Genomic DNA, 261,581 nt, shown 5'->3' on the forward strand with positions numbered 1-261,581 from the left:
CATTAGCTTTAAAACACAGTAGTAAATAGAGCATTTGAAGGCGTATTTTTTAAACATTTGATGATCTCCTCCAGTGGTTGTTTTTTTTTTTCTTTTTGCTTTATATGTCTGTCTGTGTAGATTCTCAGTCATCCAGGTCATGATTATCTCAGCCATTGAAATTCAGTGGAATCATTGAGCTGTTAACACCTTTGGGTCCTTTTTCCACTGGACTTTCATGTGTGTTTTTTGGGTCACGGGAGTCGAAGCGTGGCTGGCTGTGAAACCACCTAGGTAGAGATGTCAGGACTGTATTGTATGTTTACAGTATGATCCTACTGATTAATTCTAACAAATAAATGTGTTGTTGATGTAGTTTTTTAAAGAACAGCAAAAGAGGATTGAGCTATAACAGGCTTTTGCTGCACAGACATATAAGGCTTTTCATGTATGCATGTTTACATAAGAGTGTGAATTCAGAAATTTACAGGAGAAACATGATACATTTCAGAAAACTCATACTTCTTCTCCAAGTAGGTGGTCTGCTTTAAAGGATAGCACATTTGACTTTGATGATCCACGCACAGCTTCTCCTCTCTTTCCAGCAACAAGCATTCACTCATCGGCACGTTGTGGTCTAACTTTCTCAAAGGCACATTAGCGTTTCTTTATTATGAGTCTTTGATGCACCTTTTGAGAGAAATGGCTAATTAAATAGTCGATACCTCTTGCAATTCTTGGAAATTTGCTTATTATCGATTCACCCTCCATCGCTCTTGCTTTGAACCAGATGCATTTCTCTATTGATCCAACATCAAACTGTGCAGTGTACCGGCACAGTATTTTTAAATCTCAGGCTATTACATATTGATTTTGAAAAACTTTTCATTTTTGCTCCAAAATACATACAAGTTTAGTCTGAAGGGGAGTCATTTTCAATTCAAAAACAGTATCTAACTCATCCAAACTCACAGGTGAATTATTAATGCCTTTAAAATGTAAACTGCATTTGTTTCTATTAATTGATGCAAAGTATTAAAACAATGTTCCTGAGCCCATTTAGATCGAAGGGCATTCTTGGCCTTCTTGACTTCTTCATAATAAATCCTTTCCTCTGTCATCGCTAACATCATCATTTTTCTGAAGGTGTTTGAAATGTTCCAAGTCCACAGCCACCTCACTGTTAATTCATGCCTGATTTACATGATTTCTATATATGGCTTCTACTTCAAGGTGCACCCATTGCGGTTTTGATACAGAGCTGCTTTGTTGTTAGGAAACAGGAAAAAAAAACCAAAAAACAAAAACAAAAGTCTATTTCTGTCGAGCGACAACCCTCTGCAGTCTCATGGATGTCAGAAGTTGAATTTACAAGACAAAGGCGGTGAGTGCACTGCTGACATGCTGCAACTCTCTCTTGACAGATGGATGAGATATTAACGGCAGCAGCTCAAAGGAAAATGCACTCCTTGTAGGCTGAAGTAAGACGTTTGGCAAGATGTCCACTATTTCTAAATGACAGTCGGAGGTCTGTCACTTATTCTTTCTGTAGCATCTCTTAGCCACATGTTTACTGTAGCTTGGCTCTCTGCTTTTGTATCTATACTTTCTAACTATATCTACTGTGCAGGGCACCAGCGTCTGCCAGCAGCAATCCCTGCTCATCGGCCAAGAACTTCGCCATTTGTTAAACTCAAAGTAATAATGTGGACGGAGGTTTTACAAAGCCAAGCTGCCAGTTTTTAAAAATAGAATCTGGGTAATTATATAACAAGTGCAATCACCCTGACACACAGCTGGAATCCCAATTTTGTTGTTTTAAAATATCCCTTATCTCTGTTTATTCAGCATACTGCTGAGCTGTTAACTGGTGTATATAACAAAATTCACTGTATATGAATATGTAATACATTTTACAGAGCCTTGTTTCTGAGTATGGCTTATGAATATGCATAGTTCAAATCCAGGAGGCTTCTAGACTGTTTGGGACTTTTTCCAAACAAAGTGTGCCGAGTGTTACACTGTTGCGACGTACGCCAGAGGTAACTGATGGAGAGACACTCTGGGCACCTTCAGAAGAATTTCCGGAGATACTGCAGGTACAGTATATGTTCTCTGCTTTAGGAGCATCAGTATCAGCAGGTGGTCACACGATGAGATGGAAATTACAGATATGACGGTTAATAAAGAGCTGCAGACTTTGTCATTGATAGTCACTGTCACATTAATCTCTCTAGACCACTGGGGGCATGTGAGTTGTGTTGTGTTGGCTGGGTGGAGGCAAAACATGGTGGTGTGGGATCCAAACCCACTGCCTTCTACATCTACACCCAAAACATGTAGGGTTTGGAAAGAATGTTGTCAAATCTGAATCTGGTTCTTATTCCATGTGTTGAACCTGAATCCTTTTAAATCACTTACGAAATAACTGTTTAACTAGGTTAGAAACAAGTGTGCAGTATTTTTTTTTTTTGTTACTTAATGCAGTACAAAAACCCATTTTATCTGTTTATTTTGTTATTTTTCTAATGATACTGAGAACATAATTGCTAATATAAAAGCCGTTTAAGGATCAATCACCAGCACTGACACTGATACATCTAGAGTGTTAATTTACAGTAATTCAATATGAAACCCAGCCCGTGGACATTCTGCTAAGCTTAGAGGTTGGAGGGCTTTCGGCACATACAGGATTTTATCGCTGTTCTGACAATTAGTGACCCTGTGCACATTTATTTTGCTTCTCACGGGGGAGACGGGGGGGTGTGTGTTAGAGCTGCACAAGTAAAAACAATCCTGATTTATCGTTCAGCTAAATAAACTGCAGCTGGTTTGCACTGTGCACTTAACAGTACACCTCATGCGATCCAGTGGTTTACAGAACACAGTGTAGATATCTCATGAAAGCACTTGGCACTCGTTTTCCTTTAAGCCAGTCTACTATGTTTGTCATTACATTTTGTTCTGTGTTGGTGTCTGCAGTATCAGACAGAGGTTAGCCAAAGAGAGAGTGTGAATGAAATATCCAATAAAGGATTCTGAAGATTTGAACAAATTTGGATACTTTATGAACTTGGATCATTTAACTGGCTATGATGACATCCCGACTGATAGGGAGAGACAAAACAGAAGATAAGTGCCAATTATCAATGAATTGTAAACTGAACGTGTCTGTATTTGCTCTCTCTGTTTCTTTCTCTCGCTCTCTGCATATGTGACTGAGACACTGTAGTTGATACGGTGCCCAGGTGATGAATGACCAACAATGGATAAAGTACACAGCAATAACCTCCAGGCAATCCAGAGCACACCCGGCTATGGGCCAGCAAATTTATCATTCAATTGTCAGAGGATTTTATCAATTGCGTTCTCTCCTGTGTCTTTTGATTTATTTTACAATTTATAAAAGTCACTCTGAGTCAGCACTTGACAAGTGTCATTGCAGCCAATACACTGCAGACATATGCAAGGCACAGGAAAAATCCACCGTAAGGTGACCCATGAACAACTTTAGGATGTTGCACTTTGGAAAGTCGTTTAATTATGAATATTGTTAAATTATCTATTCTGTCCACAACAGAGGACCACGAGTGGTTGTGAGGCCAACAGTATGCTAAAACTAAACAAATGACCTCGCTCTCTCTTCTCTTTTTGCTCAGATGAGTGCAGTGCGTGGGTTTGGGCGGCGAAGTGTAGGAGGCACAAACCCTGCTGAGCCCCGTGGGCTATCAACACTCATCAGCACATGGAGTGCACTTCACTATCTTGAACAGAGTATACATGCTCCCCCCATTACACAAATGGGTCTACAGCAGTGGAAAAGTCGTCTCAGCAAACCGCTTGTTTATTTCCCTCCAACAGGCTAATTGTTAATCATTTCCTTTTTAATTGTGGTGGTGGGTCTGGCCTCTCAATCTGCAGTGGCAGGCCTCCCAAGGCTCGCCGTGGCGTTAATGTGATGTTCAGTCTCGTGCTGTAGCAGCCTGTACCCCATAGGCCACTGAGCACAGCATGAAAGCAGTCCTAGAGGGACATTACCAAGCCAACCTCTTGGAGGCGTAATATGTAAGCTGCTTCTCTCTGGAGGCAGGGAGCCTGGTTCTCTGTCTTGCCCGGCTCTTGCATCTCTCTCTGGGGGCTTGGCAGTGCCCATGTGGGGGTGGCAGTGATTGATGATGCCCACTTCGTTTAACACACTGTGAATACCCGATGGCAGATGGGGATCTACAGATGCATGCTTCACTGCAAAGCTACAAAAACCTAGGTTTTGAGGAACTTGAGTGTCCGTGTGGTGTTTTGCAAACGCAGTAGATCATGTTTCCGTATTTTTGCAAATAGCTTATTCGATAATTTGATAGCACCTATCATCAAATGTGGCACATGCAAGGGAAGGATAACTAATGATTCAAAGGGATATGTCACACCTAAATTTGTACAGTAATGGCATGGAACAACTTAAAATGTTATTCCATTTTAAATGTTTACTGTAAAAGCATGCAATAATATTCCTATTAGTTATTAAACCAATTACACTTTGTGTTCATGGCAGGTAGTGTAGTGCTATGCTTCACATTACTACTTCTAAAGAAATTTAACACACATACACACACACACATCCAAGTTTGATTTGATATATTAATCTTATCAACTTTAAACATTGCAAAGTTATTTTCATGCATAGGGGAGAAGAGGGTAGGAGGAAGTTATTTGTCGGTCTGTTGAAGTGGGAGGAAGTTCCATTTAATTGGATTTTGATGTGCCCTGTTGTCATGGCACCCAGATCCCATTCTTAAACGTGATCTTGTGTGTGTGTGTGTGTATATGTGTGTGTGTGTGTGTTTAAGTGTGTACATGTATGTGTAAGGCAGAATAGGAGCAAACAAGAGATATGGTGGAGGAGAAATGGAGACAGAGAGGAAGAAAAGGACATGACCCAGGAAAAGAGCTTTTATGAAGAGCATTTAGTGACGAAGGTATAACCAGTGATATCGATTTAGAGAAATAAATGTGTTTGGCCATTTGTCACAACAAGCTCAGGGTACAGCTGGTTAAGTGGCCACCGACCCCTTCACCAGTGGCAAGTGAAATCACAGGCAGGAGGTTTAGTGCATGTGTAATGAAGAGATACAAATTCCATCTGCATCTCAGTCTGTTTTGATGCTTTGATGCAGCGTGTGCTCTATCTTGATTTATCTCCAAAGGCGACACTATAAAACCTCACATTAGCAAGACACACACAATATGTGTCCGTTGTGGATGTGGAGTGCAAACTCAAAAATTCCTGAGCATATTTTTTTTTTATACCCCTTGATTAACTGGTGTAGAAAATAAACCTATTTAAATCGACAGCTTGCTGAAGTAACTATTTACATACTTAATACCTCCCAGGGGGGTTTGCCTAATTTCAGTGAAAAGATTGAACATTGCTTTACTTTAAGTACAGTATACAATTTTTAAATATTTTAGTTGAGATATGCTCCTTAACTTATTTTAATGTGGAGAGTTGCTGTAAAAGCCTCCCATGACACAGATTTATTGAATGAACAAGTCTTACTAATCAGAGAAGGCCAAACCCTGCGTCATATGCTGCCACAGAACGGTACAATACGCTTTTTTGGCACAACATCAGTATTTGACCCCCCGGGTAAAAAGTCCAATGCTACAGCTAGCTTTGTCCAAAAATTTGAGTATTGTAGTTTTATGGCATTATATATACATTGCAAGGTCAGTTCAACATTATCATAAGTAAATTCCTTTTTGTTTTATTAAAATTTTAACATTTTCTTAATGAAATATTCTGTAAACACAACACTGAGCACTGAATTTATTACAGGAAAGAGTTGCTTATATACACAAATATACTTTTGTTTTGGTCTCCACCAACACACAGGAAATAACAGACTTGCTCACCAACAAATCACTAAGTTTCTAATGCATTTGATGCTGAGTACGTAGTGGACACTGGGGGTCAGTTGGTAGAGCAGGTTGTCCGATGCGTTTTTGGTTTGATTCCTGGCCACATGCTTAAATGTCCTTGACTACATATTAAACCCCTAGGTAGTAGCATCTTAAATGGCAGATGTCCCCAGCAACTATTTCCCCATGGGAACAATAAAGTATATCAAGCCCCCACCCACCCATCCAAAAACAAGTAGGTTTATCACTGGAAAACAGTAAAGTTTTGACAGGCAGTCCATAAAATCAAAATGAGCTACAAGACACTAAAAAGACTGGCAGAGCTGAGGTGAGCTGCAGGGTTGGGTGATGAGTCTGTGGGTTTGCCTCTATGACTGGCACATTTCACATTACACATGGAAATTTGATCCATTATTAATACACATCTATTGATCAGTGCATTTTTAAATACTCTTGCAAGGTTGGGAAAGATATATAATAAGTAAAGTAAGTTGTATAGATGTAAAATACTGTGGATTTCTTCACCCAAATTCTTCCAGCTACAGCAGTGAGGGAAATTAAATCTATAACCTTCAAGCAAACTTTTTTATTTTAGCTTGACTGTCATCATTTCTTAATGCCATTGGATAAAGAGACACTGCAATTAAAACAACCACTATTTCCTTGATTTCAATCCTACCTTGGTTGAATGTTTGTGTATTAACCTGAACTATAATAAGACACTGACCAGACCTGAGCACTGGTGTTATTGGAGCTTTAAGCACAAGGTGAGGTGAACGCTACCATCACTTAGACGCCCCATAAGTAACTGAATCTTGTCAGAAACACTGCTGAAATAATTGCAGCTCCTTGTCCACAGAATCAGATTCATTAGTCTATAAATCTGGCCAGTTGCCAAGGATGTTAAGAGCGACACAAGGCAAGATTAGCCATCCATCCTCAGAAGTACCAAACTGAGTCACAGCGGAGTGTGAATGTGACAAGGGGAGCTCTTGTAGCTCAACTGTGCACAAGAGAGCTCTAGCCAATCCAGTCACACATATAAACACACAAAGACACTTCTTTTGAGGACACCTTACATCATAGAAAACAAGTACATTCTGCTTTTGACTGTGAGGTCCATCATTTGGAGAGGTGCTCCCACTGCAGACAGCAGACACTCAAAACATAATTCCCACAAGTCATAGTTTACAGACAATATAAAAACACTGCTCTTCTTGTGTATTAGATTGAATTATTAGGCTGCAGACGAGATAAATCAAATTTTGTTGCATTTAATAATAGAGTGGGGCACTGTTCAGACAGACGCCTGAAGTTATGCTCCATATCAATTCACATCATGTGATTTCTTCTGGTTGGCACATATCAAAAATAGATAAGAAGGAACCTCAGAGTTGAAGGTGAGCACTTAGATCCTACGACGATGTCGACAAGAATCTGGAGCATCCAAATTTAGCCGAACAAAATCCAGGGTTAATGACACAGGTTGCAGTGCCGACAATCAAACATCTGTTAAAAAAAAATAAGAGTACGGTGGCTTGCGTGGAGAATTAGGGGGGAATAGTGAAATTACCTTCCAAATTCAGTTGAGTGAAGAAGACACAATAAACCTTTTTTTGACCAAACTAAAAATAAAGTTGAAAAAGGCTTAATGGTGATGTCCAGATGGCTGCTTACTTTTAAGCAGCAAAGAGTCACAATCAGTTATTTCTCATAACTGGTTATTTTCTCATCACTCTCATCACTAAGGGGTCGTGCATTGAAATGCTTCATAGTTTTAAAGTAGACAGGTGAGAACACACACGCTTGTTCTCAGTCAATTCAGTCAATAAAAAGCGGGAAGATACCAATTCCATTTGTCTTCCCCCACTCCGCCTAAATCTGAGATGGTATCTTCCTGTTTCTGGTTGACTGAACACACCCGATGCACGTGTTTAGCAGTGGGTAAGGTAGGATAGTGGAAAACAAGCAGAACAGGGATCCTTGAAGACCCGGATTGAGAACCACTGGGTCAGTCTAAACAAGGCTTTGGACATTAACCCCTTATGAAAACGAACGTTTCTGGTCAAGTGAACCTACTCATAAAAATCTCAAATGTCAAATCTTTTGGCTGGACGCCTGTAAAATGTCCTGCTAATTGTCCAGGAGGAGGGTTGAAACACCTTGAAACACTCTTCAACTCTCACTTCATGTTAAGTCTAACCAATGCAGAAAAGTGAAGAGAGAATGAAACACACGTAACTCCAGAAAAAACTTAAGACAGGATCCTATGGGAAGATCCGTGCCCATTCATCTTTAATGTATCTCTACTTGTGCTCCGAGGCTCTGGGGACTGACAATGAAGAACAGACAGAACGAAAGAAGAATGGGAACGGGAAAGAGAGAATTTGGGGGGAGAAAAGAGAGGATGAGGGGGCAGCTTACTGGGGAATAGGAGTACACTGTGAATGATTGATGAGCAGACAGGGCTGTTGGGTGCGTTCGCCAAGCAATAAAAATGGACTAATCCATCCTTTTCACTCCCTGAGGATCATATCACCATGGTCATCACTGAGCTAGTGGGATGTTCAGAACTTTTTTTGTCTGTTCACTGACCACTTTTCAAGAAGTAAAAACAGCGGAGGAGTTTGTGCCAAACGGTATCCAGCCCACTGGAGTCTCTCCATCACCTCATTTTATTTTTCAATCTCTACTTTACTTTTTTATTTATTTCCATCATCCTTTCCCATGCCCCTGCTGTCTGTGTCCATCTGTGTTTTTGTCTTTCTTTATACCTGTCCATCTGACGGTTGTTTGGTTAATTTGCCTGGATCAATCTGTTCTCCCCAAAATGTCCACACTCATCTCCTGTGTCATTTCCCCCTTGACCATCCACTCTCACCAGTGTAATTTTCTCTACAAACTCACCTTCATTCATACTGCATCCTGATTACCTTTTTCTCCCTCTTGTTACTGTTCTTCCATCAGCTATTGGCCTTTTTTATTTTGCTAAACTCAGAGTGACCCCTGTTGGTGGATGATAAACTTACAGGCAGAAACGCCACATCTTTCTCTTCTCTGGGGGACGTCAACCGTGAAATCAGCCTGGCATTGGCTATGCTGTGACAGTCCCTCTGTCTTGGGGCCATATTTGCCCCCTTCTCTCCCTCTTCAATTGGGAAATCGCACCAGTAGACAGGTGGGGTTAGCCTCCAAGCTTCATATCTCTCCAGTGTTTTTTTTTTTCTCTTTCTCTTTTATAGGTACTGGACAGCTGACAAAGTCATTAAAAGACAAATTGTCGTAGCTAGATTACTACCTCATTGTGTCCTAAAGTGATGAATGCCTGAGTAAATGAAATACTGTTTAATAGTATGTTGATGCAAGTAAAAGTCCTGCATTGAATTTATACTAAAAATACTTTTATGTAATTAATAATGGTAATTTTAGGGAATCATATAGTTCATACATAGCAGAAAATTGAATTATTACCCATCCATAAAATGTACTCAAGTAACCACAGTTTTAAAATAAATGTGAAATACATAAAAAGCACAAAATTTCCCACTGGCAACGCACTTCTCATAAAGTATAAGCAGTACCAATCATAAATAAATAACAAGAGCACAGATAACTCAAAATTGTACTGGAAGCAACTACAGTACATTATTTCATATTAACAATAGATCAGATAACCATCATGTGAAAGAGGTTTGCTCATCGACAAACTCGGACAATTGTCTCCTGCGTTCCAGCTTACAGTATACTGTAGTTCGTTTTTTTTCAGTCTGAGGGTCTAAACGAGGGGTTGCTATTGCTGCACAGTCCACTTTTAACACTGTATAATATTTATTTTGGATTTGATTTATAATACTAATACAAATGCCATATAAATACTTGGGGCACATTTGTAATTTGTGCGTAAAAAATCCCAGAAGTCTGTACAATTTTAAAGATATTGTAAATCTTTATTTATGCTTGGCTGAGGACCATAAGGGCAAACTATGAAAAGGTTTAGTAAATTAAATAGTGACTGCATTTACATGCACTTACGAAACCTTGTTACTGGAAATCTGTGTATTCATGCATCAGCAGAGTAACCTGATTTCTCGACGTCAGACTTATTTTGGAAGACTGGCACACAGATGTTAACCTTATAGTCATAGAAAAGGCTGGTTACTTACTTTTCTTTCTTTTTTTTCTTGTTCGTGTCGCAGCAGAGTGACAGCACTGGGGGAGCAAAGGAAAAGAGAGAGGGGAGAGCCACACACATCTGATCCACAGCTTGAACTGAATTTAAAAAACTGAGGGGGAAGTGACTTATTTAGTCTTCTGCACTGCGCTTTGTGTTAGTTACTTTTTCTGTGCAACTTTAAGCCAACTTTGCTTTAAAAATGGGGCGGCATCGCCCTATTGATGATCTCTCCCACATTCAGTCAGCTTTCTGTGCCAATCTACAGCCTTTTGTTACACACATGCACAGTTGGAGAAAGCCTATTAGATACCTGGTTACACGTATACATGGCAATGAAACTCAGCATTCTCAGACAGAAATCTACCTCAGAAAATCAGGTTTCTCTAATCCCCTACCTCGATTTCGGAAAACCAGCGTTCTTGTTTACATAAGCTAAGAATTTAGCTTTCTTGAGAGCCAGATTTATCCTACTTACACTAACTGTCTCTGTCAAAGATATTGATGCCTATTCGTGTAGTGGACTGTGGGAGTTTCATGTGAGAGCTTTGCATGTTGCCCTTATTCTTATGGGGTGTTCCCAAATGCAGATATCAAATCATGGCCCAGCAACAGCAAAAAAAAAACTTGACACAGATTCAACAGCTACACAGGAGGAAGCTGAGAAAAGTCTGAACTTTTTGCAGATCTGCTCACACGGATCAGCTACAGCCAGGCAACAACTAACAGAGAGCTTGTTAATTCCAGTAGAAAAGAAAGCAGAAAGTCAATTTACTGGCTGATGGTCTTGGTTTCCCATTTGGTGTTACAATGTGTCGTTAACATCGTATGTTACCTACAGTAAGTTAGCAGGACAGAAAAAAGAGCGACTTCTGAAAACAAATTGCTGACATTGCTGGAGTGTCTGACAACTGTCCAGCTGATGCAGAAGATGGAAAAACACACATTCAGCGCAACACAACACCACAACAACAGATTAGCCAACCACTTTGTAGCTGGATGTTTTTGTGTTTTCGGTGAAATGCATTGCACGGCCTGTATGTCCTTCAGTGTTGTATTAAAACCAGTCAAACCCAAACCAAATCCCTGAAGCTTCTGCTCCTCATAAAGAGGTTTTTTGAATCAGCCACATTCTTTTTACTTAACACTGTAGGTCACTGACCAATAGAAACTTGACTTAGCACATATGCACTTTTCTCAGATTTTTCTCAGAACAAATTCAAAAGTATTTTCTATTTGCAGTAGAAACAAGCCAGCCACCAGATGCCTCATCCATTCTGAGATACAGTAGCTTTCTGAAAAAATAAAGGTAATATTGTATTTATCTGCCATTTCTCTTTGGAAGTCAAAACAGAGAGAAGTGAATCATCTTATATTTAGTAAAACGCTTAAGTTATGACACAGCCAGCAGAGATTTCCTTTGAAATGTGGAGTGCAGTGTGCTGGGCTGTCTACAGTAAGTGAAGTGTAATTGGGTTTCAGCGTAGAAAAATGTCCTGAGTTTGACTTCAAGTTTAATTTGTTGAGGAGTGAAATGAATGAATAAGGCATATGCAGATGGGAACGTCAGTATAAACTATGGTTTCTATTTGCTTTCATCATTCACTAAAGACATCATGACATTACCGATTTCATTTGATGAGCGAAACCGATGTGTGCTTGAAACCGGTGAGGAGAGGGTTTGTGGAAATCACCTGCTTTGTTTGATGAAAGCATACATGTCAGTTCCTGTATTAGGGAGGAAATTACAGAAATATTATTATAGCTAGACAAAGGAAACGGAAGTCATATTTCACATGAAGATACTGTATTAAAGTGTTGATAACCGTGGGAGTAAATAAGGACTCAGACGTCAAAACAATGGCCTTCGTCAGTTCAGTCCATTCATTACACCTGATTTTCCAGGAGCAAATCTCCGCTCAAATAATGTACAGTATTTGGCCACCAGATAAGACCGGCCCCTTTGACACTCTCAATTACTTCCGTAATTTATTTTGAATTTCATTTGATGAGACTGACCCTTCGCCCCAGTCCCATAAAAGAGAGTTATAAATGTCAACTGTGGGATTTTGATTTAAGGAGATGCGAGTGATTAAAAGTTAATTGTTGAAATGTGTCAAGGTGGCTTGTTTAATTATGGCCAACGAAGCATTCATTTGGGCTCAACTTAAAATAGCACAGCGGGTAACAAACACTGCAAAGCTCGCCCGTGTGGATGCAGTGCTGCTTTATTTACTTTGCAGAAGCCTCAGTGATGACCCCGGGGGAAGATAATTAAGGTGGAATCAACATTTCATGCTCGACGTGATGAGCATATCAAGACAATGATGCTCTTCAGAAAAGCAAAGGGGAGCTGGAAGCAGGAGAAAATGCTGATGACCAGTGTTATACAGGTTTAAAATTTGAGCTAGAACAGACAGTTGTGAGCATTCACGTGAGGCTTATCCCCAGGCTGCTGCTTACACAGGATAATTAGGTCCAGTGTAGTAGCTGGAGGAGTGGGAGTGCACAGATTCACTGAGCCTGTATTTTTCTACTGTATTGTTAAGCACTCGAGCTATTCCCCAGTCTTATCACAGGGGAACTAACAGAATGCTTTACCCATCTCATTTAGATTTGCTGGGCACATATTCATTGCCATTGATTTATCTGCTGGGTCATAGTCCTCCACTGGCATTAATGTATTCCATCATTTCTGCTGTATTCAATAAAAAGAGAAGCCATGAAGAGCTTTCTCGCCTCCCGCAAAGTTTGAACTGGGTCATGGTGAAGATCCTGCAGGCCATATTTCTTTGCAAAAGCGTTCCTTTGATGACATGCCAGTTACACGGCAGATGCCCAGGCAAAGTTCATTTTCATGTAAACTGGTGGCCCCTTTCACTCTGTGTGAATAGGAAAAGAGCCTATTTCACGATTAGTCAACAAAGACACAAAGGATCATTGAAGAAGAAGTTACAAGTCTTGGTTAATATTATCATCCAGCTGCTGTATTGCAGCACCACAGTTTATAGATCTGAACATAGCGCCAACTGCAGGCTGTGGTTGGTATCACTCCATCCTTTTCATTTTCATAGATTTGCTCCTGCATGTCTTTCTGTTAATGGGTTATAATAATTTGAAACAGAGATAAGATTAATATGTGGAATATCGAAGATGTTGAAACTAGAGGGTTTTAATTAATTTTATCAGTTAATGGCAGCTGGGTAAATATTTTCTGTTGAATAATCACTGTTATGTCATCATCGTTTTCCAATGTGTAGCATGCAAGCTGACACTTCTACAGTAAAATAATTATTTCTTTTGCTCATTCATGCCATGCTTATAAATATCACATTATGCAGGGCTTCCTGTTTTTTGTGTAAATTCCAAAAGATGTGAAACGTGCTATTTAGGATTTGAAGAAAGTCCTGATGTTGTATGTTTGTTTGTTTGCTTGCTTTTTTGTGTGTTTGTCTTTTTAAAAATGTGTTAGCTATAAATGTATGGTATGCATGTGAATATCTATAGTAATTGTCTAAATTACAAATGACTAAAATAAATAAAAGAATGTTTCGTAAAATGTCCTGTTGGTAGACAGGTGACTACAGGTGCTTCTTCACACAGTGTCAAACCCCTAACGAAATATATAATTTTATTGATATTAAAAATTCATGAATATGTTGGAACTAAAAAAAATGATAAATCAGATCATAAAAATAGAACCAAGTACTATTTAGAATCTTTCACTGACATTAAAACACACACACCCACACACACACATACACAATCACATGTGCAATACAATTACAAGAATAAATGATGGTGACCAAGGGGAAATATGAATTATTTTATATGTGCTGTACTCATTTCACGCCTGATGGACTCCCACCTTTAACCAAAAGGTGCATGTCTTTTGACGCAGATTCAGGCACAGGTATTCTAATAAAAGAATAATGGAAGCATTCTCCCTTTTTAATTGGACATTGTTAGAATGACATATCAATCCCACTGCTGAGATGCCCTTTCCATGTATACTGTAATTGAAACATTCCTATTTTCCCTTCACAATCTCCTTCCAGGAGACTGATGCCACTTATGGCGAGAAAATCTGAAAGGCTTGCGTGTATTTTTATGCCTGATCCTATTTTTCTGTGCATTGCATGATCATTTCAGCTCTTTTTTTTTTTTTTGTATTCTTAATCTAGATTTTGATGTGCTTTACTCTCTCTCTGGTCATTAATTCGTTTCCAGAAATGCACTAATGTGCAATTCCCCTTGTCATTATTGATATAAGCAAAACTATTACTATGGGTGATTCATCCACCTTCATATTTGTTTTCTGCAATTTTACAACCCAAAAGCTCTGATTTCCATTTGCATTTTTGCAATTATCCAGAAATTCTATTAAAGTTCTTGGCAATGAAATGACATGAAATAATCACCCTATTAAGTCCTGGAGCAAACAACATAATGTGCACAGTATGGTTTGGTAATAATTTTCATTAGAGAAAAAGCTGTGAATTACTACCTGTGTTTAACCACTCAAAATTCCATTCCAGGTATTCATGGCATGAGGCTGACAAGCGAACTGAAGCCGAGCAAATAAAAACTGGCAGCTGCTGGCTGCATGTTTGGGTCATGATAAGAAAGAATTACATTTTTACACATCACTGAGGAGAGGAAAACAAAGCCTGGTGTGGGGTTAAAAGCTCTATAAATTGTTTGAAAATAACCCAGTGAAGAAAAAGGGAAAAAGAGGAAACATTATTCTCTCCCAGAGGTTTAAGCCTTTTTCTCTGGAAGTTGCAAGTGATTTAGAGCTCTTCGAAATCATATAGTATGGGCCCCAAAGTACACATAGTAAAAAGCATGATAGTAGTCTGCAGGGCTGAAAGGTACTGCATCAGTCTTTTGGGAGTGTTCCTAATGGAGCTATTACAGAGCCAGTCATATCCAAATGCAAATTCATAAATCATGACAAGAGGCAGAATGCCTCCTCATTTAACAGTACAACAGCCAAATTCTCTATATTCTGTATAATTAAATTTAACTCTTCAAGCCCTTTTAGAGATTACCAACAAACTATTCCTCCATCCATTCTCTTTTCCAAGCCTTGGCCTGTTTGATGTCAATCTGTCCTTCACAAGCTTACTGCATATATTTTATTTCTCTGGTTTTAATCCTGTAATTAGAAGACATCACTTTCTAAAGTAGTTATGAACAGTTTCTAGTATTTTCTAACATGTTTAGACCAAACGAGACTGTTGTGACAACAATGAGATAATTAACTGACAAAATCTTTATTCACTGCAGCCCTAGTTTGTTTTGGTCAGGGGTCAAATATCCAAAGGGCAGGAAGAAACCAGAGATGCATACTCAGTTGAGTCAGAGAGGGACACGAGACCTGCTATACATTATCTCGGCCAGTTGGTAGCTTGGCTCCTGATAGCCCACTTCCACTGGGTTTGGATCCGAAACCTAACAGCTATTGGCAACAGCCACCCCATGGTAGCACTCCTGACAGCAAACTAATGCCCACACATACTGAGCAGAGCACAAGAGCTGTCAAATCCCCACCATGACCCTGTGGGTATAAACTGGCAAAAAAGGAAAGAAAAATCACCCACTGACTTGAATTTATAGCTGTTATTTATTTTACTAATACCTTTTAAGCACTTTTGAGCTTTTTTTACCACTGGGGGGGTGAATTTTCCTTAACAGTGTTTGTCTTACGCTAATCAAAATGTTGAGTCAGATTTATAGGTGGAAGTGGGAGCGTAATAAATGAGCTAGAGGAGAAGAATATTGTTATCAGGTCTGTAAATGTAATTTATTTGAGATTGTCATGAGTCTTATGTGGATGTGCAAGAGAATGGATGAAAAATTAAAGATGGAGCCAAGATTAAGTGTCCCTGTGAGCCACAAGAAAAGCTTTAATGCCTCTTGACAATAATCCATATTTCTCTGAATATCTTCTGCAGGGGTGAACTCCATTCCTCCAAAAGAAAGTCCCATAATTTGATGTTTTGAAATCATAAAAAAAAGGGTCACATTGATCAACATGTCCCATTAGCGCTCAACTGGCTTTAAATCTGCAAAGGTCACAGCATACGATTCATATTATTGTCATACTAGTTACACAATTCACTGGCTCCTTATGACCTTCTGTAATTAAAAGCATTGTGCGTTACTAATGTTTCCCCATTTATTTAATCAGGTTTATTCTTTCTTATATCAACCATCTGTAGCCTTCAGCGCATTACATTTCTTCTGACATCCGGAAATCTGACATCTTTCTGTGGTTACCAACACTAAATGTAGATATAAAGTCTAAACTCCCCAGCTGATCATGTCTTCCTATGCACTTAAAACTTTTAAAAAGTAAAATAACATTCTTCCTACAGTATCTGTTCTTTCCTGCACCTGCATCTCACGACCTGGAAACACTTCTTCTCATAGCATTTTGCTTTAATATCTTCTCCTTGACTCGGATTTTTGCTTGCCTTGGACCTCATTTGTCAGTGGCTTTGGATAAAAGTGTCTCCCAAATGACTAAATGTATATGTAAATGTAAATGTCTTGTCCTTAATTGAGTGCTGTGCAAATTGTAAACCACAGGAGGGCAGCACTCACTAATAGATTTTGATAGTACTTTGTGAAATACAGCAATTTAAGGTACTACGGTTTGATATATAAAGGGGCAGTCCAGTGATTTTTACATATCAAGGGTAAATCATTTGAAAAGTGCATAAAGTGCATTGCGTGTGGGCAGAGGGTCTGAAAAAAAAAACATCAGCATCTGATGATGGCATTTCCCACTTGAGAGGTAGCATAACATTTGGAAGGTGAATATAGTGTTATTACTCGTACTGTGGCCAATCAAGGACTTATGAAATTTCAGCCATCGGGACTGAATAACACAATATTTATTATAATATGTTTGACTTTATTTTTGTACCTCTGTCTTTTGTCGTTCTCCCACTTTAAGGAGGCCGAGCCTCCCTAATCACTATGTGCTACTTTTCTAGCAACGCAAAGAAAAATGCACTAACAATCTTGTATTTTATTCTGTGTCATGAGAATAGATGGCAATCAAAGCGATTGGAATCTATTAATTAACAACAAACCTTTGAGATCTCCCCTCTTTAATCCCCCTCCCCAAATCCTGCTGGCTGTCATTAGCCAAGCATTGAGCAGAGTGAAGCGATCGCATATGGTGATAGCAGCTGCACTCACCGAGATGAGCAGTATCTCCAGCATTCAGCGGCACCACCAAGAAGAATCAAGTTTGTGTTATCAGTAGACAGGTTAAACCGCAATACTCAGCATGTCAGCAAAGAACGGGAGCCCTGAGGAGAGCAGACATCAAAGCAATCAACTACTGAAGGCAAGAAGAGAGAACAGATGTCACACCATATAACTATGTTACCTTTTTTATTCTGTACAATGGAAAAGTTTTTCCCCTATTAACATTCTTACAAGCACCAATATTTATTTTTGCGATAAACCGTGATTTACCACAATGATAAGCCAATCACAGTGACACATTGTGATGTTTTATGCTTGCTGTAGCTTTTTCAGGCTACTGCGATAAAGACTGGCACAAGCTTAGAAACTTGAAAAACAGCAGCTGATTCACACAGCAGAGTTCTCAGAGCAAACAAGCATCAGCTTAATCTTTCTCAAGCTACACAGTAATGCACATATCGACTGTTTATGATTTTCAATTTTGATGCAGTTATTTTTCCGAGATACTCCACAGTGTGGATATTGTGTGACTGAATGAACACAAGAGCGAAGCACTTCAGCAGAAACTCCTGCTTCTTTTTCCCAAGATCCCAGCAGAGAGTGCATTAATCATCACAGCCGCCCTTCCTAAGTGAAGACAGAGAGCAACAGCTGGGGGAGAGAAGCTTGGCTTTAAACAGTACAGACTGCAGGAGGTTCAGCCATCACTTCTTGTTGTGGGTTCTGACATCAATAGTAATGAATACCTTGGAGCGTTGCCTGACTGCCTGAGCATGAATTGCTATCACACATGAGGCTATGGGCATTGGAAGCGGTTTTTGTTTGTGCACACTTGTGTGTGTCTGACTGTGTGCGTTTCTGATATGCACACTTTTTGTGTACCTGAACGTGCATTGCTGTGTCTGTGTCCCTTTCGCTGGCCCAGATATGAGTAATATGCAGAATAACAGGTAGACCTAAATGACCTGGGCTGACAGGAACAATTAATCAGAGCATTGTTGGTGCTCTTGGATGAGGCCACGGCTTCATGCTGCGGTTACACCTGATAGGGCTGGAACTGCACTGGGACATAACGCACCAACACACTATGATCTTTAAATGATGTAGAGCTGACTGGAGCACATTTTCTTTTTTAAGTAAAGGAGCAAGTGTTTGCACGTTGTTCGGACTGACAAAGGTTCGGTTCACGCAAGTACAAATATATATTTTTCAGTAAAAAGAGGTGAAAGAGAAAATATTCTTGTTTTATTTCATTGAGAAAATCACAAATGGGGACTCCCTTGCTTCACAGCATTGGGACGTTTTGGAGTAGTAGTGACATACTAGTGCACCATCCCTAATTAAAATACTCATCTTTGTGTTGTGTTTTTCGGCACATCACTAATCTAACTCCAGTATTTATTTTCATTTTAGCTCTGTTTTGGTCTCCACCATCTCCCCGAGTTGACTGGCCGATCCTTGACATGGTTTGCTATTTAGTGCAAGAAAACTAGAACACAACCGCGTTTTGGAACTGGACTGGATCTATTGACTGTAAAACTAAAGCAATTTCTGGGCTAATGTGCTAAAATGCTCCTTAGAGCTGAAGGTAACAATAGAATGAAGTGATTTTCATCAGCATGAAGAACAACGTACATTTATAGAGAATATTGATTGTAGCAGCTTTGAACATTTACTATTCTGAGGTCTTCTTTTTGGCAGCATCACAGGACAACTTCATGTGTACAATAGTAGGCAAGAAATACACACTGGTAATATAATAAATGGAAATGTTTCCAGCGTGTATCTCACTAGTGCTAGTTGCTACATTTTTTTGAGCTGACATCTTGCTCACTGAATTTAGTTGTCACTTATGAAAGTAAATCCAATCAAACACGGACTCAAAACCTGGGCTCTCTTCATTCTGCTGCTCTTTTGTCCGAGTTTTCTATCATTGCCATATCCACCTAGCCAGATTTAATGGCTTACCTCCTTTGCACTCACACAATGCCAGGAGGTCTTCGCTTGCTGATCTGTAGGACAAGCGCTTGGGTGTCTGAAGTAATAAATGAGCAAGATGAATGTGTGGGATACGTTCATTTGAAAGCTCTTGTCGCTGAGAGTTTGTGGTCGGGCTGCACAAAGGGTGGAGCCTTCCTGTCTGATTTACTTTAAATTTTAAACCATGCTAAATTGGAAATCGTAAATCACTGACACCAATGGCGTAAGATGGATTACTCTAGTTAAAGCCTGCCTTTTCTTTACTTTGGTTCTTTTTAAATAAATCAACCAGAAAAATGAATTTTTCTGACAGACAGCTGACCCAGGCCGCCAGTGAAAGGAAACGGAGGCCAGCACCAAGGCGCTACAAAGCTGGCTTTATCAGCACAACACTATCCCAGCCACATCCAAAAGCTCTCAGGAGCACAATGAGCCTGGCTGAATATTTGATCTGTCTCAGGTTTAACAAACCTTGCCAAACTGCACCTGCCTGGAGGACAAAGATATGCCTTTCAGAAGGGGCAATGCCTTCTCCAAGATGTTAAGGAAATATGTATTTGATGTACACAATACCCAATCTGCACTAATCTCATTCAATCTTGGCCACTCGGAATCTCACTAAGGTTGAAGATTTGCATCACTGAACAATGGTTTTCTGGATGCCAATAATGGTTGCCAATATAATCTAGCCGTAAATTAGAAAACAATACTCTCAACGCAGCCCGTTGTAGGTTAAATGGAGCATTTACAGATTGAATTCAATAAAATTCTGTATAAATGTCCCTCATGCCAAGTGTGATACAGCTGATATTTCTTCATAATACCCTTGGAAACTGTCTCACATATAACGTCCTGGGTGCTAACTCGCATTATACAAAGGTGAATTTGTGTGTGTGTGTGCTCTGTGTATCTTTCTGTCTTTCAGTTTGAGATTGTGTGTGTGTGTGTGTGTGTGTGTGTGTGTGTGTGTGTGTGTGTGTGTGTGTGTGTGTGTGTGTGTGTGTGTGTGTGTGTTGTGTGCGATTGCCCCAACTCATCATCACTGGCTGCAGCTCATTGCCCTGCAGTAATATCAGGCCTTGAAGACACCTGGGACCAGTGGTGTGGGCCCTCAGAGGAGGCAACCGCTTGGCAACTGGCCCTGATTACTTTCTGCACTCTCTGGAAACTCAGCTCTGTATGTGCCATTAACCAGCTGCACGCAGTGTGAGCCCAACTCAACCATGCCATTAACCCTGTACACAAAGAGTTGTTTACAGTCGCACACACACACACACACACAGACACACACACAAGACAGAATGTCACAACTTAACCACCTGCCTACTAAAGTCCTAACTACCTGCAGACCAACATCTTGCCTAATCTGCCTGAGCAAATTCAGCAGAGCCTGACAGCGGAATGACATGAAACAAGGGTGACATCTAGTGGCCAGATTGTAGCACAATCGTTCACGGTCTGTTACATGTCAGTAGCAACCTATAGCAATAATTTGTGTAGTCATTCTTACTGTTATTCATTATAGTTTATAAGTGACAATGGATCAAGGTGCACAACCCTTCTTAAAAAAAGATATAAGTGAATGTGTGTACAGCTTGAGCTTCCATACGAGTTCCAACAAACAAATTTTGAAGGGTTGGGGTGATGTGTTTTATTCTTTCTTTCTTTCTTTCTTTCTTTCTTTCTTTCTTTCTTTCTTTCTTTCTTTCTTTCTTTCTTTCTTTCTTTCTTTATTTGTTTGTTTGTTTGTTTGTTTGTTTTTCTTATCTACTTACTTACCTAAAGAATATTATCTAATCAATAGTATTTGATTTTTTCCATTTGTTATCTGCAGTGAAATTAATTACAACACAATTCTCATCTTTATAAGAACTTAATCCACAAAGTACAAGTGAGTAAGTTTATTTTGCACTTTTCAAGAGCGGTTATCACAATGGGCGTTATAATACAAAGGTAGAGGAAAGCTATACAGTAAAATAAAAAATACACCAGCTGTTTTTCACCATGTCCACAGATCTTAGATCCAATGGGAGAGAGTTCCAGAGTTAAGAACCTACAGAACGACCTCAAGAGTACAGTCTCCTTTTTCCTTGAGCCTGTTTGGAGGACCTAAGGTTTCTGATGCTATTAAATGCCTGCAGTAGCTCTGTAATGTAAGCAGGATTCTGAATTTGATTGGAAGTCAGTGTAAAGGGAAAAAAATCAGGTAACATCAGATCTTTTGCAAGACACTGTCGAGAGCTTAGCTGTAGCATTTTGAACAACTTGTAATCAATTGAGGGATATCTTGCTAAGGCAGGTGTAAGGGGAGTTACAAAAGCACATATAATCATCTCCGTTTCTCTTGGGGAAACATTTTTTCCTGAGCTTGGAAGGGTTCCTTAACTAGAAAATAAAGGAATGAACCGAGAAATTTACATGCTGGGCAAGAATTGTTCCATGTACATGCCTGCATTGCGAAAAGGAGGCTTAACAGAAGATGAAAAACATACAAGTCCTGCATTAAAGTTTACTAAAGTTTAAGTACATGGACAGTTATCAGCATGACAAATAATACTTAAAGTGTGAAAACTAAAAGTAATCATAATGCAAAATGATGTATTGTATCATGTATTATGTGTAAGTAACTTTTCAACATTGTGATTTCTCAGGATGAGTTTTATTTTCACTTCACATTTTCCATTTTGTTGGGTAAAGTATTGCATAAAAATACATCATGTTTTATTTGTTAATCATGTGTTTTGTATGCTACGTCTATATTCTCTCTTTTTATTTTATTAGTCTACATGGCTCAGCTGCACAATCAGGTGTTTAAGCATGGACACCACACACATATGATATTTGTGATTGCATGTAATAAATGACTAAAGATAGTAAAGTGCAGTAAAGTACTTTGCTCTGAAATGTAGTAGAGTTGTACTAGAGTAAATCACATAACATGTTTATTATAAATCAAGTAAAGTTATTTTACAAGTCTCAGAACTCTACTAAGGTTCAGTACCTCCATGCTTCATATTAAACAAACCAACATTTTATGTCCTTTTTAAAAAGTATGTTATGAATAAATTCCGCTTTATTCTTCAGTAGATGGTATTTGTAATTACTTTTGTAATTACCTAACATTTGGTCCTATGTGTCATTATAACGACCCCTGACGTAGACATGATATTCTTATTTCGTCGGAATTCGTGGTATTTGTGTCCTTGATACATTTTCACACATCTAAAATGACAGAAAATACATGTTGTAAAGTAGGTGTGAGACCACCAGGGGGCAGCTTGTCCCAGGCTCAGGCTTTGGACTGCAAAGGGGAGCCGAGGTCCATTACTAGTGATCATTTATTTCCTTTTTTCTGTCAAAAAACCCTGATTTGTAACAAGGAGTGAGATACATCCAAAGTGAAGAAAGTAAGGTGACTAGTGAGAGTCACCTTTTTCTTTTAACCCCACGAGGTATATTGCATATTAACTTTTCACTTCTCACGTCTACATGTACAAGGTCTGTATGATATGACTATGAATCGGTTACTCCACAGCAAATCAAGAATTTTGTTTGTCGTTAGTTTGACCCTGGAAATATGAAGAAGCGCCTCAAGGGACAGCAACAACAAAGACTCCGCACTTCACCGTTGCTGACTGAACAACGTATCTCTTATATGCAAATTTGCCACGGCTCGACGTGCCTGTGTCTGAAGAAATAGAGGAAGACATTTTCCACGAGGGAGGTGCATGAAGTTGGAACCGTGTCAGAGTTACTTTACTAGGAAACCTCAACAGGAGTTAAACGTCTGATGTGCTTACAATTACAAGACGACAGGACCGAGGCAATCGAGACCGGTAAGTTGACGAGAAATGCAGAACCGCTGTAACATTATCTGACTGCCGGGTACTACAGAGAAAGCTGTCGTACTGTAGGAAACTCGGGACAACTTGTCACCTGTGTCAGGTACTTGTGAACGTGTTTTTCACGTTTCGGCGTTCATACAGGTAACATATGTTAGTTTCACGCGATGCCTGAAACACTGTGGCGTTTCTTCTCATTAACAGCGCAGGCGATCAAACTGTACAGTCAATCATAGGCTTTTTATCCTGATGTAGGCAATGTGTTTGACTCCTGATGCCTACAATAACGCTTCCGACAATAACTGCAACATGTGAATAAAAAATATTTAAATATATAAAACTATTTAAATTTGATTGAATGGTTCAGCCATAAAATCCACATGGAGTCTTGACATGTAATGTAATGTTATTTATCTTAATGTTTAAACACTTAAAAACATTAAGTACAAATGCCAGCAATTAATAGTTAGAGTAAAATCATAAAACTGTAAAATGGTTGGTCAGACAAAGCATCTGCACTGTGTACAGTAAGCTCTCATGTTTAATTATAAGATAACCTCCTGCTACCCAATAAATATGGAAACTGTTAAGTTGAATTATGTCAATTTATTCTATGTTCTGATTAAATGTAATTCATTTGCATTCAGTTAACTACTAGCATCCTGAGGTGGATTTAATACGTCATCTGTGCTGCTGAGAAGTGGTCCAGATGCTTCAGAATGGATCAGACACTTCAGAGCCAGAGCTCAGTATCAGACTTTCTGGAGCCAGGCAATGATGAGTTCCATCTCAGAGTGGACTTCTTTAGAAAACTGGGTTACTCCTCAGCAGAGGTGAATGCGGCTCTGAGTAAGCTGGGCCTCAGCACAGACACCAACTCAGTGCTCGGAGAGCTGGTTAGGAACAGGACCAGCGCTGCACCCTGCACGTCCAGTGCTGGCAGCAACGAGAGGAGCGAAGGCCAAAAAGACTTTCTACCCTCTCCCAGCTGGACCCAGAATGGACCCTGTGGACCCAGAATGACACCACAACCAGGAAACAGGAAGAATTCAGACACAGAATTGAGGCCTATTGTTATTGATGGCAGCAACGTTGCCATGAGGTAATTCAGATGAGTTCTTTCTTTTTTAATGGCAGCAAAGATTATTAACTTGAATCATAAAGAATTGTTTTCATGGCTGCTGTGTTTTGATACGTTAACTGACAGAGTCAATCCAGTTCGTGGACATAAGGATTTATTGCATCCTGTAACAACAGAAGCTGTTGTACTTTACCTGAAGGAAGTAAAATGCCTGATAAAATAACATGGTTTCGGCCACCACCATTAATCACCATGTTGTTGTTCAACCCTGAAAGCTGCATCTTCCTCCATCCAAAAAAAAAAAAAACGACATTCATCATATGTATGTTTGTAAAAGCTCCCGCTACAGTATGCAAATTATAGACACACCTCTAAAAATCGCTGCCACTCAATAGATGGGAATTATTATACGTGACGCTCACAGTGAGTAATAGCTTTAGGCATGGCTCCTTCAGAGAGACCATTCAAAGGCATGTGGTTTAAGTAAAGTCAAACTGCTCACTTTCAGATTATTAAGCTAAACCATCTAAACTCATGTTCTTTCACTTCTTTCATTTATAGTCATGGCAACAAGGATGTGTTCTCCTGCAGAGGCATCCAGCTTGCAGTGAACTTCTTCCTGGACAGAGGTCACAATGCCATAACTGTGTTTGTTCCCAGCTGGCGCAAAGAACAGCCCAGACTTGAGGCCCCTATAACCGGTGAGGATAGAACAGCTGGTGGTTAAAAAAAAAACAAAAAAAAAACACATAAACAACAAATGACATTACAGGGAAGTTTCTCCTTTTCGGATTTTTACCTTGGGAGTAGTAACTTCCTCAAGTCTGCAGCCTGAAAAATTGTCATGATTAAACATTCCTTTTTGTAGGTTAACAGCATTTATATAGATTACTTGATTGGTTTTCAAGTTAGGTTTCAGTATGAAGTCATGACAAAAGAGATATGCAGGAACTACTTATTTTTTAAATGTTTCTATGTGGGAATAGTGTGATAGTATGATGAATTTCCTTCTACATTTCTGACAGTTGAGTCACTAATGCCTGTGGGTGTATCTTAACAAACAAGATAAATACACTGCCCCATGTTTTGAGCAGAAAAGCTGCCTTGTATTTGGTCGTAACACATATTGTTTATTACCAAACCACCTAAATAACTAAATAATAAGGGTGGGCCTTTCTTTCAGAATGTGTGTATCATCAGTTTGTAGCTCTGGGGATTTGTGTGGAACAATCAAAATGGTTCTATTTTCAATCTGCAAACAAGGAAGTAAAATTCAGCCTGGAGTCATTCCTGGGAAAGCCCCATCAGGAAGTGCAGTTGTGTTTTTATTTCCACACCTAGTTTACTTGCAGAGCATAGGTAACGATTGACAATCATTTACAGGAAGAGCTTCGGTTTTTCAGCCACACTGAAACGGCTAACATTTATTTATGAAGTGCCTATAAGTGTTCATCTCTGTTTTTCATTTATGTTCATTCACTCATCTTGCATGGGGCAGGGGGTGTTATAGTAAATTGTTTAGGTAGTTATAATGTTGATAAAGGTGAAGTAGGACCTTCTTTGATTGATTTCGTTTCATGTGATTGATGACTAACTTTGTAATTTGGAATTTGGAATTCACTGATTGCATGTTTGAGATATTTGTGGTGGAACATTATGGTAATTGTTATGTTGCATAACAAAGTCATGCACTTCCTATACAACATACCATACATACAAGCAAACCAAAAGAGTTCAAATACAGTGTAAAAAGGTCATAAAAGAGCCTTTTTTCAAATGTGATTATTTGCACTTTCAGATCAACACACGCTGATGGAGCTTGAAAGACAAAAAATAGTTGTCTTCACTCCATCACGTCGAGTTGGGGGTAAACGAGTGGTCTGCTATGATGATCGCTTCATCGTCAAGTTGGCGTATGAGTCCGATGGTGTGATCGTATCCAATGACACCTACCGAGACCTCCAAGGGGAAAGACCTGAGTGGAAGAAATGCATCGAGGAGAGGCTCCTCATGTACTCATTTGTGAATGACAAGTAAGAAATTAGCCCATTTATCTTCCTGGACCTGTGAAGTTTAATTGTTTTCATTTAGTGAATGCACTAACTTTAATGCGGCGCCAAGGAATATATTACATACACAAGTAGCCGGCAAATTTGTCACAGGCAAATGAAGACAGCTGTTTTCTCTTCTTTAATCCAGGTTCATGCCCCCAGATGACCCTCTAGGTCGCCATGGCCCCAGTCTTGACAACTTCCTTAGGAAAAAGCCTCTGCCTACAGACCAGAAGAGACAGTTATGTCCTTATGGTGAGATATTAGTAGCACAAACATCAGAGAGAAGTGCTTTTGCTGTGTCATGTTTTCTACAGATGCATCTTTATATATATATGAGATGACCTGCAACTTGTGTTTGTTTTCATTTTGGTTTTCCTCAGACAAAAAGTGCACTTATGGCATCAAATGTAAATTCTACCATCCAGAGCGGGCAAACCAATCCTACGTGTCATTGGCTGATGAATTAAGAGAGAAAGCCCAGATTTCTACAGTAAAAGAAGAAAGAAATGCCAGACTATCCTCCGAAAAAGTTCATTCTGATCCCGGGTCTGATCATAATGCATCCTCCCCCTCACAAGACTCAAACACAGATACCTCATATTCTAGTCAGGTTTGTGAAAATAACCAGCTGTACTGGGATGATCCTAGAAACAGTCAGACTCATATGGCCTGCTCTGTAACAGAAGGCCAGTGTCAGAAAGACTGGCCTGGTCTACACTCGATGCCCAATCATTACTATGCCAACAACTCTCACGACTACCTGGATTCTGGCCTTGGCTCTTTTGAGAGCCAGTACTCTGACTGCCCCAGCAACTCCCACAGGCTCAAGCCCCAGCGGCAAAGTGCTCTCACTAGGCCCAGACAAATGTCATCATCCTGTTGCCATGCAGTGCCTTCAGCAGCTCAGCGGCAACCACATAGAAACCTGGACTCCAAGGGTCAACCCAGCTATCCTCCCTACATGTTTGGAAGTGTGTCACAACAACACAGCATTCCAAGCCATATCTATTACAGTGGACCCCCTCATCACCAGCAAAATTACTGGTCGGATCCCCTTCAGGGGATGCCCCAAGGCCTGACATCCGGCAGCCTCCCCACATCGGTCCATTCCTCACATTCCAGCAACTCCTGCTGTTACTACAAGGGCCATCAGTACCATTCCTGGGGCCAACAACAGCCGTCCTCTGCCACGTTTGACCCCCAGAGGCTGGAACTCGGTAAGAAATTGCAAGCCATCTTCAGCCCGCATCTAGTCGATGTAGTCATGGAAATGTTCCCACATGTGACGGATGCAGAGAAACTGGCTACCGAGATCATCAACCTGAAGGCTAAGAAAGGGATTTTCTAATGAGTTCTGTGATGATTTTATTCGTCTGCAGTACCTTCAGCCAGAATTGACATGATACGTATACTGAGCTCAGTTATGGCTTAAACACACACTGGGAAGCTTATTTGATATCAGTAACTAAATGATTTAAAAGTTAATTATAATTATCTTTGGTTTTGTTACTATAATCTCTTTTGTGTTATATTGGTGTGAGCCCCACAGGATGTCCTGTGGCCATCAAATTTTATAACTCCTCCCTCTGAGATCAGATACTCATAACCATATTGGTTATTTATCTGTAATGTTTTTAACTTTATATTTTATTTTTTATTCTCATTTTATGTTTATATATCAAGTTCTAAAGTACAGTATTTCTGATTCTGATTTCTAATAACAAGCCAAATGTGACTCTGTCGTCCACATTTTGGATGAAAAGTGCCTTTTAGAGTAAAAATAGTTATGGTGACTTTCTAGGCTTTAGGTTGTTGATGCATATTGTGTCTAATTTGTTCTATTTTATGTTCTCATGCAGTACGGAATCACTGGTATTACATTGTTAACACCTCACTGTAGTTCTCCAGAACAGCCTGCTGCTCAGTATTATCTCTGTGAGGTGTAGCTATTGTATTTTCTAGTTTTGTGGCCAACTAGTGCATTCATTTGCTCTCAAGCACACTATAATCTAACAATGAAACAAAAATAAAAACCGTTGACACAAAGAAAGGAATCTGCTGTAAGTGTCCGACTGTAAGTCAGTTTCATGAAATGTCCTCAAAATATGTGCTGCTGTAACACTATGCACACTTGGCTTACTGATTGTAAATCTTGTTCAAATGCAATAGGTATGTGGAATGTTGTTCTCATGAACATGCATATTTATGTTATTAAGTCACGTACACGAACATATACTTTAGGCTAAGCATTCTTTTTTAGAATGTAGTTAAAACCACACTGGAAACTGAGGATACTACTATAATCACTCATGCAACTAACTACCCTTCTAAACTAAATTTAACAAACGTGTGCTACATTCATTTTTGTAATATTCTAGGAAACGCCCGACGCTTTCCAAAAACAAAGAAATGTTTTACCGTGCAGCTCATGTTGCAAGCTCAAGCAAATTTTTTTTTCCCGTATGTGAGAGGAAAGGTCAGTGTGTGCGTGACTTCTCATGTGAGACAATATCTTGTTTTGTGGTGGTTGCTGCTTCTTAATGTTTTGAAAAATGTGACTTAAATTTTCTGTCATAGGTGTTATTATGGCAATATCCACTGAAATAAATTGGTCCAGAATATAAAAGGTCTACAATAATTTGGCACAGAATATTAATGTAAAAATAGTTTATGCTTCCCAGAAGAGGAATTATCACGTTGATCCATTGACTTTAGTGGCACCATCAATCCCCGTCAATTTGTTGGTATTAGTATTTTTGGTTTGCAAATTAAAACAAAACTAACATGATTCCCATCAGCCTTAGCTAATTAGCAGGCTTACTATAAGAAAAATAAGAAATACCCTCTGAGCATTTACGTGATCGTCTCTCAGATCTGGCAGCAAACAGAAGGTTGGACTTTTGCTTACTTTTCTCCCATCACTTTGTGTGAATGAGTGAGTTCAGTAAAAACAGGGAAGATCATGAGTGAAACCATAAAACTGCAAATAGTTCAGTTATGTTTTCCTGCCACTGTATAATAGGAACACATACTGTATGTACAATAGATTCTGTCAGTAGCTTCAATTACTCGGCAGGCACAGTTTCCAATACTGTGCACTTACATCACACGTGAGGTAAACTCTTAATGGCAAGAGGAGACAGATGTTATTATAATTAGAACTTTGGAACATGCTGTGTTTGACAGAAGCATTAAGTTGTCTTGGAAAGATTCACACTCCAATTTCCTTGGAGAGAGAATCCCTTCAGGCTAATATTTCAGTGTCACATGAAGGAAGAAAAAAACATTTTGTTCACAATGCTCAACAGGTTTCCAATACTTACTGTAAAGTTTTTTAAGTGAATCATAGCTTTGTGCTTTTGTGCTTACATGGAAAGTAATCCAGCTACCACAGTTCTGCCTTCCACACACTGCCCTGGAATCAGCATCGTTTTGTAGTAGTATTTTTATTGTTAATAACAATTAAAAGTGTGTCTCTTTGCTTATCAGACATCCATAACAGCATACATGCAGTTTGAAACCAAAATGTTCCTCATTGTTATGAGGTATCCATGATTATTATTACAAGCACGATTTTTTACAACAGGTCTTTATTCATATGGTCCTCTATGTAACTCAGCAGGTAGGACGCTTACCACAAGTTTCCACGTCTTACTACAAGATACGTATATTTTTGTTATTCCCAGGCCATCAGAAGTTTGTGGAATGGTACAAAGGCGCCATGTCCAGGTTTGCTGCAAGGGACAGAATGTAAGTTAAAATTAATGAACAAAACACTTAGATTTACGATTTATGTCCATCTATTTAATTGCATATATTTTTCATCACTTGGGTTTTCTAAGAGAAGTCTCCTCATGTTTTGAACTACGGCATGTCAAATTTGGCACCACTGTAGCCAAATAAGGTCACATCTCACATCTTACATTCATCTTACATTTGAGCTCATCTCATCATGTGAATTGGATTTGCTCAAGTTGATGTAATGTTTGGCTTTTATACTGAAGGATTGCAGTGCTGTACCAATATTAACATAAATCATAATGCAAATAATTGTTTTAAACTCATGTCATAACTTATTATAGATAGAAAGACCACAAAGGTATGCATTAATCTACTGTGTACACCTGCAGTGATTTTGAGTGGAACAATAACCTCCAAAATATGCTTTTAAAAGATGGTTTTAATGTATGAACCCATGGAATTTCCATTCTTAAAAAAAGTAGTATTGAAGCTGTGAATTGGTGAAGTCAAATAAAGATTAAGTTGAGAGAAATTGAAAAGCTACATTTAGCTTGTGTTCATACAATAGATGAGATCCGTTACCATTCAAAGTAGCTGCGTCCCCTGTGGCTGCCATCGTGCAACCCCTGATCAGGTGTCTGCAGCTCCACCCCAAGGTGAAGATCTGCCTCCCCCTGCAGGTGGCCCAGGAAACGCACTGTTCCCGTGCTGATCCGGCCAGACGGCAGCATGATCCTGACCCTGTGGCCCAGTTTCAAATCCATGGGGGAGTGGGGGACAAAAACTCTGTGAGGCCCAGGAGACGTCCTCCATGATCTCACACTGGGGTTAGAGAGGGTTGAGTCAGTATTACTACAAGATACTGTAGTCATAGTACTGTAATCGTCAGATTTATGCAAATTTGTATTTCTGTACTTTAACTTTTAACTAAATGCACTGATGTAAATTATGCTTTGAAATTTTTAAAAGATCTCAAGTTTAAGAGCATTTTCTCATCTGCATAAATTCACACTACACTTCACTACAGACCTCTAGGTTGGAATAGAGCCATTTGTCTGATTCCCCAGTTACCAGTCTTTTATATTCACTGTACCTAGTGGCTGAAGATGAGGAAGAGTCCAGTCTGGAACTCAGTGCTGATGATGAGAATAGCTGGCAGCTTGACAAACTATTTGCATAAGCATCGCCTCTTGATGACACATCAGACACTCTGTTAGGGGGCATCAGTCTTGAGAAACCACCTGTTCATTAGGGGACGGCAGTTGAAATCGTTATTGGATTGAAAGTCATGCACGTGTAAACACATAAATTAACTCAGTTTCTCACTTGAGCACTCCTCAAACACTTCTCCATTGTCCACTCCTGTCTCTCCAAGATGACTGTATATGCTCACACTTGTTAACACTCCACCCTCGGAGGCCAGCTGAGGATAAAGAGGACAAGTTATTGTTAATGAAGTTTGAAAAAAAGCTACACTAACCAGGCCTACATACAAACAGCAGCACACCTGGCTACATAACTCTTCCTGTTTTCTTTGCAGCTCGGCAAACCTCCTTTCCCAAGATGCTCTCTCGCAGGCAATCCTGGTTTTGAGCGACAGGATGTCTTTCTCGGTTTTAGTCAGTCTTTTATGAAGAACAGCTGTCTGATCAGGGCTACCTGGTATTGCTGCAATCCCTTTACTTTCAGCTGCTGAAAGTAAACCAAAACACAAAAGCTCATCATTATATTGTGTATCTGTGCTGGAGAGAAAGTAAGTAAGTTAAATTGTTAATGTATTAATTAATTTCATTTACTAAGGTGCACATGCCACTCTGAACAGAATTAAACCAGTTGAAAGCAATTATTTTCTTTTTTGCAATTTTTAATCTCAGATTTTTCTAAGATCCCTACCTACAAGCTGTTTCAGCTGTCTGCTTGTCTCCCCTGTAATGTTAGGCTCCCTTGGCAGAAATTTTATTGCATTGTATGGGCATATCTGCAATGCAAATAAACATCGTCTACTGAATTTTCAGTATGAACATCAAATACATTACAATACAAATGCAACATTTCCCAGGATGCTCACTCACCCAAAGGAACCTGCAAGTGCACAGTATCCCCTTGAATGTCCATGTAAACACACTCCACAGGATATATGTTGTCATCCTGAAACATGTTCATATCACATTGTGGTAGTCTGACAAAGGAAGAAATGACTGTTAATGCAGATTATTGTTTCCAACCCAAAAAGGAGTGAAGTAGTGCAGTTGAAATATCATTGTATCTTTACATTAGAGGGCACTAATTAATGTGGTGGACTAAATAGAACACGGTTCAGTGGTCTAATAAGTCCAGAGGATCAAGTGTAGAGTTCTGAAGAAAGTAGGCTATGCAACCTGTTGAAACAATACACATAAAAAAATAACCATAGAAGGAATCTCACTACGGGAAAACATACAAACACAGCTGGAGACCGACCTTTGCCCTTTTCCAGAGGCTCAACTGTAGGATGTTAGGAAACAATCCCATGTCAGGTCATAAAGAAATGGTGGCTCCATGTCCATTCCGTGGTCTTAGTCCATGATAAAATGTGGTGCTCGGATCTCACTGACCGGTTGCTAGGTCTGAGTGACGACTGCTGGGTAGGTAAATCTGCTCTAATCTTCTTAATCAAGCAGTTACACAGTCTAGTTGTATCCAGGCTGCTTGATTTAGTCCACTCAGCCTTTACTATAAACAAAGTGAACAAGCATCCACCACGCTGGATTCAGCTTCGTCTTCTGTCTCTGTTAAAAAAAATGAATAAACAAAAGTTAGTCTAAAAATGTTGCTTGTAACTATTCAGTAAGTCTGTATTTTTAACAAAATTTGCTTTGGAAAATTTAGGATCTCTAGGTTACAAAATAATCCAAATTATTCTGTGGATTTGAGGTTTGTGTGGACTATGACTTAACTATGACTTTGATGTTTTTTTTATCTTTATTTTGGAAAGATTCACTGACAGGCCTCCTTACTTCTTCAGAAACACCTTGATCACACAGTCACACATACTCACACCTGGAAGCTGCACAATACGACCACAGTCGGATCTGTGACCACGGTGCAGCTCCACTGGAGCAGTTGAGGTTAAGAGCCATTCTCTTAACTGCCAGAGTGGTGTTGATGAGGGAGGGGACAGGCGCTGCATTTATTCTTGGCCCACTAAGAATTTTAGCCTCCCTGTCCAGGGATTAAACTGGCAACCTTTATTAACAATAATAATAATTTTAATAGTAATTCCCCTACCAGCGAGTGATTATCCCGCCTTAAATCCAGGAGTGTGTTGACAAAGTGTAAATTTGCATCTCAGTATGAGAGATATACCTTTGGTTATTATTTGTATAAAAAGGTTAAACTAAAATTAGTTTACTCCCAAACTAAGGCTAAGAATTGTTACTTTACTGGACCATGAACTCAAAAAAACAAGATCTGTCACAATCTTGCTATCTACGGCTCCCTGTTATCTAATGTTTACTTTTTCAGTCTGTGGACAATGTGCCTTTAGCTTAGTATTTCCAAGAGAGACCATCCCAGCAATGAAAATGATTTTAATTATTGTCGTGTACTGTTGTCTTCATAGTGTGGTTTTATCAATATCCTGAAAAAAGTTGGGAAGCTAAAATTCAGTGGCACTCAGCTGATTATACACACTTAGGACTGTGGCAATTAAAAGCTCTTGCTCTTTTTTACAGTGTTTAAATGTTTTACCAGAGTTTTTATTGCTCTAACCTAAAAACAGTTAAACCTCAAGACCCTGTGTTTTACTCCTATTAAATGCCAGAGCGAAGTTTTACCTCTGTGAATACAAAATGGTTCTAAGAATCAGACCTTCTTTACTTACATTGTATTTTATGCACATAAACTAGTGTGTTTTACTTGTCCCTGGCGGATGCTGGGCAGAAGTAGCATTGCTGAGCAGCTGTTTGTTCAGCCAGAGTCAGAGTCAGAATTCTTCCAAGTCGATTATGCTATTGTTTATCCAGTACAGAGTTCGTTTTTTTAAGTGAAATACGAGCCTTTACAGGTTATATCTGCATGATTAATGTGAACAGATGTTAACACTCACCCCTCTCATTTCAAATCATGTACTTACACAAGTGCAAGCAAACAAATTGTAATTCCCAGGTTTCTAGGGGTTTGTTGGTCATCACAAAATGTATTTCTATGATGGAAAGGACACTGCAAATAAATGGCAATATTCACTTGAATCCCCCACAACTTTAAAACCAGGTTGAGCTAAGTATGGTGTTGTTTGAGCGCATCTCATGTTTCTCGTTTAAGGTTTAAATTGCATGTAGTTTTGTACTGTGAATTAAATTAAAAGAAAAATCCACTGATTTTAATACAATCGTTGTTATGTACAGTTACACATGTGCACTGTCTTCAGTTAACTCCATAAATTAAGCATATTACGACGTTAGAAATACAGTTCAGTAGCGTTATGGTCTACTTTTGTATTTTTGTATTAGCACTCAACCTTGTACCAATACAAACACAATATCTTTAATTATTCAAACACAGTAGACAAAATTTTAAAAGGTTTTTCATGCACTGCAAAATGAAGGAACATCTGTCACCTGAATTGTGCAAGTTCCTTTTGTGCCATGCCCGGGAATTCTTTGGTCTTTGAGCCACAAAGAGATCATTGTAGTCTGTAGGGGCTTTATGGCTGGCAAAGAGAGGGGGTCTGTTCATTGTGTTCAATGTGATGAACAGAGACCAGGGGGGTTCCCTATACAGACACCACAGAGTGCAGTGAAATCTTACCTGTACTCTCATAGACTTTGAGTAAAGTCTTCAAAGTGCTATGTTGTTCAGTGGTCAACATCAAAACTAATCAAAAATGTATAGTAATAAAATAAGTGTTTTACTAATAATGCTTTACTTGATCTCCCTCAGAATGAATAACAGTTTTCCATATGATCATTACCACATTACTTCTGGGGCATCTTTAGATCCACCCAGCAACAACAGGTCTCCGCCTCTCACACTCGTAATGCTGTGCAGGTGAGAGTTTCCACTTATTACACTGCCCCCACAGTGCTGTCAGAAAAAGGCAAAGGGAAGGAGGTGACACCGAAGAGGGACAAAGGGAAAGAGCTCATTCACTTTACCCAAAGCTCCATAGTACACCACAGGTGAGTAAACATTAAAAGAAACTTCAATTGCTTGAAATGATACAGTTTATGAGCATGTTTTAAATTCATTTAAATAGAGTTGTGATATCTGTGCACAGCGAATAAGAGGGTGATGTAGGTGGACAGCAGTCAGGGAACAATGCAAAAGGGAATTTTTTCGTTAAACATATGCACTATGGATAGTCTATGAATAAGTCAGTCCAAGAATTTCTTTTCTTTTTCTTCATCCTTTATTTTACTTATACTTGTGTCAATCAGTTTTTTCAGTCTCAAAAACAAATGAGTCACATCCCTTCGGGGTAAGTAACTAAATACATTTATTCAAGTACTCTACTCAATTTGAGGTTCTTCTACTTTCCTATAATACTTTCCACTTTAACTCCACTACAATTCAGAGAGAAATATTGCACATTTAAATGCACTACATGTATTAAACGGTTTAAATAACTTTGCAGGTACAGATAAAATATAATGTCATAAATTGTGATGTATATTGTTGTCATTGTGTATTAAGATCGGTAACCACCTGGCAGTACAGAGAGTCATCACACTTACTGTAGCTCCACCTTTACCAGCTGTGCTGTTTTTGTTCCACTGAGTTGCCAGGTAACAGATCTTTGGGCCTTATTTTTTATTAATGACTACAAAATATTTCTTTACCATCATGTTCCATCATGTTCAATATTATTTAATAGACATTGTTTTATTTTAATATATATTCTCTTACAGTCACTCAGATGGATGCCCAGTAAATCAAAGTAGTTTTTTTGAAACTTTTAGAGTAAGTAATAGTACTTCAGATTGAGTAAAGAATTTACAGCAGCACTTTGACTTTTAGTGGAATATGTATGTGGGCTTTTACTTTTACTTGAGTTTGTGTGCTCATGCCACCTCCGGTCCGTTATTTATAATGTCTATAAAATTATTTATTAATTATCAAATTACAGCAAGGTGTTTTTAGTTGTTATCATCGGATTTTTTTTCACACAGGCAGTAATTAGTCACACTACAGTCGTAGAACGAGATTCCTTTGAAGATTACTGACATTAGAATGAGCATTATCTTTTAATTAGTCCTTCAATTTAATCTTTCACACTTCATTTATACGACATAATAACGGCCACTTGAGGATCCAGTACCAGATAATACCTCTAGATGCACTGTACGTCAAATTCTTTCCAGAATTCTTTGCAAAACTTTTTAAACTTCCCTTTCTCAAATGTAAGTTCTGCATTTTGACCTGGAAGCCCAATAGGGGAACTGTTGTTACTGAGTTTCCAGGGTGTTGAGCTCTTAGGACGCCATGCCAGGATCCATGGGAGAGGGAAAAAAAACAAGCTGTGCCACTTAGTGGTTCTCCCAAGGGAACTGATGAAGGAACAAACATATTTTAATTGTGTTCACTCATAAACTGCTGTAAACAGAGACACAGATACTTGTATGTTGATTACATGAGTAATCTTAGCAGGAATTACGTCATCAGGTGGCAACCATTTTCAAAAAAACTGAGTTTTTTTCAGTGCCATAATGTGAATGACTGTGTGTGGGATTCCTCTGGGTACTCGGGTTTCCTCAGTCTAAAGACAAGCGTGTTCGGTTAATTGGGGACTCTTAATTGCCTGTATGTCTCTGTCGGCCCTGAAATAAACTGGACACCTGTCCAGGCTGTAAAGATGGATTCAAAACTGCCAACCTAACATTTTCTTTGAAGTCAAGTGAGTTTTATTTATAACCAAAAATCCATATAGCTTAGTAAACCCTCTGACCTTTATACTTTGGAATTCAGATATGGAGAAACTAATGAATAGAAAGTATTTGACAGGAAAGAAACCTCATAAGAGCAATTGAGGAGGATTTCCTCATTCAGGGCAAACATACATACGTACAATGGTACCACATGTTCCTGTTGATAGTTATAAAGCAAAGTTGAAAGACTGAGAGGAAATGGCCACCACACATGTGACACACATGCATCCATATTTGCATTTAGGTATCACATGTTGCAGATATTTAAAGGAATTATTTCATTGTTTTTACCAAGTCCAGTACTTTTCCCCTGATATTAAATGTCTAGTCAAGCCAAATAACTGTAATTAATTTTACTTATGTGTTTTTTACAGCACAGTATATAATTTTCCAATGGTGTTTTTCTAGGCTTCACAGGAATCATGCGACTCCTCACATTAGGACCTCTGACAGTTTTGTTAATGACCTGTGCAGTTGTAGTGATAACTACAGACACATCAACTACAGACACACCAACTACAGACACATCAACTACAGACACACCAACTACAGACACAACAACTACAAACACAACTACAAACACAACTACAAACACAACAACTACAAACACAACAACTACAAACACAACTACAAAAACAACAACCACCACTACTTCCCCTGAGACCGCAACCAGCAGCAAAGACACCAGCCACACCCAGTCCATCTCACCAGGAGGTACAAGAATGACCAACACATCCAACTTTTTCACAATCATTTCAACCTTTCCAAATTCACCACAAACACACTCCAACTCCTACCACTCAATTATCCACCACCACCACTAATTTTGGATCTGCTTCTTCCCTTTGAGGTGCAACAGTCACGGGACACTCCACTGCCACCACAATGGTCCCTTCACCTTCCTCCATGACTACATTACATATCCATGACTCTGGTATGTTGGGGTTTTTTTTGTTTTCTTTTTGTTTTTTACCTAATAAATGCAAATAAGATTTGGTTTACCCATAAAGTTTTACGTAATTCTATTTCTCCCATCCTTGAGTTTTATGTCTGTCTTTTTTCCACAGGGAATGTGACTGGAATCACTGCAACAAATCACACTTTATCCAATATGGCAAGTCCACCATTTTATTGACTTTCCCTTATGACTATTCTTCTTTATCCCTTTAGCTTCGCACATCATCATGCATATCTCATCTCTCTCAGACAGAGATATACTGCCCCTCATTCACCTGTAACTACTCGGACTGCTACACAATGTACATGCACTACAATCAGAATAACACTTCATGTGGTCCTGATGCCTACTGTCAGGTATGAAGATGCTGGCAAAACCTCTTTAACAAAACTCTATGATGCATTTCCCTTTACAAGTTTTGACAAACTATCCTAAACAATATTACAGTCAATGTAATTATTAACAACTTCAAGCAGCAAAATATACAGCAAATATTGTACTGCATTGATACACAGAAGTACCCGAGCATTTCAAAGATGAAATGGTATGTCTAAGAAAACAGTAACAAAAGTAAATACTGATAGTCTTTTTTAGTCAGATAGTCAGAAAGAGAATCAAAGTGGAAAAAAAACTACACCTGATATGTCTTTGTGCCTTGTATCAGCTGATGAAGGAGATGGATATGTACGATGTTGGCTGCAGCACCAATTGTACCAAAAGTTGTGGAAACGCCTCTCAGACCAACTGCTCTGTGAAGTGTTGCAATTTTACTGGCTGCCTAAACGACAGCTTTGCATCCATGATGACAGCAACCACAGGTACAGACCCTTCTTTCAGATTTAGATCATCACATTCCGTTACTTTCATAATGAAATTTATTTTATCATAATCGTAACCTCCTTCACTAAATGTTAAATTTTAGGACATTTTATCAGCCCCGCCTCTTTCCCAAAACAGCTAGTTTGTCCTTTGGCGGTGTATATAGGCCCTAAACGAGATGCACAGGGCTGTAAGTCGAGTACAATAACAACCCCGTCGGGTTAATATTTGACGTAATGACGGAGTGTATCTGGCGAAATGTCCACATAGAGAGGTGGACAGGGTGGTTGGATCCCACAGCAAGACACAAGACGTTTATCACAGGATGCAGATGTTTGTATCCAGTGTGAGACGCTGTGCGCTTTTATGAAGCTTGTTTCACTATTACGCTGTTTCTTTTTAATATATGGTATGGAAGTGCCTATGTAACAATTTGACTATGTATTTTATTTATTCTTAACCTGATTTTTTGTTGCCATACCCTAATCAAGTTTATTATTTAACTTAACTTGCCCTTAATTGTTGCTACCGCAGTCTTACCTGTTGGGTTTTTGCGTAAAATCAACCACATGTTTCCACAACTCCTGCATTTTTACTGATGTGTAGCTTGAATATTAAGTTTGTAATTTCTTTAATATTTAGCTTTTTTCTCTCTTTATTTCAGTAGTTGCAACTACAACAACAACAGCAACGACAACCACTACAGTCAGACTAACAACAACCAGTCCACAAACAACAGCAAATAATGTAAGAACGAAATATGAGTACAGAACAGCATTGTCAAATGGAGAATCAGGTGTGAGCCCATTATGATCCTATCTTCTGTGCTGTTTTGTTTTTTAATCTTCTTTACTTATTCATTTTTTTAGGGAAACAAATGTTATAAGGGAACATGCACTAACACAGATTGCTTCACCACGTTTAAAAATGCGGAGCTCCAAATATGCGCGACTGCGGAGAAACACTGTCAGGTGAGAAGTTACAAAAATAATTATATTCTCCAAATTCAAGAATGCAGTGTCACTGACATCTATACTGATAATCTGATACAACTCTAGCAACAACAAAAGACCATATTTCTTGAGTATTTATAAAACATTTAACCCTCTGAAGTCCAGGTACATTTTTAGCAGACTTTACATTCATTCATTTTTTGTCTTTTTGGCCATGTTATAAGCTGTTCTTACCCTGATTTATCATTGTGTTAATGTAAAACAGTACAAAACTTCTAGAATTGATTGACATAGGATCATGACTGAAATCGTTATAGAACAATTATAGTTCGAAGCGCAAGGTTTTAAAACAATTGTCACTGTTTATAGTATCCTTAAAGAACAAAACAAAAAATATAGTAACAAAACAACAGAACTATAATGGAATTTCTGTACATGCAAAGTGATTAATTTTAATAGGTGTTGCACAAAAGTATTTAGGTTAAATTACATATGTTTAATTGCATTTCTCAGCTTATCTCTCCATGATGTATATTATGTTATGTTGAGTTATTAAACTAATAAATAAAAGATACAAATAATATACAGATTACTAGATGAACTCCGGAGGGTTTTAAAGAATAATTTTTGTCATTTTTAACTTAATCTTTTTGTCCACAAAACCCAAATAGACAGTAAAACCAAATGTAAATTGTCTCTGCTCACATTTAGCCTTGCTTGTCAGTCTGCAGTTTGGATTATCTTGTGTGGCTGTGCCATTGATGTCCATTGTTGTCCAAAAGCTAATAAAACACATAAGCCAGAGACACTGCTCCAGCGGGTGGCATATTTTTCCATTCCAAAATGCACGGTCATCATAAATATTGTCCAAATTGATCAGTCACCAAAACTCCACTGGAGATTTTGCACATGCACATTTGAGCAATAACAATACACAAAAAGTACTGATTTGGAGCATGTGGGGCAATGTTTGATAAAACTTTACTGACCACATATTTTGGAAATAAGAAGCAAGTCACCTACTGGTGTGCTTTTAATAGTTTTTGGACAACAATGGAGGTCTGTGTCACAGATGAATACATTAATACAGGCTGCAGGCGAAACAAACGAGCAAACCAGAGTAAAAAAGATTCAAGCCTGTAATGTTTCATGTCTGTGTGGTGAACATTAGAAGTCATTTAGAAAATGACCAAATTTATTCTTTGAGTAGACATAAGCTCTCATTGGCCTTGCACTGTTGTTTCGCACACACTACTGCCTTTTTTTCAGTTAAAAAAGGAGACTGTAGATTCCAAGGTACAGTGGACGGCGGGTTGCACAGCCAACTGCTCTGCCCAAATCCCGTGCAAGGTCTCTACACAGCCTCCGTGTCATCTAGAGTGCTGCAACGCCACTACGACGTCCTGCCTATGGTTGAATGGAACGCTGAATTTCCCTTCTTCTGCCACAAGAGGCCTTTATCTTAACACAGAATTGATAACTTGCTTCCTTTGCCTGTTTGCCATTACTTTAGTGCTGTGAGAGACAGAGGAAGAGCTCACTCAGCTGCTGTGTTAGTCATTAGTTAACCAGAGCTTTGAGTAGCTCCCAGTCCATGCAGAAATCAAGCTTAGCAGTGCAGAGTTGAATGCTACTCACCATTATGTTAGTGTACTGTAAATGGAATTATGTACAGCCTGACATTACAATGTTTATTTATTTTCCCAGTTTGCGTAAACTTCCCAGTTGTATTTATATCTTGTTCAAGACCAAGGAAACAGGGTGTTGAACAGTATTTGCAAAAATAATAATCAAGGATCATAAATCAAGAAAAACCAAGAGTAACATACAAATTTTACAAAGCACACGTCTGTTCATGCAGTTCTAAAAGTTTTATTACCAAAGTGTCTTCCTAGATTTTTGTCCCTTGAGCCATTATAAGAGTAATGCAGCTAAGACATAAGCACTTTATGAAAGACAAATATTGAGCTGTTACAGGATGTCGTGAAAGTTTGCTGAAGCATTTCTGAACATATAATCATGATGAAATGAGCAATGTGGTACTTTACTTTTAAATGTAAAGTACATGTAAAGCTACTTTTTGTTTAAATATAGTTTTCAGTCATTATTGTACGTCCCTGTGGTTCACGGTATAATGGTGTCGTGTAAATTAAATCAGAATGGTGTATGTTTATTTTAGTTTATGAACTGTATAAATATGATGAATTTGCCTAAAAATTATATCTGACAAACTATATGTTAAATAAACCTTTTTTAATTACATCTATTAAAATGGTGGGAATTCTGCAAAGGACCAAGTTCAAATTCCAATGGGATTATTTGAATAAATAACATCTAATATCGTATATAATAAATTATGAAGCATATGAATTAATACATTTTGCTGTTGATTCCACCAGTAGATTTTAGCCTGCAAGTTTTGTTTTAAGCACAGTGTAGCTGGGGTCCTTTTTTTAGATGGCACCTCTCTGAAGTAAATTTATACTATAGGCTGTTTTTTAAAAAAAAGGAAATATTACATACTTTAAGTTTATGTTGCATAACACATCACATTTGTTTTGTGAGGCCTTGAGGGGCTGCTATAGATTGGGAACCACTGGACCAAAATTACCTATTGTAGCCTACTAGTTAGTACATTCATGCACTAGGAGTTTGGAAAATCGAATATATGTCCTCCTGCATGTCTGTGCATTAGATCTAAATGAATTAATATTACTTATTGCAAACATACTGTTATCTATGTCAGCCAATAAATTAAAAGAACTTTGTCCTCTGCAGAGCACTAAAGAACAGTTTTCACGCTATGAAATGTATGTAAATATAATTGCTTAAAAATAAAACTACAACATATGTGCAAGGTTATTGTGTTATATATGTTTATTTTGTTTTTACTATTACTGGTACATTTATCAGATTTATCAATAAGTTTGACCTATGAGGCCCTGGTTAGTTGAGGAACGAGTAGAGCATCAGGGTGGGATGCCGAAGGATTGAACCCTATCTCACTAGGTGTGGGCCCCGAGACATGGTGCCAGTCGAGAGCCCAGGGCTGTGGCAAGAAGGGCATCGGGTGTAAAAAAAACTGATGCTAAATCAACGTACAGAATATACTCCACTGTGGCGACCCCTGACTGGACAAGCCAGAAGCCGTTGATCTTTGTTAATATAAGGTTGACCTCACACCAGGCCAGTATCAGTCATACTATCTTGCTATTTTTCAAAGTTAGGTTTAGACAAGGGAAGGATGTCTACACACTGGGTCAATGATGAAAACATTAAAAAAATAATTAAGTAGCTAAAATATGGTGTCAATTCCTTTTGTTGAAAAATGAAAAAGAAGTAGGGATAGGGGTCTGCTGTGGCGCCTCTCTTTGCCCAGAGGCCCAATCCAAACAGAAGGAGCTGATGACAGCCCTGATGTGACGTCACTTCGGGTGCACAGAGCTATTCGGAGTCAGTGCGTGGCACACTGGGTCGGGCTGGGCCAGCAACGGAGGAACAGGAAAACATCTGGATCTGTAGGGAACCATGTCACTTTCCATGGCGCTCCTGAACCCCCTCTCCTCCTGTCTTCCCCTCGGCTTTTGCTTCGGAGAGAAATAACTGAGCTACTTTAAACTCCTTCGGGTATTTTCGTCAGCAGCGCCAGGGGCAGGAGCTGTCACACAAGAGTTGGTGTCTTGAGACCATGGATCAGTCCGTCGCAATTCAAGAGGCTCTGGAAAGGGAAGAAAATTGCATCATAGTATCCATTGGCACCCACGCATGCGCTGGTTTATGGATTATTATCATGCCTGAAATGAAGGATTGCTTTCTGAAAGTTAATCACGACTCCGTAGAAGAATATCAAGAGTGCGGAGTGAGGCCTGCAAACTTAAGGCTCTATCGCATGATTGATTGATTTATGAATAAATCACCAAATCGGTCACTTAAATCGAGACAGTGCATTTATGAGTATGATCTCAGTTAAAGAGAAGTTTTACTAGGGCGTGACTTCCTAATGGTTTCTTTAGTCCAATCTTTGTAGTATAGCCATTCTTCCACAAGATGGCAACTTTGTTTCACCAGCTGTTGCTTTAGGGGCCGTGGTGGATGATGGAGAAATAGCCCAAAATACCAAAGTTTAAAAACACTGCATTACAAGTCCTAATGTGTGTGGTTTTTTTTAAACGTTTTAACCCTTGAGTGGTGTTTATATTTTTGTTCTGGTCCTGGAGCTGGCTGCTGACGTGCTGGTACTGGGGCTCATCTTCATTTTGGAACTAGCTGATGCTCAGTCTCCTCTTCTTCAAAGTTCAGTCTCCTCTTCTTCAAAGTCACTGTCAGACTGTAAATGTTCAGAAATGTTATCCTCATATTCTGAAACCTCTTCCTCTTCTCTGTTTTCCAATTGCAAGGCCGTCTGAGCAGAGGATCTTTTGGTTATCTTGATCAGTTGTGATAAGGAAACACACTGACAAAGCTATTTTTATTGTGTCACCCAATTTACAGCTGGGATAGAGTATGAGTAAATAAAGATACCATAGGTTCTCGCAATACACGGGATGAAATGTGCGGCAATGTGAGAGCAGATAGGTGTCAGTGCTTGAATTTTGCATTGATGTTGCAAATTAGTGCGGGAAATGACAGGGAGAAAATGCAAAACTCAAAAGTACATGTGATTAGCTGATGAGCTTTGAATTTTAATATGTATCTGGTCGAGACTGTGCAAAATTGTTATGGTTTTATTTACTAAAAGACAGTTTATTTACAACAGTGTATCATTTCATAATTGTTCTCTATACATATACATTTGGAAAATAACTTGTAGCTACTCCTGTTCGTCATGTAGTAGAGTAAAATCTTAAAATATTTTAGTGTTGCACATGTTAGCTAGTTAAAATGACAGGAAGGTCATATTTGTTGATGAAATATTTGTAAACGTGGATGCACATATTTCCACTATATCCTTAACTAACCTGTAAACATGCTGTCCAGTGTGATGTCCTCTTTGATAATAGTACAGAGAGCCGGCTGCTGGGACTGGTGGAGTCCACACAAGAACATGCGTGAGTTATAAACAGCAGGTGCACATTATGCTGCTCTGCATTATTGCACACTGTGTTTATATTTTGTGTTATGATTAGTGTGTTATTGCAGTAGTAATTATTGTAAGTATAACTTTGGTCTGATGACCAAAAACACTGTCTCATGCAAGTAGTAACTGTTGCTATAGATTGTATTAGATTGCTTGTGTGAAGTTCTATTGTTTAAAAACATTTTAATTCTAAATTGATTATTAAAAGTTGATTTTTAAAGTTAATAATTAAAATGTCAAAAATGTTTTGCAGAATCTTCATTTATACTCATCGACGAATGGCCATTACTGCTGATGATGTGTCACTGGAGGACATCATACCCATCTCTCTTGACTTTGCTGTTGTGGAAGGTGAGCAACTTTCATGTGTTTAGCATCACAAATAACAGTGTACCTGACTTAATTATGTGCTCAGGATTGTGCTGACTGAGTTCTCAGATGTGCTCTAACACTTCTTATGCTGCTCTCTTCAGTTTCCTCACCAGAGGAACTTGCAGTTGTAGGTGAGTTGCCATCATTTTCAATACAGCTCAACGACTTAATGCTAACTGATCATTATGTGAAAATTAACTTCAAACTTTTTTTGTTTGTGTGTGTGTGTGTTCTTTGACTGAATATAGGTGCTGATACCAGGGTAAGAATAAGCTACCAGGAAGAAGAGTTGGAGCTCAGACTTCCCTTTGGGTCTCACTCGCGGTGCTTTCTCAGTGAGGTCAACAGAGCATGGAGTGGTAAGTCAGCCCTCAGAAACATATGTGACATGTTTACCTGACATCCAGACATTAACCATGTAGCAGAACCTTATTTTATGATTTCCTGTATTCAGGATTCTCTGAGTATTTTAAAAAGTTTTAAAATGTGGGTAATTTTTAAGAACAAAACGTTATTTTACATGACACTAGCGTGAAATAAATGAAGTAAACATGTGAAACGCTGCACTTTTCAGCCTCACACCACAGTAGCACACAAATGGACCCTCATTTCGTTAACATGCTGTTGTTGACTGCTGATTATTTACTCGGAGCTGGTAGTTTATATCTTTAGATTCTGAACAAAGTAGAACACACCTGGTGTATGTGTGAATAAGTGCAAATCATCAATGAAGCAATTATTTAGAAAACCTGCTATGCAAGTCTCTGATTGCCTTTAGGTTATATAAACATATTATATTATATAAATATATGAACTATATTTATATATAAATAAATATAGTTTAATAAATTTAACACACACACAAATACATCTGTTAGTCTGTGTCTGGATCTGGTTCAAAGCTTACACCAAATTTAGAATTGCAAATTGGTGGTGTCCTATCTATCAGTAACTCAGTGTACATAGCATGTAGTTGACAGAAAGCAATACAGAATGACAGTGAAGGGGTGGAGTTGAATTCGTTAGTATGTTTCTTTTTGGCCAGCGTTTGCAAAAAGACAAGATGAAAGCAATTTAAGAAGGACTTTCTTCCTCTTCCGTCCTTCTCTTAAACTAGGTGGTACTTTCTGCGTTCTGTTTTGATAGCTTGACAGTCAAAACCCTGTGGAAACACCGTGTGAACAAATAGTGACATATTTAAATTATATTTTTTATGGTCCTTTAAATATGAGCTACAAAGGCTTTTAATGTAGTGAGGAATACCAATGATGTATCAATTCCAGTAAAATATAAATTCAACTTAAGCTTTTTTAAGTTGGCAATTTTCCAACAAAATCACCCTCAAGGCACTTTACATACTCAGTGAAGTCAAGATTATACGGCCGTAAAGAGAAAAGACAAAAATCCCCCTGAACAAGCGTGAGTTTATGGGGAAGACGAAAAACTCCCTTTAACAGAAGAAACTTCAGACAGAATCAGGGTCGGCGTGGGTGGCCCTCTGCCTTAGATGATCACGTAACTGTTGCTGGTAAAAGAGTGTTAGAAATGGTAAAAGTACAGTGAGCTAATAGAAGTGAGATTCCTTCATATTCTGCAGCACCTGTAACTGAATCACATTTACAATTTAAGAGTATATTTCATTATTAACAAAGGTTCACATGCAAAAGCAAGGAATTGTAAGCTGTTGTTTACGAATTATGTAGATTATGCTTCTTACCATTGGTGTTGCTATAGCTTCTCAACTTTGGCCTGTAAACAAAATATCGGGATCATCAGAATTTGTTTCTCTTGCTGTTTCTGTCTGCCATTACTTAGATGTCTGCAAGTCTCCCACACAAGTGCCCAAGTTTGAGTGGGTCAACAGGTACCTCAAAACTATCAGAGGCCAGGAAGTTTTCAAACATGTGCCTGCACCCCTCATTGCAACGCTCACTAAACTCAACCCAGAACGGAAACAAGGTTTGATATCTGATTTCTGTTTGTAGAGGTTCACACTCAGCATTTTTATGTCTAATAAATGTCACGCAGATGAAAGGGCAGTTTTGCAAACCATACTTCCTTTGAATGCAGTTGCCTCAATAAGCTTGACAGAGCACTTATTAACATTATTAATAACACCTGTGGTTTTACTGTGTGAATGGGTGAATAACTGCCTGTAAAGTAAATACAGTAAGTAAACTTTATTTCTACAGATCATGACAAGCTTCGATAGGTGAATAGGTTTTCTGCACATTTAAATTACTGCAGCATAATCCCTCTTTGTTTTGAGCCTGTGCTGGTGAACTTTTAACATTTGGTTATTAGGACATTATGGTGCCGGGTAAAGAGATAACTAAAAATAAACTGTGACAGGAAAAAACTATTGAGCATCATACAAGTAAAGGCACCCAGTAGCCTAACCACAACAAGATAATAACATATTTTTAAAAAGTGCAATCTCTGAGAATCGTGTTGCTTCGTGTGTAATTACTCAGGTTGAAGTGGCTTGGCTCTTATTATACCGGTGACATGGGACCCTATGTTTGTATGCATGCTAGGCTAGAGTCACACAACATGCAGCGAGAAAAAGCGTGTGGAGTTTCGCTGCGGTAGTTGCTGCAGCCTGGTGTTTGTTCAGCTTCCTGGATGTGCTGCAGGGGAAAGTAGGCTTAGCTAAAAACTCCTCCTACTACAACGTTAGCTTGGGCAGGTCTGAGTCAAACTGGACATTGCTCTTCTGCACAGAATGCATGACAGCGGTGCAGGGAGATGTCAAGGGCGATGACAGACTCTGGTAGGAAAAGTATTGCTTTAAACAAGCACAAGTGTTGACTTTTGAGGCGTTGGAGCGTCATTTGCTTCAATCAATGGATTTCAGTCTGCTCCGATTACCTAGTTAGCTTCCTAGCAAATGCTAGCTTATAGTAGCTAACTGCTAGGTCTTATGTCACATAACTAACTTGAACTATCTTTAGCCAGATTAGCTAAACGAACATGTTACGATAGGCGGAATACTTGATTAATTGTAGTAGTGTTGGTAAAATTATTATCGTTGCGGTCTGAATTGGTTACGGCTAACTCGCTGTTAAGCTAACCCTGATGTGGTTGATCATATTTATGGTGCTACACATATGTGTCAGGAAGCGACTCACCTGTTGTTGTTAGTTTTGAAGTAGCATGATCTGTGACACAGTTATGACATTCATTGAAAGACTGTTTTTGTCGTGCTTTATTTTTTTGGCTTTGTTTTGTTTTTTTCTGTCGCTGTGTCACTTGCGTGTCATCCTCCCAATGCAGTTTCCTCGTAGCATTCTCGCTTTTGAATGGCTCTCTGCAACCTTCTTCCTGCAGCTTCACAGGGAGATCAGTTTGCTAATTGTCTTCTTCACAAGTGAGAAAAGACTTTATTTAATTGATTGCAATGCAAGTAGCTAAGGCAAGAAGGACTGGTTAACGTTATTTTTATAGATGGTTCTATAGAGCTGGCTACTTTTGAGAATTAAGCCGAAAATTAATTTGGTTAATTGCAAGTATTTACTCTCAGATCGTGAGAGGAAGTTTTGCAACTTTGAACTTTGTGCATTTGTAGTCAAAAGCAATGACAGTTTTTATTACGGAAGAGTCTTACACCTGATAAAGACATTTATGCTGACCTGACGTCAGGATCCGCCCCAGATAAAGAGGTTTAAACGTGTGAATTTGCTGTAAGTCATAGTGTTACTCTGTGAAACTCCTTCCTATGTGGTTGAAAGTTTCGTTAAGCTTGAGAATACAGGAATGTTAAATATGCCATGTAATGAGCGACACGACTTACAGGCAGTAACAACGTCATTTAGATGCTGGTTTCACATAACAGTCACATTAGTGGTTAGGTTAAGATTACAATAAACTCAATGAATGATCAAGAATGTAAGATTATTATTTGGGAATGTCCGTGTAAAACAAGCTTAATCCTTAAATAACATTGAACCTGTTTTGGAGGCAGGTTTTTCACCCTTTTCTTACAACCTAACAACAAATTCTCATAATACAAATGTCACAAGCTAACTCAGAATTTTCTGTAGCAAATTTAACAGCTACATGTGGGTAAAGCTGGAAAGTTACTTCACAGTTTGCTGAAACTTTTCTCAGTGAAACAATGCCCACCCCTTCCTTTTCACAAAAACAAGTTCTGAATCACATTACCAATGTATTATTCCGTTGGTTTTGTTTCTTGTCATTTATTTAATACATTTGATTAGACTAAAAATTGACCAGGACCTGCCTTTTTTTGATCTTGATTGATTTTTTTTTAAACACATAAAAAGTGCAGACATGACAAGTTTGTGACCTCTAATTTCTGAGAAGAGGTTAACATGTCACGATGTTAACCTTTTCTCAGAAATTAGAGGTCACAAACTAATTTCTCAGTAAAGTTGGTGTAAGTTAAACTTGTCCTTTTTTAAAACAAAGATGCAGCAAAACTGTTGCAATAATGATGAAAACAATAGTTTTTATTTTTTTTATTTAGTCACTATTTTATGCTGTGTTATGTAGACACAACAGTGACAGAATTGTTAATGTTAGTAGCAGTAGTGCTGTTGATATATGCAAAGTTAATGTCTGTCCATTTGAACCACAGAGTTTTGCATCGTATCCTTTACACAAACAGATCAGAAGATAAATGCTGTTTGTCAGGTGCACTCTCAACCTAGCTTGCCTTAGCTTTGTAGAGTTTAATTTCCTGCTCAAAGATTTTAGCTTTCCCTTTGAGCGCAGCCAGCTGTGGTCTTTGCCAAGCTGCAGGAGACAGGGGACATGCTGTCTCATACTTCACACTAGCCAACTAAAGCCAGCTACTTAGGATGCAGTAACTGTAACCAACTCCAAAACACACCCGTAGTCATTTGACCGCAACAACTGAGCCTAGACTTGGTCCTTTTTATTATTGACCTTTGTGTTAGTGTGCATGTTTGTTTTAATTCTTAGTCACAATTATGTTCGTTCAATTTCATATGCTTATTAGTTATCCAAAGGGTTGAAATATGTATTTGTTTAGGGCTGGGTTTTTTTCTCAATAGAGCAAGTTTCCTTTGGCTGTCAGGATGTTGAGCACAGAGTGTCAATCCCAGTAGCATTGCACACTATTAAAGTGTATGAAGGTTGTAGGCAGGATAACTGTGCTATTGTAATGTCATTGATATTAAATGAAATTTAATTCATCTTTTTCCAAACAGAGAAACTATCAGACAAGAAAGGAGGCTTAGAAACGCAGAAAGGTTCTAACAGTGCCACACAGAAGTCCAGAGTGCATGCGAACCCGGAGAGGTAAGGATTGTTTTATTGAAGAGCTCTGAGAACCAAAGATCTTTCAGGACTGGTAGAAAGACTCTCATAATTGTTTACTAAAATAAAAGGACTATTACTTAAAGACAATGTATATTATATTTTTGTAAATGACTGTTTGATCAGTGTTACCCACCCAAACATGTTTTTTTACCCTTAAATACATTTCTTTTCTTATATCACATGTGCGAAGCTAGTTATTTCTTACATTACATTAGTAACAGAATTGTTTACATTCATAATTACTTGCTTTCAGTCATTTGCTGGTACCTTGCTGCATTTCTTGTTGTGTAACTGTAAAGCAATAGAAGTCGCAAAGTGGGAAACTATTGGCATCACTGTGCATCTTGTCATCTGCAGCTTGGGCACATGTGCAAGACAGAGACCCCCTCACAAAAAATAGTTCCGTAGTGTTATTGATAAAAGGTAAAAGTAGCACAGTAGTCAGTTTCAAGTGATATGACACCAGTTGCACTGAATTTACCACAACACTGGAAACGTTCACATTATAACAATACAGTTTCAACAGCATTAAAATGTGAGAAGATGTATTTGCTTATCTTGCAGGACCTATTTGTGTATTTGTACTGAGTTACAGTTTGACTGCACTTTGTGAGGAGCTTGCTGATAATTATTTAATTTATTATTATTCTGGTCCATGGGGGCGGCTGTAGCTCAGTTGGTAAGGACAGTCATCTACGGACCACAGGGTCAGTGGTTTGATCCCCGGCCCTGGCTATATGTCGAAGTGTCTCTGGGCAAGACACTGAACCCTTAAAAGCGCATTCCCCTCCCCAGCTGTGCAGTGCCGGTCCAAGAGAGGGTTGTGTCAGGAAGGGCATCCGGCGTAAAAACTGTGCCAAATCAACATGCTCTCGGGATAAGCTGAAAGGACAAAAACAAATGAAATAAAATAAATAAATAAATTATTCTGGTCCGAAATGCAACTTTTTTCACCTCAGTTGTTTAAGCTGGAAGCCAATGGCACAACTCTTGGGGAAAATATTCCAAGATGGAGGTATGTTACAGGATATTCCTGGAGGATTTACATTTATATTTAGTCATTTAGCAGACGCTTTTATCCAAAGCGACTTACAAGTGAGGTACAAGGCAGAATTAATCTAAGTCAAGGAGAAAACATCAAATCAAAGTCCTATCAGAAAACATTTCACGAGATGCAAGTGGGAGAAAGAGCAGAAAGAAAGTTTTTTTTTTTTTTAATGAGATTTAAGTGCATAGGAAGATGCGGAAGAGTTCTGTTTTCAGTTTTCTGTTTTCAGGATTATAGGGTCCAAACATCTCACACTTCCTTCTCTTTCTGCAGCTTAATTCTATATTGAGGACATGGAAATAGAGCTTTACTGCATAACCTTGGTTCATGCTGTCAGTGTGGTGATCAAATGTATACTACGACTGTACACTAGTCTGGAGCAGATTGCAGTGTCTCTCCAATGTTTTCATATTATTTCTAGCTTTTAGGAAAAGTGTTACTCCATGCAGCTACTGTAGTTAAAAAAAAAAAACCTGTGAGTGATCTGGCAACTATTCATTAGATGTATACACAGTGTGGGTAGCAAATTCTAAATCCAACACTGCTGTCCAAATGCATGATTTATACTCTTACTTCTATTTGTTCTCTGAAATCACACCAGTGTGAGAAACATTTCTATCTACGTCTGTGTCCACTCATTCCCATGCCGAACTCTTTCTTTTTCTTCTGGTGTGCAGCCTCTCCAGTCGAGAGGACCGAGATGACCTGGTGCGCTCCTCCAGCCACACCCCCTCTAACAAAGCTCAAATACTAACCATGCCACAGTTTGGCCTGCGTGACACCCTAATCAAGTGTGAGCTGCTGAAGAATGAGGAGCTTTACACATACTTGGAGAACTTTAGGTATGTTACTCTTGACTGCTTGTCGTGTCAGTTTTAATTTGTTGGGAAAATGTATATGTGCTTGGCACTTCATCTATAACACATTAGTATTATTAGTATATTAAATAACTCCTTGATTTGTTGTTACTTTGGGTGCAGCAGTAGGTGTTTTCATACACTATTTAATTTGATCTATGGAAGCTTAATAAAATCTTTTGCTGTTGTTCTTACTTGTCCCTTGGGATACTGTAGCGTTTAGGACAAGGAAAACTCAAAATGTATTATGATTCCTCTATATCACAATAACCATACCTCTGTGTAATCACCAGATCAGTGCATTACAGTGATTTAATTTGTGATACATGGCCAAAGAAATTTTTCAAACTCAAATTACCTACACACTGAACATTTTGGTGTAACTATATTTGGCTGTCAAATTAAGAATAAAAAAAAAATAAGTCAACATCTGTGGGTTTGTTTTGCTGTATACTTAGCTGTTTGCTAAGCACCAACGTGTCAGACACTGTCTATAAATGCATCAACCAAGTGGGTTAGATACTGTACCCCAGGTCGTGGCTCTTTCAAACTTTTCTTTTTTATAAATATGAATGTCCCTGTTGGCATGCAGGCATTTTTATTATTTATTTTAAATACGCAATCGCTTAATTCATTGAACCTCACTACTTCCTGAAAGTAGATCTGTGCCTTAATATTTATACCAATTTAAAGAACAAGTAATCTTAAACATGAAACAGTCTGAAACAACAAAATAATTAGGAAACTACTGTAATGGTGTTCAGTGTAATAAATGAATGAATGAAAAAATAATCCACTAAAGGAACTTTGTAGGTGTGTGACTAAATGTGTTACTTAAGTGAGTGGTTATATTAGTTATATTACTGGCTTACAGCATCTCTAGGGTTTCCCTACCTGTAGCTCAAAACATGCTGGGCAGGCTCATGTCCCTGCATGACCATACTAGAAATGTAGTACATGCAGAATTATATTTAACTTTCTTTAGATTTACTTATTGGCTTATATGTTTAGATACTTTTCTAAATCAAAAAACAGAAGATAAAATGATATACAGAATGTTACATGCTTTTATCTCATATCTCAGTACATACTGAGAATGTATTAAATATCAGTGCTGATTTGCAGATTGAGGGGCAAAGGCTTAGGAAAGCAGAACTCCAAGATTTTTTTTTTTTAATATAAAACATCAGCACCTTTCTATTTAGCTGGGGTGGAGAGCATTCGTGCATTGTACAACACAAGGGTGGTCAGCATAAAGTAAAGCACTCTGTGCCATTCCTGTGTAGCAGAACAGCAGCTGCCTGAAGGTCAGTGGAGAGGTTATGGCATGGAAGGAAGCTGATTTTCAATCTTGACTTGCAGAATAAATCTCAGTGGGGATGTAAATCAGAAGGTCTTGGTTCTCTTACCATTTTTCAAGTTGTCCTTCAGTAAAGCAATTCCGAGGCCTGCTCAGTAGTCAGCAGAAGTTTTTTTTCCCCTCTTCTGCCTTTTTGTATTGCTCCTAGAAGTAACGTAGTATGAGTATAAATGAACAGCAGCATTGCTGATAAAGAGGAGTTCTGGCAATTTAACCTAATTTGAGACATGAGCTACATAGTGTTAAAACAAGGGCATCTGATTCATATAGTTTGAGGTAAAGGAGACATCACAAAAAAAATCCAGTCAGCGGGTAAAGCTCATAAAACTTTTTCATACTCACCATAACCCTATATTCCTCTTCCTTTGTGCCTACTCTTCATCTCTCCCCTTTCTGTTTTAGCTTTTTCCTTGGCACGTACAATGTGAATGGACAGGCACCAAAAGAGAGCCTCCGTCCTTGGCTGAGCTGCACTCTCAACCCTCCGGACATGTACTGTGTGGGGTAAGTCACTTTCACCTAGCAAAAGAATAGCTGTGCAGTTCTCAGTTTAATCTCATTACACAGACAGACATATACTGGTCAGACCTCTGACAGATGTATGTAGCCATTGATCCTGTTTTAAGTAGAACAACCACCCACAGATTCAGCTGAGTCCACGTATCCTGCCTAGATTTCACTTTACCACTTTGCTGTTAAAGTGTGGAGAATAAATTCAATATGACAAGTTTTCTTTAAAGTGAGAATCGGACTCTCAAAAAGTTTTTACTGTTTGTGCTTCCTCTCAGCTTCCAGGAACTAGACCTCAGCAAGGAAGCTTTCTTTTTCAATGACACCCCAAAAGAGCTGGAGTGGACAAAGTCTGTATGTGAGGCCTTGCATCCAGATGCCAAGTATGCTTTAGTAAGGAAGTCATTTTTTTTATAATGTTTTCCTGCACGTATGAATGTTTTTGCATAGTCCATGTTATTTAGCTTTTGAGTTCAGCACATCTATTAATGGGCTTAATCTATGTAACACTACGCTATCACACAGAGTATTGCAAAGGATTTTGCTGAGAACCATCAAGATGTCTCTTTATTAGTTTATCAAACTTAATCAGGATGTATATTTAACGTAACTTTTTGGTCTTGCTCTCTTACTCCTCCTTATTTGCTTTGATCAACTTCCTTTTCTCAAAGTGCTGATTCTAGCTTTTGAGCTTCCTCTTTTGTTCTTAGTTATCTTTGGGTTTTTCTGTATTCACAGGGCCAGTATCACAATATGTCATTTCTTCAGAAACTGTCAGTAGTGTGACTAAAGCACAAATGGCTGCTCAGGAACTGATACTCTGTAGCACAGCAAGCTGTTCTTACATTAATATATAAATACCATTTTTCCATTTCCATTTTTCTTTGGATAAGATAGTGGGTGAGAGAAACATAATCCATTTGTAAAAATTATTGTTTCTATTAGCTGCCATTGAAAACAGTTCAGATGTTGAAATATGCAGCAAAATCTGCATTTAAACACTTTTGAGCTGGTATCATGTGGGTGGAGGGGCACCTGTACAGACACAACTGTTATCCATCAAATTTGCAACTCACATTACTTTGTGCATTGTTCTGTATCCTCCTCCCCTACTGTATAAAATAACATAGTCATCTTTTCATCCAGGTGAAGTTAGTCCGTCTGGTGGGCATCATGCTTATCTTTTATGTAAAGAAGGAGCATGCAGAGTTTATCTCTGAAGTGGAGGCTGAAACTGTGGGCACTGGTATCATGGGAAGGATGGTAAGTACTGTTTCTGCAAGTCCTATTTTTTATGTACAGGTTCTCATGTAGGTTTACTGATGCCATTTTAAGGGAAAGGGCATCACTCATTTCCATCTTCTCCACGTTTATCAGGTTTTCTGGCTTTCTCTCATTTATCTTGCTATTTAACCGGAGTCCTTTCCTCATTGTTTGAAACAGTCTGCTTGGCATCATGTTCCTACAATATCCATAATGATTAAGATACCAAAAGCAAAATCTTTTAATGTCATTGTTTCATCTTATGAGAATATATTAATTGTGACACAAATGCAGGAAGTGTTGACATAATTGCGTACACATAAATACTAGTACAAAAAAACAATGAATGAGCAGGTAAACTGTAATAAATAAGTTCAAAATATGTGCAAGAGTTTTGATATCATGCTGAAAAATCAGAATGTAAATAAATGTAATAGAAAGATTTAAATACTTGTTCACTGAAGTAATGTTGTGCCTCCCAGCTTAGTCTTTTTCCTCCTGTTCACCATTAAGCACTACATCCAGCAGCTCCAACTTTATTTCACATGCACCGTTGCAGAATAGGTTATTCTTATCTCATCTGCAGCTATGCTTACTTAGCATTCCCTGCAGTGTAGAGCAGATGGCTGGCTGGTGACCAGTGGGGGCTCCATTTTTCAGTGCAGTAATAAGAGACTGGTTTATGTTCTGCACCAGGAAGCATCTTAAACATGCCAACTATCAAGGTTTTTGCATAATATTGGGTTTCTGTTGAGCAAATGAGCACATACAACTGCATATTATCTTAATCAGATTTTTTACTTTCCAGATCTTTGCGCCAGTGGTGTTGCTTAATACCTCTTTTTTTTCCTTTAAACTACTCACTAATTTGCAGGGAAACAAGGGTGCTGTGGCAATTCGCTTTTGTTTCCACAACTCTGACATCTGTGTGGTCAACTCTCACCTCGCCGCCCATATTGAAGAATATGAGCGACGTAATCAAGACTACAAGGATATTTGCAGCCGCTTACTGTTTCGACAGCTTGACCCTACCCAGCCTCCACTTCCTATCATGAAGCACGAGTATGAACTGTATTTTAGAGTTACAGTATAATGGAATTAATGGCTTACTGAAATGTTGATATACACTGGCAAGAAAAAGTTTGGAAACACCAAGACATTATTTTATGTTTAAATTGAAATGAAAAAAAAATATCCCAAAACACAGAAAACTTGTTTAGCATTCATCTGCAACAATTTAAACAGCAGGTAAAACATCTAAAACTTAAAATATTACCTTTTACAAAACAACTACCATTTGCTGCTAAATCAGTGTTAAGCTTGCTTAAGGCTTTGCTACAATTCGTGTTTCCAGAAATTCAAGGTTGGAAAATAGAAAGAAAAGGTTGCAGCGGGCCAATATGCACAAAGAGTGGACTTGCAGAGCTCAAGAAGAGATTACACATGCCTACGTAGCACCATCAGTGAAGCATAGAGGTGGAAAGTGTGGTCCTGGGGATACTTTGGGAATGGGAGAGGGGGTAATCTGTATCCTGTGCAAGGCAACCACAGTCAGTATGGTTCTTATTCTATACTGAAGAGGCATGTCAGTCCCTCTGGGCAAAGACAGAGTGAGGATAACTGCATTTTACAAATAGACATTGACCTCAGGCATTCTTCCAATTTATGTAAGAATCACCCAGAAAAGAAAGTAGCTGCTGAAATACTCTTGGTGATAGCTTGACCAGCTCAATCGTCAGATCTGGACCCAATCAAGCTGGTCTAGGAGAAGCTGGAATGAAGAGTTTGGGAACACTGCACAACCAGCACAGCAGGCCTTTGGGAGGTGCAGGAGAAGGCCTGGGAGGAAATTAAGCCTGAATATCTGCAAAAAATGATCAGTAGGAAAAAAATGGTTTTTCAGGCAGCTATTGTTGGATCTGTGCTCAAATATGCTTACTGTACAATGAATTGTTCTAATCCAATTATAACCATTTGATTAGGTAAAACTAACAAAAGATTATAAAAACACATACATGTGTAGGTGCTTCCAAACTTTTCTTTGCCAGTGAAAATACTATGCGCATATGTGTTTTCTGGCTGTCTATTGTCAATTCCCATTCAGTCTCCATATTTCTTTCTCAAAATTTCCCCATTACCAGTGTGGTTTTATGGCTGGGGGATCTCAACTACAGAATTAGTGACCTTGATGTAGATGACGTGAAGGAGCTTATCACCAAAAAAGACTTTGGAACACTGCACAGTTTTGACCAGGTTTAGTCTCTCTTTGCTATCAATGTTGTCTTATTTAACACTGGTGTTTTTGAGTGGTGAAACTTACCTGCTGCATGTGTTCCCCAGCTCAAGCAGCAGATCGATAAGGAGGCCGTTTTTGATGGCTTTGTGGAGGGAGACATTGATTTCCAGCCTACGTACAAATACGATACTGGTTCTGACAAATGGGATACAAGGTAACTCCATATGGAAACCTGAATAGCAAAATGGAGAATTCTTCTGATATTTTCCTTGTCAGAATAAGCAGCTTACTTTGCATACTTTACACCTTTTAAATGGACAAGGCGGCTTTCTAGATTTAACTAACGTGTCTTGAATGATTATTTAAGTTTATCAATATATATGTCTCAAAGTTGATGTGGTCCTAAATAGCCTTGGTAGTGTTTTCTACTCTCTCACCGCCTAATATGAGATATTCCCTATAAGCATCTTATATTTGTATGTATGTAGTCTGCAGAGCCGAGAAAGGGCTATTGAATGGAAAGGTAGGATTGATACAGATGTACTTTTAGTCTTTAGTGTTTTGTATAACAAAAAAAAACATAAGTGAAAATAAATGTGTTAATCTGCATTAGTGAGAAATGCCGTGTGCCTGCGTGGTGTGACCGGATCCTGTGGAAAGGGAAGAACATTGTACAAAAGCATTACCAGAGTCATATGGCTCTAAAGACCAGTGACCACAAACCTGTCAGTTCCTTGCTTATCATTGGGGTAAATATCTAAATGTTTACTTAATAAGTTTCCTTTTTTCTTTTACGTTTAAAGTAAAACAATGCACTCATCCTCCTTCAAAATCCTGAACATAGGTTTGAAAAGAGTTTAGTGGATGTGTATTGCATTAAGATTTGATTTATCTGCTCACTTTATTACAAAGGTCTCAGGTTTTGTGAAGCCTCTATTGTATGTCTATGCTACTTTGTTTGTCTGCCTGTGACTTGCTCTTGTCTATTCCTATAGATCAAGAGGGTAAATGAAGAGGCCTATAAGAAAACTTTTGAAGAGATTGTACGCAATATTGACAAAATGGAAAATGAGTGCATTCCATCTGTAACATTGTCAAAGCAGGAGGTAAAGTTTCTCTTCTCTTTCAGTCCTATTAGTGTGTAATGTGTGGTTTAATACTTATCCAATACACTTTGTATAATAAATAGCATTATTTTTATGTATCTTTCATATTCAGTAAGTACCTACAAATAATAAAACTCTACATTGATTTTGGGCTTTGAGCCTTATGCAGATATTTAAAGGATACCATTATGTGCCAGATGATTTTGTTTTTCTGACATATCATTCTTCCTACTTTCAGTTTCACTTTGACAATGTGAAGTTCATGGAACATCGGGCGCAGACATTGAACCTCTTAAATGATGGTCAGGTCCCATGTCGGTTTGAGTTTATCCAGAAGCCAAATGAGCTCACATACTGCAAGCCCTGGCTCACAGCAAACCCTCCTACAGGCTTCATCCCTCAGGGTGAGCAGCACATGCAGTCATACTTTCATCCAGTAGCCACAGATTTAATTTTCATAAAACATCAATATCTTGTCTTTAGGTTTTACATGTCGTTAAGTGCACCATGAGCTATGAAATTACTAGTTACTAATCACGGTCTCTTTGCTTTTGACTTGCAATAGCAGACTTTGTTTTTGTTTTACAAGATGTAATTTCATCACGGTTTATTGTTGTCTTGGTAGTTTATAAATCCTTGATTATACCTCTATATAGCACTAGTAGGAGACTCAGCACAAAGTAACAAACTGGGGCATGCATCAGTTCCTAAATGATGCCACTCCTTGCTTTATGTGTTCAACTCTCAACATCTAGGTGGTTCTTTGGACATAGACCTTGAGGTTTTTGTAAACCGCTCAACAGCACCTGAACTTAATTTTGGCAAGCAAAACTTTGAAGACATCCTGGTACTCCACTTGGAGCGTGGCAAGGACTACTTTATTGCTGTGACCGGAAACTATCTGCCCAGCTGCTACGGCACCCCCATCGGTTTGTTGTGTCAGCTGAGGGAGCCTATCCAGGACATGCCGCTCGAGACCCTTTGTGAACTGGTTAGTGCTCCCAGATGCAGAGCAGGGAATGTGTCCTTAAAATACATCATGTCCATTCAGTGTTGTCTCACCGGCCACAAGTAAAGTTGCAGATTTGTAATTACACACCGTTGAGTCGGTTTTGGCTAAACTGCTTCTCTCTGTTTTTGTCAAAATTAGGCGGAGATGTCTGGAGACAAAAATGCAGTAAATGCTGAAAAGCCTCTACAAATTCCTAAGGAACTCTGGATGATGGTGGATCACTTATTCCGTAATGCAATCAAACAGGTCAGAAAATCTGAGGGGGGAAATTGTGCTCTATTGCAGGATTAAAAACCCCCTAAAAATGTAAGATTTTGTATGCCATTTCCTTTATTCAAAGGTTCATACCTTTAAAGCAAACTATATAACTCTTAGCCTCCTCATAGTTTGTTTTTGTCCTTATTACATGGTCAGATATGTGTAAGTAGCTGAGCTATTTTTTTTGAGAAGGCTTCAGTTCTCTTAAGGCTATGAAGATATTAGCCAAATCAAATGCCCTTGTACAGAGGCTGAGAATGGTGTGATAAATGTCTGTGCTAGTAATTTAAATTGCCTTGAAGTACATTGTATTTTTCCACTATGCCTCAAACCATAGGAGCATTTTATTAAGCTTAGGGAAACATGACTGTAATTGAACTTCTTATATGAAAAAAGTGCTCAAATCTCATTGTGTATTGTCTTCAACTTGCAGGAAGACATATTTCAGCAACCTGGGCTCAGGAGTGAATTGGGAGAAATAAGGGACTGCCTCGACACTGGCATGCCAGATTCTCTTCGTATCCTAAGAACTATTCCCACCATACTCACTGGTGTAGGAAAAATATTGTTTAACTTTATAGAATATTTTAAAAAGAAACAAAGTGCAGTTCAAATATATTTTTGTTGTTTTGCACCCCAGGGCAGCAGGATAAAGACATTCCAATTTGCTGCCCTATTTAACTGTATAACATAGCTTGTGGCTATGCCCAGCCACACGCTCCGCCCATCCACTCCAGGTGCCCGCCCTGTGTGGTATGCACAGGCATAGACATTCATTATGGTTGGTATACATAATGAATGGATGGGTTTAGAAAAACTGTCAAATTTAATAATGAAAGTCAGCACTTACACAATCTTTTTTTCTTTCATTTCAGATAAAATACCCTGAAATACAAAGATACATTTTAAAACATGCTAAATCTGTTCTAGAACGATGTCCTTAACTCTATATTGATTGGCAGCTGGAAGTAACCACTCAGTGGCTGAGGCCTTGCTTCTCTTTCTAGATGCCCTTCCAGATCCTGTGATTCCCTACGCCTACTACCAGCAGTGCCTAGAAAGCTGTTCCGATGCCAGTCAATGTGAGAAAGTGAGTAAAAGATGGCACAGTCAGTTAATAATAATCAGTGTTCTCAGTTTCAAAAGTTAATCTGACTTTTTTAATTGGAACTTTTTTGTCTTCAGGTTATTTCCATGCTACCTCAGTGCCATCAAAATGTGTTCAACTATTTAGCGGCTTTTCTTCGTGAGCTGTTAAAAAATTCTGCCAGCAATCGATTAGATCTCAATATAGTGGGTAAGAAAAGAAGCAGTTTACACTGAAGTGGGTGTCATTTATGAGTTTGTTATTATTAGCTATTGCATTGTGCTACAGCCAACATGCATGTGAAGAGAAACTTAAGTATAAAGCATTGGAAAGTGAAAATGACAGTTGAAAGTCATTGTCTGCTATAGTCTCTCCCTTGGTTATGACTCAATGATTGTTTTTAGGAGTCATTTCATTACCCATAGCTAGCTGGTTCTGTACAAAAAAAGTTTTCACCTAACCTATCCTGTATGTATACTATTTTAATACATACTTTAATATAGCAACAAAAGGAATTAATATCTAAAGTTATTATTTATTATATTGAATGTATTTGTGCTTATCATGTGAATCAAATTCCTTAAAATATATACAACAAAATAAAATTTATAATATGCTTGCTTATTATCGACACCCAAGAAAACCAGTTCTCATACTATTCCATATGAATAATTTATTTTGTTCCCGTACAGCCACCATTTTTGCCTCTTTGCTTCTGAAATCACCAGCAAAGCAGGATTTTGCAGAAAAGAGAAAGACTCAGGAGTTCTTCCAGCACTTCCTGACCCAAGGCCCCTGTTAGATGGAGGACTACGCCCTCTTAGCTTGTTTGAAGCTGAACACTAAAAATGTACATTCCAGTATTTGGAAAAAACGCTTAGGATTTATTTTTCTCCCAAAAGGCTCTTGTGTATAGATTCATAGTGTTATCACTGTAAATGACAACTGTTCATTGTTTGTTTTGTTGTTGTTTTTTTTAGAGCAAGGTAGGTCTTTTGATGCACAACTTATTGTATATCATTGAGCAACTGTAGAGACAGCAATTTTTATGTATGTATATTTTATTTAAAAATTATTTCTATTTTAATGTTTCAGATAACATCATGTTATTGTTTTATATAAAAAAAACAGCTAGAAACAAATTGTGTGGCAATGGTGATTTTGAATTAAAATTTACTCCCAGTCAATGTTTTCAATTCATAGACTGTATATACAGTCTATGTGTCAATCACAGGGAAAGAATTTATTATAACTGTTTTCTCATAGTCTTTATTAAATATCCTTTACGTTTTTACATGTTATTGAATCATATTACTCGAAAAGTGAACGTGTGAATAATTTATTGCGATACTTAATGTTTTAATTTAGCATTGTTTAATTTCCCATGATTCATCACGAATAACGTTAGCTGATAGTCTGACGTAGTATGTTATCCTAGGGGAGGGCATAGGAAGAAAGTGCTAAACATCCTAGGGATAAGGCTTGCATTTTAACGCAGGTAAATGGATTTCAATGTCATTTCATTTTAGTATAATAAGTTAAATGTTCTCATGCCATCTCTTAATAATATTGAGCTTGTTTTACCTTCTGCATGGAGGAGCGGTTTTATCAGCTGTCGACAGAAAAAAAAACTACCGCTACTAGCTAGCTCCCTAGCTTAGCTATGAGCGAAATTGTTGCTAGCTAGCAGAGCTATGCATATGTAGAGAAATAAGTAATAACGCTAGTTGATGTATCTTGCTAGCTAGTTTGGTTACCATTCGTTCATTTAGAAGACCCATCTGGGGCTCACGGGCTAAACACAAAAAGGGTTTTCTCTGCCAAAAAAAGTCACAAAGCGATAAGAAATACGACCAAATTGTGGGGTCATTAAAAAAAAAAAAGCTAGTTACATAATGTTGGAAATGTTTGATATGTATTTGTAGCAGCTAGCTATGTTAGTGGCCAATCTGAAGCTGGTAACGACGAAAATGTTGCAATGAAATAACGTCAGTTGGGCAATGAGCGTGTGGATTGTCTCAAAGCCAGCTAACAGTAGGTTACAATAAATGTGGTTAAAATTACTGTGATATGGTAAACTTGGTAGTTACTGCGTGTTTATCGTAGAACTATGCTCCTGTCAAGCGCGCAGTAAACGGTAACTAGCTAAGTTAGCCGCATCGACGGTCGTAGAAAAGTTGACTGACATCTTCGTGTGAGTGTGTCAGTCGGTGGTTTGTTCTTATTAAAGGCAGCCAGCGGAATTTTAATTAGTTTGAGATAATCGCTCACATCAAGCGTTAGTTCGTTCACTAATGTTAGCTGAGTTTGGCCGCTGCTGACGCGTGACTCGTGTTATTGAAAACAGAAACTTCTAGATCTCGATAGCTTGGTTTACTCTGAACTGATTAACACGCGGAAGTCTGCGTAGATGGATGTATTTGTATATGTATTCAGTGTTTGTCCATCGAGCCAGTTTCCAGACTTAACGCCACACAGGCCATTTGGTGATCTTGCCTAACAGAACAGGCTGCGCTTTCTAGAAATGTGTGAACCTGTATCCTCCCCATACATGTTGTACAGGATTATATGAAGAATGATGAAATACATTTTTTTTTTTTTAGAGTAGTAATCGTTTTTCTTTTCAATACAAGAATTTAATTCCATGGCTAATTCAAACCTCCCAATAAAATCCAAGTTCACTGAATATAGTATTACGTTTCAGTGTTAACTCCTGGATTTTCATTTAATTTCTCCTGCATTATGGAAACTCTGTTCTCGATTTGTGTTCTCTGGATGTTTTTAGCTTTGTCAGCCTGTGAAAAATGCCTAATGGATCTGGATGATCTCCCAAAATAAATAAATGTCACGACACAAATCATGCTTGTAGGTACACCTCATGAATACAAAATTTAGATGAGCACACAAAACATTGCGGTTTTGTTAAAACAATTTGAAAACCGAACTCCAGTATCAAAGTTTGATTGCACATTATTGCGCACAAAAAAAAGTCCAACATTAGTGAAAATGATAAAACACAAAACACAGGCTGTGTTTAAGTGGACAGGATGGAACATTTTCTTAAAAGCCCAAGCTGAACACTTTTAATTGGGCAGTACTTTATTTTGAATGTATTGTCACTCCTCTGAGCTGTGGCTATATGAGGATGTGTCCAAACCTCTCCCCTGACATTAAGCATATTTGTTCAAACTAAACATGGGAGAAGCAGCTTTCAGCTAAGCAAAAAACAAAATAAAATCTCCAGAATGTGAACTCTGATTTCAAACATTTAGACTTTTCTTAGATATGCTTTTGTTTTTTGTTTTTTGTTTTTTTTGTTTGTTTGTTTTTTGGCTATTTTACCAGTCTGGGCTTGCAGTCCTCCTTGCCAAGGAAGGAGAGGCATCAGGGACCATGAGTGAGAATGGCCCTCATACGGAGGTGCCTGTGTACTTTAAGGTAGGGGTGGATCACCTGGAGCGGGAGGATGAAGAAGAGGAAGAAGAAGAAGAAGAAGAAAAGATCCACTTTGACAAAGATGATGACCTGACCGCTGAGCCCTCATCGTCGTCTGGACGGGTGTATGACCGCACCACAGTGCTTATTGAACGTGATCCCATCCGGCTGGATGAGGAGGGTGAGGAAGAGGGTCATTGTGGTGCAGATGAAGATGGAGTCACCTTTTTAACTGAAGGGGAAGGTGATGGAGATGAGGAGGAGGGTTCTCTGGCCTTTATGACCGATCCTGATGGCATGTCACAGGGTTATGTGCATCATACAATTTCTCCAGACCAGATTCAGTTCACAATAAATCCAGGATCTACTCCAATGCCACGCAATATAGAGGGGGCCACACTCACCCTGCACTCAGAGTGTCCAGAGACCAAGCAGAGAGAGGTAAGCTTTAAAAAGTACTGTACGTTTCTTCCGCGTGTACTGTGAAAGGTGGACAGCTACTACATATTGGTGAAATGTCTATCATCCAAAGAAACAGATTACTGATTATAAATTTGTTAACAAACTGACAAGAGAATTGCAAATAAAACTCCACTATAAAACCTTTCTCTGAAAATTTCTGTTTTAAGGAATTTTCTACAAAGGAACAATAAAGTATTATTCTATTCCATTAAAAAATGCCCCTTTGGCTTGAAGTTGCATGATGTCACCTTAATGTGCTTGGAGGTCTTTCAAACGGAGTTTCCCCAGCAGCTTGGCCATTGCAACACATGACTTAGCACAGTCACCCACTCTTCCTCATACCCATGTTCCTGTGGTGAAGATTTTGACACTTATTTGTGGAAGGGGTACTTCTCATCCAAATTATCTGCAAGTGGGTGTATTTGCACATTTTCAGTAGTGATGTTCACCATATTAATACAAAAGCAGGCAGACATGGTCTATACTGTCAGAATAAATGTGAGAAATGATCTGGGGGCATTGGTGCAAACAGAACTTCTTACATTTATATTAGCAAAGTAGATATCATTCAGTTAGACAACTTATGGATTTTAGGTTTGTCTGATTCCTGCAAGGTGTTGGTAAAACAGACTTTAAAGCAGCGGTTTGTTTTTTTTCTGCAGGTCTTGATACAATATTTCGGTAGCTCAATGTACATGACAAGTTTTGGTCAATACAGTTCTGGTTTTGCTGTGCATGTCACATTTTACCTGGAGTTCACCTGCACTATGAAAAATTGGTGACAAGCTGTTGCTCTGTGCAAAGTTTGGCTCTTTTTATTCATAAGAGAGTATCCATCTGTCACAGCTTAGCAATGGGCTAGTATCAAGGAAAACAGAAAAGAGGAAATTTTACTTGAACAAGAAAGTTTGTTCTTTCATAGGTGCCTCACATTATTACTGAGAAAACTTGGGCCGTGCACTGCATATTTTCTTCACTTTTGCACGTGACAAATGTCACTTCTTTGGACCCTCACCAGTTTGCATCTAATTTTTCCAACAACTTGCAGTGATGGTGATCACCTCCCCTTTTAGGTCAAAATTATTTAACAAGCGGCTTAGTATAACACAGTACTGTTTTTGTGAGTTCATATCCCTTTGCTTCTTTTTAACACAGCAGCATAGTGTCACTAAAGAAACAAAATATTAAATATTATGGTTTAATATAAATATAACGAGCAGTGTGTGTTTAATCTTTATGTACCTAAACATTGGTTGTCTTGATCACATCATTGTGGTTGCATTGTTTATTCTGCATTATTGCCATTGTTATGAAGCCATGGTGCTACAGGCACAGGAGTGGTTATTTCCTAGAATCAGTAAACAGAAATTTTAAGGCTCTGGTTTAGCAGGTGTCAGAAAAAAAATCCACTGACAATAAACTTCAAGCAATTACTTATTTGTTGTAAATACTTAAATACCCATCTGATTTGTTATGGGGTTGTATTTTCCACTGTGTATGTGGGAGACCGAAGCACACAATGCTTACTGGAATGACTGAACGGATGGTGAAGAGAGTCACGATGGTGTGGGAGATGAATACAGCACTGAGCTTGTGCGCTTAAGCAAGCAACCCATAGTGGCTTTCCATGGATGTTTGCTTAACAAATGATCTCTCCCACATCCTTCAAATTAATGCCGTTATTCTACTCAATACTCAGATATGTCCTTTTTACTGTAGCAGCTAAGCAAGTTTGTTCTTTTCATTGTTAATGTTACTTAATATGTTTGAGTATGTGTTGTGAATATTAAGCATGGAGACTTGTTGTCTAACTAATGCATTACTTATTTGACCTGGTGACTAAGGTGCCAGTTCCGGCCCCATGAGGAATGTTTAATGCTGTGAACAAACTCATATTTCTGTTTAGAAATAATGAAACATTCAGATGAATTAGCAGGGGCATTTATAAGTTGTTCACAACTATTTGTTTTTTAAAGTTAGGGCTATTTAGACCTTATCTCAGTTGTCATGCTTCCAGTGAAATTAACATCAAATTTGGGCAAAACCTTTGCGAAACAAATGCTGATCATTTATGTTTTTCTCAAACTTAATACGTCTTAGATGTTTTTTTTTTTCATTATTTTGTGTAAACCTATCATTCCAACAACAAAAAGAACTACCAGAACTGATACAATCAGGGCAGGGCATGCAGTTTAAATATTTTTTAAGAAATTCTCAGAGGCTCAGGCCAGTAGGTTACAGGAGTATTATAGTCAGATAAAGGGGGTTCTCTTTCAAGCTGGACAACCACACACTTCCATGTTTTTGCTTTGTGTTCAGTACAGGATAACATTTTTTGAAGAAGAAAACGGCCTGATTTTATTCACTTTGCAGCAGGGATTTTATGTGAAAAGAGAAAAGGACACTGGCAGGCTGAAGTGGAGATTGGACCTGTGAAATTGAATTGGATAGGGTTAGTAATCATTGTTATCCTTTGTGTTTAACTGCCTCATGTGGTGACGGATGGCTGAGTCATTGAGTTCAAGTCTCCCTCTGAAAGGTCACGCTGACAAGTCACTTCATCGTATGGCAGAACTGCTTATTGCTGAGCTGGATTAACAATTTATTTTTCCCCTGTCTATTTGAAATATACATCATAGGCTGTTTAATTGATAAATTCAGTTTACTGTTACCCTAACCCTCCACCTTTCTCTGTCAGGTTAAGCGCTACCAGTGCACATTTGAAGGCTGCACAAGGACATACAGCACAGCAGGAAACCTGCGGACACATCAGAAGACACACAGGGGCGAGTACACATTCGTGTGCAATCAGCAGGGCTGTGGAAAGGCCTTTCTCACCTCATATAGCCTCAAGATCCATGTTCGTGTTCACACCAAGGAGAAGCCGTTTGAGTGTGATGTGCAAGGATGTGAGAAGGCCTTCAACACTCTATACCGGTTAGTCTGCAACATTTGTTATGATACTTTTTTCTTTAGGATTGTGTTTATATGGTACTTTTTGTGGTTTTTGGTATTAAATGTTATATGTGATTGCTCCTGTAACTCTGATTAAAGAAAACAGTAACAACTGTTTTGTAACTTACTTTTCCCAAATCCTGACATGCATGGTCTTGGTTTTTTAATATTTTCAAAAATTTTCTGTCATTTCAAGCAGTCCACATTAAAACCCTCTAGTTTGTATTGTCTCAGTTGCTATGACAACATGCCTAGGGCTTGGTGGAGCTGTTCCACTGCTATCAACTTTATGTCATAGGCTATTACTCAGGACATTTAATCGATGTCACACAAAGGTGGATTGTTTTTTTAATACTATTACTTACTTTTCACTTCTTCCACACCACCCTGACTGTCTTATATGACTGCACTCAGAGTGTGTTCTTTTTTCAGTTGCTTTCCCTGTCTGATTAGATTTTGTTGCCATCAGAATGTGGATTGGACTGTTTTTCATATGCCTTGTAGACATTCTTAAATTAAGTGGAACAGGGATCAACACAGGCTGTTTAATACAACAGTGCTTAGTTTGTTTCTGTGCAAGTCTACCATTTGTGTAATGAAACACACTTGATTGTCTCTGCAGACTAAAAGCACACCAGAGACTTCACACAGGCAAGACATTCAACTGCGAATCGGAGGGATGCACAAAGTACTTTACCACACTCAGCGATCTGAGGAAGCACATTCGCACGCACACTGGGGAGAAGCCATTCCGGTGAGCTTTTCCATTATCACAACAGGTTTAACCCCTAATAGAAGATGGAACAGCAGTGATAGAAATACACAGCTAGTCACAGACCACTCTCTTCTCTCCATTTTTGCAGTATGTTTGCTTGTGCACACAAACACAATTTTAAAGTTTTCCGTATGTAATTTTTACTTCTGGTATCGTTGGAGCGATGGTTTGGTTAGACAGAGGCCTTAAATAGGCGTGAGATCCACTATTTAGCACACAATGTTTCCCTCTGCCTTGCATAAAGTACTGTGGAAACATTTGAAAATAGTGCTATGAACAGTTTTAGATAATTTCCTGCATAGTGTAATAAACAGAACAACACTATCAAATTGTATTGGTTGTGACCATTGCCTTTAGAACAGCACCAGTTATTCAAGGCAAGTAGGCTATTCCAGGCATCTTTGACAAGTTGCCACAGTTGCCACATTCATTGGGTCTCTGGCTGTATGTTTGGGATTGTCTTAAATGTGTTATGATACTTCAGAACAAATTTAGGACAGATTGCATTATGACTAATAATATAAAAATTCTAAAACCTTTGCTCACTGTTCTAGGAGGGGCATGGCTTAAATCTAGATACTATCAATTACAGTGTTTAGAGAAGTTACCATAGTGTATTTGAATCTGTTATGAATTTCTTTTATTGTCCCTACCTTCAGATGTGACCATGATGGCTGTGGCAAAGCGTTTGCAGCAAGTCATCACCTGAAAACACATGTACGGACTCATACAGGTACAAAAAGTGGTTTGTTCATCAACCTTGCTTTATCTAGGTTAGCTTGAACAAGGACATTTCTATTTTTCAGCCAAGCCTAATTTGCATCTACACAGCTACCAGTGCCTCCCACATGTAGTTAATTTGAATATTTAAATCAGATAGATTTTTTCCTGCAGCAAAAAGCAATTTTTTGTGTAATTCTGCCATTACTGTTTTATTGCTTATGTGTAGAAATACTTACGAGTTAGACAGTTGGGGCTAAGTTTTTTTGCATAAATGCTTGTGTACTTGTCCAGGCCAACGAGATGGTCTTCCCCAGGTGCCAGGTATAGAAAAGATAACCAAATCAATGTTTCCCTCACATGCAATAAACTTTGGTTGGCTACCCAAGTATATTTGTACACCCATTTTTAATCTATAAGAAAGAGTGACTCCATTTGCGATCAATTAACTATAAGACCATTTCCCCTCACTCTGCTGCACCCGTAGAGGACTAATAGCTCAGAACAGGTGTTGGTAATTTCAGTAGGTGTCCTCTCTGCATGTTGGTAGAGAAACAGGCTTCAACAAAACACAGTTGTCTATGCCAAAGGTAGTATGTTTTCAATATCGCTCTGTAACAGCTCTAACAAATCAGCAGATGGAATGTCGCTGTAGTCCCAAAACCCTCAAAACAGATTAAGACCTCTGGTAAAACACTAAGCTGATCATTGCATCAGTTTTAGAATCTCCTAGTTATTGTGTTCATATCCTGTCAGTGAATCAATAAAATTGTGGGTCTAATTTAGAACCTTAAACATTTGAAGCAAGTAGCTTTTGGAAAACAAGGTGTACAAAAGTCAGTAGGCTGTTATGTGTAAAGAAAAACAAATGGCATAGAACCAAAATGTAATTTTCTTCTGGTATATACAGGCCTACTATATTTGATAAGCAACTTGCCTGACTTTTTCTGCCTAGTGGTACACATCTGCTCTTGCCTCTTTGTTTTCATCTTCTGTGCATATTGTTTCCTTTGTTCGTAGGGGAGAAGCCTTTCAACTGTCCCAGTGATGGCTGTGAGAAGACTTTTAGCACCCAGTATAGTCTAAAGAGTCACATCCGAGGCCACGACAAAGGACAACCTTTCAGCGTTACCCTCACTCATCCACTATCTGAAGTGAGTCAAAGCACAGCAGCTTCTCATAATGTTGGCACAGTAGTTCTCTGTAGCGGTTCTTAGAATTCTAAAAATTCTTAAAACTAAAGCAGTGGTTATGAATCATGGTCCTCAAGGACCCCTCCTCTACTTGTTTTTCGACTACCCCTGCACTGCTCACTGCTGATCACCTGGATGAGGTGTGATTTGTCAATCAGTAGCTGGGAATTTAAATTTTACTTACTTATCTGAGATGATATCTTCTAATATCTGAACAAATACTGTAGGTAATGACTTGTGGTTAGTTGGAAAACAAGTAAAGCAGGGGTCCCTTAGGACCAGAATTGAGTACTACTGGTCTCCTAATGCCTTAGGCATTCAAAGTACATGGTATTGGGGGTGGGCAAAATCTATAGCATACTCAATGAACTGCAGCTTGTTGTGTATGGTGTAATAAGTAATCATAATGCATTTGCACATCCCTGTCTCCAGCCGAGAGGGAGCAGACAGCTCAGGTAAAGTCAAACTTAGTTTTTGTTTGAGAAAATGCTCCATCAGCCAACAACCAGTAAGAGTAAATTATGTAAACATAATTAAGCCGCATTATCCTAAAACCCTAAAAAAGATATTAGACTATTTGTAAAAAATACAAATACAAAATGTAAAAAATATAGTACTTAGTTTGGGACTGTGGTTGATTAGTCCGGGACAGTTAAAAGTAGCAAATGGGACGCTTGCAGGTCACTAACAAACAACACACAACCTTCACGCTAGTCTAACAAACTGTAAACAGCGATAGGAACACTGTCATGGAGGGGACATTTTAGAGAAAAGAGATCACAAGCCAAAAAGTAACATTTCAAATGAAACCTCACATTGTAAATAATTACTTAAGCCCTTAAGTGAGTCCAAAGTCATTTTACATAATGTTACTTTAAATGTTTAATTTGTCACCTTTGCTGCATTATTCTTTTAGGTTGAAAGTAACTCTTCAGCGCATCTCATTGGTGGAGTGTGTGTGTGTGTGTGTGTGTGTGTGTGTGTGTGTGCGTGTGACTACTATCTGCATGCAGTCTGTATATGTGTGTGTGTGTATACACACACACACATACATACATTTTTCAGGCACAGTGGTAAGAAGAAAAAAATGCGCACAAAATAATGAATTCGGGTATTTATTTCTCATGCATCGCAAATAATTTCTCCTGTATATCTCACTGGGGGCCTCAATTAAAGCCCTCTGGGATGTTCTTCTAACAGGCTGTTTATGCTGGTGGCAAATAAAACAATATATTCCTGCCAATCCTGCCTGTTATAATAGACATTGTTTAACCATGCTATTTTAAAAATCTCAATTATAATAAACATAAGTTTAACACTTTGTTTATACTTTATGAGGGTAACAAACTGGAATTTACCATGGGTAGTCCCATCAGATTGAAACTTAAACATCCCATCAATATATCTCGCTCAATCTGGGGAGGAGGGACAAATAAATGGTGCATTTAGGGACAGTAACGGACAAGTCAGGGCCTTTAGTAAGTCAACAGCATCTGTCTCTGCAACAGCTGGTTCTCTTCCTTCAAGTAAAATAGGGAGAGGAGTGGATGTGGGACAGGTAGTAAAATTTGGGCACATTAGCACGAACGGCTCTCGTATCCCTTTTGTCCGTTAGTGGCAAGTTTAATTAGGACCTGTTCATGTCTTAATTACAGGATGCAAATCACTCGTTGTGCCTCAGTGACTTGAGCCTCATCTCTACAGACTCTACAGAGCTACGAGAGAGCATCCATAATGTAAGTTATCATCCCATTATAGTTGAAGAAAAGCTGTCATTTTGCATTCAAAGTATTAACAATTAAGGTTTTGTGTATGTTGTAACATGTTTTAATGCCTTTAATTCATGGATAAAAACTGTTCATTTTAAATTCATTACAGGCTCAAAATTTGGACCTCAACAACGTGACCCCTGTCAAAATCTTTGAGTTTATGTTCCAGAGTCCTGAAAATAGTGTCAGCCAAGATGATTCACATCCTAATGGTAAGAAACCTGTCAGCAGTGGCGGTTCTAGCTTGTGCTGCTTCAAGGGCAAACTTCCCTTCAGTGTTCTGCTAACAAAATTTAAAAAAAAAAAAGCATTATTCTGCTAAAACTGTTTTATTCAGATTTTGGTGACAACACTAATAAATAATGACTAAAGGCAGTCGTCCACAGACCACAAGGTCAGTGGTTCAATCCCCAGTTCCAGCTATATGTCGAAGTGTCTCTGGGCAAGCCACAGAACCCCCAACAGCCCTTTCCCATCCGCAGATGGACAGTGCTGGTCCAAGCGCGGTAGAAAATGGGGAGGGTTGCGTCAACTTCCAAATCAACATGCGGACAACGATCCGTTGTGACGACCCTGAACTTACGAGATAAGCTGAAAGGACCCAAAAAACAAACTAATAAATAATTATATTTATATAAACATAAAAATATGTATCAAAAGATAATTAAAATAATGTAAAAAGCTAATAAATTTGTTATACTACTAGCATCAAGTTAATAAAAACACGCAAAATTTATCATACATATCCTATATCACACAAATAGAAGAACACACCTATAATGAAGAGAACCTTAATTGTTACAGTATTACTTATCAAACAAGAAACACACACATGAAACAACACAGCTTCAGTGATTAATTACATCCTCATAACAATTTGCCAAACAATGGGATGATTATTTAGATGGTGTACTGACTGCTTTCATATTATTCCTCACAAATAATCCATGGTAGCCTACCACATCAATACCTAAATATGCATCTGCTGGCCAGTTTGTAATGTATTCAGTGTTTTGTTTTTCACTGATTGACTCTATTTCCTTCCTCAGAAAGCCTTGCTGAACCCTTCAGCCTAGAGACCTCCACTCATCCAGGAGTGGCTGATGCCTCGTCTCTCATTTCTTTCTCTATCAGTCCTACCTGCTCATCTTCCTGTTCCCACACAACTGCAGTCATGGAGGCTCCTTCTCAGCTCAGTCAGAGCTCTTCATCTCAGGCCTCCACTTCTGCCTCTATCACCTCTACTGTCAGCTCTGCACCACCTCCCTCTTTCTTGCAAGTAAACGGGCCTCAGCAAATCTCCGATGTGCCTGCTCCTGTCCAAGCACCAAACCCGACCACCTCTCAGCACTATGTGCCACTGCCATCCACATTCCTTCAGTCGGATAGTGCCACCCAGACCCCTGTTATACCACCACCCATCACTGCTCCCCCCCCTGTGGGTGCTGCACTAACTGCCAGTGCACCAGGCACTGCTACTGTGTCTGTTGTTGCAGCCACCACAACAGATGCACTGACACCTGTGGCCCAACGTGTTAGTTTGATCAATAACCCTATTCCCAACCCTGGCCCTGGTCTGGCTCCCACCCCTGCCACCATCACCATCGCACCAACCCAGAACCTGCTGCAGCCCAGCTTGATAATGTCTGACCAGAACCTCCAATGGATCCTCAGCAGTGCTGCCAGTAGCCAACAGAACCCAGAGCAAGCAGTGAGTAATGCCCCCACACATTACTAATAATTCAGTAATAAAAATTCTAATACTAATAAACTTTCTTTATGTAAGAGGATTAGCAAACATTAGTGTACACTTAATAATGCAAAACACTAGACTATAAATATGTATGTAATATTAAATTCAACAGTGGAGCTTTTATAGAAGTGGACAACATGGACAATGTATATGCAGTAATTGTCACAAAATATATCTTTTTGCTAATATTTACTTATTAGAACTCTCTTGTACCAACCAGATGCATTTGATATGGTGGGACATTATTGTGAATCGTCCTCTTAATACATCCTTATAATGGTGTGTCCTCAACATTTTATCCCGCTTAAACTGCAATGTTTGTTTACAGCCACATCAAAGCGCTCCTAAAGTGGAAAAGGTTTTCTTCACCACAGCCATACCAGTTGGAGGAAATGCTGGTAAGTCTGTCTTTATGAAAATATTACACTTGCAGATGTACATACTGTGGACATTGGTTAAAAAAAAGTGCTGTAATGAAATCATGACTTGATTTTGCCAAGCAGTGGAGGACTGAGCTTGAATGGGATTAATTACATAGTAGATTGGAATTTCCCAGTCAATGTACAAGGATAGTATCTATAATATTTGGGGCAGCAGTGGCTCAGTTTGTAGTGTTGCCATCTAACAATCGTAGGGTCGGGGGTTTGCGCCCCGCTCTTCCCGACCACATGTCGACATGTCCCTGGGAAAGACGGTGAACCCCCAACAGCCCAGCTGCATCCCCAGCCACGCGGTCCATCGCATGGTTGGAAACGGGGAGGGTTACATCATGGGCATGTCAACTTGTGGACAAATGATTCACTGTCACATATCCCTGAAGTCGCAGGATAAGCCGATAGGAGCAAAAAAAAAAGTATCTAATAGATATTTTTGTAAAATGAGTATTTAAGAACTGTAATAAGTATTGTTGGGTTGATAGCATGATGATAATTACCATTCCTGTCATACAATATTGCATATTGTCCAGCAATGTTAGGGCCCTGGTAAAAATAACAGAATCACCTTGGACTGGATAACGATTGTTTATTAATTATTAATATTTCATGAATTAAAAATGTTTTCATTTAATTAAGTTTATTGAAATATCAGGGGGGCTTAGTTCAAAAGAGAGACAGCCCAAAGCCCTCAGTTTGCAATGATGTAAGACATTGGTCAGGGAGAAAATCCTAACATGTGAGAAGATGAATCACAGAATGTTGTGTATTGTGGGGTATATTTGCTCAATGAGTAACTAATGCACCTCAAGCTAAATTATTTGCTGATGATGAATTAATCTATTATTCAGCATTGTGTTTTAGCTTTATTGGGCGACTTCACCTATTTCCAACTTGCTTCCAATGGCTTTAGTTTAGAGTGTTAATGCACATTAATGCTTTTGAACGTCTCTCTGACTTCCCTATATTAAAATATTCTCGTTTTAGCTGAAAAATTCCTCCAGATGACATGAACCAGAAGAGTTTTCATCATTAGGAGTTCAGATGATGTCATCTGGGGGAGCTCTGGAAGTTGACTGCAAGTTGACTAAGATTACAAACTCTATAGTTTGACTAACAAGATAAGATAATCTGAACTGAAGGTTTCTCCAAGCGATGTCATCTGGAGGCATTTTTCAGAAGTAGAGAGATGTTCTAATGTAGGGAGGTCAGTTTAGTGGTATTTATGTACATTTACTACCTAAACTAGAACCAAAAGAAGCAAGTTCAATCTGAGTAAAGGCATCCTGAATTATTAGCTTTACAGACCTCTTCTGGAGAGTGATGTCTGGGTTAGTGATGGCATTTGTTCTCATAAAGGTTCACTGTTCAAATGCTGCCAGAAGTGACCATCTGCTTTACATGTGTCTCCATCATTTTTTGTACTAGTTGTGTGGTATCTTGGTCAAATTGTCTGTCTGTACTAACCTTTTTTCAGTTGCCAAGTAATTGATGCCAGCTTCTGCAAAGTTTCTACTATGTATTGAACTCTACCTTTTTATTTATTTATTTATATTTTTAACTGCAGGACATTTGGAAGGCAAGTGATAAAGCTTGCCTGTCATTGTTTTCTGTTTCAGGTAGCTCAGTCCAACAGATCGGCCTCAGCCTGCCAGTCATCATCATCAAACAGGAGGAATCCTGCCAGTGCCAGTGTGCCTGCAGGGACTCTGCTAAAGACAAGAGTTCAAAGAGTGCCTCCCCCATCATTTCAGCCCTAGCACAGCAGCAACCATCAGAGCCCCTTCCTCCTCCACTTTCACAGTCCTCAGAGCTACAACACCATCCAATCATTGCATCTTCATCGTGCTGCCTCCCTCAGTCTTCCTCTAAGGTTGGTGATGCGAGGATGGAGCTGCCCTCTTCTTCCTCCTCCTCAGCTCAGACTTTCTCCACGATAGTCAGCAGCACTGCCACCACCAACCCTTCCTCATCCGATGGGTTAGCCAGTATGGACGTCTCTCACTTCCTCTCCCTGCAGAGCCCTGAGACAGCCGCCAATATTGAGGCACTGCTGCTGGTCGCGGATGACTTCAACATGGCCACTGATAGCAATCCTTAAAAGAGCTGCCTTCTGAGTCTGGCGCCATGTGTGTTTCTGTTGCACCCACTGATTCACAGGCATCGATTTAACCAACATCTCAAGTCACTCTCCTCTATGACACCTCTTCTGTTTTTTCTACATAGTTTGTGAATCAAGCCCCCTGTACCTGCAGTGCATTCTGTTCTCTATGGCATTGCGCAACATATATATAAAAACAAACTATGAATAATTTCCATTTAGTGTGATTGCAGTAGGGTTTTTTCTAAACAGAATTAGTTTGCTATGAAACAAATAAGTGTAGACTTAGCACTGATAACAGAAGAGTTCCATTTTCCTGGTTGAAGGTCACAAACCTGAGTAAGAAACAAAATGTGTCCTTGTACTGTACTATGGATCCTATTAATTGTTTAAAACTGGCATGTAACCGACCAGAATGCACTGTATATTGGAGGAATGTGCTGTAATTCTATTAAGCATTGCTCCCAGCAGGAATTTGAAGGGGTTGCCCCTAATTTGGCTGTCAATCCAATATGAAGTGATTTCCTCAGTATTTAGATCTTTTTTTATGGGAAACTAGTGTAGTTTAGAAAATGTGATTATTCTTTTTTTTACATGTTTTGAGTGTTATTTACTGAGAAAACAGCCTGTGATTGGATCCACCTCTTCTAAGTGAAATTAAGTCAATACATTAATAAGTTGCCTATAACTTAAACTAATTTAAAATTGTATATGTTAATTTATTTAAATACTTGATTCTTTCAATATAGTTATACTTTTTCCTCAAGATAGCAGAAATTATATTAATTTATTCAAATCAATTGTAATTTAAAGTTGAGCTGTTTTTGTTACTGAATTTCTATACTATTAAGCACATAATGGGTATTGCTGAAAGCGAGTGAGAGGAGAGGCTCCAAAATTGGTTATAATAAGGAACTACTGTCAACATCCCATGTTATAGGGTTGTGACCCTCTCAGGGATGCATTAAGTCATAACTGATCCTGGTTCCCATTAATTTGTCAATCACACATTCATTTTCCTGACCAAATGCCCAACACTTGCAGTAGCCCTACATTTTTGCTGCACTGTTCCCTTTTTATTGCACACTAACTTAAAGAGCGTAGTCTGACAGCTTTCTATCTGAGGTGCAGCACCACTACAGACTTTTTGTATACAACTGCTGTAAAGTAGCATTTAAAAGATAGTGTCCTTGTGACCATGTAAATACAGTACATGTTAGTGTAAACACCTTTGGAAATCTTGTAGATTATTCTAGAATTTGTATTTTTGTATAGACCTTTTTGGATTATTAACACTCAGAGTGTGGAGCTAATGTATAGCCCTTCTATCCTTGAATACCCCCCAGCCACATTTATGCAGAAGAGTTTGTTTTTGCTGTGTTTTATTGAATAGTTCTTCAAGCAGCTGGGCTTCTGTACAGTCCCCATAGCAACAATATATATGTAAAACATAGAGTATAATTTAACAGTATTGTTTCACAGGGGACACAATGCAATTATGACAGAGCAAAGGTATTATGCCCTGTATACTAGAGCGTAGAGCTACTTGGCCTTGCAACATTAACTGTTCTGAGCCTCCTTGCCTTTACAGTCTCTACTACAGACTTGCCATTGACATTTCGGCAAGCTCATGTTCAGAGTCTCAGGCAATCACTTCAAACTACAGATTACACTGGGGCAAAAGCATTGAGACAGAAAAGCTCAGTTTTCCTTCATCTTTGTATTTTCCCAGTCATTCGTGAATATGCAGCATGACTAAATATATATTTGGCTGCATAAGAGGTGTAGGTTATGTGATTCTACATTTAATTCCAGGTCCTAGAAGATGAAACTGGGTATTTTATTTTCACATAATTGCCAGGTTTCTCAAAAGCAGATGTGAGGCTCAATTTTTTTGTACTCTTAAAACCTTTCATATACAGAAAGCAGTGTTTGATTTATGAAGTGTGTCTAAATATGAAATTGGCTGCTTTGGATTACAAAATATAATTTACTTTGACATAATTCCCCAGCTGAATGACTGCCAGGATTTATGCTCACATCATCAGAATATACAACCTCATACACCCCTTTTATCAATGAACACAACTATGCAATTTTATGTGAGGTATTCAAGAAAGAAAGAAAGAAAACAAGTTTATTTCTCCCTCCATGGCATGATATCCTGCTAAAACTTTATATCCAGAACTTTAGTGGCAGATGTTGCCTTTTCAGTGCATATATATTATGCATGCTTCTTGAGCGCCAGTATATTGCAGTTCATATCTCACATTTGTTGTGGTGTAAATCTGGACTTTAGTGTGTCCAAGTACTGTTTCTATGAATGTTGCACCACAGCTATCCATTTAAATGCTGTTTTGCCTTTGTGGTAACTAACTGGATTTGTTTGAGTACTTAGTGAGTCAATGATTCTGTTTTAAGAATTATTTTTGGTCAGATGTATGCAGCTTTTTGTTAATTTTCTTTTTTGTTTTTAAGACATGTTGGTACACCTTTCATTTGGGATCACTCCTTTTATGTAGTCATCTCAGCCTTTCACAGTAAAATTTGACATTGGATAATTTGTTAGCTCATTTTCACTAGTTAAACTTTACAGCTGCTAATATTTGTTGTAATCACCAAGCAGAGCATTTTGTTTTTGGCTTGTGGCCCAGGTATGTTTTTCTTGAGTTCACCTGAAACCGTAACCTCGGCAAATCACCAATAGTGACATTTGTTTGGAAGCAGTGTGTTTTAACACAAATGTCTGCAAAGGTTTTTCCAGATAGTATTTAAAAAAGAAAAAAGAAAGTTGTATGCTTCCAAAGAAATGTCTTGACACTCAGAGTGATGAGTTTAAGAATTTTTTTAAGAGAATGTATAATGTGAAAATGTTTGCTCAAGCTTGTTTCATATAAAAAGGCAAAGAACTTTCTGACTTTAGAGCAATATAATACTAATAAAAAAATCTTGTCACTGAAATGTTTGTTTCCTAGGTCTTTCAAAAGGCAAACGGTGGTGCAATATTAAGATTTCATATTTAAATTTTATTTAATAACAATGTTTAAAAGAAAGGCAGTTTCCTTTTCCCACGTGGTCACTTCTGCTGTGCTAAGGAAACATCCTGGACAGATTTCTTCTGTAAGACATAAATAAATAAACATACATATATATACACACACACACACACACATTTTTTAAGTCTTAAGTTTTAAGTAGGGAAAATTGCTCACCTGTAAAACATCACTGAGGTTCTTTAAGTCATCCAGGACTTGGTTACACATGGTTATCTTCTCCGACAGTGCCACGAGCCTGTCATTAACGTCCTGCAGCAACTGTTGAGAAATAAAACATGTTGGTCATCACCGGTTGGTTTCAGTAGGACAGCTCGAACAAAGCTTGACTGACCTGTTGGCTCACAGAAACGCCGCTATCAGCCCGTCGAGTTATTGTATCCGCTGTACAACCTGTAACCGTTTCACAAACACTCTTAGAAACTACTGAGAATGTAACAGATGCGGAAAAGGTGATGGGTTTGTTACCTATGTCCGACTCCATGGATATAGACATAACTGTGCATTAAACTCTGCTGTCCATGTTGTCTGCGCGTCGTCTTTAAGTAGTCCCTCACAGGTGACTGAAATGTTTCTAATTCATGGGTGAGGACGACAACCACCAAACGTGAGGAAATGGCTGAAGCGGAAACGTTTTTTCCATCTTTATATGACACATTTCCAAAATAACCTTTTCTGGAACTGTTGACTGACTAAACACACCTGATCCAGGTGATCAGCAGTGCAGGGGGTCCCTGAGGACCAAGGCTGGAACCTGCTGTCCTAATGTCTGCGTCTTTTGGTGTTTAATCACTGATAAAACATATCACTACCTAGATGTGTTGTATTTATTTGACATGTTTTAATTATTTGTAATTTTTAATCCTTACTGCTTTCGTAAAACTGATGCTTCGGTAACCTAATGCAATCTCTCTCTTCCGACCTGTTTCATTGATGCTCGTATCTTTGAATTAAAACCTGACAGCATTGGAAAAACTACAGCTCCCATAAAGTCAGGGTTCATGTGAAATGTTCTTTAAAAGCCGCTGAAAAAAAATATTAGATTGTTTTATTTAAAAAAAACACATCATAAATACAAAGTAAGAGCATCACACACAACGCGTTGTTCGGAGGCTTTTCTTTCTTTTCTTTTTCTTTTTGTTTAGAGATATTACGGTTTTCTTCCTTCTTGAAGTTAACCCGGAAGTTCCGGGTACAGTCGTTCCTATCGGACATGAAAGCTTCCACATGCTACAACACGCCGTTTGACAACACATCAGGGAACTGACACACATGTGACGATAGCTTTAAGTTTATGAAGTCGGGTTGTAATATCGCCGTTGAATTGATCAAATTAAGAGGAGTTAACAGTTCAGCCTCGACTCACCGACTCCGAGCGGACATGTGTAAAGAGCTGAAGACCAAAGTGCTGCGGTTACAGCCTCCGACCTCCAACGGGCCGACAGTCCATCAGAACAGTCACAAAGGTAGTTTCTCTGTCATTTATCTGTGTCCCTAGAGACAGAAGGTTTTGGCTACTAATCATTTAAAAATGATGTGTGACGGTCACTGAATAATCTAAACGCTGCAGCGTCTTTCGTCAGATTGCCGTGTCAGTGATTTGTTTATGTGTACGTTTTATGCAAACTTAGCAAATTTGAAAGCAGGGCATCAAAACGGGACAAAGGATATCATCGTGGCATAGACTAAAAAGGCATAAATTATTAGAGAGGTGTAAGAAATTTTCAGAACTTCTTTTGTTCCAGCCTGATGTAACAGTTATTCATTAATCAACACTCAGTACCAGTAATGACAAAGTAAAAACAGTATTTTTCGTAACCCACTCTTCTGTTAACTTGGCTGTGTGCTTATGATTCTTGTCATGATCGATGGTGAACCTTTAGCCCAATCTCAGGTCCTGAGCACAGTGAAACAGGTTTTCGTTGAGGATATCGCTGTACTTTACTCCATTCAGCTTTACCTCAGCCGAGACCAGTCTCCCAGAACCCACTGCTAAAAAACATCCCCATATCATGATGCTGCCTCCATCATGCTTCACCGTAGGGATGGTATTGTGCAGGTGATTAGCGGTGCCTGGTTTCCTGCTGACATACCGTTTAGAATTGAGTCCCGAATGTTCAAAATTTGTTTCATCAGATCAGAGAATCCTATTTCTCACTGTGTGAGAGTCAATAAGGTGTTTGTTTGTTTTTTGCAAACTCCAAGCAGGTTTTCATGTGTTTGTACTGAGGGGAGGATAGGCACTCTGGAACCTTTTCCCAATCTCCACATAGGATCTCTGGAGCGCAGTCAGAGTGACCACTGGGATTCTTGGTTACCTCTGTTAGTACGGTCCTTCTCCCCCCATTGCTCAGTTTGGTCAGGGGACCAGCTCCTGGAACAGTCCTGGTTGTGCCAAATTTATTTAAGAATTATGGAGGCCACTGTGTTCTTGGGAACATGCAGAGCAGCAGAATGTTTTTTGTAGGCTTCATCAGATCGATGCCTTGCTGTTTCTGAGCTCTGCAGGCAGTTCTTTTGACCTCATCTTTTGCTCTGATAGAGTGTGCAGTATTAGCTGTGAGGCCTTCTAAAGAGGGGTGTGTGCCTTTCCAAATCATGTCCCATTAATTCCACTCAACATGTAGAAACATCTCAGCAACATGGGTCTGAATACTTATGTACATGCGATATTTCAGGGTTTTTTTATTTTAAAAAAATGTACAGCAATTTCTAAAATGCTGTTTTCACTTTCACATGCATAATTGAGTTTAGATATATGAGGAAAACAACTGTAGTTTCATGCAGCAGCATAACAGAATTGAAAAAGGGGGTCTGAAAACTTTTCAAATGCAAAGTATAAATAAGTAGCATTGCAATTTAAGGGTAGAACTAATTCTGTTACTTTACTTATATTGATTAGTCACTAATTGTCTATGAGAAAAATGGCAATAATAAGACATGTCTTCTTCTTTTCCTTTCGGCTGTTCCCTTTTAGGGGTCGCCACAGCGAATCATGTGCCTCCATCTAACTCTGTCCTCTGCATCCTCTTCTCTCACACCAACTAACTTTATGTCCTTCCTCACTACATCCATAAATCTCCTCTTTGGTCTTCCCCTAGACCTCCTGCCTGGCAGCTCCAACCTCAGCATCCTTCTACCGATATATTCACAATGTCTTCTCTGAACATGTCCAAACCACCTCAATCTGGCCTCTCTGACTTTATCTCCAAAGCATCTAAAATGAGCTGTCCCTCTGATGTACTCATTCCTGATCCTGTCCATCCTCATCCCTCCCAAAGAGAACCTCAACATCTTAAGCTCTGCTACCTCCAGCTCTGCCTCCTGTCTTTTCTTCAGTGCCACTGTCTCTAAGCCGAACAACATCGCTGGTCTCACCACCGTCTTGAACACCTTTCCTTTCATTCTCGCTGATACTCTTTTTTTTCACACAACACACCTGACACTTTTCTCCACCCGTTCCCACCTGCCTGCACTCATCTCTTCACCTCTTTCCCACACTTTCCGTTGCTCTGAACCGTTGACCCTAAGTACTTAAAGTCCTGCACCTTCTTCACCTCTGCTCCCTGTAACCTCACCGTTCCACCTGGGTCCCTCTCATTGACACACATGTATTCTGTCTTGCTGCGGCTAAGCTTCATTCATCTGTTTTCCAGAGCAGACCTCCACCTCTCTAGATTTTCCTCCACCTGCTCCCTGCTCTCACTACAGATCACAATGTCATCTGCAAACGTCATAGTCCATGGAGATTCCTGTCTAACCTCATCTGTCAGTCTGTCCATCACCAGAGCAAACAAGAAGGGTCTCAGAGCTGATCCTTGATGCAGACCCACCTCCACCTTGAACTCCTCTGTCACACCTACAGCACAACTCACCACGGTCTTACAGCTCTCATACATGTCCTGCACCACTCTAACATACTTCTCTGCCACTGCAGATGTCCTCATGCAATACCTCAGCTCATCTCTCTGCACCCTGTCATACACTTTCTCTAAATCTATGAAGACACAATGCAACTCCCTATGACCTTCTCTGTACTTCTCCATCAGCATCCTCAAAGCAAATACTGCATCTGTTGGATTCTTTCTAGGCATGAAACCATATTGCTGCTCACAAATCCTCACCTCTGTCCTTAGCTTAGCTTCCACCACTCTTTCCCACAACTTCATTGTGTGGCTCATCAGCTTTATTCCTCTGTAGTTGCCACAGCTCTCCACATCTCCCTTGTTCTTAATAATTGGCACCAGTACACTTATCCTCCATTTCTCGGGCATCCTCTCACTCTCCAAGATCTTGTTAAACAAACTAGTCAGAAACTCTACTGCCACCTCTCCTAGACACTTCCATACCTCCACAGGTATGTTATCAGGACCAACTGCCTTTCCACTCTTCATCCTCTTCAATGTCCTCCTCACTTCACTCTTACTAATCTTTGCTACTTCCTGCTCCACACCAGTCACCTCTTCTACTCTTCGTTCCCTTTCATTTTCCTCATTCATCAACTCTTCAAAGTTCTCCTTCCATCTTCCCATCAAACTCCTGGCACCTGTCAATACATTTCCATCCTTTTCTTTAATCACCCTAACCTGCTGCACATCCTTCCCGTCTCTATCTATTTGTCTGGCCAACCTGTACAAATCCCCCTCTCCCTCCTTAGTGTCCAACCTAGCATACAAGTCCTCATATGCTCTTTGTTTCGCCTTTGCCACCTCTACCTTCACCTTACGCTGCATCTCCCTGTACTCGTGTCTACTCTCTTCAGTCCTCTCAGTGTCCCACTTCTTCTTAGCTAATCTCTTTCCCTGTATACACTCCTGAACTTCCTTGTTCCACCACCAAGTCTCCTTGTCCACTGTCCTCTTTCCAGATGACACACCGACTACCCTTCTACCTGTCTCCCTGATCAAATTAGCTGTAGTGGTCCAGTCATCTGGAAGCATCTCCAAACCACCCAGAGTCTCTCAGCTCCTACCTGAAAACTGCATCATGTCGATCAACTCTTTAGCCACAAAAAAAACAACAAAGTTATTAGAAACAGCTTTTTCTATTATATCTTCTCGTTGGATATTTGCAGATGTAGAAATTGTTCAGAACTAACTGTTCCTACTTCACCATTATAGTAGGTGCTTGAGTTTTTTTTTTTTTTTAGTGGAGGAGAACTGCAAATTATTGTGCATTGCCAGACCAAGAATGTACCTATACCCAAACATATTCAATGATGTATGTAAAATTCTACAATGGTCACATTTAAGAAACTAGAACAGCAAATGTTTTGATTTTAAATAGAACTAAAATGCTGTCAACATATTTGCAGATTCATTATCTGTCAATTAACTAAACAACAAAGAATCAAGTAATTTCAGCTCTTCTGTTGCTGACAACAAAGTACATGTTGTTCCCTGTCTATTTCGGACACAGCTGAGATTTTGACAACTATACAAAGTATCTTACATCTCATTCCTGATTTCCCTGTATTACATTACTTGCCCACAGTGTGTTTTTTTTAAAGGTGAAATCCACACAAAACCTAAATCACAAGCCAATATAGTTTTACTTTACTTGATGAAGACAGACCTATATGGAGTTAATGCCTTTTATTTTACTTTTCAAATATTTTGTTTATTTTAATAAAGTTATTTTTTGGATTATATCTAAGGGCAGACAATATTACAGCCTTTACAATAACATATGTTAATACTGTTTTGGCAAAAATTAATTTATATGCAAATGTTTGCTTTGTGTTGCCTTATGGGATTTGAAAAGTACTTTATAGAATATCAACACTCAGTAAACCGTGACGAAAGTCATGTTTTTATTGTCGCTTTAGGGTAAACAATGTTAACATGCCCTGTACAGTAGACTGTGATGCAAATCCTTGATTATAATTCAATGTAATAACTTCTAATTTATTAGGTTTTACATAAGCCTTGTATTTATAATGTTAACAAAAGTAGATTTTCAATGCAAACAGTAAAAGGGAAAAACTTCAGCTTTCATTTGGGGACCATGAAATTTGTTTTTGGGGTGAGGGCAGCTTTAATCCATCGTCCGCTATTTGACAACCAGTCCATTATGAAGAGTGAGAGACATGAGAGTATTGGAAGCACTTTTGATTTTAAAGCAGTTTAGGCAAAACTGCACCATCATTAAGACCTCAATAATAAACACTCCTCTGATAACAGAAAAGGAACGTTATAATCTTCCAAAATATAGAATTTGCGACACATCTGTTGTGTTAGATACATATAACATGTGTATCTAATAAGGTGACCAGTGAGTGCGTGTATAAGTATGGGTGGATTAGCAGCTAATGTCTTTAAATATTAGAAGGGGAAAAAAAATGTGATCTGTCATTAGAACATATCATGGGGAGGAATTTCCCATTTGGATGGTTAAAGTATCTATCGATCTTATCTATTACCCATTGTATCATAATTATTTGGAAATGTTGTGGGTTGGGCCACAGCCATTAGCCAGCCTATTCATATAATTAAGGCTAAATTAACTCTCTGTGTAATGCTGTGTAGTTTAATGTCACCTCCCAAAAACAGAATATTATCACCTTCACGAAAGGAGAATGCACCACAGAACAGATGTATTAGACTGAGTGTAGATACTGTATAGCTGTTCAGATTGTCCACATGACATAAACTAATGCACATTCTTCCCTCACTATTTTTTTCTTGTTTATCCTGTGTGTTATTAGCCTTAGCCTCTGAGCTGCAAATGTACTTCATCTTCTGTGTTTGACTGTCTATCTGATCAATCTTTCTAAACCAGTAACAGCAATTAACAAAATGCAGCAACTAGAGCTTACATGATTATTGCTTTCTGTTTAATAATTATTAATGATTAGGGGTGCCTGGTGGGTTGAGCATCGGGTTGGGGTACAGAAGGCAGCGGGTTCGTTTCCCACCCCACCAGGTCTGGCCCCACCCAGCCACCAAGGGCCACGTTGGTGCCGGTGTATCGCGTCATTGGAATGTGTGTGCTTTTTGGGTTTTGAACTGTTGATTCTTTTGAGGAAACTGTAATATGCATTATTGCCTTTTTCTCACATTTTACACCGAACAGTACATCAAATAATCAATGAAATAACTGACAGACTAGTTTATGGGGGCAAAGATTGACAGGCGCAGCCCTGGCAGAAATTGAACCAAACATTGTGTTCTGCTATCGTGGAAACATTAGATACAGCATTTTATTTAAGGCATTCACTGCACCCCCCTTTCAGATTTCTATTTTCATCTTTCTATTTATCTTCAGGTGGTATTAGGCGTCTTGCTGCTGTCTCTTTGACTCTCTTTGTGTTTGAACTGCAGATGGTGCTGAAATCCTGAGCTGCACTGTGAAGGCTTTGAAGGAGGGCCACATCGTTGCTGTGCCCACTGACACCATCTATGGCCTGGCATGCCTGGCCCAGAACTCTGTAGCCATCAGAGGAACCTACAACCTCAAAGGACGAAATGGCCAGAAACCACTGGCGATTTGTGTAGGAGAAATACAGGATATCTATAAGTAAGTATAAGTATTTCTCTCTGCAGCCGTACCACATGAAAGAAAACCTCCATCTAAGCCCAGTTTGCTAATTGACAAATGATAAGCAGTGATCACCACAGGCTGATATTTCTAATGAAGCTACAGTTTGAATGCAGGTTTTTTTTTTTTTTAATATCAGTGGTAACTGTTGTGTTTTGGTGTCGATTTCTGAGAAGTGTGATGGTTTCTTTCTAGATTTGTTATGTTGCATAAACATATTAGTCATACAGGGATAAGTCACACAGGGAAGAGGAAAAGATGCAGTACAATCTTCACACCAGCAAGACACATTTTACATTTTGAGTGACAAGCACACCTGCTGTCACAGAAATGCACCAGGATTCATTAATTTATTTGCTAGATAGCAGTTTTATATCCTCATGTAGCGATGCTCCATTTCTAATAGATGGTGGTTATGAATTAACAACATCCTGGCCTTATGTAAGATTTGTATTAACAACTGTGGTGATTGTTTAAGTAAAAGAAATTGTTAAAAAAAACACCTGGTGTGATGTTGGCAGATTGCACGTTTAAGTCACAAACCGGTGGATGTGAAGTTTACCATTTCACAATGCTAAAAAATGCAGGATGTGAAATATTACTGGTTATCAAAGATGCAGATGAATATTATTTTGCTTTACTGGTCTGATCCTTTCAACTCAGATTACACACAGTCACCTTAGACTAACAGTTACTTCACTGTATAATAAGAACATTTTTAGAATTAGTGACCTGATAAAATGCAGTTGTTATTAAAGCATAGCTCAGCTTGAACTTGGCTTGTTTTTCCTGCTTCTGCGTTCAGGTACTGTAAGGTGAAGGTAAAGGAAGAGCTGCTGGGTGACCTGCTCCCTGGACCAGTCACTCTTGTGTTTGAAAGATCTGAAGAGCTGAACCCAGATCTCAACCCCTTTACTTCAGTAAGATCACTCCTTTTGGATTTATACCATTAAAAAGAAAACATAAAAGCAATCATAAACAAATAATTGCGAGTGACTTATTTCATGTCCACATCTCCCTTAGCTTGTAGGTGTACGTATCCCAGACCATGCCTTTATGAGACGCCTCTGCCAGATGTGTGGGGAGCCACTCGCACTTACCAGTGCCAACATCAGCTCGCACACCAGCACGGTGAAAGTACATGTAAGTGGAGAAATGTGGGAGGGAAAACTAATACACGACAAGCCAAGAGATACTTTTATCAGTTTTTTAAATTTAGTATGCTTCTGAGTATCTTTATTTGAACTAAAACGATGTTTCCTTTGCCATGAAAGTTTCTTTAATGTTGCTGGGTGTTTCTTCTAAAGGAGTTTCAGGAGCTCTGGCCGAAACTTGCTGTGGTTGTGGATGGAGGACCTATAAGAGATAAAAGCCGCCTTGGATCAACAGTGGTTGACTTGTCAGTTTTGGGCAGTTACCGCATCATTAGACCTGGCTGGTAAGTTCAAGGTCTTACTGGGCCTCTGTTACACTTCCCCTCCAGCGGTTATATGTACCATTTTAGGATGTCAGGAAAACATGAAATCCACTGTGAATGCAATTATTAAAACAGTGAAAAATTATTTTCCAAATACAAAATCAGTCTCTAAATGCTGTAGAATACATGTTTTTGTAGTATTATAATTTAAGCATCTATGTGGTTCACACTAAATAAATTTAATTTATTTATTTTGTAATCATTTTCATTCAACAGAATTGCAACAAAAGATGTAATTGGTTTCAAATTGTGGTTTAAAAATAAAAACTAGAGCAGTCTACCAGAAGGTTCCACTAGAATTCTTTCCCAGGAACTAAAGTCCAGAAACCTTGGGTGTAAAAATCCTTGAAGGATTTTGATTTCCCCCTCCACAACAGTGCCAGAGACCCAGGAGGATTAGGAAAATTGGCTCATTGACATATTTGAACTACATCCATTTGTTTTTATACCATCATCATTTGACCATCTCTCCTAAAAACTCTTGTAGTGTAGCAAACAATCAAAGCAAACCCCACATGCACTGAGTTTTAAAATATCTCAGGTATATAAAGTGCTGAGCAGTATTTGCCCTCTTGGCCACGTTCAGCAATGCAGGCCTCAGTCTGTTAGTTTCTGGACCTTCAAAAAATATACCCCTGGCTAGGAACTTTTTGGGGAGGTAGAACCATGGACCGGAAACTAAGTGTAGACCCTGTAAAAGCAGGTAGATGAACAGCCCCAGAAAAGGTTACTGTAGTGGAAAAGCACAGGTATATAAACTCTGAACCAACAGTCTACCAAGCTAAAAGTTTTCAGGAGGGCAGGATTTCAAATGAAGGGAGTCGACCGCATAACAAATATTTGAAGGGCTGATTTGCAAAACTCTAAAAACATCAATGACATGAATGGTTTGACACTTTAACAATTACAGTGTCAAACCCGCTGGAGAAAAATTAGTACATTGAACAAAGGTGATTCTATTTTCAGTGCCCTCTCATCTACAATTGATGTGCTGGAGCGGAAATATGGACTATTGAGAGACACCGAAGGATGACCAATGAACTGTCCACCACACATGCTGAGATGCACAACCAGCTCTGAGCTCAGGCTTCCAAGGAAAAGATTAATTTATCTAGGAAAGGCACGAATTCAAGAGCAACACTAGTTTTAAATCACTAACAGCCACAGTTTCTCTGGTGGCCGGTTTAAGATCAGGAGATGTTTTGATGTCCACATGTTCTGTCTTATGTGTTAACAGTGATACATGCTATATGTTATGCATACGGGTTGTATTTATTACATCAATACAGTTTTCAAAACCACTGGTTTTGGTTTTATTTGGACTTAAAGGTGTGGGAGGTTCCTAATGATTATGATGAAGGGATGGGATTGAGACGCATTCAAAATGCATCAATGTTTTTTTTTTTTTTAATTACATGATGAAACCTTTGTATTTATTTTGTCTGCATGTATGTTAAATAAGGTGAACTACAAGTTAGACACTAGTCATTTCAAAGTTGTGTTGGTTGGCTCATGGACCAAGTGGATGTATAGTTGAAAAATCATTCCAGTTTACCACTGGAGTATTTTATCAATTCTCAACCCCTTGAACATGTTTTGAAGGATTGCACAACATTGGCACAGGTGCAATAAAAATTTATATTTTTTTCCCCTCTGAATTTTTTGTCTTCTTCATGCTTAAGATGCTGTTTTTAACCCCAAGTCATAGGTGTCTGGACTTTACTCAAAACAGTGTGTAAAGTCGGTCAGATTCTGGTGTTAAAAATTTTAGACCCACACAAAAAACAGTAGCTTTGTTTAAAAAAAAAACAACTTTCCTATAATACACAGTAGGATATCATAATTAAAGTAAATTAAGTAAATAAAGTAATTCTAACCAAATTAGGTGTAACCGCACTTTAATTACTTGTCTGACTTGCCTCATTCCCATATAAAGATATTCTGACACTGAACACATTTATCGCCTCAGACAGTGCAAGTAGTGCAACTCTGCATACTAGAACTACGTTAGTGTTTGAACTTACCAGTTGATAGAGTAAATGTTATTAAGTTTGTTCAAGAATGTTTTTACTGTTTTGTGTTGGGTTTTTTTGTTAAATTTACTTTTAAATAAATTTAATTTAATATAATGACCCTATACTTAACAGGTTTTTATAATTTGAAATAAAACTCAATATTAGAAAATAAACATTTGTCATCTTGCCTAGAATGAAATGACAAACCACCTAGCCAAAAAGTCCAGCACATAAAAGTAGTCCTGGACATTTTTACACTTCAGATTATGTACAGTGTAAACATGAGATTGAACATTTTAGTGAGCTGCTAGTAGGTGGATGTTTGTTACCATTGGACAGAACCAGACTAGCTGTTTGCCTGTTTTCACTCTTGGTGCTAAGCTAACCAGCTTTTATCGGTCTATATTTCATGGACACCTTTGAGGGCTGTCGACAACCAGTCTGTCAGAACGTGGGAAGTGTTTCAGACATGTCACCAATGCTGGCAGTTTGTGTACACACGCATTTACAGAAACTTGCACGTCCACTCAAGTTAAAGGTAAATGCACGTGCGTAGGAATCTATGCTGATCAGTTTCTACATTCCTTCTTTCACTACAGCATGTCGTGTGAAGTCACTTTGAAAGCTCACATAAGCCACTGCTCCTTCTCTTTGTTGAACTGCTCAGCCCAGCGGCGGGTCAGCTCTAGGTAGTGATCAGGTCCATGTGGCTGATAGTCCAAGTACACACGGGTCACAGTTTTTTTTGGCACCGCCCTCTCTATTTGTGTCCCTTCATGCCATTCATTAAAGGATGTGATGGTGACAATCTCTGGACGCACATTCAGTGCTGCCTGCAGGGCTGTCTCAAAATAACGACCGTTCACCCGGTTGCGTGTGTTGTGGTTGTTCCAAGGCCGGATGCTAGTGTCAATATAACCAGGTCCCACGCTGGGGATAAACAAGAGATTGTTGCCATCACAGAAGGCTTTGATGGCCTTCCAGTTCTGGTGAGAAGAGCCGAATGAGAAACCATTGGAGGCAAAGTAAGAGTACATCCCATCAAAGCCACCTGCGAGGATGTCGTGCTTGTGGCGCTCCTCCACAATCAGGGCGATGAAGATGGAGTCGTACGTTGAGCCGCGGACACTGTGGGAGCCAGTGGGTGTCAAGAATTCAGACCAGGATTCTGGAGGTGTTAGGTAGGAGTCGTAGATGTAGAACAGAGGAAGACTCTTCCCAGTGCTGGAGGTAAACTTGTAGAAGGCCCCATGGTCACCATACCTTTAGAGGCAATACAGCAAGGGAACTACAGTAAACTACAGTAATAATGTGAAGACCATGCTGTGGTCATTGCAGGATCATACAGCAAAGGTAAAAGGCCTGACAATATGACTTTCCTTTGGATTAGTCTGCTATAAGATAAAAGAAACAAAGTGAATAGTTGGAAAAACTGACTTGGTTTCAAAATCTGATTAATAAGTCATGAAGTCGGCCTTCTATAATAAAATCCTTCTAAAAGTATTTCAGTTTTGGAACAACAATTCTTTTAACTATGCATGAAATATTAATGGTGTTCTATTTGAGTTGACAGTGATGGAGAGATGCAGCCAGACGAGTGCTTACCTGTCAATGATATACTTGACGTTGTCGTGCACACTCTGGTCGTTTCGTCCTCTGTATTGTTGGATGTGAAATGCAACCTTGGAAAACACAGAGAGACATACACGTCTTGTTGGTTTCCATTCATCATATTACTGCCGTTAGGGGAAAAAAAAGATGCAACAGTCAGCATGAGCCGGTGACCTTAGCCGTTATTGACTACAAATCAAGTGTTTCTCAGGAGAGATGTCTCACAAAGGGTTGACAATATCAAGGAAGAAAATAAATCAATAAGTGGGTTGTTTCATTACAGCGACAGCTCATGTGACCGCCGTTTCTTCTTCATAAAAGAGATACAAGTTGCACATTTGAACTCTCCAAAACAACTTAGTCATGCACCATTTTGATTTTTTGTGGACTCAAAGCATAGCACTGCATTAGATGCTGGTCTCGCTACAGTAGTGTAATATTACAGATGACTAAATCTGTTTACAGATCTTCTAAAATCCTTAAAATAAAAACAACTATAAGACCGACTTAGGGCAACTGTAAAACACAGGTCCCTTTGGATACGACGAAGGCTTCATATTCCTGACACATTGTGTCACGCTGTAGATGGTGTTTCTCGCCGACCTGTGCCCTTCTGGACACGTTTGTAATGCTCACAGTCAGAAATGAGTATTAGCAATTGATGAGCAAAAGCAGCAGGCAAACAGGGGGCCTTAAGTGACACGTACACAAAAAGTTAAATATTTTAAGACACGGCAAGAGAATTCGGTGACTTTGAATAATGAATGATCGAATGAAACACTTTTCTTCTCCAGCAGGACAACCAACGGGAACAACGTGAGGGAAATGGCTTTTTAAGATGGAGACCAACAGCAACTAAATGGATGTAAGAGGTCATCATTTCAAGTGACAACTACTGACTGAGTCTACAATCTATGACTCCTGTCTAATCCCTGATATAAGCTTTTTGGAAGCCTGTGTCTAGTTCAATATTTCATAGCTAATGATTTCATTTGCATTTTTCTTCACTGTGTTTAATATTTGTTCAGTGTTGGAACAGTTTGCCCATTGCTGATTTGAAATGTTTTGGTGTACTCCTGCTGTATTGCAGAGTTTCCCAGTTGGCAGCAATGAGTTTGTCACTATGACATTGACCATAAGTGCGATAATATATTAAAGGGATGTTTGGGAAAAAAACTACAGCCCCACAAGACAAAAATAAATGCTTTTACGTGCAAGAAAACATACATTGTGAATGTGTTAAGATGCTTGGGGGGAAAAAAAATCAATTTGAAGAAAGAGATCTTTTTTTCTCTGTGTAAATTGTAGTCTTAAATAAATGTTTTTAAAGCTAGAACTCACAGGCCTTCTTGTGAAGTAACAAAGTGAGAATCAACCATGAACCCATTAAAAAGCTGTTGGGTATGAAAGGATATGAAGCAATATAATTACCCTCCATAGAGAAGGAGGGGGAAAAAATAGCTGTGATGTTCACTGCAGCAGAGTACAGGTCACTAGAAAATTCAGCTCATTTTCCAAACATAGTGACCCATTACTCTGTGATAATTTACAAGTAAATGAGACAGAGTCAACGCATTTTAATACCTCATAAACATTGACAGCACGAGTCTGGAACAACCCCGGCATGATTTATGCTGAGCAGAGTGGAATTTAGTGCCATGTCGTGCAGAAAGCACTGAAGGAGGGCTGTGAGCCAACATAAAGATAAAAGGTCCAGATCTTTATAACAATTACATCAATTTCAACAAAGCTGTTCAAGAATATCAGTTTCACTCTGTGGTCAAAGGCGGTTGATGCACATAGCAATGTCAGAAAGCCTGAACATATCTACTCTGTGCATCTGCAAACAACACTAGATACCCTTGGGCCACATTGCTATATGGGCTACATAGTTGGCAGAACTTTTATAGCCCCTCAGGGTGCAGATTGTCCATTGAGGCAAACTGAGTCATCAAACCCCCAATGCTCATTTCTCCTCTGCTGCTTCCCTCCTGACTATTTCAGCTTCTTTTCAAGCTGAGGTCGAGCAGCAGCACCACTGTGGAGGCTTCATGCGATCTGCTCTCCAACTCTGCGGTGCACAATACACGAGCTGTGTGTGGGTGCTGCTGAATGCTGCTCAACTTGTATAACAAACGTACATTGCTTTCTTTTTCAGTGTAAGCCAGAAAAAGTGTATCTATAGCTACTGGATGTGGGACTGCCAATATGATACATTTGTTTTTGGAAAGCTCATTCTTCTCCTGTAAACATTCATCATTCATTTTGACTGAGAATATGTCATTATGGCCAATTTGTAATTTAGCTCCATAGACCAGGGGGTGCAACTTCTCCTAGCTGGGTAAGGCTGCATCGCCAACCAGGCAAAACAGGCTCTGAACTCAGGATTTCCATGAGACTCACAAACATATTATATTTTTAATCCAATTAGCCTTGAACCTTCTAAACTACTCACACTAAGTGTGTATTTTCCAAAATTACAGTCTTTTTTTTTGCACCAAATTCCCTTTGTTGTTCCTCTCCCTCTATTACAATTTAAGGCTGAAAACACCATCCAAGATAGATGTGTATAGATGTGTTTGTGTATATATATATATATATATATATATATATAAATATATGATTTCAGCTCACTATAGTGAGTATTATATATACTATATATAGTATTATATATATATATATATATATATATATATATATATATATATATATATATATATATATATATATATATATATATATATATATATATATATATATATATATATATATAAGCTCCATATAATATAAATGTATAGACAGCGAGAGAGAGAGAGAGAGAGAGAGAGAGAGAGAGAATAGATTTTGTCACCCATCACTTACACAGAAAGGACTTTAGGAACAGGTCTGTTCATGGTCATCGAGCTTCATAAAACCACTGTAAACATGGACTTACATTCTGCCACTGATTGACAACAAGTTGCTTAGGAAGAGCACAAGGCTCACTGTAGTCCTCATTCTTAGGAGGAGTACTGCTGTAATAAACCAACTAAGACAGGGAAAGGAAGAAGGGACTGAAAGTTTTAAGTGTGTTTAGACACAAGCTGAGAATTACAATAAGTTCTTCAGAAACATATCTGTAAAAGTATATATCAGCATCTCCAATGGCCTGATGCTTTAAAACCAAACTGCTTTTGTATTCTTTCAAGAATACATCACATTAGCAGGCAGCCGCTTTGGTTCCACAATCACACTGCAGATATGTGCGTTTTCTCAGTACTGGTCTGATACATTTCTAGCTGTTAGTGCTGCTCCCGTGGGGCCATCTGTCTTCCTCACTTGGGCTTCCCACCCTCCTTTTAGCTTGCCTTTTCCGTGGAAAAGAGCAAAGAAATTATTTAAAGTTGTGGCTTAAGAAAATTAGCATTAGATTTCCAAATCATCAGTGCCAAAGTGCTTTACCTTGTCAGCATTTTGCTGAAATTATGCAAGAAGCGCTCCAAAGATAAATGTCCTTCTGTGCCAAGGGAGTGGGAGGAGTTCATCAAAAACCAGGGGAACTGGAAGAGGATGCCTGGAAATACGCAACCTGCTGCTGTTCATATAATTTTATACTAAAGTCTTTTCTGCTGTTCTCTGTGATTGTAATGTTTTAAGTGCTTTCTATACGACACAAAGATAAGCAGTTTTTATTTTCTTTTATTTAGGGCAAGATAACAAAATTGCTGAATTGCAAAAGTCATGTCAGTTTTTCCACCATTCCACCACTGATGACAATAACACACGACATTAAGTTCAATCTATAAACTTTTTTCCTCACAGCCTTACATGCAAAACCTCATCAGCTCAGCGGTGCATGTCTAATCTCGCTGTTTGTCTTGTGCCCTCGTACAGATACATTGTTTCTTTGCCTGGAGCCAAACAGCAGTATAAACAAATGTAATATTAACTCCGACAGGCTGGCCTGAAAGACCCACTACCACTCATCAAAGCTGTTTATGGAGACGAGGCCAATGTGTTTCACGTCGCTACTGGAATATAAATCATCCATCTTCACACCAGGACACAAACACTGTAATTATAATGAGTTGCAATGATTATCCTTACAGTAACACTGCTTTGTACGGTAATTAACCTTATTGATAACTTTAGCAAGTTGTGAATACAACTTATTATCAGAGGCTGGAGCTTTTCCCGGCCGTCAGTGGGCAAGAGGCGGTGTACACCCCGGACAGGTCATCAGTCTACCTCAGGACCGATACAGAGAGACATGCACAGACAAGACCACCATTCACACCACCAGACCTAAAAGTCTTTGGTCTGTGGGAGGAAACTGGAAATACTCAGCAAGCACAGGGAGAACATATAAAGGCCACAGCCGGCCAGGAATCAAAAGGCTTTAATGCACATAGGTGTTTAACTTCAGCACACACACACACACAGTATAAAGGTAATTGTGGAAGAGAAGAGTTGTTTTACGGATTGAAATAATGTATTTTCTTTATCTTACCCCCTTGACATTTCAACTGTGTTATTTTTCTTCTTACTTTAAGATGTTGTGCTCTTGGTGCATTATTAATGCCATGGGAATGCTATGACATTAAAAAAAAACGGTTAAAAGCCCGTCTTATGTCATTTCCTGTTGCATACAGAAAGAATGGCCCCTTTGTAGCTTTTGTTCAGCACATGAGGGATGACCATAAAGTCTGATTCCAATTCTGATTACTGAGTAAAAGAAAAATATATCCATGCCATCAAACATAGTGTCATAATTGTATCCCGTCCTCCCAATGCCATCCTTTAGTCTCCCTCTCTCTATACTGTATCTGTAGAACATCCAATGTGAATTGTATCACATTACGAGCAAGTGTGCCCTGTAAAAGTTTAATAAGCTGCTGATACAGTGACAGGAGTCAGAAGGACCAAAGTGGATGGCCGTTATTTCCACCAACGTGACATTTTCCAACCTAATTGGCAATTGGTCATTTGCTAACCCCCACTTCTCTACCCCCACTGAACAACTGATCCAACAGCAGCAGCTCTTTGACCTGTTTTTTTTTTTTTTTTTTTTTTTGCGTGTATGCTGATGGTATCACTGCAGCTGCGAACATCCTGAGACACATCACTGAGTAGCAGCTTTATAGAGCTTTCTAAACACCTTTATAACGACACGGCAGAATAAGTTGAGCTTCAGCAGCTCTCAATCTTATTCTCCAGGGACCACAAAAAAGATGCATCTTCTGCATATAACACACCAGAGCACAATGGCTGGTTTGAGATGACTGGTGTGTTAAGTGAGTGGTGTTAAGCTCTCTGTTCAACTCTGAAGCATCAATAATCATTTTACAGCTTTTTTGTCAATCTGCTGTTTGAGTGAGTTGAATTAGTGGAAATACAATGGACAGAATCATATTCCCACCTTAAGCCTAAACCTCATCCTATTATGAATAATTAAATCCCTTAAGGCAAACAATCTTGTTTTCAATGATATCCCCTATTAGACAATAATAATAATATATTATATCCACCCAATATAATATATTATTGTTGTGACTTGCACTTGAATTGAATTCTGAAAGAAACAAATAGATAGGTCTCCAGACATTTGACATTTCAGTTCAACAAGCTGGAGGGTTTACGCAATTAGGTCATTGTGATGACAACATATAGCACTTTGCACTTGTTGGAGTTCCTCAGGGCTCTGTGCATGGCCCACTTTTTAAAAATAGAATAATTTATATATTCTATTACATAAGAAATGGTGCTAAGAAAAATACTGGTGAATTCATAATCTATAAAGACATATTTTTGAAAGGTGGAAGCCCATATTGTTTTAACTCAGAAGACTTTAAATTATTCAACTGAATCACAAATATTATGTAGTTAAATATTTTGTTTGTCCGACTTCATACTCAAACTCTTTTACATTAAAATATATATTCAAATCTAAAGTTGCTAGTTGTTTCAGGAGCGACACCAAGGTAGCCCTTGAAGGCTGGGCGGTGCCACACGTGGGGTTGGGATTCGATCCCGTGGCCTTTTGCATCCCAACCTGATGCTCTATCCATTGAGCCCGAGTACAGACTAAAAATATTTTTTTTCATAATAACCTACGCAGCAGTTTGCTTTATCCTTTTACGTATGAAGCAAAAACATTTATAGGAAATTGTTAAACAGCAGTTGATTTAAATGTCAGAAAAGGTTTTGACTTTTAAACCCATACTGCAAAGTAGATTTCAGCATTATTGGTGAAAAAAAAATGGCAAGAAACAGCTTTTCTTTCAGAAGCTATCGACTTAAAAGAGACAAATCACGGAAAAATCTAAAATAATTTTCTTGTTCAGGTTTGTCTCTCAGTCACTCACTCACAAACACACACATATATATATAGAAAATGTGCTAAAGCCTAATTACCTTGAGGTTGTGTCTATATGCCGCATCCAGTACTGATGGTACTAAATCTTCAGCAGGTTCCCCATTGTCGTCGGCCAGGCCAGGAGGATACCAAGACAGTACCAGAACCCCTTGAGATGGAGAGAAATATGATAGTCTGAGCATTACTTCTGGAGTATAGACACCGGTTAAAACTTAATATCCAAAAATCACATGAATCTAAAAACCTAAAAGAAATTGTTCTCTCACGCATTATTGAAACCAAGTATGACTTTGGCTATGCTAATTGTAAGAAATGCTGACAATCCTAGGGGAGAAACGGGTGCTGAAAAACATGCTTTCATTAATACACAATGAGGCTTTGAGTGCAGCCCTTAACACAATTCAACAGACTCACTTGGGGCTATTGAACTACTACAGTTAGTTGCACTTTTATTGAACATGCTGTGAAATTTCTGCCCTGGTAATTCATTAGGGTAATTACTCTGCTTTTTTTTTTTTTTACATAGGTACAGTTTGTGAGAAAATAGGTGCTTAGGCATAGATATATAAAAGTGCCCCAACTCGTACTACACGGGAACCACGACACCTGGACATACAGACAGACGACAGTGTTTTTCCTAACACTGTTACTAGATGTCATTGTGTGTGTGTGTGTGTGTGTGTGTGTGTGTGTGTGTGTGTGTGTGTGTGTGTGTCTTTTTTGTATCTCTGAATTTGTTTTGCATCTGTTTTGCTTTTTTTAGCCGTTTTCACAGCTCTTTGTCGTCATTGTGTCATTTTGTGGTCATGTTTCATAGTAGGTTTTTAAGGACCGTTTTGCATGTCTGTCGGTGAACTTTGTAGTAAATATATTCGGTTATCTTTTTTCATCTTTCTGCAGCGATTTTTGTCTCTGCCTCTTTGTGCTTCAGTTCAGTAATCTATCCATGGCTGTGCAGAGGAGAACTCATGGTTTTAATGTAAATACCTACCTGCCCATTACCCGCAGCCAACTGATGCATTTGTATCTGTCATCTTCTGTCCATTTATTATATCTTGTTTTAAATGCAATCTCTCTGCTCACTTTGAGCATGTGACAGCTCATAAATTCCATTAGAGAAATGCTTGTCCACGCTTGGATGCTGGTTTTATATTGGTCACAGCACTGCATGGAACTAGAAAGGACCTGACACATTGGATATGCACTCAAAGCTAATTAATTAAAATCACGTCTGTGTGCTGTGGAACTATGGGGATTATTGGATAACAATACCCAACTATATATTTGTGTATTAAGAATATAGCCACTGCCATTAATTTTATTCACAGGGCTCAGTAAAGTGCCAGGGATTGAGTTCTCAAGCCAAGTGGAACCATTTAAAGGTTGGCTGGCTGGAATGTATTAAATGGATTGCTTTGACTAAGAATTTTGAGATGTTCCTCCTGTGAAGCACCTGTCTGGACAATAAGGTTTCAGACGGCTTCATAGCCTGCTCATCATTTTGGATGGTGTACAATAACTTATTAAGATGTAGGACAGAAACATCCGGCCTATCATGTGTTCGCTGCTGATGGCTGAACACACACAGCTGTTACTTGACACCAGGCCTCAGGCTGTCTTTTAAGGAAACTATAAAACATTTTCAAAGGCTAACATGCCATATCTGTTAATATTTCATAAATCGCGAGAGGCAAACAGATAAGTTTGAAAGTTCTCAGAATGGTTCTAAGTGAGACTGGGGTTGGACAAAAATGTACATATTACTTTAATATACCATCTCTTCTTTCACAATACGCTTTAACCTTATTACATACATTTTAATTTGAGATTATTTAAATGATCTATTATCAGATATGTTTATGAATTATTTCTTGTTTTTATAAAGTCTGTTATTTTATCACGGGTGCTCTGTCTTTACGCTTTCTCTTATTTGGTGGTTGTTTTACTGTGAATGTTTCGTTCTTGTCCTTCTCTTGAAACAGAATTTTAATCTCAACGTCAAAAGCCTAAACAAACAACAATAAATACTGACTTTCAGCACAAATGCCATGATGACTTATTACTGTTAATCTACACATTCCCGTGGTTTAAAGTCATGTTTGCAAAAACTAATAAATTGGCAAATTAAACTTAAGGTTACTTAGTTTTATTTAAGTTTTGTTGTTATTTCTGATATAAAATTGAACAGATCACTGCATTCCATGTTGATGGTTTACATGTGGTCTCTTGAAAAGTCTTCTATACTAACATATAAAATATAGGCTACTCCTACTAACCAGGTAATTTCAGTCATATTATCCATTCTCAGCAGGGCATGCAAATTGAAAGCGTCTGAAACTGCCTAAGTTTAGACATTGATATAGTCAGGAAAGTGATTTAATTACACTTTAGACTCGTGCTGATATCCTGATGACCGTGGCCTCCAGTGGGACTGTGTTCTGCAGAATGTGTTGCATTTGGGGGGACGTTCAGCTGAGCCCGTGTGGAGCTGTCCAGTGGTGGTGCTGAAAACGTTTAGCACCCCTCGCGAGGAAAATAGGAGGCAGCTTAGAAACCAGATATATGTGCAGCTGCTGAGCACAAAAAGCAGCACTCAGCTATTTTTTTAAAACTCTTCAGAGCGCACTCTGCATCTCTGAACTGTACCTGCAGCAGATGCTCCGATCTGCTCCATGTGGGACTCCAAAACGTCCGGGTCCCTCGAGCTGTACGGACTCAGTTCGGGGTAGAAACTGGAGCCGATGTCTTCAGGTGGCATGTGTCTCCCTCTTGGGTAGCTGGATGCAATCTTGGGGTCCCAGTGTGGCACCAGGATGTGGTCCCAGTGAATGTACTTCCCGTCCATATGTGGGTTGCCGTACCAGATGTAGTAAAAAATATGAACATCATAGAAAATAGTTCCTTCGGGGCCGGCGTTGGACAGTATTACTTTGTTGTTGCTGCCAGCAGGGCGAGCTTGACCCGGGGAGGCCGTGGCGTCTCGGGACATGGAGCGCCGGTCCATCTTCCCTCCTGTCATCGGAAGCAGCTCCAAGCCCGGAGCCAGATCCGAGAAACCATCACTGGGCTTCAGGGTCCTCAGTCCCATCATGGTCCCAAAGATGAACAGCGTGAAGAGAAACAGAGCTATGCAAGCTTTCCTCCGTAGTCTCGCCATGTCTGGCTGAAATGGCAGAAGCTGCAAACTGCGTGACCGGAACCGGGAGCGCAAATAAACCTGCGTGTTCTTTTTCTGCTTCCCTGCGCCGAGAGTTCACCTCACAACCTCCGAGCTACTCAACGCGTCCTGTACGACAGCTACAAGCGATGCAACCTTTTGAATCCATCACTAAAAAGTGCTTACATGCTGGCAGTCCGGCCCCTGCAGACTACCTCACGCACTTGGCTGTGGGAATTTTAACTTTCTCCTGCAGCTCCACGTTTTGCATTCTGCTGAGTTGGGTACTGTCGCCTGTGAGGTATCACCGCAACACAGACCCACGTCCCGAAAGGCTTGTGCAACTCCATACGATGATGATAACCGAGTAGAGACCACTCAGCTCCAGTTCGTTGTCAGATTCGGTTACAGCGCGGATGTGTCGTTCCCACTGAAACGCTTCACTCACCGGTCTCCAAACTGTCTCTCTCTCAGCTGCCACTCCTCCAGATGCTGATCTGTCCACCTGACACCGGGCAGATGACCGGCGTCGAGTTGCAGTAGTGATGCTCTCTGGTGATGTCAGAAGGATTTTCCAGGCTGCTTTATTTCACGGTGCATTTTTAATGTCAAACAGACGGGGCTCATCTGATCTCTGCTTTGCTCATTTGTGCAGACAGAAAATATACAGTTTAATTTAAAAAAATTGTTTTAAATAAAACACCGACTGAGATACTGTCATCAGCATGTCAAAAGCGACACCGTCATGTTTATCAAGAAATGTGATACTAGTGTTTGATACTTTGATGCGATATAAATTGTCATCGATCTGTATTTAAGGTTAAAATTACAGTGATTGACGGACTCTATGCTCGTTATGCACTGACCTGCACTTACACCGACATCTAGTGGCTAATTTTCGGAGCACACGGTTACTTTCCCGGGATGCTTTCAGCTACTACCGGAAATTATCTGATTTGCTGTGGCTTGGTTCGATTTCCCCTCTGTCAAGTGACTTATACGCAGAAACTGCAAACTGCACAGCGTTTTAAGTTACTTGTTGTTTCACAGAAAAATCGTCTCACTTGTTCTAAGTATTGTTCAAAACCCTTGCATTCAAATTCACTGTCGAGCATGACTGTCCAATGTGCAGGCTGCCAAAAGTAAATGGACACATAAATGAGCTTTTATAAGGCCATATGCATAATGGGTTTTAGGATTTGCCAAAGTTATAGCCGGAAAATCCGACCCGACCTTATTAAATTGAAAGGAGTCGGAGGTAAAATGACTGTTAATAAAAAAGGCTCTTTAAGGGCAGTAGCCAGTGTAAAACGTCATCATTAGAGCAGCCTTCCTCCATCTGACCCCGAAAATTGCTACAGTTGCTTTTCTTTTCACCTACGATTTAATTAAAAGTATTTCGTGTTATTAAACGATATCAAAGCGTCAGCGTATAATATATATAACTTTGAAGAATTGCTTTACACCTTCAAACATGTAGAATGAATAAAATTAAGAATATGAGTCTGTAAAAAATAATTTTGCAGATTAAAAACGCACAAATAAAAGCCTACCGTTTCATCTTTTCATAATAAAATCTACTAACAATTAAAATATGTAAAATAATTTATTACTTAAAGAAATTGCCCATAAACTTAAGAAAGCGAATACATGGTGAGAATAATTCAAATCTTACGTGTTCAGCACTTTCAGGATTTGGGTGTATGTTTGATTTTGGACCTAAATGATCTTTTCTGGACAACACAGCTGTTTATTTATTTTGTCAGGCTCTAACTAATATTAATTTAGTTCCATTAAAAATCAACAACTTCTTAATTTTTTTGTTGGTTGCTTTTTTGCAAAGTAGCTTCGATCTGTGCTGTTGTAGATTTGATTGAGGGACATTATGCAGGATGCTAATGTTCGCAAATTTGCGCGATTGGCGAATCCACAAGGGGTCGTTGTGCAGTGATGATATCGACAAGCCACATTTGAAAACATCCGTCAGGCATCATCTACACTGCAACTTCCATTCATGAAAATAACCAAATGATAAAGAATTTTTAACTGTGATAAATTTTACTAATGCAACTAAAATACCCCCCGCCACGCACACAGGCCAACCACTGAACCACTCAGAACATACTTTAATATTTTATTTAATTAATTATTAGCTTAGAATTCGATTCATTTTTTCTGTATTATATATCAATGTAACCATTTTCACATTTAATAGTTTAGTTTTATTATTTTATGCCAGATGAGATTTTACTTGTGTGTTTGTTTTTTAGCAAATTGTTACTATTACAAGCTTGGATTCATCCATTATTAAAAAATGTTATTGGTTATTTCGGCTTTAAACCGTTTCTCTCTGGTCTGCTTCAAGGGCTACTTTCCTCCGTTTTTGATTCATCCATCACTCCACAAGGACACAAGTCAACATCTTAACGTAATGTGATCAATCACTATCGATCCACGCATTCGTTTGAACAGCTTGGCTTCATGTTGCCGCCTAGTTCTGAGGGCTGTTTTTACAAACACTTTTCCCCCTTCGTTGGATGAAGTCCGCTTTCGTTTTTTGTTACTTTAACTCACGGTTTTGTGGGTTTGACTCAGTTTAAACTGTCCCCTTCTGGTGCACAGACAGAAGAAAACGCCTTCCCTTCCACGGTTCATCTGCATTACCACTAAAACTGTTTCTTTGTATGTTTAGACAGCAGCTACTCAACCATCACAAGGGAACAAATGCGCACAAAACATAAAAAACACGCAATACTCTAAATTAAACTGATTAACATAATGCATTCAGGTACAACCACATTTTTACTTCTGCCTATTTTGCTATTTTAGTATTACAATTCACTAAAATGCACTTAGTACTGCAAATAAAGCACATTACAACTGGTCACGTTTGTGTTGCAAATTACAGTAAATGTAAATTTTTGAGGCCACATTTGGAGAAGAGAGGACTTAGTATTTCGAGATTTGCCAGTTCTCACGTTTGGACCCTTCCATCACACACGATCTAATCTATCCTTGGGGACTGTACTTATGGATCACGTGGACATGACCTAGAGTGTGTGTGTGTGTGTGTGTGTTTGAGGGGGTGTTGTAGGATGAGAAATGGTCATTTGTACTGATCATCAGAGCTGGACACTGCAGGGGAGAGACAAACCCGGTTCAGTAGGGGACAGACAGGCACGGCGGCAGTCAGCACTGGGAGTGAACGGGCCCACAAACATGGCAGAAGGTATGTTGGGAGCTTTTGGGGAGTTATCTTTGGGAATGGTTAAAGTGGTTTCTGAAGGGGCAGGGTTTTCTTACATTGTCTTTGAGGTTTTTTTTTTTTTTTTTCTCTAGAGGGGCTTCTTCAGCAAAAAGTGACCCCCCACCCCTCATTGTTTAGGGGGAATAGGTTGCCAGCCCCCCTTTGTTTACCCCCCTCTCCTGCTGTCCCTCTCACTGCGCAGCTTCTGCTTTTCAAAGCATTTTGCATGAAAGTGGCAATCTGTGAGGATTACCCAGTTTGAAGGCTAGGAAAGAAAAAAAAAAGGGTACTGTAGCGTCGCTGCTAATTTTGACTCAAGGTTGAACTGAAGACATGGGCTCCGTTTCCAACCAGGAATTCCCAGGTTGAGTTTTAACAAGTTAATTAAGTTGTTTTCCGATGGACTGGTTATGGGATTGTAATGGCACATTTCCAAGCATTGTTCACACGTGACGTGCAATCCGTGTGTCCATCGCATTAAACGCTCTTTAGAGATTTTGACAGCATGCGAGCTTCAGGATCACGTATTTTTGCGTAGTCTCGTTTGGAAAGAAAGCTGCTCGGTTGTTTTTGTTAATGGAAGTTGCGATCATTTTAACCCGAAATCCGCGTATTGCTAGTGTTTTCATTTCACAGATTCGTATTGATTAATGATGCAACAACGTGCGAGGTGGAGGAAGGTTTTCCAGTTTTCAAACCTGCATGCGCCTAAACAATGCATGTTTTTTTGTTTGTTTGTTTTGTTTTGTTTTATGTGCAACTGCAGGTATGAGCTGAAGTTGTGAAACATTACATACACTTTTCTTTGCAGGAGTGTGCAAGACCGAGGAGGATGAAGGACCGAGTACTGAGGAGGATTCGCAGTCTTTCCACGGGGTAGGCGTGTGTAAATGGTTCAACGTCCGCATGGGCTTCGGGTTCTTGTCCATGACCAGCCGAGAAGGAGTTCCCCTGGACGAGCCGGTGGATGTGTTCGTCCACCAGGTAGGAGGACTATCTTGCTGTTAACTAGTATCAAAACGCAACAGCCACGTTGCCTCTGAACTCGACTAACTTGTACATTACTGGTAAAACTTCTTGCCAGAAGTAGCGACAGCAACACACCGGTTTCCCATAATTAACTCAGTTTGTTTACCCAGTCCCAATAGGAATTGGCCTTTTATAAAAAAATATCCTGATAAAAATGCAGTTTTTAAGTTTAATTAAACCAATAGCATATTTAAAAGATGTAGATGTGTTTTTTTTAGCTGTGTGGTGTTTCTCCCTCAGGAAAACCAGCCAGAGGAGACCAGGATTCCTCTTTGGCTTTTTGACTCACATAATATGATTATGAAATAAAAGTGTGGTTAGAGCTGCCACACTTTTATAGTTTGAAATCAACAGATTAATTGAAGGCATGGATCGTGGTGGCTGTCACCCATAGTTGTTAAATTCAGTGTTTTGGAATATGATGAGTGGATGTCATACTTTTTACAATTTATTTACGCATATGTTGACACTAACAATGTAATAATGAGCACTATTTGTAGGTTTCAAGTACCCCTTTATCAGAATATATGTAAAACATGTTCTTATGAGGCTTGATAAAAAGTTTGTCTTAAGTAGGGCTGCGAACATGATACTTTGGTATGTGTGTTGCCTATGTAGCTTTAAAGGGGATGCTCTTCTGATCAATATATTTGATTATTCACTGGACGTTTGGTCCTTTAATTTCTCAGAATGAAGAGATAATAGACAGTTCCTCCACAAATTTTATTCACCTTTAGAAGTGGTGATGGTGAATAAGGAGGTATGGAGGTGGTGGTGGTGGGGGGGGGGGTGCTTCCCTCCTTCTTCTCATGTGAGTGCTGTCTGATAAGATAAAGGCTTAGCATGTGAATGAGAGGAGTCCCCACTAAGCTGCTCATTCACCTCAGAGTTCCTGTCATAAAGTGAGGCCCTTTGCTGTCTGCTCAGCCCCCTCCATGTGTGTGGCAGTGTTTTAAACTGCCTTTAAAGAACAAAGGGGATCTGGGGGTTTATTTTAGGGACATTTCCTTGTCCACCCACCACCATGTCATCTCTCTTTAAGGCCTCCAGCTGAGAAGACATTGGTCTACTAGAGTGTAAGGTTTACCTTTTTAGTTTCTATAAATAGTATACCATCCACAGTTTTATTTAGCGTGTTCTCACATGCAGCACTTACTCGTTTCTGTTTTCATGATGTACTTTCTGTCATGATGATGCATCTAGAGATTTAACTGCACTGTGGAACTGTTGTAACCGAAATATTGTTTGACTATACACAGGAAGCTGATTAGTCATTTCACAAACCAAACATGAGTTCAACTGGGGATGGAAATGTACAGTTTGGTTCTCCAGTAGTTATTGAGATTTCAAATAAATTAGAAAGGAGTGGGTGGTGTCAGGTTTAATGCCAACTGTCACCACATGCTGCTTAAAAATCCCATCCAGTGTCTGCAACCCTGCGCCTCCTTGTTGTGGAAAAAGTTGATTATAGCTCCAGATACTTAAAGGGCTCAAATTAAGAGAGAAAAGTTTCAACACTGACTGCTTCACCTCAGTAATAACCTTACACTACAACTAGTGTCATTTTGTCTACAAGAAATGCATAACTAATGACTTATATCCCACTCTGTCACTAAAAGAAGTTGGAGACACGTGTCAATGATGGATGTGTAGCCGTTATAGCAATGTAAGTGACCTCGGCCCTAAAATTAGTGCCCGCGTGTCAAGGAAAATAACTCCCAGGGTACACTGGCCTTTGTGCAGGTGGACAATAGAGCCATACATCTGAATGAAGCACCCTTCAGCCATGACCGAGCCCTTCTTTGTCTCAGCAACAGTCCTGCTATTGTCCATCACTGCTCTGATGTCTTTCTCTGCCTCACTTGGCTTCCAGACACATTCTACACAAAGTTTACAGTGGACCCCAATATAAACAGCTTAACCCCAGATCCTTTGCATAAGAGCCCAATCGTGGTCCCGCACAAGGCCCCACCTTGGGTAATTAACACGTACACACACGCCGTACCAATCCTGGTTTTCGTGCAGTTCAGGTCTTTGCAGCACATGTTCAACTGTGAGTTAACGTTGCAGGATTAGAGAAAATTGCACTTTTGTTTGTTTTTCAGTGCAGTAGACAATGTGAGGTTTCACCTCATTAGAAGCATTCGCTTTTTACAATGATTCCAGTGTTAATTTTGAAGAAGTGCTCTCATTGCCACATTAATCTGAAGATGCGTCTAGGAGAATTACTACTTGTATCTTTTTAAATTATAGCCTGTCGTGCAGGATTTTCCTGTTGCATTTGGTTTAAAGCAGACCCCAAACCTTGATCACAAGGTGGTTTTGGCAAATGACTTACTCAAAAATGAAAGAACACAGGATTAATGTCTATCAAAACAAACCTACAACACCATGGATCTTCCCCTTCTATGTCAACAGTTTATGGTAGCTGTGACAATTTAATCTCACAGTCCCACCAAGGAATTTTAGACAGGGGTTTCCCATGTAGTCTCAGGGTTTTATCCTCAAAACCCAACCACACCTTTCCTTCCTTCATCTCTCCTTTCTTTCCTTTGCCAATCGGAAACGTTTCTGGCAAGATGCTAGAAGAGCAGGAGCCTACTGAAAGGTCACTTTAGGTGAACGTGGCTTGAATAAGTAAATAAGAAAGAGGTACATTATTGATTACTCTCAACATATTTGAATTAGTAGTTCAATTGATGCACCATTGTTGATGAATTTAACATCTCTCCAATGCTGCAATGAAATTAAAACTTTACAAAAAAGATGTTGCATATTCAGACACTGATGTCAAAGGTAGATATCAATCATTTGTGCTTTTCCACATCTTTTATCTTCCATGTCTTTCTGCCAACCAACTATGCAAGGAATGTCACCCTGACCCCCGAGCTCCAAGAGAAGCCATGCTGCCTTCTCACCCTACCCCCAACCTGAGTACTAACCCCTGCATCCTGCAGTTTAGGGTTAGAGATGGTGGTCAGTGTGTTAGTGGAGCTTTGTGATGTGGGTGGGAAGAGGTATGGGGGTTGGGACAGCAATGTGGAATGCTGTTCTTCTGGAGGGGGATGGGTTGAAGGTTATCCTCATCAGGTTTACCACTGAAACACAGCAAAAAAAAAGACAAAGCAGCATAAAGACAACAGTTTATTTTATGCATGCTGTGTGGTGGGAAGAGCTTTCTCAAATAGCTTAGTCCAGATTCCTTTCACTTTTTGCAAACATCATTGTGTTTTATATTTAATTTTAGCTGGATAAAACTTTTAGGTCAAAAGGCCAAATGGTTGGGCTTTGATTCGACAGAATATGTTTGAAAAGATTCAAACCATCAATATTTATTCAGTATTCAGGACCTTTTCTTGGGACTCTCAAAGTAGGAATCAGGTTTCTCGTATTTGGCCAATTCATCCTTGAGTTGTGTGTAGACCAGAGGTTCTTAATTCCATTCCTCAAACACACCTGATCCAGGTAATGGCAGTGGGTTGTGCAGGCCCTGCACCACCCCCAACAATGAGGGACGGAATTTTGAACCGCTGATGTAGATTGATTTGGTTCACCTAGCAAATTGAAAGTTAGAAAGCACACACATGCCACAAATCACACTGTATGTCAATAATAAAAAAAAGCTGTCACTGTACACTTCTGTGATGGAATTATAGTGAAGGGCGTACTATTCCCAGAAGGATAGTATCCCCAAAAATATAAAATGGGAACGTTTTCAAGCCACCAGTTTTACTTCTTTCTTTTCTGGAGTTGGCTAAACTGAGGAGCTATGCAGGAAGGGCCCTGGCTACAAGAAGATAAGAGAGGTGATCAAGAACTCCACTCAACAAAGCTTCAGGAGTCTTCTGTAGAGATAGAACCTGTTGGAATTTACAACCTCCCAGGTACCCTAGATCAGACAGACCTTAGTTTGATGAAGGACTTTAAAGTGTCCACTAGAAAAGGGCTTCTGTTGTGAAATTATACAAAAAGTGAACCATTTGGGCAGAACTTCTAGCACTTTATCTGGCAAACAGCAGGCACTATCTATCACCGGCTTACGCCATTCCTACTGCAAAGCACGGTGACAGCGGCATTGTGCTGTGGAGGTTCTTCTTATCACCAGAGACAGACCAGTCACACACGAGTTGGTGGAAAGGTAAACACAGAGTTTATGAAGCAAACATTGGGTTCAAACTAAAACATACTAGCTTGCTAAGTTGTACAATGTGGTCAAGTTGACCAAGTTGTGCCACTTGGCCTTAAAACACTGGGTGGAGGTACAGTTAACACTACTTTGTGGAGTTGTATCTTTGCCAATGGTTGGTTGTTTACTGGCAAGTAAACAGGAGCTAGTAAGCAGAGTCTGCGTAGAGACAAGGTAAATACAATACGCTCAAAGCAATGACAGTTTTGATAATAATAGGCCATTATTTCTATTAATTTACTATTATCATCCCAGCATTTCAATGGAGAACCTCTGATTTCAGAACTTCACACTAAAGCATGAAGGACTCACAGTATGTCATTGGCTATGTTGAGCAAATTTCAAGACTATGGAAGTGGTTTTAAATGGTATACTGAAACAAAGGGAGACCACAAAAGAAAGAAAGCAATAACCCGTTTACATTTTCGAGGCTCACTGGTTTTAATTGGCTGTAATGGAACTCAAAGGCATACAGGATGTTTTTTACACATTTGTGAAAAACTGCTTAAAAGAATGATTGAGTGTAGATTTTTGGGCATAAATATCAATGCATTTAAAATGATTTCTGCAACACAGTAAACTCTGCAAAACGTGAGAGGGGGTCTGAGTATGTTCTGAAGCCACTATATCAGTTGGGACACAGTGATCACATTAAAATACCAGCTACCTGATAAGTGTTATCTGTCTGATGGGATAACTTGGTGAAAAAATAGGTGGAGGGTTGTTCTCATGGGTCAAAGTCTCCAAAGCCTCACGGAGGTTACACCAATAAAATACCTCAATGAGGATCTGAGTTTATTTGTTGGTAGTGCAGTATATGTAAAAGCATTACATCATATATGGAGCTCTGGGATGGATCAACTTTATCATCAGTTGGGGGAAAAGACTGACACATGGATTCATCTCTCTGTTATAAGACTCAAATACAGCATTCCAAAAGGATACCACACTCAAGTCATGACAAAACGGAAGTTCCCCAAATGTTCATTCTAATTATTTTCGGGCTGAAATCTCTCCCTGTACTCCCTTTTCAGAGTAAGTTGCACATGGAGGGCTTCCGCAGCCTAAAGGAGGGAGAGGCAGTGGAGTTTACCTTTAAGAAGTCATCAAAAGGCCTGGAGTCTCAGCGAGTTACAGGACCAGGTGGCATTCACTGTGTGGGCAGCGAGAGGAGACCCAAAGGCAAGAAGGTCCAGAAAAGACGCTCAAAGGGAGACAGGTAAACAGGGATGATCTATCTATCTATCTATCGAGAGAGAGAGATTTTTTATTTTTTATTTAATAGTTTAAATCAGTTTAAATTGCTTATTTATCTTAAGTATTACGAATTTCTATACTTGTAAATAAACAGCTGATCTATGGGTTTTTTAAGACAAAAAAAGAAAAGGCAAGAAAACCAGAATCAATAAAAATGATTTTTTTTTCTCTTTCTTTCACTGGACATCAAACAAATTACGCTCCTTTACATCAGGGAACTTTTGTTCAATAGCTCAGCAAACCACTAACAGTCATTGCTGTGTCCAGTTTGGATCTCAACACAACAATGTTTTAGTTTCCCCCCATTTTACTTCCTCTTGCTCAACCCCCCACCTCTAGCCCAAGCAAAGGGTCACACCAGCAGGCTTGACATGTGACCTTGATCAATAACTGTTTAAATCTGCTGACCCCAAGTGAATTCACACTCACTGACTCTCTCTCTCTCTCCAGCAACCTGATTTGTAAGTCCAAAGCCAAACGAACTAACCCAAACCGTAATTTAACTAAACATTAATCTACTTTTAATAATATAAAAGTCAGTTCTCTAGGATACAAATGTGAAAAAAATGGAATTGGAAAAGCAGCAATTCTCACCAATTTTTATTTAAACTAAATATATACTTGTTCCATGAAAAATAATAGGTAATGAGTCCAGGTCCTGTACCAATAAAATAAATAACAATCAATCTGAAAATGCATCTCTATGTATGCGTTAACATTTTTTGAAGATTATAAAGTTTAATGCAAAGACCTCATGTTTTTATTCCCAGTAGAGTTAAAAACAGTTGGGGGGCTTTGTTTTGGGGCCATTCTTTGAATATCAATGTAGCACAGGGTTAGAGGTGTATCAACTTCACCCCACCTGTCAGTTGTGATTAGACCTAGAGAGTAGTTGGTGTGAGAACAGAAATCATTACTGCCTCAAACAGTCCTGGGAGATTCGCCGTGGTTCAATAATTCTTCCTAGACCACACTGATCCATGGACAAGATATTGGTCCCCTCTAGCATATTTCATTATGCAATACGGGACGGTAGCTCATGGATTTTATGAATGATTGATTGTATTCAAAGCCAATAATCATCTTTTGGACAGTATAGTGTTTCGTGCTGGTTTCTGGTTCTGGGTTTACATTTTGCCACCAGAGTAAACTGCGGTTTTCAGTTGACACTTCATAGACCACCTTTGTGGAGGTGCGTGTATATATGTGTGTGTATATATATATATATATATATATATATATATATATATATATATATGACTGAGGGAGAGGAAAAAGCCTCCTATCCATTTAATTGATAACAGATGCAAAAGCCCAGGCAAGGGGTGAAAGGTCACTGTTGTCATGGCAACACTGTATAAGTAAATGGAAGAAAGCTGGGGGCTGGGAGGGGATTGGGGTTAGAGAGCTGAGGAAAGGGTTGTAGGGGTCAGGGTTCAGAGGTCATTACTGCAGGTTTTTTTAGACAAAGGGACCACTTCCCCTTCCCTCCTGATGGATGCAGAAGTAGGGAGGTTCTTCTAAGTCACGGTATAGACCTTGACACTAACCCAACAAAGGCCAAATGACCCCTTGGCAGGCACTCTGTCCAAACCTCATCTGCTGCTACAATGGTGGCAGGGGGTCCATAGTGGCACAGCCTGACCACCCCACGCTCACCACCCATCTGTCTTCAACCCCTGCACACGTGGCCATTCTATTGATTACATATGAAAATGCCACACCTGATGGGTCTTACTGACCACTAATGTTCATTCAAGAGTTCAATGCTGATGAAATGAATGTATCCGTTTGATAAAGTTAGTACAGTTCAACAGGAAGTTGGTGGCAGTGACAAAGTGTCCAACAGAACAATCGGCTTATCATTTTTTAAATAATACAGTGTATGGTGGCACCATGGCAACCATACCAGGTCTATTTCAAATTAGGTATCTTGGAAATTTGCTTTCTCCTGCTTGCCAAAATGCTGCTAATAGTAGGATTTCTGAACTTTTAGTTATTTTTAAACCATCAACAAAACATGATAGCAAAACATTATGGAGCTGCTTCAATCTGATGAGAAGCTTGATGTGACCTAGAATAATACCCTTTTTAAGATTTACAGTTGAAGACAAAAGTTAGCCCCCCCAAAGGAAAACAAACAATAGGCATTCATTAATTATTATTAATTACTTTACTATAGCTTCTTTACACATTCCTTGACCATTTTGTTACTTTTGACAATAAAATAGTTGTACTTGCTAAATTATTGTTAGATTAAGTACGTATGGCATTATGTCATTTTAATGTAAGTTAGATGCCATGTAACCCTAAGCTTATCAAAATAATAATGCACATTTAGCTAGTTTAAATCTTCCTTTATCATCAGAAGAACACAAATAGTCAGTGTGTAAAAATAAATAAATAAACTAGAAAATAATGTCAACTAATAATTTTATTGCTGCAAGAGTTTACCTTCATGATTTAATCAGATAAATTCATTAATGAAGAAGAAACGTGTATTAGCTAATTTTAAAAGGATTAAAATCAATTTCAAAATAAAAGGAGAAAAAAACTTTTCACCCAACCGTAAAACCAAATGCAAACTTAACTCATTCCAGGTAAAATGTTGCCATCTTGTGGCGGACGGGTGCAAGTGATAGTCCCGTCTAAATCAAATGTGCTTGTCAAATATTAACTTGATGTGCGGGAGTGTGAGTGCAGATTTGGACCCAGTAAAGCTATTTTCACAATTATCTGCTGAAATCTGATTTAAATATCTGGCTTATGTCAGTCTGACAGTTTTTTCCTGCTGCAATAAGAACTTGTGAACTTGACGAGTGAAATAAATTTGGAAACTAGAACTTTGTAAAAGTAGAATACATGGAAGACCTGCTGTATTGGATTGCATTGGGTTGTACAGGTGTACGTAATGAAGTTAATGAGTGGATTTAACATGCATGTTCAGCTCACCTGTGGTGCTCGAAAGAAAATTCTCCAGGTTGTGCTACCGTACCAACGGAAATTCATCGAAAGTTTACCTCTGATCAATCACTGTCTTAATTGCAATGTGGCCATCATATTAAAAAAAAAACTACTTGTGAAGTTCTCTTTAAAGTAGGTCCATTGTTTTGATTTTCTGTCAAAAGTCTCAGCTTTAAAAGCATACTTTACATATCTTCTCTTGTAGGTGCTACAACTGCGGAGGCCTGGACCACCACGCCAAAGAGTGCAAGTTACCACCCCAGCCCAAGAAGTGCCATTTCTGCCAGAGCATTGACCACATGGTTGCCAACTGCCCAATCAAAGCACAACAGTCCTCACCGGGTTCTCAGGGAAAACCATCCTCCGTGAGGGGAGACGAGGAAGAGCACACTGACACCAAGACCTCTGACTAAACGAGAAATGGGGCAACAATGACACCAGGGAAGCACAGAGGCCAATCAAACTGCTTTGATGGAGGGATGGGACACACAATCCCCTTCTACCTGTTAAAGCTGCTTTTGGAACTACCTCAGGTTAAAAAAAAAAAAAATCTCTTATGAAGAATGTTGCTGAAACTGTTTTTTTTTTCTTTTCTTTTTTTTTCCTTTTTCATTTGGTGAAGTACTCAGGAATACTGCTGTATTATTGCACTCAGGACGCTCTCTACATGTATAAATCACTGTTAATTTCGAGGGGTGTGAAATGGTAGTCAGCAATGCCACAACAGATTATCTTAGTACGTTTTTGTAGAATCTCCATTTTCTTTAATGTGATACTGTGTCTCTCCTGCGGGCGTTATACCTCAATTTTGCATAATACGCAGTGTGTTAAGTACAGAGCTACACTTTTGCTGCCTTGCTATTTAGTCTCCTTCCCGACTGTTATATCTCACTATCTGACGAGGCAGAGAGCTAGTTAGTACCTCTGCAATGAGTGTTAGTTTGCATATCACACTGGGGAGGGCTCATGAAAACACATGGGATGGGCTTTAGGGTATAGCTATAGGCAATTTATTGGCTTCTGCCAATATTGTAATTGACCATCGAGTTTTCCTGGGGCCAAATGAATGTCAGACCAGAAGTGCTTTCCAGCTTTTGGTGAGAGTTGTGTTTAGTCGTTTCATTATTTTCATCCAGTCCTTAGCTGGCTGTCTAAGGTGCACAGTCTACCTCATTGGTGCATGTTTGGTACGCTGCCCAAACTATCATCCTAACTGCTGATAGTAAACAACATGTTCTCAGTCAGCTTTGCAGATTGTTTTTAATTGGGATTAAATCAAATCCTTTTTGCACTACAGTAATATGCAGGATTGACAACAGTTTTATTTCCTTAAAGAGTAACTTAACGCTTCGTTAAAAAAAAAAGGTTTTGCTGACCCCTAGCGGTTGGAATTCTCATTTTTCTGCACTGATGCGAAGGTGTTGTCCAGGCGCAAAGATTACAGAGCACACTTCTCACCAGACCAACATCAGTTTCCCAGCATTTCAGACAGTGTCATCTGGAAAGAATACACAGTTTTAGCATGGTTTGTACACATCAGCCTCTGTAGTGCTTGTCACTGCTGCTTGAGGCTTGCAGCTCAAGGCTACATCGGTGCCTGCTAGTGTTAACACCCACTTCTCATCCGCCAGAGGTCGAGAAGCATTGTGGTTAATGTAGCCACTGGGTGTGAGAAAGAAGAAGGATGTATAATAAAGATGAACATAGACGTAGGAGAACAGTGTACTCTATGTGCGGTCAGTGTGATATTTTCGGATGGGCAGTGAAATGTAGAATGATACTGATGCTTCACACAGCGCTGCCAGTCAAAATTCAGAATACACAGAAGCAGTGCAATCCAGATTATTATAATTGATGTAATTACTTTCAAAGACTCTGCTTTTAAACCTGGTGTTAGGTTACTCTTTAATCTTTCCAATTATCTTAGTGAACCTTTCATCTGTTTTATATTCTGATTTTATCACATGCTGTGTGAAAAACTGCTGCTTTATAATTACCTCAACTTGGATTTGATGAACAAATGCAGATGCTAAACTTTAATGCAGGTGCAACATGCACTAATGTGCCACAACATGAATTATACCAGATGGTTTTAAAGTGGGAGCAGAGAGGGGTCAGCATGGTGTTGGAACACAGTGCATTGCAGCTTGCTGAATTTGGGGCTGTGTAGCTGCAGACTGATCCTTCCTTCCTGATCTCTGTCCAACAAGTTGTGTGGTTAACACCATCACGTGGTGGTGTTAGAGCTGTTAACTGTTGTAGCTGATCAGTGTAACCTCTACTAAGATACTTGATCTGGACTGAATTACTGAGGGGTCCAACTAGCTCTCCTCATGATACTTGAATAAAATAAGGCAGAACCAGACATGATGTTGCCAGTGGTAAGACTGGTATTTTAGCTTATATCCAGTATGATCCACTTCTAGGTAGTTTATTTAAGACATTACCTCCCTATAACCCTTAGGGTGATAGTTCAGGAACACCAAGCCTGCATGGAGGAGCTTGTAGAACTAGCTAGCTAATCAGCATTTTACTCCCGTTTTACAGGAGAAGCTGACGAGACTTTTACACCCAATTAATATATATGTAAAATTATTCTAAAGCCTTTAAAAAAGAATCAAACTACTTATTTATTTTCATCAGAGTGCTGCAGCTTTTTTCTGCTGATGTTGAAGCCTCTCAGCAATTAATGTTCGATTAGACATCATAAAACTGCCAAATGTCATTCAAAGCTACATATGAGTTGAGAACAGTGGATAACACATTGTTAACATTACGTTACTCATATTTCTTTGTACATATGTGCTTGGTATATCATTGTCTTTAATCATCCAATCCAGGATGACTTAAGCATAACAGTAATATACTGCAATGGAAGAATAACAATATACAGTAGTATACAGGTACATAGTATTATGAGGAGTAATGTAAACATTTTTTTAAATTTCTTTTGCCTTTTTTTTGGGCAAAATGAGGCCCATCATTTTTCTATCTATGCCAGTACCAATGCAATGTTACTCTGCACTAATCGTGTAAGATGCATTAATTTGTTTTTTTATATTTAGTTGATCTCTTATAAATATATGTTCAATGTTTTATATTATATTTTTTAGATCTTCATATACAACATACAGTCAGTTTCTGGTAAAAAAAAAAAAAAATGCTCTTATCTCAGGAATTGCCAATCTGGAACTCAGGGAATACTTCAGATTGACTGGAAGAAGTTGAGGAGTGTGGGAATGAACGTTCCTCTGCATGATGTGAAGCATAGGACCAAGGAGGCTAAAGTAAAGCGGGCTTGGTAGTGAGTGCTTTTCAGTGTCATGGTACAGCTTTTTCTTATTGCTCATAGGAAAATGCTAAGAATGTGGTCAAAAAGCAACGATTACAGATGGTGTGAAACTGTTGTAAAGCTTTTGGAGTCAACTTTCCATGCAGCAGTGTGGTGATGTTCTTTATATTTCTATTTCTTTGACATAACTTGCCATATGATTAAAATGTTCCACTATTATTGTATTTTTCCTCTATAATCGTTGTAGATGGGGATGTAGTAGAATGTTGTTAAAGGGATTGGGGCTAGTAGTATATGATCTGGGGTTGTCTCATCTCAAAGACATGGCTGATACTGGGTGTTTTAGACTATCAGTGCTTCTGACAAATTGAATGTGTCATGGATGATGTAATACTCAAATAGGCAGTGTTAATATATACTTTTCATGTTTAAAGGTTACATATGCAAAGGCTGTTTTGATAATTCCACTCAGGATATGAAATGACAGAAAGATTGTTGATGTAAGAGCTCTGATTAGGTGGAAAAAGTACTTTCAGTGCATTTTTATGTTGAACGTACTACTTATGATTGAAGCGCTAGTATTGCAATCTTCCGACTAAAACACTTTCTCTTGATTGAAAAGGGACAAAGATTGACATTTGTGAGTGAATTTCTCTAATTTTATTTTTTTTAATCCCTGAAAACCACTTAATACCTCATTTGTCACACCCTAATATTTTGACCTACTTTTTGGATAACTTTGAATAAAGTCTTGTGAAAGGCAGACATTTATTTTGTCTTCAACAAACCTATTTGACCCCTCAGTGGTGTGTTAATTTGATTTGATTGTCAGGTGTTAGATGGGTTAGATACACTTTGTAAAATCCAAGGACCTGTAAGGGTAACATTTGAAGCATATCAAGGCCATCTGTATCACAATTCACTCTGTGTTTTTCATGATACATGTTAATTGTGATCATCAGCCATTTGTGTTTTTATCTAATTAGGAAAATGGCTAGAACTACTTCTAAAAGAATGTGCATTTATTACTGATGAATGTATCAATGTTTACTGCCATAAATCACAAATGTCGTCATCTCTGACAATTTAATGACTAGTATGTCTATTATGAGCAGCATGTAGGCTTTTCAAAGTATTACTGTGATTATGTTTCTATATGTACAAATCTGCTCCATTTCCTAATAAATACATAAATAGCGATGTGTTTTTATTTATTATTTCTCTAATTTTGTTTTACAATCTCAAATGAGCTCACACTATCGACTGGAAATTATATGGCTGGAAAGCAGATATAGAAAACAATTCAGATTTTTTTGAGAAATGCTCCTTTTAAAAGTAAGTTAATAAAAAAAAAACACTGGGGGTTTTAAAATAACCATTAAAGACTGCAAAGCAGTAAAATTTGCAAAAAGTGAGCAGATATGAATACTTTCCAAAGCAAGTATGTATAACCTATGATGTTACTTTTTTTAATTCCAGCATCCTTAGATCTCTGCACCGTTGCAGTATTTTTAATCGTGTTAACACTTCACAGAAATAATTTGTAAATATAGACAACACTATACTAAGTGTAGTACTGATGACAGCATTCAGCTCTTCTTAGCTGCGCCATGGTTCGGCCTTGCAGCACTGATCCAGTAGGAGGCGTCAATGACAAAACATCAGCTACAATCAAACATGGCTGCAAAGTGAGACGAATGCTTGTCAAACCCACGGTTCAAATGACACGTATTCTAGCATAGTGTTGACTTTGTTTTCTTTTTAACACATTTTGAAATAAACTCCTCTGTCGCGATGTGGCGGCCAATCTACACAGTCTTTTTAAGAAGTCACACAAGCTGCAGAAGAAGCTTCGCCGCTGCTCTTCTGAATGTGTCGAGGCACAGGGCGAATGCTAACGTCTTTCACTTCAGCCATTCAGCTGGACTTTCTGCACGGACCTGCAAAGCACTTCAGTTCAGAAAACACGGAGACCCTTGTAAAGTCATCCAGTAAGCGTTTAAAAGCAATAACATAGATTTTACTCGTATTGATGAGAGTAATAGCGAGCTGTCAATGTTAATATATGGCTAGCTGCGTTAATTTAGGTACTTGTTCCATGGAAAACTCGGGTAAACTGCTGTTGGCAGCTGCTTATCGGGGATGATGCAGTTAACAATACGCATACTTGCCAAATATAACAGTTAATCGTTATAACTAAAATTATTGCGTTCTGGTAAAAGTGAAAAATATAGTTAATAACGACGAATACAATAAACCCCATATAGTACCTTTCTGATCTTCCTCGCTTTATTAATGGCGCAGTGAACTCATTACTGCCCCTGGTGGGAGGAGGCCGCGCTGGGAGTGTTAGTTTCTCCTCTTAGCGAGAACAAGGGGGTTACAGTGAGCCAGCTGCACGGTCGAAAACAAACTTCCTTAACTTTCACAAAGGTGAGATGAGATGGAAGAGTTTGTTTGTTTGTTTCAATTTTTAAATTTTCAAGCGTAACCTTTTGTTTTGAAACCAGTATGACGTTTTGGCAACTAGACAGAAATGGTATTTTAGTTGGAGCTGGAATTTACTGTGTAGGATGTGAGTGGGATCTGAGTGGAATTTCTTTGTGCTCGCCTGATGAAGGTCTGATCATTCATGAGCTGGAGGCAAGGGGTTTTTTTGACACCAGATTAATACATTTAGCAATTTAGGATTTTAGCAGATTTCTGTAGCAAGCAGTAATCGGATACACGTGATACTCAGACTAACTGGTGGAAGAGTATCATCATCCTCTGTTCAACACCTTTGTTGTATTTAGGAGCACAGTGTGTACACCCCAACTCAATTTGTTGTCAGTTTAAACTTCTAACTATCTATAAGAGCACACCTGTGCAATAGACTGTGGCTATTCACTGGCATGCCGTCCCCACAGAGCTTTGACCAAATTCTCTCTGTTCTCATTTCAGCATAAGCTGGTTAGTTTCACATCAGGGCACACATTTCTTAGTTTTGGGGGGATGGGCAGCTGTTTCATCTGACAATGTGATCAGACTGTTCCCAACTTTATAGAAAACAATATGTTTTGTCTGGTTGCCAGGTTGGAGGATGTAGATCTACCCCCTATAGGTGCAAATGATGTCCTGGTTAAAATGCTGGCAGCCCCAATCAACCCATCTGACATTAACATGATCCAAGGTTAGTTACAACGAGCAGAAGCAGTAGCCCAATTTATTAGCAGCTGTACTAACAAGAACATAAATTCATCAAATTGTTTATTTTTTGCAGATTATGAAGATCCTTTATCTAACACTGTTTTTGCAGGTACTTATGCAATCTTGCCCGACCTTCCAGCTGTTGCCGGCAATGAGGGGGTGGCACAGGTTGTAGAGGTGGGCAGCCAGGTGAAGTCCTTCAAAATAGGAGACTGGGTCATCCCAAGAGATGCTGGTCTAGGTATATTAGAGTTTGTGTTAGACGTCTACCTGTCAGAAGTGTCCCCCAAAATGAGTTCTGTACCTTTGTGTAAGCAGGGACATGGAGGACAGAGGCAGTTCTAGCAGAGAGCGATGTCATATCAGTACCGAATGACATTCCCTTGCTGTCTGCTGCCACATTGGGGGTGAACCCATGCACTGCCTTCAGGATGCTCTCTGACTTTGGAGATCTTAAACCAGGTAAACAGGTCCATGCAGGGGCATAACGGTTTATTTGATTACACATACACAGGTAGACATATAGTTTAATAATGCTCCGTTCAAACGTGAATGCAGGTTAAATGATCTTTTTAGTAACCAGACCGACGAAACCATCATACTCATTGTTTCAGAGTAATAATGTAATGTTATGTTTTTTTAACAACAATGAAATAAATGTAAGGCTACTGCCTTGCTTAGTTGTACAAGCTGAAATTTCGCATAGGAAGGAATCTGGCACCTTTAAAATTCCGTGAACATTAATTCTTAACCCAAAGGGAACAGCCAAAAGGAAAGAAACAAAGCACAAAATGAAAATCTAAATGGAGATTTGATGATGCAATATTCCTACATAATTAATTTTTCAAAGCATGCCCTGCTGTAGTTTTAACTGTTGTGTGACCATGTCTATCTATGTGTGGCCATTGCAGGTGATTCAGTGATCCAGAATGCAGCCAACAGTGGGGTTGGGCAGGCTGTCATACAGATTTCTGCTGCAAGGGGAATACAAACTATCAACATTGTCAGGGACAGGTTAGGTCACACTACGCTAACTTAAATGACACCGTTTTAGCTACATGCCTATACTTACCCTTCCGCTTTCTTCTTCGTTCCTTATTAATATAGTAAGCTATTTCAATAAATTGAGCAAATTCTTGTTCCCAGCCGCTGAGTCGGTTTATCAATCTGTCCATAAAGGGAACCTGATTGTGTGATAGTCAGGCCTTTTTGTTGATAGAGTGACAGAGTTTCTTTGTGTAATTAACTTCTTCATTTTTGTGCATCCCCTTTCAAAGGCCACAGTTCACACAGCTCAGCGACAGCCTAAAGGCCATCGGAGCAACTTATGTAATCAGAGAAGAGGCGCTGAGGCAGCCTGAGATTAAGGAACTGTTAAAGGTCTGTGAACCTGAAGGCAGCTTTAAAGATATGTGAAATTATGATCCTAACAGTGTATTGACACAATACCAATATAAATTATTTGTGTTTTTTACAGAATTGTCCAAAGCCTAAATTGGCATTAAATGGAGTCGGAGGAAAGAGTGCAACAGAAATACTTCGTCACCTACAGTACGAATACTGAATAATCTGTTAATGTGACGTAATATCCTGGCCCCGGAGAGCAACTGTGAGAAAGCTATGCATTACTATATGTTTTAATTATTCCAGGGTTGGAGGATCAATGGTGACATATGGAGGCATGGCCAAACAGCCAGTTACTGTACCTGTGGTAAGATGACACATGCAATGACCTATCAAATTTATAGAAACATTTCAACATTTTGGAAAACACTTTGGTTAATTTATCGCAAGATCGATGAGCAGATTGAAACCACTTTAATATTTACGTATATGCTAAATTTAAAGCTACACCCACCTGTTAGTAAGCTTGGCTTAGCATAATGCCTGGAAACTGTACAAACCCTTCAGAGATACTGGTATAACCTGAATCAGCCTAACAGGGTAGGCTAACAGGTTGCTGGTTTTATATTAATTATGTGGACATGAGACTCAGCGTGAAAGCAAACAAGTGTGGGGACAAAATGTAAAACTGTTGCTTTCATATTACATTTCACAGACATATGTTTTCTTAAACTTTCTCCAGAGTGCCCTTATTTTCAAAGATCTGAAAGTTCGTGGATTTTGGGTCACACAGTGGAAGAGAGATCATTCACATGGTGCGTTCAAACCTGTTTATTTACACAATAATAAAGTTACAAATTCCAAAATGAGTCTTTTTAACCATTTTTAACCATTAACAATTTCAACGTTTGTTTTTTTTTTTTTTTTTTTTTTAGATGAAAGGATATTTCGGTCCATGCTGGATGAACTGTGCTCACTCATCCAGCAGGGAAAGCTGACAGCCCCTACCTGTGCTGAGGTGGGACTCCAAGACTACAACAAAGCTCTGGACTCTGCTATGCAGCCCTTCATATCCACCAAACAGGTCCTCATCATGTGAACTGACTGCTGTCATTGTTTTAGCCATTTTGTATGAACTTGTGTGCTTGCAATATCTGTTCCTCAAGTACAATATGAAGTAACTAACTAATAAATGCAGCAGTTCCAAAGTCCTCCATCTGTAATTTTCTGTATTGGCAATTTGAGGGTTTACTGGCAGCAATCAAAAACTCATTAAATCTTTAAATAGTGATATGACATGATGATGAATGATATTGAAGGTTTATCTGTTATGTTTAGTTAGAGATTGCATTGCATCCTTGATTACAGTGACGTGCAATCAGTCAAACATAACTAAGGGAAATACAGATATTAATTAAAGGATTCTTTCATACCAAAAAAATTGATTTTTGGCTTTGTAAAGGAGACATAGTTCTCTTAGGACAGATTGGGACAGGGAAACATTTGACCAAATCTGGATTTCCCCTGGAATCTCACACTTTGATAGTATCTACATAATCCTCTTGAGCCACATAAATACCACATAGTTTTTCTATTTACTGAAGGAAACTAAATATTAAAGTAAAACCAATACACCAACGTAAAGAGGCTGTAGCAAAGATTGTTGAAGCCAAAGGTTGTTTTTTTTACCCTGCTTTATTGCATCTAGTGTGTTGATTCAGTTAATTATAGATCTTTTGGTTAACCCTCGATCTTGAAATGATGAAAACTTTTTCTATCCAATGCAGCTTATAAATAAGTTGTAAACATCATCTAGCATAGCTGACCATTACCAAATGAGCAACGCCAGACTTAAGGCTACAGAGAGGACCTGTAACAATCCTCCATAAATGGCAGCAGCTCCTTCCTTTTCCAAACAGTGTTCATACCTGTTAAAGTCCACCTCTCTGGCTGCACAAACTTGATCAACACGGCAGTCACTGTTGCACTCTGTCAGGTCGTAGCTGACAGAGTTTAACTCAAAGTACTTTTGCAGGTAGCATCGGTTATTAGCAATACGTTCTAGAACCTGATGCATCGAGGCGGGGGAGGCGTCTGTTACTCTGAAGCTTTCTGTGAGGCGATACTCCTTCTCCCAGTGACCTCGGGCGGCATTAGCGCGAGTCAGGTCGAGATAGTAGGTCACTATGTCCTGCAAGTGTTCAAACAAGTGGTTAAAAAACAGAAACCTGAACAATGAAAGTGTTAAAGAGCTGACTCTTTTTAAAGTTTTAATATGCTGTATGTTGAGGCTCTGGAAGATTCCCACACAATTGAATGTTCATTACAGAGTGGCTGTAACTTACTTTGACCACAAGTGTTTGGGTGTCATATTCAAAGACACGAATACCAGGGTTGTTTGCTCCATCCTCAACTCCAGGAAGTGTTGTTTTCCATGGTGTTACCCCAGGGCTAATGAACATAACACTGATAGGAGAGCCTATAAACACAGATGGGAATCTGTACTGATTTTCCTAAAACGTTTCTGTTTATGTATTCTGTTTACTAGAGTAATGCAGCATTTTTATATGAAAGGCAGTTAATAAATTATATTTATATATTATAAGTACAAATTGAGCAAAATTAATAACAGTCAGTCATCACCGATTCAAAACATAGACAGTTTGGCACAGTAGTATAATATTCATTTGACTTTACCCTCTGAGTTGTAAAACATGCGGAAGCTGTCTGTATGGTGATGGCCAAAGAACTGCCCAAGTAGGACAGAATGATGCTTCCTTATTAACTCCAAGTATCGCTGGTTAAACTTTGAAGTGAACCATGGCTTATTTCTCTTCTTTTCAAAGACGCCTGGGGGAACATGCCCAATGATGTACACCTGGGAGAGAAACCACTTATTTATTTTCACATTTAAGGTCAACATCAATCTTTTCCATGAGATCCGGTAATTAGCCAAATAGTAGGCCTAAAACAAATGTCTTATTGGTTTAACCCCTGCTGCAAGACACAGATAAGATGCTTTGCCTTCTCCTTGTTGGTGGCCGCCTCTGTAAGAACCTGATCTGCCCAACTAAACTGGTCGGCTGGATCATCCATGTCCACGGTAAGTTTGTTTTGGTCATAGTAGAGGTTAGTGTTTAGGACCAGCACTCTGAAACCTGTTTGATTCAGCAGCTTTTCTGTGTAATATCCACCTATCCAAAAGGAACATTGCAGAATAAGTATGACACAAATATGTTTACTTTCAAATGTATACACTGTATGCACAATTTTGGTACCATGCTTTATGCCAAAGTATTTTTAAGAAAAACAATTGTGCATGTTTGCATGTACCAGATGAGCCTCTGTTTACCCTTTTTAAAGGTTCCTTGGGATGTTAGATCCAACCAGTCCTGCCACAGTTCTGCTGTTTGGGCATAGATGTAATTGGGACCTGCAGGAAGCTGGCTCTTAGGGTGGTAATCATGGTTGCCCAGGGCAGAGTACACTTTAGTGTCTGAGGAAGGGAGAAATGGAAACTTTATCGGCTACATGTGAATCAATCAATACCAAAACATTAAAGTAAAAAGTAAAATTTGATTTCAACTGTATAAACACACTCACTTGGAAAGACCTCTTGAATAATGTGAGTGAGGTTGCTTATAATGTGGAGCACTGCCGTCTCCCCAAGTTCTTCATTGGATACATGTGGTGTGTCATCTCTGAGAATAGAAACACTAGCTTTAGGATTGAATGCTCTTAGAGGCGGTATCTCTCGGGCTCCACAGGGCACAGTCCAGTATAATAGAAATATAATTTACACTGGAGACCCAAGACCAATCCTCTATGCACACTATTTTCTAAAATACATAAATAAGGTGATTCATTTCCCCGGGCATGTACTTAACACAAGCCAGCTAGATGCGGTAGCCTACATACCCTGTCCATACAATAAAGTCAGGGTTTGGTAGAATTTCCTTCATGGCGTACACAGAGGAGTTGATAAGATGCCAAGGTGAGTCACAAGCATAGTCTCCAAAATCCCCCGCATTGGCTGCAGGTCGTTTACCACTTGATGCGCACACCAACTCAGGGGTATTGGTCGGTTTGTATGTTGGGTCCCAGTGCAGATCCGTGATATGCCAAAAGTTTCCTGGAATAAAAACGATGCGTAATTGCGCCGTCGAATGTGCCCCTGCTCTGAGAGCAGAGTATGTGGAGAAACAGTGATTTTTAAGAATTTGTATTATTGTCTTACCTGACAGTGCAGGAAGCTCTCTGAAAAACAGAGATGATAGGAGCAGCTTTAGCACTGGGAACATGTTTAACAGTGTCAGGGAAAAGAAAAATATCCGCCGAAATAAGGTCCAGGTTTTTAGAGGTTAGTGTGCTGGAGCAAGATAAGAGAAAGCTACATGCGACGCGTCTTTTGGCCGAAGGTTGTACTCTGCAAGAGTGAGGTTATATATGGTTCCCTGGCTGTATTGATCAAATTTCAAACATTAACCTTACCATAAAATAAATAAATACATTTACAGCCTTCCCTAGATAGTCTCACAACCTATTATGAATCCAAAGTCCAAACGTCGGAATTCAAAGGAGTGGAACCCGCTATAGCGACTGACTTTTGGCAGCATACCCACACACATGCCGTAGTGTAAAATTGAAGACCATTAGGGTAATAAATAAGGGTGTAAAATATCTGTGGTTTACAGATCACAAATGACCGTGTGTGTTTTCTTTAGTAGTCGTGTTAATGTATGATACATTATAAACATTTCAAGTGCGTGCAATTGCGTAAACTGCATCCATGGTAGCTTTAACTTCTCACAAACCACATTGTGATTTGCAAACTTTTTCCTGGAGCGAAAATATTTAAATTGTTACTGGAAGTATGTATTTTTCTAAGGCGGCGATTTGCATTCACCAAAGAAAAAAAAACGAGTTCCGTATCACGTATTTACGAGTCATGTTTCTCGTAATCACAAGATGTGGGAATTAGCCATCTCGGAAATATGAGAACGTTTCAGAACCTGCCTTAGATCAGGTCATAAATTTAATTATGTCTTCAGTATCACAATAGTTCTGTGATAGTGTTCAATACTACAAAAACTCTAGAGTAAAAGCGAACTGGGACTCCTGAACTCGGGGCTTTTAGCTTTTCTATATGTCAACAAATAGGCTTATACTATAAAGCGAGATTCAATTTGTAGCCGACCGTCCAACTCTTCGTATGAATTGCGATACTTCCTGTTTCCTGTAGAAGTTGGTCACGCGAGTCAAGTATTTAACGTTTAATGTGGTCTGGATCTGTAGAAATTAGGAAACATTGAATGGTAAAAGTATTCACTCGTGAGAACAGAAACGGGAAGTGTTATGTTGCCATAGATACAGCATTGTGGGCTTCAACTACACGGATCTCGTAATTAAGAGAAACATAACTCGTAAATACGAGAGCAGATCCGTAGTTTTCTTTGGTGAATTTTATTTCCTTACAGCCACAATAAGATGTTAATGTCAGGTGACAAATATTTAGATATTTTAGTATCCTAAAAGTGTTACATCATAAGTATAGTTTGCCTATACACAGTAGCTACCACGGCTGGTGCGGTGGAGTAGATATAATATTTCCGACAGGACCATGAAGGCAGCACTGCCTCTGTTCGCTGCCCAAAAGCTATTGCTCTAAAACTTTTCCCTGAACAGTATCGTTCAGGCACCACTTTATCTGAGAGCGTGGATCACCCATAGCTATCTTTACACAGCGTACTGCCCTGTGAAAATACTACATGTGCGGTTGGACTAGTTGCTTAAAGTGAGGCCGTGCAATCATGTCGTTGATAGTGATAACGAAAGAGAATCGACTGTCGAGCCTGGCAGGCTGAAATCAGGGCTTCTCTCCTTCAAGACAACATCCGTTGGGTCATAAGTTTCGCGGGAGTTCTGTTAGGCGCACGCGCATCAACTGCATTGAGTTTAGCGCGCGGGACGGAACAACGAACCGTCTTGAGTGCACTCGTTTCTGCTCTGCAGCGTCAATAACAGTTCATATTTTATTCTATTAACAAAGTGTTAATATGTGGAATCAGGGTGAGTTCTATGTCTACACGGTTCTTAAAGTTGTCAGGTCTCCTTGTTAACGCCGCCTGGCTGCGGCTAATGTTAGCTTGAATACTGAAGTGCTTGTTGTTGTGTCTTGGAAGTTAGCAGAATTGCTAGCGTTAAATGGGGAGCATGAAAAGACAGTGTCTCATTGACCCCGTTTTCTCTGTCTTTTTGTCTCTCACAGGTGGGTACAGTGAATCTAGTATGGTGGGAGGTTACACGCAGTCTCCAGGGGGCTTTGCATCACCGTCCTTCTCGCAGGGAGGAGAGAAAAAAGCGGTCTGTACTGAAGTCGAAGTTCCACTACAGCTTTATTATTCACAGGAAAGCGTTTTAAAGCGATACAGCTGTGTTGAGCAATCAACCCCCACCACAACACGTGTGCACCGTTATTTTATTTCTCAGTTTCCCCCTTTTTTCACCCCTTTTATTTCCACGTATAGATACACAAACCAGATAGTTGATAACAGTGTTGCACAATAGTAAACGTGCTAAATATTTCCTAGTTCTTCAAAGTCTTAAAAAAACACCAGGTTCAGTTTGATCACAAAGTACATGCAACTTTTTTAAAGTGCCTCAAATTAAGTTACAAAGTGAATATATTGAATATTTTTTATACTTTGTGCTGAACTCAATAAAATTAGTTATCATTTAGAAAGTTATAGTTTAGGAAGCTTATGCCCTCATAAGTGATTATTTTTACAAGAATTAAATATGTGTCTCTATGAGTGTTGAATGTGATATGTCAATAAATGAATACACCTGACAACCTATTATAGGTGTTGGTGAGTATTCTCTATAATTTGGTAAACCCTTTACCTATTTGTTTTTCAGAGAACCCGTGCCACACAGATAATCCCCTGCACAGTGTCTCAGTTAATGTCTGCTTCCCAGGCCGATGAGGCTTTCAAAGTAGGAGATGTGGAAGTTGCCCAGGTAAACTTAAGCAAAGTAGGGACTCAAAGATTGCATTTCTTGCTTTCCATCTGTTTGTTATACTCTGTAATAGGTGAGGATGCAAAACTCTGCTTAATGCTTAAACTCTTAGGCAATTGCTGTGTTAACTTACTCTACAAAACTAACCTGCTCAGTATTATACATTGTGGATTCATTCTAAACTTAAATTAAAATTTGTACCTCGTCACTTTTTTTAACACTGACTGTCACATTATACATTACTGAATTTGTATAACGTTTTTGTTACAGAGGCAGTCATCTATCAGGTTGTAATTGGTTGCAAAATTCCTGTCTTAGTTGTTATATCATATTGGAAATATGCAGCTGAATTTAAGTTCCTGTAACTGTATTAAATCTACATTACAGTATGAAGAAAAACAAATAACAAAATATTTAATGCACATTTAGCTATTAAACAATTTCTCAAAATTTATATATATATATATATATATATATATATACACACACATACATACACACACACACATAATGTTTTTTTTATTTTATTCCTAAACCAGTGCGTTTTAGTCTTAACTTTTACCTGCCATGTTTACTGGGCTGCTGTTTTCTGTCACTATAAAGTTAAAACCTATGTACCAGGCTCCCAAAATAGGTGGAGGGGAATCAGGTTCCTCTTCTGCTGCATGTATACTGAATTTCCAGTACCCCGGTTACTTAAGTATATGTAAACTCCATTCTCCAATTACCTGAGAAAACCGATTGTCAGAGTACCCCAGTTACTTAAGTGCTTGTAAACGCAATCAATGATGCAGTCAATTCAGAGGTAGTGAGGTGTCTGTTTTTCAAGGAGGACACTTGTCTTCTGTTCTAATTTGATCCAGGTGCAGCATGTCTACAGACCATTGTGTATACCTTTTTTCTAAGAAATCTTTAATTTCTTAATCTTATACAAAATACCCCTCCTTTGTCATGACAAATTTAAGCTGGTGACTTCTAAGGAAAGCTGTTTTTGTTTGGCCACCTTCATGTTCTAATTTACACTGAGAATGAAAGGTCAATAACTGGAGGAAGAGCCAAATATAAACTCATTGTTGGTTTACTGGACACGCATGGCTTTCTTATTTTAATACAACATGTGGGAGGGCATGCTTGATCAATTTAAGAGAATCTGCACTTGAATTTCTGCAGAAACAAATTGTTGGAAAGCATTCAAGTTTACCATTTGCTACCTCTCAGTGTTAGTTTGTAGTTTTAGATGTTTTACCTCCTGATTCAATTGCTGCAGATGAATGCCAAGCACGTTTTCTGTGTTTTGGAATGTTTTATTTTATTGTTTTTACATTTATTTTCATTTCAATCAACAGAATGCCCCAGATTTGTCAGGTAGTTATTGCTGAAAGTAAAGTTTAACATACACATTTATTTACCAATATTCTGTGTTTAAATACATCACAAAATAAAAACCAACTCAAGCAATAGTAATAAACAGTAGGTTGTTACACACTGACATAAACAATATCTTCTGTTTGATAGGTTACCATTGTCGGAGTCATCAGGAGTACAGATAAATCCATGACCAATATCCAGTACAAGGTTGACGACATGACAGGTGCACCCATGGATGTGAAACAGTGGGTAGACACAGAGGTCAGTGGGAGTCATTGTACTGTTGTGCACAATTTAAACATTTGCAATTGTCTCTAATGTTGCTCAGTGGTGCAAGAAGAACAAATGTGTTTGGGAAGTAAATTTGATTGCTAAAACCCACTATCTAGAGAGCCATGTTGATGTTGGTTTCCTGCTCAACCTAACTTCTTCAAAAATGTAAAGGATGCTTTATTTTCAGATGTGTGGTCATTTGATTAGTATGTAGTGTAAGTTTATAACTTCTGTAACTGTATTATCAACCCTTGGGAGTTATGCTCCACAGACAATATACAGTCACAACTATAACATTAAATACATACCAGAGAAGTATATTTTTTCAAATAATAAATATTCTATCCTGAATTTAAAAAAAAAAAATCAAATCAAATGTCTGAAATAAGATGCAATAAAAATAAACTGCTAAGGCATTTATCTCTTACTTTTTGTTACAAGTAAATAAAAAAACAAAACAAAAAACAACTAGCTCAACATGAACATTCAGTTTAGCTGGTGCCGACGGTTTTAGGATATTACCTAAGTCAAGCACCTCAGCAATGTTATGTGTTTTAATTTGTTTAGGACCCCAGTGTAGACAGCACTGTCCTGCCTCCTGGCACATATGTCAAAGTCTCAGGGAATCTACGCTCCTTTCAGGTGAGTTGACTGAGTTTAGGAAACCTTCTCCATAGCAGCAGAAAATAGCAACTTGGCTTCAGTTTGTCATGACATGACCATGTGGAAGATGCAAGCTTGTTTCATAAGCAGCTGAATTTAAACAGTTTGACAATTTGGAAGATACAATTTGTACATGCATTCATATACTTTATAAGTATATTTTTGTATAACTATATTTATATAAATATATTTTGTATATTTTATTCAATTTCACCTCTGTTCCATTTAAGGCCATACACTTCTGACTGACACTGGTGTGATAGCTCCCTGAGCAACCCCCTGCTCTTCTCATGTCAATTAAGCTGTTTTAAAAATGACTGAAGGTGTTTGTGTTTGTCTTCAGAACCACAGATCTCTTGTGGCATTCAGCATCAGGCCACTGGAGGACATGAATGAAATCACATCACATATGCTGGAGGTTGTCCAAGCACACATAGTGCTCAACAAATCTCAGACTATGGTGAGAACATTGAAAATTAAACCTTAACAGCCTTTTTGTTGGTTTACTATGTAGTAAGTCTTGTAATAAGTGTCAATGAATATTAATAACACTGAATAACTGAATCATGTCAACGTGAATTTTTCTGTAATGACCATGATTTTCAAAGATACTGATAGGCTCACAAAATACATAGTGTAGTAAATTTGTTATTCAATTTTTGGCATAAAGGAACAGTGGCAAATTTACTAATCTCACGTTTTTCAGTATTTATGTTTGGGTAAGTCTTTTGTGCTCTTACCATAAAACATATTAATCCAGTTTAATTATTCTTCTGTTTTAGTCCAAGGCTGGAGGAGGAATGAGTAGTAACGTCATGGCCATATTGCAGCCAGGCATGGGGAGCATGGGAGGAGGCTATGCTGGCGCTAACGACATGACTAACAATGGGTTAAGTGCAAACCAGAATCAGGTAAGATAAAATGACAGATTAAATATTAGATTTTAAATAATGCTACATTTCAGTTATTCTTCTTTATATGGAAGTCAGGACTTAAACTCATAAGAATTAATATTATTGCCAAGCAAAAGGAGTTTAACATGCACTGTGAGCATAATGTGATATATCAAGTTGCGTCTAAATAAATACTCAGTCTCATACTTCCTTGTGCAAAACTAGAAGCTATAAATGCATGAAACTGTCACTTATAAAATACTTTTGGTATTCACAGAGAATATTTTGACAGTGCTTAGATTCGGTTTCATGTTTTTTAGCTTGACATTGTGTGTAATGTTTTTAATGGTTTGTTTCTAAAGGTACTAAGTTTGATAAGAAGCTGCCCAGACCAGCAGGGCATCAGCATTCAAGACCTAAAGCATAGACTCAGTGGCATGAGTCTGGCTGTCATCAAGTAAGAGAGCTCTGCTCTAAATGTCTGTAAATGTAATAAAAAACAATTATTTTGGCAGATATGGTATTATAGCTCTAGAAAAACCTAAGTTTAAAGAAAAAGGAACAGGATTAAAGGTATTATCAGTTGACTTTCTTTATTGTATTGTATATATGATTTGCATGTTGTCTAATGGAAGTTTTTGGTTGTCTCATCTTAAAAACCAACAGAAACTTGGTCCATATGATGTTAAATTAGTAATTTAATTAATTAAAATGTTTATTTATTTTTACGCATAACCACTGTTGGTTCAAGGCAGCCGGATTACTAGTGGATGTGTGGTGTGTTTTTTTTAAGGGTACATTGTCACACCATGGTGCTGCTTTATCTTTAACTGTTTATCTTAAAAATAGTCAAACCTGAATTGCTAACACTTCAGTATAGAATGACCTAGCTTGCTCAGCAATGTTATGTTACATTCCCACGCACTTTATATTAATTGTCAATCTGCTTTCAACAATAAGAACAATTTTGCCTGACTAAAGATTAATGGGGGCGCGTGTGGGGTTGTCTACAACTTTTTTTTAATTGTATTTGTGCTCTGCTTTTGTTGATTTGTTTGTTTCTTTAGTATCCAAGAACAACAGCTAAACTTTATATTTTTATCCTAAGCAAATGTATCTTATGCATCTTATTTGTTTTGGGATTTTAATTTCTGTAATTATAAGGTTTTATAAGCTTTTTTTTTGTTTTGTGCATATGAAGTGCATCTTCTAACATCAAAATATGAGTAATCGCATAGAATGATTAAATTTATCAGTGAAGCCAGCCAAAATAAGCGTAAGACTTTTATTACTTTTTTGTAAAAACTACCAATAATATTTTCTTTCTGCTTAAACAGGCAAGCAGTGGAATTCCTGAGCAATGAAGGGCACATTTTTTCCACCATTGATGAAGACCACTACAAATCAACTGACAATGATGACTAGATGCCTACACCTTCTAACAGTAGCCCCGGTGGTGTTGCTTATTACAATTTATTCTGATATTAGTCAGTATCTGTAACTGAATGCTATAAACTAAATAACAACCTTTTTATACCTCTTCAGTGTCTCAGAACTGTGTCAGATCCAGAGAGCACTTATCTGATAAGGTACTGTTGTTGGTATTAGGTAAAGAACATGTGGTTAAATGTTTAGTGAGACCTTTGTGTTACACATCTTTTGACCCTGAGGTTGCTTCTACTATTTTCCATGCAATTGTTGAATAATACATTATTAGCAGTGATACTATTTTTCTGTATTTCTCTGCAGTCCATTGTAAAGAGGTTTGAAATTTTAAAGATTTTGGGGGGGGGGTACTCAGTTTTTTGTCTGTTATGTTTGGCAGAATTAAAATTATTACGAAATACAGTTTGGTTATCTACATCAGGATTGTTTGTGTTTGTTTTAATTTTTGTATTGTTTTTAACAAAATATCTTAATATAGTCTCTATACTTCACTTTTACACATTTTGTTGCATTAAAACTTTTTTCAAATAACTGTCCACGCACAGCGCTATGATAATGAGGTTAAATATTTAAATACAGACCATAATTTACATGTGTATTCATCCCCTTAGGTGTGAGACCACAAACAAATTTTGCATGTTGTAAAGTTGACGTTTGTCTTTACTTGAGTGAATGCACCTGTGATAAATTTAGCTGACTGAGGGTGATGCAGACATACAGAGTGATACATCCATTTAAAGCTCACCAGATGTAACAATAAAGAATTAACAAACAGGCGTCAGTGCATTATGACCAATCTTTATTATAATGTATTAGTTTGTGTTAATGAGTGAAATAATAATTTCAACCTTAAAAGCTGAACAAAACGAACATCTAAATATATTCTTGTTAGAGCCACTCTACTTTGATAGACCGTTACTGAAATTTCAAAATGTCCATTCTTCTTACTTAGGGGTAAGAAAAATCTCACTCCACAGAATGACTGTAAGATTAGTTTGAGTCCACAATAGTCTTTTCAATAAAAAAAAGGTTACACACAATGTATAGCATCTGTGTCTTTTCAGATCTGTAGATTCTTTTATGCGGTGGGAGGTAGGTGGTCTGACAATGAATATGTGTGAAGTACTGGTTTTGTCGTTCTGTTTAGATTGTGCAAAAGTTTAGAGGTTGATGCTTTTTTTAAAAAAAAATACAGATAGAAAAATTTATGTAAAATGAGCTATTTTCAGCTATTTATCGTTGCATTTGGCAATGTGATAATCTAGGATGTTGCTGGATTAAGGCTAAATAATATACTTCATATTGCACTTTAAATGCCAATACATACAAAAATACAAGCTATGTACTCTTAAAAATCACCACATAGTTAAGTTATGATATTTAAGACAAGTTTGAACAAATATTTGAAGCAAAACTGTATCGAAAAAAATACAGCAATAAAAGTAGCATTAGTTTGATTGTGGGTGATCTGTACATGATTAAGCTCCACCCACTCACAACTTTAATGGGGATGGAAGGGGCTGAATGGAGACCACTTTGCATCACCACATGAGAGGCACAGATGGTAGGTTTTGTGTCACACTGACTGATGCTGTATAACATCAAACATTTCTGTGGGCAAACATTTGCTTTTACCGAAGTGTCCGTGCTTGTCCTATACTTGTGTACACTGTCTGACTGAGAAAACCCACAGGGTGACCCCAGTCTGTTTTTCAAGTCCCACAAGGTGCTTAAAGTCTTGCAATCTGTCTCAGAGGTCCTAACATATGTAGTATACTGTCGTCAATTTACAGCTCAACAACAATAAACTGAAATATCCAGCCTTAATAAGGTAAAACAAATAACTTCAGCATAAAGTTCCATAGTTTCAGTTCAACACAGCATTTAGGGAATTCATGGCCAGGTGTCTTGACCACACAGCACCTTGACATAAAAACATTTAAGAGCTTAAAAACTGTAAAGCCATTTTCCTTCGGTCACTTCTTAAATTCAGTCTCTGCTGCGCATATGTTTGTGAAGCAGCACTATAGAAGCACAACATTTATTGGTAGGACATGATATTCTCTTGGGCTGTTTTCATCATTGCTGCTAAAGTATCTTCCACAATTTCATAGTCATGATCACTGTCCACATCGGCTACAAGCTCACACCGCGACACTGGGGTGGAAGAAGCATAGAGTTTATCAGTCAGTGATATTCCACATTGCAAAAAAAAAATAATGTTTTCTTTTATGAACAAATCAAATGCAAAGACTAAAACCAACAGTGTCTTGATCGTATTGACAAGTGCTGTCTGTGTCTGATGTGGCTCAGTCAAAAAATAGCTTGTAGATATTTTGTGTTCATTAAAAATAATATATAAATATATTGTCACAGTGTCCCACTGGGTGTTTTGTCATTTACACAAACAGAAGCACTTTGGTTTATTTTAAGTAAATTCTTCATTCACTGGCACGTTAATTACTTACTACAGCACCAAATAGGTTTGTGACACAGATGACATTGCTAAGTTAAAAAATATTGTTGGTTTTAGTCAGACTTCACGACATCATAATATATGAAAAGACTCCAGCAAAATATTCCTTTAAGTGTAACCAGCATGCCTGTGTGATACAGGCTGCACAGTGAGCTTTACCGTTTTTTGCAGACTCCTCCATTTTCACATAAGTGTTGGGCAGAGCCTTCACTGTTGTCATTTCAGTTCCTGAGGGCTTTCGGGGTGCGACTGGCGGAGGCGCATCATCTGAGATAGCCTACACAATAAGAGGAAGTCAGAGTTTTGCTACAGTCCATGCATGACTTTGTTACCACAGCAAAAAGTGGAAGTACTGAGTCTTAAGTGTTTCTGACTAGTTTGATATTTCCTGGAAAATCATACATAAACTTTTTACAAAACAGTAATGTGCAAACGTCATACTTACTGGGGGTGGGGGAGCCGGGGGCCTTCTTTTGCTATTTAACGTCAAATCTGCAAACTCTTTAGTTGGGGTGCTTTTGTTTTTTGTACATTTGTCTGCCTTGGATGATTTCTTACTGGCTTTTGATGATTTTTTTGGAGGCTTTAAAGATGACAGGTTTCGCTTCGGTGGCCGGGGAGGAGGAGCAGCATCGGAATTGCCCTGTTTTTGAAACTCATAAAAGAACGAATCCGTCACTTCAGTAACTTTATCTACGTATAATGTGGGGGGTTGACCGCTGGGCCATGGCAGTGGGTTCTTGTTGAAAGACACAGACATAGAGAGCCACTGGGTTGGGATCTCAAAACAGTGGGCTGGCTTATGTAGAAAGCTCGCCTGGATGATGGGCTCTAACATAGCCCCCTCTATTCTGAGACATGCGAAGCCAGATAGAGGATCAGCCTCAAGTTCTGTGTCACGGCTCACTACTTTAACATCCAAAGGCAAGCTATATTCCTTTCCCAAGTCCTTGATTTTGTACTTTTTGTTATCGGTGAGTACTTCCACAAAGTGGGCCTGCATGTACAGAGGCAATAAAACATCCTCTCGCTCATTCACCTGTTTAACTTCTTCTTCCTCATCATCATCCTCATCATCTGGATCTTGAAGACGTTGGCACAAAAGAGCCTCAACAGACTGCTTCTGTCCATCCCTGCCTCCACAAGGCAACTCCATCCTTTCACAGCGAACCACCTCCAGCTGTTCCCCCACACTGAGAGTGGGCAGGCCCTCCTCCTCATCTTCATCACAATTCCTTGTTACACTGACCCTCAGACCTGGTGCCTGCATCAAAGCAACATACAGTTCGTACACTGAACTAAATTCTCTTGGACGCCTCCGAAATCGTCCACCATATTGTTGAGATACCAGGAAGAACTGCTGTGCCTTCCGACTCTTCAGGCTAGATATTAAAACCATAGCCGAGGTTCCTTTCTTGTGGAAAACCAGGTGCTCGTTCTGACTAAGTTCTGGCAACCAGCTGCACTTGAAGAGTGAGTTGGTCTCTGGCTTTTCCAGTATCTCCACAACTGTAGGGAAGGACTCATCTGGCTGGGAAAGTACATCTGTCAGACTTAGCGGGGTCATAAAATCCACATCTTTACACAGCTCGGTGACATCAACCACATCCACCTCCAAGCTGGACGGAAACTTCAAAACATTCTTTCTCACTGTAAAAAAATGGGGAAAAGTGTCTCAGAACATGTAGTAGGAGTTCTTAATGAGATGATATGATACCAGAGTGCAGTACAGGAATAAGTATTAAGAACATTTACTGGACGTAAAAGTAGCAATACAGTGTAAAAATGCTAAAATATTATCAGTTAATGTCCTCGATGTCTCTTATGTAAGAGTACTAACTGTGCTTAAAATGGTCCCGGTGGTTGTACCTATAGGATCCAAAATAACGTAGAATTAATTTTAGTAATGCATGTTCGCACGTACATTTTTCGAGCTACTTTAATCTATAGTGTAACTTTATGTAGTTTGTTGTTAGTTGGGGCGCAGTGGCTCAGTGATAGAGCTGGGTTTGGATGCAGAAGGCAGCAGGCTCAAATCGCACCCCCCCAGGTGTGGCCCCACCCATCCACCAAGAATACAAAAATACAAAATGTGTCTCAAATGAAGTGAGGTTGGGAGAAGTACAGGTAGATTAAACTATTATTTTTATATACATCAGTTAATAAAAGGTTAAATTATCTTCTGTTTATCATTTACACACAAAAATATGAATACATTCTGATTAATAGATAATCTATGAGTGTAAATAACCCCAAGGTGGTAATAAATTTTATGTTTTTTTTTTATGTAAAGGCAAAAAATGAGTTACTCTCACAGTTCATGATGGCACGGACTTGGTATGTTGGAGTCAAGACGAGGGGACGCTCATATTTGGAGACATTCATAAAACGAAACCTTCGACTACGCAGAAAGGGTGAGGACATGATCTCCTGCAGAGTGAAGCAATCCTTACTCTCACACTCATAAAACTCTCCACGGGATGAAAGAGGGATACACAGTTCAGCGGAGGCTTCCTGTTGCCCTTGAACGTAGCAGCGGACCTGACTCTCCTCTCCCTCATGCTGCTCGATGGAGAGCATAGTCAGAACTCTCCCAGCCCCCAGAGTGAAATTGCCAAAGGTCATTGGGGACTGGTTTGTAAAGGTGAAGGGGAGGCAGGAATCCAGCCCTACAGGTCTCAGGCTCACCATCTCCTCTATCGTACTGTACGGCATCTCCTCTGGAACAACCTTGAACAAGCCTGAGAAACAAAGAAGTGTTACGCGTTGGCTGCAAAACACATTTAGCGTCCTCCTGAGAACCCTGTTTAAAACACACACCAACCTGTGTGGCTAATGGGCAGCTCAAACTTCTCATTGGTGCAGATGTCCTCACAAGAAACAGAAAGAAGCTCAATGTCAATGACCTTTATTAGATCACCTGTAGAAAAGCACACTTCGCTGCCAGAAATTTCATAAATAGACCCTGAAACAGAGCGTGGCGACAGAACAAAGCAGGAACAAACATTCTGATTAGCAACACATTTGAATAAAAACTGATTTCTTACTTTTCATAACTACAGCACAATTTAAAAAAACTCTTACAAAGTGACATGTTTCTAATTATGAATCATTAACAATATAAACTTTTCAAATAATACACATGCTTTCTGCCCTAGCAGAAATGCTGCTGAGACAACGAACAATACACATTTAACATATACATAATGAATGCAAAAGATACAAATATACCTAGACATGTTGCTGCTTGTTATGATCAAGTCTTTTCAACTGCTCTCCTATCTCTTCAACATTTTCTCCACGTGCAGTTCCAGTTCACAATGAATAAAACATCAAAACACCTACCTTGGAAATACACTCCAGAGCAAACTTGTAAAATCTTTGGCAGACAGGCACTGTCCAGAGATGCGATTAATTGCTGAAGCGGCAAAGCAGTTGTGTCTGCCATTACTGTTGCCTCAGGGTGCTGCAATGAAAAATGAAGAAGACAGTAAGTGACGAGCACAGCATAAAACGGGGATTGCTTTCTCAGTCAAAAACCACAAAAGTGAATGAGGAAGTCAGAGGAGCTCGTTGCATTGCAGATCTTTGCTTGCATTCACACACGTAGGCTATTGGTATGACTTACATTTTACCGAGAAATAGTGTTATTAATAACAAGATGCACTTAAAAGCTCAATTTGTACATCATAATACATTCTGAACTGTATTACTTTATAAGGAAATGTTTCAAAATATATATATATTTTTTTGTGTGTGTGTGTGTGTGTGTGTGTGTTGTGGGGGGGGCAGTTGGGGGAAGGGGGGGGGGGGGGGATCTGCATGCACAACATGCTACATGTTAACACACCCACTCAAGGTCTAAAGAATCCAATATGACTTTATTTTGTTTATGTATGTCATGCAGCTTTATATGTTACACTACTGGTTTTTGCTTTGCTTTACTCAAGCAAAGCATAAAAATGGTTTCCTGACCTCGTTTTAGTCTTCTTTATATTTTGACACATTCTTGATACAGGAAATGCACTGTCTACTCAAACTACCTCATAAATGTTGGGAGAAATAGACATCATCATCACTTCCTCCTGCCGAACTGTAATAAAGTTAGATAAGCATCCTCCCATTTCTGTGACATAACAAGGCAGTTCCTTACAGCTTCTGACAAAACCCACAACACTTTCCACATGTGCCCTCAACACTCAGCCCGTTCCTCCCTTAGGGGTTTCCCCAATTTCCATTATCCAGATAGACAGTGACATCTCTGTTCACACGCTACCTTGAAAGTTGAAGTAGCCATACACAGTAACCATACACAAAGCCGTACGTGCTGCAAGGCCATTGCAACAAGTGTCAACCTCAGAGAGATGTGTCGTGTTCAGTTTTTTAAAACCATTAGATCTACACCACAACATAATTGAGAAAACTCATTTTAAAATGCATTTTCTTCAGCTCACCTATTTGGAGCCAGAAAATTGGGTGTCTGAGGATATCTAGTGGTGCTTCAGGGAATTTATTTGTTCATTTTCATTTTTGCCTTAATTTAAGTCACCTCACTTGATAGCCACAAAAGTTAGGATCAATTTGAAAAGGACCATTTTGACCATTCCCTCAGCTTAAGGAAAAGACAGTTTAACAATACTAATGTCTTATCATAATTTGGGTTTTTATTGAGTGTTTGGCTTGCTGAACTACAACTCCCAACATTCCACGACCACGTTTACCCGCCATGCAACTCGTCGCTGGAGCGATGAAGCAAGATGGCGACTAAAACAAGCAAAGAGAGTGCTCCCCCTTTTGATTGCCCATCATGGTGAGAAAATTCACATGCTAAACTTTCTGTTGTGTGTTTGCAGTGCCATATCAGATACGACTGAGCAAAACAAAGCCCTCACATTTATTTATCCTCCATTTATACAGAGAAAAGCTTATCTCTACTGTAGCTAGCGTTAGCATCTAGGCAAGCTAGCTGCCTGATGTTAACCCGTTAACGTTGGCATTCATTTACAAGTGGCTTTTGGATTTTTATTTTGCAGAAATATGCATTACATGCGTAGAGCTTTTAGGGTTGTCGGGTATAATTAGAACACTTTCAGCGATTAAGATAGGAAATTCCTATATTTTTTGGCTTTTCTCTTGATCTGTGAAGAGGCTCTTGCAGTATAGTTAACGTTAGCATTATTTGGATAACGTAACGTTAGCCATCCTTGAAACGTTAACTAGTGTAATAGCACTTTAAAAATAAACAAATGCATGATATTTTTTATCGCCTGTAATGATCAGCATATGATGCATATTTGGCCGTAATAGATGTCTAAAAAGAAACCTGTAAAACATCCACCACTTGTTTTTTTTTTTTTCAGGGCAGGCAAGCCGCCTCCAGGGCTCCATCTAGACGTGATGAAGGGAGACAAATTGATAGAGGTAACTGGAAGCTTGAAAATCACGTTATTGTGTTCTCAAGTTGAAACATGTAATAGATAACATTATGATAATGTTGTAGTTGAATGCATCAGATACGGGCCTGACAGTCCATCTTGTCCCGGTTGTGTTGCACTCTGGGATTTTCTATGGCTGCATGGCTTCAAATGGTGCAAGAGCAACATCAGCCCTGAGATTTTAGCTTTTCAGTGGGAAGGAGCCCTGATAAGTTATGACTCAGAGGCACAGAGACATTGTAGGCTGTTTTCACCTGCAGTTGTTATAACCGTGACATACTGACACTCTCTTTCTGTAGAAACTGATCATAGATGAAAAAAAGTACTACTTGTTTGGGAGGAATCCTGACTGGTGCGACTTCACCATTGACCACCAGTCATGCTCACGTGTCCATGCAGCCCTGGTCTACCACAAACACCTGAAAAGAGTCTTTCTCATAGACCTCAACAGCAGTAAGACATCATTCACAGTCGTACAATTTTCAAGCAAAAATACCAAATGTTACCTGGTTCCAGCTTTGCAAATGTGAGGTTTTTCTGCCTTTTCATTGTATGTGACTGTAATTGTTACGTTATATGTTTGGTTAAAGCTTTGACCTGGCCTTTCTTTATGTTGCTTCACACCTGTGCTGTCATATGGTGAAAAAGATTTTACTCACTCTAAAATGGAAATGCTTGTTGTGAAGAAATGATTTCATCTGTTGTGTTATGAATAATGCATAGGCCATCACTTTCACATCTGTTTATTCTAATAACAGGATTATTATATCCCCCCACAAGGTTACACCAGACATTTGAGGTTTTCTCTTAAGGATACTCTTGTTTGATACAAAGCCCTAATTGATGCTTGTTCTTTGGTTATACTCTATCTTACGAGCTTGCTCACTATTACTGAATCTCATCTGGTTTCGAAATAAATTAACATTCTTTAACTATGAAATATTTGTCTTAACATACTACTTGTTTGGATTTTTGCCATTTCAGCACATGGTACTTTCCTCGGACACATTCGTCTGGAAGCACACAAGCCTCAGCAGGTTCCTATTGATTCTACAATATCTTTTGGGGCCTCAACACGAACCTACACCATTAGGGAGAAACCCCAAACTCAAGGCACCGGTGGGACAGGAGACAGTAAGACAGGAGAGGATGAGGAGCTCAAAGGACTACTTGGGCTTCCAGAGGAAGAGACAGAGCTGGAGGTAGATTTAGTTTCTTGATATTAACACTATTCTAAAGCTCTCAAACATGAGACAATGGCTACATCATTTGTTTTTAATTATCTTTTACCACAAATAATTGTTTAAGATACTCTGCTAATACATTAAAAAACAAGTTTTAGTACATATCCCTTTTTACATTTTTGAGATTGATATAATAATGAATTATAAAATGTATCCTTTTTAACCTGACATCATATTTTCCTTCTTCTTAGAACCTCACAGAGTTCAACACAGCTCACAATAAACGCATTTCTCTACTAACCATTGAGGAGGGTAACCTAGAAATTCAGAGGCCTAAGAGAAAACGCAGGAACTCCAGAGTTACCTTCAGTGAGGAGGACTCCATTATTAACCCAGGTACAAATAAATGAAAATGGGATTAGCGTTACCAAGAAACACACACCATGCAGCAACTTTATGTTTAAATAACTATTTTTTTTAAGCAGTAGTCTTTAAACCCACATTTAGTAGAAGATTGTTGCCTTTAGTCGAGTCATGTGACGTTCTTTCAGTGTTTTACTGTGAGGGAAATTAAGAGGTAGGAGTGTTTTAGTTTGAAATTTAGTTACAAATGTATAAGGTTTATGGTTTTGGTTGGAAGGTCTTGCAGTGGGATGGGTTCTGTCATACAATCAAGCAATATCCCTGATCAGAAATGTGAATTTAGAACTTTTCATGAGAAAAATGCCCTTTGTAATAATTGTTGTAACACATATATTTAATTAATTACAGAGGACATTGACCCGTCAGTGGGACGTTTTAGAAATATGGTGCAGACAGCTGTTATCCCTATTAAGGTAAGTTTGGTTTTGTTATTTTAAAGGTTTTAAGTCAATTCCCTTTCAGAAGACATACTACAAAACCACTAAGTGTTAAACTATTGGGTTATTTAAATTAGTGTTCCAGTCAACCTAAATTAATAACTGATCAAGTGTAACATAAGAGGCTAAATGTGTGACTTGGGGAATTAATCATGTCATCCCTGCCGTAGAAACGGAGATCAGATGGACAAAATACCTTGGGTTTTGATGATCTGGCTTCAAAACGCATCCATGGCTACAGTTTGGGCGGCGGCCTCTATGGGGACTTGCCTCCCACCAGTCATGAGAACCAGCCAATAGGAGCTCCGGGAGGTGCTGCTATGCAGGGAGGCCTTCCGCTGCCCTTCCCTAATCCAGCACCAGAGGTCGACCTGGCCCCAGAGGCTCCTCAGCCACCTGTCACTCTTAACCCCACCCCAGTAACGGCCCCCTATCTACCAGAGACCCACAACGAGCCACGGAAAAAGAAGTATGCCAAAGAAGCTTGGCCGGGCAAGAAACCCACCCCTTCACTACTCATCTAACCAGTTTCTTAAAGCTGCTGACTCTCAGGTTACCAGCAGATGCATCAGGGACTGTGGCCTGGTGGAGGTGGAGTTATTCAGTTCTGTTTTCCTTTATTTGTTGTGTTACTCATTGTCATCACGGAAAGACAACACATAGTTTCTCTGTCCTCTCTTAAATGATATCTATTACATTACTAAGTCAGCAGTTGATATTTTTGCTGGAAAACGGCTTAATCTTGATTGCAAACAAAACTAACATAAAATCACAAGACTTGGCTGTGAACATTTGAGCCTCAGAGTGGATGCGTTAGATGTGTTTGTCTGAGCGACAGGCTTCGTGGATATAATGGGTCACTGTTTTTATTATGTTAGATGTAAAGTTATAATTTTTTTTCTACTGAACATGTTTCAACATGTTTTTCACTCTTCTCATTTTGATAATTCTAATAAACAAATGGCTGAAAACATACTTTTATATGAGATATTTTACATCGAGAAGTGAAAGTCAGAAAATCCAGACTCAGCCAGATTATACCAATAGACAAGGCTGCTTTTTATCTAGAGATCCTATTGATAAAATTGAGTTTGTCACTCAAACAATTCAATTACCAGTGTTGGACATATGTATAACAGACATCTCACAGGCCACTAGGTGGAGATTTGTGCAAGGATGAGAGAGTTGGTTGTGCCTGCAGATTTGCAAGTAAACCTATCAGTGATCAGTTGCGCTAACCTTAAACACATCATAAATCTAAACAACATGCAATTAAATTTCTAGTAATTAATTTGAATTTTTGTGCAAATAAGTCCTTTGCCCAATCTAAACAGTATTTTGATCACTTTTCTTTTTCGTTTTATTGGTTTGTTGCCCATTTTTCTCAGCAGCATTATACAGTGAAGTTTTCTGCACTTGGTTAATAATTGTAGGGTTGTTAGTTAAAGAGAATTGTAGCGCAGTAACTAATTTTACCGCAAATTTCTGAGAACAGGTTTGGATTTAGGATAAACATTTTGACATGCAATAGAGTACAGTGCAATTTGTGCAGTAAACTGTTAATATTTTCATTTCTAGAACAGACCTGATACTTAAGAGCTGTCTTTGCACACAGTAGCAGATTTTCGTAGTAAACAGTGTCATACATGTTGTAAAATGGTTGCAGCTTGAATAATTGGTTAATTAAGTGTAATTCCGAATGCCATGGTTCCTTAAAATTATATTGTTCATTCTTTGGAGGAGTTTTTCAAGATCGACAGCAGTGGGTAAAGGCATAGAGAATGGAAGCAAATTGTAACCAGGAACCCCAGCTGTAATCACACCCTGGACACTGTGGTCACAGTACATGACATACAGTTTAACCACAAAGACACCACAAGCCCACCTTGTCACAAAGTGTTTGTTAGAGGAGATACTTGACTGTTGGGTATCATACTTTGTGTAAACAATACTAGTAACTAGATAAGAAAACCACGCTGAGTTGAAAAGCGGGCAGACAGGATGACATTGGTGGGTGGAGTATTTTTTTTATTGTATCTAACAGTAAAGTATGAGAGCAGTTTTCTAAGAGTAAGTGGTCATTTCATGGGAACTTTTAACAAGTAAAAGGTTGGATGTTAAAGAGTTTCATTTTTACAAACTTTCCTGGTGACTGTGCTCATAGGTGTTTGGATTTTGTAAACATGATTGTAAATTAAAAAAAACAAAACGAAAAAACAACACATTTTTAATCAACTCCAGTGTTTTTAGCTATTGTGTTGCACTCGCTCTGTTTGCTGAATTGCAAGTTCAAAGTCCTGTCAGGACTTTAAATACTTACAGCAAACAGCAGAATTGAGAACAAAGGTGGCCCAGATTATTTACGGTCTCTTCCGAAGACTTTCTTTCTATATGTACTTGTCTCAGGAATACTTTGGACCTCAGATAGCCAAATGCGGCACAGACAAACCACCTTCATGTCAAATGTGAATCTTGACACAGCGACAGTAAACATAAAAATCTGAACCATAACACTATATACAGTGTTTAACAATATTATGGGCAAAAAAGTGTCAAATATCAAGAGGCTCTATAAAAATCCTTTTAATCATCTTTATTTGACCCGATCCTAGCTCCGTAATCAACAAATACATACACTGAGAACAACTAAAAATGTTATTAAGTAACATATTTACATAAAGAGAGTGGTTATTTCTCAGACATTTAGTGTTACAAATTGATTAGGTGCTAACACACATTTCCTTTTTACATCCACTATAAAAATATCTCTTCCTAAAAAGTGTTTTAATGTAAGTAAATTAAACCTAACAAATCAGAAATGTCAGTGTTAAAGTTTAACAAAATAGCAGAAATAAACAGATCAACTTTTCACCCCTATATTAAACAAGTATCATTTTGAGGTTCACAGTATTGATATTTTGCTTTACATTTGTGGGTCTACAGGTTTTATCTTAATGTGGATGCCATTGAGTGAACGGAGCACCAATCTAGGAATAATTTTGGGTTTCCAAGCTGGATCTTCTATCAGCTGGTATCTCTTCAGCGTCATGGCTATCACAACTTTCATCTCATTCATGGCAAAGTTCTGGCCAATGCAGTTTCTGTAGGAAAATATAAAACATAGCAATATGTGTAAATAAGGATGAACACGATGTAAGGTAAGCAGCATGTTGATGTATGGGTAGACATGAGGCAGAAGGATCATTGAGTTTTTCAGTGAGACACTGGTTTATAGGGAGGTCCGAACAGAGTGACAGAAACATCTGGTAATAGTTCTGGAGTAAATATGTGTTTGATAAAAATCATGAAGATCAGACATTTCTTTTTTATACTTGGGAGGTTTTTATAAGACTGCTACATTTAATTGAGTCTTTTTAAGTTAATTATAAGCTTGAACTCACTAAAGTGCCTCAATAAATTGCGACTGTATAGTAATTTTCCCAAAGTTCACGGCACCTGCATAGAGATAATTTTATCTGTCCAACCTAACTCAACATTGTACATCAAAAGAAATCTGTAGTAAACTTATATATGACTGCAGGTTTTGCTTTAAACAGCAAATAACTCACAATAATTCAATCGTGTTTACACACTTACGGAACAACAATAAAATTTAAACCTGTAATTTTATTGTTAAGTATAAAAAACTACTAGGTAAAAGGGCAATGCTACTACTACTATGTATTATTCCTACTACTACTCAGTGAAAAGGGACACTGACAACATGATATAATCTCCACATAGCACTTAGAGAGTGTCTCTGGGGAAATGACAAACTATGCATGATAACAAAAGAAAATCCCTGAGCAAATACACTCACAATTTAAATTGACGTAAACCAAAATCCAAGTTTGCCGCATTTGGAAGCCTAGTTAAAACTACATTTAGTTTGTTGTTCTCAGAGTTTTTGCATTGCTGTGGGTAAACAAAAAGGGACACAGAAGGAAAATACCCTTTACGTTTAATCCTTTTTTCAATCCTAATATCCTTCTCAGTAGTATTTCTGTCGCATGTATGAATACTCTCAGATCAATCCTTGGTTACACTGAGTTCTCCTCCCCTCATCCAACTGATAATTCATACTTTTATTGTGTTTGTCAAAATTGGAATGGGTCCACATACTAACAACCTTTGTTAGATAAATGAGCAGACAGCATAGAATGAGAACCTCTTCCCTGGTTCTCTGTGAGCGAACCCCATTGTATCTGGTGTGGACAAACCTTGGTCCAGCTGCAAAAGGCACATATGCATGAGGTGATCTCTTGGAAACATTTTCTGGTAGGAAACGCAGTGGATCAAATACCTGTTATGAAACACAATAGAATAAGAAGAATATGTTTTTTAGTACAGGACACAAAACACACAAGTAGCAGACCACAGCATCTGCATATTTAACACATTTTATGCTGAAGGGATCATATTTTTTTAATTCATTCTAATATCATGTTTAGTCATTTGGCAGGTGCTTTGTCCCAACAAGTATATAACAAAGCAAACAAACAAATCAAAGTCAAGGAGAATACATTAGAAGAAATTAAAGAAGGAGGAGAAGAAGTGCATTGGGAGTCATCGAAGAGTTTCATCTTCAATCACTTTTTAAATATTGGGTGTGCGGGGCCAGAACGGATGTGGGGTGGTTAGCTTCCAGCTCACAGCTAGAAGGGCCCTGGTTTGAACCCCTGGCCTGCTGCAGCCTTTCTGTGTGGAGTTTAAATGTTCTTCCTATGCTTCAGTGGGATTCCTCCCACATTCTAAATACTTGCATGTTAGGTTAATTGGTGACTCTAAATTGCCCATAGGTGTGAATGTGATCTGTCTGTTTGTATATGTCTGTGTTGGCCCTGAGATATACTGGAAACCTGTCCAGGGTGCACCCCCAACTCTCACCCAATGACAGCTATGGTAGGCTACAGCCTCCTTGCAACTCTGGACAAGGTAATGGGTTACAGATAATTGTGATAACAGTGATATGCTTGGTTGTATCACCAACCAGTAACTTACATCAGGGTTTTCCCAGACAGATGCATTCCTGTGAACCCCATATACACTTGTTCCAATATGAGAACCTACAAATAAAAAAAAAAAATATTTAATTTGAGGCTTGTGTAGAGACTGATGTTTGGTGCACATACAAAATGCATGTCCGACACACACATTTTGTTTGTGTGAAGTAAAAGCCACACCACTAAAACCACTAATTCACAGTGTAGCCAAACATTGACCAAATTAAATTCTAGTGTTGATCCCAAGAGTTCCAAAGATTTTATATATGTCTGAATTTTGGGTGGCCAGAAAAAATATTAAAGACTGGCAAATGAATATTCACTTGCAATAAGATAAAATGAATTTAATAACTTTAAAGGTATGTGAAGGAAATTGTATTTGTAAAACCAAGACTAGAGCTAAAGGTCCTTTGTGGTGAACAAAAGCAACACGGGTTAATATTTTATCTTTTACAAATAGCTGAAGAGGCATTATGTAAGTAAGGGTGTGCTATATGTGAACGCCCCAAACATCAACTTTGCTTTAACTGCTTAGTCAGCATATAAGTACTGCCACATGCACCACAGACCTGCTGGCAAAGTCCGTCCATCAAAAAATGTCATGGGTTTGGAAAGTTTTCTGGAAATTCCTGGTACAGGAGGGTAAAGGCGGAGGGATTCCTTAATGCACATTGTAGTGTATGGAATTTTACTAAGATCCTCCCTAAAAAAAATACAGACACGCAGTGTTAGTGGTCGATTAACACAAAAGTGACTGCATAAAGCTGCTGTCAAACAGAGCATGTGGTGACATTTTTTTAATACTTAACCCTACCATTCGATGGTGTCCTTGCCATCCAGAGCCTCAAGAATCTCCTCCCTGCAAATCTTCTGGTGTTCTGGGTGGCAGGCCAGGCAGTAGAGGATGAAAGAAACACCACTGGCTGTTGTGTCATGGCCCTCAAACATGAATGTGTCCACTTCTGCTCGTAAGTCTTCATCTGACAGACCCTGCTGATTCTCATCCTGAAGGTGTGAAGGACAAATAAATAAACTATTAGTTCCAATACCACTATTACTACAATTCCTAGAAATAGTCATGATCTACTTTATTTGTAAATCCCCAACAAAAGACCTACTGTATCTTAAAATGCCCACAATGAAACCTCCTAAAAGATAAGATGAAGATCAGCAGAGATACTGTAGCATTTATTTTTACTTCTTCACCAGGTCAAAGGTGGAGTTCACAGTAACAAGGGAACTGGGCTTTTCAAACAGGCAGAAAACAGGTAAAACTGGACACAAAGTCAGCAAACGACAGAGGAAAACTATAACATAACACTGCATTTTTGGGATTCAAGTTGAACTGACTGGCCATGTTGTATCTGAATATAGTGATTGGTGTACCTGCTGTTTTAAATATTTTTTTGGAAAGAAATTTGGTTATATGCTGGGGCAGCATGGTGGTGGAATGGTTAGGACTGCTGCCTCACTGCCGACCGTTGAGTTTGCACGTTGACTTGTCTGCGTAGATTTCCTACCTGTAATATACTCACGTGTGGTTATATAGTGACTTTAAAGTGCCCGCAGGTATGAATATTACTATAATCAGTATTGTTTAAAATCCAATGTTTTCTTATTGGCTTACTTTTTCTTTTGTACTTTAAGTAAAATGTTGATAATCTGCTTAGTACTTACTTGAGTTTGAAGTGGTTCTTGTAGTAGAGAATGATTTTAGGCCAATACTTGCAATTTTACTTAAGTTTTGAGTTTGTGTACTTTTAGCACCTATGCACACATTATATTATATTTTGCTGTACTAGGGCTGTTTAGCTGCAGACTGCACTTAGTGGCCATGTTAAACCTTGTCTCCATGATATTATTAAGACCACCAGTATTAATGCCGTGGCTAATTGGTTTATAGCTAGTGACTTTTTGTAATTCTGTAAATCACAGGTTGGAGTTGATGTTACATAACATACTCTTGCAAACAGAAGAATGTCCAAAAAGTCCAAGTTTCTCTTAGCCTGTACGCGGTCCAGTTTCTTTTCTTCCTTAAGTGCTTCTTTCCTCTTCCTTATAACTTCAGCTTCAAAAGACAAGATAATAAATATTTGCAGACTGACTTGAAAAATGGGCATATATGTCAAACGAATTAATGTCTACATATTTAACAACTGTCAGTTTGTCTATATTTAAATCTTATGGGCTGAATATTACCTGTATGATCGCAGGCCACCTTGCGTGCCTTCCTATACCTATATCCATGTGGGCTGAGGTGGAAAATTAAGTCGTTGTGGTATGGAAAGACTCGGAACCGTAGATTGACAAAATAACTGAGATCAAACACAGCTTTGATGTATGCATTTGTTCCACTGAAAAGAGAACATAGGCGAACAGTAAAAACTTAATTTTCTCCACTCATGGTTCAGAAAGCTGCAGCACTAAACAAAATAAAACTGAAATTGTAACTGGCAGGAAGGAAGTGTTTATGAACTCACCCCACAGTTTGACAATTGCTGCAGTAGCTGAATGCACATTTCAAGATGCTGTCTAGTGTCATGAGGCTCACGTGTTCGAACAGTTCAAAGGACTCATTGGTCTTTGCATAACACTCCCATTTGTCCTGTAATCAGTAAGGTAACAAGTGAAACCTGTGCCAAAAATGGAAAAGCTAGACTAAACTACCTGGATTTGTTATGTTTTGATCATCAAAACTTTAAGCTTTTATTTAGTTTTACGAATTATGATTTGCACAAGTAACTTTCATTTACATACCAACATTGTTTGAGCAGAGTCTGACATCAGTTTAACGTATGGTTTCAAAATATCATAGTGGAAACCAGGTGTCAGGAGTCGTCTGTGTCGAAACCACTTTTGACCTTCTGACACCAATAAACCTTCCCCTGCAGATAGAAGCATGTTGTGATTGTGTCAGTCAATAACAAACAACTCTGTAACAGAAACAAATAAGCTGCAGAAGAAATGTAAATCATTCTTACCAATCCAAGACTTAATAAACGTATATGCAACATCATCTTTAGGCTCTAATAAGAAACAAATAAACAAACAATCTGATAAATTGGTTTCTGGAAACAGGCCCATGCAGCTCATACCGTTTAAAACGATTATATAAAACATTATTACACTGTTGTAGTTGTATATTATTTTATTTTATTTAAGAATTGAAAGGAATAGCTCCCACACCTGTTGATGTCAATAAGGTTTTCACATAATCCGGGTGATGAACGTTAAGGAAACAAACAAATGGACCAAACCATAACGGGAAAGCGTAAGGGTAGAGCTGTGCCCATTTCACGAACTGGTCCAAGTCGGTCCCATCTTGTTTAAACTGAAAGAAAACAAATAAAATAAAACAAAGGGAACTTTAAATAGCATGCCCATCACTTGTTTTGTAACTCTTTCATTTATTAATAAAATACTGGAGAGGGAAAATGATCTGCATAAATCAACGTTTACCGTCTTTAATTTGCGGTTATAACCAGGGACAAGTTTAGACCCCTCTCTAAGTAAAAGAAGCAATGCAACATTTTGTGGTAATACAGACACTTATTAAAGCTTGTAAACCATAAACGTATGTCTTGAAAGAAATTCGTATTATTGCAGCATTAAAACTGCTCCCATAACTCCCGAAATGTCATAAAATGTCCCCTTAACGTTATGTAACTGTTTTAAAAGCTGCTGTAACAAACAACAAAAACAAAAAACGTTAATGGACGATCGTGTTGGAATCACCTCCAAAACATGTCCAAAGAGCCAGTGTCCCCGTGGGCCTGGGAAAGCTGCCATGGACCGAAACGTAGCCTTTCGTTTGTCCAGCAAGACGGTTATTTTATATACAACAACAAGAAAGCAAATCAGAGCGACCAAGTGATGCATGTGAAGCCAGCCCAGCTGAAACTTCAAGAACGCTTCAGCTAACGCCATTCCGCTGCCTGCTGCGCTCCACTGGCACAGAGGCTCTGAACGTCACGGACGTTACCTACACAGTAACGCACACAGAAGTGAGAGGCGAACCTTTCGCTTTCGTGGCCATGACGTCATCGTCGCTAGCTACACGGTGGGCGGGGAATCTGCCCGGGACTGTAAATCAAAGACATTTCATCCTAAAACAATAAAATGGTAAATGTTATTACTTTAATTTAAAGCTTCTTCAATAATGAGTGATAAAATACGTACGTTTACATACTTAAAGTAAAAGCAAGTAAAAGTGCAGTAAAACTTTACTAAGTTAGGCCTGTGAGAAGCCAAAATTATTAGTACTCTTACTCCAGACACTATTTATTCTCATTATTAGAGTTTTATTCTGTTTAGGTGGAGTTAATCGTATTTGCCTCATGCAGGTATAAGGCAGTGTACTGCTGAGTGTTTAATACTTTGTATATATAATTTGGAGCTAAGAAACTTAACTGGTATTGGTAGCTGTTAAATAAAGAAGTGGAATAAAAATTTGGTTTCTCTTATTAAAGTTGAAAAGAACCCTACAATTTAGCACCCTATTACATGATTTGACAGCGTAGTACTGCGTTATTTGCACACCTTGGGGTGAGACTGGGACTGGGAATTTAGATACTCCAATGAAGCAAATGTACTTTGCTTGTCAAGCTGTGACATTGACAGTTTAAATTAAATGTAATGCAATTCGTGCAGCATACTGTCCATATTTTGATTTCTAGAAATGTTTTCAAGATGGACAGCAGGTTGTAAAGGCATAGAGAGGGGAAGCAAATTTTAACCAGGGACCCCAGCTGTAATCACACCCCGGACACTGCGGTCACAGTGCATGACATGCAGTTCAACCACAAAGTCCCCACAAGCTACCTTTGTCATTAAGAGTTTGTTGATGACATACTTCACTGTTAGGCATCAAGATCTGTGTAAATTATACTAGTGGTAAGAAAAGTAAGAAGAGCAAGTTGATTTCAAAAATGACAGAATAATGTTGATGGTTGGAGTATTGTTTTATTATATCCAGTAGTATAGCATCAAAGCAGTTTTCCAAAATTTTAAGTGGTTATTTCATTGGAAGATAAACAATATTAAAAAGGGTTTCATTTTTACAAACTTCGCTGGTGACCCACTGTGCTTGTGGGTGTTAGGATGTTTGTAAACATATGACTGTAAATTACCGCTTCACTCAACTTTACAGTCTTTAGATGTTCCATTGCTTTTGCTTTGTTTGTTTACCAAATTGCAAGTGCAGAGGAGGAGGATAGTGCTATAAAAATATATACAACAAAATACAACAAATTCAGAACAAAGGTTACTCGGTAGAATTGACTGTGAGAAACACATGTGGCATATAAAGAGAACAGCAAAGTAAGATACAGAGGAGGGAGTATTAGGAATTGGAGCTAATTTGCTGCCTCGGGACCTGCACAGCTAATTTCAAAAGTTTATTAAGGTGGTCTACAGGCTTTTTGGGTGGCTGTCTGCAAGTTAAAGCTCCGAAGAAGTGGGTGATTCAGCAGGAAAATTACCCTAAACATCCAAGTAAATGTACTATGGAATGGCTTCACACACACAAACCTGCCTTTAGGACTTGGTCATTAAAATGGCCAGACCTCAGCCCAACAGGCCAATTGACCTTAACGGAGCCATTTACACCAGACATCCTAACAATATGGCTGAACTGAAGCTGTTTTGTGAAGAAGAATGGTGCAAAATTGCTCTTGAACATTGTGCAGATCTAATCCAGAGTAACAGGAGGTTACTGCGGTCAAAGGTGGTTTAGCCAGGTATTAAAATGCTGTTGCCGTTACTTTTTTCGACCATTACTTAGTGTGTTTGAACGGTAAAGCAGTTACCGCTAGGGTACGAATGGATTTGTGACTTTAGTGAGGATCAGATCACATTTCATGACCGATCTCTGCAGAAAAGCAGGAGATTGCAACAATGTCATTACTTGTTCTTGCAATTGTACATAAACTGTGATCCACTAAAGATGTGGTATTGAGTTTTGAATTTACGAATGAAGAAAGGACTTTTTTCCTCAGACAAATGTTATAGGTGCTATCACACCAATTCCCTATTTACAGTACATACATAATCAAAGCATCTCAATAAAAATAGTGTCCAAGTGTGAGGACATTATATAAAAACTTTTACAGAAAGACCTCCTCCCAAAACATATCAAGCCATGAAATTGTATATTACACTGTGTCATTATTTGGTAGATTCAATGTTAGTGTTAACGTTTGTTGAAATAGCAGAAATGAACATACTGTAGATCACTTCTTCAACTTGCCTCCTTACTAATAGTAGATTCTCCAAGTTCACAGTATTTCTTGCTTTTATTTTGCTTTACATTTGTGGGTCTACAGGTTTTACCTTGATGTGGATGCCATTGAGTGAACGGAGCACCAGTCTAGGAACTACCTTTGGTTTCAAAGCTGGGTCTTCTATCAGCTGGTATCTCTTCAGTGTCATTGCTACCACTACTTTTAGTTCATTCATGGCAAAGTTCTGACCAATGCAATTTCTGTAGGAAAATATAAAACATAGCAATGTGTGTAAATAAAAAGCAACATGTTGATGTGAAAGTAGACATGCAGCAGAAGGATCATAATGGGTTTTTTTTCATTGAGACAGTGGTGTATATAAAACTCATGATGAGCAGTCATTTCTGGTTTTCATAAGACCAAGAGCTTCACTAGCTGACATGACAGATTACTGTTATATATTAATTTCCCCCAAGTTCATGAAGCCAGTTCAAAGGGTAGTTTTATCTGTTCTTCTTAATCTGTAGAGCCTAAACAATGCCTTCATTTTGAACTTCAAACAGCAAATAACTCAATCTAATTTAATCATGTTTTAACAATTCAGAAACAAACATTTAAAATGTCAGTCCCGCATTGGAGGTTTTCGTAGAGCATGAATGAATGTCTCTGGGTAAATTATATACTATGCATGATAACAAAAGACAAGTCATGAGAAAATACATGTACACCATTTTACATTACCTAAGATCTGCAAACTAAAATCCAAGTTTGTAAGCTCAGTTAAGCACAAAATCTGGTTTGTTGGTTTTATGATTTATTTGCATTGCTGTCAGTCAGTCAACCTAAATGTGAAACACAAGAAAAAAAACATTCATAATGTGTTTCTCAGCTGAGTCTTTCCCAGTTGTCATAGCGTGAGAGGTGGGGTACACCCAGGATAGGTCACCAGTCTATCTCAGGGCCAACACAGAGAGACTTATACAAGCAACCATTCACACTCATATTTACACCTACCGGCAATTTGGAGTCATGGACTGTGTCTCTTTAATCAAATACCGGATAATATACACCTGTTGATCTGGTAATTATCTGAAAATTCACCGGATGCAAGTGGGCATGTTGATGATGTTTATATCCTGCAATTGTTGTGAACAGATACAAACACTATCCAGGCACCACCCCTTCTCCAGATTAAACTGAGTATTTCCTCAAAAGTGAGAACGCATCTCACACGCACTATCTTCTAATGTACGCTACAGTTGTTAGAGTAACTTTGGAGAATGCCCCGACCAGATTCTCCAGATTATCCCTGAAGTTCATATGTAAAAGAGGTTTAAGAGAGACACATTGTATCTGGTGTGGACAAACCTTGGCCCAGCTGCAAAAGGCACAAATGCTTGAGGTGATCTCTTGGAAACATTCTCTGGTAGGAAACGCAGTGGGTCAAATACCTGTGATAACACACAATAAAAATGAGCCTTTTTACCATGGAAAAGAAAACACACGTATGTTCCAGAGCGTTGTATCTGCATATTTCACACATTTTATTCTTAGGCTCAATTCTAGGTTAGCACAGTATGAAGGTATCAGACTTATTTAAATTGATTCTAATATTATTGCAAACCTGTGAGAGTGAACACATTTGAGTTTTTCCTTTACAAATATTCACCAAGTATAAAATCAGCACCCTATGACAGTGACATGCTCAGTGGTATCACCAACCCGTAACTTACATCGGGGTTTTCCCAGACAGATGCATTTCTGTGAACCGAAAACACACTCACTCCAACACAACAACCTACAAATAAGAAAAAAGAAAAGTTTATTTAGGTTGAAGCTTGTGCAGGGATTGACCATTTGTTTTGTGCACATGCAAAATGTATGCGTATTTAAAAAAAAACAAAAAAACAATGTTTGACACACCATTGCTGCTTTTTCTGTTAAACCCTCATCAAACTGTACTAATGGTCACTGACCAAGCTCACAAAAATATATCTTAAATTCTAGTGATGATCCCAAAGTTGAAAAAGATTTTATATGTCTGAATTGTGGGGAAATGTGTGTGAAATGTTGCTATTTGAAGAGCTGTGCAGCCATTATATATATTAAGGACTGGCGAGTGCATATTTTACTTGCAATGGAATAAGATGGTTTTAATCACTCTGTTGTGCCGACTTTGTAAAACCAAGATCATTTGTGGAACAAAGCAACACAAGTTAATATTTTTATTAGTTTTTTAAAAAATAGTTTCTTTCTCAAGTAACTGAAGACGTCTTATGTGCGTAAAGGTGTGCTACCTGTGAACGTCCCAAACATCAACTGTGTCATACTTGCTTTGCTATCTTATAATTACTATATTACACATGCACCACAGACCTGCTGGCAAAATCCGTCCATCAAAAAATGTCATGGGTTTGGAGAGTCTTCTGGAAATTCCTGGCACAGGAGGGTAAAGGCGGAGGGATTCCTTAATGCACATTGTAGTGTATGGAATTTTACTAAGATCCTCCCTAAAAAAAATACAGACACGCAGTGTTAGTGGTCGATTAACACAAAAGTGACTGCATAAAGCTGCTGTCAAACAGAGCATGTGGTGACATTTTTTTAATACTTAACCCTACCATTCGATGGTGTCCTTGCCATCCAGAGCCTCAAGAATCTCCTCCCTGCAAATCTTCTGGTGTTCTGGGTGGCAGGCCAGGCAGTAGAGGATGAAAGAAACACCACTGGCTGTTGTGTCATGGCCCTCAAACATGAATGTGTCCACTTCTGCTCGTAAGTCTTCATCTGACAGACCCTGCTGATTCTCATCCTGAAGGTGTGATAGAGGACAAATGAAAAAACTGTTAGTTCAAATACCACCACTACTACAATAACTTAAAATCATGTCATGCTCTAATTTATTTCTACAGCCCTGCTAAAGAATTACAGTATGTTCAAATGCCTATACTAAAAGCGCAAGATACAATTAAGATTAACTAAGAAACTGTGTTTGTGTTTACTCATTTTCCAGGTTCCAAGTTTCTTATTGTTCAAGTTTTAGGTTGAAACTGTCATAAAGGTGATAATTTGACTATGTGTTTATTAATGAGGTCATAGTGAGTGGTGGAGTCATTATATTAAGGGATGGTCCTTTTGTCTTGGCGCCCCATAATTAAAATGAATGAGTTTGCCTAAACATGAGCTGCCATTAATATTTTGCAATTGTTGCAGATTCTCAATAATCAAATCACTTACCTGTGTGATTGCAGGCCACCTTGCGTGCCTTCCTAAACCTAAATCCATGTGGGCTGAGGTGGAAAGTTAAGTCATTGTGGTATGGAATAATCTTAAACCGCAGATTGATCAAAGAACTGAGCTCATACACAGCTTTGATGTATGCATTTGTTCCACTGAAAAGAAAACATAGGCGGACTTTGAAAGCAAATTTTTCTCCACTCATGGTTCAGAAAGCTGCAGCACTAAACAAAATAAAACTGAAATTGTAACCGGCAGGAAGGAAGTGTTTATGAACTCACCCCACAGTCTGACAATTGCTGCCTTAGCTGAATGCAAATTTCAAGATGCTGTCTAGTGTCATGAGGCTCACGTGTTCGAACAGTTCAAAGGACTCATTGGTCTTTGCATAACGCTCCCATTTGTCCAGCAATCAGTAAGGTAACAAGTGAAACATGTGCCGAAAATTAAAAAACTGCCCACTCAACCATCTTAGTAATCTAGACTACCGGATTTTGTCATAAACTTTGCAATAAGTTTCATTTACATACCAACATAGTTTTAGCAGAATCTGACATCAGTTTGACGTATGGTTTTAAAACATCATAATGAAAACCTGGTGTCAGGAGTCTTCTGTGCCGAAACCACCTCTGACCTTCTGACACCAATAAACCTTCCCCTGCAGACAGAAGCATGTTGTATTTGTGTCAGTCAGTAACATACAACTCAGTAATAGGACAAAATAAGCTGCAGAAGAAATGTAAATTAATTCTTACCAATCCAAGACCTAATAAACCTATATATAAAATCATCTTTTGGCTCTATTGGGAATGAAATACATAAAAACATAATTAAATTGATTTGTGTTTGTAAGCCCATATAGCTCATGGCATTTAACAATATTATATACAGTGCATTCAAAAGATTTTAAGATACCCTTCGCTTTTTTTCAATTTTCCCAGTTGTTCAAATTCACTTTTTCCGTCGTTAATCTACACTTAGTGCCCCATAATGACAATGTTTGCAGTTGAATGAAAAAGGAAAAAGGAAAATATCACATTGGCATAAGTATTCAGACCCTTTGGCCCTTTACAACACATTTTAAAATACATTTAGCTTCGGTCCCTCCCATTTCTGTTGATCTTTGCTGGGATGTTTCTACACCTTGACTGGACTCCACCTGCGGTATATTAAAATGACTGGGGAAGATTTAGAAAGGCAAACACCTCTCTATAGAAGGCCTCAATGCTGAGCGAAAGAGCATAAGGGGTTTGGCCTCAATTCTAACTGTTGTGTTTGGAGGAAACCAGGAACCACTCATCACCTGTTCAATAACACCCCTACAGTAAAGCATGCAGCCTCATGCTGTGGGGTAGTTTTCCAGCAGCAGGGACTAGGAGACTGGTCAGGGTTGAGGAAAAGCTAAATGGAGTAAAGTACAGAGAGATCCTCAATAAAAACATGTTCCAAAGCACTCAGGACCTGAGAATTGGCCAGAGGTTCACCTTGCAACATGACAACAATCCTAAAAGCACACAGCCAAGACTACTGGTGTCGAGCAAGACGATTAATGAGAATAAGTGATTATTATCCACTTTAGCATCCGCCCACAACATAACAAAAATTGAAATAAGTGAATGGGGTCTGAAAACTTTCTGAATGCACTGTTCATCATCAATACAATGATGTAATTGTGTGGTAATTTAATAAGAATGGAAAGTAGCAGCTCACACACCTGTTGATGTCAAAATGGTTTTTAGATAATCTGGATGATATACCTGAAGGAAACAGACAAATGGACCAAACCAAACTGGAAAAGCATATGGGTACTGTTGTGCCCATTTTACAAACTTCTCCAGGTCCGTCTCATCTTGTTTAAAATGAAAAGAGAACATTTAAATAATTAAAACACAGAAAGCATCAAATAACTTCATGGTTCAAGGTTATTTACTGTCATTTCAATCCTAAACAGTTGTTTAGAGAGTAAAACGAAACAACATTTCTCTGGGATCACAATGCTACAACGAAGACAGACATAGAACACAAGACAACACATTATATAACTATAACTATCAAAGACAGAAAAATCCTGTCCAAATAAAATGCACAGGTGCTTGTGCAAACTGTGCAAGACATTGGACAATGACAAAAAGATAGTATGCAGTAATATTAGGAAATTTAGTAACGCTAATTAAAAAAATATAAATACAGTCTTGACTGTTAAGGAATCTGATGGCCTGAGGGAAAAAAGCTGTTGCACAGTATGTGTGTATGGGTCCTGGTGCTTCTAAATCTTTTTCCAGAAGGCAGGAGGGTGAACAATGTGTGAAGGGTGTTTGCGATCATCACAGTGCTGGTGTCTTTGCAGATGCAGCGCGTGGTAATGTCTGTGATTGAGGGCAGGGGGGCTCCAGTAATCATTTTAGCTGTTCTCATGATTGGCTGTAGGGTCTTGCGATCCGACGCGGTGCAGTTCCCAAACCAGGCAGTGATGCAACTGCTCAAGATACTCTCTATGGTCCCCCTGTAGAATGTGGTGAGAATGGGTGGAGGGAGATGAGCTTCCTCTGCCTCCTCAAAAAATAGAGGGGCTGTTATGATATGGTTCGAGCTGTGCTTTGCTGTGCGACCCACTCGAGGGTCAGCAAGGTGAACTGCAGTGGACTGAGCACACAGACTTGAGGTTTCCCTGTGTTCAGTGTGGTAATACTGGAGATGCTGTTACCGATCCGGACTACCTATGGCCTCTCAGTCAGGAAGTCCAGGATCCAGTTGCAGAGTGACGTGTTCAGACGTTATGTTTTGGCAAAAACACTTGCACTATGTTTGAGCTGTTATGTCCTGTAACTAATGAAGACTACAAAGGTGTTCTGGAATAATAAACGTCATCATGCCAAACACAGGAGACTCATCTACTCAGTAGTCAGTATTTACAGCCTTATTGAGTTTTTAATCTCAAGGTTATTGGTGATGACGTTGAAGTCATGCCACCGTGTTGTAGTTTCTTTATAGCCTAATATGTTTTTTAGTTCTCCCAAATAAGCTTAAGTAAAAATCATAAGTAGTGTTCATTTGTGTAGCTTATTGAGCTGATAATTAGTTAGTATTACGTTAGTAAAATGTCTGTTTGTCTCAGAGCTTATTTTCTGCAATAATCCAAATAGGAAATAGGAAAATTAGCATTGCCTACAAACAAAACAAACTTCAGACTGAGAACTTATGATGGCATGAATGCAGCATTACATTCATATCTACATAGAAAGGGAAATCTGTTTAGCAACAAACAAAACGTGTGACTGTTATTTTCACTGTTTTAATAAAACACAGAAAGAGCGCGTTGATAGTTAATGGTAACTGAACACGTAGTTCAGTTCCACCTAAAACTAACATTGTCTTTGCACTGGACCACAATACTAACGTACGAAATAAATAAATAAATAAATACTCATGAAAGACATTTTGTTTGAGAAGACTGAAGGGTAAATAACTTTATTATTCCCTGAGCAAATTTACTTTGCCTTGTTCCTGCTGTTCTCTGCTCCAAAAGAAAGGGAAAAGCACGTCACCCAGAAAAGGGACCACACATTAGTAATTAGAGTTAATGAACCTTTGGTTTTTCCTTCATCCTTGGGTTGGGGATGAACGTGTGACAGGAAGACGTGCAAAAAAAGCCACTACTTTGGATTAATTGGCGAATGTCACAGCCAAATCCGAAGCGCAAAAGATCATTTCCGAAAATAAATCATTAAGTTGTATCACACAGTTTTTGCATTTCTAATATTTTTAATTTTCAGTTAAATATATGACAATAGACCAGAAGTTTTCCTTAGTGTTTGTACTTTTTTCCTTACTCCCTGGACAGATTTGACAGTTGACAGTACAAAATGGCGGAGTCTTCACGTCTTAGCAATGTTAGGTTCTTTGACAAAGTCACCCAAACATGATATGACAGTTAACCAAACCTGCGGTAACAAACCACGTTAATGAACGATCTTGTCGGAATTACCTCCAAAGCATGTCCAAAGAGCCAGTGTGTCGGCGGTCCTGGGAAGGCTGCCATAACCTGGAACATAACATTTCGTTTGTCCAGTAAGAAGGTAAATTTGTACACAACAACAAGAAAGCAAATCAGAGCGACCAAGTGATGCATGTGAAGCCAGCCCAGCTGAAACTTCAAGAACGCTTCAGCTAACGCCATTCCGCTGCCTGCTGCGCTCCACTGGCACAGAGGCTCTGAACGTCACGGACGTTACCTACACAGTAACACACACTAGTGTCTGACGTTTTTATTTTTACCCCCAAACCAAAACTTTATTTTGCAGTGACGTTAAACGTGAGACGGTCAGACACAAAAAACAAGAAGAAGAGCGCCGAGAACAAAGAAAAGTACATCTTCAGTTTTGGCACAAAAATACAAAAGAAGTGAAACTGGACAGAAAAAGAATGAAAGAAAAAAAAAGGCAAGACAACCTGGCCAACCCAATTCATTTAATCAAGGATTTCTTCAATGCATTTCTGTAATATTTTCAAAAACATGTTGATTTTCTATTATATATAAAAGCCACGAAATTAAGCAGTGAGTAAAACTCTATCAAAATGAAAAAAAAAAAAGATGGTTGGGAAAGCAAAAACACTGAATTAGATTAACACGTTTAGCCTTAAGTTTGTTGGCATAAGCCATGGCCAAGATTTTAAAATCAATAGTTATAACAGTAATAGGCTGCCAATTGTTTATTTAACATTTTCTTTATGTGATCTTGGGCTAATGGAATCATTCATTATCTCATTGTTGTGATCATATCTCTCTGTGATCAACACTCTTTTTATTCATACAAAATAATAAAAATAATAAACAAAATAATATAAGATCCGCAAACCCTTCCGGTACATGAGTATAAATGGCCACTAGTGGCTACTTGGTGTGTGGGGAATCTATCAAATGACACTCGTAGAAATGTCGTCCAACAACAATAATAAATTGGTTAATATTATTGCAGATATATTTTTTAATGCTTCTTTGATAATCAGTGATGGAATAGTGTTTATATAATTAATATAAGTAAAAGTAACAAACTTTAAAAAAAAGTCCAGTATAAATTGCTAAATAAGAGTAGCCTGTGAGGAGCCATACGTATTAGTACTCTTTTTGCAGAATGGCCCCAGTCACTATTTATGCTCATTATTAGATTAGTGGTGGGAGCTAGATAATAATGCATCATACGGCCTACTGCTGGGTGCTTTAATCAGGTTTTATCAAATGTTTTTCATATATAATCTTGAGTTAGGAAAGTTAACTGGTATTGGTAGCTGTTCAATATGTGGAGTAAAAAAAAAAGTTTCGCTCTTTAAAGTTGAAAAGAACCCTCACATTTAGCACCCCAGAAAATGATTTGACAGCGTAGTGCTGTGTTGTTTGCACACGTTGGGTGGAGACTGGGCTGCATTTAGACACTCGTGTGAAGCAAATGTACTTTCCACCAGTGATGATGACAGTTGCCATGACAAGACAGCTCCAGTATAAAATTAATTTATACAGCGACTGTCCATGAAGCTGAACCAACACCCTATTTAAAACCTTCATTCAAAAATCCTGAACATTACAAATTTAAAGTACATCAGTCTAGATGTGACTAAAAAAACAAAATATAATGAACATAATTGTTCTAAAAATCCAAGTCAACCATTATGACCAGATTACAGGAGCAGGTAATAATTTGATAGTAATCAAAGCTCAAACAGCAGTACACTATCATGTTAGCATTTATTAAAATTACTCAAAATTACGTCAACATTTTAAAGAACGCATGAATGAAAAACAAAGCCAAGTCCATAGAATTAGTAATTACAATGTGCCTATGACTCACACTTCAGGTTCATGTTGTGTAACCTTTTCCAGTTGCCTCTTTCTGGTAACTAAATTTAGATTATTCATATAAAACCCATTGGAAAATTATTATATTTTATTAAGTAAAGACACTTCAAGAAACTCTGATTACCTTTAAGCTAAAATTAGATTAGATTACATAATATTAGATTCAACTTTATTGTCATTACACATGTACAAGGTCTAACCAGAAAGGCATTAGCAGCAAAAGCAGGATATCCAGTTTTTGCATAAATAAATAAGTTAGTATTATACAGTGTTTTGCAGCTGGATATGTACATAAACAGAAATTTAAAGAAAATGGATATATACAATAATGTACAAGGCTGTGGTGAGCTATAAGTGCTAAAAGTGAGTTGCAGCACATTTACATGTTTTTAAATTTGATAAAACCAAAATGTAAAAACTGTTTGACACCTTTAAATCACAAATTTGTTACAGATGCACTTGTTGCATCTCAACACTTATGTTAAAGCAGAAAGTTGATAAAATGCCACACCATCAGAAAAAACAGCGTGGGTGAACGTTCCTCTGCTCTGGCTGTTGGACCACTTCCGATGTGTCATGAATGTAGTCATTACACAACATTTAAACCTTTTGATGTGATGCACAGTCTCTGATCTGTGTTTCGAACAGCAGTTATAGTGTGACCACAGAGGCTATAGTGTTGTCTCTTCGGTGTTGTCTTTATTTCTTACAGCTTGACAGCTTCAGGCATAATGAAAAAATCTTTTATTTTTTTTGTTATTATTTGGAATGTATATACCTTTGCCTCAAACAACAGTAAGTAGCTGGCTACATCATAACTATTATTGTGTTTCTTATAGACAGTTTAAAAAATATTTTTCTTTAACTGATAAAAAGGGTAACTTTTTTCTTTTTAAGGCTACTGTTTGTGTGATAATACAAAACTGATATTTTAGCAGACACTTACCCCCTTCACTTCTTGCTGGGATGTCAAGCTGTAATACCTTGTGGACACATGAGAAGTGACTCAAACTCTTTCAAATGGTTTTACCAGAAGAATGAACATACTGAGAAAATGCTGATATTTTTTGAAGATAGCAAAGGATTACAACGCCATCATGCCTTTCGTCGCAGATGGCATGTTGCACCAAATCGATCTTTAGTCATCAGTCACTTCACAGAGGATGATCAAGGCATGTACTGGTGTGTAAACTGTTATGAAGACAACTGCGATACTAAACAGTCGACAGTTTTCAGACTGAAAAAAGGTTTGAGCTATTGTAATTATCATTATTTTCTAAGAATGTAATAGGCCAACCTGTTGTGTACATGTCCTTAACCATCTTCATCCTGAAAGCCATTTTTTTTTTTCCTAGAAATTCTAAGTGAAACCCAGGAGACAGTTTTTGTGGCTGCCGGCAACACTTTTATACATCCATGTCCAGGTGAATTCACTAACTTTAAATGGACTTTTAATACAAGCAGAACAGCCGCTGTCAGGAAGTCTAACGTAAGAACAGAAACAGATTTTGTGAGTTTTAACAAGTCTATACACATTGTAAATGTCAGAAGAGAAGATGTTGGAAAATATGCCTGCTGGACGAAAAGATGTAATGGACACACACAAAAGCTACATACTATTAACTTGTGTGTAATTACAGGTAAGAGATTAAAACGCAGGTACAGTACACTGTCTTGCATTGTTAATCTTAAACTTGTTGATGGCAGTTTAACTATTATCATCTTTACCAATTTACAGTACACCGGAATGGGAATAAATCTGTCTTTTGTGCTGTAATATGTGACGTAGAATTCAGTAACATCAAACACAATGACATGTCAAATGACGAGACAGACCTGAGGAAACTATCAGTGCATGTAAAGCCATATGGGTCTTTAAATTGCAGTTCAACGCAGATGTTTGATGGTTATGGTACAATTAACAGCACACACGCACCATCAAATGCTTCAAGCAATACAACAGGTGGGTGTTTTGCTGCATCCCTCTGTAAGAAGTTCATGACCTGAGTTGAAGCAATATTCATTTTTATGTCTCATGTTTTTTGTCTCACAGGTACAAATACACAGCCTCAATATCTGACATCTGTTATTTTTGGAACATCAGGGGCCCTTGCATTTCTTATTTTAATAGCCATTTTAATTGTCTACTTCAGACCAAGATTGCGAGCAGGTAGAATATGCTACATTTTATAGAAACATCCTGTTTATTGCTCGTTTAGTGGTCTATTGCCTCAATGCAAAAGCTTGACAGTTTCTGGGGTGAGGGTACTGAGTCTGTTTCTCTTCCTGTGTCTTTAAAGATATTTCTGATGGCCCTTGTGGCTGTGACATTGACGGCAAGGTAAGCATTATCTAAAAATGACAACGATGATGATGATGATAATGGATTTGATGATATTGTAACCTTCTTACTGTAGGTCAATGAGGAGTCTGCAGTGGTTTATTCATCAGTTATTATCAGGAGACCTGCAAAGACAACAAGTAGTCCTATCAACTACAGTGACTGTGTGTATAGTGAAATAAAATTCTAGAAAATAGGGCCCCGAATAAGGTAAATCTTAAAGGCTATTGTTATGATGATAATTACCTCCCTTGCAGGTGTTAACGACTAAGAATTGTGTTTTATTGTTTTAATGACTGTTTGGAAAATATGACTGAATTCTCTCTGTATTTTAATATAACATTTTTTGTAATTTATAATGATTAGTGTATTTTTAATTTAATGCATTATTAAATAATAATAATAATAATAATCCTAAAGAATGAGTATTATAATATATTGTACTTTTTAACTTCACTACATTTATTTTACACCCCTAGCAGCAATGCAAATTAAATCTAAAAACAACCAAACTGTATGAAAAGCCATTGAAACCAGCCACAACAATAATGTGCTTTTTACAAATACTGTCAGAAACTAAGTGCATTTTCTAAATAAAATTTTGAGGCACCTTATTAAATATTCTTTTCATGCTTTGCACTTATATAAATTATGTAAGTAAATAAAGTATTTTTAATTGCATGTGTTTAAAATCAAATTTTACACAAAGCATAACCTTTTAAAATACCGTTGCTATAAATTGAAAGTATAAGCTAGATCAAATCAGCCCCACTTTGTTAATCATCGCCAATAAGAAAACAATGAAACGTAGTTTAAGACAATGGGGACTAATTTTTTAACTTTCAATACGTTGAAGATGATTTGCTTATTATATTTGATAAAATTGTATTTGGATGTAGCACTTTCACGTGTAATGATAATATTAGAGTCGTACTGTTCTAAATCATGTAACAGCGAGTGATTATTCATCAAATGCAGCATTGTGGTCAATAATCCCTATAGGTCATAAAGTAAAATTACATAAACCTATATAATAAGCGTCGTGCATGATTTTGACAGTAAACGCGCTCTTTGTGGACATACTAACTACCTCCAGTAGGGGGCTGTAATGCGCCTCTAAGCTGGATGAGAAGTTGCGAAGCTAATTCAAACAAGAAAGCAAGCGAGACAATCACTAGTCGTGTTTGGATTATTTCTGTATTTAATAAGTTAACTGATTGGGCATTTAGATTATAGTTATACTATAAATCGTCGGACAGATTTCCGTTGTCCTACGCTAACTAGATATATGTATCTTGACGTTAGTAAGGCAAAGGTTTACATTGTGGTTAACGGTGGCTATCCAATCTAGCTAACTCTGAGTTAGCCTGCTAGCTACAAAGTTAGCCGTGTTGAGTGACCAAACCGGCGAGGCCTACCTCATCATCGGCCTTTACCGTTGAGGCTCTAACGAAGACTTTTCAGGTGAACAGCTGCATTTTCTTCTTTTGGATTTTCTCTTAGCGACAGCCTCAACGAAACGGGCGAGCTAAGTTAGTTAGCTTTTAAACTCGTAACGATACTATTTTGAACTAGCTACCTAGTTGGCTACATTGAACTAGCGGCCATTTCTTAACGCTTGTTCAAGTAACGCTTGTTAAAAGTTGCACGCTCAGTCATCTAAAGAGGCGAATTACGCTAATAACATTTTCCTCCCCCAGATACAAAAACTAGAAAGTTCCTGAGAGAAGATGGAAGCGCCCCCCGTTACTGCGATGCCTGTCACTGGCGGAACGATTAATATGATGGAATATCTGTTGCAAGGTAAAAACTAAAAACAGCAACAAAAAAGAAAAGTCAGTCGTGCCAGAGTTGAGATGGTCCCAACTTGCTATTGCTTCACGAGAAAATCAAACTACAACCCCAAATTCAAAGTTTGGGACGACGTGTAAAACGTACAGAAAAATAGAATGAAATTAGTTGCAACCCATATTTTATGCAAAGTAGAACACGAACATGAAACTGTGACATTTTAACATTTCATGGAAAATATTAGCTCATTTTGAAATTGATGGCAGCAACATAAAAAAAGTTGGAACACAGAGATGTTTACCATTGTGAGCTATCCCCTCTACAATTCTGTCTTGACAGTGAGGAGCCCAATTGCTGGATTTTAAGTAGAGGAATGTCCCAGTCTTGTTTGATGCAGGATTCTAGCTGCTCACCCATCCAGGGCCTTTGTTACCAGATGTATTTGTTTTATGATTCACTAAATGTTTTCTATTGGTTAAAGGTCTGGTCTGCAGGCAGGCCAGTTCTGCATCCAGCCTCTTTTCCTACACTGCCACACTGTTGTGATGGATGTAATATGTGGTTTAGCATCATCTTGCTCAAACGTCCTCCTCATCGTCCTCTTTAGCTCGCAGGACACGGTGTTCATGGTTTCCAAAAAGAATTTCAAATTTGAATTAATCTGACCACAGAACAGTTTTCAGTTTTGCCTCTGACCATTTTAAATAAGCTTTTTTTTACAAAATGTCAGTTTCATCTTTGGCCTTGTCGCTTGTGCGAGATTCCTCCTGAGTTTCTGAATCTTTTGATTATATTATATACTGTAGATGGTGGGATCTTTTGGTAAAATGGTAAAATGTCTCAGTTTCAACATCTGATATGTTTACTGTTTTCTCTCAAACAATTCAGGAAGTGTGTTAGACCAGGCTCTGGAAAGCCTCCTACATCGTCTCCGAGGTCTGTGCGACAACATGGAACCTGAGACCTTTACAGATCATGAACTTGTTTATCTTCTGAAAGGCCAGCAAGGCAACCCTTTTATTCTGCGTGCCAGGCGCTCGCTCTCTCATCCCACATCTCCATGGCACCTACGCTACCTGGGCCAACCGGAAGTGGGAGACAAGAGCCGCCATGCTCTTGTACGCAACTGTGTTGATGTGGCTACCTCTCACAGCCTGCCGGAATTCTTAAATGAGATGGGCTTCCGCATGGACCATGAGTTTGTGGCCAATGGACATATATTCCGCAAAGGCGCAATGAAAGTTGTGGTTAGCAAGCTGTCACGCGTCCTAGTACCGGGAAACACAGATAATACGGAGCGCCTATCACTTTCATACTTGGTGGAACTGAGTGTGTTGGCTCCAGCTGGCCAGGAAAATGTGTCGGAGGATATGCGAAGTTTTGCTGAGCAACTCAAACCCCTCATCCACCTGGAGAAGATTGACCCAAGCAAACAGAGACATTAAAATACAAAATTTCTAGGGTCAAGTCTTCTTTGACCATGGTGGACAAATTACATTGTTTATGTCTTTTTTGAACATTTTTTATAATTTTCTAACATTACCTAAAATTAAACACATTTCAACCTTGATGTAACAGTTACAGTTTTGGTTGATTTGTCATGTGGGCTGGAATAAGCCTCAGATGTCAGCATAATATATGCTTTCTATCAGTTTTCACCAAAGTGTGGTAGTGGAAACTTTTATATAATTTCATTTATAAAGGTGGTCTTATCAGTCTGCCAGGAAGAAATACCATATATTTAGTTCACCTCTGTGGGTTGTATATAGTCAGGTTGTTTAGAATTTTTGTTTTTTTTTATATATAATAGAGTATAGTATAGTCTTTTTGCAAAAAAGTAGTGTGTCGTTCAGAAGCAACAATAGCTTTATGTAGGGAATAAATAGAAGGTAGATGTAAAGAGCCAGTGAAAATTATACCTTTCATTTTTTTATTTACAAAAAATGTGTTGTGGTTTTTAATTAGGCTCCTAGAATTGATTATGTTTATTTAGTTGCACTGGTTTATTGTCCATCTCAAAGACACAGAAATGTAAAGTTACACAGTTACAACTCTGTTAAAAAGTAATTAAGACTACAAATAAGCTCACAATTTGAGATGACAATAAGAGCTGTTTTTTGACTGACATTATGTTGCACAAATATCCTGTTTATATTCAGCAACATTTTTAATAGGTATTTTTTATTTTTTTTTAAACTGAAGTTTACTGTGTACTTGATCATGTATCAACTCATCAGCAGCCATTTTATCCCACTAGGGGTCTCTCTTGCTCTTCATGTAACTGTTTCTTGATTGGAGCTAGCTAAACTACCTCAGATAATCTACAGGAGCTGTGGTTGCCATGGAAATAATTAGCTGTGAGATCTGCACATCTTTTCCCCCCACTCTAATTAGCTTTCTCAATTGCTTAATGATACATAGACCTGTGAAAGCCTTTCTTTCTTCCTCTCAACAAAAGCATTGATTTTCCCTCTCTTCCCCTCTCATTTCTACTGTTAACCCATTAGTGCCTCTTTCATGGGAACTTGAGCTGGGACTATTACACATGAAAGCACTACAGCTGCTTCAGGTTCTTCACTCTTCATGTTGAAATCTAAAATTGCCTGTATACCAGTGTGGCAACATAGCAATATGATGTGGAGACTGACATAACTAATGCGCATCCTGTCAGTTATGATAATAATGGGGATAATAAGACATGAGTGCTTCTAATAATACATCTACAGGAAGATACATTTGCAGGCGTTGTGATATAAAGTGACCATGTGCATGTCTGAAGGAAAAGCTTGAGGATAGATGGCTGTCTCAACATGTTCTACCTGCATATCAAGGCTGACGAGGAAGAGCAAGCTGGGTGTAAAGGTGAGACGACATTGCTTCCACCTACATTTGGTGCAGCTTGAAATGCCTTTTAAACATTGCATCTTACTCTGTTATATTTGTAACAATCTCTTTTTAATGTTATGAAGACAAATCGTCTTTTGCTTAAATTAATCCTAACTTTGTAATAGGATACTTAGTATATGACGTTACCCTTCAATGAGACAGAATTATCTGATGAAGACAGTTTTATGTTCCAGCAACCAGAAGCAGGCCACTGGCCCTCAGGAGTCAAGCATGATGTTTCAGCTCTGAGTGAATTATGTATTGAAGAGGCAGATGCCTCATTGCCCAAGGCTGTATATGTCCAGCATGGATATGCTACAATCTGCTGGCTTTCTTCCACTTAAACTTGTGTTTAGCACAGTGCTCTTTGTTGATGAGCTGGACTCCCACTGCACCTCCACTCCACACTGCCTGGAGAACAGAGGCATAGCTAGGCTAATCAGTGTCTTGGCATCAGGCCTACTTGGCTATTGTGGACGTGGCCAACCACTGACTTGGGCAAGTGAGGATTCGAGTCATTGCCAAAAGTAATATGATATACTGTATGGTTTATTGGAGGAAATTGAAACCAGAGTGAAATCCTCACTTGACATACAGAAATGATAGGTCTATGAATAAGGTTTCATGAAGTGTCACATGAGGGATCATTAATCTAGTCATAAGTTTTTGTGGTGAGATTGTTTAGTGAGCTTGTGAGCTTTAAAATTGTGGGATCATAGACTGTTTCCATGATGTATTCAAGCTACAATTAATCTGCCTTGTACATATTTTCAAGTTATTTTTTATTTTCATTTCTTATTTTTTCTATTGTTGAGATTAATGGAAATTTGTAAGGGAAAAAAAACAGCTGTAAGCTGAAGTTGTTGTTTTTTTTAAATATGTGATCCAGAACATCAGGTTTGCTATTTGAGAATGAATCATAAGATCTATTTGGTTTTATAATCTCCAAACAGTATGCAGAGCTGTATAAAAAAAAGAATCATCATCTGCCAATCAACTTTTTGTTTTTATTCACTGATTTACTTAAAAGTGATATGATTCCGAAGAATGCAGGAAACATTTACAGCAACACCCCCATTTTCACCGATAATGGACCTAAATGATTGGCTATACTGTAGACACCTGGTGTGACAGGAAATCCATAGTACAATCTAATTCTGCTATGTCACATGTCAGGATATGGCGAGCACAATTTTTTTAGTCCAATTTTGCTGTGTTGTCCTCTCTACCAGCTTTAAACATACTTGACATTATCAGTTAATCTTAATGCAATTAGGCTTGCTGCTCTTTTGTATATGAGAACAGCTCACACTGATTTTCCTCTTTGGACCATTTGGTTGTTCAGGGTCTTGGATATAATTAATTGGCTTAGGCAGATAGTGTTAATCATATTTTGTTAGACCTCTGAAACAGGGATAGAAGCCATTACCTGTACATGGCTTTGCTTTAAATTCAACAACACAGACTTAATTAAAAGTCTTGGCTCCAATTGTATCTGTTGCCTCTGAACATAATGTTCATAGTTGGCAGCGCAGATGCCAAGATGCCACAGAAAGCTGGCTCTTTCCCGGGGCAGAACATTTTTAAATCAGCCTACTTTGGGCCAGCGCCACAAAGGGTGAAATCCAAGTTTTTCCTACTCAGAAACATTCCTGATACTTGGATTTGGGCCCTCTCTTTGCTGTGTCATTGGGAGCCCATATGCTTGTTAGAGAGTGTGGGTTGTTTGCTGAGAGGGGAGGAGAATTTGGGAGGTGTGTTCTCATACAGGCATTGATCTCCCCAGCGTGTTCTTGCGGCTTCTCCAGCTTCCTCTCATCCTAATCCCTTTGGGTTGAATGGGGTGCAGGGATAAATTGCACAACATCATGAGGCTGCCAGGGATGGCTGAAGTGGCAGGTCCATGTAGAAATGGATGGAAAAATGTATGCTTTTTCTCATGTGAATGAAATTCCAGAGAACTTTTTCAGAGTGCAAATTGACAGGCACAAAGCTTTGCCTTGTTGATGCGCTGCTCTGCTTTGCTTGTGGCTGGCTGAGGTGATTACTGCTGTGCATAACATGCTGTTCCAGGATCAGCCATTTAGAGCCTGCAGCCAGCCACGCTGCCTCTGGAATGTCTGGTATGGGGACAGCGTAGCAGTCAGCCTGGAAGGGACCAAACACATACGTAGTTTTTAAACTCGTGCTTCCTCTTCACTAGCTGTCCTCTCCCCTTGCTCTTCAGTTTTGTCTTTCTGGAGATTCTGACCTGCTAGAAACCTCTGGATGTGGTCAATTGTCATTTTGACACTCCCAATGACTTTTTTTTCAATTTATGTGCCATGAAGGCACATTATGTCACATGGAGCTACATGAACAAGAATCACAATTAGAACCTTATTTTAAAAACTATTTCAAATATATAATTATGAATATTCACACAGCTACTTGCAACATGGCATTTTAATCATGTGATACGACTGATGTTCAACGTTAAGTCATCCCATGACACACTATATGACACATCCTCCCCCATTAACAAGTGTGCTATTTTTGACACTTATTATTTTAGCATCATTAATGTCTGCTCAGTGTGGCCAGGTTGTGTAACCTTTAACTATAGCTTCGGTGCACGCCAGCTTTGCATGAAAAGGGTGGAGTCCTCAGAGATTTGCAGCCACCTTGCTGCGCAGGAGCTTGTTTTGGTTTTCCTCTAAAATACAAGGGTGTTGTATTTCAGTGAAAAGTACAATATGTTGAGTAGAATCCTCTTAGCTTCAGAATTTAGGGTCCCACGCGCTGCAGAGAAATTATGCCTCCATGTTGAGGGACAATTATTCAGCTATTGAATATTTTGACGCCAGTGGATTCACAGCAACGTGCCCCCATAGCTCATACTGAGTAGCCATGGGCGGTTAAAAAGCTGACGTGGAATGGCTACTTCCCATCTAAGTCTTGTCAGCTATTGTAGCTGCATGTGAGTGTGTACAAGTAGGGCTGTCTGTAAAGGTCTATGAATAAATAATATTGTCCAAACAGCGTCATAACAGGTGTGAATAGGTATAAAAACCTTAACAGTCCTGTAAAACTGACTCTGAGCTATGCCAATATTGTCTGAATGAATATGTGTGAAAATGTGAGGTCCAGCGTGAAGTCACCAACATAAATCTCCAATACTATTCATAAGGAAAACTAATAACAGCCAATGGCAGTGAAGCACCTGTGACTGTGTGCTTGCCCCGTTGTCTGATTTTCAGGAAGTGGTGGTGGGAAGAGGGGGCGGAATCCCCCCCTTTGGTCAGTGTATCCGAATTACGCACATGGAGCTGACCAGGGCTGTGTCTGCCAAAGCAAAGTCTCTTTGGCGTTGTAGCTTGGCAAATGCGATTAGAGATGATAACATGCGTGTTATTTGGAGTGTGGAGCAGAGATGATTTGTCATTCTGGTCTCTGAAAAAGCCCCATTTCACCTCACTCCTTTCGGATTAAAATCTAGGGTTACCTAATCCCTCCTAATCTGTACTAAATCTGTCTAATCGGCATAGAAAATTACACTCACTGAGATCTAGCCCTCACATAATCATCAGAGGTGAAACCTCCTGCGCACCGTGAGTTCTCCCTAGAGGGAATTTGGACGCTGCCAAGTCGGTGCATGGGACAATTGGTTACACACAAAGACAAACGCTGTATTTTTTAAAAGACAAACAGCCCCTTGTCCAGATCGTGCAGGAATTTCCCAATGTGTGCGTTACACACTGACTCACGGCTGGACGCGGAGGCTGGCGCACAAAGCGCTCTGCCAGAAACATATTTATGCAGAGTTTTAAATAAGAATTTGGGGTCGGTTTCTCTCACTACACTACAGATATGGTGGCGAGAGAGAGCAAGCGAGAGAGGGGGGAGAGTTCGGGATTTCGCTGTAATCATGTTCGGAGAGTAGCCTATTGATTTCGTGAGCACACTCCAATTGGCAGCATCTTCACTACAGCGCCGGCGCGTCATCCTCGGTTCACATCGACGGAACGAGTTGTAAGCAAATGAGAACATGTGTGGGATCTGAGAGAGTGAGAAAAGGCAAAGGGGGATAGAGAGGAGCAAGAGGGGGTGTGATAAAAAGCCAATTTTATCATCCTCACGAGTGGATACGAGGTTTGATCGCTGGACTATTTTTTTTCTTCACATTATTCAGACTGGGAATTTATCGATTGGTCACATGCGCACGCCTCTTCATTATAATTGCAGACAGTTGGGTGCTGTTCAGGCTGAATGGACTTGAATGTGCCGCTGCCCGCTTAATCCGTGCAGACTGGAAGATTTAATAATTCACGGTAATCACGCATTATCGCCTCAGTGGATGCTCTCCACACACCCCTGGTGATTTTCCCCACTCTTTTCCCCCATATTCTTCCTGTTATCTTCTGGAGGATTTATCGACGACCGCTTGGCAAATGTGCTTTTTATCTAAAATATCATCTGTTGCTGCAACTGGATTGAAAAGCCCCAGTGACTGGCGCTGACACGCTTTTCAGACTGACTGTCTAGAGGTAACGTGGACTGTTAGATAAGAAGCATCTCATTTATCATTTGATATTTTACTCCAGGTAAAATGGGCGAGAAAATATTATTACTTTTATTACTTCTCCTATCTCTACACGCGAGGCTGTGATTTAGCTCTTATTCAAAATGATCCTTCTACTCCTCTGAATTGCCTCCTATTGATTCAGACTGTGAGCTCAATAGCCGTATTACAAGTCGAATTTAAACGTGAAGAAACATTAAGGACAGTGGGATACGGGATCCGTGAAGGTATTTCCGTCCCTTGCTCTTCCTTTTGATTTATTCCATTTTCAACTGAAGGGTAAATGCTTATGATGGAGGACGACGAATTGGACGCTCATCAGGTTGATTCGGATTTCGAGCCGCAAAGCCGGCCTCGCTCTTGCACCTGGCCGCTGCCCTGTCCGGAGGATTTCCCCGGTGGACACGAGGTCAGCGGAGGTCTTCTACTGGCCAACATCAAGGTGGAACCAGAGGACGTCCCCGCTTGCAGAGCGGGGCTCGTGGGCGGAACGCCGGCAGAGCTGAAGCATCCAGCCGGCGCCCCGGCACCCACAGGTGCGACGCACCCATGCCTGGCCGGCGCGGCTCTCGATGTGGCCGGACCTCTGCGCAAAGCCAAATCTTCGCGGCGCAACGCGTGGGGAAACCAGTCCTACGCGGATCTCATTACCCGCGCCATCGAGAGCACCCCAGAAAAGAGACTCACACTGTCACAGATATACGACTGGATGGTCCGCTACGTGCCCTATTTCAAGGATAAAGGCGACAGCAATAGCTCAGCTGGCTGGAAGGTAAGAAATGAAACACACGGGCCAGCATGATGGTCATCTGACGTGTTAATAACTGAGTGAGTCTAGTGATAATTTCGGGCATTCTTCCTATTCAATAAGCGATTATGATCATTTAACCCCCCCGTGCCATACACATGTCACCGTGGGATTCCGTGTCGGTTACGCATGAATGGTGCCATGCCTTATCTTGTCTTAGTTCATTACTGCCGTCAGTCATTCTAATGGATCACTGATGGCAGCATGTGATAGACTGGAGTCACTTGCTGTGTGTGTGTGTGTGTGTGTGTGTGTGTGTGTGTGTGTGTGTGTGGAAGAAGGCTCCGCTCGTCCCAGCTGCAGAGAGCAGTTTATGATGGGCAGCGTTCGTAGTTGTGCAAAATCCGTTCACCAGGAGCAGGGCCACCAGTGGTTTACAATTTATCTCCATGAACAGAATCAGCTGTAGGTATTCGCAAAAACAGGCACGGAACATTTTCTTCTACATGCTTAAAACACATGTATGAATCAACAGCGTGACACTTATAGGAGACCACAGGTCAGCTGTCCACAATGTAAATATTCAGAGTGGTGTTCTGACCAGACCACAGTCCACCACCGCTGCCTGTCTGGCTGAAAGCCTAGAGTAACTTCCTGGATATCTGCCCATGTTATCAGCCTCTGCTCCCAACCTCATCTTGTTTCTATTCATTATGCCCATCTGAGGACGGGGGAAGGGGCAGGGAGATCACCAGGGCAGCTGTGCTTGTCCTGATAGTGCCCCTATGCTGATCCGAGACCTTGAGACATGTCCCCAGTCATGTGTGAGAAGGTAAAGGAGCTAGAGTGTGTATTATAGCGTTTTGTGCATTGTCAGTTGTCTAAATCTTCTCTAGACTGTTCCACATGTTAAGGTCTGTGTTTGTAGGATTTAGAGATTTCAGCAACACCACATTTAAATATAAACCAGTTATTGCAAAATTTGCTGTCATTAAGTATTCACTGGACGAATTATTGAGTTAGCAAAGCCGTATTCTTCTTATTCTGTGGTCATTCATATCATCTAATACAATCTGCATATGGGCCTGTGCCCTGCAACATGCACTCGTGTTTTTGTTTTTCGGAGGAATCAATCTTTTGCCAAAACATGTTGTGTTGCCATAGCAGAAACAATGTCACCACTTGGCCTCAGCTGTAATAACAAGCACCTGACTGATACCTTAAGCCTGTCCCATTAAACTGAACTCTGCTTAGGTGTGTTTCCAGGTAGACTTTGTTTCATTAACCTTGCACACTCGCACTGAGTCTTCAGCCACAAGGCCTCTTTATCTTTAGTACCAAAGTCCTAGTCTGCTATTTATGAACCTACAAATTAGGGGGTTTGACAGAGGCTGTCTATGGTCCTGGGCTATTTAAGGCCACAGGCGAGACATGGGGCCCATTCCAGGTAATGACGGGGGATTAGGTAAGTCGTTTAAAGCAGGCAGCCATAATGTCGGTAACATGGCTGACCTGCTTTTGGTCGGAGACAGAGTTGAAATGTAAACATACACTTAGAAGCCACATGTGCAGCTACAGGACCCAAACACACAGCTGATGGATGGATGAAATAGTCACTAAGCAGCATATATGTATGTACAGTAAAACAATAATTTCTGATGCAACTTGCTATCTGTGCTGTTGCAATAAATGTTTATATCTTTTAGGTAAACTTCATCAAGTAGTACTTCTTAAACTGACAGAATTTGGAATACAAAATAAAATATTGGTAAGAGTATGACAGAAGGTCCATAAATCTTAAATTTTGCATACTGTGGCATGTTGAGCTTTGCACTCCATGAAATTTATATGCAAGTTATTTTATTTATGTACGCAAGGAATTTAAAAGGTGTCGACACATAAAACACTTATCTATTTCAAGAGAGATTAACATTAGGATTGCATGTAAAGTCAGCTTGTAAGACCTAGTTTGACAAGGTTAATAAGAAGTCACATGTTCAGATTTAGTCCATGAACACAAGACCACAAATCCTTTTACCTCCCCCTCACTTGCACATAAAGCAGGTGCACTCTCATACATGTAATTTTACAATCACGTCGGGCAATTATATTTGACAGCAGCATTTGCGAGTTGGAAAACAATACTCGTATCATCGACTGCATTTTCAACTCAATCGACAATATGCATGAGCAAAACATTTGATGCAGAAAAGCCAGTTTTTTTTCTGTTATGGCAGGCAACGGTAATAAAATATTTTAAATAATAAAAGAATTTATGGTAAGCTGCTGATGAAATGAAATGAAATGAAATTAAGCGGTATAGCTTGGCAGTTTGCATAGAAGCCTTGCAGATGGGGGGTTTGGTGGGTAGAGGAAAAATGACTAAAAAGCACGGGAACCACAAGATTATTGAACATGGACCACACAGTGCAGTTCTAGGACAATCACCATCAAAAGCCAGCTGTGTACTAATTCATACTGCCATGGCTCCTCTTGAGGAGGATGTGATGCTGGATTGATGATGGCTACTACACAGCCGGCACACCTAGGCGGTACCATTAAGACCCTATAAATACCTAATGACTACTGACTTCTAGGAAGGCTGCAGCATTCTGAGGTCATGGCTTCTTAAACAGCTTCTTACTGGATGGAGGTTACGTAGAATTGTATTTGTGAACCTTGTTATACTTTCCACTGAAGTGCCAGTCACAACTGCTGTGCGGATTAGTGGAAACTTCACTGGCCTTGATTTCACTTTGTTCTATAACTAAGCTCATCCAACCCAACTGCTAAAGTTAGCAATTGATACTCTATATGTATGGTTTTATTTTATATCTTTGTAGCTAATTATATAGAACTGCGTGCATCCATGGTTACATGTGGATGCCGTCTGCTTGTGCGCGTGGGAGAAGCACATGTCAATTGCAACAAAGCATCAGGGTTTGTAGCGCTATGTGCATCTTTGTGGGGGCTAGTGCAGGGGGAGGGGCTGTCTATTTCTATAGGCATGTGTGTTTGGGCTCACTGATTGGTCTGACAGCGTGTCAGTGCAGAGAATGGTGCATAGTCTTGCTCTTGACTTCATAATGCCTCTAATGGTGGCTTTTATGGGGAACTTGGTGTTGGGATTCCCCCCTAGGCACCCAGAAGTTCATTAAGTTCAAAGAGGCGATAATGTCAGTTTTATGCTGAGGGGGGGTGCTTGATTGTGTATGTCAGCATGCGTAGTCATTGGATAATAGGATCTGTAATACTTTTTGTGTATAAAGTATATTAAATTAAATACAAATGTGTGATATGTGCCTGTAAGATATCCTCTACTTTGGGTGTATATAATTGCAAACTACAGTGCATCTGTGTGGACTCTCTGGTTATGCCTGTCATTGTGTACAACATATAGTATTCTTTGTGTTTGTTTACAGTAACACTTTTTTCAGCACTTAGGGCAGGCGGTTGCCAGGGCATTGCACAGCAGGTCAGCAAGTGTGCCAGGCAGTCACTCAGACACTTTAATCCAAAGTGACTAGACTGTTATTTATAAAGTGTCTTTAGGTAAAAGTCTGGGCAGGGTCAGCAGGTCAAAAGGTCACAGGACTTGTGTTGTTGGCAGAAGGAGAAACTGGAAACATGGGAGTTTAAAGAAGAATTGTGGCAGCAGTTGCGAGGCAGTCAAAGAGGAACACAAACTGCATGTGAGGAAATAAAGAAAAAAGAAGGAAAAATGTCTCAAAGTACACATCTTTAACCTTTAACACGTAACCCCTGTCTTCACAGACAGTGGTGTTTATAACACGGCTGGATCAAATCACTTTCTCTAATTGATTTATAGGTGAAAAGACCAACAGACTCACATAATCCTGTCACTATGCACAGGCTCTGGCAGCTGTAGTAGAGAGACACTTGGCAAATATGAGGGATATGAATGTCAAATGTGCAGCAGAGAGTGTGTTTGACAGAAGCTTAGGATGAAGTGGAGCGACTTCAAACTTTCAGTGTGTAGAGTTGCATGCGTGTCTGTGTTGTCTATATGTGTGTGTGTGTGTGTGTGTGTATAGGAATGCATGCTCGTGTCGCTTGATGATGGTTGGGGAGTCTGGAGAGACTGGAAACTATCCTAGACTTCAGCTGATTCATATTTTATCCTCCGTTTTGGCTCAGGGGAGCAGAGTAATTTGAGAGTGCGACACACACACACACACACACACACACACACACACACACACACACACACACACACACACTTACACCCTCATGAAATGAGAGCATATGATGCATGCTGGACAGATTTATAGTGTAGGATTATGAACACCTTACATCTCCTCTTGGCTCTTGCAGCCAGAGCCAGGTTGGGTTCAGGCAGTATATTCAGGTTGAGCAGGATATCTGATGCCAAGAAGCCTTTTCTCACCGCCTTTCCCCCTGCAGCCTTCAGGCGGCCATGGCAGTTCATTTCTCACTGAAAATGATTAATGTACATGCAAATTACCAAAGTACGGGCATGCATTCAAATATGGGAGACGGCAATCAGGAGACAGTAATATGAAAAACAATATAATTTTGTCTTTAATATTACTTCACTGTCTCTTATCACTCCAACTAGCAGACATCTGTTATCGCCTCTTTTATCTTCCAGCCTTTCTCTTTTGCTCCATCCATCTATATGTCCAATAGACATTCTATACATTCTTTCTGTCTAAGTGTTTTTGGTGCAAGGGCCAACTGAGCCAGTGGAGGTGAGGAGTCTTTCTCCAGGGAGATAAAGGGCGTCAGGATTTGGAGCTTTACTAGTTTTCTGCTTGTTATCCAGACTGCCTTAAGCAGCGTGCCTCTTCTTATCTAAGAGAAATCTCATATCTCACATTATCTCAGAGATAATAGGATAACATTGCTGGATTTTCCCCAGCTCGACTCCACTCAGCAACTGGGTCTTTTGGAGCAGAATACAAGAGGATGAGACCATCAAGTTCCCAATTCGACAGGGGTGAACTAATTTGGATGTTCTTCTTAGCTGAACTGAACTTCAGCTGTTGAAGCTTTTCTTACCAAGTCCATTACCCATGGCTCTCCTCTCTTAAGGCCATTTGGTGACATTTTTCACAATATTACATACTCTTCTCAGTTTGTTTTTTCCCCCTTAACTGAAGGAGCATAGAGACATTGTCATTCTTTCCCCATTGCACTATTTATGGCGATGGTTTCCACTATTCCCTCTGGCTTAGGCACACACATTTGCACGAAACACACAACATACTTGTGCCTCCTCAAACCACCCATGGAGGAACACTCTGTTCTTGGGTGGGGTGAACCATTTTTAGGAGAGGAGGGGGCTGAGCAAGAGCGGAAGCGGACTTTCTGTGGTGCTGTTTTGCTGTCTGATTTGTTTTGAAACCTGTCTGACTCGCGGCGATTGGCTCATACAGAAGGTGTGGCTGTATTTGGTAAGCGCCCGCGGATTTTTTGGCAAAAATGCTCACAGCTGCAGGGACAGAATGTGGTGTGTGTTTCTCTCTCTGAGGCTGTGTAAGTTTGATGTCATGGAGATTTGATGGGGTGGCGGGTGGGGGCAGCCTTGAGGGTTACACCAGTGCTGGGTGATTAGAACACATCGCTTTTTATTTGCTAGGAATGGATTGTGAAACTGGGGTGGAGGAGATGGACTATAGAGAGAGGTCCTCTGTGTGGAGGTCTGCATGTCAGTGTAGTGCTGCCAGACACATACTGTTCACCCACAGAATCTGCTTTTCAATAAAAGTCATTGCTTTCCTGCTCAGTTGCCACTATAAGATTACGTCGACACCTTGTAGTCTTATATTTAGCTTCTTTAGAGAGTTTGCTGACCAAACATTTTGCAGCTATTTGTCAGCTGAGCGGATAGTAATAGTAATCCCAAAATCCACTTTGTAGAATACACCCGTTTTCATTTATGGCCATAAATACTTTCCTAAATGACTTATACACAATAAATGACTCATCACGTACTGGCTCACTTCTCATAAATGGAATAGTTGAAATACCTATGCTGTTATTCAAAGTAATAGGGTTGAGAAACTGTCCAATGTTATTGCTCACGCTTGGTTCAGTAGAGAAATCACAATGGACAGGATTCACACATCAAAAGCTTTTTCTAATATGTGAGACATTTGGCAGTTTTCTCATTCAGTCAAGTGCTCTGTTGAAGTAGCTTATTCTAATACAGAGAAAAGTCTCTCAGTTTCAGTTATTTTGTCCCAGAGAAATGTTTGTATTACAAATGTTAAAAATGGCTTTGGGTATTTACTTCAGCATGTGAATAAAATGTGTTAGCCCTCATGGTGCTAGAAATTTTTGGGGCTCTGTGTGCGTAGCAGCATACTTGTTACTCATCTGAGTTAATATGCGCAATGTGTGATTGTCGTTGTGTGTATGGATGCTTCTGAATGTATTTCTCCCTCTTTTTCCCTGTTTGAGAGTGTGTGTGTGTGTGTGTGTGTGTTTGTGCATGTGGGTGTGTTGGGGGGGGTTGATGGGCTCAGTGGGAGCCTGGGTCCTGAGGGAACTGCTCTCGTTAATAATTCAGACGAGGCTCATTATCAAGGCAGCGCAGATTTCTCCCTGATTCCACCTTAATTGCAGGCAGGCTGCTCTACTCAGGCAGGCGGTAGTCACGCTGGGTCGACTCTCTGTCTTTTTCTCTACCACTACAGGGCCTGCTCTGCATCGTTCTGTTCTGCTCCGTATCCAGTACTCAAACCTATCACAGTAAGACAGCCTCAGGCTAGCCTACTCCATATTGGTGTACACCTTAAAAGCCGTAACGAACTTTGAGCACGCAATTTTTATTTGTTCTGAATGGGCACATCACTATCTCATGTTTTGTTTTGTTAGCCACTAAAGTGGATGTAGGATTCGTGTCTGAAACAGTAAGTTGATCCTTCTATTAGCTGATTGAAAATGAATTTTGACAACCAATTAGTAATTTTAACCTTTAAACAATGGCTGTTTCCAACTTCTCAAATGTAAAATGTCCCTCCCTCTTTGGGTTTTATATCATAAATTAAATAAAACTATGACAGTTGATGAGACAAAACATGCTACTGTATTTCTAGATGTCATCTTGGGCTCCTTCGCCATTTTCTGAGATTTTGTCACTAAACGATCAATATTTAATCAATATTTATTATAAATTCATTTTTACAAGCAAAATAATCTGTAGTGTTAGCCCTTGTATTCTGTATGATTTATGGTTCATCATGATTGAAGCAGCAGTTGTATTTACTCACAGATCCATCATAAACATAACCCATAACATGCATTATGATGCACACTACACAAAGCCTAATGTGCTTCTCTTTGGTTTTATGCTTTGTGAAATATTATAATGGTGGGTTTATCCTTGAAATAGCCTATAGCATATTATCATACTGATGACACTATAGAATGTTTGCTGCTTTGATTGATATTGGGCTACTATAATAGGCCTCTTCATGCCCATCTATAGGCTTATGTAATGTATCTTGTCTTCATAATTTACACTGACTGATGGGTTTCCATTCAGTCCATTCAGTGAAGCCCCGCTGAGAGAGCAACATAATGGGCCTAATCTTGTCATACATGTATATGAATATTTCAAATCAAGCCACAGTAACTCGATGGGGGCTTTAGATAAACAACACAGATGCTTCTTCCTCTTCGCTCTCGCTGCAAGATGAAGTGTGCTCCAAGCTGTATTTCTCTCCCAGCCACAAAACTGGCTTCCCACAAATCATGGTGTCCATATTTCCTAATTCAATTTTTCTCTTCGTCAGATATCTCTTCCTGCATGCATGGGATTGATGGCCATGTGCATGTGTGTAAATGTGTGTGTTTACGTGCACCCATATTGCCATGTCTGTCCCCGAGAAAGAGGTGATGTATGCTGAGCTAAACGGTGTATTTCACAGCGCTCCATCTTTGGACTCTTCCTGCCAGCCACGTGCCGGGTTTCTCGCTTCTCTCCTTCTGTCCATCAAGCCCCTGTCACGAGCCAAAGGATTGTGGGAGGGAAAAGAGGAGTTTATATGGGCTGTCGATCAGTTTACCTGAGCTTGGCGGTCCCAGCGAGTGATGGAGGGAGCCGCCGAACAAAGGGAAATGTAGTTAACGTTGACTGATTGGAGCAGGTGGATCGAAAAAAAGATGGCAGCGGGGAGGAGGTGTAGCAAGAGTAATGTTTGAGAAAGATGCTTGTTATGCTAATGGATGGTAGATATTCCGCGGCTGAGCCCGCGGCTGATGGATGGAGCTGTGGAGGTCACCTCGAGTAGTGGCTGGTCAGGAACCGCCGCAGCACCCTGCTGAGCTGTCACGTCGGCTCACCTGAGCTGAAAACTGGCCTTGGAAAGAAATCGCTTCCTATGGGTGGTTCTGTTTCGGCCTGTACTTTTGTGTATGTGTGAGCAAATCTGTGTGGGAACCACCATATGTGAAGGGAGGTTACAGGACTAGGGTGAGGTTGTTGGATTATGAGGTGACTATGAGACCAGCTGGGGTTGATGGCAAAAGAGGGGTGTATTTTTGTGTGTTTTAGGGGAATCTGGCAGGGGGATGACATTCTTCCCTTCCCAGTTGGATTTGTATGTCAGTAGCATGAATCTGGGTCAGGACACTGGGTCCAGTGTTTAGTATGCTGGCTGTGTGAAGTCTGAACTTCGAGTCTACTCGTAGCCCTGAATGAACCCAGCTCGTTTGCCTCACTCTGTCTCCTCTCGCCCTTTCACTCTTGGACTTTTTTTTCATCTGTGTCTCTTCCCCCTCTTTCTCCTTCATTTTCTCTCTGTGCCGAGAGCCTTTTTCTATCCTGTCTCCTCTGTCTCGCTGCCTTTTTTCTTTCCGTACCCCAGGCTTTTTTTCCCCCACTACCCTTCTTTTTCGTGCTCTCGTTTTCACTGTCAGTCACTCACAGCCTTCTCTTCTCTCCTCACTTGTTCTACTTCACACTCCCAGTCCTCCCCACAAAGTAGCCTTTTTATCACTCATTTCCCTCTTCCCTCGCTCATTTCTCCTGCTCCTTTCATGTGCTTTTGAAATCCCCTTTTCATCTTTAGCTCTCTCTCTCTCTGTTGCTTTTTCCCTCCCTCTCTCTCTCTGTCTCTCTCTCTCTCACTCTCACAGACACACACACACACGCTGCCTCATTCAGTCATTCTTTTATTATCCCAAAACTAAAGTGATAAATGGCTCTCTTTCTTCTCCGTAAATGTCACTCTGGGAATTGTCTCTGCTCATTGATTGACTGGGGTAGAAGGATGGCCACACATGCACGTGCACCAGTTGCGCGCACGTGCACACAGGCAAAAGAGAGAAAGAAGAGGAGTGACAGGGAAATGATCTATGATTAGAAGTACAGCTTGGCTGAGACTGCAATCGTCAGGGTTAACATCTGGTCCTCACAGGTCCAGCTTTCTTTCGGAGACTTGATGCGTCATTTGTAGAACGTGTGTGGTTGGTTTATAATAAAACATCAATTCTCAACAGGACTTGGCATTCGCAGGACTGCTGGGAAGAGGGAGCTCGACAAGGGATCAATCACAGTTAAACAATCTGAGCTGGCAGGCCAGGCTGGTCTTGCCATTCTTTTCTTTCTAAAGTGGTCTGTCGCAGAATGCACAAGTGTTATTCCCAGTTTGATCATTTGGCTTTAGCATATCCTTAACTGTCAGAAAAGTGCAGGGCAAGAAAAAAGGCTATTGTTAAGAACAGTGTGTGAATGTCTGTGTGTAAGTAAGCAGAGGTTAATAATGCTCAGTCATTTTCTTAATGTCTCATTCACCCTGCCTTAGGCGCTGGAGCTTGATAAAGGTCAAGACTACTGGTGGTTATATGTCATCTTCCCTTTTTTTTTTCTCTCTCCAATGCACAGCTAGCGGGGTGGGCACCAAGAAGGAAGCAAAATCCATGGCCAGTCAGTGATGATGCTGATTCGCATGTCTTCATTCTCAGACCCAGGATAAAAAGATTTAACAGGGAGACAGTGGGGAGACGGGGGTGGCTGGCTCAGTCAATGAAGAGGGGATGAAAATATTAAATTGATAAAGAGACAAATAGAGAGACAAGCAGAGGGAAGTGAAGAAAATGGAGAGAGAGAGAGAGAGAGAGAGCGCTAGAATAGTAGAGTAGATTATAGGGCTTCCAAGCAGGACTAGAAGCCAGACTTGGCTGCACTTCAGCTACACTCTGCACACTTCAGCTCAAGTGTGCGTCCATTAGTGCACTCCCACTGCACTCAGAAAGCCATGCACTCGGAGATGCAATACACACACACACACACATGCACACAGTAAATGTCTTATATATATGTGTGTGTGTATGTGTATGTGTATGTATATATATATATATATATGTATATGTATATGTATATGTATGTATATGTATATGTATATATATATATATATATATATGTATATATATATATGTATATATATATATGTATATATATATATGTATATATATGTGTGTATATATATATATGTGTATATATATATATGTGTATATATATATATATATATATATATATATATGAGCTCAAAGACCCACTGACAGTTTTACAGTACAGTTACAGTAGCTCTGCCCTCACATACACACACACACCCAAAAATCTACATTGACCCAGAGTTGCCCCACCTCTCCCTCCTCCTTATTTTTTACAAACACACACACACACACACACACACACACACACACACACACACACACACACACACACAGATTCATGATCTCTTCACTAGCCACCAGATTGCTTCCCGTCAAAATAAATAATTAAATGCTTGCAATAAAGGCTTCCGAAAAAAGATCCCTCAATTAGTGCAAAATGGGTAAATGGTGTGGGGTAGGGGCTGCGGGGGGGAGTGGTATTTCGGGAACACACACACATGCACACATGCACACAATCTATTACATAAGGCAAATCATGACCCAAGAAGGTTTTTACTCATTTGTGCAATGGTAATTTGCCCCCCCTCCCCACTAGCAATCGGCTTAGCAAAGTCTTTTCTCAAATCCTTACAAGGGATCCATGCTAAAAGACAGGCTAGGGTGAGATCTACACGAGTGTCAAGGAGGTGCAAAAGGGACAGACGGGGGGATACTGGGGTCAAAGGAAGTGTGTGAATGTTTATGTGTATGAATGAGCTGTTTCTTTTCATTTCCAGGGTTGTGTCAGGAATCCTGAGTAAAGGTTGTAAATGTTTGTGTATGCGAGAGAGAGAGAGAGATAAAACTGAACGTTGATGTTCCTCATGAGAAAGGATGTGTGAACACCAACGAGTGACAGAAGGTACTAATACGGCCCCGGGATGTGATGGGTGAGCGTTTACAACAGAGACTGACATGGTTGGGACCTTTAAATCCTGTTTAAAGAGTTATAATTCACTGGCATTCCTGCTAAAAAATGTGATTCAGATTATTCAGTTATTTTCACTGTTGCTCAGTACAGGGAGACGACAGTCCTGTGCACCTGGTCAGTCACATGTTTCTTATACACGTTTCTGACTTGTGTTTCTGCAGAACTGGCATCTGGCCAGACTGCATCGCTTAACTTCATGATATTGCTGCAGTGTTGTAATCAGCATAGCTATAACGCTGAACTACACTCACAGCAGGTGCCAACAACAAGCTCACAAATGTTTCACTGGGACAAATTTATTACAGAATAGGCCTAATCTGTGTGTGATAAAAGCTATGCCAGTAAAGCAAACAGATGGATCCTTGAACCTGAAAACCCACTGAGTAAGCAAACAAAGTGAGAATTAGCACTTATGCTAACACAGCTAGCTTTGTAGAAGCTTTCCGTTTGTTTAAATGTCAGGCATGTTGATTCTGGTATTCAGCATAGGGCATTGCAGCACAGGTCACAGACCTGGAGGGATAGAGGGAGATCAGAGGGATCACTCTTGACTAAAGAGAGAGAGTGAGTGAAGGGCATGATATAGAGGGAGTGGTGGATAGTGGAGTACACACAAATCTCTTTGGACATGAAGCATACTGACACACAGTGTCAAATGAATGGATGAAATGATGGGTGGATGTACAAATGAAAAAGGCTGAACAATTGCAAGGAATGAGTTGATGGGATGCAGTGAGTAATTAAAGCAGTGAAAAGTGAAAAGGGCCTCACGTGTGTTGAACAGTTATTCCACCTTGCTGCGGTTAAGAGTAGGTCAAGTAGCGATGGTGCTTACTGCAAGGAGAAGATTGGCTGTGTGCAGAGTGGGTGAAAATGGGAGCAATGGGCTGAAATGGAAAGATGTAAGCGAAGAGGGTAAGAAGGATGGATAAATCTGGAGCTGGGGAAATAAAATGCACCACGCCTAAGTGAGGATAAGGCTTGTGAGATGTGGGGAGGGACAGAGGGGGTCAATCAGAGATGCAGGGTGAAGATGGATCTAGGTGTGGGGGTAGGAGTGGCAGAGCAGAGGAAATGACAGAGGAGAAAAGCCAGGCTGGGGTTTTTGCACTGGGGCGATTGCGTGACTGAGAGAAAAGTGCACTGCCGTATGTGCAATGCTCTCAAGACAGATATTAAGACATGCTGCCCAGCCCAGACAGTCACTGCCCCTTTCTCCCCCTTTCTTCCTTTACTCTCCTCCATTCTTCTCCCACTTTTGCTGCCTCCATCTTCACTAATGATCCTCACGTCCTGCCACACTGCCAGGCTGAGTGATGCCCCCTGACAGTCGCACTCAGGCGGAAACGCCACAGCCCCCTCCCATGACTGCTGTGACACACACACACACACACACACACACACACACACATAACACAGAGGTGTAGCACATTCATTTTTCCCCGTACATGTATCAGCTCATGCAAAGCAGCTGACAGATGTGTGTGTGAGAGACCATCACCCTCTCTGCACACAGAACCCCTCAGTGGTTCTCACAATCATGCATTTATTGTAAATATGCCGGCATCCAGCTGCAGCTGCCTTTAGAAATTTTTATATGATAAGTAGACGCTAGGCATAGAGGTAATCAGCTCGTTAATTTTGCTACCAATGTCTCTTTTGGTCTTTGAGCTTGATGAAAAATATCAATATGTAAATATGGTTGTAAAGAAAATGTGAGTACAATACAAATAAAAAATACAGTACATGATGAATTTTGCAATATTGTTCACTAAAGACATATAGTTTGCAGAGAAATACATTGGATATCTGAGTTTGTTTCTCTAAGTACAGATTAGCTGTTTGTTATACTGCAAATGTAATCCACTTTATTTTCCAATTTAGATGACAGAAATAGACACAGTGATAAATGCACTAAAGTTCTCTGTGGACAGTGAAGTGAAATGGTGGATTTCCTTTGAACTCAGTCTCTTAGTGAGTATTGCCAATGTAGTTCCTCCTTTGTGTGTGCAAAGGTTAACCCCCGCTCAGTACCTCTGCTGTTGTGCCCACTGTGATGGCAGTCGGGGAACAGGAGAGAAAGATCAAGGAAAGTAGCTTGTGGTGCCGCTAGTTTTTAACTTACAGTCTGTGTCCCAAAGGCATTGGATGATCCAACTGAGCTGCCATTTTTATGTAAAAGTCTTAAGTTCTAGGGCTGTTTTTATTTTGTTTTTTTTGTTTTTTTTTAGACATACAGTACATTGGAAGGTATTACCACAGTTCCACACGTGAACAATTAAATTCTAAAGCTTTAAAACATAAACTAACAAAGTGAAGCATGGAGCCTCTCCCAAATATGTGCAACGTTAGCTATACATTTTATGAAAAAGGAAGCTGATATGGAATTTCTGAACTGTATAATTGCCTAATGTCCAATTTGTTCTGAAAAAGCGCAGACCAAAGTAAAAGTTCGTTATTTGTTGTATTACATGATGCACAGTAGTGTCAGACTTAAAATTTAAATGCAGTCGCATGATTGTGCCTTAGTTGTTTCCCTCCGCAATTCCAGCTCTTTCTCCAGTGCAGCTAAAATGCAACAGCAATGTACGCTCAGTATTAAGGGCCTTGTTTGACATGATAGAAAACACAGCAGAAAGGCTTTGTTACCTTACCTAAATGGCATTTTTTTACCCTATGTTCTGTTCTGTCCTTTACCATTCCCATACCTCTTATTATGTGGCACCTTCTATTTTCCCGCCGTAATCCAACGGATCCAAGCAGATTCTGATTTCCGAGGAGAGGCTAGTAATTAGGTCACAGCATCTCACTAATTAGATGCTGTGAGTGTGTGCGTGTTGGTGCATGTGTGTGGGTCTGTATATGTGTCTGCACAATTGGTGCTCTTAATCCGTAGGTGTCCTCTATGGTAATTTAGACTTCTGGGAAGATGCGTTATCCTGCACTGATGTTACTCTCCATGTTATCAAAATGTTTCCGATGTAGCAACAAAAAAATGTTGCTGAGAAGAACATTCGGTAATTGAAATGTAGAATCAGTGGAACAGGTTGGATTCAACACTGACATTCCCAAAGAACAACCTCCAGTTGAGAGGGTGCTTTGGCTTTTACATCCTGTGTTGCAACCGGCTTGGGAATTCATTTAGGATTCAACCCATCAGTGAGATGTAACTCCAACTTCTCTGTGGAAGTAAATGGTATTTAAGGTGAAATTGCTCTCCCCCATGCTCTTCAGAGCCTTGTGGATTTGTTCCATCCTCTTTCTGAGATGGGCCCATGTAGGGGTTGAGGAAAGACATATCTGCTTCTGCAGTTTTAATGTGTGCTCTACTACTATGTGTGTTTTTTTTTCATCTTGGGATGTTAACATGGCCAAGAAATCGACCTGTGCATACAAATCCTGCATGAGTCATTTTGAAGTTTTATCCCCAGAACTCTATTGTACACCAGCTCAACGGGGTGTCAAAGGGCAGGGGGGCCACAAAATATGGAGGGGGGATGAGAATGACGGATCATAGAGAATTTGTGTGTGTGTGTGTGTGTGTCGTCTCTGTAAGTATTACCATGGTGGTGGACAGGGGTCAGAATGGGTAAAACTAGTGCTGGCCATATTTGACAGGTGTCAGAACACAGTGTATTGCAGCTTGCAATTAGCCACAGACAATCGAGTGTCCATGCTGGTCCCTGTCCACCCCAACACTAAAACCATTAGGTGGATTTAATGTTATGGCTGATCAGTAAATGTGGGAAAGAGCAAAAGAGAGAGAGTATCACGGGGGCTAGTCTTAATTAAGTTTTCAGGAGGCTCTTAAAAGGTCATGGCATGCCACTGCACCCCTTCCGCACCACAAAATTTCCCTTTCCCTCTGCACTCCCTTCCTCTGCTCCCTCCCTCGCCTCCCCATTGCGATCTATCCAGTCATCAGCCCCCATCTGTGCACATTAGCCATTCATGAACACACTCATTAGGGTGGGAGTTTGAAGCGATTGTGTTCACTAGTCTACGGCTGGAGCGTGGGGATTAATATTTCAGCGTCTCCCGTCGAGGAGCTGAGAGCAAGTTTGGCCCTCTTAGGCTAGAGACAGACGGGGGGGGGGGGGGACCTCACCCTCACCCTCACCCTCACCCTCATTCTCTCCTCGAACCCTCACAAACCTCTGCCTTTGCCCTGTCAGACAGCCTCCACAGCTTACAGTGCATTGCACCCCTGTTTCCCTTTATTGCATACACATTCATGACTTGGATACATACTTGGATACCACACGCAGAGAAACACATATACACACCCACAAAGACATAGACTCTAAGTTAAACTGACTTAATTGGGTTCTTTTTGTTTCAGGAAATGGAAAGAGGATGGGGGAGGAACAAGGAGAGGGGGGTAAATCCTGTCTTTTCAGGCCCCATCTCTTTAGTCCTTTCAGTTCGACAGGAGTGTCTTTCTCTGCTAGTCTTTATTTTTTGTTCTCTGTGAGCTTGTATTGAATTGGTTAAGGTTAGGTTGGGGGCACTGTACAAACACACGCACACGGACACACACACAGTTCATTCAGACCAAATCAATACCCTCACTCATTCATACTGTACACTGACACTTAAAATACCAGAATATGAGGCAGCTTTGAGTATCAAGGGTTATCAAGCTGTCGATATTTGAATCACTACTGCTGAATACAAGTCTTTTCACCTTGATTCCACAAGCATCCCAGTTCTGAAGCAATGTCCACGCCAAGGTGGATTCATTTTGATGGCAGTCTTTTTCCTTCTATTTGGCTTTCCGTCTACACTGAAACAGTGATGTTGAGCACTGCCATCTTTTTGAAAAAGTGTATAGATTAAAAAATGGTGTGACAGAAGTGGTATAGGTATGAATATGCACGCATTGCATGTAATGCCATCTATTTTTGTTAAGCCTAATGGCATGCTATTTTTTATTCTAGCCATGCTCACAAAGGCTTGAAAAGTTATTTATAGCCATCATTTACAATCAAATCATTATTTTACCCTTGTTCAGTCTGACAACACAAACTGAAACCTGTGTCAATGACAACATCCTCAATATATGTTTGTTTTGTTACTGTTCTGTCACCAAGAGTATCTGACTGTGACATAGGAGACATAGGAGATGACATAGGAGAATGATGTAATCACAAACGTAAAGCAGGATTCAGTGTGTTAAAAAACATTTTTGTTTCATATGGCAAAGGAGTGTTTGCACAAGCATTCACAGTTTGTGTGTGCAAAAAAGGATATCCACAATACTGTATGTATGTTTAGCTGTATGGCGCTTCAGTATGGTTTGAAGGATCAAGGCTGTAGCTGAAGGTCAAGGTTAGTTAGGGGGAGGCACAGTTACAAAGACAAGCTGCTATGCAGCCTTTAAACACTTAAGCTTCTGTGATTCAGATCCCTACCACTCTTCTAAGCGGGCCCCCACATATAAGACCCTCTTTGACTCTCCTTTGTTCACCCATCCTCTTTTTGTTCTTCATCCACCTCTGCCCTCTCAACCCCTCCCCCTGCAGAGGCACTCGACCCCCCCACGAACTGCCTGCTTTTCATTCTAAGCATGCCATTCTCCATCTTCTTCTCCATATAGGTGTGTGAATAAGAGGGAGTCTAGGGGCTGTGCGTGAGTAAGTGGAAATCTGCAGGCTGAAGTGTTGCATGTGGGTAGGCATTCACGGGGAGCAGTGGTTGGTGTGGCACACACTGATGGCTAATGAAGTTCCTCTGCACCTCATAGCCCTATTAAACTGCTGCCCCCTACCTCTACCCACTTCACCCCCCATCTCTTGCCTTGTTTCTCCCCGAGGGAGAGAGTTGGCAGGGAGCGAGCTGGCTGCTATGGCAACAACAAGGAACCCTCCCTCTCCCACAGGTCTCCTTAGCAACTGGTAGCTTGGCATTGCGGTAATGAGTGTGCCCGGTGTGCCAGGCTTTGTGTCATGTTGGCATGTGTGCGCAATGTAAGTGTGGGAGACAGTGAGTGAGTGTGTGCATAGGTGTGTGTGTGTGTATGTGTGTGTGTATGTGTGTGTGTGGGGTTGTTAGGTACAGTTTGCCAGTTTAGGTGAGAGTTAAAATGTGTGATAACAAAAAGATGTGGAGGCACTACTTGGTGCTCGTCCAAGCAAACTGCGATGCTTATTTTAATAAAATGTATCCAAAACTGGCACTTCACTGACTCAACTTATCTTTTCTCTGTCTCAATGTGTGTTTGTAGATTCTGCAGATGTGTGCCTTTTGTTTCTGTATATTTGTGCATAATTTGTTTCTTCACTGTGATTGTGGTCATTCTTCTCTGTACTGTGAAATTGAAGCAATTAAAGGGACGATCCGATGAATTTTGCGTGTGCATGGCTGCCTATGAGTTTCCTGCTCTGCTAAAAATTAAATTAAACTCTGAGAATGATGTTTATTAAAGTGTGATCAGAGGTGTGCACTGACCTTTAGAATGTGGGAAATGAGATTCTCATTGTTATGAATGAGATTATTTGAAGGCCGAGTGTGAAAAAAAGCCTGCATTGATTCCATTGTTGGCCGACAGTTTCTTTGTATATAGCAGAGGGAGCTTTCAATATAATGAAATCCACATTGCCCCTTTTGGCTATTAAACGAACTGACATACAAATATAGACACACAGCCACTCACATAAATGCAGATTGACTCGTGTATGCTTGCACACATGCAAACCTTGCCTGTATTGTAAAAGAGCTGTAAAAGCTTTTTCCAGAGACGTGTAGGTCTTTAACAAAAGCATGGCAAGCCCAGTGGAAAATGTTAGTTTGCTCCCTAGACGAGGTGTGAAGTGCGAGCAGGGCACCAGCCCCACAGGTGGCCCAGCCCAAACACCTGTTGTGTGAATCCTCAGAGGAAGGGTGCGAGCTCGGCCTACCTTGCAGGTCCCAGTGGAAAAACCACACCCATGCTATACTGGCACGTGTTCATTCACATGCTCACACCACTCTGAGGCTCCCCTGTTTTGTGCGTGGGCGTCAGACGTGATGCCCAGATTGTGTCCCCTTTGTGCCCACCGGAAACACTCAGCTGTCCCTGGCATCAGGCTAGCGGATTTTCCGATCCCCTGTCCTCGTCTCAGATGCTCTACTAATCTGTCAGCAGCTATTTTTACCCACCAAAGATACAGCAGCCCATCTCTATCCTAGAACCTGCCACCTTGATGCCAACCCTTCTCTTGGCGCCAGGGTGGGCACGGCTGATGATTCGCCAGCCATTGGCTGCAATTAGTGCACAGTCAGGCAGGAATCCCCTACCAACTCCATTACACCCCTCTCCATAGCCACTTCCTGCTCTGAGGCTACCAGACACACTACCACACACTTGCTTTCCATTTTAAGCCTTTTTATAATGGCACTCCTGCAGTGTTGTGGAATAATGGGGTCGGATACAGAGCACCTTTCACAGTGCTTGAATCACTCTACTGTGCAAACTCAGTCTATTCAAGTACAATGGCAGCCAAGGGAATGCACATTTGAATTGTACCTGTTCAGATTTGGCATTGAGATTAAGTAAACATTCTATCTCTAATAGGATAGCTATTGGTGAAAAGTCCTTGAATACCTACTCGGGCTCACTTTAGTTTTTGACTTTTTCCTGCCCAGTGTATTTATTCAACAAGAAATTACAAATGCTGCAAATCTTCAGGGACCTCACAGTGATACACTGAGATAGATGCAATTCCTAATTCCAGGTTTATTTCTTTCCCAACAAGGGCTGTAATGTGCCTTGCATGCCAATGCTGTCGTGACCACTGCTGTGGAGGCGATGATGGCATGTGGCAGAGAAGTAACTGTTTCTCACCTCCTAATAAAAGAGACTCCTTTTTAATCTTTTCAATTTGATTGCATTCCAAAAACAGGCCTGTCTGCCCATCTGTCTCTCTTAAAGAACCCTCCTAAAGGGATTTTAATCATCTGACTCTGGGCTTCTCAGGCAAATAGCTACATCTCTCTCTTTCTCTCTCACACACACACTCTCTCCTTCCCTCTGTCTCTCACACACATACACGCACAATTTCCAATTTTCTTTCTTGTACTCACTGTCATAGTCTCACTTGTCTTCTCTCACTCTCTGATACACCATATCATCATAGCTCCATTGTGCCATATCTGTGCAGCTATTAGGCCCTTCAGTCCCTCTTCATGTCCCCCTCAGACACATAAAATTCCCCCAACCCTGTCCCTATTAATCCACATGGCTCCAAATTCTTTATTTCCCTTCAAAGGGACAACACGAGCCGTGACATCAATCACGGAAAGTGAATATTTAGCCGGCGCTAATTTCCACCAATAGCCTGGAGACAGGCTTAGCTGACTAAACTCATTCCTGCGCTGAACAAAACTGCTTGTGTTGAAACCTCCCCTCCCCCCGATCCCTCCTGCCTTTTGCACAGGCAAAAACAGCATCACAATAAATAGCACTTCTGTTACTCCCCCTTGATTTAGGCTTATCAAATGAATGTGCACCATAGAGGGATACCCTTTGACAATACATAATGGCTCCATTCTGCATGAAATGGTTTGGTAATACCAGTCGAGTGTGGCAAACGGCTTTACCCGGTGCCACTACAAGAACAGCTGCTGTGTTCTTAGCTGGGCAAGCGCACCATGCTGCTTCACCCTTGAGGTTGTTTGAATCGGGTGAGTGGTTTCTTTTTGCCAGTTCCCAGACCCCACTCACAGTTCTTAGTTCATCGCTCACTTCTGTTTGAATGCGTGCACATTTGCCACAAGATGAATCCTATAAACCTTTTGACCTGTTTCCTCGCCCCTGTGTATGAGCCTGTGTGTGGGTGTGTGAGCGGGACAAACTGAGTGGGTTCGGATGGGGCATGGGGGTGGGGGGCATATTCAGGGCATTTCTTTGTGTGGCTTGTAGGGGCCCCTTGTGGTATCTCTATCTTCCCACAGCTTACCCGAGGCAGCTCCAGCTTATGTTGTACTACTTAGAAAAGCTGCTCCTGTGCAAATAAGTCAGGTTATACCAGTCAAAACTATTGCGCCCAACATCAAAATCCCTACTACATCCTTTAAACGGTGAAGTGTCAGTGGAAGAGTATCAATGGCCACTAAGGTAATTTGAGAAACTGGACAGAGTTACTAATCTCACCAGTTTGCCGTGGTTAGACATTGTTGTGTACACAGTGGGAGTATGGTATATTGAGCACCCACACTGGCCTCATAATGCAGGTGGATTGTGTAATTAGTCAGACCTTGATTTGTGCTAAGACTCAGCGCCGATGGTTGTTAAACTTCATTGATTCCCAAACAGGCTTCTCAACTCCCAGAATAACATTGAATTTTAGAACAAAGGAAGATAGAAGAGCAACTCATTTGTATTGTAAAGTGCCAAATGAAAAGCTCTTATAGAGGTCACTAAGGATGGATACCTGGAACCTAATTCTAGTCATCAAAAAATACTAAGCAAAAATCTGTTGGATCGCATTCACATTGTTTCTGTTTGGTTTCAGCAATTCTTTCCTCAAGATGATGAAAAACCGTCTTACTTTTTAGTCCACCTATGGAAAAATGCATCAACATGTTGGAAACAGCCTAATTATAAGTGGTCTAAGAGGTCTTCCCCGTGACTTTGTATCTTTTTTTCCTAATCATTTAAATCTAGCTAAATAAGCTATCAGGATTTTTGGACTTTAATGAGAGCTGAACTAAATCTGAACCTAGAGAGCTGTGTTCACCTTAATTGGCTTTGATTGTTCCATCAACTATTACCCTCATCCTCTTTCTTTTCATGACAAATTAACCCACTTCAGCCTGAGTTAGTGGTGTTGTTAGATTGATGAAGGTTGATGTCCCTGGTAACAAAACATACAAGTCATACTACTACTTATGACTCTGTCTGTTCTTTTCAGTATTATGCGACCAGGCAGTGCATCTCTCTGCATAAGCCCAGCCACTGCTTCATTCATTATTTAGACCCTTCTCCACTAGGCCCATTGTATTAAAGGGGTATGATTTGAATAGGAAGTAGCTTCCTGGACCCAGGCGTGTGATGTGTGTGTTCCTCTGTCATTGTATGTTTCTGTGGGCTTCATCCGTCTGCCTCAGCAAGCCAGGGGGCTGAAAGAGAATTTCCATTTTATGAATATTTAATACATAATAAAGTTTTCAATTTTATTCTATTCAACCCGTAGGGGTAAAACTGTGGCAAAGCCAACCCTCAAGGACAGAACACAGAGTAAAGGTGGTTGATTCGATGGAGGCATCAAAAACATGATTACATCAGCTCACCGCTAAAATACACACATATGAACATTTGGAATGGTTTAACACTACGTCCTACAAGGATTTTACAGTGTGTCAATGTGCCACAACTCAAACTACCCGTATGCTGCATTACTATTAGATCATAACAAATCCGAGCTGCCTGCTATGTCCATGGTGGCATGGCATGGCTCTGTGTGAGACACCCAGCTGGGAGTGCCCCTGAATCAACTTGGGATTAGCCCAGGATTGTCTGGGATTACTTGGGGATGGAGAGGGATTAGCAGTGACTGCCTGTTTCAGGGGCGTGATGGCCATAGGCTGGCAAAATTGCCCCTGACTCAGACTCGGCGAACAAGAGGTGGGCAGAACCACACCCACAGCTGAACCACCTGCAACCTAAGTTAATCTTAGATTCTAACGCAGAGATACAAACAGGATGACTGAGAAAAACATGTGGTGAAAAAAATGACACGACAGGAAGCCAGCAGCTAGTGATGATGATGATGACGATACCATGGCTGGCCACCATCTGAAATCTCTCAAATCTCTCTAGCAAGTGGATTCATCAGATAAAGAGGGTTTGGGATGATGACAAATCCCTTCAAGTTCAATGAGGCTGCTCTTCCCTCATACGGGGATAAATCGAGATTTGAATCAGACAGGTCACACAGAGTTGCAGCATGAAGTGGTTCAGCCTTCTGAAAGACGTCACATTTACACCCGCATATGGTGGAATGGCATGAAAGCTTACATATGTTTTAATTCAGGAATGCACAGGACTTGATGGGGATGAGTTGAAGTGGTATGATATGTGGATGATCCAGCCAGGGTGAGACGGGGAGTTGGCGCGGCACGTAGAGAAGCCGTCAGAAGCAGGGTGCAGGCATCCCCTGCGGACCTGCACTGCCGAGATGAAAGGCTGTTTAGTGTTGGAGCAGCAGCATCAAACAACCGCCTCCTCTTGCATCCTTTTCCCCCATCCCCCACTCTCCCTCCACCTTTCTCTCTCTCTCTCTCTCTCTCTCTCTCTCTCACACACACACACACACACACTCTCTTGACTCTCACCACAATATGATATAGTTCTGCCTTTGCACGTTTACCCGGTTGCCATGGTTACCCAATGCTGGCGGTGTCACAGCAAGATAACCCAAGGAGGCATTCACAGATCACCTGAATTCAGTCCTCCTCCCATATATGTATTCTTCACTGCAATTTGATTTATTTGTTTTCCTTCTGTGCAATTCAGGGTGAATATAGATAATCCACAATATAACGGAGACGATGGTGTGTGAATACTCCTCAATCTGGAAGAATCTGCTATATCAATATGTTCCTAGACCATAGGAGGTGCCTTGGATTGAATATTTTCCTGTGTGAGCGTCAAAATGCCTCACACATAACAAAGAATTGCAACGACATACTCTGTTGCACATGAGGGACCTTCAGCATTCAGCAACCCTTGAGATGTAAATGATAATGAACAAAACTACAGAATATTCCATGAATTACAGAGTCAGTGACTGTATGTGCCAGTGTTGAGGATAATGGGAAAGTAATTGGTGACAATTGAAAGCACAAAGATTGAAAGCAGATGTAGGAAATGATTCTTGTGTGCAGAAGTCTGTGAAGAAATAAGAAAAAGCAACAACAGAACAAGTTGAATTATGTTGCACTCAGTGGCAAAAGAAAAAGATAGGCCCTGATGAAGACAAAACAAGGGAGGGAAAGTGAGATAGGGAGTGAAGGTAGAAGTCGGAGGGTGGAATACATCCATTAGCCTTCCTTGCTCCCGGCTCAATCTTGCGATACATCCTCCCATTCAAGCTACGAGAGCGAAGGAGACAGGGCTGGCATGCTGCCAGACTGGCACAGACTTCAAACGTACAGTACGCCCAACCACAGCAGCTTACATCAACCCAGCAGAAAGGAGAAGTAGAGGAGGACAGATGGATTGATGGTAATGAAAGTGGGAGGATTGACGTACATAAGGAGAGAGTCTCAGGTCGTTTCAGGTTGGTTCAAGCTGACAGGGTTTTGCTCTGTGCCAGCTGTAGCTGTCCTTCGATCATGATTGTGTTTTTGAATGGGTTTTTTCTGACTTCGGTTGACAGTGATTGCATAGAGGGTTGAATATCTACTTTGTATCTATTAATAAATATGGAAGCGGCCTGATAGTTTGGTCCAATTTTTCTATGACAGAGTATGTATAGACGGAATGATTTATAAGCAGTGTTGACAGGTGTGGCTGGAATTAGTTTCGTCTGCACATTTGATTTTTATGATTGATGTAAAACATGTTGCATAAGATTTTATGAGTTTACTTTTTGTTACTGTATATGTACACTTAAGAAAAGCAGTTTGTACAGTAAGTGCTATGACAGACAGTGGTCTAAACTACAATGTAATGATCTCTCTCACAGTGTCTCTCTTGTTTCTTTGCAGAACTCCATCCGGCACAACCTATCCCTCCACACACGTTTTATCCGTGTGCAGAATGAGGGAACTGGGAAAAGTTCCTGGTGGATGCTGAACCCAGATGGAGGGAAGATGGGAAAGGCCCCACGCAGGCGAGCTGTCTCCATGGACAACAGCACGAAATACCTAAAAAGCAAAGGCCGCATCAGAGGCAAGAGAGTTGGTCGTCCTGGGATAGGAGCAGGATCTGCTGCGGTGGGGCTCCAGGGCTCCCCTGACCATGGCAGCCCACCACAGAAAGGCCTCCCAGGAGCTGGGGGTGCATCTGGTACAGATGGGGAATTTGACGCTTGGACAGACCTACATTCCAGGGCTAGTTCGTCAGCATCTACTCTGAGTGGGCGTCTGTCACCCATTCTTGCAGAGGGAGAACCAGAGGAGCCAGAGGAGGGTGGCCTGTCCTCTTCCACCTCACCCCACCTCTATCCCTCACCAACCAGTGCCCGTTCTCCATCCATGGGGACAGGAAATCGCTGTCCTCCCCTGGAACAGCTGCCTCAGCTGGCTAACCTGACAGGTGCAATCAGTCTAGATGAGCCGCTGATGGAGGATAGTTATCATCACCATCACTCACAGCAGCAGCAACATCAACAGCATGCGGCTGTTGGAAGACATAAGCACCAAAGCCCTGTTTACCACTACAGCTCAGGGGTGAAGGGGCAGAGCTCCTACGGTGCAGGTGTCTATGGTGGGGCAGGCATGGGGATGCTGCGCCACCATTCCCCCATGCAAACCATTCAGGAGAACAAGCCAGCCAGTTTTACTGGCACCATGCGGACATACTCTGGGACCAATGCCCTCCAGAGTCTGCTAACGGGCGGTCCAGCTGGACAACAATACTGTTCTAAGGACATGATGCTGGGACAGGAGAGAGAAAGCCATCTGATGATGGGTCAGGCTGCTAATGGGGTTGGCTCCAACCATCATAGCCACCACCCTGGCCACCATAATGGCCACAGCCACAATGGACCTCACAGTCACAGCTCAGCTCATAGCCATAACAGAACTCATAATCGTACTCCTAGTCATAATCACAACAATGTAACCAACCACAATCACAGCTCACCACACAGCCTCACTCACAACAGCCACAACCTCAGTCAGAGCCATAACCACACACCTCCTCGGTCTGCAGCCCTGACTCCACGTGTGAGCAGCAATCAGATTCAGACCTACAACCACAAAACTCCCTACTTGTACAGTCCACCATCACATGCCCACCTCCCTGCTTCCACCACCCTCCCACCAAACCCAGCAGGTATGCTTGGCATGCCTCAGGACTCTTGCCATGTGGCCACTGCCCCCCACCCTCACCCTCGCCACAACCATTACCACGACCCACAACACCAAGGCATATCTAATGGACCCTACCACCATGGCCAGGGTATGGGGAATGGTAGCATTGGTAGCGACTACCATGGCTATCACCAGCCACACCCCCATGAGAGACTACCAGCCGATTTGGATATTGACATGTTTCATGGTAGCTTGGACTGTGATGTGGAGTCAATTCTCCTCCATGACATTATGGACTCGGCGGAGGAGATGGACTTTAACTTTGACTGCTCCTTAGCCCAGGGTGTAGGCATTGGCATGGGTATGGGCATGGGTGTGACCATGGGGATGGGGATGGGAATGGGTGGTCTGGCCGGTCCACAACAAGCCCATAGCAACCAGAGCTGGGTGCCTGGCTGAAGTTAAGGACAATACGAGCCCCCCATCAGAAAGAACTACCCTACCCATGAAGCACTGTGCTCAACTGTGACATTCCTGACTTGACACAGAGACTATAGGACCAACACTCCCATCTCTCTTCGTCGTCTTGACACTTCTTCGGTCACCCCTTTCTCTTTAGATCCTCCTACCCCCTGAGAGATCTAGTTCATGCCACATTAGGTTTTTTTCTCATATCTGCTATACTGTGATGACAATCTCTCAGCTGTGCTTGCCCAACATTGCTTCTCATATAACCGTGAGAACTGAACTTTCAATGCACTTTACTGCAAGTGGGTCACATCTCGCAGTGTAACACATTCACAGAGCAGCTCAGGCAGAGCTCGGCATGGTTTGTAAGGTGGCTCCATGATTTGACAGGAACAAATGAGGAAATCACAAGCTCTGTTGATAAAATTAAAAATGTACTAATTTTCTTTCTTTATGCTGTCTGTCAGTGGTGCGGACAGTTGGAAAAAGAAAATCCTTAGATGCTTTTCCATTAGGTTTAGACGTTGTCTGATCTTCATCATTCACCTTTCCAAACTTAAACTATGAATTTCCAAAACATTGTTACATTTATCCTTGATTTGAAAGTAGAAGTTTGAATCTTTACAGTATATATTTTAATCACAGCTCTGATGATTTACTGTTTCCCATTTTAATGATATTGGGATTCAAATATTCGTCAGTTCCAATTCATATTCCTTTATCAACAGGCCTGTTATTTTCACCTTCATGCATTTAGTTCTTGGCACTTAGACTTTTGTCTTGGATCTAACATTTAGTTAATGCCCTTTTGCCATTGGTTAGAGAATACTGTCACTACATCATTAAATGGATTCTATCATTACTGCCTAGCATGCAATTTGGTGAATTAAAATGTCATATCGCCTTGTCTCACCTGTGCTTCTTGTGCCAGTTTCTCTCTCTATCTTTCCTTCTCTAAATCTCCCTCCCTCTGTCTGCCAGTGGAGACAAAGTGACCACTCCGCAGACCAAGCCATTAATGTGGCTTGATTGAAATTCACCATCTTGCTTTTAATCTCCAAAGTGATGCGGCAGCGATGTGTCATTATTGAGAATCTAACACGTTGTCCTCTCATCTCTCACCCTGTCCGGGCCACCGCTCGCCTCACCAACTTAATGCGCCAAGAAAGTGAGACAAAACTGTGATTAACGCCAACTCACTCTGCCTGCTGTCCTGCTCTGAGAAGGGCCAATGTCACTGTCCGCTTGCCTGCTCACAGAGGGTACAGGAAAGACGGGATTGGGACAAGGATAGAACACAAGTTAGTCGTTACAGTGGGATCAATCATCAGCCGCAATGCTCTTTGGGCGTGTGTCTAAAAACAGATGGTGTATTTGTGTTGTAAATCATCTCCAATATCTGTATCATGTGTTCCCTTGTTCCCATGTTTTTAGTGCTTATACCCCGAGCTTAAAACAAAATAGGTGCAAATGGAGAGATTTAGGGATAAAACAATCAGCCAATCTGAGTGGCATGAGTCAGTGTCAAACAGGGTTGTAATGCCCCCACAGCAGTCCATGTCCACTTTTTGTGTGTTTATTCTGTTGTCTTGTAGCTGTTGTTATTGTATTGTTGAAATTCTAAGGACCAACAAGGACAGTGCTGAAATACCCACAGTGGAAGGATGGAATTCAATAGTGAAATGATGTTGGTAGTGCATTATGACCTTCCTGTGCTCCAATACTGTGCACTCCTCCCACATGTTCTCTGCTCAGTTGTCTCTGTGTTTGTGAGTGGGGGAGTCTTGTAGCTTGTTTCTCACTGGCCTTGGGAGAGAAAAAAAGAGGACACCCCTATTCTCTAGTTCCCTCAAGGAGACTCTCTGCACATAGTCTATACCAAGTATGGCACACAAAGGAAACGAGGGGGGTAAGGGTGGGGTGAGGGTTATTGTTACAGCCAAAGGTCAAGCACGGCACAGACTATCAGACGCATTAATGAGGTAAATAACTTTATTCCAGGGCATTTAGCCACACTGGTTCCAGTTAATCTCTGGGAGGAAAATGTGTGGAATTTTCCAAGCAAATGGGCCTCACAAAGCAGTTATGTTCTAACCTATGCTATAGGCATTGAGTGATGCCCTGCTATTGGAAAGAGATCTATATATGATGTCTAATTTTCCTATATTTATTTATGAAAGAGATTGGTCTTTGTCACTCCTAAATGTGGTAGTTGTTTGAGTCAACTCCCATCCCCTTCCTCTTTTTTTCTCTGTTTTTTAAGATGTCATTCTCTCTCTATCCCTTTTACTAACTTTTATTTTGTACAAAATCTATATATTAAGAATATTGTATAATAGTTTTTAAAATCTCAAAAGAAAATCAGTTTTGTTGTCTATTTCTTTTTTAAGAGAATGTATCTCATCATCTGGTGACTGTTAAATAAATTAAACTAAAACAAAGAACATCTGTTGTCATGTTTGTATGACTTGGACTACGAGGATATATTGTATTAGTGTATTCAGAGAGGTGTTCTTTCATGTGTGCATGTTGTATACTGTTTATAAGCTGTCAAAATGACTTCATGTATGTGGCTTGCTAATGTATTTCTTTATCGTGTAGTAACTCCATTCACAAATGCAGACAACCCCTGCAGTTGTGTTCGACCAGGTCACCAAGTTGTTGTGTGGGAGGCAGAAGAGTGGGCTATATGAATGAAAAGTAAGGGGGCAATTTACTTTTACACACTGTTTGTCAGTAAGCATTCCTTGTGAAAGAGGAAAAAAAGAGAGTTAAGTGTGTATGTGTTTGTGTGTCTGTGTGTCCGTGTGTGTGTGTAAGAGAGAGACACAGATAGTACCTGACAGACAGACAAAACAAGGGGACACCCAGACAGCCAGACAAAGTTGGCAGGATTGGAGTAATAGGTGTGTGTATGTTTGTGTGTGCGTGGGTGTGGGCGTGTGCGTGAGTGTGTGTCATAAGACTTGTTATGGCCCATGAAGCGATATAGGTTGGCCACAGCTGTCCTGCTCCCATTGGAGGCATTTTCACAGGAGGAGTGTGCAGTGCTACAGCGCCATAATGCCAGGCCCCAGGGGAGCCCCCGCCTCTACACCCACTCAGACATTTACCCCCCCCACACACACACACATGCATACACAGACTCACACCACAGATGCACATTCACACACATACATTTAAAAATATCACAAATTCTCACATTTGCACAAAGAAGCACACAATTCAGTTATGAAACCATACGCACCGCCCAGCAACACTCAAACAGACATGTCTCACTTAGATGTACACTTTTAATTGACTCCACTTGGCAAGTCCTCCCTGCAGGGAAACAAGTGAGAAGTAGAGGGTTAGAGAATGATATAGGTGTGGAGGGAACCAGACAGCATGTATTTCAAGCTCAAACTCTTTGACGCAAAAATGTTTGTGTTTATGAAAACATGTTTGGGACATGTGATTAGCTCAAACGTGGCTCAGTAACTTTATAAGATGTTTCTTTATTACACATTCAGACCAAACTGAATGAGTGTAACTGAGAGTGGGAGCTTGTCATATGACTAAGGTCTTGCTCTTTGCAGCCTATCTCCTGAGAGATAGAGAGGTTGGTGTAGGGAGGTAAGCAGTCCAATCCAACTGCTGTGCCTTGGGGAGGGAGTGCTCTTGTGTTCCTTATTAACAAAGAGCGAGAAGCTGTGTTATAGTGTTATTATTCATCCACTCAAGTATATGGAAGCAGGTCCTTCCTCACTTTTCCAGTGATATTGCTGTACAGACCGCCCTTGGAGCTAAAGGCTAACTAGGGACGCTGCTAACTGCTAAGAGACACACCCACCCAGGCAAGGCTGCAGGGTACAGATGTCCTTGAGTGCTTATGAGGCTTATGAGGATTCAGCACTTCCCACTTTTCTAGACGAACCGCAAAGTGAAAAACGGCTATATCTCTAAAATTGAATTGTTCAAAGACATGATTCATTCACCAATGTGGACAGGTGGATTTAGATGTAATGTGTCCGCAGTGAGTGTCCAGACTTATTATGCAGCCTTGCAATCACCACAAAAAAAAAAAAAATAATGTCACCATCAACCTTTATTGGTATTTAAATTTTCAAAACATAATTACAAAGACAAAAGGAGAAGACTAATTCTCTCCATGTCACACACATTGAATCCAAAAAGGCTTAGTGCTCAACAACATCAACAACAATAAGGAATCAAGGTAAAGACAAAAGAAAATGTGAAGTTGATGCCACGCTATGTAAGATGTTGAAGGATCTTGTGAAATTTCTCCTGCCTTCATATTGTGAGTTGGAGGCTGGGTTTTGACTTGTGGTAGGTCAGAAGATGAGTGCCGCCTTACCTTTGTAAGTACTGTAACCAAATTAGCAGATCTTGCACAGAGCCCTGCACATGTATTTAATTAGTTTTTCCAAACACCATTGCTTGCTTTCACAATTTAATTTCTCCAGGTACGGACCCTTTTCATCATCTTCATCTCTTCCCATCTTTTTTGAATTGGAATCATTTCACCACCTTTTAACCGAAAAGAAATAAGCCATGCCGGCAACCCATTCTAACTGTCCTAGCAGGCACAGGGAAACCAATCACATGGACGACAAGAAGGTGTCTGAATGCGCCAACAGGTAACATGACCTAACTTCACATTTTCTAAAAAACTTTCTTCAGGTACTTTTCGTAGACCTGTGGCTGATAAAAACATTGTGAAAACAACATTTAAGAATTTCAAAAGCATGAAAGATAGTTCTTTCAAGGTTTAACTAGAATTTTAAAATTAAAGCGTTCTCGCAAGACAATGCTTATAAAAATTACACATGAGAGATCATAAGAGAATTTAGCAAAGAGTATAACAAATACTTCCTAATTTAAAAAAGGGGAATAACAAGTGATAATATGAAAGAAATGTTCTTCTGTATTCGTAATCGTTTTTTCTTTTATCTTTTGCTCTGAAAAGCAGCAGCAGCATTGAAAGTAAAGTTAAAGAGGAGAGAGTAAAATAGTGCACAACCTCCTTGGGGCAGTTTTAGAGGAGGTTTTCAGAAAGGTGTTTATGAATTTCTGGTGCACAGAGGTGTTGACTGGACGACACCATGAAAACTGGACAGATATTTTTTTTAATGCTGCAAATAACTATACTAGTATGTTCTCCAGCGTGAACACAGTATATTACGTATAATTTATTCCAGTAACACTGACAATTCATGAAAGAATGCACCAGTTTTAAAGCTCTATAAATGACAACACAGAGAGGTCTTTGTATCTTTTCAGATGGCTTGAATTTTCTTCACATCGATGTAAACAAACCTTAACAGCATTAGCAAACATTAATAACTTGGATTCACTTGTCGTCTAGTGTTTGTCCCTGTATTAAAAGACATGTGCTATAGATGAAGATATCATCTTTTACTTTTGCACCTTAACAACTAAACATTTATTAGCATAGCTCATGAACTTTTTATTAAAAAACAAACCATTTAGTTTTCCCATAATAATAATTTTGAATATTGTTGCCATACCATGAAACCATGAAATCAACAATTTCTTGTCTTGCTAAAAACTAGGTGGACATCAGATAAATCAAGGTCAACTCAAGGCCAATCGAAACAAGTCTAAAAGTCTTTAATCATAAAATCCATCTGCATATGATGCTTGACAACAGTATTTTTTAAAAACAAACAGGCCTAATCTATCTACTATGGTTTATCTGCTGTTGTAGATAGGCTTCAGTCCTACGCTGTACACTGATGCAACGCAGATGGAGGATATAAAAATGAGTAGTGAACAGGTTGAGGTGTGATGTGTGGTTTACAGAGCTGGGAACCTGTGCTGAACCAGGAGGCACATGTTCAAGAACCAAGTCATTGTCCTCTTGGACTGTCCCTGAACAAGACAATAAACTTCTGCGTGCCGCAGGGTCCCTCCAGCTCAGACTAGTCTCTGCAGGGATGTTGTGACAGATGGATGCGCTCTCTGTTCAGTGATCGATAGCGGATCCACTGAAATCCGTTACAAGAGATGCCCAACAGTCACTTTATGTCCAAGAAATACTGTAAAAAATACAACCCTATGAAATTTGCCTCCGGACTGGGCTACATTTGTAAATCCATCACTAACTTTCTGTGAAAAGTTTTTCTTAGTACCAAATATTTAGTTTCATAATAGTGATTTAATAAACCAGCTCACACATAAAAGCATACTATCCTGTATCTAGTACAGATTAGTAGTCATTTGCTAAGACATCTAATATCTAATCAAAAGATCACCAAGTTGTAACTCCTTAAAGTATTTGAGGACTAAGATAAATATCAATGTATTGCTGTGTATGCACGTGTGATAAAATATGTTTCAGAGTTAGTTGTCTTTAATTAGAATTAGGGGAAAATATCTGATTAACCTAACCAAAACCTGGTAATATGGGTTAATGTTACTGCCATAATATAGGTATATATTGTATGTTTTTGTAATCACGATCTAGCTTTCCAATTTACATCAGTAATTCAAATCAAGCGTTCCCCAAATTTATTTGGTCATTACAGTTATTGGGTATAAAATTTGTAAAAACAAATCTCTCTGTGAGAACTATAGTAATTTAACATGTGCAAGGCTATTTTAATATTAGCAATGAGGAACTCTTCATTTAACTCTTAGCTGCTAATCTATCTCCAGAAAAAGGTTTCATTTGAACATCTTGTTGCTAGTAGCAACCACTAGTGAGGCAGGTCCATAGCTCTTTAAGGCCTATATTACATTCACTTGTGGATGCAGCAGTAAACACAACATAGGCGACATATGTACTTTATATAAAGAAGAACATGTGTCATCCGCTGCTTTGTGTGTTTGCAGAGGTCTTATTATTGCAGTCAGGCCAGGTGACTCGTACATAGAAGTGAAAATGGCTACAGAAGAGGACTACAACTGTTTCTCAATTCAGGCTACATCTTTTGAAGGTTAAAGGCATTTTAAGACCATCACAACACCATCACACCATCACAACAAGGCCTTCCCATTTTGAAAGCTCCTACTAATGCAGCCGACAATAGCAGCCAACTTTCCAGCCAACTGGCAAACAAGGCTCCAAGGCCCAGCATCTCCCACAGTCCTTTGTGCATGTTAATTTACATGACATTGTTGGCAAGCTAGCTAGCTTGTAGCTATGCTAACAAGACCGAGGGGCATAAATCGTCAAGTTTTTGGAAACGTGTTACTTGATACTGATGACATGACATGCTGGGGTTGTTAATTAATGGAGCGACTGTAGTTCAGTTGCTAAGGCAGTTGGTCTCATTGGGTTCACTCCTGGTCCCTCCTAGCATGTAAAGTGTCCTTGTCCAAGACACAAAACCCAAAGATTTGTCAAATGTTGTTGGTAGGCCCCACTAGCTGTTTCAAGCTAATGTGTTGCTATCACTGTGGCTGTTAATTTACTCTTTGGTAAACTTTTAGACATTTTACACTTTTTTCTTTACTTTGTATGGATCTTGAATGTGTTTGCTAGATTTACTAGTGTAATGTACCTCCTATTGGACCTTAACATCTTTCAGTTTCTTTGCATGACAAAATGTTATAAATAACAGGACAACCACTATGTACTTTCGTAAATCCAGTTTTGAGATAAAAGAATCCACTCATGAGTCTCTATATTAAGTCACATTTATCACAATCACAAAATTTGGAAAGAAGGATACTGAAATTTGAACTTAGGGCTACAATACGCAAATCGTTCTTAGTATTTTTAACAAACCTTATCTTAATGTGTGGAGATGCTGTCAATATTCATGGCATAAATATTCACTGAACAGCACTGGCAGCAGTGCAGAGATATTCACTTTCTGGTTATTGTTTTTGAGTGAGGCTCGTGCTTTTAACCAATCAGAGAAGTTTAACATTTTGTGGTTAATTTGTTAAGTTGTGCATATTTATATTTAAATTTCAGTGCTTGTAAGAGTTACATAATCAAGTCAAATATCTTTTGGTTGAACAGGACTATAAAGTTTTTCCTGATTAAATGAAAATGATGACCTACCAGGATTTTCTTCCATCAATCGTTCTACTTCGCGTGTCTTTATACCAATTACTGACTACAATGTCACAAAATACCCTCGATCTTGTCCTCATTTCACCCTCTCCCCGTGCAGACAGGTCTAATCAGATCTTTTTTCTTCTCCTCTGCCACAGATCCATTCATCAGGGGTAGTAGGGGGGGAGAGGTGTGCATGTATGTGTGTGTGTGTGTGTTTGTGTGTGTGTGTGTGTGCGTGCAGTGGGTTGACCTGAAACAATGATGACACAATTAATGTCAAATTAATGCTCCTCTTGAGCACTGACATCACCTCACCTCCCTCTTGTATTTCTCCCTGCCCTCACCTCGCTACCCCTGTCTTTCCCTCCTCTCCTTCTCCTTTATTTCCTCCTAACACACACCCATCATCCCCCCTCCCCCCAGCTCCTCTCCACCGCACACGGCCTAATCTCACACACGGGGGAGCTCATCCTAGAACTGTACTACTGTGCACCAACTAGCTTAGCTCACTAGCACACAGAGTTTGGTGTGGAGTGCTAATAGAGGGTAGGGGGGCGGGTGGCGAGGGGAAGCAGAGCGGAGGCCTGATTGGTGTCTCTAATTACAGCTTGATACTAAAGAGTAATTAATGAGTTTGTGGCTGATGGCAGCAGCTTTGGAGCATCAGACTCGATCGCAGGAGATAAGAGCTGTTTGTGCCGAGGCCATGCAGGATCCCACGGGACAGGCATACACATACACACATATGCTGAATGCAAAATATATTAATAATTTCCACGACTTTTCTAATAGCATGGAAACACAACTAAAGTTCTGCTCACAAAATATCCTAATTTTATGTTTCTTAATAATACGGAACATTTAAAGATTGTTGTTGCTACTTTAAAATTTTGTCCACTTAATTGTTTCGCTAATGGATTTTCTTCATTTGCAGTCATGCTGCATGATGCATTCATACACACCACAAGTGAAGGCAAGCATAGAGCCACATATGTCAAAACACATTTATAACCTGCCTACATACAGTTTAGTGTACTGGTGGGTGCAAAAGAGTGCATTATTTTAAAATGGCAAAAAAGTTAAACATAGATTGTTAATTACCATTGTATGTAATGCAGATTCAGCTAGTACAAATGTTCCCTAATCAAAAATGTATAATTTTTTATTTTTATTAAATTTATCAAGGGGGGTGCAAATGTTTGCACACATAAAATTTAAATTTTTTAACTATCCAATCAATAGCTTTCAGCTTGTCCCTTCAGGGGAGTCACAATAAAACGTGTTACTCATGTTGATGCTGGCTCATGTCGGCTGCCCTTCCGGCTGCGACCCTCCCATTTTTTATCCAGGCTCGGGACCCGCACCAGGGTCACACTTGGTGGCTGGTCGGGGCCACTTCTGGTTGTGTGGGATTTGAACATGCAGCCTCCTGGATCCCAACCAATTCGTCATTCTCTTCTTGATCATTTTTGACACTTCCAATCATAAAAGAGCATTAGTTCTAGCTGAATGTGCATTATTATTATATTTTCTTGGTTTAGGGTTAGGTTTGCATTCTCACACATTTCAAAATAAGGGGGCAAAAACTTAACTGTAGTGTTAGTAACATAGGGTTTGTGGAAGTCATGAAAACATGAGCAGATGCCAAAAATATTTTTAACACAAATAATAAAAAAATATATATTTCATTTATTCAGTTGTCCATTCAATCATGTACATTGCAAAATGCTAATTATTATATGTGTACAATAAATGTAACCCTCCCCAATGTTAAATTTCCCTGAATACAGAGGAAATGTTCTCAGTCTCTTAAACGGGGACTTCCCCCCACATGAAATCTGTGTATACTTAAATAAATTACAGCTTCTACTTCACGTAGTTTTTTTAGATTGGATAGGTTTAGGATTAAAACAAGAAGACACTTAATTACCTTATCAAATTTGTAAGTTTTATAGCTGCTTCAGATCCTTTTAATATTCCTAAAACTGTTCTAACATTTATTCATACTGGTGGTCTGGTTTAGTATATCACCTGTTGAGATACATTTCTGAGTCTCTGCTTTATTAGGTATTTTCCACTTTTTTACCTTTTGTTTTGTCAAGAGAGTTGACGGTTTTACTGTTTACATGTTGAATTATTTCCAGGAAAACAGATTTTGATGCCAGTGATAAAAATCAAAGTTAGAATCAAATTTAAAAAAAAATATTACAAAACCTAAATTGTGATTAGAGGATTATGCGCCTGCATGAGACAGGTAAAGAATAAAAAACATACTAAAAAAGAAATGGACAAAGAGAAATACAAAGCTTGAGGATAATATGTCCGCTTCTGTCTGGCTGTTTGAGAAAGAGTGAGAGGAAGCTTTAATGTGTGTGTGTGTGTGTGTGTGTGTGTTTCTGTGTGTGAGGATAGAGAGAGTGACAGCGTGCTGAGGAGAGTCTCTAAAACAAGGGCAGCTGTAGTGTAGTTAATGAGGCCTGCAGCCGAAAGCCCAGTGTGTGAGTACTGTGTGTTTGTGCCCAGTGTGTTTGTGTGTGTGTGTGTCTGTATTAATGTGCGTAGCTGTGAGAGGGATAGGGAGACGGTAAACGTGTGTGTTTTCGTGTGAGTGAGGTGAGTTACCCAGTGTGCACTCTTGCTTGACCCTCAGTAAGCCTGTCACCTGGAACCAATGGGCCTCAGAGAGGAGAGAGCAGAAGTGATGGCATGGGGTTGAAACAGAGACAGTGAGGAAGAGTTCTTAAAAAAAGGCAGCGTCTCTCACTCAACCGAATAACTGGAGCAGACTTTCTGCATGGCTGTTAACAAGCTCTCTGTCTCTCATTCACTCTCCCTCTTTCTCACTCTCCCTGCTTCCTTTCATTTGTCTCTCTCTCTCTCCCCCCCCCCACCCCCAATGTCTTTGCCCCGTCTAGAGTGGCACTTTAATGAACAGTGTGTGTACGTGCAGCGGCCAGGTTACCATAAGAGATGCCTCACAAGAGCTCCCGATTATAAAACCCGTGTAAAGAGACAAAGACGGACAAAGAAAGAAAGAGGCCTCTAGTAAGACAAGCTCCAGTTTTCACAGCTCACCCCCAAAGGGAATTAAGCTGACAGGCTACTATGAAGTCCACAGCCTTCATAGTAGCATGCTAGGCTAGTCGCTAACAGTGGCTCCCTAATGGATTTTTTGTTAAAAGATGGTCGCTATGACAACAAAGCAGCGCTTGAAAAACTACCTCTTATTGAGTTATTTTTGGCTGAAATTGAGTCCTTAAATTTTTTTTTTCCTTCAATGAATTGTTAGGAATAATTCTGAAAGGAAATGTGCACATTAACGTTCTCACTGAGAATGAAAGTAGAAGATCAATAACAATCCCATGTCTGTGTTGCTCTCATTAAGCAACCAAACTATTCAAACTTTGACAAAAAAATATTTATGGTTATGTACAGTAGGTCGCCACTGTGGAGAGTTAAAGGCTCATTAAGATATACGTTATGTTTCCTATTTTCACAGCCATAAGGTCAAAGCTGAAGAGGCTGTGAGGCCTATTTCAACATCAAGAAACACCCACCTAGCATCTGCCCATCTACCAGTATCTCTACATATTGTACACTGTATATAATATATAGCTCTTTTGAGTACAAAAAATTGTGAATGCATGCACGTCTACATTGTAGACTATAATAAAAGCCAATATATCAACAGTTTCAGCTGCATGGTGGAAACCTGAAAAATTACTGTTTAGAGATGAATTTGTATGCGACACACAACATTAGCATGATGTTTGTCTGCTGCGTAAGATAAGAGACACAGACACACTTACTCTGGTTATTATCTTTGTAACAGTGATATATTTGAAAATCCTGCTCTTTCCTCAATATATACGCTGGATATATGCCAGATTTGGTATATTAATGCAAAAACTCATATTGGAGATGACTGCAGTGTAAAAAGCCAAAGCTTCAACTCTTGACAAACTGAGTCAATCCAGAATTTAATCAGTATTATTGATCAACCGCACACGCCTGTTAATTTATTTCTCTCTGGAAAATTATAGGCCTAACAACGTGATGCATTTTCCATCCAAAGCCATCAGTCTGCTCCTCTATCAGGTGTCACTCTGATAGAGGACCTACACTGAAACTCTAAACACATGTTAAACACAGAGCCTGACAAACATTATAAATATTCACTATAACAACTTGAACACACAGTAACAATGTGAGCTGTCTGACCTTAAATCTGGTCTTTATCAATGTAGTTTCATCTTTTATAGCTCTGACCACTGGAAAGTATCCTCTTTGGTATAACAATATTTCCTACTTTTTCCTACTTATATCACTTCTGGACTTTTGCTTATTATACCTGGAAGTCACCACCATGTGGCTAGAGAAACTGCATAGAGGTAGTAGTATATAGTATAATATAGTACTATATTAAATTGTTGGTGATCAATAAAATGCATATAAATAAGTATAACAATAAGTATAACAATAAGTACAATTACAATTAGTACAGCTTGATATGATGAGAGTTGTGTTTGAAACTTTGGACTACTCAGTTAGTTGCTGTAGTTAGTTGTTTCACAGTATTTTTAATAATCTCAGATTTTTCTATGTGGCATAACAAGGATTTAGACATAGGTATCAGTGTCCATCAGTAAATTTTGTGGCAGTACTGTATGTTTATTTATTTATGAAATATAGAAGCAGCCTATTGGGCAGGCAGAGACATGAGAGGAGATGGATGCGAAGAAACAAGTGTGACTGAGTACTTCCAGTGACTTTGCCAATGGAAAGGTCTCTCCAGAACAACAGAGGTCCCCATGGTGTAAGCAGAGGTCCCTGTGTTGGAGATCTGCCATGGGCCTGCCTATCAGGATCTAAAATGGGGCCTCTGCAAGTCGAGTGTATGCGGGTGGGATTTGCAGGGCAGTGTTTTTTTTTTTTGTCAGCCTGTGAGAGTAGAGCCCTAACAGGCAATCACAGTGGAGCAGGGTGTATGTGAGGGCATCCATCATAATATTGTCTGTCCAAGGGCCAGTTTCTCACACACTCGAATTATAGAGATAGCACTGACAGTAGCTCACACTGTCACTCAGCAATGTCTGTGCACAATATATACACAAACAAGACAAATACACACTTATTCTGCACGAAATGCAGCTATGCCAGTGTATCCCTCAGACACACACACACACACACACACACACACAAAGGGCAGTGTCTTCACATAGTACTTCTACACACCTCCTAGACACACACCCTTCAGACTCACTCTTTCTACACACACGCAAACCTTGCCTCTCGCTACTCCCTCAGCAGCAGCAGTGGCAAGCAGACAGGGAACAGTGTGTAGTACAGTGAAATGTGCTATGGTGGTGGTGGTGATTCTTTGCTGAGAGGAGCGGTCCAGTCTAGACTGAGGCGATAGACATCTCATTAGGCTCTCGCTCGCTCTCCCTTTCCCTCCTCTACAGCACCTGCCGGCTAGCAGCCTGTCCTCACTCTGAGGGCCAGTATGGAAAGGAAAGGAGGGGGAAAGACAATGGAGGCGAGGAAAAGTATGGGAGGAATAAGCAAGAGATAAGGAGAAAACACTTGGAGAGGGTGAAAGAAAAGCGAGAGGCAGATGAATTTAGAAAATTGGGGAGGGAGTGAAGGAGGGAAAATTAGACAATGATAATACCAATAATAGTCCTGATCCTCCAGGAGGCCCAGTGCCAGAGGCTCCTTCATTTACTCTCTCATGCTCCTTCTCTCCTTCAGTCCCTCTCCCACCCCCTCCCATCCTCCCTCCTGCTGCTGTTTCACTCTTAATTAATTTCTCACTACTCACTAAAGCCCAGAGCTGCAGCTCTCCTCAGCCAGCCTCTGAGACTGCTCTCAGATCAGCGCTCCCATTGCCTCTCAGCTACGGCAGCTCGTCTCTGCTTGTACAGCATTTGGCGTCAAATCACTGCTGAAGGTATGCCCATACCGTGACATTGCCAAGAGGTTTAGCTCCGTGCTTAGATCAGTTTCACTTGCATAAGTCACATTTAGGCTATCTGTTCTGTCACTCTATTAGACTTGAGGAGGGTCAGATGATATACACGTCGGTGTGCGGCAAAGTCAAATGGCCAGCACTAAAATTAAATTGTTTTCCTCCACAGTTCAAGTCATGGAGTACTTTTACAAAACGTGACTGGTGCTCATGTCAAGAAATGGAAATAAAACTATACTTTTACCAAGTTTTGCAAAGTTTGATGCAGTGGCACACACAAACCAAAATAATTCTTCTTTATTCTGAGGATGGACCTTAGTTTTGCAGTTCGGCCATCCTACTTATTTTTATTTACGTGCATGTTAATTAGATAGATAGATAGACAGATAGAAAGATAGATAGATAGACAGATAGATCTATCTGTCTATCTATTTGATAGACAGATAGATAGATAAAAAAATGAACGTCATGTATTATTACCACTGAATTCCAGACTATATCACCAGTGGCTGCAATGTACAGACATAAACCTAACACAGCTCAGCTTTAGGTCCGTGAAAACTGACATGATAACATTTTCAGACACAGACAGCCAGCACATAAACTTATACATCAAATTCTGTGTAGTGGCTGCACAAACGGTACACCAACATTAGCAAACATATGGCTTGCGCTACAACTTCCAGGGACTTTGAGTACCGGTCTTACTACTATCATCATGAGCCACAGGAAGTCTCTGTAAACTGCTTTTCCTATAACGAAGCCCACAGGTTGGCAGTATACAAGGAGGTACAAAAAGCTTTAAGTAACTTCACATTCACAGAACGTTAGCTTGTGTATTTAACTTTCAACACTGTCTGTAAATGTCCATATTATCTGATATATCATTAATTACATAATGACCTAAATATTTAAGCTCTTTACACTCTTCAGTAAATTACCCACCATACAACCTGTACCAAAATTGTACATTCCGTTTTTGTGTACAGTACTCAATTGTTATACATATTCACTTCTGTTCTTCTTACATTGGAAGTGGTTAAGATACCCTGATCTGTAAGTTGAACTATTAACAACCTGTATGATCATCTGCCACTTGTGTGACACACTAACAGTGTGTCCCAGATCTTTGCAAATATACAACCAATACAAATGTAGAAGAAAAAGAAAAAAAAAGATTCCTCAATTTCCAAGCTTCATATAGATAATAATAATAATAAGTAACTGTTCGGTGGGTTAGGGTAGTCATACTAGGAGAAAAGAAAACAAACAAGCAGAAACCAGCAGGGATTCTGAAGGTCACCTAAAGAGAAAGAGACACAGAGTGAGGAAAGGCATGGATTGGATGAGCTCCAAGCCAGTTGTGTATTGTGATCTCAGTTCTCCCAGCCCTGCTTCTATTTATCTCTCCCTTTGGAGACCAATTGGCCTCTGTCTTTCATTTAGTGCATTTTAGTTACCTGTATTTTCAGTTCTCTGCAGTTATTTTGCTTTTATTGAATGCCACACCACAAAAACTCCCTTGCAAAGTTGGGATAAAGAACAAAGACAAAGATGGTTAAAACTGATAGATTTATGCTGAAGAAGCCTGATTTTGTGCCTATTATGTTGATGTATGTTTATGAAAGGGCTCAGATTGGGAGAAAAGCACTGTGGAGCAGAATGGTGGGATAAAAGGACTCATTACTCATCATGATGGGTTCTTGGATTCAAAGCGATTAAGTCCAAACTCTGACAAAAACGTAAAAGAACAATAATAATATTTGTGAAATTCAGACACATGTGCGCAGTTACCAAATTTCAACTAATAATATAAGGATTTTGTCAAGAACTTCTATTGGTCCAAAACCCAGACACCCTGAGGTCATCCTAAATACATTAAAGTCCAGTCATATTTGGTCGTGGTTTTTTTAAACCTGGTGTTTCGCAGAGTCTTCTATTATAAGAACGTATGTTAGGAAACAGTGGTTCTGTCTGCTAACCTGTACCAGAAAACAATTATTTTCCTGTAAACATACACGACTGTATGATACTGTTAGGTGAACTATGATATTCTGTACAGTGTTTGGATGAAGGCAATTCCGAAAAAGATTTTAAGTACAAATAAAACACTGTCATGTGTCAGGATAGAATTAAGAAAGGAATCAACTCAAACAGTTGGAAAGCACTAAGGTAACGGTTACATGGTACAAGATAGAAACAGACATGAACCTTATGGTCCAGTTGGCGACAGATCATTAAAATGTTTAGCAACTGGAAACCAGCATGTGTTGTATGTCAGATTCCATCTTATTAAAATGTCTCTAAATTGGGGCCTTCTCTGAAGTAGGTACAGTAGCTCTGGGTTGCTAATACTCACGTTAACTCCTGCTAACAAGCATGAACTCTGTCATTAGCATTAGCTTGCAAGCTGGCTCGTTAGTACGGTGGCTAACGGTAAAACGAAGCTGTTCCCCAAGATCAAACGGCATAAAAAAACTCACCTTGTAGTTCCAACAGCATCATGCACAATGTCATTGATAAAGTCACCAACTTTGAGGTTTCTTAAAACCCTCTGATTGCAAGTTATTTCATAATCTCTTCTGCTTCATAACCCCTGGGGCCAGTGACACAGCAGCGAGATGAAACATTTTAAGGGAGTGAGTGCGACATGTTTTCCTGTGCACACTGAGAGCACTGACTGATTGGCAGTGTACATTGTAGCAACAAGTTAGAGGATGCCTCCGGAATGTTTCTTGAATAATATAGGGCATGGCAATAAAACTATATCTCGTCAAAAATATTAGTTTAGAATAGTATTAATAACACATTTTGGATAAAACTGACAGATAAGACCTTTTAGTTACTTTTTTCTCTTCCATCTACATCTATGATATCGCTCCCACATCCTCCCTTTCCTCTCCTCTCCTCTCCTCTCCTCTCCTCTCCTCTCCTCTCCTCTCCTCTCCTCTCCTCTCCTCTCCTCTCCTCTCCTCTCCTCTCCTCTCCTCTCCTCTCCTCTGCTTCTCTGCACTGTTAAATGAGTCACGGGGGAGCATCAGACAACCCATAACCTAGCAGCTGGAGCTTCCAGCTGGGTTAAGAAAGAGCGGGAAAGAGAAGAAGTAGCGTCTCCTTATGGCAGTGGCAAAAAGCAGAGCTTACATGGAGAAGGAGCCTGCAGTATGCTACTTAAATTAGTGTTTTAATATTTGTTCTAGAAAATTTATGTCCCTACTAAATATTGCTCCTTCTCCTTAAATTCCCACCGTCTATTTTGTTTTAGTCAGTGGGTATATTCTTTTATTTACCCACAATTATTTCATTGTGATCAGGTTATTACTGGTTCTGTCTTTGTGTATGTGGGTCATACTTTGATCTACAGTGAATGTAAGGCTTTGAAAATATGGTGTATATATAACATGTACAATACAATGTCATCATTAGTGATAAGATAGAGGAGACAACAGAACTTTAGCACTATTGATAAAATTAGAAACCACAGGGTGTTGTTTCAGCTGTTAAATTTGATTTTTGTAATGCCAAGGTGAATTTAAAGTAGCATGTGACTTTAGGCATGGTTGGATCTAAAAATCATAAAACCTGTTAACTTCTTCATGATAGTGTTTTATTCTTGCCACTACAGACTCAGTTGTCAAGTCCAATATATAATTGTTTGCATAAATCAGATAATTAGTAGCAATAATATAATATGTAATTCATAGGGTCTAATAGGATCAGACAAGACTGAACAAATAAATCAGTCAAGCAGTCTGTGTTTGGTAGTGAATCATAGCCCCCATGGGTGGGATGGTGACACAAGTGGTATACTTAGTAAGGTAGTGGTGGGGGGTGCTAATCCAGATAATTTGGCCTATTCTACATCACCTTAAAACGTGGGGCTTCTCATTCCCTGAACTACAAATTTAAACATCATTTAAGCCTTAAAATAATGAGCTTTGAAATGAATAATGAGAGTTGACAACATGCAACGGGGCTAATCTGGGAACGTTATTTATGATGCAGTTCCATTCCATGAAGCCCATTTTTGCTGCCATTTAATGTTTTCTGACAGGTCAATCTTGGCATCTGGGCATCACGAAAACCATGATAAATGTAAATTTCTCATGTATACATGTAAATGTCAATGACTTGTACGTGGCATCCCGTGGGATTTTTATTTATCCTTTATGTTCTCACACTTAGAGGAACACCATTAAAACATTTAGCAAATTATATCAGATCAAACTGCTGTCGGGAATCCCCGATGGCTTCTCGTTCATTATGATTCAAAAATCCCCAAAGTGAAACTAAATCAGACCTCCTATTGTGTACTGGAAAGGAGGGGGAGGGAAAGGTAAGGGGGCCAATGCTATAGGCCAGGCATAAGCAGAAGGAGCAGGCCAAGCAGACAGGGACTGTTCCCCCACCTCCCACCCGTGAACACTGACACTAATTGAGAGGTCTATGAAATATAGATGATCTCTGAGGTGGGTCCCCCCCTTTACTTTCCCTCTCCTCTCTACTGTTCCTCACGTCCTCTGTCTCCCTGCTTGAGTGACTCGAGATCAAGATTGCATGCAGATGCCGTGTTGGCATGCGCATGCCCCACTGCACACTAGGTATAGCAGGGATGGTCCAGTGGACATGATCGGTTAGCACAGTCGGTCAATGTGTTTGTGTTTGTGAGACAGAAAGGGATGAAGCAAAATGGAACGTGTAGGATTTTAAACATCTGTGTTAAAGAGAAGAGAATATCATACATATACCTAAACACACACACACATATATATATATATATATATATATATACTGTCTGTAACAAAAATGACCTTAAAGGACATGGAAACATTTTGTTGTTGTTTCTATGTTTAACCTTGTCCATGACAGTAGGGGCATCTCAGTGGTGAAGAGTTATGTTGGGCAAGGATGTGGTGGAAGAAGTGGTAAACTGAAAGAAATTCCCCTAAGGGGGCTCTTGTTGACCACTTCCATCCTCCAACAACAACTAAACTCAAATGCACGTCATGGTTTTGGTTGGAAATTTGATATTCCCACACACCGATGACAACAACTGTCATGCAAAGCGCTAGTGTGATCCACAAAAACAACCTGGAGTTCTCTTATTATACAATCCTGTTTTCATGTGTGTGTCTTTGCCTTTAAACGAAGCAAGATTGAAGAGTTTACCATCTTGTCCTACAGCTATTGTGGGGGTGGTAGGGGATGGATGGACGAAGACCCATTGCCACATGGGTTATTTTTAGGGGTTCAAAACCAAAAACACCATGACAACACTCAATGATATACACACACTCCAAGCACCATTTCATTTCTTTCTTCCTCTCTTCTTATATCCGTCTTCCTTTTTCTACATTTTTATTCATTCACAAGAGGAGACTCTTGTGGCCTCATTTGCATTATATATTTTTTTGCTTAATTCCCTCCAGTTAAATTAAATTCATTTTAAATAAATTCTGTCCAGTTCATTTAATTTCATTTAAATGGGGCATTAAGTTTACATGAATATCATAAAAGAAAGATGTCCAAACATTTGTCTTTAGAAGAAGTAAAAAAAAAGATACTGTTAGAACTGTGAAGCTCTTCCTGTCTGTATTTTTGGAGAACACACACACACACACACACACACACACACACACACACACACACACACACACACACACACACACACACACACACACACACACACTCACTCATGCATTCCCTCCTTTCCTGGCTTTCGAGAATTCCAGGAGAATGCTGCTTACCATCAGCACTTTGCCTTGGCTGTCAGTCGTCTTCCTGCTCTCTCCAGTGGCTGGATCACACGCAAGTGGGGAAATTGTGAATCAGTGTGAATGCACATGTTGTGTATGTGCTCTAATGTGCAGATACACTTTGCTGTACGTCTGTGTGTGTGTGTGTGTGTGTGTGTGTGTGTGTGTGTGTGTGTGTGTGTGTGTGTGCATGATCAGCTGAAATGCCTGACATCGTTCTCAAACTGAACAATGCTGGATGTAGCTCAGCAGAAGGAACTTCTTCTATCTAGGAATAAGAGATCTCAGTTTTGGAATACTTATGCTCAGTTTTGTCTATTTCCAGATGATAAGTGACATAAGCTGTCATCGGGGTCAACCACGCAGTCAATGGAGCTGCCCACTCCAGCGATGTTAAGCCCCTGTAACTCACATTATTTCCCTCATCCACATCTGCATCACATTTTCCACCAAATGCAACACTTTAATTTGTAAAGAGTCTGCTACACTTTCATTACAGGTGCACGTGAGAAAATCAGTGAAGTAAGCTAGATGACAAAGTCAGGGCATGGGAGAAGGCTACAGATGGTAATAGAAAGACATAGCAAACATGCTGTTAATGTGCTTTGTTGTTTGTACTGTAACCTCCTCTTCTTAGTCTCGTCCTTGTTTTGTCCCTTTCATTTTTCTTTTTTCTTATATGTATGTTAACACATGTAGACATATGAAAAGCAGACAATAATGTACAGCAGATATTTGTTTCTGTCAGCATGTTGTATCTGTTGCAATAATGCAAAGCAAATGTCACAGGTAATGTTTGTAACTTTTATTCATATTTATTTGACTATGATGGAAAATACAAAGACGTTTTCAGAAAACGTAATTTACTCTAAAGGCCCTGCACAGCCACACTTTTGTTGAAGCGTGACAAATCTCTGTCAACCAGTGTCATCGATATCAGAGTCAGGGGGCATGAAAGCTAACAGGAGAGTGAGGGAGATGTCACTCAATCCCAGGTCGCACATGTCAACAGAGTCCAGAGGTGTAATCAGACAACATAAGTAAAGACACCTGCGTGGGTGTTAACACACAGCACCTGAGGGAGGATTCTTCCAAACGTGTTTATTTAGCTAGATAGTTAAGAAAAAATGTGGTGCTCTTGAGCAAGACCCTTACAGCAAAAAAGTTTTGTAATGGGAGAAGCACAGGTGTATGCAATGTTCTTACTGGTGTTTCGCTGATTGATTGATTGGCTGGAGCCAGCACTGGCTGTATTATTACTAATGCTGGATCGGTTGTAGGCAGACATATCCAAGCATGATAGAATTTGCCTTCCACTTCTTTTTTCTAACTGAATTGCAAACACACAACAAAGTCATTTACTGTGTCAATTTCAGGAATGTAACCTGTTTCCCTGTTGTGTTGATGTGGTGTTTCTCCAGTTTCCAGCAAACTTTGGTCTACTACAGGAACTTAAAACTTATGTGGCACTGATCCACCAGGACAATCAAAATATGTTCATATACTAAATTTATCATGTTGCCCCCCCATTTAGTACAGTGTTGAATTATTAAAGAAAAGTCCAACCAGAGAGCTAAATACAATGTAAGAATGGTAATGTGTAAAAATAAATGAATCCCTGAAATGGTAAAAATAAATAGTGTTTATTTAAGTTAGGTTGGAATCCCAGAGGACGACATAGTTGCAGTTATAATTTCTCACCCTGAAAGTGATATATGCAGTACCTCCAAACACCACTCCTCTCCGTTTCCCTGACTTGTCCTCCAGATGCCATATTCCTTTCTTCACACTCTTACTTCCCTTGTGTCTCCTTTTCTACAGGCCAAAGTCACTCCCTTCATCTCTCAAATCATCAGTTTCTTTCCACACTGGTCCGCCCTTCTCTCTCCCTCCCTTTTCTGTCCTCCTATTCCCTTCTCCCTCCTCACCCAGGTTTGTCGTCTGCCACTGTAGCATGCTAACACTCTGACAATGCAGGCCTCTGAATAATTGATGTGTGGATGTGAAAGTTTGATGCCTGACTTGCGGGCAGATTGAACCTGCAGGCAGCATGCCTTTGCCCATCAGCCAGCTCCCTGCTCTCTGCGCCAATCAACACTGTGTCTTTTTTACACACACATGCATACACACACACACACGCGCGCACACACACACATATCTTAGTATACAGAACACATATCTCCCAATGGACCGCTCCACTTCTTCTCTCAAATTTCATTGTAAAAGCTCCCAGATATTTGCTGCAAGCTTCTCGGTTACACACAGAAACTGACCGACAGTAGAATGTGTATGTATTTGGCCTTTTGCTTTTATGATACTGATACAATTAGGAAATTCATTTTTGCAGTTAGTTGTATTTTCCTTAATTGCACTTTGTGTAAATGCTGTTACTGTATTGTCAAGTTGGTGAAGTTGTTTCTTTAATTTGTTTGTGTTTCAACCATATAAGTAGTCTGCCAACTTATTAATTAATTGTCAAACACTTTCATCTTTAGTGCAAATTTAAAGCTGACAGTAGACAAAATAAAAATCGATCAAATGAGACGTATGCTACCCCACCTCTAGTATGCAAATTATTAGGTTTCATTTCCTTCAGCATAAACAATCTCAGGAAGTGGGCATCACAAAATTAGGACCACGGGGTGGTTTTAATATAAAAATATGATGTTTTTATAAAAATATTATGAACCAGTAATTGCTTATGTGTTGTTATGGTTTAATCGGCACATAAATTAGTTAAAATCTTTTTAACCATAATGACTTTAAACAGTATTGTTTAAAATATACTGCACACTTTTATTTGTGGAGTACTTTTACTTTTGTACCTTAAATAAAAATCTAGATAATCTGCTTACATAACCTAAAAGGTTTAAAGTGTTCAGTTTCTTAGCCCAGTTTTTACTTGAGTATTGAGTTTGTGTACTTCCACCACCTCTGCACACAGTGTATCACATTTTGCTATGTATGTGGCTGTGTAGTTGCAGACTGGTCTGCTTGTCCATTTTGACCAATGAAATTATTAAAACCACCAGTGGTGATGCTGTGGCTGTTGTTGTAGATATACGTGTACAGTACGTCAGTCTAAAGCCCAGCAACACTTGCATTAAGCATTAATACAAAGCCTAAAGTATCTGTGTAGTTCCTTACAAGTATTTGCCTATTAGGTGTTTTAAAAACATTAACTAATCACACTTGGAAGAGTTAATGGCACATACATGCAAAAATTAAAAATGCCCTGATTTAAGCATTTTTTGCTTTAATCTTTAAGGCCTCCTAAGTGTTTGTGCTTCGTTAAATATACCGTGGAAATTACTGTTTATAGCCTCGGGATTTGCGTCTCATATTTCTCCCTCAGGTCAGGAATGAAATGGCCGAAAAGCCCCTCCACAAACTTCATCTTAATGGAACCTAAATGGCTTACAGCCCCGTCTCTAGGTGAGTTTAACCTGTCAACAAAGAACTAAATGGTGTACGCAAATACTAAGCGCTCCTTACTTTATTCAGTTAAGATTCAAACAGTATAAACTTGTGTTGTTATTAGTGGACTCACTTTAGTGGGAACATACTTTTCACCTTAGTTTCCTGCATTTCTTCTGCATTAATCAAGCTAAATGAAGATAGCTCTTTATACTGTAGACTGAAGATTTTTAAATTCACAACAGAGAATTTTAACAGTGTGCAGCAGTGGGCTGTTACAGCTTCTAGAAAGCAGTAGAGAACAGTGCATGTATATAGTGTGTTTGTAGTACAGCTGAAACTGAAATCAATTACTTGATTAAGAGGAAATGTCCACTGTTAATGAACTATTTCAACATTTGATCTATTGATTAAAAGTGAAAATTTGTGAAAACGCCATTGTGTCCTTTTTCGCCATTGTGTCCTTTTTCTCTAAACTGAGAGTTTTCTACTTTTTGTCCTTTGTCTATGTGACAGTAAGCTGAAAATTTTTAGTTGCAGCCCCAGTCTGAGCACATTATGTGTGCCTGCGTGTGCGTCTGTATGCATTGTGCTCTACACGATGGAACCTTTGTCACGTTCTCTCTGTCTTCATCTCCCTCCACTCTCCACTGTATGTGAGTGTGTCATGGAGGAGACATTAGTGCCCTGCCTGCTGATTTATTCATGATATGACTTTTAATATCATTTACTGGGACATGGGAGTCTGCATCTCAAATAGGCCTGTGGGCACCTTTGTGTGCCCATGTGCATGTGTGACAGCGAAAGAAAGAAAGACAGAGAGGCAGAAAGAAACAGTGCACTGCATGCCTGAGTTTGTGGCACATGCATGTGCAATTATATTTGTGTGTGAGCATTTATTTTTTTTAGGGAAGAAATCGTGGCAAATTGTGTTTATGACAAAGTGTGTTTGGGCCAGTGAAGGTGGACCTCCTGATGATTGCCTGTAATAGGGTTGTGATTGAGTTATCGGACAACAATAGGAAGTCATTGTGTAATGGGCAAAAGCAAGCAATGGGGGCCGATACCAATCTGTTTAGCAGCATAGGGTGTGGAAAGGAATGTAGGAGGAGGTGTCTAGTTTCTGTGGTTGGTGATCGTTTTGTTAGCCAACGTGCGTCCTTGCTCGCGTGTGTGCGCGCGTTTTTGTTTGATTTATTGCAATACACTTGTCGCCACACGTTTGACAGTTACAGTAGCAAAGCCGCTGATTGTTGCCAAGACAGACGTAAACATGAAGCCAATGTGAAATTCGTTTTGCCGTCTGTGCGTTAAAATCCAGTTTCCATGTTTTAATCACACTAGATGGATGGATATATTCAATATAACAGCCTCAAAGACACATTACATATATATTTTTTTCTGTCAATTAGCTCCATATGTGTGCAGAGGGTTTTTTTGTCTACAACCATACGTGTTAGTGACTATAATTAAATGATGAGGAATAGGTGGGTGGATGGAACAGGAGGCAGACAGAGAAGGGGGCGGCTGGAAAGCGTGATTTAATTTGGTTATGATCTAATTTGCTTTGATTAAAAATGTATGCAAATCCCTCTTAGCATAAGGGATCAGTGAGGAGAGGCGACACCTCTGTTGCTCTCTCTCTTTCTCTCTCACTCCCGCTGTCACCCTCTTTTTCTCTTCTACTTTCGGTTCTCCTCCTCCCTCTGTCTGTGTCCACTAAAGTGAGATGTGTGAATTGGAGAGCACAGTGTGTGCGCATGTGTTGTTGGCGGTGTGTTCTTTTTTTAAAGCGCTGAGAGAAACCCACTCACGTTGGGTGTTATTGCACCTCATATCTATTGGCTGAGTGTCTGCTACAGCCTGGCTCTGGGTGTGAGGTGGTTCTGCGAGTCTGTGAGCGTTTGTTTGTCCTGACCCTATCTGCCAGTGAACCCTGTGTAGGAGTGACTTTGCCAAGCCACCCATATCTCTCTGAGGTTGATCTCCCCCACACTCCAGTACTTGAAGGTCACACTATTAAACAAAATCTCCTTGTTTCACTTTTCGTCACGAATCTTTGTTTGTTGTTGATCTTTCTTTTCACTTTCTTTCTTTCTCTACCACTCATTCCATCACATCCATAGCTACCCTTCCCCTTTGTCCAGTCTGTCCTCTGTTCTCGTGGCTACGACCACCACACAGCGTCACACACACTGTCCGTGTGCACCGTCACTGTGTTTGCGAGTATGCGTTTGTCATTTTATTTGATTGTGTCTGCATAAGAAGCAGGCCATCTAGGTGACTGCATCTATTTGCATGGGGCCTCTGAGTATTCATGTCACACTCAATTTCTAACCGTCTCTGCACTCTCTCTCAGCCTGTCACTGCTGCCTCTCCACGTTTACTGTAATGAACTCTAGTTTGCCTCTGTGCTCTCCCTCTTCTCGCTCTTTTCCTTGCCTGACTCCAGCCAGCCAGTCAGCCTGATAGCCAGTGTACCCATCCACCATCTAGCTCCAGTCAGCTGTCCAGTTTGCTGCTGAGTCAATTAGCCTGACAGCTGTCATGTCTTGAGGATGACTAGCTAGTTGGTCAGCATCACCAATCTAGTGAGTCAACTACTCAGGCACGAACAAATAATAAAGCAATGATTAATCAGGTATAGATTTAGATCTGTGGACCAAGTTTGACTGAGTCTGTTTCAGTCTTGACCTGTTGGTGTCTCATGTCCAGGAGTGACATGAAACATTATAGTGTGTGGTCCTAACATTTTTTAAACATGTTTAATTTTGCTACTAGAATAGGAACATCACAGCTGGGAAAGAATTCCCAAAAGAAAACTATAAGATAATGTGCCTTTTCATGAGGCAGAGGATATTATTTTAGAATCAGTTAGGGTTTCAGTGCAGAATCATAGCTCACTGTACCCGGAGTCCATCTGAATCGTGTGAATCATTCTCACCTCCTCTGCGATTTTACAATTTTTGTATTTTATTTTTTAACCCCTGCATTACATAGATGCATATGTGGGTCACTTTCTTGCAACGTCTTCATAATGAAAAGTTGTTATTATTTCATAGTCCAGCTATTTCTCAAAAAACATGTTTTTGATATCATGCCACTTAAATCTTTAACCTACCATTTATACATGTTACGAAATTGTAGTTTTTGTATTACTACCCCAAGCTTCCATAGGTGGGTCAAAAAAAACTCGTATTCATTTCTTATGGAATTTCATGGGAACCTCTGATTATTTGACTGTCAGGAATATATATTCTGTGGACCACACAGACTGTAACACGTACTCTTTTACACAGTAGTCATAAAGGACAAGCACACACATTTCTGAGGTAAAAAAACATTAGTGTATGCGCTGTGTGTGTGTGTGTGTGTGTGTCATTCAAAACTCTCGTGGGACAGCGTATGTGTTTCTTATCATCTATCACCAAATTTGCTTATTTTATAGTTTTTGAAACTAGCTAGCTAACATTGCTGTATACCTGTGTGTCTCTGTGTGTGCAATCATGCGTGTGCCTTTATTTATATAGAAACATATTGATCAATTGATTGCTTGTCATTCAAAATATTAAAGTACATTGACTTTGCGGTTATTTGGTGCGTGTTATACCAGAAGGTAACCAGGACTCAGCAGCCATGATGCTGTAAAGGTGTGTTCAGACAGGATGTGAATTGAATTTTTGACTTGTTTCATTTATGCATATTTTACCATCTTCTCTTTATTCTCCCCAAACAGCCAATGTAACAGCTGTACAGATGTTAGCTGTAAGCTTGAAAGGTGCGTGGCTTATTTTGCCTTCAGTTCAGCCCTTGAATGAAAGCAGAACTCACCAGAAACTTCAGTTGTTTCCTTTCAGTCTCTCTCCTTTTCCCTCATGCATTCATTTATTTATGAGGCAGATTCATAAAGCCCTGGGATAAACACAATTTTTGCACTCAAGTGAAAGCATTTCCAACTTATCATAACTCATCATTAAGCTAATCTTTGCATCAGTTCACAGCACCACAGGTAGTTAGCGTCTAATCTTTCCCTCGACTTTCAGTCACTTAAAAGTTTGTGAGCCATTTAGAGTCTTGAATATTTCTGTTTAAATATAGACCTACGGACCGAAAGTTTGTGGAAGTTCCAAAAACTGTATAAAGCAAACCCAGTTGAACAAATGATAAAAAATGCATAATTATTTTTGTATTGTTGCAAATTATCCAATCCTGAATATTTGTTTGTAAAAAAAATATTTGAAGTTGCACCTTTAGTGATTGTGTGACTCCCCCCCCTTTTGCAGCAATATCTTCAACTAAATGTTATGGTTACCAGACCTGTACATTGGCTTTAGGGGATTTTGGCTCATTCCTCCTTACAGAGCAGCTTTAGCTCGGGGGTGTTGGTTGGCTTGCTTGCATGAACTGCTTGCTTCATGTTGTTCCACAGCATTTCTGTAGGATTAAGGTCAGTAACAATGGTGTTGAATGTTCTCCATTTGTACACAGTCTGCCTGGTCGAGTGGAGGAGTCCAGACTCTTTAGAAATTCTTTTGTAACCCTTTCCAGCCTAGCGTATCAACAACTCTTGTTCCAAGTTTTTTTTTCTATTTCGTTTGAGCCTGACACACTGCTACAAACCTGTATTGTCATGATCAGACATTGCTAGCGAAGACCTAGATTGCTGTTCTTCAAATAAGGCAGGGCCCACCGGACTGAATGATCAAACCTCCAGCAACATTGGGAGATTATCAAACTTTGTTGTTTCAGTTTCCTTTACCTCATCAATTAACCTTCCACCTCTGACTCACACCTGATTGTCATGCCATTGATTGAAACACCTGACTCTAATTTCCATTTTATAACTGATAATTGAATTGTTAATTCTGTTTGCCACACACAAATAAATACAATTGGATCATTTTGACCATGTTTAAGGTCATGTTTATCCCAAAATAAAGAAAATTCTAAATTGTTCATAAACTTTGAAGTGCCGCTATACTAAGACGTGACCTCTATATTCTCTTCCTGTTGTTGTCTTGTGTAGTTGTTATTCTTACAAACAGATAATCGGCCAACTTTTTTTAAATCGGGCGTTTCATTTTGTGAGTGAATTGGTTTCAATAACGAAGCCATTCATCAGTTAACTCAGTCAGTCAGTCAGCCATCCAGGCTGTGTCTGCTCTCTTACATAAGCAGGGCGACAGATGCTGAATCATCAGCTGCCCGCTGGAATGCTCTCTCTACCCAGAGGGTGCCGGGAGGGAAGACAACACACAACGCACACTCATGAACTCCCTCAAACACACACACACACACACCCTCATCTAACTGTATGCATTCATGCAAGCACTGTGCACACACTGGCATGCGTGTACAAACACACGCATGCACACTTTGCATGTCATGCACTATTTCACACGAGACTCACTCGTCACGATTGAACTCCAGAGGGGAGATAGAAGAAGAGAGTGAGAGGGAAAAGAGAGAGAGCAAGAGAGGTTGAGTGTCAGACAGACACACAGAGACAGACAGAGAGAGAGAGAGAGAGAGAGAGAGAGAGAGAGAGGTTTGCAGATTGACTGAGCGCTCAAGAGAAACAGAGAGAAGAAAGGAGAGTGAGATCTTCCCTCAGCTGTCTGTGAGGGTTTTGATGTTGTTTAAAAGGGTTTTCATGTTACGCAACTTTGAAGACGAAGCGTTTGATGTTTGGTTTGGTAGTTTGTTAGCTATTGGTTAATCTCTCTACCTTCTACCTCTTTTTCTCTTCAATTTATCTGATTAGTGCTAGGAGCTTGCATCACCCTCTTTTTTTGCCTTTGTCTAGAACGATACTCAGAAGGGTGTTTTTCACTGTCTCTTCAGAAACTTGGCACCTATCATCTATTTATGGGAAAAGAAATTGAAACTGGAATAACGGTCCTATTTGCCTGCCTGTCTAGCCTTTCAAAAACACAACGGAAATGCTGATGGAACAATGACAACTATTTCTCCCTTTTTCCCTCTCATCTCCTCGTTTCTCTCACTACCTCTTCCAATTTTGCCTCTCCACGTCCCCTCAGCATGGGTGATTCATTTGTCTCCAACACAATATAGCACAACAGGGGCTCGCCACCGTCCATATTGCCACAATGCTTATTTGTCGAACGCCAGGGATTTCATAAATGTATTTCTCTCCTTCGAGCGTTTTCCTTCTGTGCCCTTCGATTTTTCCCCTCTTTCACTTTTTCCCTTTCTAGCAGCAACACACACTTTCCCAGTTTTTCCCCCTCTCTCCCGCTCTGTCTCGTTTCCATCCCTTTCTATCTCTCTCATCAGACGAATGTAAGAATAGAACAGGGGAAGCCCTCTCACCTCTCCCTGCATGCCGACTAATTAGCATATTTATGAGCAGCACATAAATTATACATGAGATCCGGAGGGGAAACAGAGGCAGGAGAATGAGACGCGGACCCACATGTTCTCACACACAAGCACACACACACACACACACACAAACACACACACACACACACACACACACAAGCATGCACTTCCATATGCAGGTACGCTCACAACCTACAAATAAACACACACATAGGCACATCCTCGCTTCTCTTCCTTTCACCCCCTCTCTCTATCACACAACACAGATGGAGAGATACAGACAGGTAATTGGTGAGAAAGTGTGTGGTACAGTGCATTGGCAATGTGCATGAGAGGCAGTGTACACAACATTGAAAGACAGAGGTAGAAGTCTCAGAAAATGCAGTGCACACACTATGCTCAGGGTGGCTATATTTTTCTTCACACTCAAAGGTGAGAAGGTTTAGGCACTAAGTAAGGTTAATGCAGATAGAGCTCATACTAGGAAGGATACTGTAGAAAGCAGAGTGTCAGATTTCGAGGGCTTTGGTTTGTATTATAACCGGTGAAACAGGAAAATTAAAAGGCTAGAAGGTTCCTGGGGTTCGGTTTGTTGCTGTTTTTTTTGCTTCAGCAAGAGCCCAAAAGTTCTACACGGTCCCTCAAACCTCACAGTATTTGTTTTAAATCCAATTAATGTGTTTTCCTCTTCCACATGATTGATATCCCAATTTAGAGGCAGACTCTGACTCAGCAGGCTGACGGATGACTCAAAGTCTTTATCCACATATATCATATTTACATATAGTCTAAAAAATGCAATTGGATAAAAGCTGACAGGAGACTGGATTACCTCCAAGATTCGAAGCAGGTCCTTTTTTAAGTGTGAGAATGAAGAAGTGTCCATGGCAGCATCACTTTAAAGCCCTTTATTCCCCTGAAAAGATTAAGACCAGTGGACATATTCATTAAAGGATCTTATCTTACTACTAGGAATCAAATGGTTCTAAAGGCCCCTAAAAGTTTTCTCTTACAAGCTATTTACAAAGCTGCTGAGAAGCTTTTAGTAAAGTACAAAGGGGACTACTGTGAACTTAGCGATGAGGGGCAGTTGACCCCATTGCCATGAGTCTTCATCACAATGTCCACAATCACATGAGATCGGTGTTTGACTAATGACAGATGTGTCAATGAATGTGAAAATAATAAAGATCAAACAAATTGCCATGATATTTATACATTCTACGTTATAAGCACCAAATTTATTGGATAATCTAGTGATGATCATAAATTCACCTTTATTTATGCACTGATTGCAGCTGCTGATTATTTAATGTGTACTTAATGAACTGTCGAGCAAACTGGGGTCTGAGGAGCGCCTTTTTTTCCTTAATGAATAATTCTGACAGATGGCTGAGGCTGAGATCATTCGCGCTGCAAACCGTATCTTACTGGTGTCCAAGAAGCTTAGTGTTGTGCATACGGTCGTCTCCAGTGGACTGCTTCAGTTTGTTGGAGAGGTGGCTGAATCATAAGCTTGTTAAAAGCCTATAATGCTTTTATTTATACAAAATATTGACCGGGTAAAACACACTACCTGCAGGGCAATACTGCCTCCGAGCAAGTCTTGGTGATGTACTGTAGGAGCCCTCTGGACCACCTCAGTCTTTTCAAAGACTCGGGAACTACTTGTAGCAATAAAAAGCTTTGGGAATTACTATTTGACCAAGAATTTGACCAAGTTAGGAACGGCAAGCTCTTTATTTTTAGGAGTTTCTGCTAATAAAGAGCTACTTTTAGCCTTACGGGGTTTTGTGAATACAGCCCCAGTAGTGCTGAACGTTTGTTTATGAATTTTATCAAGTGAAAAAATATTTATTTAAATGGAAAGTTAGTTGTGTCACACCACACAAAAAAAGTATTAATCAATGTGTTGATTAGTACAGAAAACAGAGAAAAGCAGCAGATCTTTACATTTTAAAAATACAATTATTTGTTATCAAAGTAGTTTCTAATTACTTCCTTGTCAATTGGCAATTATGGAGCAGTAGTATCACTTTAGGTTCACACATTTTAGTGTGGATTTTAGTGTCAGTTTGGCAACATGCGTTTTAAAGAAACTTAAAAATACCATCACACTTTTAGAGAAACAGAGGAAGCTCACAGTGCAATCAAATGCTGTTGGATTTATGTTCAGGTGTGACCAGCTCTTTATCAACAGCAAAGAAATAACAGACGGGGCCACTGGCTTTATACAGGTTACATGCAAGGAGTATGAAGCCTACAACTACATGAACAATTTTAATTGCACAAAACATATAGGTTTAAATTTCAAAATGATTTGCAGTATACAAAACCCAAAAATGCATGCAGCTCCTACACCCTTTGCATGCACTAATTTCTTGCATTTATCCATTTAAAAGCCTCCGACTTGCCTCAATACTTCAATATTGAAGTAATTTATACTGAATCACATTTGAATTGTATATTTGTTGTCTCATTTGCACTTTGAGGAAGTGCAAACAGGTGACAGTATGTTGAATAACAGAAACTCATACTTGCACATTCATATATGACATGATTGTAAATGCACTCATTTGCATTAGGAAAGAGATGCTTTTAAGGCAAAGTGTGTAGATCGTGTTAGAACAAGAAGTGCTGTTAGTCAATGATTATGTGCAGTGTGGTACTTCTAACAAGGTGGTCAGGCGTGACTGGGTGATAAAGGTTCTATTAAAATCATGTAAAGTGTAACCACAGCCTATAGCTAATAAACATGATTCTTAAGTATGTGTTGAGTGTGTGATGTTGCAGCTAAAGGTTCCCCCCTCTGGCTTGCATAATGGTCTGTCACAGTCATAGTCGAAGCCCACATCCCGGTCTGTGGTTAGGCGGCAGGGATCCTGCTATACAGTACGAGTTTCTGTTCTTACAGCAATTAGCTGTTTCTCAGTGGTTTGGATTTAATAGAAATTCAAGGGATAGAAAAGAATCAAGACGTTTGTCTCTCCTGTGTAGATGGAATATTCATGACCATTGAGTTGTCTTGTTCAAATTCTTGTTCAAGTTCTTTCATCTTTAATTAAAATAATCTGTACTTTCTCCTACTCGTTCATTTTCTGGATCCATTCGTTTTTTTGACTGAAGACAGATCTGCTAATGATGGGTTTCCTCATGGTTTATGGACATGTTTACATTAAAGCCTTATGCTCTAACAGCCAGCAGAAATGAAGTCAGTTCTCCCTTAGAAGCCTCGGACAGTTAGGACATCACACAGAGCCTGGCTTTCAGGAAAACCTTCACCTACTGGCAAAGTGGTGTATATAAAGGAAAAGAAGCTGAAAAGGTAAGCAAACCTGCAGCGCACAGGTTGTTCATTTAAAGTTGTTTTTTTTATCTTTACAGTTGCAACATCGCTTATTGATCTGTTAAATGTACTGATAAAGTATGAATCCAGAGAAAAGACAATGATTATTTTCTTATGTGTTCTGACAGGATCTGGGATTTTGATTGGTTGTCACGGCCTTTAGCATGTCAATGGAATGTTTCACTTGTGAATTTTTGATGATGAACTGATGACTATAATTGAAACATTGTATCTCTAAAACCTTAAACATTTCTTTGGCTCTCACATACAAAACTGGTCCACACACTTCTGTACATCCTAATTATTATTTTATACTTTCAGCTGAACTTCTTCATATTATTTTGTGTTGTGGAAAATCTCTTTCAAAAACCTTCTGTGCATATAATTGAAAATGCTTTTAATTTTGGCAAAAAAATATTCTATTACAGCACAAAAACCACAGAGCAGATTAAGAAATTAAGGTAATAAAATTAAGAAAAGACACTGCCAATCCTTTGGAAATGTTGTGATACACCAGTTTTTTATTGGTTTGTTTTTTATTCTACTTATGGTGTTGGTTGACCAGGGGGTGGGGGAGAGGTGGTGGTTGGAGCTGGTTAATATAAGTCATCGATAGAAATGCGCTCTAGTTAAAATGCAAATGTATGATAATTTGTCAGTGAGTTAAATTCTACTACAACTATTATCTCCAACTTTAACAGCTGTCTTCTGTGCAGTATGACTTCTGGTGTTTGGAGCACATTTCCTTTGTTCTCAGGGAGCATTGTACTGTTCACCCCACAGCAGTTCTGCTCTTTTTTATGAATATGAATATCTAATTTCAAATGGGTAAGAGTGTGTGTTTATGGCTGCCTGCAAATGTGTGCACGCCTGTCTACATCTGTGTGTACGTGCTCTTTTAGTGCGGGTGGCAGGAGCTAATATCAGATTACGGATGTAAATTGGCAGAGTGGCTCTCTCTCATTATCACTAATAAGACTATGGCCTCGCTCTGTGCGCCCTCTTTCTCTCTCTCTATGGTCGGTTAGATGAGAGAGAGATGAGCTGATAGAGAGAGAGAGGAGAGAAGACGACTGCTGCAACCCTGTTCCTGAAAGCAAACGATTTCAAAATGGACCACATGTGCATTTGAGGATACGCTAATATAACGCACACACACCACAAATCTCACACATTACACACCAATGGCAAACCAGGACTCTGGAGTAACTTTTGTTTACTAAGAACAAGCCAAAAATGGCTTAAAAGGCAACTAATGGTTCCAGTTCTGAGCTCAGGAAACTCTATCTATGAATAAAACACTCTCCTTTTTAAAGCCAGTTTTTTCAATTTTTCCCTTCCTCTTTCTCTCTCTCTATCATACATGCAGGCATAATGTGAACCATTTTCCAATATTAAATGTACTGTGTACACACCCACTCACGGTCACCGTCTCCTCACTTCTCGTTGTCTCTTATGTAGTTACACATGTGTGCACACAACCAATCCTTACACATCAGGACAAGGACATTACACTCAAGGAGAGATTTATTTATAGTCGCAGAAAAATTCTGAGGCAGAAGTAATGCTCATCATACAAAGCAATGCAATTATTCTCACTACTTATTGTCACAAATGCGCTGTAGTCGCTAATCTGTGTTGCAAATCTCTAGACTGTAGATGGGTTTCACCAAAAATAGGCATTAAGATTGAAGATGACAGATAGACACACAAGCAAGTCTAATGGCACTGTGGAGTCACAATCAATCATTAAGCAGATTGGATACATAAAGCAATTCAGTGATAACACTGTGAACATATGTAATGCACAATATGTGTGTGTGTGTGTGTGTGCAAACATAAATGTTACAACTTTTATTTATGGACACATAAATGTAATTATTGTAGCACACAAACATTGGCTTGTGCACAGATGTGCGCACATTTGTGTTTTATCGTGTGCTGATAACATTCTTCTAACTAAAGGAAGTAGTGTACGGTATCCACAGCGTCATTATACAGAATTATTATAATCTCATGATTTTTTTCTCACCATTTCGCTCTAAGTTTCTCTCCTTTACTCTGTGCCTTGCTCGTCTCTCCGTGGACCACGTTTGTTCAGTAATTATATTTCAGCCATTATTCTCAGCTGACATTTCTGTACAGTTAATAATGCCCATTTTGCCATCATGCACAGGTCAAAGAGTGTGTGAATGAGACGAGGGTAAGTGTGTGAGAGGGGTGGGAGACAACCTAAAAGGATGAAATTACATGTGAATCACGCATGCCTGGCAGGATGTCTGCTGTCAGTACCCTCTTGCCTATATTTGTGTGTATTGTGTTGTGTTGTGTTGTGCATTTGCATGTAGTATCATGTGTAATTAAATTCATCTGTTTATTTCGGCATATGTACATGTGTGTGTTTCTACACTTTGTCTTGGTGCAAAATACAACCAGGGTAATGATGTGTAAAGAGATGATGTGCTGCCACCCACTCTCGCCAGGAGGGTCACAACCCTTGCCCTTGGATGCACCCTTGCATACGCTTGTGTGAGTCTCTGTGTGTACATGTGTGAGTGTTTCAAGCCAATCTGGCTGGCGTCTGCTCTCTCCACTATCCACTGCAGGCCGTCTGCTGTCTTTTATTTCTGCTTTAATGACCTATAAAGGGACTGTTACTTTTTAAATAAACCATAAAGCAAGGGTCATAAAAGGGGAGTGCAATGCTGGGCACAGGCCAAGCTCTGAGAGAAGTGTGTATCTCAGTGTGTATGTATGCTTGGGTGTGTGAATGGGAGTCAGTGTGTTTACATATGTTACCAATGTGTCACAGCACACCAAACTTAACCTGCAGCCAAAGCAGTTATCTCAGTCTGAGAAAGCTCTGTAGCTGTAAATCTCCAGTGTGTCAAATGCAAGTCTGTGAAATGATAAAGCTACATAAGTGGTGACCTTGCTTCGCATAGAGATGAGTGGGTGGGTGAGGAGCAGGTCCAAGGCTAGAGCTTTTTTTTTTCAAGCCACTGCCTGGGAGCTGCTGTAGTGGGTGTAGAAAGATGCAAGCCTGGGGCAGTTTCAGCAGCTCTTCGAACAATGAATAAACCCCTTTACAGCAACTTGTATCACGGAGGACTCTTTTATATTCCCACGACAGACACAGGAAGCTTATGAAAGTGCTTAGAGGTGCTGAGAGGTGTTTGAGGCAGGTTGAACCAAGCACTACTGACACTAATATATGGGTCCTAATAGATGCATGCTGGTGAAATCTGCAGGAGGTGTAATTTCGGTAATGCTTGTGACAGAAATAAAGAAAAAAAGTTTAGGAAACAGTAAAGCACCTGTCTCAGAAGAAAGGTCTTTGCACCATGCATATTTACGTCTTAGTTAGAGAAATGTGTGGGTGCAAGTCATCGCTCCCTGTCTCTCTCCTCTACCTCCTCCTTATGTGCTGTGATTCCAAAGCCGAACATAAAAAAGGGGGAAAAAAATAATTGCCCGGTTTAGCAGAGTTCGCTCATGCAGAGCTTCAAACGGGGCTCAGCGAGGAACAGAGAGCAAATCTTAGCACGCCGCGTTTAGGACATCAAACGGGCCGCAATCAAGCGCTTCGAAGAGTGGAGGAGGGAGGAAAGGAGGGGCTCGGAGGTAGCGGCGGCAGGGGGGGGGGGGGCTCATTTTCTTTGACGTTCCTGCACTTCTTCTTCTCCCATACGAAGAAGTTTAGCTACTTCAAGCATCTATTGAGAGAAAAAGTGAAACAGGGAAGCACTGAATGTTAGACAAGGTATTGGATGACACAGACATGTGTAAGTGGAACAAAGATGCAGGTTATGTAGAAGGATTTATGGCTTCTGCAAACAGGTGACGCGGAAGGACAGAAAAATGGACGCTGCAAGGCGGCGAAATGAAATGAAATCCCTTAACTTTTAAAGATATTTCCCTGAGATGTCATCATCTGTTTGCAGTCTTTTCATAATTGGGAGGCAATCTTATTTTCTACGCAACTGACAAAATAGACTGATCTGGCTTTTACATATAAACATTTCTTGTTGCAGGGCTCCTTCACTGTTGCACACCCCTCAAGAGAAGCTGTTTGGTTGACAAAAATAGGCTAATTCGGAGTAGACACGGGTGGAAATTTCTGTGAAGAACAGTAATGTCATACACTGAGAGAAAATGATTCACATTTTGACTAGATGGTCAATGGATAAAGAAAAATATGATCACTTTCATTATTAATTATTCAGCCTAGTATTATTTTAAAATCAACCAAAAAGAAATTTCACAGAACCCAAGACACCTTGTGGTGTCTGACAGTCATAGACTCGGTTTTCAAAGGAAAAGGAAAGAATCAAGTCTCCATATTTAAGGCACTGGAACCAGCTATTAGAGATATTGCTCTCAGTCATTCCATCACTTGGGTCCAGGTTGTAATGTCTGCTTTATGTCCAAATATTACACGTGTAATCATTCATTCACTCAATCATTCACAGCTGTACTTTGTGTTAAGTCTTCAAGCAAGTGTTGGCATGCTAACACAAAGAATGCAAAGCAAATGAAAGAAAGCGTGGTAAACATTACACTCTACACTGAAAAAAAAGGCACTTATTCTATAAAATGTCACAAAATAGTCTTAAATAAATAAGCTGAAAATTACCCATGATGATACGTTGAGATTACTAGTTATGTCTGACACAAGCAATTAAGGATGCTCAAAAGGCACATAATCAATTAGGAACCCGGGGACAAACAAAAAAATCCAGTCTTGACACATTTAAAGTTTGCAGTGATTCTGCTAATTTTAGTCATTTTTTTAATGGACGATGTATGTGTTTATATGGGTTTTTAAAAGTGACAAGCTCATGGCGCTTCAATTTCCATTAAAAAATGTACCTCTAATTGCTAATTGTATCCTCGTTTTGGACTATGTAGCAAATATTGAACCTCGCTTTGTGACTTTCACCGTTGCGGTTTCTTCATTAGTGACACATAATGTACCTCTAGTGACAATTTGTACTTTAAAAGAATGAATTGACATTGTCTGACATTGACATTTTAAATTGCCATTTTTGTCAACAATCGTCACAATGTGGGAAAATGTTTCTTGTCCTTCACAATCCCTACAACACACAGTTTGAGTGGATTTGTTGTGAGGAATGTTAACAATGTGAACACTATTTACAGAATCTGCAGAAAAGATGTTTTTTTCCCCTTCAATGTGACAAATATCTGCTGACAAAAAAATAAACAAATATATTCAAAATGTCAAGGTATGCCTTTAATTCCTTTGAAATGTACCTTTTTCAAATGTTACAAATTTGCCCTTTTATGGGCACTGCCACAGTGACAAGCTATTTGTTGCAAGTTGTTCTTTAAACTGCAGACAAAACATGCAGGGAGACACCTTTTCCTCTGGATGCTTACATCAGGATAACAGTCTGTCATTCCATGATGCTGCAGTAGATTGACAGGCTGACAAGCTGCAATAATGTTCTTTGATCCTTCTCACACTCAGAGCTGTTCCCTGCTTATTGTAGTCTTCAAAATAACATGTAACTTTTGTATTACAAAGATCACTGCCTCTAATACGTCATCTCTAAATTAGTTGCACTAAATTACTTCTCTCTTTGCCTCACTTCTTCTTCTTCTTCCTTTCCTTCCTTCTGCCGTTTTGTGCCTTTCATTCTCAACATTAATTCACCTGTGATTTTAACTGCTCTCTCCACTCGGTCGTTCTCTCTTTCTTCCCCTTCGTTTTTTTTTGCATCTCTCCTGCTCTTCTTTTGTCCTTGATTACCTAGTAGTGAGCTCCTGGCTGTGTCTCCCTGCCACTGGGTAATGGACTATTTGCATGCAAATGGCAGTGCCTGGAAAGATTAGACAGGGTGGAGTGGATGGTGGAGGGAGCAAGGGAGGAGGAGAATGAGGAAAGCAAGGAGACAGACTTTATTGAAGGAGGGAAAGGAGGTGGAAAAGAAGCTCAAAACCAGATGAAAGGCAGGGATGAGCGCGTTCTGCTTTTTTATCGTTGGGCTGTCTGCATGTCTAGATGATTGTCTTCGTTAAGACGCCACTATTGACAGTTATTTCTATGTGTGTGCGTGCATGTGCATCTCAGTGCAGCAGAGTGTTTGTGTGTAAGTGTGTGAGCTCAAAGAATGAGAGAGAAAAAGTTTGAACGTCTGTGCCTTAGTATTTGCATGTTTATGTACGCCTAACTAGCTTAGCTCCGAACTTTGGGAAGATAGGGCACTGCAGCATCTCTATTTCTGAAAAATTAAAGCTGGAGACCAAAGGTTTTTTGTCTGGAGAGAGAAGCTCAGGCCTCACTACCTCCTCCCCCTTCTCCAGCTCCTCCAAATAAATAAGAATTTTTGATTACAGTAATCAGAGCCATTAATAATGCAGACACTGTGATGATGCAGAGGAGATGAAAGATGGCTCTTTTCAACCTTTCTGTGTTAGGAGCGAGGGGAGATAGCTGCTAGCTAGCCACGCACACATTTGCACACACACACACACAGACACACACACACACACACACACACACACACACACACACACAAACACTCACCCAGAAGTATTCAGTATCAGTGGAGACTTGAGACCCAAAACACAGCCTAAAAAGAGATATAAAGTTTTAGGGCTATTTTTGTCCGACTCCCAATTACATTTAGTACAACAGTCCCAACTAGTTTTACTGATTAGACCAATGCTTACCTTCACGTCGTTCTAAGAGTTGTGATACACCTTATAAATAAGACATCACTGTAAGTAGCTCTTAATTTCACCAGGAGAATTGGAGAAACGAGTCATGGATTGGATTTGCAGCATTTGATTGTTCTCTTTAGCACTTTTTTTAATGCACCTTCTCACACCTACTTCTCCCTCCCTCCCTCCCTCTCTCTCTCTCTCTCACACACACACACAATCTGAACATATTAGATAGCTCACCTTCTTCACACACTCTGTCATGCACACACTCTCTCCTCACATCATGTATACCTCTCCTTCCCTGAGGGTGAGTTGGCAGCGGACCAGCAGTGGGGAGAGAATTCATAAAGAGCTATTGTGTCTGTTGTCGTTAATCAGGCCCGTATGCTTTCTGACAGCAGCATGTGAAGAAAGAAGACTGTCTCTCCTATAGCCTCTCCATACACTCGCTCTTCTCCATTAGCCTACACCAGCCAGACAGACGGTCTCCAGTTACAAAATGCTAGGGTAATGGCACACAATATCGAAAGAGAAAAGGAGGTGGAGGGAGGGTGAGACGTGGGAGAGTGGTGTATAGCACCAGGGTGGCACAAACTGGATGCCCCAATACCCCACCAGCATCCTGAATTTCCAAGCTGTGGGTGACTGTGTGGTGATAAATGGGGGGATAACGATAGAGGTGTGTGTGTGTGTGTATGCAGTGGTTGTCTGCATGTTGGTTCATGCTTGCTCATCCATCTGGCATATCCACGAGCATGCACTTCTATATGTACATCTGCAAACGTGCACCGCCATGCATATGTGCCTATATGTGTGTGCATGTGTTTGTGTATTTGTGCGTGTGTGTGTGTGTGTTTGTTCCACAGAGACCATGTCAAAGACTGTGTCTCTTACAGGTGTAAGCCCTGAACATCTGGCTGACACATTTCAAACTCTCAGAAAAGCAGGAGGGGTGGGGCAAAGCCACAGTGGAAGGCTTTACCACAGTCATTAAACTGTGGAGGACTGGGGGGGGTGGGGACCAGGACTGCACCACTACGGCATACACCTGCTCCTTGCACGTCTGTGTGACCACAAACTCGTATTCTTCCATGATGTCCTCATGCAGCGCAGTGGCCACCCATAGAAAATGACAAGTCCAAAACAACAGACAATCAAGACCACAATAGCTTGTCAGCAATGAAAGAGCGAACACCAGAATACCATTTTTCTGGTGATGGGACAATCAATGATGATCCGAAAAGGCTGAGATTGTGTCAGTATTAATCCACTGACCCAGCAAAAGGAAGGGCAATTTGAGAACATATCCACCCAAAGTATTTTCTCATTGCCCCTAATTTAAACTGCCTGGCTTCCGAAAATGCCTGCAAAAAACATTGTTGTCTTTCATATGTCACGTTTGAGTTAACCTGGTGTGAACATCTATTTCCCTGTAGAGGTAGAGGGGTGTTGAGAGATCAATAGTAAACCGGCACTTGTATGAAACCAAAAATCAGCCCCCTCTGCTCCACCCAGCCCGCCCTCTTCCTGTTCTTCTATACTCTGCTACCCTCTGCTATGCTCTGCCCAGCGTCCCCAGGTAGTCATCATTATGAAATACAATAAATAAGAATGCAACACGTACTAATCAAGCAAAAATATTTTATTGATGGTTCGAAGGTCAAGCCTTGCTCAGCAACATTTTGAAGTGATTATTTGTGCATTGCTGCCAGTGCTGCTCGCGAGACGAAAGCAACAGTTGCCAGAAGCAATTAGAAATTTTGGTGCACGATTCTGCTAAAAAAATGTTAAGAAGTTCCATACTGTGTCTTTAAGGCAGAAGTATATACAGTATGCCATGCAAACCTAATGAGATACTATGAAGTCTCTGATATGATGATGTAACTAATCCTATCATTAGATTAAACGAAATCCAGAAGTTACCGAAGCTATGGACAGTTCTTGACCTCTGTTGATTCCCAGTTACATCATCACCGGCTGGGATTAATGGACTGTGCATATAATACACACAGCATGAAGTTTACACATGTAAGTGCTGTGCCAGATTTAACGTTCAAACTAATGGTATTTACATGCCAGCACACATCAGCAGGAATCAAATACGCTCATAGTGTACAGGACAGAGTGGAGAATTAGGCTCAGAAAGAAAGAGTCTCAGCGGAGTCCCACATTGACAGTCACGTCAGCTTTAATAGAATGTGGGTGAGTCGGGTTGAGAGGGTGATGCAGAACAAGCCACTTTCAGCGCTCGTTCTGTTTGATCTCTCATTGAGCCTGTGTAGGTTTTGCCTCAAAGTTGGTCCCATTTCACAGCAGTGCCTGCCTGGATTTGGTTTGTAGTTTGCTCCGTCGTGATTCAGACTGAGTCAGACTGTTTTCAATTGATGCAGCGTCACTTTATGTGACAGTGGACTCCCTCCACCACGACTCAGCATGAATGTGCTGGTCCAGTCAACTTCAGCCACAGGCTGTGAGTTGTGTAGCATGTCATCTGATGTCGGCTGTGCCTACAGATGCCAGGGCAGCTACCTCTGTTGTAGGATAGGGCACAAGTCACCACCCCTCTGTCTCTCTTTCCCTTATATTCCTTTTCTTTCCCTCCTCTTCTTACCTGCATCTCTCTTCTTCCCCACTCTCCCTTGTGCCCTCCTCTTCTTTACTCCTCTCCACTGAAAAGTTAGTGAAATCTGCCCATTATGCACTTTGCTGGCCATGCAACACTTTTTATATCTGGCATAAAGCAGTCATTGACACTGAAAAGAGAGAGCACATGAAGAAAAAAGAGGCCACACAGAAAGGAGTTTCATCGTTTCATAGCCTTTAAATGCGAGCGTCTAGGAGCAGACATCAGTCATCAGTGTCACTGTTTGTTTTTCTGAATGCTTCCTCGTCATTGGTGTATACAGGGTAAGACAGAAGGCCTGTTACAATGATTATACATGCTGCAGTATGGCCTATCATTTGGCACAAAAGGCAGGAGCATGCATCTCAATAAGAGTATGCAGAACTGTTTTACATCGAAAACTGACCAATAGTATTAACATGTATATTATTATATGGTTTTTATAGCCCCCATACCATACCAGGGGTGTCAATACCAGCAAATGCATGTTCTACACCTTGAGTTGCCTGCAAACTCATGTAAACAATATAAAATTGACAAAACTTTGATTTAAATCAGACCAAGTACGTGAGGCACAAAAGGACTGAGGTTCCCACCCCTTGATGGTGCCCTTGAGGTGGTTGACACATCTTAATGGGTGCTCAAAAGCATCTCGAAGTGTAGCACAGAAATTAAGGCAGATATAATCTATCCCATGATTTTAACGTGCTGTGCTCAGCCCTGTCATTAAACCATTTAATTCGTATAGGTCCCATTAGGCCTGAATGCTCTATTTTTATGCCAAGCAGTCGACAGTGTGGCTTCTAAATTTCGTTTCGGGAAGCCAACGGCCGAACTGCTGGAGGCATAAAAGCAATTCTGGATCCTGCACAGTGTTGCAACTTTTTGAAATATAGGGCTTTGGCTGTGGCTATAGTTGCCTGTGATGGGAGTGAGCTGTGAAGACTATAATCAGTGTCAGCTCACACAGCCAGACCTGACACCGCACACTGTGAGATGCAATATCTCTCTCTCTCTTTTTCTTACACACATACAAACACACATATGCACATCATGCACTCACACTCTCTTTCTCAATCTGTCTGTCCTCTGTGTCTCTCTCTCTGTCTCAGGCTCACACCCACGCCTTCATTCCCTCTTTCTGTCTCTCTCACACACACAGATGGATGCTGGGTACCATTACACTGAGTGACCAAGCACACAGGCATATGGGTGAGGGGGGGGGGACTGGACAAAGAGATTGTCACTCCACATTCAGTGTGTAGAGTGTGTATTGCTCTAACCAACACAGGAAAGGCAGGACTTCTGTCTCTCTGTGTGACAGTGGATGTGATTCCCAATGAAGTGTGTGTGTGTGTGTGTGTGTGTGTGTGTGTGTGTGTGTGTTTGTGTCCATGTGTGTGTGTACTTATGTGCATTCCTTGCCTTTTATCTGGGTATTGCCTCAGAGCAATTCACAGCCTGTCACTCACTCGCTAGGACTGGCAGTGAGAGTGAGAGGGAGAGGTTGGGAAAGAAAGAGAGACAGAGCAGCAGGAGAAAGAATAGCGATTTGGGAGATGGAGAAGGACAGCGAGAAGCAGAGAGGGAGGACAAGAAAAGGAATGGGAGAGATGGTGATATAGAGAGCGGTAGAGTCTGTGTGCTCCCTTGGGTGCATGGGTTAGGGCAGCCCGCAGGCGCAGTTGGCATGCAGCTGGGCACACTGTCGCTCAGTCCCTACGGCAGGCTATGTGCTAGCACTGCCTTCCCTCAGAGAGCAGAGGTCGAAGGGAAATAGGGGAGTGTATGTGCGTGTGTGTGCGTGCGCGCGCGTGTGTGGGGCTGCCGCCTCGTCATAAATGCCAACACTGCTACACATATCTGTTTATAGGCTCATTGCTCAGTTCTCTTGTTGCTTAGGGGAACCATTTGCAGTCACACTTGCATAATGATAATAACAGGGTGACATGAAGTGGTTGTGAATGTGATTGTGCTTGTTCATGTCTGGACGCATGTGTTTATGTGCATATTGGCTCCTTCCATTTCCTCCCTCATTTTATCTGTCCATCCTTGTCGCCTCAGCTCTCCTCATCACACCTGCTCTCATACTTACCTCAATCAACAAGACCCCCCACCACCACCACCAATACCACTACCACAGCTACCACCAATTCTTTCCCTTCTACTCCTCTTCATCAACATCTCCCTAAACTCTCTCCGCCCTCTTCCTGCCCCGTCCTGTTTCCATCGACCGAGCACCCACACACGTGCCCTGGCATGACCCTGTGGTCACACCGCAAACTGCCGGGGCGCGGCCTATTTTAACCATACGTTGGACCAAAGGTGATGATTGCATCACACGCATCACTGATCTCCTCACTCCTCTGCCGTAACCAACATCCCACCAGCCAATCATTAGTTCACATGCCACATTGGGTGCGTTCATTTTTCTTCCTCCCCTTTTTCTAATTTTATAGGGATCATTTTACACCCAGTGTTTTTTTTTTTTTTTTTCTTTCTTAACCGCAGGGTGGTTCAGGCCTGCAAAGTATTTCACAGAGAGAGGGAGGAGAGAAAAAAACAGAGACAGTGAGCGAGAAAGCCCTCTTTGTGCAGCAACTGTATTACTGTCCTGTATTAAAGAAATGGAAAAACACAAAATTAAATAATAGATGAAATAAGCCAAGAAAATAGGCAAAAATAAAATAAGGACATTAAAAATAGATTTAGTAGAGCAAGTAAAAGATGTAGAAGCAGAAAAGTGTAAGGATTAGCTGAGCTTATTTCAACAACTCGATGTCTACTCAAAATTAGTCAAAGACAAGTGTTTGGGCACATTTTCCCTTTCTTACTTAGATTTTAATGAATTCAAAGAAATAACAGTTTCATAAGGATAAATCGTCCTTTAATAGTGAAATTAGTAACAACATTGTGATGGAGGGACTTTACAGAGGAACAATTCTCATTTCTACTCATTGTTAAACCAAACACAAATTTTTGCAATTTGAGATTTGCTCAAAGACATTGAAATGGTGAAGCACAGTGTTGCCATACACTTGCTGTACAGGTGTCATTTAGGCCTGCATAGATTAAATTTCTCACTTGCAGCACCTCTACTCGGTCTCAAGGCCATGTGTTCAAATGCCTGCCAGCATAATGAACGGCAGTGCTGCTCAGCCTTCTAATTCAAATTCCTACTCTTGAATACAAAGGACAGGTTTTAAGTGAAAAATGGGCTTAATCAAACTCAGACTTAGTGCCCAAGAACACCTAATGTACAGTATGCACCTAGACCTTTAGAATGCATTCTCTCACTTACCTAACATAACCTATTGCCTCACATGTTTTCCTGCGGCATTTGTTTTGGTATGAATATGTGCTGGCCATAGTGTTGGAGCACCGTGCCCACAAAAATGTCTAAAAGGCAGAAGAATATGTCTCCGCCATGCCACATTCCTGCCTTCTGACTAACCACATTCCTGCCATAGCCTGGCAATTAAAGGCCTTTACCTCCAAATCCCCACCACATAACCGAGCCCAGCAGTGAACTAAGAGCACAGAAAGCCTATTAAAATGGGAAGTGCATGCCAGCTTCTTAATCGAAACACATGTAAGCCATTAAGAGTACACTTAGATTTCTTCTCCCTGAGCTAAAGGGGGGAACAAGACACAGAGGGAGAGAGAGCCAGGGACAGACGTCAACTCAGAGAGAGAATTTGGGATTCGCATCTCACTTTAAACATCTTCAAAGTAGGAAACAGATAGAAGGAAATTGAAATAGTAGAGAAAGAGACATAGACAAAAATACAGGGAAAGTAAAGAGAAACTAAGAGAAACTGGGGCTTTGACTAGTGGGCTGGTGGATGATAGCAGTGTATGGTGTGTTTAGGTACTAATTCCACACTCTTTCTGGGTCTTTGCAAATTTAAATCCCCCCTTTCCACATCTTTCAGATGGTTTGACTGGGGGCTTCTTTGAATTGGGCCCCTATGGCGACAGCCCGGCTGGCGGCCAGAGCAACACTCTTTCCTGATGCTGTTTGGAAGTGGCAGGGATCACAGAAGGCCACTTCTGAGCACAGATTCTCAGCAAGACTTGTCTGTCTGTATGTCTGTCTCACTGCATGTCTGTCTGCTGGGTGAATCTACCTATTGTACCACAGGCAGTGCCTCCAATTTCTTCTTGTGTTTTGGGACTTGTGAGGACTAAATTACATGATTTTTTATGTGTAGTCAGTAGTAGTCATTATAAAACATTCAAAAGGTGGCCTGTCTCTGTGCTTGCTCTCATTTATGCTATCTCAGTATAAAATGTTCTGTCTGTGGCTCCCTTCTGTCTCATTGTCTCTCTCCTTTATTCTTGCTCTCTTCCTCGATTTGTAATTCCTAATTCACCCTCCCACTGTCTGTGTCTTGTGGCTGTTACATAAGTGAACCCATCATCATCACACATGCATGCTCCCATATTCACAAAATCCATTCATAGATCATTCTCTCTCTTGTCAGACACACACATTCACAGCATCTCTGCTCAGGTTTAACTGTTATGTGATGTTAGGAAACCAATAATTTCTGGATTTAGGCTTATGGCATCATCTCATACCAATATTCAGTATTTAAAGTCAATTTTCTAACAAAGTAACAAACTAACAGTGAGGATTTTCTGCCTGGTTGAAAAGTCTAACACAGTTTAAACGATCGCTAAAATTAATGCATTTACAAATGATAAATTGATGACAGAGACAGTGTCTCGCTTTCATGCTTAAGCTGTATTTCTGTTATGTTCCGTAATTCAATACAATTTTGAATAGATTCAGTAAATTTTAAAGGATTTCCATAGAGATCAAATACTGTATATTGCATAAAATATGCTGCAGGGTTTCCTCCAAGATATTGTTTAACTGAGGTGCTAAGCCAACTAGATCCTGATTGTTTGCATCTCCTAATCAATTTAGAGGATGGCAGCCTAAAGAACAGCTGAATATATAAATACATATAATACACAGTGCAAATATTGCTTCTGCTACTTTTCCTTCAATATTGTTGTATTATCTCATAAAAATTTATTATTTTTATATAGTTTGCTTGGGGGCTAATTTCAGACAAGGCAGCCCCTCCTGCTTTCAAAACACGGTGGGAAACCCTGCTTTACATTAGATTTGTTTAATAAAAATCAGTTCTCCCAGATTTTCACTAAACTGACATGTAAATCTACTTCTGATCTATGTTTATCTTTCAGTGTCCTCTAGACTTGTCCTGGGCACAGAGAAAAGGATCACAAGTGGTAGCTGCATGGGACGTACACCACTAAAAGGAAGTCTCAAACACACACGTGCACATTTTTATGGGCTATTTCCAGTTTTCTTCATCCTCTTTGCTCTGTTTATTTCCTTAAGGTGTCCCTTTGTCTATTTTCTCCCTTTTGTTGTTTTGATGCCACTGATGTTTTCATATTCGCTCTTTTTTCCTCTGTCTTTATTACTGTCAAATTCCTCATGCACTGTCTTTGAACATGACACACACTCACATTCACAAGCACACATTGCAAACACCCAAGCACTTTCTACTCCTGACCGCCTCATGAAGCTCTCTCCTTCCATGTGCCTTTCTTTCCCCCCTCACCTTGTCTTCATCATGTCATCTTTTTTCTCTTTGAAAATATTCATTGCTGATAAAGCAACTCTTTAGATGCTCTTATTGCCTCTACATGCAGCTTTGTCCCATCACTTCCCTTCTGCTTTTTTCCCCCCTTCCTTCCTCATTCTTCTTCCTACATTCCCTCCTCCCTCTTTAATCCCATTGGCCTCTCTTATTGACCAGTCTGGTAGACTGCTGTGGGTTTTTGACCAGGGTACAGAAGAGGAATCCCAATTAAGCCCCTCCTCTGCAACTTGGCCAAATATAAAATGTTTTTACATACGTTCTACAGTTATTCACAGTGTTTGCACCTGAAAGTCAACAGTCAACACATGTCAGACATTTGCAGGTAAAACATCTCAAGATGCAATTTAAACACATCCTTGACTCTTTTTGAAACAACAACAAAAAAAATCATCTTTCTGCCTTGTGAAGCTCAGCCATTTGAAGCTAGAATATGGATTTCTTTGGTTTTACATAAACAAATGTACACAGGCCACTTTCCACTTGACAGGAAGTAGATCAGCTAATCAGATTTTCACACATCTTTATGAGAGACTTGAAATCTGGCAAATATACCTGCTCTTGTAGCTCTTCTGCAAGCCTCTGTAATACACTGGTTTGTGCATAGAGTGAATTTTGGTTAAATTTACTCGTGGTTAAATACTTTGACGTGAGGTTTGTATCGTGTTTCAGCTACTGCTGTCTGCACGTATGGGTCAGGTGGACAACTGAGATAATAACAGTCTGGGATGAACAGACAGAAACAGAAGGAGGTGGGAAAAGAGGAAAAAGACAAAAGCAGGAGCAGATGTTAACTGGCCAATGACATAGCAGAGGAGTAATTGTGCAGTGACTGAGCGGTCTATATGTGCACACATACACTTGTGTTTGTACAGTATATGTGAGCGTGTTAGGGTGTGCGTGTGTACATGTGTGTACGTTGCAGCCACAGGCAGACACATAGGAGCCTGAGGAGCGGTGAATATTACAGAGGAGTGGACCACAGAGGGACCGGGCCCATTGCCAACAGACAGGCCCCGCTCATAAATTCTCTCCACACTGACGCCTTTCCTTTCTGTCTCTCATTCTCTTTTCTTTACTTCATCCACAGTGTATTTCTCCATTTTGTCTCTCACACTTACATTGCGTGTCTGTGTCTCCTTTACTTGGAAAAGGGAGTTTTCACTTCTGGTGTCTCCCCTAGGATTTGTGTCGGCGGTGGTGCTGTTGTCCACGCGTCCATAGGCATTTGACGCAGGGCCCATGTTTATGCACATTGATGGAAGAAAAGTTTCAATAGATTTTAGAATCTTTAAAGATATGGGTATTTAACTTTTGGCCTTCCTGAATATTGAGCATGAGAAAGACTGATGAACATCATTCTTTCTTTTATTTAATATAATTTGACTGACATGATACAAAGAAACGGTTACACCAGTTTACCTCACTGTATAAGATCAGGATGTTTATTAAACTGTGTTGATTCGTCTGTTCAAGTAAAATTTGGGTTACTACCATTTTTGAGAAGCAGAACAGCCATTACTGTCCAAATGACTTCTCACTACTGACTCATTTCTTTGCACAACATTATATGCATTTGTGCCAGCAGAACACACATCTGTAGTTCATTATTTCTCAAGTTATCACAATTTATTTATCAGACGTTTAATGCTAATAATGTCCTCGTGTGTACCACAGCTGAAGCATATGTGAGAAACACTGACTTGCAAATAAGGTGTCAGTTAAAAGATATTTCACAGCAACTGATTGACGTTGACAAGCCAGTAACACTGAAATTTGCTTGTACTGCTTTACAGCTGCACTCTACCACAGTAAGTGTGGGAGGGCAAGGCCGACTGTCTGAGTTTGGAGAGCCACATTTGTGGGTCACGTGTGGTCGCAACACTGTTAGATTTGAGTTTGGACATTTGTGCCGTGGCATCTTAAATTTCTGTCTACCATGACCTCTGCTAATGAAGAAAACAACACAAGCACAAGACATAGTGAATTGAGTTACCATCTAGGCTATGGAAAACAAAAGAAACACCACCATCTATGTCTTACAGTTCATTAAACAGTGGAAACACAGAAAAGTGCTGCAGTAATTTAACTTCACCATAAATGTTTATCTTAATTTTTACCCAACTGTCCACCTTGACTTCCTCCATTTTCTTTCACCAGCTGAGGTGTCAGAGCAGCAGAGGTCTTTCAGCAGGCAAAATGTGTTGTGAGTGGCAGAAATGAGATTGATTTTAATCAGAGAGCCTATAATTATATTGCTGCTGCTGTTGTTGTCACTGATGCTGACAACAGCCAGCCTTGGTATCTGCCTGTCCTTCAGTATGACTATATCTCTTTGTCTCCCTGCCCAGAGCCTGTCTTACTGTCATTCTGTCAGGGTCTCACTCTGCTTCTCTGTGTTGCTCCTTGTTAACCTGCTACCTGCCTCAATGTCTGCCTGGCTGTAAGTCTGGCTCTGTTTTCCTTAAAACATGTTCTTTTCCCTGTGTTTCATTTAATCACTATCTAATTACTTGTTTCTTTGCATGTCTGTCTGACACACAATGCTTGCCAGAAGGGACAAACAGTACGACAGCCTTGGAATGGCAGCGTAAAACAAATGACCTTGGTGGGATTCCCAACCTTCTGCTGGAGTCTGTTAGTCTTGTTTACTGTCTATTCAGTTGAGTGCCTTACCTTGTGTATGTGTATGTATGTACAGTGTGTTGTAATATGGCCTTGTGCATCATAAGGGTTTTTTTTTTCAACTCTTTACTCTAATTTTAAAATGCACATACATTTAATCAAACTATATGGTTAATGGTGTGCACTTATATAGCACTTTTCTACCTACTGGCACTCAAAGCACTTTAAACTACTTCTTATTCACCCATTCACACTCACAATCATACACACACTCATACACCGGTGGGGGAGCTGCTACGCAGCTGGCCAACACTCACCGGGAGCAACTAAGTTTGGGTTCAGTGTCTTGCCAAGGACACTTTGGCATGTGACCAGAGGAGCCAGGGATTGAACCAACAACTGGGAGATTGGTGGACAACCGCTCTACCTTCCTGCGCCACAGTTGCCCTATATGTATTTATTTCCTAAGATTTAAACACATTGTAATACAAACGCAAATGTAAATGTATACTTTGGTCAGTCACAGCTAAAACAAAATATTGATGAATAATAAAGGTGAAAAGAGTGATAAGAAAATATTTTTCTGTTGATTTATTATTGTGGTGACAAAAAGAATAGAATTTTATGATCAAACTTGTACAAGCAATGATGAAGATGAGCTTAGGTTCTCAAAACACCCCAAGTAGTTAAAACAATGATATTTTTTTAAAGAGCACATACATATGCGTGCACACACACATATTTTCCCATGCTGATGGAGCTGATGATGGTTTACCTAAAATGTATTTTGTGTTTGTAGTTGTTTATTTGGCAGGATTTACATATACTGTACACCCTGTTAGAATAGCGCAACGTGTTACTGCAACCTCACTTTAGAGAATTTGGATGAGATAAGCGTGGAACTCATGTGAGATCCCAGTTTAACAGCTGACCATTCAAGGCTCCTGAAGCCACTTACAGACACCCAAAGTGTTGAAAAATTCATTGATGTAGTATTTAAGTGTGAAATAAATACTCGTCTGAATAAACGCATACGAAAACTGCAATAGTACAATGAAAACTTTTGAAATAGAATATTTAAATCTACAATAAAAAAATAACTTGTGATAAAGGCTGTTGTGAAAGGAAGCAAATTGAGTTACCATAATATTTTAGACTATTTGAATTTACTTCATTGTATGTTTTTTTATAGTAGATTTTTTAAATGCTACAGTATTCATTCATGAGATTTTGTTTCTCTATTTTAGAAGACATTGGATCTTCTCGCTAAAAAGGAATTAAAGACAAGGATTTAGTTTCTGTAAAAATGTCTTGATTGAACCTTGATTTAAACATTATCCCCCATAGTGGTCAGGCCAAAAGGTCCTGTAGCCCTACTTGTTCGGGAGCCATTGCATCCATCAACTTGTTGGCCAAGTTCGTGTCTGACATGGCAGGGTGCAGCGTGGTGAACTCTTGCTGCCTGGTGGCACAGAGGACTTGTGGCACTGCTTATCCCCACGCAGAGGGCTGCCATTACTGCAAGCATGACAGAATGGCATAGGTCAACTCCTCTCTTCTCCCTCCATCACTCTGAGCACCAGCGGACATGAGAGACTCCCAGTTAAATGAGCCTGGTTCCATTATAAACAAGGTCAGTAAGACTGGAATTGGAGAGTCAGGAAAAGTCAGAACATGAGTTTGGACCAAATAAGCAAAGGGAGACAGGATAAGCAGAGATGTAGCAGTGGAGGAAGAGGGATAGAGGCTGAGAATGAGGGTGAAGGGAGGGAGTACTGGGAGGAAATAAGAAGAAACAGAAAGAAGAGGAAAAAGAGAGGGAGATTTGAGAGACAGAAGGAAAAGGCAGTATTAATATTCACAGACTCCCAGCACTTCCTAAATATTTTATTACTTCCAGCTGTTTGATGTTAAGGAGACTCACCAGAGAGCCCCTCACTCACACACAACACACACACACTTAAACACATGCACATGCGCACACACACAGTCACACTAAAAAAAATGCACAACTGCCATCACAAAGCCACATTCACATATTCACTTGCCCATATGTGAGTAAACACACACAAACAAAAACTCACAATCATATGAACAGAAACATGAAGAAGACCAGGAAACACACACACACACACACACACATACAAACAAACCATTCTTTCAACACACACTCATAAACATGCAACTGCATGTATGTGCACAGCAGGAAATGCACAGTAAAAACATGAATGTTTACAGCCCCAAACTAACCAACGCCAAATATTGTTCAATGTGGATACATATAGTATCTGTAACCGGTCTCATGCAAATACACTCGACTGCCTGTACATCGATAATAATCTGTCTTTCAGGGGTTCTGTCACACTGAGTCATTTATTTATTTGTGTAATCAGTATTCGCTGGAATGACTTTCTTTTTATTTGTGAACTTGGTTCCAAGGGGAGAGCAGGAGAACATTCATCTTCTGATGAGAGCAGTCATTAATTCAGAACAGGCCCATCCCTCTTCTTCTGTCAGTCTGTCTCTTTGTCTCTGTCCATCAGACGAGCTCTTGCACTCTCTGTCTCTGCCGATCAGCCTGACTTTCTGCCACTGTCTCTCCCACTGTGTCAGTCTGTCTTTCCTTCTCTGTGCTCTCCAGTCCCTTCCAGCCTCACTCAATATCTCCCTTTTCCACTCATTTAGCTCATTTAGCTCAATGCATTTCTGGCAGAAATCTGGTTGAATCTTCTATTCACTATCCCTCTTGGCAAAATTTGTCTTGTATCCTAAAAATCATATGAAGAAGGATTTTACGACTCCGGAAAGTATTATGGAGACATATTTTGAATAAGCCATCTCAACGAATGCTGTGTACGCAGTAAAAATACAGCATTTGTGTTAGCCTAGCAGAAGTGTGTTCTTGCTTGTGCAGATACTGATTGGTCACTGGATTACATTGCTGGTCCATGTTGCATTGTACTGTATTAAAAATTGATGGTTGGGTTCTGCATGCTTTCTGCAAAATGTCTGTGGACTAGCACTGCTGCTCTGACACCCAGAGTCATCTCATTTAAATGAATCAAGTGTGTATTTCCTCACGTGGTGCTATGCTGGTCTGAACATACACTCAACTTGTGTCCCCCTTTCATTCTCTCCCTCCACCACTGTTTTTCTCTCCTCCCTCCATTTCTTCTCCTCTGATCCGTCTACCACCCGTGTTCCCAAGCCTGTTAATCAGCAGATTGTTAATGAAGGCCCAAGTTCAAAGACACAGAGAGAGGGGGATTGAGGGAGAGAAGGCACAGAGCGGTAAGATAGGGAGGAGTTTTGGACCAACTGTCTGTTTGTCAAAACATGTCCACGCGTCTGTCTCTTTTCCTGTCTTCTCTTCTGATGTGAGTCCCTCAGTAAGCTCCCCGCAAGGACCACAACACAGCATTTGCTCTTTGGGTTTCCCTTTCATGTTCCATTAAATAGGAGCAAGAAGGAGACAGCGAGACAGGCAGAGAGGGTAAGAGATAGATTAATTACATGTTTCAATAATGGAAATTAATTAGTCTTATTTAAACTTTGACGGGATCAACTAGTTGTCAAGCATTTTTCAGGGAACACACTAGAGTTCTCACTTTAATGGATAAATTCATGTCTCTCCGTGGCAGCTCGCCCTCCTTTCGCTACTCTTTCAACACTGTACATCAACTCCGCTGGCATCTGAAATTGTTGTTTTCATGCATATCATTTCATGTTTATTCCTACCTATATTAAGTTTCCCAAGCTTGAAATAGCTTCCTGACATTCATCTTTTGCTTTTTTTTTGCAGTACATAGACAAAACACAGCTTTTATGGGAGACAGTAGCACAGAGAAAACGCTAATGGTCAAGTTAGAAGCATTAACTAATCAAACACATCCCCTTCTTTTCTCCCTGTGGACGCCAACACAGTGAAAAAGTGAAAGTGAAATTATAGAAAAATTAAGACAGAGTGGCTGTGAGGATGTCACATAGTTCCTGCTAAAAAGGAAAAAATAAAAAGCTCCAATGCTCTTAAGCCATGCTTGTAACTGTCCCTCCCCAACTTGTGCCCTACCTAGATCAGGTCAGTCTGAAGATGGAAGATACCAGTTTGCTTTGCCCTATACATGCTCAGCTGCAAACACATATACTGCAGGAATGTTGCTCATATGCATTCAAGCACATTTAATTACCTTGAAAATGGAAAGAAGAACCAACATATTTTCAGACAGATCTCAAAAAACCACTCAAATGAAAAAAGAATGAGTCCATGGACCAATGTAAAAAAGTACAAAAACTTTTTAGTGCAACTTTTTTAGTTATAAGTATCTAATACAGTGCCATCACAACATCTCTACTTTTGGCTGAGCTTCTTGATTGACCAGTAAGGAATGTTAACAACTGCTCCATACATTAACGCTGGTTTGGGGGCCCCTGGGCCTGTGCCTGGAGGTACGTTGTGGTAGTTCATTCATAAACAACATTTTTCTGCTTTTAATTAACATGATTTATTACCGAAAAGTGTGAGGTATGGATCACGCACAACCAGTGTTGAGAGTAGTGTTGCACACAGTAGTGAAGGTTCCTGTGAGTGCAGCCTGTAATTGAGACATACCTGTCTTGAAACCTGGAATATCCATTGATTTGTTTTCCTAACTTTTGCTCATCCACAGAGGCTAGATATGTGTTATTTTTTTTTCTGGACTAACCACCTTCACATAATATGTTTCCATACCCTCACACCTGGGAGCTCGCTGTTATTAAGCTAAGGTCTACCTGAGGTTTACTGTAGAGAAACTCCAGCACGAAAGTATGAAGTATGAAGTTGTACTCCATCTATGCCACGATAGGCTGATTTGAGGGTTTGAGATGTATACTGAAGCAACAAGATCTTCGAACTCTCACAAGACGGAGACGAGGGAAGTGAAGAAAAACCAAACAGCAGGGCATCCGTCTTGTACACAGCTCTACATACAAATGCACGCTGCATTTGTGAGCGTGCGTGCATGTATGTATGTTTGTTTGTGTGTATGTGTTGTGGGTGTTTGTGTATCCTTTCTCCAGCAGGACCCCCAGATCAAAACCGCAACCCACTCTCCCTCCCCATTCCTCTTTCTCTCTCTCTCTTTCTCCATCTCTCCACCCCCTCTCTCATTAAAAACTGCAGGCCCTGGCTTCTAATTAAATCCCACTTGAACAGTCTTAAAGTCAGCCTCAGATTGATTCAATTTGCATTTCTGAACAGAGAACATTGCCTAAAAGGATTAATAAATTGGACAAAAAAATTCCTTCTTTCTGCGCCATGCTGTCAGAGCTTGTAAGACAACATCCAAAGAGAAATATCCCCCCCTCAACAAACGTCTATCCAACATATGCTCATGCTCTCTCTTGCACGTCCCTCCCAGGATGCCAAAAGAGAGAAGGAAGTGTGTATCTGGACTCTGTGTGTGTGTGCACATGCCTGTCCCCGTCTGTGGAACAAGCGCAGAGTCCTCTGAGGCTCAGTGGGGAAAGAACACACCAAGTCTGACTCTCACTGTGTGTACGTGTGCATGTATGTGTATGCTTGTCTATTTATGTCTGTGAGTTTGTGTGCGTGTGTGTGTTGTGGGGGAATTTTTGAGAGGGGTGACTTTGTTGGAGCGTGCCAGAGTGCTGAAAGTGACAAGGCAGCACAGTGGGACAAGATCCTTGCTATACTGTCTGTATGTGCAGAAACAGACCACAGCGATGGAGCCATGCCATTGGCTAGTGGACACCTACAGCAACATATTTGGAAATGCAAAAACACATTGCCAGCTAAGAGAGCCAGATTCAATTAGTGCGATAAAATGAAAAGAGCAAGCAAGATATTCCAAAAACTGATACTACTGCCAAAAATAAAAATAAAAAAAGCAACCACTAATACAAGATTTTACATTTACAGAATTACACTTGTGTAATTCTGTAAATGTATCTTTATCTAGAGTTTAGTGAAGAACATTGTTAAATTGTCATATTGTTAAAATTTGCACTTAAAAACACCAGCTAAAGACTCATCACCAATCAGTTTTTTCTTCATGAAAACATTTTTGGAAGCTTATAGAATTGTATCTACTAATGTGTGTTGTGTGTTATTTGTTGAACATTGTAAAACTTTATACTGAAGTGGACTGTGGGATGGACCATATTGTCACTGTTATTATTCAACTCAAAATGGCTTGTAAAATGGCTCCGAGATTTTCATATGCTGCTGGTAGCTCATGATTGAAGCCTTATTAATAAAAAAAGGGAGAACCACATGGAGAGCTTGACAAACAGACAGGTACACAATATACAAGTAGGCATGCCTTAATGGCATGACACTTGTTTTGCCTATAATTAAAGCAGCACAGGCAGACAAACTAGACTGCTATCAGGTCTCAAATATATCTAATACAGAACTGCAAAAAGAAACAAAATTTAAAAATAATGTTACATAATAAAAGAAGAAAATCTTTAAAAGTGAAAATGCCATCATCATTATTAGAATAAAAGTTTTGAGAGTTTACTGAATGTGCGGCGCTAAGAGGAAGGAAAATGTCAGGCCCTGCTTTGTATAAAACAACACTGACCCCTAGTGACATTAATTAGAATCGTCCAGAATGTGGGTGCATACAAATGTAAACATATTAATGTCTCTGTATGGGGATGGTTATTACTTAAACGTTGTAACAATACTTCTGTGTAAGTGTGTTACTGTCCATTTTGTCTGTTTATGTTGTATAGTGTTTCTGTGCTTTGCATCTTTGCATGTCTGCACTGTGGCAATTACAGTGTATGGATGTGTGTATATTTCTCCACATATGTACAATCGCAAGAGCATAGGATTTAAGTATTGAGTCTCAGTACAATGCATGTCTGTGAGATGTGTGTATGTGTGTATAGGTTTGTGTGTGTTCTCATAATGGTGTCTGGTGGACTGGGGCTTCCTTTGATGCAATGAAGGCCGACAGGCGTGAAACAGGTCCAATCAGGCGCGTGGGCACTGCCAATTAACCCTTTTCACAGTGTGAAACCAAACATAATTGCCTGGGGTGCAGGGCCATGGCCTGCCCAGCGTAGGCTGAAATGGACATTAACAGTGCTGCCAGGTGACCATTACACACAATTGAACTGCTGGGTGTTTCTCCAAATCACATAGTTACAGTTGCTACACAGACCTAATTGGCTCCTATTTCTAATTTTCACACCTACACAATTTATCTGGAATATCTTTTGAGATATTGTACTGTGCCAGGTTTATTACACCACTGCAGGCACAAAGTATTACAGAGATATTTAGCCACATTGTCACTCGGGGAATGTGGATTATGCTATATTTGAAATAAAAATTTCTCTGTATTACATTGTGATTTTGCAATTATTCGGCTCATACTGTTTGAATAATCTTAACTGGAACAAATAGTGGTTAATAACTTAAGCTTTGTGTGCACTGATAATCAATTTTATTCATGTTATGCTCAAGGCAAATACCCCACATTTTTAGTCAAACACCCAAAACTAGAGCACAGCTTAAATGCAACTAGAGCAGTGCTTTGTACGGCAAAAGTGCATTTTCATTGTTTTTCTTCCCTTAAATTAATGATCACAGTACTGTGCAGTTAAATGATAGCTTATTAATAATAAAAGACGTTATTTCAAATAAAAGAGTTGCATATGTAATGGAAAACTCACGCAATTCACACAGGGCTTGTGGTAAAGCAAATTATGTGAAGCAATTTCTAAAAATTACCTACATTATATTATATGTTCTTAAGAATATTTTTAAGAGAGTTATAGATTGTGTCTCAAGAAATTATAATTAAATCAATATTAAATATCCATCCTAATTTTTGTATGATGTCCATCAATAATTGTACCTGAATTGATGTTATAAACATCTGATAATGTCAAAATGTAATGACTGGCAGAAGAAAAAAGTCTTTAGGGGCATAATATATTTAAGCATAAAAGGACTATGATTCTGGTTTCCAATAGTTATCATTATATTTGCACACAGACATCATCAACAGCAACAAAGATGATCAACGTTAGAAATACTATGTGCAGAGGTAAGTAGGTCTAGGTTGCTGACACATGCATACAAAGTTAAAGTGAGTGTAGCAACACAAAGTTGCAGTAACTTTACAAATAGTGCAAAAATATGTTGCATATCAAACACAATGTTGTTCACAACTCTAATTATCTTTTAAAAAAACTATTGTCTAATATGTCCAAACGCCTCTGGATGATCGTAAAGGCCGCAAAATGTCTAATTTTTAGTCTTCCAAAGAGGAACCAGGTCACACCACTCAGATCTTTGCATTGGCTTCCGGTAGCTGCCCGCATCAGGTTCAAAGCTCTTACTCTTACCTACAGAGTCATCAACTCAACAGCAGCTGCCTACATCAAGTCCCCCATTCAGGTCTACAATCCCTCCTGCCCAACTTGCCCAGTGTGTTATTGCTTTTTGCTGTTCTTTTCTTTTCTCCCTCCACTTTCCACTCACCCCAACTGGTCAAGGCAGATGGCTGCCCACCCTGAACCTGGTTCAACTGGAGGTTTCTTCCCTTAAAGGGAGTTTTTTCCTATGTTGCATAGGGCTTGCTCAATGGGGGATTTGTTGGGTTTTCTCTACATATCTGTATAGTCCGGAC

The 261,581-nt window shown here is 39.7% G+C and overlaps 17 protein-coding genes and 3 long non-coding RNA genes across 47 annotated transcripts; 11 read left to right on the forward strand and 9 right to left on the reverse strand.

Moving 5' to 3' along the window:
• The first annotated feature begins 22,780 nt into the window (after positions 1-22,780).
• Positions 22,781-28,876, forward strand: LOC137130794 (ribonuclease ZC3H12A). 2 transcript variants are annotated; one of them, XM_067511359.1, is made up of 6 exons: positions 22,781-23,109; positions 23,763-24,217; positions 24,758-24,897; positions 25,995-26,229; positions 26,396-26,502; positions 26,631-28,876. In XM_067511359.1, the coding sequence occupies exons 2-6, from the start codon at positions 23,835-23,837 to the stop codon at positions 27,596-27,598; spliced, it is 1,833 nt and encodes a 610-aa protein (XP_067367460.1). In that variant the 5' UTR covers positions 22,781-23,109; positions 23,763-23,834; the 3' UTR covers positions 27,599-28,876. The 2 variants fall into 2 exon arrangements, with proteins under 2 accessions (XP_067367460.1, XP_067367461.1); XM_067511360.1 differs by lacking the exon at positions 22,781-23,109 and adding an exon at positions 23,199-23,218.
• Positions 28,877-29,517: 641 nt separating this feature from the next.
• LOC137130797 (centrosome-associated protein 350) lies at positions 29,518-32,348 on the reverse strand. The gene is made up of 7 exons (XM_067511362.1): positions 32,064-32,348; positions 31,885-31,969; positions 31,499-31,683; positions 31,318-31,414; positions 31,085-31,232; positions 30,574-30,813; positions 29,518-29,984 (listed from the first exon to the last, which is right to left on the reverse strand). Exons 1-7 carry the CDS (start codon positions 32,136-32,138, stop codon positions 29,927-29,929), a joined length of 888 nt encoding a protein of 295 aa, XP_067367463.1. The 5' UTR covers positions 32,139-32,348; the 3' UTR covers positions 29,518-29,926.
• A 132-nt stretch (positions 32,349-32,480) lies between these two features.
• Positions 32,481-42,504, forward strand: LOC137130799 (uncharacterized). Of its 11 annotated transcripts, none has more exons than XM_067511371.1 (10): positions 32,517-35,150; positions 35,409-35,449; positions 35,665-35,756; positions 37,305-37,610; positions 37,747-37,830; positions 37,964-38,210; positions 38,519-38,672; positions 39,338-39,420; positions 39,543-39,644; positions 40,896-42,504. In XM_067511371.1, the coding sequence occupies exons 6-10, from the start codon at positions 38,154-38,156 to the stop codon at positions 41,145-41,147; spliced, it is 648 nt and encodes a 215-aa protein (XP_067367472.1). In that variant the 5' UTR covers positions 32,517-35,150; positions 35,409-35,449; positions 35,665-35,756; positions 37,305-37,610; positions 37,747-37,830; positions 37,964-38,153; the 3' UTR covers positions 41,148-42,504. The 11 variants fall into 11 exon arrangements, with proteins under 11 accessions (XP_067367469.1, XP_067367466.1, XP_067367472.1 ...); XM_067511373.1 differs by lacking the exon at positions 35,409-35,449 and adding an exon at positions 35,880-35,931; XM_067511372.1 differs by adding an exon at positions 35,880-35,931 and having other exon boundaries at positions 32,698-35,449.
• Positions 42,505-43,048: 544 nt separating this feature from the next.
• On the forward strand, positions 43,049-62,261 carry inpp5b (inositol polyphosphate-5-phosphatase B). Of its 4 annotated transcripts, XM_067511358.1 has the most exons (23): positions 43,049-43,370; positions 44,594-44,674; positions 44,957-45,054; positions 45,177-45,206; positions 45,324-45,434; positions 46,891-47,034; positions 50,271-50,361; positions 52,108-52,272; positions 54,050-54,151; positions 54,436-54,550; positions 55,304-55,420; positions 56,295-56,482; positions 57,562-57,673; positions 57,761-57,870; positions 58,270-58,405; positions 58,652-58,762; positions 59,001-59,166; positions 59,518-59,753; positions 59,913-60,020; positions 60,466-60,550; positions 60,995-61,122; positions 61,218-61,329; positions 61,812-62,261. In XM_067511358.1, exons 1-23 carry the CDS (start codon positions 43,315-43,317, stop codon positions 61,919-61,921), a joined length of 2,712 nt encoding a protein of 903 aa, XP_067367459.1. In that variant the 5' UTR covers positions 43,049-43,314; the 3' UTR covers positions 61,922-62,261. The 4 variants fall into 4 exon arrangements, with proteins under 4 accessions (XP_067367459.1, XP_067367456.1, XP_067367458.1 ...); XM_067511355.1 differs by lacking the exon at positions 43,049-43,370 and having other exon boundaries at positions 44,593-44,674; XM_067511357.1 differs by lacking the exons at positions 43,049-43,370; positions 44,594-44,674; positions 44,957-45,054; ... (1 more) ...; positions 45,324-45,434; positions 46,891-47,034 and adding an exon at positions 47,690-47,848.
• LOC137130802 (uncharacterized) lies at positions 45,444-48,347 on the reverse strand. The gene is made up of 3 exons (XR_010914895.1): positions 48,207-48,347; positions 46,793-46,824; positions 45,444-46,600 (listed from the first exon to the last, which is right to left on the reverse strand). It is a non-coding gene; the product is annotated as an uncharacterized lncRNA (long non-coding RNA).
• LOC137130803 (uncharacterized) lies at positions 50,368-54,116 on the reverse strand. Its single transcript, XR_010914896.1, has 3 exons — positions 53,990-54,116; positions 53,697-53,791; positions 50,368-51,264 (listed from the first exon to the last, which is right to left on the reverse strand). It is a non-coding gene; the product is annotated as an uncharacterized lncRNA (long non-coding RNA).
• A 249-nt stretch (positions 62,262-62,510) lies between the features above and the next one.
• Positions 62,511-79,677, forward strand: mtf1 (metal-regulatory transcription factor 1). 2 transcript variants are annotated; one of them, XM_067511354.1, is made up of 11 exons: positions 62,511-62,617; positions 64,465-64,995; positions 67,715-67,953; positions 68,594-68,725; positions 69,406-69,479; positions 70,487-70,620; positions 72,315-72,395; positions 72,538-72,640; positions 73,478-74,139; positions 74,510-74,579; positions 76,235-79,677. In XM_067511354.1, the coding sequence occupies exons 2-11, from the start codon at positions 64,513-64,515 to the stop codon at positions 76,714-76,716; spliced, it is 2,460 nt and encodes an 819-aa protein (XP_067367455.1). In that variant the 5' UTR covers positions 62,511-62,617; positions 64,465-64,512; the 3' UTR covers positions 76,717-79,677. The 2 variants fall into 2 exon arrangements, with proteins under 2 accessions (XP_067367455.1, XP_067367453.1); XM_067511352.1 differs by lacking the exon at positions 62,511-62,617 and having other exon boundaries at positions 62,630-64,995.
• A 51-nt stretch (positions 79,678-79,728) lies between these two features.
• On the reverse strand, positions 79,729-80,890 carry LOC137130800 (uncharacterized). The gene is made up of 4 exons (XR_010914894.1): positions 80,238-80,890; positions 80,104-80,162; positions 79,929-80,030; positions 79,729-79,834 (listed from the first exon to the last, which is right to left on the reverse strand). It is a non-coding gene; the product is annotated as an uncharacterized lncRNA (long non-coding RNA).
• Positions 80,891-80,947: 57 nt separating this feature from the next.
• On the forward strand, positions 80,948-90,597 carry yrdc (yrdC N(6)-threonylcarbamoyltransferase domain containing). Its single transcript, XM_067511363.1, has 6 exons — positions 80,948-81,235; positions 87,092-87,287; positions 88,114-88,228; positions 88,332-88,451; positions 88,616-88,746; positions 89,752-90,597. Exons 1-6 carry the CDS (start codon positions 81,064-81,066, stop codon positions 89,816-89,818), a joined length of 801 nt encoding a protein of 266 aa, XP_067367464.1. The 5' UTR covers positions 80,948-81,063; the 3' UTR covers positions 89,819-90,597.
• A 2-nt stretch (positions 90,598-90,599) lies between these two features.
• On the reverse strand, positions 90,600-104,063 carry LOC137130795 (glycoprotein endo-alpha-1,2-mannosidase-like protein). Its single transcript, XM_067511361.1, has 4 exons — positions 101,413-104,063; positions 98,805-98,914; positions 92,406-92,482; positions 90,600-92,063 (listed from the first exon to the last, which is right to left on the reverse strand). Exons 1-4 carry the CDS (start codon positions 101,921-101,923, stop codon positions 91,427-91,429), a joined length of 1,335 nt encoding a protein of 444 aa, XP_067367462.1. The 5' UTR covers positions 101,924-104,063; the 3' UTR covers positions 90,600-91,426.
• Positions 104,064-105,969: 1,906 nt separating this feature from the next.
• On the forward strand, positions 105,970-119,330 carry lin28aa (lin-28 homolog Aa). Its single transcript, XM_067510566.1, has 3 exons — positions 105,970-106,154; positions 111,420-111,604; positions 114,812-119,330. Exons 1-3 carry the CDS (start codon positions 106,077-106,079, stop codon positions 115,017-115,019), a joined length of 471 nt encoding a protein of 156 aa, XP_067366667.1. The 5' UTR covers positions 105,970-106,076; the 3' UTR covers positions 115,020-119,330.
• A 226-nt stretch (positions 119,331-119,556) lies between these two features.
• On the forward strand, positions 119,557-123,642 carry mecr (mitochondrial trans-2-enoyl-CoA reductase). Of its 8 annotated transcripts, none has more exons than XM_067510556.1 (10): positions 119,557-119,889; positions 120,973-121,070; positions 121,161-121,328; positions 121,403-121,549; positions 121,999-122,101; positions 122,365-122,467; positions 122,565-122,638; positions 122,738-122,798; positions 123,147-123,246; positions 123,367-123,642. In XM_067510556.1, the coding sequence occupies exons 1-10, from the start codon at positions 119,693-119,695 to the stop codon at positions 123,528-123,530; spliced, it is 1,215 nt and encodes a 404-aa protein (XP_067366657.1). In that variant the 5' UTR covers positions 119,557-119,692; the 3' UTR covers positions 123,531-123,642. The 8 variants fall into 8 exon arrangements, with proteins under 8 accessions (XP_067366657.1, XP_067366659.1, XP_067366658.1 ...); XM_067510558.1 differs by having other exon boundaries at positions 123,174-123,246; XM_067510557.1 differs by having other exon boundaries at positions 121,406-121,549.
• On the reverse strand, positions 123,502-127,065 carry smpdl3b (sphingomyelin phosphodiesterase acid like 3B). Its single transcript, XM_067510554.1, has 8 exons — positions 126,669-127,065; positions 126,350-126,563; positions 126,035-126,132; positions 125,784-125,927; positions 125,456-125,625; positions 125,129-125,309; positions 124,777-124,910; positions 123,502-124,622 (listed from the first exon to the last, which is right to left on the reverse strand). The coding sequence occupies exons 1-8, from the start codon at positions 126,730-126,732 to the stop codon at positions 124,260-124,262; spliced, it is 1,368 nt and encodes a 455-aa protein (XP_067366655.1). The 5' UTR covers positions 126,733-127,065; the 3' UTR covers positions 123,502-124,259.
• A 1,277-nt stretch (positions 127,066-128,342) lies between these two features.
• On the forward strand, positions 128,343-134,868 carry rpa2 (replication protein A2). The gene is made up of 9 exons (XM_067510564.1): positions 128,343-128,500; positions 128,700-128,794; positions 129,350-129,451; positions 130,967-131,080; positions 131,660-131,734; positions 132,099-132,215; positions 132,538-132,666; positions 133,011-133,105; positions 133,986-134,868. Exons 1-9 carry the CDS (start codon positions 128,488-128,490, stop codon positions 134,071-134,073), a joined length of 828 nt encoding a protein of 275 aa, XP_067366665.1. The 5' UTR covers positions 128,343-128,487; the 3' UTR covers positions 134,074-134,868.
• An 8-nt stretch (positions 134,869-134,876) lies between these two features.
• On the reverse strand, positions 134,877-140,075 carry themis2 (thymocyte selection associated family member 2). Of its 2 annotated transcripts, none has more exons than XM_067510552.1 (6): positions 139,916-140,075; positions 139,395-139,535; positions 138,886-139,311; positions 137,016-138,220; positions 136,730-136,847; positions 134,877-136,251 (listed from the first exon to the last, which is right to left on the reverse strand). In XM_067510552.1, the coding sequence occupies exons 1-6, from the start codon at positions 140,016-140,018 to the stop codon at positions 136,136-136,138; spliced, it is 2,109 nt and encodes a 702-aa protein (XP_067366653.1). In that variant the 5' UTR covers positions 140,019-140,075; the 3' UTR covers positions 134,877-136,135. The 2 variants fall into 2 exon arrangements, with proteins under 2 accessions (XP_067366653.1, XP_067366654.1); XM_067510553.1 differs by having other exon boundaries at positions 139,395-139,440; positions 139,916-140,046.
• Positions 140,076-141,280: 1,205 nt separating this feature from the next.
• Positions 141,281-146,111, forward strand: ppp1r8b (protein phosphatase 1, regulatory subunit 8b). Its single transcript, XM_067509278.1, has 7 exons — positions 141,281-141,380; positions 141,931-141,991; positions 142,305-142,458; positions 142,990-143,207; positions 143,441-143,585; positions 143,961-144,025; positions 144,220-146,111. Exons 1-7 carry the CDS (start codon positions 141,328-141,330, stop codon positions 144,571-144,573), a joined length of 1,050 nt encoding a protein of 349 aa, XP_067365379.1. The 5' UTR covers positions 141,281-141,327; the 3' UTR covers positions 144,574-146,111.
• A 516-nt stretch (positions 146,112-146,627) lies between these two features.
• Positions 146,628-153,052, reverse strand: LOC137129880 (cytochrome P450 4B1-like). Of its 2 annotated transcripts, none has more exons than XM_067509276.1 (12): positions 152,788-153,052; positions 152,239-152,383; positions 152,034-152,078; positions 151,810-151,937; positions 151,533-151,657; positions 151,252-151,406; positions 151,014-151,120; positions 149,867-150,057; positions 149,622-149,755; positions 149,051-149,115; positions 148,179-148,352; positions 146,628-147,150 (listed from the first exon to the last, which is right to left on the reverse strand). In XM_067509276.1, the coding sequence occupies exons 1-12, from the start codon at positions 152,977-152,979 to the stop codon at positions 147,118-147,120; spliced, it is 1,494 nt and encodes a 497-aa protein (XP_067365377.1). In that variant the 5' UTR covers positions 152,980-153,052; the 3' UTR covers positions 146,628-147,117. The 2 variants fall into 2 exon arrangements, with proteins under 2 accessions (XP_067365377.1, XP_067365376.1); XM_067509275.1 differs by having other exon boundaries at positions 148,270-148,352; positions 152,788-153,051.
• Positions 153,053-153,994: 942 nt separating this feature from the next.
• On the reverse strand, positions 153,995-159,012 carry LOC137129883 (cytochrome P450 4B1-like). Of its 3 annotated transcripts, none has more exons than XM_067509281.1 (7): positions 158,792-159,012; positions 158,511-158,665; positions 157,895-158,085; positions 157,650-157,783; positions 157,007-157,071; positions 156,642-156,724; positions 153,995-155,533 (listed from the first exon to the last, which is right to left on the reverse strand). In XM_067509281.1, the coding sequence occupies exons 2-7, from the start codon at positions 158,556-158,558 to the stop codon at positions 155,356-155,358; spliced, it is 699 nt and encodes a 232-aa protein (XP_067365382.1). In that variant the 5' UTR covers positions 158,559-158,665; positions 158,792-159,012; the 3' UTR covers positions 153,995-155,355. The 3 variants fall into 3 exon arrangements, 2 of the variants coding, with proteins under 2 accessions (XP_067365382.1, XP_067365381.1); XR_010914780.1 differs by adding an exon at positions 156,015-156,115 and having other exon boundaries at positions 155,395-155,533; positions 158,511-159,009; XM_067509280.1 differs by having other exon boundaries at positions 158,511-159,012.
• A 5,164-nt stretch (positions 159,013-164,176) lies between these two features.
• med18 (mediator of RNA polymerase II transcription, subunit 18 homolog (yeast)) lies at positions 164,177-170,063 on the forward strand. 2 transcript variants are annotated; one of them, XR_010914781.1, is made up of 9 exons: positions 164,177-165,156; positions 165,297-165,608; positions 165,717-165,785; positions 165,910-166,001; positions 166,100-166,324; positions 166,415-166,531; positions 166,662-166,702; positions 166,779-168,166; positions 169,382-169,517. XR_010914781.1 is itself a non-coding variant. In XM_067509282.1 (3 exons), the coding sequence occupies exons 2-3, from the start codon at positions 168,433-168,435 to the stop codon at positions 169,936-169,938; spliced, it is 630 nt and encodes a 209-aa protein (XP_067365383.1). In that variant the 5' UTR covers positions 167,813-168,166; positions 168,403-168,432; the 3' UTR covers positions 169,939-170,063. The 2 variants fall into 2 exon arrangements, 1 of the variants encoding a protein (XP_067365383.1); XM_067509282.1 differs by lacking the exons at positions 164,177-165,156; positions 165,297-165,608; positions 165,717-165,785; ... (2 more) ...; positions 166,415-166,531; positions 166,662-166,702 and adding an exon at positions 168,403-168,505 and having other exon boundaries at positions 167,813-168,166; positions 169,382-170,063.
• A 5,017-nt stretch (positions 170,064-175,080) lies between these two features.
• LOC137129882 (forkhead box protein O6-like) lies at positions 175,081-204,721 on the forward strand. The gene is made up of 2 exons (XM_067509279.1): positions 175,081-176,712; positions 200,741-204,721. Exons 1-2 carry the CDS (start codon positions 176,224-176,226, stop codon positions 202,466-202,468), a joined length of 2,217 nt encoding a protein of 738 aa, XP_067365380.1. The 5' UTR covers positions 175,081-176,223; the 3' UTR covers positions 202,469-204,721.
• The last annotated feature ends 56,860 nt before the right edge of the window (positions 204,722-261,581 follow it).

The sequence above is a fragment of the Channa argus genome, chromosome 7, assembly GCF_033026475.1.
Source record: "Channa argus isolate prfri chromosome 7, Channa argus male v1.0, whole genome shotgun sequence".
NCBI lineage: Eukaryota > Metazoa > Chordata > Actinopteri > Anabantiformes > Channidae > Channa > Channa argus.

Coding starts and splice junctions, on each gene's coding strand:
- lin28aa (XM_067510566.1), top strand. CDS start 106,077: ATGGGCTTCGGGTTCTTGTCCATGACCAGCCGAGAAGGAGTTCCCCTG. Junction 106,155..111,419: donor TGGATGTGTTCGTCCACCAG/GTAGGAGGACTA, acceptor CTCCCTTTTCAG/AGTAAGTTGCACATGGAGGG. Junction 111,605..114,811: donor AGACGCTCAAAGGGAGACAG/GTAAACAGGGAT, acceptor CTTCTCTTGTAG/GTGCTACAACTGCGGAGGCC.
- ppp1r8b (XM_067509278.1), top strand. CDS start 141,328: ATGGCGACTAAAACAAGCAAAGAGAGTGCTCCCCCTTTTGATTGCCCA. Junction 142,459..142,989: donor TCTCATAGACCTCAACAGCA/GTAAGACATCAT, acceptor TTGCCATTTCAG/CACATGGTACTTTCCTCGGA. Junction 143,208..143,440: donor AGGAAGAGACAGAGCTGGAG/GTAGATTTAGTT, acceptor CCTTCTTCTTAG/AACCTCACAGAGTTCAACAC.
- LOC137129883 (XM_067509281.1), bottom strand. CDS start 158,558: ATGGATTTAGGTTTAGGAAGGCACGCAAGGTGGCCTGCAATCACACAG. Junction 157,072..157,649: donor TGGACGGATTTTGCCAGCAG/GTCTGTGGTGCA, acceptor TCTTATTTGTAG/GTTGTTGTGTTGGAGTGAGT. Junction 156,725..157,006: donor CTGTCTGGGAAAACCCCGAT/GTAAGTTACGGG, acceptor GTGTTATCACAG/GTATTTGACCCACTGCGTTT.
- rpa2 (XM_067510564.1), top strand. Junction 132,667..133,010: donor TAAGTGCAAACCAGAATCAG/GTAAGATAAAAT, acceptor TTGTTTCTAAAG/GTACTAAGTTTGATAAGAAG. Junction 133,106..133,985: donor ATGAGTCTGGCTGTCATCAA/GTAAGAGAGCTC, acceptor CTGCTTAAACAG/GCAAGCAGTGGAATTCCTGA.
- LOC137130794 (XM_067511359.1), top strand. CDS start 23,835: ATGGATCAGACACTTCAGAGCCAGAGCTCAGTATCAGACTTTCTGGAG. Junction 24,218..24,757: donor GGCAGCAACGTTGCCATGAG/GTAATTCAGATG, acceptor TTTCATTTATAG/TCATGGCAACAAGGATGTGT. Junction 26,230..26,395: donor TACTCATTTGTGAATGACAA/GTAAGAAATTAG, acceptor TCTTTAATCCAG/GTTCATGCCCCCAGATGACC.
- themis2 (XM_067510552.1), bottom strand. CDS start 140,018: ATGGCAGACACAACTGCTTTGCCGCTTCAGCAATTAATCGCATCTCTG. Junction 138,221..138,885: donor AGTCCGTGCCATCATGAACT/GTGAGAGTAACT, acceptor ATTTTTTTACAG/TGAGAAAGAATGTTTTGAAG. Junction 136,252..136,729: donor GGAGGAGTCTGCAAAAAACG/GTAAAGCTCACT, acceptor CTTCCACCCCAG/TGTCGCGGTGTGAGCTTGTA.
- LOC137130799 (XM_067511368.1), top strand. CDS start 38,154: ATGTACATGCACTACAATCAGAATAACACTTCATGTGGTCCTGATGCC. Junction 38,673..39,337: donor CATGATGACAGCAACCACAG/GTACAGACCCTT, acceptor TCTTTATTTCAG/TAGTTGCAACTACAACAACA. Junction 39,421..39,542: donor CACAAACAACAGCAAATAAT/GTAAGAACGAAA, acceptor TCATTTTTTTAG/GGAAACAAATGTTATAAGGG.
- mtf1 (XM_067511352.1), top strand. CDS start 64,405: ATGCTTTTGTTTTTTGTTTTTTGTTTTTTTTGTTTGTTTGTTTTTTGG. Junction 69,480..70,486: donor ACATGTACGGACTCATACAG/GTACAAAAAGTG, acceptor CTTTGTTCGTAG/GGGAGAAGCCTTTCAACTGT. Junction 74,580..76,234: donor ACCAGTTGGAGGAAATGCTG/GTAAGTCTGTCT, acceptor TTTCTGTTTCAG/GTAGCTCAGTCCAACAGATC.
- LOC137130795 (XM_067511361.1), bottom strand. CDS start 101,923: ATGGCGAGACTACGGAGGAAAGCTTGCATAGCTCTGTTTCTCTTCACG. Junction 92,483..98,804: donor CATATAGACACAACCTCAAG/GTAATTAGGCTT, acceptor GTGTTTTCCAAG/GTTGCATTTCACATCCAACA. Junction 92,064..92,405: donor GTCAAGTATATCATTGACAG/GTAAGCACTCGT, acceptor TTGCCTCTAAAG/GTATGGTGACCATGGGGCCT.
- LOC137129882 (XM_067509279.1), top strand. CDS start 176,224: ATGCTTATGATGGAGGACGACGAATTGGACGCTCATCAGGTTGATTCG. Junction 176,713..200,740: donor ATAGCTCAGCTGGCTGGAAG/GTAAGAAATGAA, acceptor GTTTCTTTGCAG/AACTCCATCCGGCACAACCT.
- yrdc (XM_067511363.1), top strand. CDS start 81,064: ATGAAGTCGGGTTGTAATATCGCCGTTGAATTGATCAAATTAAGAGGA. Junction 87,288..88,113: donor GAAATACAGGATATCTATAA/GTAAGTATAAGT, acceptor TTCTGCGTTCAG/GTACTGTAAGGTGAAGGTAA. Junction 88,452..88,615: donor CCAGCACGGTGAAAGTACAT/GTAAGTGGAGAA, acceptor TTTCTTCTAAAG/GAGTTTCAGGAGCTCTGGCC.
- LOC137129880 (XM_067509275.1), bottom strand. CDS start 152,979: ATGGCGTTAGCTGAAGCGTTCTTGAAGTTTCAGCTGGGCTGGCTTCAC. Junction 149,116..149,621: donor TGGACGGACTTTGCCAGCAG/GTCTGTGGTGCA, acceptor TTTTATTTGTAG/GTTCTCATATTGGAACAAGT. Junction 147,151..148,269: donor CCTTTTGCAGCTGGACCAAG/GTTTGTCCACAC, acceptor ATTTTCCTACAG/AAACTGCATTGGCCAGAACT.
- smpdl3b (XM_067510554.1), bottom strand. CDS start 126,732: ATGTTCCCAGTGCTAAAGCTGCTCCTATCATCTCTGTTTTTCAGAGAG. Junction 125,928..126,034: donor TATTCAAGAGGTCTTTCCAA/GTGAGTGTGTTT, acceptor TCCCTTCCTCAG/ACACTAAAGTGTACTCTGCC. Junction 125,310..125,455: donor CGGCCACCAACAAGGAGAAG/GCAAAGCATCTT, acceptor TTTCTCTCCCAG/GTGTACATCATTGGGCATGT.
- mecr (XM_067510556.1), top strand. CDS start 119,693: ATGTGGCGGCCAATCTACACAGTCTTTTTAAGAAGTCACACAAGCTGC. Junction 119,890..120,972: donor GACCCTTGTAAAGTCATCCA/GTAAGCGTTTAA, acceptor TCTGGTTGCCAG/GTTGGAGGATGTAGATCTAC. Junction 121,071..121,160: donor TGACATTAACATGATCCAAG/GTTAGTTACAAC, acceptor TATTTTTTGCAG/ATTATGAAGATCCTTTATCT.
- inpp5b (XM_067511358.1), top strand. CDS start 43,315: ATGGATCAGTCCGTCGCAATTCAAGAGGCTCTGGAAAGGGAAGAAAAT. Junction 43,371..44,593: donor AGGGAAGAAAATTGCATCAT/AGTATCCATTGG, acceptor AACCTGTAAACA/TGCTGTCCAGTGTGATGTCC. Junction 44,675..44,956: donor GAGTCCACACAAGAACATGC/GTGAGTTATAAA, acceptor AATGTTTTGCAG/AATCTTCATTTATACTCATC.
- LOC137130797 (XM_067511362.1), bottom strand. CDS start 32,138: ATGACAACATATATCCTGTGGAGTGTGTTTACATGGACATTCAAGGGG. Junction 31,415..31,498: donor AGGAAGAGTTATGTAGCCAG/GTGTGCTGCTGT, acceptor CTTTATCCTCAG/CTGGCCTCCGAGGGTGGAGT. Junction 31,233..31,317: donor AGTGTTTGAGGAGTGCTCAA/GTGAGAAACTGA, acceptor CCTAATGAACAG/GTGGTTTCTCAAGACTGATG.
- med18 (XM_067509282.1), top strand. CDS start 168,433: ATGGAAGCGCCCCCCGTTACTGCGATGCCTGTCACTGGCGGAACGATT. Junction 168,506..169,381: donor GATGGAATATCTGTTGCAAG/GTAAAAACTAAA, acceptor CAAACAATTCAG/GAAGTGTGTTAGACCAGGCT.